At 40.1% G+C, this 278,967-nt stretch overlaps 4 protein-coding genes, 1 non-coding gene and 1 pseudogene across 13 annotated transcripts; 5 read left to right on the top strand and 1 right to left on the bottom strand.

Annotated features, from left to right (window-relative positions):
* Positions 1-1,807: 1,807 nt before the first annotated feature.
* Positions 1,808-25,282, top strand: CENPQ (centromere protein Q). Of its 3 annotated transcripts, XM_036248558.1 has the most exons (11): positions 1,808-1,904; positions 2,887-2,982; positions 3,468-3,632; positions 6,141-6,283; positions 7,254-7,308; positions 8,583-8,709; positions 9,454-9,522; positions 14,004-14,133; positions 19,896-20,015; positions 23,776-23,853; positions 25,136-25,282. In XM_036248558.1, the coding sequence occupies exons 4-11, from the start codon at positions 6,182-6,184 to the stop codon at positions 25,265-25,267; spliced, it is 813 nt and encodes a 270-aa protein (XP_036104451.1). In that variant the 5' UTR covers positions 1,808-1,904; positions 2,887-2,982; positions 3,468-3,632; positions 6,141-6,181; the 3' UTR covers positions 25,268-25,282. The 3 variants fall into 3 exon arrangements, with proteins under 3 accessions (XP_036104451.1, XP_036104452.1, XP_036104450.1); XM_036248559.1 differs by lacking the exon at positions 3,468-3,632 and having other exon boundaries at positions 8,589-8,709; XM_036248557.1 differs by lacking the exon at positions 3,468-3,632.
* Positions 25,283-41,347: 16,065 nt separating this feature from the next.
* GLYATL3 (glycine-N-acyltransferase like 3) lies at positions 41,348-56,340 on the top strand. The gene is made up of 5 exons (XM_036248704.1): positions 41,348-41,425; positions 46,551-46,658; positions 47,379-47,505; positions 52,112-52,238; positions 55,881-56,340. The coding sequence occupies exons 1-5, from the start codon at positions 41,348-41,350 to the stop codon at positions 56,338-56,340; spliced, it is 900 nt and encodes a 299-aa protein (XP_036104597.1).
* A 13,870-nt stretch (positions 56,341-70,210) lies between these two features.
* On the top strand, positions 70,211-70,344 carry LOC118622116. The gene has a single exon (XR_004957938.1). It is a non-coding gene; the product is annotated as a small nucleolar RNA SNORA5 (small nucleolar RNA).
* A 5,859-nt stretch (positions 70,345-76,203) lies between these two features.
* Positions 76,204-76,788, top strand: CUNH6orf141 (chromosome unknown C6orf141 homolog). The gene has a single exon (XM_036247951.1). The coding sequence runs from the start codon at positions 76,204-76,206 to the stop codon at positions 76,786-76,788; it is 585 nt and encodes a 194-aa protein (XP_036103844.1).
* A 7,524-nt stretch (positions 76,789-84,312) lies between these two features.
* Positions 84,313-244,454, bottom strand: LOC118621223 (CD2 associated protein). Of its 7 annotated transcripts, XM_036248574.1 has the most exons (20): positions 229,628-229,751; positions 220,409-220,528; positions 218,603-218,763; positions 193,830-193,983; positions 180,980-181,080; positions 176,984-177,104; positions 169,324-169,511; positions 163,635-163,713; positions 162,904-162,998; positions 161,285-161,389; positions 158,545-158,584; positions 157,232-157,294; positions 140,329-140,494; positions 139,819-139,961; positions 131,752-131,864; positions 130,945-131,046; positions 128,508-128,689; positions 124,854-124,917; positions 120,541-120,661; positions 97,169-97,238 (listed from the first exon to the last, which is right to left on the bottom strand). In XM_036248574.1, the coding sequence occupies exons 3-19, from the start codon at positions 218,624-218,626 to the stop codon at positions 120,620-120,622; spliced, it is 1,782 nt and encodes a 593-aa protein (XP_036104467.1). In that variant the 5' UTR covers positions 218,627-218,763; positions 220,409-220,528; positions 229,628-229,751; the 3' UTR covers positions 97,169-97,238; positions 120,541-120,619. The 7 variants fall into 7 exon arrangements, with proteins under 7 accessions (XP_036104464.1, XP_036104461.1, XP_036104467.1 ...); XM_036248568.1 differs by lacking the exons at positions 220,409-220,528; positions 229,628-229,751 and adding an exon at positions 219,267-219,436 and having other exon boundaries at positions 97,167-97,238; XM_036248573.1 differs by lacking the exon at positions 220,409-220,528 and having other exon boundaries at positions 229,551-229,751.
* On the top strand, positions 233,774-234,270 carry LOC118621226 (annotated as a pseudogene).
* Positions 244,455-278,967: the final 34,513 nt, after the last annotated feature.

The following is a 278,967-nucleotide window of genomic DNA, read 5'->3' as shown; positions in this document are numbered from 1 at the left end:
CAAGTCTGTGCGCAAGCCACCCGTCCAGGGATTTCTGTCCAGGCCTCCCAAGCGCCTTAAAGGTGTCGCAGAACACACCAGTCTCTATCTTTTTGTTGTTGTTAGTCCTCACCCAGGATATTTTTCCATAGACATACCCATCGATCGCCAGTACGACCTCGGGGCCGGGATAAAACCTGCAACCCAGCCCTGGCCGGTTTGGCTCAGCGGTTAGAGCGTCTGCCTGCGGTCCAGAGAGACCCGGGTTCGTTCCCGCTAAGGGCATGTACTTCGGTTGCAGTTTGTCCCTGGCCCTGGTTGGTCGTGCGGGTGGCAGCCACTCGATGTGTCTCTTTCGCATCGATGTTTCTCTCTCTCTCTCTCTCCCTCTCTCTCCCTCCCACTCTATCTTACAAAAAATGGAAAAATGTCCTTGGGTGAGGATTAAAAAAAAAAAACCTGCAACCCAGGCACATGCCCTTGACCGGGAATTGAACCCGCGACCCTTCACCCTTCGGTCCATGAGCTGTCGCTCTAACCACTGAGCCAAGTGGGTCAGGGCCACACCAGTCACTTTCAAGCTGTCCTGCCATCAGGCTTTTGCTGTTTTCTCTCAAATAGGTCATTCACCTTCCTTCTGGCTCAGTATTTGGAATTCAAATATTAATGTTTTCTCTGAATACTGTACCTTCACTCTAACACACCATTTTGAGATAGTCTTTCACTCATTTGTCTCAGAACATTTGTCACGTTGTATGTAATTGTATATAATAATTGTTTTTATATCTGTCTCTACCCACTACCACTAGGCTGTGGTTTCCTGTGGATCTATAATTTCTATTCCTTTTTGTATGAGCTATGCCCCAGATATTGTTCTAGGCACTTTATGTATTCTGTACAAAATTTTTGCTTCACAAATTTGGTACTTTTATTAACCCATTTTACCAATGTGGAAAGTGATTAAATTTATTTGGCCAATAAATTTGGAACCTGGGCAATTTACTATCCTCATCCTTGGCTCGCTTTTGGCTGTGGTTCCCCAACCTGGGGCAATTTCACTGCTGGGGAAATTTGATGTCTGGAGACAATTTTGGTTGTCATAACTGAGGATGCTGCTAAACATCCTACAGTGCATTGGATAACAAAGAATTATTCCATCCCAAATGTTAACAGTGCAGTGGTTGACAAACTTGATGTATTATCGTTTATTGCTTCAAGTAGGTGTCAGTGAAAACAGTGCTTCTCAAATTTTGTGGGTTTTTTACATTTTTAACTGATACTTTTGTAAATTACAATTAAAAGTGAATTACTGCCCTGGCTGGTTTGGCTTAGCAGATGGCCCATGGACCCAAGACTCACAGGTTCAATTCTGGTCAAGGTCTTGTACCTCAGTTATGGGTTCAATACCCACCCCAGTCGAGGTCATATGGGAGGCAACCAATTGATGTGTCTCTCTCACATCGATGTCTCTCTCTCTCTCCCTCTCTCTCCCTCCCTCCCTCCCTCCCTCCCTCTCTATCTAAAAAAGAATCAATGGAAAAGTATCCTCAGGTGAAGATTTTTTAAAAAGACTTTTATTACTACCCCTGGCCAGCTAGCTTAGTTGGTTAGAGTGTCGTCTCTATACACCAAGGTTTCGGGTTCAGTCCCATCAGGGCACATGCAAGAAACAACCAGTGAATGCATAAATGCATAAATGGGTGGAATAGCATAACAATGTTTCTCTCTCTCCCTCCCTCCCTCTCTCTCCCCACCTCTCTCCCCCTCTCTTCCTCCCTCCCCCTCCCTCCCTTTCCCTCTCTCTCTAAAATCAATAAAAATATTTTTTAGATAAAAGTGAATTATCAGTCAAACCCATAGAATGTATAACATGAAAAACAAACTGTAATGTAAACTATAGACTTTGGGTGGTATGCTGTATCAATGTAAGTTCATAGACTGTAGCAAATGTACCACTCTGATGTGGGATGGTGGTGGTGGGAGAAGGTACAGGGGTATATTGGAATTCTCTGTACTTAGTTCTGCTCAATTTTGCTGTAAACTTAAAAATGCTCTAAAAAATAAAGTTTATTTTTTAGAAAAGTGAAATTTAAAAAGAAAAAAAACAAAGCCATTTGTTTTATAATCAGATTCAATATACACAAAATTGTTGGCAAATTTCTATAAATGTTTCTAAATGAATACTCTAAATTTCTATGCTTAAAGGGACTATAACAATTTGTGTCTCAAACTCGGAGTAGTACTGAATAACATTATTGAATAACTATCAAGAAAAAATGATTAACAACTAAACTGTAAATAAATACCACCTGAAAGTCAGAAACCATAAGAGACCACACACTTTTAGAAAACAATGAAGTGGGGTGGTTAGAAAGGCTTTGAGAAGCAGGTGGCTCATGATCAGAGAGGGTGGGCAAAGACACAGGAGAGCATGGCTCCAGTAGAGGGTATAGTGTGTGCATTACTTAAAGTGTGTTCAGGAAAGGATCAAATCTAGCCAGAGAGGGAGGTTCGAAAGTAGTGGGAGAGAAGTGTGGAAAGCTAGGCAGGGCTGCATTATTAAGGACTTTAAATGGCATAGTAAAGAATTTGGATGTTAAGACAGGTTTTGGGGAAAGAATTTTTTTTTTTTTTCATTAAATAAATAAAAAGCCATGCCCTGGCCAGTGTGGCTCGGTTGGTTGGACTATCATCCTGTGTATCGGTAGATGGCAGGTTTGATTCCTGGTCATGGCACAGTAGGGAGGCAACCAATTGATGTTATCACTCTCACATCGATGTTTCTCCTCTTTCTTTCTCTCTCTCTCTCTCTCTCTCTCTCTTTCTTTCTCTCTCTCTCTCTGTCTCTTCCCCCCCACACACACACCCCCTTCCTCCCTCTCTAAAATCTTTTTTTTTTTTTTTTAGTTTACTATTTGGTTCCAGAATTTGAAACTGGAAACGACTTGGTAGGACTGACTCGTGTCTTTTCCATGTAGTGTCAGCTGCAGCATATTGGCTCAGGTACGTACACCAGACTGGCAAGTTGGTGCTGACTATTGGGAGTTCAGCTGGGGCTTTTGCCTGGGACATCAGTGGCTCTCCATGTTGACCTTCCTCATAGCATGGTAGTTAGATTCCAGAGCAAATATTCCAAGCAGGAGAACATTGCAGCTGCCATTCTCTTCATTTTGGGGCCGATAAACTGGTACAGAATTATTTCTACTATTTTCTGCTTAATAGTTGTAGAGTTTGTCAAGATTTAAGACAAGGGGAAATAGACTTCCCATGTCAGTAATAGGAGTGAAGACCTGGCCAGTGTGGCTCAGTGGTTGAGCATCGACCCATGCACCAAGAGGTTGCTGGTTCGATTCCCAGTCAGGACACATGCCCAGGTTATGGGCCAAATCCCCAGTGGGGGGCATGCAGGATGCGACCAATTGATGTTCTCTCTCATCGATGTTTCTCTCTCTCTCTTCTTCCTTCCTCTCTCTGTCAAATCGATAAAGAAAAAGAAATAATAATAACAGGAGTGAAAAGGAATTTGCACCATTTCTAAGCTGCCAAATGGAGTGAGGACTAAAGAGTGGCCCTCATTTCTTCCTCACTTGGATACTCATTTTTAGTGAGCAACCTGGACTGTACATGGCAGCCCTTCTAGGAGAGGTCCACAGGTAAAACGCTCATATGGATTGGTTTTTAAGTAGGGGGAAGTATAAGAGCATGGATGTAAAGTTGAGAGAATTAGGCATTTCAGGAATAAAACATAGTAGACTCGCTGTAGAGTAAGGTACCACATTTTTTAAGAGCAGGGTGAAATGTACTTTAGCTTCCACTGCTTTTAGTAACTGAGTGGGGGAAAGCTTAAACTTCCTTTTAAAATTTGAGCCCAGGTGGTATGGCTCAGTGGTTGAGCATTGACCGATACACCAAGAGGTCGCTGGTTCCATTCCCAGTCAGGGCACATGCCCAGGTTGTGGGCCCCATCCCCAGAGTGGGGTATGCAGGAGGCGGCCAATCTATGTTCTTTCTTATCAATGTTTCTATCTGTCCCTCTCATTTCCCCTCTCTCTCTAAAATCAATAATGGAAAAAAAATTTTTTTTAATTTAAGGGAATAGATTTATCCAGGATACCTCTTTTATTGTCTGTGTCTGAATCTGCATTATATTTAAACTTTATTAATATAATTAACTCTGAATTTTTAGGAAAAGAATGGTGACTGATTTATCTACATATCTAGCTGTATATGCTAAAAAATATACATATAATGTATATACCACACATTATGTGTGTGTGTTTATCTATATATATCCATGCATACTGTACCTAACTTTTGGCTACCTATTCCTTATGGCCTAATGCAAGAATAAATATCCTAAATAGACACTTCTCCAAACAGGACATACAAATGGCTAAGAGACATATGAAGAAATGCTCAACATCACTAAACATCAGAGAGATGCAAATTAAAACAACAATGAGGTATCACCTCACACCTGTCAGAATGGCCACCATCAACAAATCATCAAACAACAAGTGTTGGCGAGGGTGTGGAGAAAAGGGGACTCTAGTACACTGCTGGTGGAAATGCAGACTGGTGCCGCCACTATGGAAAACAATATGGTGTTACCTCAAAAAATTAAAAATTGAACTTCCATTTGACCCAGTGATCCCACTTCTAGGAATATACCCTAAGAAGCCTGAAACACCAATCAGAAAGAATATATGTACCTCCATGTTCATAGCAGCACTATTTACAATAGCTAAGATCTGGAACAGCCCAAGTGTCCATCAGTAGATGAATGGATAAAAAAGCTGTGGTACAGGTACACAATGGAGTACTATGCAGCTGTAAGAAAGAAAGATCTCTTATCCTTTGAGACTACATGGAGGAACCTGGAGAGTATATGCTAAGCGAAACAAGCCAAGCAGAGAAAGACAAATAGCACATGATCTCACTTATTTGTGGAATATAATGAACATAACAGTCTGAGGAACGGGGTAGTCCCAGAGATGTGGAAGTGGGGTACAGACTGACAATCCCAGAAGAGGGAGCGGGGGGGAGATAAACCACAGAACTTATATGCATGTATGCATGAACAGTGGACATGGACAACAAACCTGGGGACGGGGCAGGGAGGGAGGGGGAGGGGTATCAATGGGAGGAAAAGGAGAAATATCTGTAACAAAAATAAATAAATAAAATAAATAATAATATGCAAAAAAAAGGAACAAGCCAACAGGCCAAAAACAGTGTCCTTAATGCTAAGCCCATGGCACCAAACTGAAACGTAATCACTGACATGACATTGCACGTCGGCTCATCTATTGGATCTGTGTCTGTCTCTCCTGACTACATTTAACGTGGTCTCTGAGGGCAGAGTTGTGTTCTGGTCACCTCTGTATCCCTAGTGCCTAGAGCACAGAAACTGACACTAATATTGTTTTAATAAACAGAAGAACATCTTTAAAAAAAGAAAAAGAATAAATATCCTACTCCTCTGTTCCTCTTAGCAGAAATGAGTTTGGTGATAAAGGACTATTAGATAGAGAAAAAGAGTTATTCTAAATTTTGTCATTGACAACCCCACTCCTGTATCTGTTTTTTAATTTGTGGGGGTAGAGAGAAATCAATATACTTCTGTAATCTTGTTAAAATGCACATAACTCAGAGTCATAGAGCTGAAATCTTTATGAGTGAATTTACCACATGAAGCTGCACAACACAGATCCATGGTATAATTCTAAAAATTGTCTCCCTCTATCCTTGGCATAAGTTGAATGATAAATTCCTTAGGCTTAAAACAAGAAGGCCTGAATGGTATCTGTGAAATAATAGTTAGTACAGTTATCTGTGGCCGGAGTAAGACAATTCAACACTTTATAGTTCCATTTTCTTGGACTTAAACATGGAAACAATGTGATTGGGTAAGGAAGTATAAAGTTAGAGATGCAAAAGCATTTTAAAGTGGTTTTTAAAAGCCATACCAATGGAAGAAATTTCTAAGAATGAAATTTGAATTAGATACCCTTACTCTAATAAGAACTAATGTTATTTGTTTTTAAATATGTTTAAATGTTTAAAAGGCCAATTTGGAACATTTATAGGTATTGGTTGTCTTTTAAACAAAATATTATGCAAGTCTTAAGCATTTTTCTGTGTCCTGTTTGTTTTTACAGATTTTTTGAAGCACTTTTAGAATTGTTCTGTTTAGATCAAGATGTCTAGCAAAGCAAATGCTTCCAAGAAAAGGTTTCAGCAGTTAAAAAGAAATCCAAAACGAAAAACTGATGATGAGGAAGTGGAGTTATCAGAGAAAGAGGTAATGAAAATACCTAGTAGAATTTTTTTCATCCATAAATATCATCCATTCTCTTGAAGGAAGTATCTGAAGACTAAAGGTCATCTTTACTGCAAACTGTAGTAATTCATATTGTTATTTAGGAGCTATTACAGCATGCTTTGTAAAAGTTCTCAGATAAAACTTGTTTACTTCAATTCTGAAGATACTGATCAGAGAATTCTTTGGAGAGGAATGGGTCATAAGGTATTGCTAAAGTGTTTAAATGGGTGACTAAGAATAAAGTGTACAAATTTTATGGCATCCATATGTTAAAAGACAAGACAATCTATGACAGTTGGTAGAGGAGATTTTTCTTAAGATAGTAAAAAAGCCCTGGCCGGTTTGGCTCAGTGGTTAGAGCATCGACCTGTGGTCCAGCGAGACCCGGGTTCAGTTCCCGATAAGGGCACGTGCCTTGGTTGCAGTTTGTCCCCAGCCCTGGTTGGGTTGTATGGCTGGCAGCTACTCGATGTGTCCCTTTCACATCGATGTTTCTCTCTCTTCCTCTCTTTCCCTCCTACTTTATCTGAACAAAAAATGGGAAAATGTCCTCAGGTGAGTATTAAAAAAACAGTAAAAAATTAGTTTTATGGGAGAATAAATGACTAAATAATCAACAATTTTTTTCTATATTTTACCCTGTATTGGGCAGTGCCTCTTTATTTTGCAGGTAATGTATGTAACACTATTTCACTATCAAAATGAGTAATAATTTTTTTTAACATTGTTTAATAGCACAGGACATTCTGTATACATTATCACCATTGTCCAGGAATTGCTTTAGTATAGTAGAATACTTTTTGCCTGTAGAAGTGGCAATATACTTTTTCTACCTAGCCAGAAGGTATATGAATACTGTTCAACATATATGACAAGTCTATTACCAGAGCAAAATCTTTTTATCTGATGCTCAATTCTGTCTTTGTATGTGCATGTGTTTTCCCTCTAGGTTAGAAACACAGTGAAGAAGAAGAAAAATCATCCAAAGCATCTGTCTTCTGAAGGTATTTCTTTTCTATATCTTGTTTAACTGGTCTTTCTCAAGCTACCTATATTCGAAAAAATTATCAGCATCTTGTTATGAGTTCTGCAGAAGCAAAAGATAGTAACAAACAACAGCATTCTCATTCTTGCAAGAGTAAGTACTTGTTAGTCAGTTATTTTGGTCAATTGAAATTTTATTTACCATGGCTAGCAAAATATTGTGAAGGGTTCTAAAATTCATAGGAACTAGAGGAAAAGTGTCTCACAGTCTAAATTATTACTAATCCGTGATATATAGAAACACCTAATGCTTTTTTTTCAAGATTCTGCCACCACTGTATAGATTAGTTTGGAACCACTATCTGATTTATTTGGAGTAAATTAGTTTGGAGTATTCATGTTTACTTAAATATCACCTTTTCCTGGAAGAATTCCCTACCTTTCCTTACCCTAGACCAGGTTACATCATCTGGTTTTATACTCCCATAGTGCACAGTACTTCTGCTTTTATGATGCTTTTCATTCATCTCCTTTCTCTCCAAAACAAATCTTCATGTGAGCCAATAGTATATCATCTTTGTTTATCCCTTGTAAGTAGAACAATTAGCAATCTACCATCCACTGTCTATGGTTTGGTTAATCTGTTGTTACAGTTTCCATCCAACATTTAGTAGAAACAGTTTTCTAGTCTTAATGAATGAACTCTTTAATTCAGGTCATTTCTAAGAACCATACTTTTATTCTGAATCCTAATAATTGTAGCATGGTTTTTCATTTAAAATTGTCTTGGGTAACCCTGGCCGGTTTTGCTCAGTGGTTAGAGCATTGGCCTGCAGTCTGGAAAGGCCCGGGTTCGGTTCCCGCTGAGGGCGCGTACCTTGGTTGCAGTTTGTGCCCAGCCCTGGTTGGTCGTGCGGGTGGCAGCCATTCGATGTGTCCCTTCACGTCGATGTTTCTCCCTCTCTCTCTTCCTCTCTCTCCCTCCCACTCTATCTGAACAAAAAATGGAAAAATGTCCTCCAGTGAGGATAAAAAAAATAAATAAAATTGTCTTGGGTATATCTATAGTATGTTAATATTATTTTAATTAACATGAAAATAGATAGCATATTCATATTCGGCACCTGGCATGTTATGGCTGTGTAATAAAGAGGAAATTAAACAGTTTATATAGCTTTATAATATTTTGGTTCCCTTAATTCCATTAGGTTTTTTAGATAAATTTATACTTTACTCACTTTTTAAGTGAAAACATACAAACTTCTAGACTGATCAGAGTCTTTTCTTTCACCAGAGACAGGACAAACAGAGCAAACCAATCTGAAACAGGTAAAGATAACATCCAGCAAGAGAAAAACCTGGCAACCTCTTTCAAAGAATAGCAGAAAGCATTTGCAAACTATGATGGAAACAATAATAATGTGAGTACGAAATTTTTCCATTTAATTCTTTTTTTAAATATGTTTTTATTGAATTTAGAGAGAAAGAAATATCTATAAGAGAGAAACATCGATCACTGCCTCTTGCATACCCCTTCATACCCCTTACTGAGTATCAAACCTGCAACCTTGGCATGTGCCCTGACCTGGAATCAAATCGATGACCTCTCAGTGCATGGGACTGTGCTCAACCAACTGAGCCACATGGGCCAGGGCCCATTTAACCCTTGATTTCTACTTAAGTTTTCTATTGACAGTATTCTTTCAAATGTTATTATGTATTATATTGTGATTGGATGTTTTACTCTTTCAGAAGAAAATATATTTAATATATTTTAATGGCATTAGTCTTAACAAAAAAAGTCTTTGTTAATTTCAGAAACTTAGTATTCCATCAAGGAAATAAAAATAAAGTCTGTAGGACCTGATCTAATTACTTTTAACATGTTCTATTAATATGGACACTTTAAGAAGAAGTTGAATTCAAATTGACACTTTATATGGAAGTTACCACGCTAGAGGGGATACAAAGAAAATAAGGATTCTGCCATCAAGGAGCTAAAATCCATCAGAAGAGTCAGGCATATAAATTAAATACAATAATATTATAAAAATAACTTTGATTGTACCTCTGCTTAAAATGTATACAAAAGTAAAGTGATTGATTCTTCCTGTCTAGGAAAGAAGCAAACTAATATTTACTCAATCTTTCTTTTTCTTTTCTAGAGCAATTTTGAGTAACAAAGGTAGAGAAAATGAACAGATTCAATATCATCTCAACTGCCTGAAGAAAAGGTAATATAGTTATGCATTAGCAAATGTTTAAAACATATTTAGTAAAGGTCTAATCTGTCACCGTGTTGCAGAACAGACATTGTGGAATATAAAAGTTTTTTCACTTGGGGTTTTTATTGTTTGGAAAAGAGGAACAATTTGGGAATATATATTCTGTCCTAAACTGCTGTTATATGCACTTCTGAGTTCTTTAGTAGAATTTGTAAGGAAGAATCTGAATGTGACAAAATGCCTCTTTCTGTAATTCACTTTCTGATTGGGATTTGAAAAATATTTTGTCAGTTTTAATTCCCTTCAACTTCATTTTGAACAATTTGAAGTTAACAGTTCACCACTCTTATTTATCCGTTTCTATATTTTTCATATATCATATTACATTATTTGCACAAGCAACAAGTGCAATTTTCTAGAATATTACTGTTCTTCATCGTGTGGCAAGTCACAAATGGAGGTTCCTTTTCATAGGGTGGCATATTGTTGTAGGTGTCCTGTAGGATTCAGTGGCACAGCCTCCCTGATCACCCCAGCTGGGCCCTCGAGATGCACCCCTTGTGTGTACTGTACACCCTTCTGTTGTAATTGAGTCTTGATTGCTGTTGGCATGTCAATGGGAGAGATTTACTCAGGCTGATCAGCTCTAAAGACTGGCAGTGCCCACTGACCACTGGCCTCTGACTACCTTGGAGGATCAACTATGTAGGGCCCAACACACAGAGCAAGACTTACTTCAGCAGGGCTCTGGTACACACTGAGTCCATTCATTGAGGGTGTCGCTTGTGGAGGCGGTTGGGTGGTGGTGCTTCGACGTGGTCTGAAACTGTCCACTGGGTGTGCTGGCTCTGGGGCCAGGTCAGCCACTACCTGTGTTCTACCCAGGGCCACCAGGCATAAGCTACAAAGTGATCTGCCAATGGCTGCTTCTTGTGCTGGGCTTGGAGGTGCCCAGGAAAAGCCAAGTTGTGAACCAAGGCTGGCTGCTTCTAGTGCCAGGCTTGGGGCCACTTAACAAGAGAGATGGGGCTCACTGAAACCAGATGCTGCTTGTTTGAGAGATATTAGGAAAATCTGAAGCAGGATCCAAGATAGGCCAATCCTATGGTAAAGCCATTGGAAACAGCTTGGGTGATTCCTCAGGGAATCACCAGGGCAGGGCAAACTGTGTAAGCCAGGTTGCTGGAGTCCCAGATATGGTGGCAGTTTGCCTGCCCCATAGGGGAAGAGCTCACCAAAGGAACAACGGCCTCTGACAGCAAGTCTGTCCAGGAGAAAGCCCCCTCTCCAGCTCTCACCCCAATGCCAAACAACTCATTTCTTCCCCATATATCTGGTGCCTTTCAAGCTGGCTGTCCAACACTGGAGCCCAGAAGGAGGGAGTTCGAGTAAGTTCGTGCCCAGTCCCTTTAAGAGGAAGTGCCTAGGGCTCCAGCAGCCTCAGACTCCCTTAGCCTCTGTTCCCACTGGTTTTTACAGCCAAAAGTCATAGGGACTTCTCTTCCTGGCACTGGAACCTTTAGGTGGGGGGCCTGGTGTGGGACGGTGACCCCTCACTCCCCAGGAAGGACTTTCCCAGCAAAGTATTCCTCTTGGTTTTTATCTGCCACTCGTGGGTGTGCGACCAGCCTGTCTACACCTCCACCCCTCCTACCAATCTTGATGTGGCTTCTTTAATTTCGTAGTTGTAGGACTTCCATTCAGCTCGATTTCAGGCGGTTCTGATAGATGGTTGTTCTATAGTTTAGTTGTAATTTTTTTTTCTTTATATTGATTTTAGAGAAAGAGGAAGGGAGAGGGAGAAAGAGATAGAAACATCGATGAGAGAGAACATCAACTAGCCACCTCCTGCATGCCCCCCACTAGGTATCAGGCCCACAACCTGGGCACGTGTCCTGACCGAGAATCGAACTGAGGACCTCTTAGTATACGGGTCGATGCTCCACCACTGAGCCACACCAGCCGGACAGTTTAGTTGTATTTTTGATGTGGTTGTGGGGGAAGGTGAGTACCGTGTTTACCTATGCCGCCATCTTGACCAGAAGTCCCCCTATTTATGGTCTGTTTAATATAGGATAAATAATCATGTTTGGTGTGTTAATGAGACTATCATAGTACATAATAGCTGCTCTTCACTGTGATCACCCTGGGTCATCAGAAAAGATTAAATTCTGTTAACATATAGGCTGTCTCTTCATCATGTAGCAGCCATGGAGACATATTTCAAAGACTGCCTGTTTTCTCTTCATGTTTGCTCTTGCAACTCACTTGCAATTTCAGAAATTTTGGGAATTTTACCATTCCCAAAATAACAATACTCAAGATACTTTCCCTTTTACTAAAACAGCAGTGTACACAGCCTTAGCAAATATATTTTAATTGGATCTCTGTATAAATTTTCCTGTAGCAACATTTCTCAAAGTATATTTGGAACATTTATTCTTAAAGATGCTCATTGAATAAAAGTGATATATAGTGAATAATGTTTGGGTACATTAGCATATTAAAAGTCCTGCAGTAAATAAATCTATTTTATTTTGCTTAACTTAGCATCTCCCAAATTGGTATTTATCACAGGGTATCTTTATTTCATATATTAGTCTCCTCTCTGCTTCTGTCAGCATTTTGGCTTTTTTCTCTTAGACAGTTTGTCCTCACTAGATTAAAATTGTAAACATAGACAGCTCCCTATATATCTTTCAACCTTGTGAAGAAAGAGGAGAAAGAAAACACTTATCCTCTTAGCTTCAGTTGGAAAATTCAGTTAGAAAATGGACTGTGATTGGCCCAGCTTAGGTGATATGCCTGTATTTGGACTGATTTTGTGGCAAGACTGTTAAGATTGATAGAGACGGTGTCATATACATACCCCCATGATCAAACAGGGTTGCTAATCAAATAAAGTGATTAGCCCCTACAGTTTCTAGAGGAACATGCTTTAGGAAAGTTATCTTACAGAAACAATGTTATAAATGGTAATTGGGGTGTATTCATGCTATACTTTTAGTTTAATTAGATTTTAAAAGAATCCTGGAAATCTGACAACTATTTAAGACATTGAAACAGTAGATGACCCTTCCACAGAATTGACTTAATAAACTTTTAGAAAGCCCTGGCCAGTTTGGCTCAGCAGTTGAGCATCAGCCTGCGGACCAGAGAATCCCGGGTTCAGTTCCTGCTAGAGGCACATACCACAAAAAATAAACTAAAACAAAATAAATTGGGGAAAAAAAAAACTTTTAGAAGAAACTAAACAGAAACTTCATTCTAGTTAAGAAATCAAAAATGTTTTCCTCTTGGGAAGATTATACAGACAGTATTTATGCTTAAATGTGATGCGTTAATAATGATTTCCTGGATAACTGAAGTTCATCCTTACAGTTTAATGAAAATTATGATTGGTGGGGGGTTTTACTGCCTACTTTTTACTTTACAAAAATATTTTGATTAAGACCCCAGGAAGATAAGTCTTGGGTTCCACTGTTGTTCAAATTCAATAGTAGAACTTTTTAGCACCCCAAAATGCTCCTATTGGGTGGAAGTAATCAAATTTATATTTCTCTACTATGAAATTCAAGAATCAAATATTGGAAAGCTGTGTTGCTCTCTGCTAGAAGTGAAGGAGTGATAAGTCAGTTTCTATTGGTGCTCTAATCAATCCAATGTGAAGGAGGATTTTTTAACTTTAATATTGATTACTATTCATGTTGATAGTACTTTAGAAAAAAGCACTTTAAGCTTATTGTTTTATTTGCCTTAAAGTCTATGGGACTCAATTTTCTTTAAAATAATTTTATTAGTCACATTCTCTAAAACAACTGAGATTTAGAATCCAGGCTCATTGTTAAGACTTAGAGAGTAGTATTTCACCTCTTAACCAATAATTCACAATAAGTAATAGACTTATGTACTGGAATAGTCTAGGAAACACATTTAGAAGACACAAAGAAATTTTTTATATTAAAATACATGTAAGTAATTATTAAATGTGTAAAGTAGAAAAGTTTCCTTTTATGAAGGACCTTAAGTGCCCCCATGATTTGAAGTAAATATTAATAAAATGTAAGGTTAAATGATTGTCAGGGCTTTTTTGAGGAGACTTACTGCTAAGGTAACCCACTGTTAATAAAAGATTATATCCCTTGGGTCCATCCAGTGTGGCTCAGTGTTGAGCATCAACCTATCACCAAGAGGTTGCTGGTTGGATTCCCAGTAGGGCACATGCCCAGATTGTGGGTCCAGTCCCCAGTGGGGGGCATGCAGGAGGCAGCCAGTCCATGTTCTCTCTCATCGATGTATCTATCGCTCTCTCCCTCTCACTTCCTCTCTTTTTAAATCAATAAAGGAAAAAAAGTTTAAAAAAAAAAAGATTATATCCCTTGGGAATATGAGGGCACAACAAAGATAACAGTATTTCAAAACAAAACAAAAATAATACCAATGGTACTCAAAAAATAAACTAATAATTGTGTCTTTATTCTATCCCTAAGGTTGCTACAACTATGTGAAACCCTAAAAGTCCCTCCCCCAAAGCTGAAAGATTTAACTAATGTGTCAGGTCTACTGAAAAAGGAGAGAATACGTCACAGAGCTAATGAGGAAGGTCTGGCATTATTGCAGGTATGAGATGGACAGGGAGTCCATAATTAGGGGGAGGGGGAGGAGACCATAAATTTTTTAAACTATTATGATATTCTTCTGGTAATAAATACTAGATGTTGAACCAGGCATTTTCATTAAATTTTTTTTTAAAGAAGCAAAACTTTGCCTAAACGTTGGGCCTCTAAAGTTAAAAGTACTTCTGTCCTGACTAGTTTGGCTCAGTGGTTAGGTCGTCACCCCTCCAACTGAAGGTCACTGGTTCGATTCCCAGTCAAGGGCACGTACCTGGGTTGCAGGTTCAGTACCTGGCCCTGGTTGGGTCATGTGGGAGGCAACCAATTGATGTGTCTCATATCAATGTTTCCCTCTCTCTCCCTCCCTCCTTTCCACGCTATGAAAAATCAATGGAAAAATATCCTCAGGTGAGGATTATTAAGGGGAAAAAAGCATTTCTAATATATTAGTGACTAAGTAGCTGTTTTATTTTTCTTACCAGACTTTATAACTGAACTTAGTATTTTTGATTTTCAAATCATAGGAATTCATCACTAAGTGCTGCAGAATTTGAAAACATTCGTTTTCTATCCTGTATATGGTATTTCATTTGTCAGGAACATAATCACTGCCATTATTGTTGTTATGATAGCTAACATGTAATGAGGGCTTTCTTTGCTCTTGACACTGTTCTTAGCACTTACAGTTATATCCTTTCATCCTCACAAGGACTTAAAGAGGTCGTTGCTGTATTATCCTCATTCTACAAATGTGAAAAAGAGACATACTGACATTTCTAGCTGAACTTGAAGCAAACTGCTTAAAGTTGTAGCACAAACCTAGCCAGTCCAACATCAGAGCATGATTCTTAATCATTATCCTAAAGAAGCTAATGGGAAATAACATTAGCTGTCATCATGAACTTCAGCCTTGTAATTAGTGGATACTTGAACAATTAAGAAAAGCACCTTATTGGGAGATCACTTTGTGAAGTATATAAATATCTAACTACTATACTGTACACATGAAATATATAAAATAATATTGCATGTCAGATGTAATTTTTAAAAAATTTAAAGTCAGGCAAACCAAAAAAAGAACGAGAGACAGAGAGAGCAAGAGAGAAGCGATCTTAAGGGGCTTATTAAATAATTATAAAACCAGAACAGATTGGACCACATATCCCTTTGTTATTTCAAAGTTGTATGTGGGTGTGGTGCTTAGTTCTTTCTGTCAGCAATTCAGTGAGTACAAGGCGGCAGTAGTTTATGCAAGGAATGCATCCCCAAGGATCTCTAATATTTCAGAATTTACAAATAACTTATTCCAAATTGTTCATATAATTAAGATAATGTTGGAAGGATTAGTTTCTAAGCAACAAACCCACATATATTATACATTTTTTTTCCTTTAGTGATTTTAGAGAGAGAGGAAATGAGAGGGAGAGAGAGAGAAACATCAGTAAGAGAGATTGATTGGCCGCCTCCTGCACACCCCCAACTGAGGATCAGGCCCATGACCTGGGCATGTGTCTTGACCAGGAATTGAACTGGGGACCTCTTGGTGCATGGGTCGACATTCAACTACTGAGCCACACTGGCTGGACATATATTGTAAAGTAATAGGGTGGTATTTTTTAGTGATTGCATGGCTTCTTCATAGAATGAAATTATGTCTATTTTTCTTCCAATGTTACTACCTTTCAAGGATATGTTTTCAGTACTGGCACTAGTTCTAACAATTGGATGACATTAATATGGGTTATTTTTTAAATTTCAGCTTTATTGAGGAAAAATTGACAAATTTATAAGATATTTAAAGTGTGCATCATGATTTTATATATGTGTGCATTGTGTGTGAAAGGATTCCCATCTAGTTAATTAACACATCCATTTCTTACATATATCTTTTGGGGAGGAGTGTGGATAAGATCATTTAAATACTACTCTTTTAGCAAATTTCAAGTACACAATATGGTGTTATTAGTTAAAGTGTATACCCTTTTAACATCCCTTCCCTGTTTCCCCCCTCCTCTCAGCCACTGGCAATCACTTTCCTACTCTGTTTCTATGACTTTGATTTCTCTAAGGTTATTTTATTTTATTTTTTTAATCCTTATTTGAGGATGTTTTTCTATTTATCTTCAGATAGAGTGGGAGGGAGAGAGAGAGAGAGAAACATCGATGGAGAGAGACACACATCAATCAGTTGCCTCCTGCACTACCCTGACCCGAGCCAGGGCCGGGGACCAAAGCACAACTGAAGTATGTGCCCTTGACCAGAATCAAATCCGAGACTCTTTGGTCCTTGGGCTGACACTCTGACCACTGAGCCAAACTGGCTAGGGCTATTTTAAAAGGTTTTAAAGTATAATGATGGTAAATGTTATTTTAACATTTGATATTTCCATCAATCACTTGAAAGGGATCAGAGATAGTAAATGATAGTGTGATTTTTGTAATACTGGGAGACATTTCTGTTTTACAGCTAAAATTGGGACGTCCATGTGCCAAAAGCGTAAATAAATTAAATGGAAAAATCTTTTTTTCTATACTCAACATTTCTGACACCAAATGTGTGGCTGTTCCATACAAGCAGTTCTCCAGTTCTCTGCAGACTCCAGCTGGGTGTCCTGCATCTTAATTCAATTCTGGCACTATCTGGACTTAGCACAGACCCCACAGGTTAAGGCTGAGTGCTACAAGACTGCCTCCTGTCCAGATCCCAGATCCCAGCTGCGAGTGCAAGCCTCCTGTACCTCTGACCAACCAAGCACAAATCGGGTTCCTGTGACCCACCCCTCCTCAGGCTCGATAATTAGCTGTAATGGCTCATAGAACTTAGGAAAGCGCTAGTTACTTACTATTACCAGTTTATTATAAAGGACTCAACTCGGGAACAGCCAAAAGAGATGTGTAGGACACCGTATGTGGGAAGGGGTGCGGAGCTTCCATGCTTCTTCGAGCACATCCTTCCAGTTCCTTCATGTGATCACCAATCTGGAAGCTCTCTGACCCTCGTTGTTGGGAGTTTTTATAGAAGCTTCATCACATAAGCATGGTGATTAAATCTCCAGCTCTTCTCGCCTGCTCAGAGATCAAGCAGTAGGCCTGGAAGTTCCAATCCTCTAGTCACATGGTTGGTTGCTCTGGCAGCCAACCTCATCCTCTATGAGTCATTCATTATCATAAACTCAGGTAAGGTGGGAAAGGACTTACTATGAATAACAAAAATGCTCTTTACTCCAATCACTTAGAAAATTATAAGGGTTTTGGTAGCTCTGTGCCAAGAACCAGGACAAAAAACAAATATTATGACTAAATATGCTCTTATCCCCCCCGCCATCACTTAGGAAGTTACAAGGGTTTTAGAAGCTCAGTGCCAGGAACCAGGGACAAAGAGCGAATATGTATATTTCTTGTATCACAGCAGTCTGTGGTTTGCTTGATAGTTACTCAGTGGGAGCACTGTTGGCATTTTGGGCGTAAGAGTCTTTGAACTAGGTGTTTGTAGAATTTGTATTCACTAGTTTTCTCCTATGTGCATTACTTAGAACCACTGCTTTCTCCTCCTCAGCCTAGAGTTATTGTTGGTGGTGCCTTTCCAAAACCTGGAGACAATCCACACTGATGTGGGGGTGGTGTGCAGTCTCCACACAATGGTGCCCCAGCAGGGAAGCAATTTTTTTTCTCATCATAGAACAAAATGAGTTTGAATGAAACGACATTGTTAGAGGAACTGCTATACTAAAAAATGAAGTTACAGAATTCAGGAAAGAATTCAGAATCAAAGAAAAAGCCTTTCAGATATGCAGACTAAATTAGAAGAAATGCTAAAGCAAATAAACACAACAGATAATTCTTACAATAAATAGAAGGTAAAATAAGGAAAACATTTTAAGAATCAAAACGATTACTTCTTAAAGGTATTGAGAAAAAGTGACAAATACAAAAGTTTGGCAAAGAAGATATAATGTGGGTATGGTAGGAATACCCAAAGAAAATAACCAAAGCAATAGAATAAAATTAAGTTTTTTAAATTTATAATGAAAAATTTTAGTTCTTATTATAAATTCTTCAGTCATAGCTCTTATTTATTCCTTTCTATATGAGTTGAATGGTGGCCCCCAAAAAGATATATCTAAATCCTAACCCCTGGAATGTGACCGTATTTCTTTATTCATGAGACAGAGGAAGGGAGAGAGAGATAGAAATATCGATAAGAGAGATTGGGCCCACTGGGGATTGGGCCCACAACCTTGGGCATGTGCCCTGGCTGGGAAACAAACCAACGACCTCTGGGTGCACGGGTCTACCTTCAACCACTGAGCCACACTGGCCAGACAAATGTGGGAAAGTGACATTTAGAAAGAGAATCTTCCCAGGATCTCCAGATGAGATCTTCCTGGATTATCTTGGGTGGGTCCTAAATCCAGTGACAAGTGTCCATCAAGAGATCAGAGTGTTTTTATGAGACACAGACGTAAAGGAAAAGATCTTGTGCAGACATGCAGAAAGTGGAGTGATGCAGCTACAAGGGTTGCTGGTGGCTTCAGAAGCTGGAAGAGGCAACAAATGAATCTCCTCTAGAGCCTTCAGAGGGAGCACCGCCCTGAGACACCTTGATTTGGGACATCTGCCCTCCAGAACTCTAGGGGAGTAAACTTCTGTTTTAAGCCACCAAGGTTGTGGTAATTTCTTATAGCAGGCACAGGAAATTAATACATGTAGTTTAACATTATATTTGTATTTGACAGGGGTCTCTAAATCCAGCAACCAATTCATAGGAAATTAGGGCTGAGGAACGGGTTAAAATGGTACATACAGCCACTTTGGAAAACATTTGGTGGTTTCTTAAACTAAACATATTTTTGCCACATGATCCAGGAGAATGCTGCACACTGATCTTTGTCGCAGCATTGCTCACAATTGCCAAAACTTGGAAAAAACACAAGATGTCCTGCAGTAGGTGGATGGATAGGTAAACTGTTGCACATCTAGACAATGGAATGTTATTCAGCATTAAAAAGAAAGGAGCTATCAAGCCCCAGAAAGACATGAAGGGAACCTTAAATGTATATCATTAAGTGAAATAAGCCAATCTGAGAAGGCTATGTACATGTGAATGCAACTGTATGACATTCTGGACAAGGTACAACTGTGGGGACAATAAAAGGATCAGTGATTGCCAGGGTGTGTGGTGGGGATTGAGATGAATAGGCAGAACACAGGATATTTTAAGCCATCAGCCCTTGGGCTGTGCTGGATTTACACAGGTCTTCCAGAATCTCTGATGCTAGCAGCTTTACTAGCTTTTTGGGGAAATGTTCTTGTACTTTGGGTATATCTTTTTGTTTCAGGAAATTAAGTTTCCTTATGATGTATTATTATATTGCTAAATTAGTTTCTGAGAAGTCTGTTTTTCGGAAGAAAACAAAAATATATTTACCAGTTTCTTCTAGCAGTGTTTTAATATATGAAGTGCTTTAAAAATATGTATATGTTTAGTAATATCTTGGGGTGGGGTTATTTAATAAATATTTTATTTAAAACATTAACTTTCTGCCCTGGCTGATGTGGCTCAGTTGGTTGGGCATCATCGCATGCACCAAAAGATCACTGGTTCGATTCCCAGTCAGGGCACAGGCCTGGGTTGCAGGCTCGATCCCCTGTTGGGGGTATGCAGGAGGCAGCTGACTGATCTCTCTCTCTTCCTTCCTCTCTCTAAAAATCAGTAAAAAAAAACATTTAAAAAAATAAAACATTAACTTTCTCTTTCTGACGCAGGAACAATTAGATAAAATAGTAGAGACCACAGAGTCAGTGACTGGGAATATTCAGAGCCTAAAGAACAAAATTCAGATTCTGACAAGTGAGGTGGAAGAAGAGGAGGAGAAGGTAAAACAGGTAATTGTTTAATAATGTATTGCTAGACTCTGGGTGTAATTTATTTTAACTTTATTGTTGAATTTATTACAAATGTCCTTCTGTCTGTCCCCCAGTGATACCTCCCCATTCCCGCCCTCCTCTTGCCTTCCTCACATTATTGTCTGGGTCCATTGGTTAGGCATATATAAGTCCTTTGGTTTATCTCTTCCCAACCTGCCACTTCTCTTTGAGGTTTGTCAAATCTAACAATCAATGTGTACTTCTTTAATCCATTCACCTTTTTCACCCATTCCCAATCCCCCTCCCATCTGGCAACCTACAAAAAGGTCTCTGTATCGGGACCTTGAAAGTATCATCCTAAGTGAAACAAGCCAAACAGAGAAAGACAAGTTTCATATGATCTCACTTATTTGTGGGATATAATGAACATAACAGTCTGAGGAATGGGGTAGTCCCAGAGACGCGGAAGCAGGGTACAGACTGACAATCCCCTAAAGAGGGGGGTGGTGGGGGAGATAATAAACCACAGAACTTATATGCATGTATGCATGAACAGTGGACATGGACAACAATCTGGGGAAAGGGCAGGGAGGGAGGGAAGGGGGGAATCAGTGGGGGAAAAAGGAGAAACATCTGTAACAAAAATTAATTAATAAAAAATAAAAATGAGTCACAATTTGAAAAAAAAAAAGTCTGTATCTATGAGTCTGTTTTTGTGTTTGCTTGTGCATTTTTATAGATTCCATTGCTGATAGATATGTATTTATTGCCATTCATATTTTTGTTCTTCAAGAAGACCCTTCAACATTTTATATAAATATGTGTATTAATATACATATATAAATACCTGGCCAGTTTGGCTCAGCGGTTGGAGCGTCGGCCTGTGGACCAGAGAGTCCTGGGTTCGGTTCCCGCTAGGGGCATGTACCAAAAAAAAAAAAGAAAGAAAGAAACATACATACATATGGTTTGGTGGTGATGAACTCCTTTAGCTTTTTTTGTCTGGGAAACTCTTTATGCATCCATTGATTCTAAATTACAGCTTTGTAGGATAGAGTAATCTTGGAAGTTTCTTTTAAGAAATTGGCTGACAGTCTTATGGTAGCTCTGTTGTAGGTATCTAACAGCTTTTCTCTTGCTGCTTTTAAGATTCTCTTTGTCGCCCTGGCCGGTTTGGCTCAGCGGTTAGAGCATTGGCCTGCGGTCCGGAGAGACCCGGGTTCGGTTCCCGCTAAGGGCATGTACCTTGGTTGCAGTTTGTCCCCGGCCCTGGTTGGTTGTGCAGGTGGCGACCACTCGATGTGTCCCTTTCACATCGATGTTTCTCTCTCTCTCTGTTCCTCTCTGTCCCTCCCACTCTATCTGAACAAAGAATGGAAAAATGTCCTCGGGTGAGGATGATAAAAAAAAAAAAGATTCTCTTTGTCTTTAAACTTTTGCATTTTAATGATGATGTGTCTTGGTGTGGACCTACTTCAGTTCATCTTGTTTGGGATTCTTTGTGCTTCCTGGACTTGTACGTCTGTTTCCTTCATCAAGTTAGGGAATTTTTCTGTCATTATTTTTTCAAATAGGTTTTTAATTTTTTGCTCTCTCTCTTCTCCTTCTGGCATCCCCATGATGCAAATGTTGTTGTGCTTGAAGTTGTCCCAGAGGCTCCTTACACTATCCTCATTTTTTTTAATATTTTTTTATTTTTTGCTGTTTTGATTGGGTGTTTTTTGCTTCCTTATATTCCAAATCAGTGGTTTGCTTCTTGGCTTCACCTACTCTACTATTGATATCCTATAAATTATTCTTTATTTCAGTCAGTGCACCCTTCATTTCTGAGTGGTCCTTTTTTATGCTCCTCAGGTCCTCACTAAGTTCCTTGAGCATCCTTATAACCAGTGTTTTGAACTCTGCATCTGATTGATTGCTTATCTCCATTTCATTTAGTTCTTTTCCGGAGTTTTGTTCTATTCTTTCATATGGAACATGTTTCTTTGTCTCCTCATTTTGGCTGCCTCCCTGTGTTTGTTTCTATGGATTAGGTAGAGTTGCTATGTCTCTTAGGCTTTGTAGGGTGGTCTATTGTAGTAGGTGTCCTGTAAAGTCCATTGGCACAACCTCCCTGGTCACCCCAGTGGAGCCCTCAAGGTGCACCCTTGTGTGAACTGTCCACCCTTCTGTTGTAATTGAGTCTTGATTGCTGTTGGCACATCAATGGGAGGGATTTACTCAGTCTGATCAGCTGCTGCAAGGACTGGCTGTGACCACTGACCTCTGACCACCTTGGAGGATCAGCTGTACAGGGCCCACCACACAGAGCAAGACTTACTTCAGCAGGGCTCTGGTACCCCCTGAGTCTGCTTATTGAGTGTGTCACTTGTGCAGGTGGTTTGGTGGTGGTGCTTCGATGTGGTCTGAAGCTGTCCACTGGGTATGCTGGCTCTGGGGCAAGGTGAGCACTGCCTGTGTTCTACCTGGGACCACCAGGTATAAGCAACAAAGTGATCTGCAGATGGCTGCTTCTTGTGCTGGGCTTGGAGGTGCCCAGAAAAGCCAAGCTCTGAACCAAGGCTGGTTACTTCTAGTGCCAGGCCTGGGGCTACTTAGCAAGAGGTATGGGGCTCACTCAGGCCAGATGCTGTTTGTTAGAATTTAGGAAAATCTGAAGCAGAAGCCAAGACAAGCCAATCCTATGGTAAAGCCTTTGGAAACAGCTGGGGTGGCTCCCAAAGTTGGGTGGGGCAGAGTCTCAGGGTATCACCAAGGGGGTTCAAACAGTGTAAGCCAGATTGCTGGAGTCTTAGATATGGTGGCCCTTTGCCAGGCCTGTGGGGGAAGGGCTCACCAAAGGAACAAAGGCCTCCACCAGCACGTCTTTCTGAGAGAAAGCTGCCCCTCCAGCTCTCCCCAGTGCCATACAACTCAGTTCTTCCCCGTATGCCTCTGGTGCCTTTGGAGCTGCCTCCCCGGTGCTGGAGCCTGGAAGGAGCGGGTCCAAGTAAGTCCGTGTGCAGGGCCTTTAAGAGACACTGCCTGGGACTCCAGCAGCCTCAGCCTCCCTCAGCCTCAATTCCCACTCAATTTTGGAACCACAAGGTATGGGGAGTTCTCTTTCTGGCACTGGAACCCTGAGCTGGGGGGCTTTGTGTGGGACAGGGACACCTCACTGCTCAGGACCTTCACAGCCGAGGTGTCCCTCCTGATTTTTATCCACCACATGTGGGTGTGGGACCAGCCCATCCGTGCCTCCACCCCTCCTACCTGTCTCCATGTGGCTTCTTTAATTTCATAGTTGTAGGACTTCCATTCATCTCGATACAGGCGGTTCTGGATGATGGTGGTTCTGTAGTTTAGTTGCAATTTTGATGTTGTGGGAGGTGAGTACGTTTACCTATGTCACCATGTTGACCAGAAGTCTCTGGGTATAATTTTTTTTTTTTCCCTCACCCGGGGACATTTTTCCATTTTTTATACAGATAGAGTGGGAGGGAGAGAGAGGAAAAGAGAGAGAGAGGGAAACATCGATGTGAAAGGGACACATCGAGTGGCTGCCACCCGCACGACCAACCAGGGCCGGGGACAAACTGCAACCGAGGTACATGCCCTTAGCGGGAACCAAACCCGGGTTTCTCCGGACCGCAGGCGGACACTCTAACCGCTAAGCCAAACCGGCCAGGGCTGGGTATAATTTTTAATGCTTGCATTTTACCAAGACAACGTTTGAGTGTAGTAACTTAAGAGAAATTCGTCTTTTAAAAGAATCTGTATCTTTCTTTTTCTTCCTTAGATAGTTCAAATAGATAGTAGTGGGGTACTCTGTGTTCCAGAACTTTCTCAGAAGAGTCTCAAAGCACCCACACTTCAGGTAAGTACCAATTTATAATATTGACTATCACCATATATAAATTCAATATTTAAAAGCATATATCCTTCTTCTTTAAAAAAAAAAAAAGTGGAATTCATGCTATAAATATACACAAAAGTATTTCTCATTTGACATTATAATTCAATCATCTTTCTTTGTCTTGTTCTTGTCAATAGTTGTATAATATTCCACTGTATGGATGTAGTATAATATAGTTTGTGAGTTACTGATAGAAATGAGTAAGTTTTGTAATTACAGATAATGCTAAGTATACTCTTGTACATATATTTTTACACATTTGTGTGGTCATATAACTATGATTGATTTCTGAAAGTAAATTCATACCGTTGTTTTTGTTTATGCTTCTAACAATAGCATATAACTCTTTATAAAATAGTATTGTATCTTATTTGTAGTAGACTATACACTGATAATTTAGCTTTCATCAAAGGACCCTAGTAGATATTATAATGTAAAAGTTTATAGTGGTAGAAAGTCTTTCTGTCTTCTCAAAAAATAATTTGAAGTTTTCCTATGTATAGTTCACCTACAATACAAGGAATGAAATAGGCAGAGGGAAAATGGAATAATATAGATTTGAAAGGAGAACAGCTATGAGTTGATGGTTATTGAAACTGAGTGATGGGTACATAAGATTTATTATGCCATTCTCTAAATAACATACATTTGATATTTGTCATAAGAAGATTAAAAACTAATTATATTGGTAAAGGTAGTCAAAAGGTACAAACTTCCAGTTGTGAAATAAATCTTAGAGATGTAATATACAGTATGGTAATTAGTAATACTGTATTATATGTTTTTAATGTTTTTATTGATTTTTTTTAGAAAGAGAGGAAAGGAGAGGGAGGGAGGGGGGCAGAGAGAGAGAGAGAGAACGATTGGCTGCCTCCCACATGCCCCCTACTGGGAATTGAGCCCACAACCTGGGCACCTACCCTGACCCAGAGTCTAACCAGTGACCTGTTGGTGCATGAGACAGTGTTCAACCAATTGTTCAACCAATATTCACTCCAGCCCAGTGTAATGTATTGTATTTTTGAAAGTTGCTAAAAGTAAATCTTAAAAGTTCTCATCATAAAAAAAAAATAATTATAACTATGTGTGGTTATGGATGTTAACTAGATTTATTGTGATGATCATTTCATAATATATACAAATATTGAATTATTATGTTATACACCCAGAACTAATATAATGTTATATGTCAATTATATCTCAATAAAAGATTTTTTTAACTAATTATACATTGTATCCACAGAAAGAAATTTTGGAACAAATTCCAAACCAGAATGCTCTTCTGAAGGACTTTGAGGTTCTCCGTAATTCACCTCAGACGAAGAACATGTTAACTTTCATCGAAGAAGCATATAGGAGACTGGATGCCTCTTAAAGAGTGTTGTTCAGATTATTTCACATTAATTTATAACATTTATAAATCTGTAAAACTGTTAACCTATGACGATATTTCAGAGGCTAAGGCTTCTTCAGGATTTATTATTTCCAAATATGGAGCTTAAAGTTAGTCCCTATAGACCTACCATTAGCATCTAATGTAGTCCTGAAAACTGTGTTTAGCAGTTGCCAAGTCTAGGAGCTCACATTTAAGTTGCAGTATCTCCACTTATTTACCTGAAACCATAAAATGAGAACAGTCACAATCTAGTGATTTATAACGGCTGAATAGAGCTCATTTATTGATTAATGCAGAGGAAATTTGATACTGTGACCTATATTAGTAAAATGTTTATAGTACCTAGTTCATAAAAATGTTTGCTTATTATTATTTTTAGCTGATGACTTGCATTTTCTCTGGTCATCTGGAACTTGATAAATCCCCAAACACTTTACTTTTTTATATATCTCTCTAGACTTTATGGTGTAATTAAAATTTGCCAGGTGTTTTCAACTTTGGAGGTAACATTAACATTTTATTTCTTTGGTTGGTTTAATGAATAGAACTTGGATACTTATTTTCCTCTATCATCAAATCATACTTTTATTTCATAAAAGTATTAAAAAGGACCATAAGCACATTTATTCCCTTAAAAAAAATCTTTTTAAACCTTTCCTCATTGTGATGGTAATATGTATATACATGTGAATAAATGACCACTAAAATATATCAAAAATAATTTCTAACCAACTACTATATATTGTCTGGGTTGCTTTTATCTATTTGTAAAATAAACTGTAATTTAGTTATTTTTCTGTCTAACCTAGAATACTTTGTCAGTTAATTTAAAAGGTGCCATAATTCTGTTAATATCCTCCAGGCAGAGATCACCAGGAGCACAGCTTGCATTAAACAAATTTAATTTAATGCTCATTGCAGTGAGGGAGACCACACACCATATGAAACCCTGGGCAGCTCAGTAGAAGAGTCAAAAACAATATCCTCTTGGAAGTTATGGTCAAAAAGGACATTAATGGATTTTAGAGGGCAAGTAAGTCTTCAATAAAAGAAACCTGTAGTGCAGCACTTAAAATGTTTTTGCATATTTTAGGCTGCCTGCTACATACCAGGCAAAGCAACAAAGAGATTTTACAAATATCTTAAATTTTAAAAACCTTTTACTTGGAGACTTACAGCTTCATGGTTTTAGAGTGACAAATCTAGCCCCAACTCACTGATTTTTATTATTCATGACATTTATAATAGCTTTTGGTAGGGGGAGGGTACATTAAAAGTCTGCTATTTAAGAACATCTGTTTAGCAGATGATTGAACAGCTACTAGAATTTTTACTTACCATTGTTGCTGAGTGACAGTTCTTCATGCATCAGCCGGTCATGCTACCCTCTTGTTTTGAAAAGTAAGTGATCCAGATTTAAAAAAATGGTGATGGAGTGAATGGAAGGTACACAATCCGTCTCCCAGGACCAAACTGGAATTACAACTAAAATAAAGACCAATCATTGGGAAAAGCCAACTGAAGAGCAGTTGGACAGAACCATTACAACCAGGAACGCCAAATCAACCTGGTGGGAATTGCAGAGGTGCGCAGGCACCAGCTGGGAGTCCGTGGAACAGCGGAGAGTTGTATTAGTGGTGTGCACTTCCTGTTGAGAAATGGGGGGTTTAAAGACAAATCATCAGGAAAACCCAACTAAAAAGCAGCGGGACAGAATAACTGCAACCAGGGATGTCAAATTCGGCCTGATAGGAATTGCGGTGGCGTGCAGGTATGGGCTGGGAGTCCAGAGGCTGGGAGTCTACAGAACAGCAGAGAGCTGTATTAGCGGTGTGCACTTCCCACTGAGGAAGTGCTTTTTAAAAAAAAAAAAAAACAGCACCAAACTAGCTATAGCCACTTACCTTCAGCTCAGACAGAGGGAGGTCTGGACTGGAACTGAATGAAAAGAAGGCTCCTGACTCCAGAGGGGTGGATGCAGGAATTCTGTGCTGAATTGTTCCCTTGCGGACAGTACCATCTTACTCCAAGAGCCCCTTACTAGAGCTTTAGGGAGAAGCAAGGGCCCTTCCCACAGGAATTCAACACCACCAGGACAGGTGAAAGAAATGCAAATTGAGGTACATTAACATCTCAACTGAATGAGCCAGCAAGAGCCACCTGAGGCTCCTCGAGCAACTGAGACTAATAGCCTCTAGGCAAATAGCTAGAGGATAACTGATCCTTTCCTTAACTTGAAAATCTACCCAAGAAAGTAAGACTTGACAGTGGTGTTTAATGTGAGTCCTCCCTCACTCATCCAAGCCCAGTAGAGGGAGCCACAGCCAACGGAACACCAACACCCACAGGGAAAATGTGTCAGGCTACAAAACCCACTGAGACAGCATAAATGGTAAAACAAAGAAACAAAACCCATATGAAAGAACAAGATAATTCTGCAGGAGAAGAAGTAAATGACATAGAATTAGGCAAGATATCAGAGGGAGAGTTCAGAGCAATCAATAATCATGAGGAAGCTCAACAGTATGAGTAAAGAGCTCAATAGCATGAGTAAAGATATAGTAACATTGAAAACCAACCCATTGGAAATGAAGACTGACATAGCAGAGATAAGGAACACATTGGAAGGAATAACCAGTAGAGTAGATGAAACCGAGGACCAGATCAGTGAATTAGAAGACAAGGTAGAAAAAAATCACTCAGCAAATCAAAAAGAAAAAACAATCAAAAACAGGAAGACAGCTTAAGAGAACTATGGGACAACATGAAGCTTAACAACGTATGCATCATAGGTGTGCCAGAAGAAGAAGAAAATGAGCAAAGGTTAGAGAATGTATTTCAAAAAATAGTGACAGAAAACTTCCCTACCTTGGTGAAGGAAAAAGGCATACAACTCCAAGAAGCACAGAGAGCCCCAAGTAAGAAGAATCCAAAGAGGCCCACACCAAGACACATAATAATTAAAATCCCAAAAATTAAAGACAAAAAGAGAATTCTAAAGGAGTAAGAGATAAGCAACAGGTTACCTACAAAGGAACCCCCATAAGGCTATCAGCTGCCTTCTCAACAGAAATACCACAGGTCAGAAGGGAATGGCATGAAGTAATTGAGGTAATTAAAATCAATGATCTGAACCCAATACTACTCTATCCAGTGAAGTTATTATTCAAAAGAGAATGTATAAAGAGCCTCCCAAACAAACAAAAAGGCTAAGGGGATATATTAGTACCAAACCAGCACTACAAGAAATGTTGAAAGGACTGCTGTAATTAGTAGAAGAATTAGGAAGAAAAGTATAACCATAGTAAACAAAAATGGCAATAAATAAGTTCACATCAATAATAATCTTAAATGTAAACAGATTCAATGCTCTGATTAAAAGACACAGAGTAGCTGAATGGATAAGAAAGCACAACTCATATAAATATCTTGTTTACAAGAGACCCACCTCACAGCAAAAGGCTTATATAAGTTGAAAGTGAAGGGATGCAAAATCTTCCAAGCAAACGGAAAGGAAAAAAAGCTGGGGTAGCAATACTCATATCCAATAAATTAGACTTCAAAATGAAGGCCATAACTAGAGACAAAGAAGGCCACTACATAATATTGAAAGAATCTATCCAACAGGAGTATATAACCTTGGTAAACATATACGCACCCAACATAAGAGCACCAAAGTACATTTTAAAAAAAGAAACTTCTGGAGGACTTTAAAGGAGAAATCGACAGCAATACAATCATTGCAGGGGACTTCAATACCCCTCTGACATCACTGGATGGATCTTCTAGACAAAAAATTAACAAAGAAACAGGTTATCTAAATGAAGCAAATGGATTCAATAGATATCTAGAGAGAATTACACCACAAAACTGCAGAACTCATTCTTCTCAAGTGCACATGGGACATTCTCAAAGATAGACCACATGATAGGACACAACCTAAGTCTCTACAAGTTCAAGAAAATGGAAATCATATCAAGCATCTTCTCAAATCACAATGGCATGAAACTAGAAATTAATTACAGCAAAAGCATTCAAACATACGGAGGCTAAATAGCATGTTATTAAACAATGAATGGGTTATCAAGAGATCAAGGAAGAAATTTTAAAATTTCTAGAAACCAATGAAAATGAACACAAAATATATGAGACACAGCAAAAGCAGTCCTGAGAGGGAAGTTCATAGCACTACAGACCTGCCTCAAGAAACAAGAAAAAATTTTAATTGACTATCTAACCTCACAACTTAAAAGAACTAGAAAATAAACAAAAAGAAAAACCCAGAGCAAGTAGAAGGAAAGAAATAGTTAAGGTCAGAGCAGAAATAAATGACATAGAAAGTAAAACAACAATTCAAAAGATCAATGAAACAAAAAGCTGGTTCTTTGAAAGGATAAGTAAAATTGATGGACCTTTATCTAGATTCACCAAGAAACAAAGACAGAGGACCCAAATAAACAAAATCAGAAACAAAAGAGGAGAAGTAACAACTGACATCACAGACATACAAAGAATCGTTAAAAAATATGAACAATTATATGCCAATATATCGGACAATCTAGGCAAAATGAACAAATTTCTAGAAATATACAGTCTCCCAAAACTGAACTGGGAAGAGATAGAAAACTTGAACAGACCAGTAACACTTAAGGAAATTGAAGATATAGTCAAGAAACTCCCAGCAAACAAAAGCCTAGGCCCGGACGGAAGGCTTCATGGGAGAGTTTTACTGAATATTCAAAGAAGATCTAACAACTCATTCTCCTGAAACTATTCCAAAAAATCCAAGAAGAAGGAAGACTTCCAAACTCGTTTTATGAGGCCACCATAATTCTAATTCCAAAACCAAATAAAGACACTACAAAGAAAGAAAACTACAGGCCAGTATCCCTGATAAACATAGATACGAAAATCCTTAACAAAATATTAGCAAATCGGATCCAGCAATACACCAAAAAAATTATTTACCATGACCAAGTGGGATTTATCCCAGGGATGCAAGGCTGGTACAATATTCACAAATCAATAAATGTTATACCCCACATAAACAAAATGAAAGATAAAAACCATATGATCACATCAATAGATGCTGAAAAAGCATTCAACAAAATCTAGCACCCATTTACGATAAAAACACTCAGCAATGTGGGAATAGAGGGATCATATCTAGACATAATAAAAGCCATATATGAAAAACCTACAGCCAACATCATACTCAATGTGCAAAAACTAAAAGCATTTCCCTTAAGAACAGGAACAAGGCAAGGATGCCCACTTTTGCCACTCCTATTTAACATAGTACTAGAAGTCTTAGCCACAGCAATCAGACAGAAAGAAAAAATAAAAGGGATCTAAATTGGAAAGGAGAAAGTAAAACTGTCATTATTTGCAGATGACATAATATTGTACATAAAAAACCCTAAAGACTCCATCAAAAATCTACTAGACTTAATTAATGAATTTGGCAAAGTAGCAGGATACAAAATTAACGTCAAGAAGTCAACGGCATTCTTATACACCAATGGTGAACTCACAGAAAGAGAAATTCAAACAACAATTCCATTTACCATTGTGGCAACAAAATTAAGATACCTAGGAATAAACTTAACCAAAGAAGTAAAGGACCTCTTCACAGAAAACTACAGGTCATTGAAAAAAGAAATAGAGGAAGATATAAAAAAGTGAAAGTACATACCTTGTTCATGGATTGGAAGAATGACATTTCACAAAACTAGAACAAACACTCCAAAAGTTTATATGCAACCAAAAAAGACCCCAAATAACCATAGCAATCTTAAAAATCAAAAAGAACAAAGTAGGAGAGATCACATTACCAGATATCAGGTTATACTACAAAGCCACTGTAATCAAAACTTCCTAGTACTAGCACAAGAACAGGCAGATCAATGGAACAGAACAGAGAACCCAGAAATTGACCCAAGACAATATGCTCAATTGATATTTGACAAAGGTGGCAAAAGCATACAGTGGAGTAAAGACAGCCTCTTTAATAAATGGTGTTGGGAAAATTGGACAGCTACATGCAAAAAAATGAAACTAGACCATCAACTTACACCATACACAAAAATAAACTCAAAATGGATAAAAGTTAGTTACAGACCCCGCCAAAAAAATTAAAATTCAACTGCACATGGTCCCAGTAATTCAAATGGCCATCTTCCTGTGTAGTATCCACATCCACCTGAGTTCCCACATGCACAGTCCGTGCCAACTTTGTCACACCGGTCCAGTGAGGAGAGAATTACCAATGCCAGAACTTTAAATCCTAAAAACACATACTTTGGAGTGGAGGATATATAGTGTAAAAATGTAGCATATGATCAAGATACCATTTCAAATAAAGTGCAGAAAAATTTTATTCAATAAATGGTCTTGAGGAAACTGCTAACCACACCAGAGATGGGGACAGAGGGGCAGTGGTAAATATTCCTATTTATGCCAAAATTAATTACAAATAGAGTTAAATATAAAATAGAAACTTAAAATATTAGTGACAGATTAAATGCCAGTAGGAAAGTGGTCAATTCTCACCCTGGCTGGTTTGCTCAGTGGTTAGAGCATCGGCCCTCAGTCCGAAAGGTCGAGGATTTGATTCCCGGTCAAAAGCAGGTATTTAGATTTCAGGTTTGATCCACAGCCCCAGTCAGGGTTGTGCAGGAGGCAGCCAATTGGTGTGTATCTCTCACATCAATGTTTCTCTCCCCCTCCTTCCCTTCCACTCTTATCTAAAATATCAATTGAAAAATATCCTATGATGAGGGTTAACAACAAAAAAAAAGTGATCAATTCTCAAAGATACATAAATGCCCAATAAGTATTTGAATGATGTTCACTTAAATGCAAAGTAAAATGTTTTCACCTATCAGATTGAAAAACACTAACAAAAAAACTACTAGAGCTAATAAATGAACTCAGCAAAGTTGCAGGATACAAAACCAACATCCAGAAATCAATGGCATATACCAATAATGAACTATCAGAAAGAGAAACTAAGAAAACAAAATCCATTTACTATTGAAAAAATAAATAAATAAGGTACCTAGGAATAAATTTAACCAAAGAGCTAAAAAATTTGTACTCAGAGAACTATATGACATTGAAGAAAAAAATTACAGGAGATACAAATAAGTGGAACATATGCCATGTTCATAGATTGGAAGAATCAACATCATTAAAATGTCCATACTACCCAAAGCATTCTATAGATTCAATGCAATTCATATTAAAATACCAATGGCATTTTTCACAGAACTAGAAAAAATATTCCAAAAATTTATATGAAACCATAAAAGACCCTGAATAGCCACAGCAATCTTAAGAAAGAAGAACAAAGTTGAAAGTATCAAAATACGGGATATCAAACAACAATCAAAGCAGCATAAGAACAGCTTATAAATCAATGGAACAGAACAGAGAACCCAGAAATTAAGACATTACACTCAATTTTTTTAAATCCTCAGCTGGGGACATTTTTGCTTTTATCTTCAGATGAGAGAGAAAGAGAGAGAGAGAGACATCGACATGAGAGAGACACATTGAGTGGCCGCCACCCACACGACCCCAACCCGGGCCATGGACAAACCGCAACCGAGGTACGTGCCCTTAGCAGGAACCAAACCCCAGACTCTCTGGTCCACAGGCTGACACTCTAACCGCTGAGCCAAACCGGCCAGGGCTCAATTAATATTTGATAAAGGAGGCAAGAGCATACAATGGAGTAAAGAGTTTCTTCGATAAATGGTGTTGAGAAAACTGAACAGGCACATACAAAAAAATAAAACTAGACCACCAACTTAAACCTTACACAAGACTGAACTGAAAATGGATAAAAGACTTAAATGTAAGTCATGAACCATAAAAATCCTAGAAGAAAACACAGGCAAGTAAAATCTCAGACATCTCTTGCAGCAAGATTTTTGCAGATATGTCCCTGAGGGCAAGGAAAACTCAGGAAGAGATAAACCAATGGGACTACATCAGACTAAAGGACTTCTGCACAGCAAAAGAAACTATTAACAAAATGAAAAGAGAACCCACTGTATGGGAGAACATATTTGCCAATGATACATCCATCCAATAAGGAGTTAATCTCCAAAAATATATGAAGAACTTATACAGCTCAACACCAGGAAGACAAACAATTCAATCTGAAAATGGGCAGAAGATCTGAATAGACACCTCTCCAAAGAGGACATACAGATGACCAATAGACATGAAAAAATGCTCAAGGTCACTAATCATCAGAGAGATGCAAGTTAAAACCACAATGAGGTATCACCTCAAACCTGTCAGAATGGCTACCATCAATAAATCAACAAACAAGTGTTATCGAGGATGTGGAGAAAAGGGAACCCTTGTGCACTGTTGGTGGGCATACAGATTGGTGCCTCCACTGTGGAAAACAGTATGGAGTTTCCTCAACAAATTAAAAATGAACTGCCTTCTGACCCACTGATCCCACTTCTGGGAACATATCCTAATAATCTTGAAACATGAACCAGAAAGAATATATGTATCCCTGTTTATAGCAGCATTTATACAATAACCAAGATCTGGAAACAGCCCAAGTGTCCATCAGCAAATGAGTGAATAAAAAAACTGTGGTACATTTACATAATGGAATAGTACGTGGCTGTAAAAAAGAAGGAACTCACCCTTTGTGACAGCATAGATAGACCTGGAGGTTATTATGCTAAGCAAAATAAACCAGTCAGAGAAAGAAAAATACCACATGATCTCACTAATATGTAGACTCTAATGAACAAAATAAACTAATGAACAAAATGGAACCAGAAACATAGATACATAAAACAGACAGGATGGGTGCCGGGGGGGGGGGGGTGCCTGGATAAAGAAGGTGAAGGGATTAGCTAAAGAACATATATGCATACCCCATGGACATGGAAAATAGTTTGGTGAAAGCCAAGGGAAGGGAAGGCAGGGATGGGGGGAGGTGGGCAAAGGTAGGGTGGGGGAAGGGAGACACCTGCAATAATGTCAACATTAAATTTTTTTTTATTAAAAACAATGAGCCCAGCCAGTGTTGCTCAGTGGTTGAACATCAACCCATGTAACAGGAGGTCGCTAGTTCAATTCCCAGTCAGGACACATGCCCAGGATGTGGGCCAGATCCCTGGTGGGGGGCATGCAGGAGGCAGCCAATCGATGTTCTCTCTCACCGATGTTTCTATCTCTCCCTCTCCCTTCCTCTCTCTCTAAAATCAATAAAGAAAAAAATGTTTAATGGAAAATAGTTTTTAAAAAAGAAAAGAAAAACACTAAAAGGGAAAGTTGCTGAACATATAGGAAAATGGGTCCCCATTTATGCTACTGAAGGAAGGAGAATAAATCGGTGTAATTTGTGTGTGCGGAGGGGTTGGCGAGAGGCAGCCAGAGCACATATGTTGCAGGGCCTTAGTGTACTGCCAGTCATTTAAAATTCTTACTGTATAGGAGCCCTTCCATTTGCCCCAAATCTCAGATGGTCATATGTTTAACAAACAGGTTTTGTTTAAATATGACCTGCGCTGGAACCTACAATTAAAGGATTTACTTTCTTCTGTTTGGTTGGATTGAATTCCCTGGCATTCTCTGTTTACCAAAAGTAAATGCAGGTGCACCTGTCAAAATTAGTGTTTGAATCATGCAGGTTGGTTTAGTTTCCAAACATAAGTCTTCTAAATCCTCTCACGTTTCATTTATTGTCAAGAAGTATTCAGCTTTGCGGAAGAGAGAAAGAAAGAAAAGCAGAGAGAAATTCAAATTTCCCATTGGGACTTGATCATGTCAAAAGTGAGCCCTTTTTATGTTATAACTAGCTTTTCTTGTTAAGAATCGCTGCCATTGAGTGTAGTCCTTCGATACTGAACCACCGTAGAAATACTGTCTCTCAGCTTAGGTGTTTGCTCTCAGATTGACCTCTGCTGTTATCAAGGCTATGACATTGCTGCAGCAGGCTCATCTAAAGATCGGTATAGTTATTAAAATTGGACAAAGAGGAAGAGGAAGGAGCGATATTTTCCAAATTCAATAAAACTACCATAGACTACTTTTTTTAAATGAAATTATTCATTTTTTAACTAATAGAAACAAACGTGCCTTTGCCAATTTCACTGTTTCATACCTTCAAGGAGGTCCTTACAATTACTATACGTTTTCAAATGGAACAACAGGACTCCATAACAGTAATAAAAAGGGCTGACATTTATTGAGGTGTGCTATGCACCATCCACTATCCTAAGCCCATTACATGTATACATACCTATGCAATGCTTAACCCTAATAACAACATTATGGGGATCAAACCCCGTAACAGTCATTATTACCCCCATCCTGCAGGTGAAGAATCTGAGGCATGGGGAGGCTAAGCACTGTCTTAAGATCCTCAAATAACAAATAATAGAACTAGGAAGTGAAAAAAATTGTAATTTTGACTTAGGAATTTGCTCATAAGCTACAAATACAAGAGGCTACTGAAGCTGATGAGTAAATCCTGTTTCTAGGTATAATGATAATATGTATTATGGATGTGTTCACTTGGGTTTATAGAAGAAAATCTCTATGTTGTATTAGTAACCTCCTTTGCCCACCCCCTCTTTCCTTGTAATCTGAGTTAGAAGTTCAGTTTAGCCCTAGTTGGTTTGGCTCAGCGGTTATAGCATCAGCTAGAAGCCTGAAGGGTTTGGGGTTTGATTCCCAGGCAAGGGCATGTGCCTGGGTTGCAGGTTCAATCCGCAGCCCCAGTCAGGGTCATGCAGGAGACAATCACTCGATTGTCTCTCTCACGTCGATGTTTCTTTCTTTCTCTCTCCCTCCCTCCCTCCCTCCCTCCCTTCCACTCTATCTAAAAATCAATGGAAAATAACCTTGGATGAGGATTAACAAAACAAAATAGCAAAACCAAAAAGTTTAGTTTAGCTTAATGGACATATTTCAAATATAATTATTTTATTTGAATTAGTTCTGATGTTTTATAGAGAGCAAAAAAGCTTTGGAAAAAAGAATAGAAGTTTCTGTTTTGGATGCATCTAGAAACAGGATGTAGCTAAATCTGGGAAGACATTTATATGCCTCTCTGAGCCCATAAATAACTTGACCCCTAACTTTAAGGTTGTTCTGGTATTGTACTTTATATCTAAAACAGATTCTGTTCTAGAAATAACAGCTTTGCTCACTTTTAAATCAATTTTTCTCAAACAATATTTGGAAAAGACTACATTTATATAGGATCCTTAGGGACATGCATAGGTATATGTCACCCTCAGTAACATCTTCAAAAAAGAAAAGAAAAGTTACCAATATACCAGGATCAAAAACACTCTCATTTTGGTGTGCAGGAATTGTCATCTAACACAATTTTTCCAGTCACTTTCAACTACCAATTACCCACTGTATTACTTAAAACCAGCATCTTCAAGTAAAGAATGCCCTGAACTACCCCTTCATTTGAACCTGAGTTTATGAGACACACAGTGGTAAACAGGATCCTCCCATGTGACCCCATTCAGTCTCCATATGCCTTTGAGACATGGGTACTGTTTATTACTCAAAACTCGGGTATTATGTCGTGCTGAGATTCCCGTGTACATGATTATATGGTGTCTGAAATTGCAGCCGTTTGAGGGAAGTGTGTAAACTCTGAGTGACTTTTCTTCTAAAAGAATACCAGAGCCTGGTGGATAGATAGGTTTTGTGACTAGAAAATGTTCATCTCTAAATCAAGATTAGTGTTCATCGGCTTTTACACTGTACGACTAAATACGATAGAAAGGAAGAGGTGGAGTGGAAATACTCGTGCTGTATTCGTGATAAATGTCACCTGACATCAGAAACTCCTCCCTTTCTGCAGGTGTGGACATTTATTTTCTCTCCCTCCTCTTTCCACCAAGGACTAATTAAGGAAGTCTTGAGGAATAAACTCATCATTCGGGGAGAAAGAGCCACTGCACTGATACACAGTGAAAGAACTCAGTTTCAGGCTAAACCCCCAACAGCTGGTAAGCATTTATTCATTAAAATAACAAATTTCAAATCATTGGTTATAATGCATGAGCAAAGGTGGGGGAATAGAAAGAGGAGAGATGAAATTCAACATTGTATAGGAAGAATAAATTTAATTAGATTCAGAGGAAAAGATGATTTTTGTTTGTTTCTTTTACTCTTAAATTTTGGTATGGGGAAAATAAGCATTACAAAATATAAAAGATTTTGCATTGTGATATGGGCACAACTAGAGAAACAAATATAAGACAAGAATCTTTCCAGGCAGGAAACCTATCATCTGAAAAAATAATTAATAGTACTGGATTTCAGTGCTTTAAAAAGAAACTTCTTTCCTCATTAACAAACGTCCACCATTGTATTGCAAATGGTATATTACACCATAAACAGAGACCTTCTGTTTTATTTATTGGTAAGAATTAAAAGTCTCCCAAGAGAGTAGCATGCTTTCATTGTCTGTTTAATATTAATAAAATATTTTAGGTGTTTGCTGTGTGCTGATGAACACTGCCCCATAGAAACCGCAGTTTCTAAAAGTTATATAGGCATGATGATTTTCCTTCACGAAGACTTCAGTTAGTCTGGTGATAAGAGTTTGGCTCAAGGATTGACAACATGTACCTTCCAAGTCGAGAACACATATTAATTATAGGGAATTTATAATTGAGTGGTGAGGATAAGATAGTCTCCTCTTGTAGCCTTTAGAGTTAATAGTTATCATTACGATTTTCTAATATAATTCAATAATGTGTAAAAAATATTTTCCATACAGAATTTCTATAATCTGTTTGTGGCCTTTAAAAATTATCTTTTCATCCCTGACTGGTGTGGCTCAGCTGGTTGAGCGTTGTCCCATGCACCAAAAGGTCACTGGTTCTATTCCAGTCAGGGCACATACTCAGGTTCTGGGTTCGATCCCTGGTCAGGGTGTGTACTGGAGGCAACTGATTGATGTTTCTCTCTCTCCCTCTCCCTTCCTCTCTCTCTCTCTTAAATAAATAAAAAATCCGTAAGAACCATTTCATTGAATCTGTGTTTTTAAAAATATTATCTTTTCATTTAATAAAAACAATTTATACAATTTATACCTGTTTACTGAAAAGACAGTCTCCAGTGTTGTTATTAATTGTAGTATCTTCTCTGTGTGAGCCCCTAGGAGAAATGTCCCTGATATTAATGTCATCAATATTTGTCACCCTGAGTCATTTGTGATTTGAAATTTGTGAGCTGCTTAGTCTAGAAAGGTATATGAAAGCCAGCTCAAGGAGGGTTTTGAATATTCAGAAGCTAGAGAACTGGGCTTCCTTTAGAGAGGTACAAGGGAAAAGGCAGGCAAGTGCTGTGGTAAAGACCGTAAGGGTAATGCTATGGGAAATAATCATGTAACGAATCGTGTTTATTTCTCTTTGTTAGCTGCTAGAAAGCTCAGAGTAGAAAAGGGCTTTCAACTCCTGCAAGTAGTTGATTTTCATTGTTTACGGTCCTGTGTTCAATGAAGTCACAGGGAACAACGCTGTCTTAGTGAATGTTGAACCATTGCTCCTAGGGAAAGTATAGGCAGGGTTAGGTTCCCGCAAAGCTCTGGTCCCAATATTTCCATTAGCAGATAAACACACAACCCTGCTTTATGAGATGGCTGTTTAAAGACACATGATTTAATATATGTTGTTGACTTATTGTCATTGAACGTAGAGTCAGGAGCATTATAACTCATGCCTGAAGGAAGATTATCTAATGCATGTATTTTCTCCATAAGACACACGATAGCCTTTTTGCTCTTAGGAACACTAATCAATACTTAAGCACTAAGCTTGGGGGCCATTTTAAATAGTGAAATCACCAACAAAGAGCAAAAAAAAAAAAAAACCTTGGCACTAAATAGAAGTTAAGGACTATTTAATTTTTTTTCTTTATTTATTTATTTATTTTTTACCGAGAGAGGAAGGGAGAGAGAGAGAGAACGTCGACTGGCCACCTCCTGCATGCCCCCACAGTGGGTCAAGACCCACAACCTGGGCATGTGTCCTGACCGGGAATCAAACCGGCGACTTCTTGGTACATTGGTCGATACTCAGCCACTGAGCCACACCAGCGGGGCAAAGTTAAGGACTAGTTAAAGGACTTCTTCACAGTTTAAGAGCTGGAACAAAAAGTCACCTTCTTCATCTTTAGCTGAAAAGCGGGTTATTGGGAGACTGAAAATTTTCACAGCTCTGCACATGTCCACAAATGACGGCAAAAGCCCTGTCAGTATTGATTGCGGGGGATACAAATGCATTAGCAATCAGGCAATTTACAGACACGGAATCCACATATAAAGAGGGTCAGTTCTCCGTGTAGGGCTGTTCTCTCTGCCCTTTGCCTGCTGACCTCACTCTGGGCTCCGTGTTACTCTGATACCTCTGTTTTCCCCCTTCCCTGAACTTTAAGGTAAACTTAATTTTTCTTGATATATTTTACTTAAGTTTATAAGTGGTTTTAGATCCTTTCGGGAACAAACCAGGCAAAAAATAAGCAAATCATCAACCAGTACTTAGAATTCCTCCTCTCTGCAGTAGCCACTATGCTTTGTATTAGGATATAGAAAGATTTCTAGACATCAAACCTAATAAGAGAGTCATGATGAACTTTCCTTTGAAATAGTTTTATTTATTTTATCCCAAAAGATACCGAATTAGAATAAATTAATGTGTTTAACATGAGGCTCCAACAAGAAGCTGAAGTTTGACTTAGAGATGGTGTAAGTGAGTGAAAATTTAAGCAGATGTGAGGGTGAAGGGATAATGGCTACGCTTCTCCTTGCTTTGCTCAACCTGAACTCTGGAAATTTGATCTTCTCCAAGTTTCTAACATGGCCCAGACTGTTTTCCGATGCTGCCTTGACCCTTAGCTCTCTTCTGACTCCTGTAGAGGATCCAAACACCTCAGGTGCCCCACTCACTGGACGGGAGCCCCTACGGCTCGGTCATCAGAAACATGCCTCTTAAAAGTTCAGACTCCCCTCAACTACGTGATAGAGTTTTACTGCAGATTGTAAGTAAATCACACTCAGACACGCTGCGTATCTTATGGCCACACAGAGATGCCACCGAGGGAAATGTGTTGTGAAGGCGTCACCCACCACGGTCCCAGAGGCACCAGGTTCCCACGTCGGGTGGAGTTATCTTCGTCATCCTAGCGCCTGGCTGCGAGGATGAGGTGGAAAAGTTCTGCCGCATTGAATATAGAAAAAATATGCATTTTCTTTCAGGTAGTCAAGACCCAATGGAATGTTGGGGGAAAGGTTTTCTTGGGGAAAAAAGAGCAGAGGAGTGGAGCCCTTAAATCTAGAAAACACAATTGCACCATGATGAATGAAGTTGCATATATTATACGTAGGCTTTTGTTGTTGCTTTTTAATCTTATGTGACTCAAATGAGCCTCAGCCTTTGCTCACACGTGATCCTTCATCTGCAATCGAGCTGCTTCTCTCCAAATTGTTCTTCATGACCCGATACCTGAGCCACTCAAGCCTTTGTCCCACCTTGTGAAGATTCTTACCCTGAGCTTCATGCCAGCCATTCAACAACTATTTAGAATGTCCGTTGCTATGTGCCCAGCCTTGTGCTGGGTGCTGGGGAGACAGTGGAGCACAAAACAGACATGGCCCTTCCTTTGTGCATCTCACAGTCTACTTGAGAAAGACTTCAATCAAAGAAAACACTGGTAAGTGTAAATTTACAACTGCTGTTGTCTCCTGAAGGAGGAGTTCAGAGCGCAATGAGTGTGCAAACGAGGGAGACTTAACCCGGTGTAGATACATCTTTCCAGGAACAGGTCATTAACACTTTCCATTGGTCAGTGCTCTCTGACTAACCCACGCAGTGCCTCCCGCCTTCCTTCTCCCCACTGCAGAGGGAGCGTGGCGTGCAGAATGATAGGCGGGGAAAGCAGGACCTCAAGGATATCACCAGGTGGGTTCAAATGTGAACAGACAAAAGTTAAATGTATGCCTTCAAGTTTCTCCTTAGGTGCGGAGTTGCTCGAGCTTTGGAGGAGATGTTGGTGCTGAACTGCTCTACGAAGTTACTGATACTAGAAAAAGTGCTGAAGACTCACTTTCCTGAATCACTCAAGGTACAACAAATTGGAGTTTTCTTTTCTTTCTTTATTGTATTAATCTGTGAAAATAATGTCAGACTGGTGGCTGTTTCCCAGAGTTTTAGGTGATAAGACTCTGGGGCCACTTGTTAAACACACAACTTCCCAGTCCCCACCTGCTGGAGGCTGACTTGGGGGACTGTGGATGTGGCCCAGGTAATTATATTCTTGACAGTCACTCTAGATGACTCCTAGGAAAATTTAGGTGATGATGGACTAGATTATTATCTTTTTTTTATCCTCACCTGAGGACATTTTTGCATTTATCCTCAGATAGAGCAGGAGGGAGATAGGGAAGAAGAGAGAGAGAGAGAAACATCGATGTGAGAGAGACACATCGAGTGGTCCCCACCCACACGACCAATAGGGGCCAGGGATGAACTGCAACCAAGGTACATGCCCTTAGTGGGAACCGAACCCAGGATTCTCCGGTCCGTGGGCCAACGCTCTAACCGCTGAGCCAAACCGGCCAAGGCTGGACTAGATTGTTTTTAAGGTAAATTCAAGTTCTAAATATTTTTACATGGCAGAAGGTATGGACTAGGTGGCAATGCCAGTAAGAACATGACCTGGGTACACAATGGAACTGAAGTTTGGGGTTAGTTATACATGGTTTTTTTTTTCTGTTTGTTTTAAAAATTTTTTTCTGTTTATTTTTGAAGTTGTTTCAGTGGCTTTGTTAGTCATCAAGACTTCACCTATTGAAGTCTTCTCAAAGTGCATGAGGACTTGCTGATAACTCCTGTGGATGACATTAATCAAAGATTAAAACTAAATGTAAGATTAGAAATATTTAAGCACTTGGAGAAAAAACGCAGAGTGCACTAAAATCGTCTTTGAGGGCTGTTTCTCGAGCAGAGCCCGACAACAGCGGTTCTCCAGTGTCAGCTGCTGCTAACCTAGAACAGACATCAAGAATCAGAGTTTCTGAAGAGAGAGACCAGGGACCTGTATGTTTAACAAACACCTTGGATAATCCTTACTGACACTGAATTTTGAACAAAAACCATCCAAAGAAAATCCTAGTGCTCTCTACTAGGTTGATTAAATCTAGTCATCTTGCCTTATTGATTGTGCTTACACTGTATGTGGGAGGGAAGATCAGAGTGGTAATTTGGGACCATGTAACTAAAAAGTACCAAATGGACGATCTAAACTAAATTTTCCCGTTTTGAATGCTGTCATTGAGGTAAATAAATGGGCTGAGGTGACTGGCTACATTTCTTTGACAACGAATTTGACTAACGCTTTTACCAGAGAGACCTAAAAAGTTTTTGGTGACCTTCACAGCGTCTTGAAAGATCCTATAATCATCAAGACAAATGATGGGCTCTTGGATTATAATTATTAATTTGTTTTTAATTCCTCACCTGCAGATACTTTTCTATTTATCATCAGATAAAGAGAGAGGGAGGGACGGATGAAGGGAGAGACAGAAAGAAACATCAACGTGATAGAGCCACATCAACTGGTTGCCTCCTGCATGACCAGACCAGAGCTGGGGACGAACCACAACTGAGGTACGTGCCTTTGACCGGAATCGAACCCTAGACTCATTGGTCCACGGGCTGATGCTCTAACCGGCCAGGGCTGTATAATAATTATTATGTTTGGCCCTGGCCGGTTTGGCTCAGCGGTTAGAGCGTCGGCCTGAGGTCCGGAGAGACCCGGGTTCGGTTCCCGCTAAGGGCATGTACTTCGGTTGCAGTTTGTCCCCGGCCCTGGTTGGTCGTGCGGTGGCAGCCACTCGATGTGTCCCTTTCACATCGATGTTTCTCTCTCTCTATCTCTTCCTCTCTCTCCCTCCCACTCTATCTGTACAAAAAATGGAAAAATGTCCTCGGGTGAGGATAAAAAATTAATAATAATAATTATTATTATTATTATGTTTGCATATAGAGAGTTTCAATTTTTTTATCCTTCTGACAACTTTGTAAGATTTATTAACCCGTTTTATAAATGAATAAACTGAAGCTCAAAGAAGGTAATACAGCAAGTAGTCAAACCTTAGTTCCTCTGATTTCTTATCTACTGCTTTTCCCACAGCAACATAGCTACCAGATGCCTAGGCGAAGATGTTCAATTTTTTCCCCTATTTTTTAATTCCTCCTACTGTGCTTGGTAAGGGCTTTGCCCATAATAATTACTCAATTAACTGTTGTTGATTGGTCACTGAAAACTTTGTACAATAATTATTTATTAATTCCTTGTCTGTTCAAATCTTATTATTATTATTTTTAATCCTCACCCGAGGATATTTTTTCATTTATCTTCAGATTGAATGGGAGGGAGAGAGAGAAAGAGAAACATTGATGTGAGAGAGACACATCAATTGGTTACCTCCTGCACTACGCCGACCAGGGCCAGGGACCAAACCGCAACCAAGATACATGCCCTTGACCGGAATTGAACCCGTGACTCTTTGGTCTATGGGCCAACACTCCAACCACTGAGCCAAACTGGCCATGGCTCAACTCTTATTTTTAAAGACTTCTGAATTCAGATTAGTTGACTTGACCTGAATAGCATGTATAATTTTTTTAAAATCTTTCATATGATCTCATTTGAACTTCATAAAAACTAATTACTACCTCTGCAATAGTAATATCTCTGAATAGGCAGATATTTATAATTCTACAGGTGATGTTACTAAGTCACTATCCCATCTTTAAGTGCTAGAGTTCAGATTTAAATCCAGGTTTTTGGGTTCCAAATTGAGTGCTCTTTGAAGTGTTTGCCTCTCATAACCCCATTTGAAGTAATAAATTAAATTAATGAAACCTGTAGGCAAAAATCAATGCCTTCTTTGTATGATCTTCTCTTTAATAGCTGCTTAGCGTGGTACTCCCAATTTCTCATTGTCCATACACTGAGTCTCTTTATGCCTGGATCTCCTTATCCTTCTTCAGTAATTGCTGTATAATGCCTGGCTTTGGTTTTTTGTTTGTTTGTTTATTTGTTTAATATTTTTTCTTTATCGATTTTAGAGAGGGAGGAAGGGAGAGATAGATAGAAACATTGAATAGTGAGAACATCAATTGGCCGCCTCCTGCATGCCCCCCACTGGGGATTGGGCCCACAACCTGGGCATGTGCCCTGACCGGGAATCGAACCAGTGACCTCCTGGTGCATGGGTCAACGCTCCACCAGTGAGCCACACTGGTCGGGCGTGGCTTTGGTTTTTTAACAATACTTTCAAAATACCCCTTCAGTTACCCTATGTCCTTTAGGGAAAAAGAAAGAAAGAAAAGGTAGTTTTGTTGTTCACCCTTCTTCCATTATTTGGAGTTTATGGCTGTGCATTTTATCATCTCACCTTAGTGTTAAAGTAATTAAATATCTCTCCAAATTTCCTGCACAAACTCTAACTGCTCATTTCTCCAGCATCATTACTGTCCCCGGCCACTTCCCCTCTCCTCTCAACACTATTGGAAGGGTTGGTTTGTTTTCCATCGATGCAAAATCTCGCGGTTGGTTCCGAATCTTTGGCAAACAAGTTGTTTTTTCTTTCAGAATCTGAATATGGGAAAGAGTTTTCCCTTTTACCCTTCTAAACTTTCCAATTATATTTAAGCTCCATTTTGAGAAACTGACTACTCTGTAGTATATGTGAGATCAGCAGCCCAGCATTTAATGGTTAACAGAACAAGTCAGGTTGAACTACGATTAGCAGAACAAGCCATTACCCTTCCAGTTTACTTTAGCTCTTCGATTTTCACTAAGTGTGATCCATGTTACACATTAGTCTCAACCAGACTTCATTGGGAAAAATACCTTCTATGAGAAGAATTGAGTGAGATCCCAGATTGGGTAAAACAAAAGAGAGCTGGAAAATGGTCTAGGCATTGAGGTGAGTGATTCGAACTAAGTGATAAAAGAAGTAAAGTGTAGGTACTAATGCCCTTATAATTTAAATTTTTTCACTGAAATAAAGCATATACTAGAAAGTGCACATAACATGCTTATACAGCTCAGAATTTTCACAAAGTGATTACCTGTATAACCTCCACTCCAAGAAAGCACATTACTACAGAGGCTGCTCCCCGCCCCCCACAAAACTCCTTTCCAATCACTACCTTTCCCTGCTCCCCAAAAGTAACAACGATCCTGACTTCTAAAGCCATAATTTAGTTTTGCGTGTTTTTTAATATAACCTGCATTGGATCACAGAAGTATCTTTTTGTATGTAGCTTCTTCTGCTCAACATTGTGTTGCTGTTTGTAGTCCAGAGTATGAATATGCCATAACTGACTTATTTTTTCCACTTCTGGTGGACATTTAGATTGTTTCCACTTTTTATCTGTTTACAAAAATACAGCTATGTACATTGACCTAGAGCTCAGCCCTCCTCATCACCACCACTCTCTAGAAGCACACAGATAAAATATGAAAGTTGTTTTGTAGGACAGACATCTTTGATTCTTAGTAGAGAAGAAAATGTGAAAAGTCACAGAGAACTTTAAAATTACTACTCAGTATTGTCTAGTCAAAAAGGCTTTGATCGGTTGTCAGGTTCCATGGATGTAACAATGAATGAACATAGGTACAGCTCTCAAGGAATACGTACAGAGCTTGGCCCCACCAATCTGATATGCAGGGGGTTGTTTTTGGCTTATTGGGGGGGGGTCACCATCAAGTGATGTTTAATTGTAGTTCAGAGTCCAAGGAATAGTTGCATTTCACAGGTTATTTTTGGATAGTATAATAGACTTTAAAAGCAGCTGAGCATCAACAGTATCAGTGGAACGTCTAAAAGATGTAAGAGCCCTAATCCATACAAGAGATTCTGATTCATTCAATATTTATTGCTGACCAATGTACCTAGCATGCATCCAGTAAGCCTCCTGATTTAGTACCTCTCATGGCTATACTGTAAAATGCTAAGTGTCAGGCGAGTTTTCTTAGGCTTTCATAGACTTTGTTTTCATGTGCCCTGATGAAACAGCAAGGGGGGAGTTTGTATGTGTGCATGTTGTGTGAATATTTATAATTTCCCCTCTGGCTGCCATCATTCTACGATGGAACAAGAGTCAAAGAGGGTACTACGCAACCGAACAGCTAGGGATGACACTGGCTTGTCTCTCTGGGTTCTCTGGCTCAGGTGTATGGAGCAGTGATGAACATCAATCGTGGGAATCCCTTTCAAAAGGAAGTGGTATTGGATTCATGGCCAGACTTCAAAGCTGTTATCACTCGGCGGCAGAAAGAGGTACAGTTTTGAAAGGCAAAAAAAAAAAAAAGTAAGAGTTGGCATCAACTAGAAAGAAAAGACTAGGTAAAGGGGATATCATAAGCCATCATAGCCATATATGTTAGCTTACAAAGTAATATTTTATCATTAGCTTCTGATTTGACTGTCTTTAGAATATCAGACATATGAAAAACCTTTAGTCTAAATGCATTCAATAAACTGTATCTTTAGTGTGTTGTAATCTCTAGAAGCATAAAGCATACATACTTGTATATACTAGTTTTTCTAATGGGTTGATGATTCCTTAGACCTTGCTCATGAGTGTGAATATGGAAGAACATGAAAAAGACAGCATCTGTCCCATTCTGCCTCTGAGACCAAAGAGAGGCCCAAGGAATCAAAGATGTGCTGCCCTGACCACATTAGGAAAGTTCTGAGAGTCTGATTTATTCTTATCAGGGGGTCGCTTGAGTTATATCATTTATATGTTTACAAATAAATTAAAAATCCTGGAAATATGTAAAATGAATGTCATAAAACCTCCATAATACTAGGAAAAACAATCAAGCAAAGGCTCCAGATGTCTGCGCTTTCCCTTCCTCTCACTTAGCCATTGTTTACAGGTGGCTAATTTTGCTAATGGAGATTATCTAGACATGCACAGTTAACGGTATCTACTCTATGCATGATTTCAGTTACCTCCAGGATTTGTTTTCATGATTGTGTCTTCTGACCCAGGCTGAGACAGATGACCTGGATCATTATACCAATGCCTATGCTGTGTTCTACAAGGATGTCAGAGCTTACCAGCGGCTGCTGGAGGAACATGATGTTATCAACTGGGACCAAGTTTTTCAAATACAAGGTGAGGTCAAGTGCAAGATACTAGGTCATCATTAAATTCTCTTTGTCATATCCATCAGATCGATAGATGAGACATATTTCACATATAGGGTATATACACACACATGCACAAATACATACCCATACACTTTATGTATCACAGTTTTGTAAGAACACTAATTTTTACTCCAAATGAGGCTTGGTTTTGGGGGTAGTTAGAGGCCGTTTAAATGGGGCTGCTTGCCTGACTGGTTTGGCTCAGTGGTAGAGCATCGGCCTGTGAACGAGTGAGTCGCGGGTTTGATTCTGGCCAAGGGCATGTACCTCGGTTGAGGCTTGTTCCCAGCCCTGGTCGAGGTAGTGTGGGAGGTAACTAGTCGATGTGTCCCTCTCACATCGATGTTTCTCTCTCTCCCTTTTTCTCCCTCTCTCCCCCTCCCACTCTATCACTCTATCTGAAGATAAAGAGAAAAGTGTCCTCGGATGAGGATTAAAAAAATAATAATAAATAAGCCCTGGCCAGTTTGGCTCAGCGGTTAGAGCGTTGGCCTGCGGTCCTGAGAGACCCGGGTTCGGTTCCTGCTAAGGGCACGTACTTCGGTTGCAGTTTGTCCCCGGCCCTGGTTGGTCGTGCGGGTGGCAGTCACTCGATGTGTCCCTTCACGTCGATGTTTCTCTCACTCTCTCTCTCTTCCTCTCTCTCCCTCCCACTCTATCTGTACAAAAAATGGAAAAATATCCTCGGGTGAGGATAAAAAATAATAATAATAATAATAATAATAAATAAATAAATAAATGGGGCTGCTTTTTCACTCTGGCTGATTTGGCTCAGCAGTTAGAGCATTGGCCTGCAGATGGAAGGGCCCTGGGTTCGAGCCTCAGCCCCAGGCAGGAGGCAACCAAAGTGACCCTCTCACATTGATGTTTCTCTCTCCCTTCCTCCCTTCCATTCTATCTAAATATCAATGGAAAAATATCCTCAGGTGAGGATTAACAATAAAATAAATAAATAAATAAATAAATAGGGATGCTTTTATGTGATGTTTTTACTGCTATTGTTATATGGATATCAGTATCAGCATATTTTTTCTTTATTACTCAACCATTTGCTAGTACAGTCTTTTAAAATAACTTTGCCCACCAATCCCAGTGCAAGAACATAGGCCACGTTATAAACAGATTAAGATTTCCTGATAGTTCGAATGGACAGTTTCAGCTTCAGAGTATCACTTACTCTTTCAACTTTTCACAATGTTTGGGGGTTAATACAGGCAATGAGGTTACTGTCTATAACTGTCCCAGTGAAATGAGTTCCTTTGACCTTTAACACGAAGGCAGGAATTCCTATGTTAGAAGTATCAAGTTTGGTAAAGTTTTAGCCACAAACAGCTAAAGCCCTCTCACAAGGAATACCTTGTGTCCATCTACAAACAGGGACCGATGCATATAACCTAAGGACTCGGGATGTGGTATAAAATCGATTTGCAAATGCTCAGAAAGACCTTGTCAACTAGCCCTCTCCTTTACAGATTTACCCTAGTTTCTCTGGTTAGAGGGAGACATGATTCTACCACTTGCTTGGCCAATTCAGAAAATGTTTCTCACCAGTATTACTTTAATGTGGAAATGAGTACACCTCTTCCTTGATGTAAAGAATCATGGTAGTGCCCTGGCCGGTTTTGCTCAGTGGTTAGAGTATCGCCTGCGGACCAGAGAGTCCTGGGTTCGGTTTCCACTAAGGGCACCCACATGGGTTGCAGTTCCTCCCAAGCCCCTGTTGGGGTTGTGTAGGTGGCAACCAGTCAATGAGTCTCTCACGCATGATGTTTCTCTCCCTTCCTCCCTATCTGAAGATAAATGCAAAAAAGTGTCCTTGGGTGAGGATAAAAAAAATCATGGCAGTAATTGGGTGGATATTGGTGCTATAGGCCTACTATATTCAGATCACCTGAATCCATCATTATGGAGAGAACATCCTCATAATTGCCAATATTCTTTTTCCAAAAGGCTAAGCTGATAACCCTGAGTCAGTTATAGCCTTTTAGAGGGACTCACTCACCCTTCCTGAAGGCTTGGAGGTGATGAATGTGAGTTAGTAGCACCTAACATAGCCGGAGTGGTGCATGTAGGTCAGGGCAGGCGTCATTTGATGTGGTCTCTGGGCTATAGGCGTCTGTGGTAATAACTGTGACCTGCTTGGAAAATTGAAGAGCTTCTAAGGAGTCATCAGTATCTTTACTCTTCATAACCAGAGCCGCTAAAAAGGTGCTGTTTTCATAACATTCCCAGCTCTCATCCAAAGCCTATGCACTGCCGTAAGTGTTCACTCTTTGAACGACTCCAAAAGTCTACTTACTGCCGTTTGTGTTGCAGCCTTTGCCGCGCGCAGGTGCAGTCCGAGCTCCGAGTCGGGCTGCTGGACAGACCAAGCGTCAGGGTGTGCAGCGTCGTGCTGCGCGTCCGGAGTGACAGCGCGGAAATGCCTTTGTCATTTTTCATCTAAGAGCCAACCATAAACAATATTCAGTCCGGGTTAATCCACTAACCTACTAGGAGGAGCCAAACTCCTTTGATTGCCGTGCAAAGGGCAGGAAATGGAAAAGGATACAGCTACCCAGACGGGCCAGGCTTTTTTGCAGAGAGAGAGAGAGAGAATATCAGCAAAATCCAGACTATAGAAACTCTACCCAGCAAACACCTGGATTCTTGAACAAATAAATTGAAATATTTTTAGAAGGGGAGGTGGGGATTTAAAAAAAAAACAAAACAAAAAAAAAACCCGTGGATCAAAAGATTTATAAGACAAAAAGAATTGGTAAAGTCAAACTATAGTTTTTAAGGATGCACACTTTGATAAATAAAACAATAAAGAAAAAAGTAAGTGAGCCCGGCAGTATGGCTCAGTGGTTGAGCAGTGACCCATGCACCAAGAGGTCACCGGTTCGATTCCCAGTCAGGGCACATGCCCAGGTTGTGGGCCCAGTCCCCAGTCGGGGGCATGCAGGAGGCGGCCAATCTATGTTCTCTCTCATCAATGTTTCTACCTCTCTCTCCCTCTCCCTTCGTCTCTCTAAAATCAATAAAGAAAAAAAAATTTTTTTTAGTAAGTGATTCTCATAAAAACTATGATAGTGGTTATTTTTAGAGGCAAAACAAGGAATTGTGATTGGGAGAGTGGTAAATAGAAGGTGGCTAATACAATTCTATTTTGAGGCTTTAGTGGTATGTAGTTAAGATATATAATTGATTAAGCTACAAATTTGTTTATGCAGTTTTCTGTATCTATTATATCTTATAACTTTAAAAGTTTTTTTTTAAAGAAATGTTAATCTAACTTTTAAATTTTTATGTATTGATTTTAGAGAGAGAAAGAGAAAAACATTGATTTGTTGTTCCACTTATTGATGCATTCATTGGTTGCTTCTTGTATGAGTACTGAGCAGGGATCAAACCCACAACCTTGGCATATCAGGATGACACTCTAACCAACTGAGCTACCCAGCTAGGGCTAATCTGACTTTTAGAAAGAATTGGTTCAATCTAATTTAGGAGAAAGAAATTCTATTTGAACTACCATCCTTACCTTTGGGTGGCACTACCTATTTTCTCTGTAGGTAGTATTTTGAATTAATTAGATCTAATTCCGTGTTATAATATGGGATGCTACTCATGGCATCTTTAATTTTAATAGTATTAACTTGAAGACCTACCTATCTTTTCTTAGACTTAACTCTCTGAGGGAGGAGCCAAGGCTCAGATAGATATCAGACTGAGTTCAACACAACTTCCCAGTCATGTATTATTCAAGAGGGTGACGTACTAGGTGGAGGAAACAATCCATCAGACATGGAAGGAAGTGAGAAAGTCAGTTTCCAGAGGATTCAATCCGTCAGGACCCAGACTGGAAAGGACAGAGCAAATGGGGATTTGGAGAAGCAACGCAAGTCAGTTCTAAGTAAAGAGAAGCTACCCTACCACGCTGTAGGCTCTAGAGATCAGAGAAAACAAAACCTTTCTTATATCCCACTGTGAAGCAGTGCCCACGACAGTGCTTGATATGCACATACTGGATACAGATTTACAGATAATACAGTACAGCTAAGATACACGCGTGGAACCTGGGTGAGCGACACTCAGGATACATCTCACCGACCCTGAGTTTATACTGGCTATTTCTGTACTGAGCATTAGGACAAGAGGCTGGAAGGGAGAATTCCAGGCCAAATAAATCTAAGCTCTTTTACACTCCCTGCTGTATGGAAGATCACAGCCTTTTGGAGCTATAAAACATCTCTTTCCCTAATCAGTCTGAGAAGTCAGAGAAATAAAAATTCCCACAAGAAATCCCAAATTCCTAAGGGATAGCTGTATCAGAAAATTCCATGGAAGAGCATGATCACCATGGACCACAGGATGGGAATTTGAAAATCTTGCACAAAGTTTGAAAATCAAATACAATCAAATTATTAGTTATAATAATTCATGTGTACATGCACAGTGGTGAGGATAATCCACGGTGGCAAACTGGTGGTACTGATGATAATAAATTTAAAAATACTGCAACAGGTTTCCTTTCTGCATTTTCAAGTAAAATGCTTATATTTGTCATTATGTCTTTCCATACGCAGGGCTGCAAAGTGAGTTATGTGACGTTTCCAAAGCTGTTGCCACCTCGAAGCAGTTGGATGTCAAGCTAACTTCCTTCAAGGCGGTTCATTTTTCTCCTGTTTCAACTCAGCTGGACACCAGTTTCCTGTATGTAAATCAAGTTTCTGCATTTGGGGTAGGACTTTCTGCTATAAATGTACCAAGAGTGGTACCTGGAATACTTAGTATCCTTAAGGGATATTTAGGTACCTTGAATTTGGGCTTTTGAATCTAAACTTGAGTCTGTTGTGTGTGTGTGTTTACTCTTCTCCTTTCTGCTGTGCTCGGCAGCTCATAATGTCCTGCAAAAATCAAATCAGAATCTTTGTCCATAGTGATAAATGAACTCAGGGGTCCCGTATGTTCACAGTACGCACAGAAAAATCATTCCTTACTGTCCTCCTTCCCCAAACAATTCTAAGTGACCTCTGTTGTCTAAGCCCAAGGTGGTTGATTATTGTTTTGTTTTTCCAGGGACAGGGGTAAGAAACTGACTCGTGTGCAGCTCTTACAGGCCAGGCACTATATGTTTCAAATACATGACCACTTGAATACATTTCCACAACCCTATCAAGAAGTACTACTATCATTCTCTTTCTGAACAAAGCAACCCACAGGAGTAAACTGTAGAGCCAGAAAATAAATCCCACAAAGTCTGTTCCAGAATCCAGTCCTTCAAAACATTTGTTGGTTCATGTCTGCATTCTTAATTTCTTCTTATTTTGGAGGACCTGTTCTGCTATTTACTAGTTACTTTCCCCTCTGCACAATCTTTCTGAGCCTCGATCAATTTCTTCTTCTGGAAAATTAATCTGTAATAGCTTTCTTACCTGTTTTTCATAAACAAATGAATCATGATACATGAAAAGTACCTACCTCGGTGAATGTTAGTTTTCTTCACTTCCACGGAATATGTTGAAGGAATTATTGAACAAAACAAGACTAAACCCAAGGAAGAATGGACACATTACGTTACATAAAGCCACTGAACTTCATTTTTATTTTTTTCAGTTATAAAGATTTTCAAATGCAAACAAAAGATTGTGAGAGTAGTATAATGAACCTTCCCATCAATCTATGGGTCGTCGTGTTTCATCCATACCTCCCTCCACTCTTTCCATCCCCTGGATTATTCTAAAGAAAATTTACCAAACATTATCCCATTGTTCTTTTTTTTTTTTTTTTTATCCTCCCCAGAGGACATTTTTGCATAGAGTGAGAGGGAGAGAAAAAGGGAGAGAGAGAGAAATATCAATGTGAGAGAGACACTGGTTGCCACCCACACGACCCCAACCGGGGTGGGGACAAACTGCAAGTGAGGTACATGCCCTTAGCGGGAACTGAACCCGGGTCTCTCTGGACCGCAGGCCAATGCTCTAACCACTGAGCCAAACCGGCCAGGGCCCCATTGTTCTTCAACATTCTAATATACATCTCCCAAAGATAAGGATTCTTATACATTACTAATATCACTTCTGTGACAGGTGCAGTGATTGGCTAGGAAGACTCGCAGGACTCAATATATATCGTCATGGCTGTGATTTATTACAACACAAGAATACAAATCAAAATCAGCAAAGGAGCCCTGGCCAGTTTGGCTCAGCAGTTAGAGCGTCGGCCTGCGGTCCGGAGAGACCGGGGTTCGGTTCCCGCTAAGGGCACGTACTTCGGTTGCAGTTTGTCCCCGGCACTGGTTGGTCGTGCGGGTGGCAGCCACTCGATGTGTCCCTTCACGTCGATGTTTCTCTCTCTCTCTCCCTTCCTCTCTCTCCCTCCCACTCTATCTGTACAAAAAATGGAAAAATATCCTCGGGTGAGGATAAAAAAAAAAAAAAAAATCAGCAAAGGAAACAGGTGCATTGGTAATGTCCAGAGGAAACCAGGCACAAGTGTCCCAGAGTCTTCTCCCAGCAGAATCACACTGGACACTCTTAATTTCCCCAGCGATAAGTTGTGACAACATGTTAGGATTTTTATTGGAGGCACCCTCTGCCTAGCATATACCAATTTCCTAGACTCCCAGAAGGAAAGCAGGTGTTCAGCATAAACCACATCGATTGTACAAACAGCCGGGCACAGTGAGCCACTCCTACCAGTTCTGGGAACGGCAGGGCCCCTCTGGAAATTCAAACTGCTGGACACCAGCCAAGGGCCAACCTGGCAAACAGGCCTTTGTAGATCGTGGCCTCAAGCCTGCTGTCTTAACTCTTTTCTGCACAACACCTTACACTGCATTAACAATATCTCCTTAAAGTAAAGTAACCAGTCAGTAGTCACACTTCCCAAATTATCATCATATCCTTGGCAGTTTGTTTTGAATAAGAATCTAAATAAGGTTCATACATTGCAATTGGTTAATGTCTCAAGTTTCTTTTGTCATACAGTTTCCCCTCTCGTCTTTCATATTTCTTACATTACTTTTTGTTAAAGAACAAAGGCTATTTGTCCTTTAGAGTTTTAGAGTTTCCCACAGTCTCTTTACTATCATATCCCTGAGATGTTATTTAAAACTTTCCTCTATCCCCGTTCGGACCTTTTAAAATCGGGTTTTTTACTTAAATTGCGCCCTTCTGCATAGGAAGTTAGACAATTTGTCTTTACAAAGTCATTACCCAAATGTGTATACCCTCTGTTTTGGGTACCATGCCCTTCAGATACAAGGTCATAGTCTCTAGCATAACTACTAAAACACTTGGCATGCCCTAACGATGTTTTGGTTGTTTTTTTTTTTAATTTTTTCATCGGTCAAGGTTCAACCACTGAGCCACACTGGCTGGGCTTAACAATGTTTTTATTAACACTGAAATTTCTGTCTGAGGCTTCTTTGTCTTGTTTAAAGTTCACTTTAAAAAAATTCAATGCAAAACGCTATGAAGCCATAGAATATTTATTCCCTTTTTACCCCTGCTTAGGGGTTAAGCAGTTGTCCCAGAGCCCACGGGATGCCTGGCATGTGAGCTAACGCTGCAGAACCACTAATGAAACAAAAACACAAATGTGTGCTTTATAAAGAAGATCACTTCTAGAATGACATTACCATCTCTTAACAGTCCCTGGGGGTGGTCTCACCGCACTGGTGACTTCAGGAGCTAAAGTACATTCTGAAGCACAACCAGCCCCATAAGGTTTCAACCAAGTAACCCACCTCGGCTCTTAGACATTGCACCAATTCTTATCTTTTTCTTTATCTTAATCCCATGAGACGTTAGACCTTTTCCCAAACCTTTTAGGGGAAGGTCTGGAACAACTAGCATTTTTTGAGCATAGACATATGCCTAAAATGTTAGCAATTTGTATTTATTTTTCTGGGCATGGATGCATAAAGATAGAAGTTCTGTCCTAAAACATCTTTTTTTTTTTTTTTTTTTTTTTTTTGTAAGCCAAAATATTAAGGGCCCAAGAATCTGGTCTTTTCAAGGCTTCAGAGAAAGTGTCAATAAAATCAGGACTTAGAGGGAGCCTGAGAATTGTTTTATCCGCCTTAATCTATACTGAGGACAAAAAGAACCGGGCATAAAATTAGAAGGAGAGACTTAAGTTTGAAATAATGAGTATTTCGTCCTATCAGACATGAAGTCCTGAAAGATGTTTGTAAACGGGGGAGAGATGGAATCGAATTCGTTGAAAATGCCTTTGTATTTGTTAAGCCCTGTCTCTGGGAGGGTCTCTCCCTTTAAATGGGTCTTGAACGGCGAGTGGTTGTTGGCAGGCGCAGGATCCTGAGTGCGCACGTCTTCTGTCGTCTTGCAGGAGGACTTCTCCCCCGCGACTCACCCACCTGAGCGTTGCGGACGCCGAGCTGCTCAACCGCACGTGGTCGCGCGGCGGCAACGAGCAGTGTCTGCGGTACATCGCCCAGCTCATCTCCTGCTTCCCCAGCGTGTGTGTGCGCGACGAGGAGGGCAGTCCCGTCTCCTGGTCCATCACAGACCAGTTCGCCACCATGTGCCACGGCTACACGCTGCCGGAGCACCGCAGGAAAGGCTACAGCCGGCTGGTGGCCCTGACGCTGGCCGGGAAGCTGCGCGGCCGGGGGTTCCCGTGTCAGGGCCACGTGCGCGCCGACAACGCCGCCTCCCTCGGCCTCCTGCGGAGCGTGCGCGCGGACTTCCTGCCTTGTGCCTTCCACCGGCTCATTCTCACCCCGGCCGCCTCCCCGGCCGGCTTCGCCTCCAGCCCAGCGGCTCCGGGGGCTGCTTCCTTGCCCTGAACACACCCGAACTCCTGAAGTGTCAGCGAAGAGATGGAAACGGGGATCGGGAGAACCTCGGCTGTGGGGAGGCCTGAGAAGCCTTGACGCTCGCGTTTCTACAGAGTCGAGAACTGGGGGTGGGGGTCCCCGAGGCCCTGACGGGGAGTGAGCCTCCTTGGGCTCCACCGCAGGGGAAGGGTTCGGAAGCCAGCAGTCCCCGGCAGAGCAGCAGAAAGGGCCGCAGAGGACAACGACGTAGCCGGGAGCAGGTGGCTGCTGCTGACGGGGCTGCCGCTCCGGATTCGCCAGCCGGCCCCCCGCTACCCTAAGTACCGTGACCCTGGGCCCCCGCTCTGTCTCCCCAAACGCAGGGCCTACCACCTCTCACCCAAGTTCTCTGTAGACTATCCTTTGTTTTGTTTTGTGTTTTTCATCTTTAATTACTGGTTCTTCACTTCTGCCTGTGGCTCAAGCCTCGGGTTCTCCCCTGGGAACGCAGTGGTTCTCTCATTTTGGCGCAGTTCCGAGTCACCTGCGGGGCCCATTGCAACACAGGTGGCTGAGCGCCCCCACTGGCCTTCACTCTGGAAGTCCGGGTGAGGCCTGAGAATTTGCATATCTAGCAAATTCCCACCGCTTAGTTGCCTTGGATGAAGGAGTGAAGATATGAGCGTTTTAAATGCTAGAAATAGATGATGTCAGCATAGAACGGGACCTTACGTACGGCCTATTTCAGCCTCCTTGTTTATAATTTGCTTTCTCATAAGAAACTAAGATGCATATATAAGCATACATATACACACATACACATAGCATTTTTCTTTCATATTTTCTACATGTATATAAACTCAGAATTTTTATAAGATGATACACTTTAATTCTCTCTTTACATATAAAGAATTTGAAGACCAAGGAAAACAAATGACTTGAAGTTTGCATAGATAATCGGTGCTGGAGGCTAAGCCAGAATGAGGTTCTTTTGATTTCAATCTATTCTTTTCCCCCACTAAATCATATATCATTTTTGTAAAGGAAATTTAAATGCTTCAATAATTAAATCAATACATTCATTCATCTTTTCTCCTTGTCAGTATTTTTTCTTTTTTAATTTGGGTTCCAATTGCTTGTGTGTATATATATATATCTTTTGAGGAGAGAGATAAACACCACTGGTTGTGTTTTCCATTTGCAGTAAAAGCAGCCACAAGCATATGGTTGAGTTTGTCTAGTCTGGATAATGTTGACTTAGCTGTGCAAAAAATATGGATTTCTTATCTCATACATAGAGGGTCACAAAATTCCACCTACAAAGATAAGGGAAATCCAAAGTTCAGGTGTTTATTCTGAGAAAAGTAAACAAACTGGCTGAAAGAGAGCATCATTTTAATTTGAAAAAAAAATAAGACTCTTGCTTAGGTCATCCCGAGCCACTGGTTACCTGGAAACGCCTCCGTGGTGCCAGAGGGAAGAGCCCCAAGCAACCTGAGTCCAGAAAGCTCCTGGGAGTATATGGTCCCGTTTCTGCCCCAGGGATGTTCATTATCTTTGGCATTAATTAAGCATGGGTTACTCCTACCTTGATATATAGCAATAATATTATAGCCTATTTTCTTCCAAATAATAATATGCCGACCATCTGTTTAATGTTTAACTATGTGTTGATAATTGTGCCAAATAGTAGAGATATAACTTAGTCCCTGTGAAGAAGAAGGTACTCTCTTATTGTGGATGGGATTCTGGCTCAGAGGTATTATGACTCACCAAAATTTATGCAAGTTTAAAAATGGCTGAGTCATTATCAGAACCTGGGTTTGTCAGACTGGGAAGCCTGAAGTTAATCGTTATGCTAATTGGCCTCTTAAGCAGCTTGGAACTCTTTGGGGGCAATTAGTCCTTTATCTCATTGCTTTCTGAAATGTCCACCTCTACCCCAACAATGTACTCCATATTTTGAAAGAGTTTTTTTTTTCCTACAAAATGGTATCTATAACTTTGTTTTTTTACTTTTATCTTCCACATGACTGTGTTAGATATAATTGCTCAAATTTCAACCGCATTTCTAACCCTTTTAAAGAATGTGTGGAGCAATTTCTGAATAAGGAGAAGGGCAAGGAGAAGAGAGAGTCTCAAGGAGTAGGAAGGGGCTAGGTCACCATGGGGTCTGATTTAATGCAAATGTCAGTAACTTCTTCAATATAAATATATAAACCTGTAAAGAGTTTTAAGCAAAGTATTAGTCTATTTGGAAATCAGTTCAGGGAAACTGTTGCAATAGTCTGAGCAAGAGATGATACAGGTTTAGCTTGGATTTGAATCTGGCAGTGGTAAGGATGAGAAAGGAGCCACTCACCAGAGCTGTTCAGGAGGAAAAGCTGTCAGAACCTGATTGCCGTAGGGTATGCTGAGAGAGGTGTCAGGACCAGTCCTGGGTTTCCGAGTTGTGAAACCTGCGGCTGGTGATATTTTTCACTGAGACAGGAAACACCGGAACAGTGAAAGGTCTAGGGCAATCGGGAGCAGAGGAAATTGTTCAGTTTGGGGTTGTTGAGGTTTTGTTTTTGTTTTTTTATCCTCACCCAAGGCATTTTTCCATTTTTGTTCAGATAGAGTGGGAGGGAGAGAGAGAGAAAAAACATTGAGGTAAAGGGACACATGGAGTGGTTGCCTCCAGCACGACCCTAACCAGGGCCAAGGACGAATCACAACTGAGGTATGTGCCCTTGGCTGGAATAGAACCCGTGACTCATTGGCCTTTGGGCCGACACTCTAACCGCTGAGCCAAACCAGCCAGGGCCAGAGCCATACTGGCCAGGGCTTAACTTTTTTTTTTTAATCCTCACCCAAGGATATTTTTCCGTTTTTATTTTTTCAGATAGAGTGGGAGGGGGGGAGAGAGAGAGAGAGAAACACCGATGTGAGAGAGACACATCAATTGGTTGCCTCCTGCACGATCCAACCCCGACCAGGGCCAGAGACCAAACTGCAACCGAGGTACGTGCCCTTGACTGGAATCGAACCTGAGACTCTTAGGTCCTGAGGCCAATTCTCTACCCGCTGAGCCAAAACAACCAGGGCAACACTACCAAATATATTAAAGATGTACCAAAAAGAAGCCAGAGACAAGAATGCACACCGTAGGATGCTGTTTATATAAAGTTCAGACCAGGCAAATACTCTCCAGCTGAGAAGTCTGAAGTAGGCACCCTCAGGACAGGGACTCGAAGGGAGCATGAGATGTGGCTTCTGGTTTCTGGTAATATTCTGATTCTTGGCCTGGGTGGGCTACCCGGTGTGTCCACTTTGTGAAAGCTCAGTAAGCTGTGCAATTGTGATGTATGCACTTTTCAGCAAGCAGGTTACCCTGCAGTATGAAATATCCATGAACCGAAAACAGGCCTGCAATCTGCAGTGGGGGAGACTGGATTCTGACCCAACAATTTCACTTCTTAAAATGTACCCTACTGGTATAAAAGACAGTATGCAGACTGTAAAGACTAGAAAATGAACTAAATATTTTAAGTAACTCCCTGATTAGATACAGTACAACCATCAAACGAAACTCTATGGGGCACTAGAAAACTATGATTGCTGATATGGAAAACATGTATGTGATAATACTAAATGCAAAGCAATTACAGAAAACTTATGAATCATCTATTTAAAATGCAACTGGGAAGTTAAGGAGGAAGTAAGCAGATAGGTAAGTAGAAAGTTATGTATCATCTATTTAAAATTCAACTGTGAAAGTAAGCCTAGTGGCTTTTCCTGGGAAGACAGGAGCCTTTAATTTAGTAAGAGGTAGTAAGTATATTATGGCGTGACCATGGCTGAATATAAAAGGAGTAGGTACAATTAACATTGACCAGGTTTTTCAAGTGTTTGTGTGTGTATATATATTCTCGCTTGAGGACATTTTTCCATTTTTTATTCAGGCAGCAAGAGGGAGAGAGAAAGAGAGAGAGAGAGAAACATCGATGTGAGAGAGACACATCAACTGGTTGCCACCTACACAACCCCAACCAGGGCCAGGGACAAACTGCAACTGAGGTCCGTGTCCTTAGCGGGAACCAAACCCTCTGGTCCGCAGGCCAGTGCTCTAACCACTTAGCAACCAGCCAGGGCCATTGCACCTTTTTAATCACAAATTTGTTTGGCAACTTGAATTTTGAGAAAGAACTTGAAGTCACCAGGAATTAAATTTCTTTAAGTTGTCCATGACAATACCTAAAGTGTTGGTATCTATTGTCCTTCACCTCAATAAAGGCTAGGGAAAAATACAACTGAAATGTAAACAGCAGATGGAATGGCAGAACACTAACTGCAAAAATTATTTCTTCCTTCTAGCCTGGGACGTTTGCATTAAAATTATTTCCATAGGGAAAATAAAAATAACAAAGGTATAAAATACAGAAGGAGGTGTTTTCTATACTAGAATTCACAGCCTAGTTCCCTTTTCTCAGGTTTCTCAATCTCTGGTATAAAATCTTCACACCAACTATAAAACCCATTTGCTGTTGCCCTTTGCTTTTTCTGATCTTGACACTTACTGTCCCTGAAGAATGAGGTAGAAGAGAGAATAGCCCCTCCCAGTGTCCCCTCTCCACCCCCTCCTACCTCTGCAGTGCTCAGAGTGTGCTCCCAGCCCTGTTCCAATTTTGTTTACTTGTTGAGTGAAATTTGTTTTTCTGGGGCGAATTTTTATTCACTTCTCCTTATTCCTGCCCTTGTGACTTTAATAATTACAAATGAGAACAGCTAACATTTTTATGCTAAGGTATGTGCAGCTTTCTCTTCCACTAACGGATCTACATCTTTCCAAGGAAAAATATGCTCTAGGTTTTAAACACTGAAAAAACACTGCTTAGAATAAGACTACTGTATTAGATGTTTAGTTAGTAACATGCAGTTTCTGCCGTGAACACCAGAGGTCAGGTTTTAGTTCTGGATTGTTTCCCAAAGCCAGGGCCCTTGAATTGTTTCTGATCGACTCATCAGCATTATTGCTGCATTTTGCACTATTTCTTCTCAGCAAATTCCTAAAATAAGACAAATTTATTCTAGGGTTTTTATTTAAGTAAATACATAAAGATAGCAATACAAATTCTGAAAAGAACAAAACACAATCAAAGGAGAGATTAACCCTACTGATATTAAAGCATACTGTAAGGATTACATTATGTAAAGTAGAGTAATGTTATATGATTACACAATCCAGAGTAACAAGTACCTAGGAGAGTTTAAAATGAAATCAAAGTAGCATTTCAAATTCCTGGGGTATGGCACCCGGCTGGTGTGGCTCAGTGGTTGAGTGTCAACCCATGCACCAAGAAGTGGCCAGTTGGATTCCCGGTCAGGACACATGCCCAGGTTGTGGGCCTGATCCCCAGTGGGGGGCATACAGGAGGCAGCCAATCAATGTTCTCTCTCATCAATGTTTCTATCTCTCTCTCTCCCTCTCCCTTCCTCTCTCTCTAAAATCAATAAGGAAAAAAAAATTTTTTAAATAAAATAAATGGCAATGACACAGCTGGGTAACAATTTGAAAAAAAAATTTGGATTCATACCTCACACCCTATAAGGGCACGTACCCCGGTTGCTGTTCATCCCCGGCCCCGGTTGGGGTCGTGTGGGTGGCAACCACTCGATATGAGTCTGTCACATCAATGTTTCTCTCTCTCTTCCTCCCTCTCTCCCTCCCGCTCTGTCTGAAGATAGATGCAAAAATGTCCTCGAGTAAGAATTTAAAAAAAAAAAAAAAAACTTACTTTAAAAAAAGAAAAAGAAACTTACTTTAAAAAAAAGAAAAAGAAAAGAACATTATACGAATATTAGGAGAAAACACAGTCCAGTTTCTTTATAACCTGGGCACAGAAATTCAGAAACTCCTGCCCTGGGCAATGCTGCTTAGTGGTTAGAGCATCGGCCTGAGAACTGAAGGGTCATGGGACCCATTCCTGGTCAAGGGCACATACCAGGGTTGTGGGTTCAATCCCTGGCCCTGGTTGGGGGGTGTGGGAGGCAACCAATCGATGTACCTCTCTCACATAGATGTTTCTCTCTCTCTCTCTCTTTCTCCCCCTCCCTCCCTTTCACTCTAAGAAAAATCAATGGAAAAATATCCTCAGGTAAGGATCATCAACAACAACAACAAAAATTCAGAAACTCCTACTTTATAATAAAATAGAAAACTTTAAGTTTGATAAATATATAATATATGTGTGCATGTGTGTGTTATTTTAAGGGAAAACACCATATCTAGAGTCAAAATACAAATAACAAACTAAAAAACTATTTGCTACTTGTATCACAAATAAATGGCTATTTTCTGTAACATATCTAGAGCTCTAAAAACTGAGAGAAAAAATACTCAAACCCAACAGAAAAATGGACAGGAGACATGGTTAGTTCACAGAAAAACAAAATGGCTCTCAAACGTATGAAAAGATGCTTAACTTCACTCAAAAGAAAAATGCCATTAAACTATTGTGTGATACCATTTCTCACCTATCAGACGGTAAACATAAAAAAACATTCAAGATACAAGGCTGAAAGAACTGTAGCAAACAGACATACTCATACACTGACAGTAGATGTACAAAAATGTTACAATTCCAGCGAGGGATAAATCTAGTAAAATACAAGTGTACTTATTCAAGCAATTATACTTTTAGAAATTTATCATGGATATCCTTCCATAAACATAAAACAAATGTTTGCACAGGATTATTCATTCTGATATCAGTTGTAATAGGCAACTCTGGGAAACAACCTAAATTCCCATCCTGAAGACTCCAGCTGAATGAATTGTGATACATCCAAACAATGAAACGCTTATAATAGAAAGGAAGTTCTCTTATATGCATGTATGCATGAACAATGGACATGGACAACAAAGCTGGGGACAGGGCAGGGAGGGAGGGGGAGGGGGAATCAGTGGGGGGGGGGGAACATCTGTAACAAAAATAAATAAATAAATTATTATTAATTAATTAATTACTTTTTTAAAAAAGGAAAGAAAGGAAGTTCTCCATGAGATAATTTGGAATAACTTTCATGATATAAAGTAAAAAAAAAAAGCTAGATGACAAGAGTTTAAGAGTTTATAAGAAAGAATGAGAGTAGTATCTATCAACATAAATTTTTATTTTTGCCAACAGAAACAGCAAAATTAAACCAGAACTCAATTGCTTTTCTTTTTTTTTTAATTTTTCAATTACAGTTGACATACAATATTATATAGTTTCAGGTGTACAGTATAGTGATTTACACATTTATATTGCTTACAAAGTGATCACCCTGGTAAGTCCAGCACCCATCTGAAACCACACATAGTTATTACAATATTATCAACTACATTCTTTATGCTGTACTTTACATCCCTGTGACTGTCTTTATAACTGGCAATTTGTACTTCTTAATCCCTTCACCTTTTTCATCCATAACCCCAAATCCCCTTCATCCAGTGATCATCAGTCTGTTCACCATATCTATGAGTTTGTTTGTACTGTTCATTTATTTTGTTTTTTATTCCACATATAACTGAAATCATATTGTATTTGTCTTTCGCTGACTTACTACACTTAACATAATACTCTTTGGGTCCATCCATGTTGTCACAAATGGTAAGATTTCATTTTTTATGGCTCAGAAATATTCCACTATGTGTGTGTGTGTGTGTGTGTGTATATACATATATATATATATATATGTATATATACACACATATATATACACATATATATATATACCACATTTTTTTTATCCCATTCATCTATCCATGGACACAGGTTGCTTCCATATCTTGGCTGATGGTGGAACTGTAAATTGATGCAACCACTATGGAAAACAGTATGAAAGTTCTTCCAAAAATCAAATATAGAACTACCATTTTACCCAGCAATTTCACTTCTGGGTATTTGTCTGAAGAAATCCAAAACACTAATTTTAAAAGACATATGCAGCTGTATGTTCATTGCAGCATTATTTACAATAGCTAAGATATGGAAGAAACTAATTTTTTTTATCCTCACCCAAGGACATTTTTGCATTTATCTTCAGATAGAGCAGGAGGGAGAGAAGGGGAAGAGAGAGAGAAAAACATCATTGTGAGAGAGACACATTGAGTGGTTGCCACCCACAAGACCCCAACCGGGGCCGGGGACAAACTGCAACCGAGGTATCTGCCCTTAGCAGGAACTGAACCTGGGACTCTCTGGTCCGCGGGCCGACACTCTAACTGCTGAGGCAAACCGGCCAGGGCAAAGAAGAAACTAGTTTTTTTAAGTGAGTTTTAAGTAGTGGAAATAGGGATAGAGCTAAAACTTCTCTGAATATATCTTGTTTATATAGTTTTACTTTTAAACAATGTATGAACCTGTAGTTAAAAAGCAGTATCTTGTCTCCAGCTTTGTTGATTGAGAAGTCCTACAAGTAATAACACCCAATGAGCATTTCTAATACTTGGGTCTCTGTTTCTAAATGCCTTTCAGGGAAAACAGGGCTCTTGGAGAAAGGCTGATTCCAGGTCTGTGGCAGGAAAAGAACATCTTGGGCAAGGAAGTCAGGACGTGTTCAAAGACTAAACGTGGTTCTGTCAAAAGCAAACAGAACTGGTGTAACAGACCTCCTTCTTGCCATATGACAGCATCAAAAATAACAATAATGCCAGTGGGTTTTTAAAAAATCCTTGCGTCCACAATGATATAAAAATAGGGGAACAGGGTAGCAAGTAAAAGTTTTTCTTTTTTAAATTTTTTTCTTTATTGATTTTAGAGAAAGGGGAAGTGAGAGGGAGAGATAGAAACATCGATGAGAGAGAACATTGATTAGCCGCCTCCTGCATGCCTCCCACTGGGGATTAGGCTCACAACGTAGGCATGTGCCCTGACCGGGAATCGACCTCTTGGTGCATGGGTCGACGCTCAATCACTAAGCCACACTGGCCAGACATAAAAGTATTTCTTTATAGAAGAATACCTACTAAGTAATGCTGAAGAAATGATAAAATAAGAAAACTGCTGTTTTGCAATCGCCAATTTAACAATCAATTCAGACAAGGATCATCAATGGATAATGAAGTCAATGAATGAATGGCTGTTGGGAAACCGGATAATAGCATCGTATCAAATTTGCATTCCACAATTTCTGTATTAATTGTAAAGGATGAAATGTGCCTTTATAGTGGAGATGTCTAGTGGTCACCATCTAACCAAGTAATTACACTTCTCATGAACCACAGTGCCTTCTACAGGATGCATGAGAAGTGCATACACCACCTATGTGGAATTCTTGCCTTGCCCAAACTATCTAACCTGAATCTAAACATAAGGAAACAATCAGAAAAATCCAAATTTGGAACATTGTATCAGAAAGTTGGCCTGAACTCTTCAAAAAATTCAATGTCATGAGGGGGGAAAAGGAAAAAAAAAAAAATGAGTGTTTCATTCCAGATTATAAGAGACTTAACCAACTATAAGTCAGGAACATTTACTGAACTCTGGATTGGGGAATAAAATCTAAAATACACATTTTGGAGACCATTTCAATTACTCTATGTAAGTGTGTGTGTGTGTGTGTGTGTGTGTGTAGAGAGAGAGAAAGAGAGAGATACCAAATATGATAAAATATTAATATTAGTGGATCCAGGTGAAGGGTACAGCAGCTATTTATTATATTCTTCTTTCAACAATTTGTTATGCTTGAATCAAAATAAAACTACGGGTAAAAAGTTTCAGATTTACAGACAGCTCAAACTATATACAAATGACAAACACAAGTCACCACAAATTTAGTGTAAAATATTTTATTTAAAATGTTATTTTATTCTCATTGTTCCTGCACTGAGTTCTGCTTTATCTTTAACCTCATGACTAATAATTACTAATAAATATTTAAGTGCTCTGTGTTACTCCACTCAGAAACTTTAAACCCAGCCCTGGCCTGGTGGCTCCATTGGTTGGAGCATCATCCTGTGATGTTTAACACCGAAAGGCTGCAGGTTCGATCCTCGATTCCTGGTCAGGGCACGTGGAGAAGGCAACTGATCAACGTTTCTCTCTTTCATTGATGTTTCTCTCTGTCTGTCTCTCTCTCTCTCCTCCTCCTCCTCCTTCCCCACCCCTATCTCTCTCTAAAAATCAATTTTTAAAAAACCCACATATCCTCAGGGGAGAATTAAAAAACAAAACAAAACCTTAAACCTAGACATAGGAGACAATCTAGGTGAGCAATAGATTATAAAAGCATGAGAGGCGAAGAACGCAGAAGCCGACACACAGAGGTCTAAGGGGGAAAGAGGAAGCAGGGCTCCGAAGGACACTGAAAGGTAAATATGGTAGAAATAGAAAACTGATTAATTCCACAATGGTGTCAGGCACTGTTCTGAGTACTGGGGGTAGAGCAGTGATACTTAACACTGCAGTGGACAAAGTAAACAAAAATCCCTGCCTTGATTTATTCTAGAGGAAATGGCATTTATTACCTAGTAGGCACTGCTCTGGGGACTTTACATATATTAACTCCACCCCAGCAACCTATGGGATTGTGCTATTCTTACCCCCACTTTCAGATGAGTAAACTCAGACAAAGAAAGGGTAAGTACCCTGCCTGCAGCCCTGCAGCTCATATATGCAGAGCAGATATTAAATCCAGGGAGTCTGGCTGCACCCCTCACACTCTTAAATTCTGCACTAGCACATAAGTAAGAAAGGAACTGCAAAAAAGAAAAAGGAGAAGCAAGTTTAGACAAAAGGTGAAAGAGACACAAAGCGTGGTCAGAGGAAAGGAAGTGATCAGGAGTATTAAACTGTGGAAGGGCTAGAGTCCACACACTTCTTGATGCATTTATGGTATTGAAAACAAAAAATAACGTAAGATTGTCCTGAATATGTCCTTAATATAAAAGTTGAGAAAGCAGGGGTAGTTGCGAGAGACAGTGGGATCACTGATGACCAACTCAACCTGCTATCCCATTCTGGCCAAGCCTTACCCTTGAGGGGTGAATTATGAAGTCTGCGTAAGAGATAAAGAGGGATTATTACTAACAGTTTCTTTGAGTTTCCAGATGAACTAGTTTGCAAACTTGCTAAACAAGAGAATATTTTCCACCCACTCTTTCCTTGGTTGCTATAACATAGCACATTAGAACAGCTGGCTATTCTAATATTCTGGGAATGAAGTCTCTCTGGATGAAAAGTATTATTAAGGATTTCCACAGCTGTCATATCCATAACCTGATCATATGTACATTGATTCATATAATAATGGAATGGACAGAAAAATGTCCTTGCCCCTTGAACATTTTAATTATAACCCAATCAAGATTGGGTAGTAAGCTCATGACCTTTATTTTACCACCCAAGTGATTATTTTATTTAATAAACATTAATACACCCATGTTGAGTCACAGATAAAATTATCTCTGGAATAGTCCAGCCAGTGTGGCTCAGTGGTTGAGCATCGACCCATGCAGCAAGAGGTCGCTGGTTCGATTCCCGGTCAGGACACATGCCCAGGTTGTGGGCCAAATCCCCAGTAAGGGGCATGCAGAAGGTGGCCAATCTATGTTCTCTCTCATCAATGTTTCTATCTCTCTCTTCCTCTCTCTCTAAAATCAATAAAGGAAAAAAATAAATAAAAAAGATTGGGGCCCTGGCCGGTTTGGCTCAGAGGTTAGAGGGTCAGCCTGTGGTCCAGAGAGACCCGGGTTCGATTCCCGCTAAGGGCGTGTACCTCGGTTGCAGTTTGTCCCCAGCCCTGGTTGGTTGTGTGGGTAGCAGCCACTCGATGTGTCCCTTTCACGTCGATGTTTCTCTCTCTCTCTCTCCCTCCCACTCTATCTGAACAAAAAATGGAAAAAAATGTCCTCGGGTGAGGATTAAAAAAAAAAGATTGGGTATTAAGCTCATGACCTTTATTTTACTACCCGAGTGATTATTTTATTTAATAAATATTAATACACCCATGTTGAGTCACAGATAAAATTATCTCTGGAATAACATTACATGCTGCTGTTGAACTTTTGTTTTTGCTCAAGATGGGTGTAGGGTAAAGAACATTGGTTCTTCATTATCGCTAAATGCTGACTCAATCACTAATGATGCTATTTCCTGGTTAATAAGTTGCTTACTCATACTCAGTGAGAGGGCTTGGTCTTACATCCTGACGTCTGACGGGAGAGGAGGAGGAGGAATATACCTTAAAACTTTGGATCAGGCAGACAGCTGACACTGAGTTTTAAAACCTCACCTAAGCTACTACTCAGAGTGCCACGTGAGTCATCCTTTGCAGTTGCCAGGGCGGAAAAATGTTCTCCCACGTGTATACGTTCTTCCAGCCAGAATAATAAATTAACATGAGACAGATTAACAGGAGAAAATGTCCAACTTGATTACAAGGTGTGCATATGGCGTACCATCAGAATATGGGACCCCAGGACACATTGGGCTGCTGAAGCTATATGCTATTCTGGGATAAGGAGAGGGAGGGGTCTAGGATTTCAGATGGAAAGTATGCAGTTCACAGGCAGATGAGAAAGAGCAAACGTGATAAACAGATTCTTGCTGGGCCACCCAGAGACAATGGGGCACACAGAGGAGTCCAACAAACAGGCTTTGCCAGATTCTCCCTGGCTGCCACAGTTTAGCTTTGCCAGGTAAGAGCTGAGATGAACAGCTCCCTTCCTTTGAGCAGCTATTCCCTGAGGCAGGAAAGGGCCTTTCTGAGGCTTTTATTTCTTAAAAAAACAACCAGCTTACAATAATCAATATCCCAAAAGATATATTATGGAATGGCAAACTGTGGTCCCTGTCACAGTTAACCGGCAGGTTTAGTGCTCTTTGTCTTTCAACCCATCTTTACAGCTTCCTGCCAGAGTGCCCACCCAAACCAACACACAGAATTCCACTCATTCCACGAAACTTTTCTTTTTTTAAAACAATGTTTATTCTTTATTAATGTTAGAGGAAGAGGGAGAGATATAGAAACATCAATGAGAGAGAACATCAATTGGCTGCCCCCTACATGTCCCCCACTGGGGATCTGGCCCACAACCTCGGCATGTGCCCTGACCAGATATCGAACCAGCGACCTCTTGGTGCATGGGTCGACGCTCAACCCCTGAGCCACACGCTAGGCGCCATGAAACTTTTCTTAACTACCCTCTCTCTTGCCCACTTTCTTCCCTTCACTAGATTTCTTTACTTGAACTTCTTTTTACTAATTGTGGTATCTAATATACATATTATTCTTAATTTTTCTTTCCTAGATAATCTACTTAAAATTAGCCCTGGCCAGTTTTGCTCAGTGGTTAGAGCATTAGCCTGTGGTCCAGAGAGACCCGGGTTCGGTTCCCACTAGGGGCGTGTACCTCAGTTGCAGTTTGTCCCTGGCCCTGGTTGGTCGTGCGGGTGGCAGCCACTTGATGTGTCCCTTTCATGTCGATGTTTTTTTTCTCTCTCTCTCTTCCTCTCTCTCCCTTCCACTCTGTCTGAACAAAAAATGGAAGAATGTCCTCGGGTGAGGATAAAAAGTAAATAAATATTAATCCTAAAAGATAATCTATGTCAGTAGTGCTCTTACTTGGTGGTGTGTTAGAATCATCTGGGAAGGTATTTATAAACTTCCAGTACCCCAGCTGACCCCTAGGCCAACAGAATCAAAATCTTTTCTAGTGGGCCAGATAATACTTTTTTTTAGAGAGAGAGAGAGAAACATCAATCAGTTGCCTCCCTGATGCACCCTGACCAGGAATGGAACCTACCACCTTTGAGGTACAGAACGAAGCCCCAACCAAGGGAGTCACACAGTCCAGGGCACAGATAATACTTCTTCAATGTATTCTCCAGGTGATTCCAATGTGCAATCAAGTTTGAAAATGGGGGACATCTGTCGCAGCCAAGTCAGATTCAACCCCTGTTCCCACTGTAGCGGGCTGGCCCAGATGACTTCCACAGCGAGCGCCGCAGTTCATGGGCCTGGCTCCCCTGCCCTGGGACCCCGGGATAAGTTTGGCTGTGGACGTGGTGGGGAAAAAAAGGAAAAAAAAAATGGGGGACATCTGTAATACTTTCAAAAACAAAAATCAATAAAGTACATAAATACATACATAAATAAATAATTTTTTTTAAAGAAAAGTAACGCGGTAGTCCAATCTCATTCAAACTGGAAAATTTGGCTGTTTCAAGTCTTTCAGTTTTGTCTCCCCAGGATTAATTCCTAGAAACAGAAATTCTTGCATCTACTTAGCAACACAAGAGTTGTTTGTGGTGGATGCATACCTTGCATGCAATTGATAAGCTCCATTATCGAGTGATCCATGACCCCTTCAGACAGGGTTGCTGAAGGAGAAAAATCCTGCCTGCACCTGCCCCACTCCCTGGTCAGATTTATTAGTGTCAGGAGAGGGCTGAGCTTCATGAGCAGCCATCCTTGGGAACCACCGGGATCTATTTCCTGATAAAATTGATGTGTGTGTGAGCACAACCCATCATAATATGACAGGCTTATCATTCTAAAGATGAAAAACATCATCAAAACAAAATGATTTATCGACAGACCCAGGAAGAGTAAGTGAGCCCAAGAGTCTTTGCTGCACAACTGTTGTCCAAATTGTGAATTTCGCTGTCCAAGGCACCAATAGGCTCCGACCCTGCTGGTGTACCAAGAACCCTATAAACAGTGTCACGGGAACTGTCAAACCAGATGTAGAAATTCCAACTATAGCCAATATGCTGAAACAAAAATGTCTTTATCATTCCATTGGCCACAACTCTGCATTTCCTGTTTTAAAAATAAAACCCTATTACTGTATTACTTTATTTGATTAATGTATTGATTCAATCGATGTATTGATTGATTTCCTAATGCCAGAGCCACTTCAAGTGGTTTGTAGCTAAGCAATAAAAAGTCCATTCTGGCCGAAGTATATCCCCTTACTTTTCACCCCACCCTCCCCCTGCGCCAACAGATGTTCCTATTTCATTTCAGGGTGTGGCACTATATGTTCCAAATTAACAATTTTTTTAAGTTGGTATTTTCATTTGCAGTCCGTTCAGAATATTTTTTACTTTATTAACGTTTTTTTTTTCATTTATTAATTTTAAAGAGAGGAAGAAAGAGGGAGAGAGAGAGAGAGAAGAGACATCAATGAGAGAGAGCATCGATTGGCTGCCTCCTGCATGCCCCCCACTGGGGCTCGCGGTCAGAACCTGGGCATGTGCCCTGACTGGGAATCGAACCTGCGACCTCTTGGTGCATGGGTCAATGTTCAACTACTGAGCCACACCAGCTAGGCCAAATTAACAAATTTTAATTCCCAGTAGCCAAAGACCAGCAAGGACATACCTGCACTAAAAAAATAATTTACATGTATTTATTTCGCTTCAGCAAGTCAGAATGTACCCTTGAGAAATTATGGGACATTTATTACATGGAGTTGGGAGGGACTTCTCATAGGATTCAGACTTAAGTTAGATGATTCTAAGGAAGCAGGAGCTAGTGCTTCATTAGATCTCGCCTGGAACTGGGGCGACTCAGAGAAAGGGGGCCTTGGCAATTTTTATCTAGGAAACGAGAGAATTCAAGCAGGAGCAGACGCGGGTGTCGTTGGTAAAGCAGCCAGGGCTACTCATGTTTGCCATAAGGGGGATGTTTAGTAAGGGGAGTTTTGCAGTGGCCTTGTCTGTGGCCGCAGAGTGTCCTTCACGTGGACAGTGTTTATATTACGTGAGTGTTCGTTATGTGCAGTTGGTACCAACACGGCCTGGCTGCCGGCACGGCTGCTTTATTCTTACTTTTTCACAAGTAAAAAACTGTTTACTAGACCAGTTTTTCAAGTCAAGAATTTTAGATTTGATAGGAGAAGAAAGCTATAAAATATTACTATGGCTATAAAAGAAAGCCAGAGGCCTGCACGTGAAGGACAGACCTTCTAAAGGCAAAGGTACTAGAATAACTAAGTATGATGATATAAGAATTTTAAATGACATCTGAATCTAACAGGCAAAATGAGAGGGTCGGGTCCTTGTGAAGCTGGGTTACCAATGGCAGCCTTCTTCTTCTTCTTCTTCTTTTTAATATGTTTTTTATTTTTTTAGAGGGAGAGGAAGGGAGAGACAGAAAACTCGATGTGAAGGAGAAACAGTGATTGGCTGCCTCCTGCACGCCCCCTACTGGGGATCAGGCCTGCAACCTGGGCACGTGCCCTGATCTGGAATCAAACTGGGACCTCTCAGTCCATGGAACACGCTCAATCCACTGGGCCACACCAGTAGGGCATGACAGGGTTCCTTTGACTCTACCAGGGCACAATGTCTGCCATGACTTTTCAGACCTCTGGGATAGAAGTGATTTGACTACCTCACTGGCCCGAAACTGAAATAGACAATTCAGAGAGGAAGCACGTGGGCCACTTACCACCACCTTTCTCAGCCTCTCAGGCACTTGGAGATATTAAAGCACAGGTTTATATTCTTTTCAGGCTTTGTCTCATTGAAGTTTCATTTATTTAGTATGTCCTCTTAACGTTCTTTTATGCATTTACATACAACTTCTTGACATCTAGAAATTCAGGTGCTATATGATGCGCGACTGTCTCATTTCTCAACAAACAGGTTTTTCTCATTCTCCAATACTGACATACTGAATACGAAAATATTGGAAGCAATAAATCTTGTAGTTTACATTAGGCCTCCCTCAGAATACAGACCTCTTCATTGGAATTTCCCGAATATTCCTGTAAGGAAGGAAAATACAGTGTTCTTATCACCAACTGAAGGCAACAAAAAAGGCCTTGATTTTCAGCAGATTTTTGGTGATGTTTCTTACAAAATTGTCCACAGACTACTAGCATCATAATTACTCAGGGTCTTGCTAAAATGCCATATTCTAAGCCTTACCCCAAACCTATAAGAACAGAATCTTATAGCAAGTTAGGGCATTAATTTGCAGGTGATTTTCATGTACATTAAAGTTCATTCATTATCTCCTATTTTTGGACAGATAATTTGATGTATGTTACTACATATAAAGAAGCAAACTTCAAGAAGACAAGCAATTTGGTCTGTTCCCCCTAGATGTCCCCATCCCCTAGAATGGTGGCTGACATTTAGCACACACTCAGTAATTACTGGTTAAATAAATAAACAGGAAAGAACATTACGTTATAGGCTTAAAACAGGAAGGTAATTTCTGGCTCCAATCTTTATCAGTGCTTGACCTTGGACAAATACTTTACCTCCCTGTCCTTTAAAGTTTTCAAGGAGACTATAGTAATGCTTCTCTTATCGGTGGAAGTCGGGTTCTTGGAATACCACTGAGATAAGCATTTCCAGAGGATGAGACGTGGCAGAAAAGCTTTATTTCCATGGAATCACATCCCTTCAGCCAAGCTAGAAGCAGAGTCAGAGTCCAGACTTCTGTTTCCTCGTTGGAGCCGGGTCCAGTCCAGTATCCAGCTAGACACAGTCCATTACCATTGTGTGTGGAGTCCACCCGGCTGAGGGCCATGAGGGCAAGGGCAAGGGAACACAAGCCCGGAGTTGGTCCCAAGAATCCCAAGAGCAGCAAGAGGAAGGAAGAGCATGAACTCCTTTGTTCAGGGGATTAAATATCCGAAATTTCTTGCCTTTGCAATGACCATGCCCATTCTGGCCAATGATCTTAGTTTCCACGTGTGACTGACAGCAAGTACCTTCCCTATATCACCCCAGCTTTACTGGGCATGGGTCTCTCTCCCCTTTATTGGACCCCTGGGGAGTATCAAGTTGTAGCTTCCTAGCGAAGTTTCCCAAATGACATGCCTAAAGTGCCTGGCCTTCCTTTTGCTTGTTTCCTATTATTAGTAACCAGTTTAATTACAACAGTATCACTACTACTTCCTTAGTTTATTGTAGAGTAAATGAGTTTAAATGTACAGAGTGCTTAGAACAATCCTTGTATAAAACACCTAAAAACTTTAGTGAGTTGTGACTTGGCAGAAACCAGCCCAAGGTCAGACATCTAGTCAGCCAGCTCTGACCGACGTTTTCTCACTCTTACCACACTTTTTTTATTCTATGATCTGGCAGACATCAGAGAGTCCCCTCTTTCCAAATATCTCACCATTCTACTTGGTCCTTCATATATGGGCATAATTTTCTCCCATTGCACTCATTTTGCTAAAGCTTACAGGAAAACTGAGCATCTTCTGATAAAACAAGCACCTGCTACCAAGAGTGAACTGGAAATCACAAACTAAGCTCCTATTTTCCTTGTTGAGCTCTCTTCCCGTTAACCTCCGGCAAAGGATCGTGTGGCAGGGGGCCTGGCAACGAGTAGACGCCAAGAGCCTACGCAGAGATCCATGTATTTTTAACCTCTGGAGTTAAAGAGAAGGGGAGGTGAGGGAGTGAAGGATGAAATTTAAAAATGACATGAACACAAAATTTTGAATCCTCAAGAAGTTCATTTAGTGTTTTGCTTCTGTTGATCAAAGGCACTAAATCCGTTCCAGGGATACATGTTGATTATAACCAAAAATGAAGACAGGTGCGACTGTGGTAGGCAGTTAGACACAAGCAGAATAAAAACACGCCAGGTACAGAAGGTCACCAGGGTGGAAAGCCCCGGGGTGCATAGCAAGGGACAATTATAGGGTGGGACCTCATCCCCAGGGTGACCTTTCCTCCCGGAGTGTATCGCTGGTCATGCGGTTTAGACCCCCTGACTTTCCTCCCTAGAGATATCATCTAGCCCTCAGTTGTATTTCAGCTCCAGGCCCAGAAAAACTGCAAAACCAGGAAAAGGACACCAAGGCTGACCTCAGGACCAGCTGCATTGGATAACGACCCCCCTGCCCTGGCACCAGCCAATCAATCAGTGGATACCACAACCCTGAAAAGACACACCTGGGAAGCTACTGAATATTCTACTGAGATCTTCACCGGGGACCCTCCCCCTAAAATCTCCACCCCTGAAACCCTTAGGACCGAGGATTCAGCTTGCTCTCCCTTCTGGGAGCACACCCTCTTCTTTCCCCTCCCCCTCAGGCACATCACTTTTACCTCCCACACTCCAAAGCTCCAATGGCCCTTCTTTTGCCTCTGTTAACTCTCTTCTGAGCCCTTTTTTTTTCTACCATTCATTTTTTCCACCTCTGATTTTCTAAATAAATGTTCCCTTATAGTTTGACTTGGCTCTGCATTCTTTCCTAGCTAGACTTAAATACCACCATTGCTGAAGCCAGGTCCAGTCTGACCCCACCAGTCCTGCTGCAGCCAACATGACCGTTGTCCTACCACCCTGGCATTCCAAAGGAAGGACCACAAACAAAAGCCCTTTACTCAAAGGCTTCAACTTTCGCGGTCTGATCCTTTGATCCACATTCCATGGTCTTGGCAGTAGGGTGGGAGTGCATTCCGAGCGGTCAGGAAACCGTTTTTCAGAATTTGATGAACTCATATAATTTTTTAAAAGCAAACTTCCTTGTTCCTTCAGTTGGAGGAGCGTCCCTGCAAAGACATACTTTGTTGGGCAATTCAAAAGGGTGCAGTACCGGGGTGTTTTGCGCCTCGGCTCTGGAAAGACAGGGAAAGTGGAAAAAGTAGGTAAGAGGAGATAGAACCAGAAATATATCAGGGGCTCTCAGGCCTTTGTCTTTAAAAGACTAAAAGCCCCGGGGATGGAGGGTGAGAGGTGGGTGGAGGGTGCGAGGTGAGTGGAGGGACGGGCTGAGCTCTGCTCCAGGCGGAGGGTGATCGCCTCCTCAGCTCTGGCGGGCGGGGCGCCCAGGGCAAGGGGCGGGGGGGGGGGGGGGTGCAGCGTGACCACACCCCGGGCGTCCTGTCCCGCGCTTTCCAGAAATCAGCAGTAGTTTGCGGTCTGAACCGGTGAAGGAACTAACGAATGAATGACCCTCCTACCAGGATGGGGGCCCCGGGTCTCCGTGGAGCTACGCGTCTCGCGCACTCCCCCCTCAGCCTGGGGCGAGCCCGGTCCTTTCCGCCGGAGGTGGGGCGTGGGCCCCCCCTGGCCTCCGGCGCCCCGAATCCGGCGGCGGCGGTGGCGATCGGAAGCCCGGGCGGCGCCCACGAGGGCTGCGGAGCGGAGGGGAATCTGGACTCCGCGTCCCGGGTCAGAGAGAAAGTGCTCTTTCTTCTCCACCCCGAGAGAGGGCTGGGGACTCGCGCGGACCCGGCATGGGAAGAGGTGGCCGGTGGGGAGGACCTTTCTCCGGCGGGCGCAGACGACCCGGGGCGCCCTTCTCCCCGCTTGCCAGGAGAAGAGCGGCCTTCTGGCCGCCGAGGGGACGCTCCCCGCAGGGCCCCGCCGCGGGGCGGCGCCCGCCCGCCCAGACCCGTGCTCGTGCGGGTGGTGGACTACCAGGCGACCGAGGAGGTCCAGCTGACCGAGTGGACTCGGGGCTGTGTGGCCACGCGGACCGAGGAGCGCTCCATGAGCGTGCTCACGTTCCGCACCCACAAGCAGTGAAGCAGGCTGGGGCGCGGGGACCCCTGGAGAACCCCGCGCTCTCTTGGCACAGAGATTGGCACCCGGAGTCTGCGCTGCGGAGGGACGATCTTTTCACAGCCACAAGGACCGGATTCCCCGAGGAGATAAAACGGGAGGGAGAAGCCCGAGGAATGTTTCTGGGCTGGCGGATAAGCGATTAATCTCAAGAAAAGAAAATGCGCTTCCGGGAGCCCCAACCTGCAATTAACCAAGAGCAAGGACTTTCCGGGCCGGCGCGGCGCTCGGCGGAGGCAGCCGCCCGCACCGAACAGGTGGAAGCAGTGTGAGCAACGCGATACCTCTCGTGGCTTCAGCGCTGTGAGGGGCTGGAGACCCGCGTCGCTCGGAAGAGGGAGAGAACAGGTATTTTGAAATGAACAGAATGTGGTTATTTTGAAGAAAATCTGTTGTTAATTCTCGTGGTGGAATACCTCTCACTGGTCTCTTTTCTGCCACCCGCTTTCTCTGTGAGACTTAAAGGCATGAATGAAGTTTGAGGTCTGATTTCTGCGAAGGGAGTGGGAGTAGATGGGGAGAGAGGCTTGTTTTTTAAAAGCTGAAAAAAATAAATGGGAAAATTTAAACAGAGCAGCAAGTAAACAGTTTCGACTTTCTTCTAATAAGCAGAGTTTTTCTTTTTGACATTTAAGTGCCACTTAAAAGACTTTTACCCCAAATTGTCTACTATAGTTCAGTAAAAGTGCTTTTAATCTGAAATTTTTAATTATTTTAATGTTTAAAATACTGCAGATAAATCTTCTGATCTAAAGGTGGAAATGTAAAAGGCGAATGTATAGTTTGCCTTAAAATGACTATATATCTTATTCTTGTCCATGGTTGTTGGTTTGTTTTTTGGTACATGCCCCTAGCCCCTAGGGCCTAGCAGGAACTGAACCTGGGACTCTCTGGTCCACAGGCCAACGCTCCAACCTCTGAGCCAAACCAGCCAGGGCAGATCCATGGTTACTTTATTAACAAGATATGTAGTCAAGACTGTACTGAAACTACATCTCTCCTGATGCTGTTGAAAAAATATTTCTTTTGGTGCTATGGAAAAAACTCATTTTTATTTTATTTATTCCTTTTTTTTTTTTTTTTTTTAAATTAAAGACCACCTTTATTATCCCTTTAGTAGTGTGGCCTGGTTTGGGAATCTGAGGAGCCCAGCACCTCCCTGGAGATGCATTGCTTGACCAGCAGGGCTGAAGGGGTGTTACCTGGTTACTGCAAGAAGTAACAAGACAAGGGGGACTTGGCTTTTGTTCAGCAGTGTCCCCTACCATACCCACTCGCTCTGTGCCCCTTGTTTCAGGTTAGAGCTTAAAATGCCCTCAAATGTCCACTTCTTGCCTCCTGGCACACAAGATAGGTACAGTATGTCCCTATTTTATAGATAAGCCAACCTAGGCCTAGAGGTCATGTGGCCTGTGTAGGTCACCCAGCTAGTAAAGCATCTGCTTACCAAATAATACAGGTGGCTGTGTGCTAATAAAACTATTTATGGACACTAAAATTAGATTTCATATTATTTCCCAATGTCATAAAATATTATTCTTATTTTTTCCCCATCTATTTAAACATGTAAAAAAAAAACAGCATACAGGCCATACAAAAGCAAGAGTGATGGTCCTGATTTGATCTGTGGGCCACTGTTTGCCAAACCTTTTATGATCAGTCATAAAATTCAAATTGTAAAGGGCTTTCACTCTTAGATGTGTAGCAGAGTCTCTGGCGTGTGGTCAGCGTATTCAGGGCAAAATTCAGACAGGAGACTGGAACTCCATATTGATTTCTACTGAAGCTGTGAAATTGTCAACTAGCAGCGCGGTTCCTGATATCTAGGTGCTCGCCATCCTAAAGGGACAAACAAATACGTGCTTCAATAATTCCAGATAAAACCAACTGCACTAAGTTAGACAAAGACAGGATCACCTCTCTGCTAACGGCTGGGAATGATCTTTAGAGGAACTTATTTCCAGGGAGTCAAAAGATGGCCGAGGGCACCCTGGGGTTTCCAACTCTTATTTATGAGAAGTACTAAAGCCACCTTGATGTCCGAGTCCTACAAGGCCTGTTGGCTGAAGAGGCACCACTAACAGTTCTCAGGCCCGTGAGACCCTCACTTGAGAGAGGAATTCAGGACCTGAGCTCATCTGTGTTCAAAACTGCTTGGTGGGTAGAACAGGTAATAAAGGCCCCATAAAGTAAATTACTTTTTTTTTTTCCCCTTCCCCAACAACCCTGCCTATGAGGTTAAACTTCTTGGCAGACAGATTTCAGACCTGAGTTAATAAATTTGGTCGTGAGTCATCCCAGGCCCCACCTGATAGAGCTTTGACTATATATAGTCAAGAAAAGCCTCTTTAACATTGATCAAAAATGGGAGCATCACTGGTTGCCTTCTCTGTGGAGGCAAACTCTAGAATTCAGCTTCTTGGGTTCAGAACTGCTCCACCTCTGTCTAACTGTGACTCTGGGCAAGTGCTTGGTCTCCGTGTGCCTCTGTGTGCTTGTTTGTTAAATAGGGATAACAAATACTATCAACCTCATGGGGTGTTTGTTCCCTTAGGATGAAGTTAAATGAAAAATACTTAGAACAATTCCTGGCATAAAGTGAATGCTCAAAGTTGGCTATTATTATTATTATTAGTATGCCATTCTTATTTTTCGTTTGCCTTCATCCTATTCAGGCTTTAGTTTTTTTATTTAATAAACAAACAGCTGAAGGCATAGAGCCCAAGAAATCCTACAGAACTAAAACCAGTGGCTATTATTCACTCTTTTCTCCTGTGCTGAAAAAGACATTTTTCTAGCTTTTCCCAACACTTAAAGTATCAGTAAATCCATTCCTTCATTTCCTTAGAAATGACCTTGACATCTTGTAATAAAGACTCACCCCAACGTTCAAAGACTGACTGTGCACCATGCTTGAGTCTTGGAAGGGGTTTCACATACTGCTTATTCCTGTGGCTGGTGGAAGCTTTGAATACTTTAGGACCTGTCAGGTTAGTTTGTTTTCCCTCTGGGATTTTAAATCTGATGCTCTGTTGGAAGAGCAAAGCAGAAAGGGCACAATTGTTTTCATTTTGTCTCCTTTGTTTTTTTTATCCTCACCCGAGCACATTTTTTTGCATGTATCTTCAGATAGAGAGAGAGGGAGAGAGGGAGGAAGAGAGAGAGAGAGAAACATCTCACATTGAGTGGTTGCCACCCACACGACCCCAAGCAGGGACGGGGACAAACTGCAACCAAGGTACATGCCCTTAGTGGGAACCCAACCCGGGACTCTCTGGTCCGCAGGCTGAAGCTCTAACCACTCGGCCAAACCAGCCAGGGCAGTCTCCTTTCTTTTACAATGTATTTATTCAAGTCAGTGCAACTTCATGTGTTAGATAGGACAAGGGCCTCAAGGTCTGGGCAGTTCCTACTAAATGCTATAAATGTAGCACAGTATTTTACAAGAAAGAGTTCTAAATAGGATGACCTTGATAGGAAGCCAACCTGATAAGAGTAGCCACCTGCAAGGAAGAAATCAACATGTAATTAACGAAATACGTAGTGGATATCAGCAATGGCAAAGCCTCCCTTTCAGGAAGACAGAGCTTTGGATGTGAATAAATCACATCTCCTTTACTTGCTGCAAATAAATAAAACTACCTAATGACAACCGTGTCTAATGGATCACCCCAAACAGTGAACCCCACCAAACCTTTCATCCAAATATGGTGAGGTTATTTTTAACTCCTTTAAGTAAAAATTCTTTTTACAGCACTTACAACCTCCCTGTTAAATGCCTGCAATGTACTCATCGGTTTCCTTTAGATAGATGTTTCCCTGATATGAAAAGAAGTAAGTTGAAGTACTGTTGAATTTGCTTCACAGATTTTCCTGATCCGGGCAGAACCCCGTCCTGTGAGGAGCCGGAGGAATCTTTCCCCACTCACAGCGTCCCGGGAGGTGAATCCGAAGCGAACCGTGGAAATCCTCAGTACCGAGATATCTCTGAGAATGGCTGGGTCTTAGCTCTTGGTCTCACCACCACCTCACCAAAACATGTCATCTAAAAGTGTCTTAGGTGGATGAATCACAGCGAGGACCGCCTGGCCACTCAGGAGACCATAGGACAATATCACAATCACATAACCACCAGGGATCAGGCAAGTGTCAACTGCTCTTAAAACCTTTGTCCACAACCTCTGTCACTTTTGAGATTCAATACATATGACTTGCTGCCTAGAAAGAAAGAGAGAAAGAGCTTTCTATTAAAATACAAAGTAGATTCACTACAGAAAAATTTGAGGAACCATTTTGCTAGGGAAAAGAAAAATAGAATAAAAGAAAACAAAAATTCACCAGTGATACCACACCTGTTTTCATATTTGGTATATTTCCAGGCTGGTTTTATTGCTTTCCTTCTATTTTTATGTATGTACACTTATACTTTCCTGAGCATAAACTACATATAAAATCTGAGTATTGTCTTTCCATGAACTAATGCCTGGTGTAGTCAGTGAACCAGCAGCATAGGCATCTTCGAGAAAGTCTAGAAATTCAGACTGCCAGGCCCCCACCCCCAGTCTACCTGATCAGAATGTGCAGCTTGACCAAATCCCGGGGTGATTCACACTGAAGTTTGACAAGCATTGACACGCTGTATGTACTTCTGTGTTTTACTTTGTCACTAATAAAAACTAAAAAGTTTTCATTTTTCCCATAGTCCCCCTTCATTGTTAACCGTGCAGTGGAAATAATACTTTGTTTGAATTATTAAAACATTTAGAGATTACCAAAGAGTGAAGTCAAGTGTATATTGATTTTTGACTAGGCAAAGACAGCCCTAAAAAGCTTCGTAATTTTTTATTATTTATTTATTTATTTTTATCCTCGCTCGAGGATGTTTTTGTATTTACCTTCAGATAGAGTGGGATGGAGAAAGGGAGGGAGAGAGAGAGAAACATGGATGTGAGAGAAACACATTGACTGGTTGCCACCCACACAACCCCAACGGGGACGGGGACAAACTGCAACCAAGGTACGTGCCCTTAGTGGGAACCGAACCCGGGACTCTCTGGTCCACGGGCCAGTGCTCTAACTGCTGAGGCAAACCGGCCAGGGCAAGCTTTGTAATTTTTTAAAAGGCCCTTTTATTCCAAAGTTGATGGATTACTGGAGTTAAAAGTACAGTCTTGTGTGGCTTAAAGACAGAGATACATACATCCTTAAACATGCATGTTCACGTTTTAGGTGTTTTCCTCTTTGGGTGAAGATCCTAGAACGTGCTCACACACACCTCGATGGTGTAGCCTACTACACACCGAGGCTGGGTGTTAGAGCCCACTGCTGCAGGCTACAAACCGGTACAGCATGTCACTACAGAATCCTGTAGGCAGCTGTAACACAGTGCTAAGTATTTGTGTATCTAACATAGAACAGGTACAGTAAAACCATGGAGTAAACGACAAAAAAGACTGTACGCCCGTATAGGACCCTCACCATGCCTGGCGGTTGCAGGACTGGAAGTTGCCCTGGGCGAGTCAGAGTGGGTAGTGAGTGAACGTGAGAGCCCAGGACATGGCTGCGCACTACTTCAGATTTTACAATGCGGTGCATTTACACTACACTGAATAAATAAACACAAAGAGATTATGTCGAGTACAAGAGAAAAGAATGCAGTCAAGAGATGTGCTAAACGTAAGATGTATGATGAGGCTGCTGCTGGGGAAACGACGTCCTGTTTTCCAGCACGCAATGTTTTTTCTTTATTAATTTTAGAGAGAGGAAAGGAGAGGAAGAGAGAGAGAGAGAGAAACATCGATGGGAGAGAACATCGATCAGCTGCCTTCTGCATGCCCCCCACTGGGGATTTGGCCCACAACCTGGGCACATGCCCTGACCGGGAATCGAACCGACGACCTCCTGGTGCATGGGTTGCTGCTCAACCACTGAGCCACACCGGCTGGGCCCAGCACGCTGTTTTATTATAAGTAGAAAGGGTATGCTGTAGAATAATAATACAAAGTATAGCATAGTAGCCCAGCCGGTGTAGCTCAGTGATTGAGCATTGACCCATGCACCAAGAGGTCACCAGTTCGATTCCCGGTCAGGGCACATGCCCAGGTTGTGGGCCAGATCCCCAGTGGGGGGCATGCAGAAGGCAGCCAATCAGTGTTCTCTTAATCGATGTTTCTCTCCTTCCCTCTCCCTTCCAATCTCTAAAATCAAAGAAAAAATTTTTTTTTTAATTATAGTATAGTAAATACATAAACCAGTAACAGTCATTTGTTATCATCAAGTGTTCCCTAGTGTGCATCCTGCATGCACTTACTGGGTGCAGCTGGCACTGCAAGAGGCGTGACCACAAACACGTGAGGAAGGCTTCGCAGTGTGACTTCAGGATGGTTAGGAAGTCACCAGGCCATAGGGGTTTCTCTGCTCCATGAGAATCTTAATGGGACCACCATCTTGTATGTGGTGCCTCCTGACCGAATATCTTTATGTTCTTGTATTATCTTTATCAGAAATGTTCGTTCATTATCTAAGAATGTACAACAATACGGAAACAAAGGGAAGGAGGGCAGGAAGTCATTAAAGAAAGCACAGTTCACCGTGCGGCCGGCCAGTCAGGACTTGCAGCCCCTGTAATCCCTGGCCCGGAGGTGGGGGAAGGTGGAGCCTTCAACTGATTCAGATATGAAAACAAAGGCGGTAACTGGTGATCCGTGGACTTCTTTATAACTCCAGTCTGTACTTTCCTCTTTAGGGCAAAAAGCTTCCCAACCCCTCTAGATCAGAAAAGAAACAGTTCACTGTCCTTTGAAAAGACACGAGGAATTCGATCGAGTTCCAGGCACCAGGCAGCCCACAGGCTACTTGAAAGCAGGGCATTAACCTGACATCCTAACTCAGGTGTCTATAAGACGGAGTGGGTGCTTTTAGGAGACTGCAGCCTTCACCAGTCAGCATCACATGCCTTTGGCAGGGAAGCAAAGGCAGGGCAGTGGCAAAGCTTTGCAGTGACGAATACAACCATGACTTATTCTCAGCTTGACTAAACTTCCTGCAGGTTTAGTCCTGACTACAGGCTCCTGACCTCCCTTCTCCTGAGCATTTACTTGAGAAAACTTGCAAGGGTAAATTCTTTCTCTACCCTTTGAAATGTAAATTTCCTAACCTCTTGGGACATCTACAACCTAGGAATGTCTTTTCTAAGGTCCCGGGGGGGCCATCCCTTTGAAAGGTAATCAAGAAAGACAGTGCTCCCGAGGGTAGGAGCCCAACTTCATGAGCAAACAGCTGGCTTGCTGGCAATGACCAGCCTGCCCTCTTGTCTTTCCAGTACTTGGCCACTAGCTCACCCCCGGGCTTCAAAACCGTCCGCCTTTTGTTTCAGAGGGGTTGAGTTCAGTCTCCTATTGCAATGGTCTTGAATAAAGTCTTACCTGTTTAACCTTGGTGCGATTTTTCTTTGATAATAGTGAAAATAGGAAGGCTTCACGGATGCTCTGATTGGACGCGAGTGGTATGGGAAAGCCGGAGGTCAGCTCTCTACAAGGGCTCCTTGGATCACTGGTTTAGGGCTTTCTCTGGTGGGTCCTGAGCTGGAAGGGTGCAGTCCAACAGGGGAGCTGGCAGTCGTGAACCAGGTCCTGGTCTCTCTTGACTGATTGCAGTAGAGGATACAGTTGGCTTCCCAGGCGAGTTGCTCCAGAGGTTGTCAGTCAGAGTTCTACAATATGGCAAATAGTATCAATCTCATAGGGTTTTTTTCTAGGAGTAAATTAAAAATACAGTGCCTGGCATACAATAAATATTCAAAATTAGTGATTATTATTATTGTTTAGTTCACTTTTCATCCTTAACAGGATTTAGCCTTTTATTTTTTATATTTATTTGAGGTTTTTCAAGAGAGAGGAGGGGAGAGAGAAACATGGATTTGTTGTTCTACCCACATACACTTTCATTGGTTGATTCCTGTATGCGCCCTGACCAGGGATCAAACCCGCAACCCCGGTGCATTAGGACGATTCTCCAACCAACTGAGCTACCTGGCTAGAGCCTAGTCTTTTATTTTAAAAAAGAAAGAAAGAAAGAAAGGGGCAGAACACATACAACACAAAAAAATATATCAAACCCAAACTGGTGGTTTTTACTAAGACTCTTTGTCATTTTTTTACATATTATTATATGTGGACTGGACACTGTCCATCTGTATACTCCATCACCAATTATATCTGAACGACAGAGTTAGAAACTAGAAGACCCAGCCACAGAGTTTGTTGTTTTGTACGTGTGTGTGTGTTTGAGATAATCACGTATTTATTTCTTAGAAACATCTGGAATGCAACATTGCAAGTAGTTTCTTAGGGGGCTCTTACAGTTGGCACCCAAAATGCTATATAAGGGATTAGAGCCACCTTCCTGAGAGGAGAGGAAGAAGGGCATGGGGTCCACCTGAGCTTGGGGTATTACTCCGATCACTGGGGTTACTGAGTGCACAAACCTAATCGGAAGGCTGGGTTATTGGACAACCTGCCCCCAGCACAAACCCCTGAGTGTTAAAGCTAATGTGTGTGCCCATCGTTAGGCACAGGTCCTACTTCCCAAAATCCTTGTGAATATTTATTTTGAAAGCCCACTAGGTCCATGGGAATGTGGCTAAAATCATATCCTGAATACAACTTGGCAGAGGGATAGATAAGGGATAAGTGGCCAGAGATCACTTTTACCAGACCAAGAGAACTTCTCAACAAGGTCAATTTCTGTAAGACTCTCTGACTACTGATGTCCGTGTCGTAGAAGCCCTACACATGCCAATGGACTTCCCAATCCTGCTCAATATTGACCCACATTCCTGAGATTATAAGGTTCAGGCTATGGAAAAGATAAAAATTGATGAAATAGTCCAGCCAGTGTGGCCCAGTGGTTGAGCACTGACCCATGCACGAAGAGGTCACCGTTCGATTCCCGGTCAGGGCACATGCCCAGGTTGTGGGCCTGATCCCCAGTGTGGGGCATGCAGGAGGCGGCCAATCAATGTTCTCTCTCATCGATGTTTCTATCTCTCCCTCTCCCTTCCTCTCTCTAAAATCAATATAGAAAAAATATTTTTAAAAAAGGAAAAAAGAAATGGGGGACTGAAAGGGATTTCTGATCTCTCATCAAAGTTGTTTTTATTACTCCCTATGTAAGAGAGAGCAGGCCACTAATTAATTTTGACTTTGGATTTAGAATTAACATATATATACTACTGGACAATAATTATGTACTAAGTGCAACTCGGAAATTCAACTGTCCCTTGAATATGTTCAAACAATACATTAAAATTAGCAGGTCCTCTTTCTTTGTCATTTATGGTTTCACTTAGCTTAACTGGGAAGTCAGGAACCTGGTACTCCCCATTTCACATTCTAAAAGGGCTCCTGGGAAATGCTGGGTGGGGGATGGGTGACCCAGGCGGTCTTAACAGTTCCCTCAGCTTGACTAGGCTTCTTGCTGACTCTAGGCCCTGACCTTCCTTTTCTTAATGCATTTACCTGAGAAAACGTCCTACTGTAGATACTTTTTCTACCCCTTGAGATGTAATTTTTTTTTAAATCTCTTGCCAAAAATAAATAAATAAATAAATAAAAATCTCTTGCCAGTTTTATAACCCTGGAGTGTCTTTCTCAAGGACCTGAGAGCCATCTGGTTGAAATGTAACCAGCATCCCCGTCCCCCAGTCTCTGAGTGGGGAGGGGGTCTAACTCCAGTGGGTACTAATCAATAAACAGAGGTGGTCTAGTCACAGAGAAAAACATGTGCAAATTAAGGGAGTAACTCTGAGTGCTGGACACATCCCATCATCAACCTCCCACTAAACACCCTCCCGTCCTTCTCCACCTGCTTCCTCTGAACTTAAAACCCCTCCCCTCTTTGTTTCTGTGGCGTGGAGTTCAGTTCAGAGGAAGTTCTGGCCTCTCTCCCCTGTTGCAATAGCCTTAAAGAAAGTCCTCTTTGCCCTGGCCAGTTTGGCTCAGCGGTTAGAGCGTCGGCCTGCGGTACAGAGAGACCCGGGTTCGGTTCCCGCTAAGGGCACGTACCTCGGTTGCAGTTTGTCCCCGGCCCTGGTTGGTCGTGCGGGTGGCAACCACTCGATGTGTCCCTTCACATCGATGTTTCTCTCTCTCTCTCTTCCTCTCTCTCCCTCCCGCTCTGTCTGAACAAAAAAAAAAAAAAAAAAGAAAGTCCTCTTTGATCATTTGCCTTTGTCCTGTGCAATCTTTGGTTTGGTGGGAATCAGATAAGAGCAGAGGAGAAGCATTTCAGCTGACGATGGGGAGACAGATTTGACTTCATAAAGACTAAAGATGCTTTGTCTCTGGGAGACCAACAATGATTTCTTTCTTCTGCCCACAGGGTCCTTTGCATGTGCCTTGACTGGGACTTCAGAGCACTGAACAGAGAAATGTGAGGTCTTCAAGCCCCAGTTATGTCAGGAGCAGGGTCATTTACTTTGTGACCTCCGCACACTGGTCATATCACAAGCAGCTATCTGATAGTAAACACCCTTTTTTACATGATTATTATTCACAGAATGCCTCATGCTTCGTTTTGACGAAGTTCGTGGACATCCTAGGACACAGCTTTATACAGTCCCCCCTGTCCCAAACAAATGATTGGTGATACTCAGAGGTCTCATATGCCTTGGAGGAAAAGGACAGTTTAGTTTAAAAGACAAAACCCCAGAGCACTAAGCGAAGGTTCTTTTTGTCAAATGCTCTGTTCATTTGTCTTGTCTTGGGGAATGTAAGGTGGTTTCTACAATAGCGATTAGCACAGAAACGAAACTGACCTAATACGAGAGCCCTCTGTGATGATTTGGCTGACTGCTTAAGTCATGCTGAAGTGCTTGGCAGAGGAAGGGGCTGGCAAAGTGCAGACAGGGACGTGGCTGATAAGGACCACAGGGTACCACCTAACGGCAGTTCACGCGCAGAGCCTGGCCCGAGCAGAGCACGTATCCTGTGAGGCATGGGTTGGGTGATGAAGCCAGTGTTTGGGGGGAGGTCCCAGTCCAGATGGGAGACCTGAGGGGCGGCTGGAAGGGGAACTTCTGCATGAGGCTTGTGAAGCAAAGGAAAAGCGGCATCTTGGCCAGTGTCTGTCCTACATACATCCAGTGACCTGAACAGATGGACATGGAGGAAGAGCCAGGTGACATATCAGCACCAAAATATGAAAAACAATCTGGACAAAGAACACTCCCCCTGTGATTTGGCCTACTCCAGAATGAGTGAGTCAGTCACTTAACCTCTTTGGAAACTCATGGGTTCTGTCTCCCAGTTTGGGTGCTGGACGTACAAAATTAAGTACATTTGCTTGTTCTATCTTATGAGCTCCCGCAGAGGAGACAAGCAATTAAACAAACATTGCATTTCAGTGTGAAGAATGTCATGACAGGTGAAGTCAAGTGTGTCACGAGAACACATAACAACTATGTGATTTGGAGGGCCATGCTTCGTACGAGAGCTTTGTATGTAAGCTGTCGTACGAAGGGCGAGAAGAGGCGGCCAGGCAAAGGTGGGGAAGCCATGGAGGGGTCCCAATCCGTTTGAGGGCTGGCAGAAATCTGACTCAGACTAGAACAGAGCATGAGGTACGGAACCTCGGACCTGAGGACGAAAGGATGAGTGGAAACTAGATCACGCTGAAGCATTCTAAGAAGAGAGACTTAGTGTTATTTTTGAAACATGAATTATTTGGGGAAATAGCAAGATATCTGAAAAGTAGAGTAAGTTAGCACAGAGGAGAGGTAAGGGGTAAAACAACAGGGGATTTAACAATTATACAGGGGTGGGCAAAAGGAGTTTACTGTTGTGAGTGTGTTTTGCAACAAATGAATCCCAAGTGAATAGAGAAAACGACAGGAGATCAGGAGGACAGCTGGACCTGAAAAAAGGCTTCACTTTGTTTTATGAATAAGAGGAAAAAAATGGAGCATGTTCATGGAAAGAAGGGAAAAGGCCAATAAAGTGATGCATCATATAAAAGTAAAAGTGGGGTTTTGATAACTTACCAAATACCTTCACATATAACACCTCAGCAACTAAGACCAAATAACGTTACGTAACTTCCTCAAGTTCAAACAGTATAACTTAATCCCTATGAGCAACGGTTCTGAAGTCTGGCTTCTTCTGTTACAAATGTCAGCTCCAGCCCTGGCCAGTTTGCTCAGTGGTTAGAGCATCGGCCTTCGGACCAGGGGGACCCAGGTTTGATTCTCAGTCAAGGGCACATAACTGGGTTGTAGGTTCAATCCCCAGCCCTGGTCGGGCTCGCGCAGGAGGCAACCAATTGATGTGTCTGCCTCACGTTGATGTTTCTCTCTCCTCCCCCCCCCCATTCTATCTAGAAATCAATGGAAAAATATCCTCTGGTGAGGACTAGGGAAAAAAACACAGAAAAACTTCAACTTCACTGGTGACTTAATCATTCCACACCCCAGTCTCTTCGCCGTTAACACGGGAACAGTAACCCTGACGAGTGGTTACGTGTCTGATGAGATCCTGCACAGAGTGTGAGGCCTCACTGACACATGGTGTAGGGCTGAGTCATAAAGCCGGACGTTTTTAACAGCAAGTCCCATGTCCTCTCCGTGTCACAGTGCTGACAGAAGTGGGTGCCATGAGGCAGGTAAAAATAGGGAACAGGGTAAAATAAACACAGAAAGGAGACAGCCTCTGGAAATCAGGGCACACCTTCTCTGACATATGCAGACTGCAGTGAAGACCACAGTCAGTGAGGATGGGGAAAGCTCCGGAAGATAAAATGAGCGAACTTGTCGTCAGCAGCACAGCGACGACGATGACATTACAGTTAGAAAGTAAACTCTCCGCCATCCCGTTCCCACCACCGGGACGTCAGCCCCGCCAGCTCTGCCCCAGCTCTGCCGCCAGCAAAAGGGGAGGAAAAGGTGGGCTGAGGAGAGAGGACAGAGCTCAGGAAGGAGCGCTGGGTGCAGGGGTCGAGAGCCAGACACTCTCAGGAGGCAGGGACCACGTGCGTTTGTTCTCCCCCTGCCTCGTGCACTGCCACCGAGTCAGTGCTCACAGAGCTGTGCTCAGTCACCGATGGAATGTGAGGGGGCAACAGAGACCCACTAATCGGCCACCCAGCAGCAGGGAGTGCCCAGGGAAGCAGGACGGCATCGTCGGGAGGGAACCAGTCACCGAGCGGGGCTGGAGGAACGCGCCTGCCTCGTGCTGACGGCAACCCCAGTGCTGGCAGAAATGAATTACCTCCAGGTTACTTCTCATCGCCTTCTCCTCCTCCAGATCCCTTCGCAGTTTTTCCAGTTCTTTCTAAAACCAGTTTATTACTGTTAACTCTTTTAAAAACCATTGTTTAAATTTTTATGGATTGATTTATTTTAAAGAGAGAGAAAGAGGAGGAGGAGGGGAGAGAGAGAGACGTAGATTTGTTGTTCCACTTATTTCTGCATTCATTGGTTGATTCTTACGTGTGTCCTAACTGGGGATCGAACCTCTAACCTTGGTGTATCAGGACGATACTCTAACCAACTGAACTCCCCAGCCAGAACTATTACTGTTCACGCCGTTAATTAAAAGATATATTTGACTAATATTACCAGTCTCTGTGTCGCCTGATGTCCCAGAACATGGGGCTGCTTTGGCTCTCTGGAAATGTTGTAGGAAAAAAGTCAGCCAAGGTGGGGCTGCTGTTAGCTCACAGGGAAGTCAGAGAAAAAGGGGCCTTGGAGACAGGCCTGGGGTGAGCTGCTGCCGCCTGCTGCTCCCCTTGTTGCAAGTCTCATGGGGGAACCTTAGAGTTTAGGAGAAAGAAAGTAGAAAGTTCACACCTGAGAAAAGCCATGGGTGTGCTTCAGAGAGAGAAGTATCGCTGGTATCCTGTTGGGGGCTTTTATCTTTCTTCTGAGAGGGAGAATCCGAGGGGAGGGTTTTAGCAGAATATTCATCAGCTTTCCAGGTGCGTTTTTAATACACTGATACACCAAAATGAGCATCTCGGGGAGTTTGAAATTATTCCTGGGAAACTTCATTGCTTTGCTTTTATCTTGGGTTGTCTGGCTCTCATCGGGTTTCTGATATTTGTTGCCCTGACTTCATCTGTCCTTGGGTTTGGCTGGCACAAATGGCATTAATTGGTCTCTGTCCTCTATCTCCCAGTCACAGTGATTTAAGCTATGCACTATTCTCTGGTTGGAGAGGAGAGGTATAAACCATTTGCTCTTAAGTGTCCTTGGTTAGGGAAGACAAGGTCTTGCGATTCACTAGCTGGATGTAGGTTGTTCAAATTGTTTGTCCTTGTTTAATGATCTTGCCTCAGTTTCTCCATTCCACTTGCCCAGTTATTCTCCTAGATTCTTACTATCCTGCCTCAGTAGTATAGTGTTGACAAATGTCTTCAGCAAATCTAATAATATATTTGAGCATGCTTCATTCCTAGAATGAAAATGTATTAAAACACTTACCTTCAGTTTTACCTTCAGGATCTGTTTTGTTGTCTCCAGGCTGAGTTCTGGATCCTAGTGACTGCATGGTTAAGGGCTACAACAGAGAAGGAAGGAACCAAGTATTTTAAGTTGGAATAAAGAAAATACTGTTAAACAAAGATTCCCTTTACCGTTATCCAACTTCCCTAATGGTATTTGGGGCCAGGTTAGTAATGTGACTGAAAACTCTGCCATGAAAAAGAGAAAGGTCTCAAAAGCTTCTTAAATGATAAGTCAGAACTTCCAACTTTTAAAATGCTCTAACTTAAAGGTAAAAAAATATTCTGATACCCATAATACAATAGTCTCATTTTAGAACCGCTAAAAGAAATAATTACAGCATTTGAAAACTTACTGTGGACCAACCCCTGAGCTAAGCACTTTACATTCATTATAAGTAGTCTGCAGAACACTCTGCAGAAGGTGGGCACTATCATTTACTCCGTTTATAGACCAGGAAACAGTTGCACACCTGCCCAGGATAACAGTAATTTACTGGAACCCAGATAGAAACTTAGAAGGTACAACTCCAGCAAGTGAGCTCTTAAACGGCACCACTAAACTTCCTTACAATGAAGAGAGAAAAGACAGTTTTGACCCTACACTGCTCCTACCTAAATGAAAACATTTAGGCAGTGTTATAACCCTTATTGTAACTATACTCTAGTAGCCAATTTTCCATTGTTAGTTAAAAGTCTGAACCTACCGCTAACCTACCTATCACTGGGTGTTCTGTTTATCTTTTAAGGTGTTTGCTTTAATTTCTCCCAATTCTAGCCACCGTATCTGCCAACCTGGTGTCGCCTACAAACATAACAAAGGTGCTCCCTGCTCCGTCAGTTCCTGGGCCCGGGATCAGAGCAAGCCCCGCAAGCCCGTCCTGCAGGGGCCCGGGCAGCGCTCACAGACAGCTCTGGGGCAGCGGGCGCTCTAAACGGGGCGGGAAGGCGACCGGTGCAGGTGCCGATGCACAGGCCTGGGCTCTGCGCTCAAACGCGCCCACCTGTGCTCTCAAGATGAACGTGTCACTGTGAATTCTCCCTCAAATGTAAAAATACGCTGGCGTAGAAATCACAACACGAGCTGTGCGACAAGAAAGTCGAAGGCAATGTGTACTTTCTGACAGAAAACAGGAGGCCCTGGAGGAGCCCTGTCTTGCAGAAGGGCCCTGCCTCAGGCCCAGGCCTGGCCTCCTCCTTCCCAGGTGCCCCCATGTGGAAGACACGCCCACTCAGGTGTAGCCTAGCAACGGGTCTAGGAGCTTTGACCCTTAGCCCCGCCCACAATGCAATTCCTGGGCAGTTGGTAGTTTGTCTGAGGGCGCTGGACGCTCTGGGCAGAGAGAGCGACCAGGTCAGTCCTGTGACCAGAGGTGACGGCCTCCTGGTTTGGTGGCCTTGGCTCTGGCTAAGGCTGCTCCCTGGGGCCAGTGGGGGGCAGCGTGGCCTCCTTCACAGGACACATCTCTAACTTCACACAGGAGGTGCTGATGAAGGAACCCAAAAAAGAGGAAGAGACACCGGACTCTTAAGAGGAAGGAGGCTGAAGCCACGCAGGCAATTTCAAGAGCAGAGAATGAGAGACTTGAAACTCTAATGATCTAGAACAGGGGTGTGACCATCAGAGCTTCCAGCACACTGCTGCTTCCTGACATCAACTACACCACGAAGACTTGGAAGTAAGTGAAACTTCTGAAGGGAAGACAGACCGTGCTGAAGAGTGAGTGACTGCAGAAGCTGCAGCAGCCACTGGGTCAGGCAATCCTGGAGCTGGCCTAGTACAAAGTGCATCTGTGGAGGAAGCACTGACAGTCCAATGAGCACTGTCTGATGCTGAAACTAGAACGATGAGCTGGAGCAGCTTAAACCAGGAAAACAGTCTCACTGACAACGATCAAAACGCGGAGAAGCAGCGGCAGGAATTCAGCTCAGCACAGGGCAGTTCTGCAAAGCCAGCCAGGCTCTCCCAGGTCCGGTGGAGGTGACTTCACCACAGCCCCCCACCGGGTCAGCGACCACAGAGCGCAGTCTCTCTGAAGGCAGTGAAACCTGCTGAACTCAGTGATCTTCTCAGTTCCTCCCAGAGGGGCTTCAAGGGCTGAGAAAATCAATGTAGGGAAAGAAGCAACAGTTAGAACCCTGGAGAAAGGTCAGCAGAGTGTCTGGTCCCAGGGCTGCCACCTCCGAACCAGACAGAAAACAACGTGAGCAAACTGATTCAGAAATGAAGCCACTGACGGAGAAAACAGATGTTTTACAAAACCTACTTAAGGAAAAAGAGCTCTTACAGCAAAAAGAATTCCTTTCTTTAAGTAAAAATTTCACTAATAAAATGACTGAAAACGAACGTTCGAGACAAGCAGTAACCAATCTGACGGAGACTACTGAATTTTGAATGTGGAAACTCAAAGAGGAAAATGAAAAATTAGTAGAAACTTCATGGGAAAAGGAAACAGAAAGTCAAGCACTACAGGAGACCAATATGAGACTTTTTGTGGGTGGGGAAAAAAGGCTTGGAAAATATTGCAATGACAAGGCTGTCACTTTAGAGCAACCACTGAGAAGAAAATGAAAAGAACGGGGTGAGACGCGGAATGGCATCTGCTTTCAGAGGCAGGCGCATCATCCAGCAATAGACAGTTATGTTCCAACAGGAGGGAATGAAGCCACGTTGGCACTGGGACAGAAACAAATGGAAAACTGTGCCTTAGAGAAGGACAGTCACTATTACATGACAAAGAAATGCCCTTTAGCCAGGAACTGGAGCGATCCCTTCACCGAGCTTTAGGATCACAACATTCTCCTTTGCCACAAGCTTGGGCTGCAGAAGACGAAGCAGCTAATCTTAGAAGGAAAGTCAGGCTCATCTTCTAATGTAATGGAAAAGGCAAGCCACCGAGCCCGTCTGTAGGTAGAGTCTCTGCAGGAACAACTGAAGGTTGTCACAAGGAGGGAGACGGAAGTGCATGACAGCGTCCTGTCTCTCGGGAGCAAGGGAGCCGTGTGCGCACCCACCAGCTAACCTGGAGTTGGTACCAGCTGCATGGATGCCGAAGGCAGAGCCTAGACGGAAAGCGGGGTGTCACAAGAGTGTCTGGATACAGTGAATGTTGGCTTGGATCAGAAGGAAAGTAGCCCAGAAGGAAAAGTTGACAGTCAAATGAGAAACCTCTTTAGAGGATATTTTCCAACACTGACACATGAACGTCATGAACTGTTACAATTAATGGGAAGCACGCTGAGTGTCAGAAGCGAGGAAATGGAGTTGTTCACTTTAGAGCGAGGCGGTGTTACCAGGTGGACGGGCAGGTGGCTTGGATCAGAAAGTGTCCCCCCCCCCCCTCCCCCAGCTCTGAGACCAATGCAGCAGTCCATGCACAGGGTTCTTTTTTAGAACTTTTTGTTAAATATCGAGAAACAGAATCTCATTCAGCTTTTCGAGCAGTGAACACTCTGCTTGTGAATCAGCACGAAAGACAAAACGAGCTAAAAATGTGCCGCCGAGTCTTCAGCCTTCCTGAGGATCCACACCCAAAACACAGCTGTGTCTCCTATTCACCCACCACGACCTGCAACTGTGGGTCTGGGCATCTCCTTCTAAATGCCACTGCTAATGTTTTGCCCACATATTCACCTTTGCTACTGTCACCTGACCAGACAGCCAAGTTGTCCTGAAAGACCTTCCGAAGCCAAACAGATGCTTCTACAGTCACAGATAAGATGGCACGTTAAAGCAGTGGCCTTTCAAAAAAAGGTACACATTTGTTTTTGCAGTTTTACTTTGTTTAATAAAGACACTCTTACTACTTAAAAAAGAAAAATTGTTAGTGTCGTCATTAGTCAAATGAAGTGTTTCATTATAATTATACGCTTTAGAGTGTGAAAAGGAGCCCCAGATCATCCAATCTAATGTCCCTCCCAATACAGACATTGCCTCTCCAATAATTCAAAAACCACAAGAACTCCTATCATGATCTTTAAAACCGACTAGGCCCATAATCTTAAGGCTAGATGTCTCAGAGATAGGAGTAGATAAGGTACAAAGTACAAGTTTCCTTTCCTGAACCCAAATCATAATTACATGAAAAAACATGTAGCAAGCTAGGAAAGCAAAAAAATGTTGAAACTAAGTATATTAGGAGAAAACTTCAGAATACATTTCACCAACCAGTCCTAAAGTGAAACACAGCTAAACTAGGCAAGTAAATACTGAAATACCTTAAACTCTTTTTTTTTTAATTTAATTTTATTTATTTTTATTTATTTTTTTTTATCCTCACCCGAGGACATTTTTCCATTTTTTTGTTCAGGTAGAGTGGGAGGGAGAGAGAGGAACAGAGAGAGAAAGAGAAACATCGACGAGAAAGGGACCCATTGAGTGGTTGCCACCCACACAACTGACCAGGGCCGGGGACAAACTGCAACCGAGGTACGCGCCCTTAGCGGGAACCGAACCCGGGTCTCTCAGGACCGCAGGCTGATGCTCTAACCGCTGAGCCAAACCGGCCAGGGCTTAAACTCTTTTTTATTTGTTATCTTCAGGGAGAGAGGGAGGGAGAGAGAGAGAGAAACATTGATGTGAAAGGGACACATCGAGTGGCTGCCTGCCACACGACCCGACCAGCGCCGGGTATGAACTGCCACCGAGGTATGTGCCGTTGGCTGGAATCGAACCTGGGACTCATTGATCCGAGGGAACATGCTCTACCGCTGAGCCAAACCGGCCAGGGACAAACTCTTAAGCATTAAATAAAGACATACTAATGGGAACTACAAGAGAAACGATGCCCTAAAGGTCAAGGGAAGGCCTCCTACCTGAAACAAGGATCCAACTGAAGCTCCCAGATGTTAACACCAGGAACTACCTGCTTTGAAATAAATGCCCTTTCGATAGTATCTATTTTCCCGACAAAGCTATTTTAGACGCTTTCATTTAAAATATTATTAGAGCTTACAATGCATAGAACATTCACTTTGATTTATTCACAACGCCAGTGAAATGCTAAAGAAAAATAAAGTTCCGCCTGCAGGTGGAGTGGGAGGTGAGCAGGTCTGCCCACTGCTGACGGACCAGAGAAAAGCTAAGCAGAGACTAATGAACTTCACGTCTCAGCGCAAAGCCACCTTAACATGGCCCGTTTGAGGCCTACTTCAAATTAAAAGAAAAATCATTTTAGCTTGAAAAGGCAAAAAAGCCTTGGCTTCTCTATTTTTACACCATGACAACTAAAACTGGCTTCCACTAAAAACAGTTTCTGTTAAATTTATCACAAAACATGCTAATTTTATCAAAATCACACAAAAACATTAATCACTGTAAACGTGAAAACAGTTTTTCATAGTCTTCTTAACCAATGACCAGTGATCTCAAAATGGGACATTTAAAAGTTGCAAAGAGGCCCTGGCCGGTTTGGCTCAGTGGTTAGAGCGTGGGCCCGCGGACCAGGGAGACCGGGTTTAGTTCCCGCTAAGGGCACGTATGTCAGTTGCGGTTTGTCCCCGGCCCTGGCCTGGTCGTGTGGGAGGCAACCAGTCAATGTGGCTCTATCACATTGATGCTTCTCTCTGTCTCTCTTTCTCCTTCCTTCCCACTCTATATGATGATAAATAGAAAAGTATCCTCAGGTGAGGAATAAAAAAAAAAGTTGCAATGTGACTTTTACATTTTAAAAGGTGCTAAAGGAGACAAAGAGTAGAGTTATAATCTAAGGAACGCTTATTGGTTATTACCTTTTCTGATTTTTTCTCTTCTGTGTCACTACTGGATGTTCTTGTCCTGAGTCTCACAGAGCCTTCTTTAAAAATATCTCCAAATCCGACTCCTCGGATCTTCTTCGGCTGTGTCGCTGAGCCGGGGGCAGTCTCATTCCCGTTCCCCAGCGAGGGGAAAGGCGAGGTGGGCCCCGTCCAAACCGTTTCTGAAAGAATCATGTGTGAAGAAGGACACCTCACAGGAGGAAAGTCTTCACACTCCCCTTCCACAGTGTTTACATTGTGTACTTTTTTTTTTTTCATTTATCTTGAGATAGAGCGGGAGAAAGAGAGGGAAGAAGAGCGAGAGAGAAACGTCGATGTGAGAGAGACACATGAAGTGGTCGCCACCCACACAACCCCAACCGGGGCCGGGAACAAACTGCAACAGAGGTACGTGCCCTTAGTGGGAACCGAACCTGGGACTTTCTGGTCCGTGGGCCGATGCTCCAACCACTGAGCCAAACCAGCCAGGGCTACATTCTGTACTTCTTAACAGGAAATGTCAAATAAAAGTAATAAATGACAGTACTGACATATCCAAAAGAGTAAGGTGCACTTTATACTGATGTTTCTGGATGCTGTGTGAAACAACATCTTAGGTCTTTTTAATTAGTAAAATACCAATTAAGAAATCTAGAAAATCATATTATACAGGATCCTTACAACAGCAGCTTTGGACAAAGATGATATGAAATGTGAGACTGAAGCTTTAAAGAGATAAAGTTAATCAATTTAAAAGTATGATTCAATCTGATCAAAGTTAGGGTGAGTTTCCAAATATGAAAACTGGTAATATTGGCAAATTTTTATTTTAAAAAGCCATCAGTTCAAGAGCCGTCATCTTAACTCATGGATGAAATGACGTAAGTCTAAATCTAAAGCAGTCCGTGACATTTACATTATAATGGTATAAATTATCTTTAGAAATTGAACATTGCAGGGGTAAGAGAGGTTTCTCATCCCTGCACAGTAGAAAGGTTCTTACTCAGAGACCTCGATGAGTCTACAAAGAGCCCCATGGAAAATCGTGTGGGTATTTTTTCAGTTCACTTTTTTTTGGGGGGGGGATAAAATAAGCACAGCTCATAACAGATTCTCAAAGGGCCTTATAATCTAATAAATCAAGTTCTAGAGTAAATAAAAAAAAAATTCCAGGAACATTTCAGAGTGGGGGTGAGGAATGGGGAAAAATACATAATATCAATTCATTGAACTAAGAGTCTGTTGAAGTTTAACAGTAAGAATAACAACAGGTAATAATAAAAGCAGTGCTTGAAATGATGTCAGAGGAATGGCTGCATGAGCCATCCCCTTGGTCTTTTCTCTTGAAGCTTCAACAATTTGAATAGCTACTCAACAAAAGATCCCCTGCTCAGCCCAGCACCACGCCTGAGAGATCCGTGCACTGAAACATCTGAAGGTGGGCATGTGGGAACCAACGGGAGGCGAGAAGGGAGAGGGCTGAGGTGACACACGGATGCAGCCCTACAGCCCAGAGTCTCTGGGGGCTCAGCCCAGAGAGGGCAGGAGTCCGACTGTGGCTGGTGCTCCCTTCAGCTGGGGTGAGCAGACAGATTCGGGGAGCACTCCTGCAGCAGTGAGCAGCACTGCCCAGACACCTGAGCAAGGACACAGCATGGGGGTGCGGCCACTGTTGTGGCGCCGTGGGCATTCCAGGCAGAGAAGCAAAGCCACAAAGCCTGCTGCCCCACAGAGCTCCCCTCCCTTTGCCCTTGGTGTCGGGTTGCAGAGCACATTATCTGCAAACCTGAAATCTGATACCACAGAATCTCATTTTTCCCTGAGCAAAGGGTGCATGCACTCTGTGACCAGCCCTAGGGTCTGGGGCCCCGGGGGCAACCCGGGGAGGTCCAAGGTCGCCATTACCAGGAGAGCAAAACAACAAAGAAGCTGGCTGGTTCCTCCAGCCTACTCCACCCCCACGCATCTTGGTTACACAGATGGCAGTGTCTGGCAAAGAGAGCACACAATTCACAGAGCTAAAAAACTTGTGATTCAACACCACCTACTGGAAAAGAATAAAAAGACCTCTTTGTATTAATGTGCTAGACAGAGAAGGAATCCATCAAATACCAAGAATAATCAAGGTAGCAAGGCAGGTCAGAAAGAAAATAAATCTCCAGAAAACACATTTAAAGACATGGAAATATGAGATATAAAGGACAGAATTCAAGGTCACAATTCTGAAAATACTGAATGAGGTGCGAGAACATACAGACAAGCAATTTAATGTGTTCAGAAAACAAATTAATGAACAAAACAAGTACTTTACCAAAGAGACTAAAACTTTAAAAAATAACCAAACAGAAATAGTGGAGATGAATAACTCAATAAAAGAGATCAAGAATGAACTAGTGAGCATGGGAAATAGAACAAAGAAGATGGAGGAAAGAATTAGTGATATCAAAGATAGAAATCTAAAAATGATGCAGAGGGAAGAAGAGAGAGAACCGAGCATTTACAAAAAAAGAAAGAGCCCTGGCTGGTTTTTCTCAGTGGTTAGAGCATCAGCCTGCAGACCAAAGAATCATGGGTTCAATTCCAGTCAAAGGCATGTACCTTGGTTGTAGTTTGTCCCAAGCCCTGGTCGGAGTTGTGCAGAAGGCAATCAGTTGATGTGTCCCTCTTAGGTAGATGTTTCTCTCTCTCTCCCTCCCTCCCACTCTATCTGAAGATAAATGGAAAAATATCCTTGCATGAGGATTTAAAAAAAGAAAGAAAGAAAGAGCTCTATAAGAACTATCTGTTTCCATCAGAAAGAGCAATATAAGAATAATAGGCATACCAGAAGAAGAAAAGAGAGAAAAAGGAACAGAATGCCTACTCACACAAACAGTGGATGAGAATTTCTCAAACCTATGGAAAGAACTAGATCCTTGAATCTAATAAGTAAACAGAACACATAGTTACCTCAATCCAAAGAGGTCCTCTCCAAAGTACATTGTAATAAAACTATAAAAAATTAATGACAAAGAAAGAATTCTCAAGGCAGCAAGAGAAAAGAAGGAAGTGACCTACAAAGGAAAACCCATCAGGTTATCTATCACTGGACTTATCAGCAGAAATTCTACAAGCCAGAAGAGAGTGGAACCAAATATTCAAAGGTCTGAAAGAGAGAAATTTACCAGCCACGAATAATATACCCAGCAAAATTATCCTTTAAATGCAAAAGAGAAATAAAGACTTTTCCAGACATACAGAAGCTGAGGGAATTTATCACCAGAAAACCTCCATTGCAGGAAATGGTCAAGGGGGTTATTCTACCTGAAACAAAGAACAAAAAGTCACACTATGGATGAGATCACCCACAGACTTACAGCATAAACAGGGATAATTTGTAACAACAAAAACATAAAAGGGGTGGGGGTAGAGGTCTGAATTTACAAAGGAAGATGGAAGCCAGATGCATTCAAAAGAAAAAGGACTTACATGAAACTTTCTTTTTCATAAATCTAATGGTAACCACACAACAATCCCAAAACTGAGACACTTAGCATAGAAAAGAGAAAATAGAGGAGAGAAGTATGAAATACCATCAAATAAAAACAACAGACAGAAACACAAAGGAAAAGAACCAATGGAGGCACAGAGCTATCAGAAAACAAAAGATAAAATGGCTACAGAAAATCCTCATACATCAATAATTATCCTAAATGTAAATGAACTGAATTCATTAATAAAGGGGCACAGAGTAGCAGATTGGATTTTTTAAAAAGTCAACCATATGCTTTCTTCAGGAGACACATCTAAGCTGCAAAAAACAAAGGTAGATTCAAAGTGAAAGGGTGGAAAATGATTCTCCAGGCAGACAACATCCACAGAAAAGCAGGTAGAGCCATACTTATATCTGAAAAAACAGATTTAAAGATAACAAATGTAACAAGAGACAAAGATGGACATTTTATAATAATAAATCAAGGAGCACTGAAATATGTAAAAGCAACTACTAACACAATTAAAGGGAGAAACAGACCAAAACACAGTTATAGTTGGGGACCTTAATAATCCATCAACAGCTCTTGACAGATCATCTAAACATAAAATCAACAAAGAAATATTGGCCTAGCCCTGGTCAGTTTGGCTCAGTGATTGAGCATCAGCCTACACAGCAGAGTCCCAGGTTTGGTTTCCGCTAGAGGCACGTACATCGGTAGCAGTTTGTCCCCGGTCCCAGTTGGGGTCATGTGGGTGGCAACCAGTCGATGTGTCTTTCTCATGTTGATGTTTCTCTCTCTCTTTTTCTCTCTCTCCCTCCTGCTTTATCTGAAGATAAACACACACTCAAAAAAAGAAATATTGGCCTTAAATGACACATTAGACCAAATAAAAATAATTGACATCTACAGAGTCTTTCATCCCAGAACATCAGATTATACACTCTTCTCCAGGGCACATGAAACTTTCTCAATAATACACCATATGTTGGGTCAGAAAATTGGTCTCAACAAATTCAAGAAGACTGAAATCATACCAAGCATATTCTCTGACAACTACCATAATGCTTTGAAATTAGAAATCAACTACAAAGGGGAAGTAAAGAAACTCATAAATATGTGGAGATTAAATAACATACTACTAAAAACTGAATGGATCAAAGAAGAAATAAAAGGTGAGACTAAATGATATAGAGAGACAAATGAGAATGACCATACGACATATCAAAACTTCTGGGACATAGCTATAGCAGTAATAAGAGGAAAGTTGATGGCATTGCAGGCCTGTCTCAAGAAACAAGAGACTAATCATCAGAGAGATGCGATTTAAAACAACTATGAGATATCACCTCACACTTGCCAGAATGGCTGCCACCAACAAATTATCAAACAACAAGTGCTGGCGAGGGTGTGGAGAAAAGGGGACGCTAGTACACTGCTGATGGGAATGCAGACTGGTGCAGCCACTATGAAAAACAATATGGTGCTACCTCAAAAAATTAAAAATTGAACTGCCAGACTTTCAGTCATGATGGTGGAGTAGGTAAACACGGTATTGCCTCCTCTAACAACCACATCAAAATTACAACTACAGAACAATCACTATTCAGAACCACCTGACATGGAGCTGAATGGAAGTCCTACAACTACGAAATTAAAGAAGCAGCCACATTGAGACTGGTAGGAGGGGCCGAGGTGCAGAGGGGCTGGTCCACACCCATGTGTGGTGATAAAAATCAGGAGGGATACTTTGGTTGGGAAGGTCCTCCCTGAGGACTGAGGGGTCCCACTCCCACACCAGGCACCCAGCTCAGGGTTCCAGTGCTAGGAAGAGAAGTCCCCATCACTTCTGACTGTAAAAACCAGCAGGAACTGAGGTTGAGGGAGGCTGAGGCTTCTGGAGCACCAGGCAGCTCCTCTTAAAGACTGGCTCCTTCTGGGCTCCAGTGTTGGAGAGCCAGCTTGGAAGGCATCAAAGACATATGGGGAAGAACTGAGTTGTTTGGCATTGAGGCGAGAGTTGGAGGGGCAGCTTTCTCCTGGACAGACTTGCTGTCAGTGGCCGTTGCTCCTTTGGTGAGCCCTTCCCTGGGGTGTCAGACAGCTGCCACATCTGGGACTCCAGCAACCTGGCTCACACTGTTGGCCCTGCCCTGGTGACTTCTGAGGCCCAGCCCACTCAAACTTCAGGCCCACCCAAGCTTTTTCCAGTGGTTTAACCTGTCTTGGATCCTGCTTCAGATTTTCCTAAAATCTCTCAAACAAGTAGCATTTGGTTTCAGCAAGCCCCATATGTCTCATTAAGCGGCCCCAGAAGCAGCCAGCCTTGGTTCACAACTTGGCTTTTCCTGGGCACCTCCAAGCCCAGCATAAGAAGCAGCCACTGGCCCTGGCCAGTTTGGCTCAGCGGTTAGAGCGTTGGCCTGCGGTCCGGAGAGACCCAGGTTCGGTTCCCGCTAAGGGCATGTACCTCGGTTGCAGTTTGTCTCCGGCCCTGGTTGGTCGTGTGGGTGGCAGCCACTCGATGTGTCCCTTTCACATCGATGTTTCTCTCTCTCTCTCTTCCTCTCTCTCCCTCCCACTCTATCTGTACAAAAAATGGAAAAATGTCCTCGGTTGAGGATAAAAAAATAAATGAAAAAAAAAGAAGCAGCCACTGGCAGATCACTTTGTAGCTTATGCTAGGTGGCCACGGGTAGAACACAGGCAGTCACTGACCTTGCCCCAGAGCCAGCACACCCAGTGGACAGCTTCAGACCACATCAAAATACCACCACCCAACCACCTCCACAAGTGACACACTCAATGAGTGGACTCACTGGGTACCAGAGCCCTGCTGAAGCAAGTCTTGCTCTGTGCAGTGGGCCCTGCACAGCTGATCCTCCAAGGTAGTCAGAGGCCAGTGGTCAGTGGGACAGCCAGTCCTTGCAGCTGCTCAGCCTGAGTAAATCCCTTCCACTGATGTGCCAACAGCAATCAAGACTCAGTTACAACAGAAGTGTGTAAAGTCCACACAAGGGGTGCACCTCAAGGTCCCAGCTGGGGTGATCAGGGAGGTGTGCCACTGGATCCTACAGGACACCTACAACAATAGCCACCCTTTGAAGCCTAGGAGACATAGCAACTCTCCCTAATATATAGAGACAAACACAGGGAGGCAACCAAAATGAGGAGACAAAGAAACATGTTCCAAATGAAACAAAAGAACAAAACTCCAGGAAAAGAACTGAACAAAATGGAGATAAGCAATCAATCAGATACAAAGTTCAAAACACTGGTTATAAGGATGCTCAAGGAACTTAGTGAGAACATCAACAACATAAAAAAGGACCAGTCAGAAATAAAGGATGCGCTAACTGATATGAGGAATAATTTACAGAAAAGCAATAGTAGAGTAGGGGAAGCCCAGAGCAAACCATCGAATTAGAATATAATGAAGCAAAAAACACCCAATCAGAACAAAAAAAAAAGAATCCAAAAAAAGGAGGATAGTGTAAGGAGTCTCTGGGACAACTTCAAGCATAACAACATTTACATCATGGGGGTGCCAGAAGGAGAAGAGAGAGAGCAAGAAACTGAAAACCTGTTTGAAAAAATTATGACAGAAAACTTCCCTAACTTGGTGAAAGAAACAGACATACAAGTCCAGGAAGAACAGAGAGTCCCAAACAAGATGAACCCCAAGAGACCCACACTAAGACACATCATCATCAAAATGCCAAAGGTTAAAGACAAAGAGAGAATCTTAAAAGCAACAAGAGAAAAGCAGTTTGTTACCTACAAAGGAGCTCCCATAAGACGGTCAGCTGATTTCTCAAAAGAAACTTTGCAGGCCATAAAGGAGTGTCAAGAGATATTCAAAGTGATGAAAAGCAACGATCTACAACCAAGATTACTCTATCCTGCAAAGCTATCATTTAGAATCGATGGTCATATAAAGAGTTTCCCAGACAAGAAAAAGCTAAAGGAGTTCATCACCACAAACCAGTATTATATGAAACGTTGAAGGGTCTTCTTGAAACAGAAGAACAAAAATATGAACAATAAAATGGCAATAAGTACATATCTATCAACAATTGAATCTACAAACAAAATGAGCAAGCAGAACAGAAAACAGACTCATAGATACAGAGAACTTTTTGTTGCTTGCCAGATGGGAGGGGCTGGGGGGATGGGTAAAAAAGATGAAGAAATTAATAAGTACAAATTGGTTGTGAGACTGATGAACCTCAAAGGGAAGGGGGCAGGGAGGGCGGGAAGAGATAAACTACAGAACTTCTATGCATATATGAATAACCAATGGACACAGACAATTGTGTGGGGAAGGTAGGAGGGGGGCAGGATTGGGTAGGGGGTCAATGGGGAAAAAGAGGGGGGACATCTATAATATATTCAACAATAAAGATAAGTTAAAAAAAACACACACAACTGAACTGCCATTTGACCCAGTGATCCCACTTTTAGGACTATATCCTAAGAAGCCTGAAACACCAATCAGAAAGAATATATGTACCCCTATGTTCATAGTAGTACTATTTACAATTGCTAAGATCTGGAAACAGCCCAAGTGTACATCAGTAGATGAGTGGATAAAAAAGCCATGGTACATATACACAATGGAATACTATGCAGCTGTAAGAAAGCAAGATCTCTTATCATTTGAGACGACACAGAGGGACCTGGAGAGTATTATTCTAAGAGAAATAAGCCAATCAGAGAAAGATAAATATCACATGATCTCACTTATTTGTGGAATATAATGAGCAAAATAAGATGATGAACAAAATTGATCCAGAGACATAGAAGTAGGGATCAGACTGACAAACCTCAGAGGAAGGGGGCGGAGGGGAGGGAAGAGATAAACCAAAGAACTTATATGTATATATGCGTAACCATGGTCATAGACAACAATACTGTGTGTGTGTTTGGGGGGGGGGGGTATCAGGAGAAGGATGTCAATGAGGGAAAAACGTGAAACATCTGTAACAAAAATAAGTTAATTATAAAAAGAAAGAAACAAGAGAAATCACAAGTAAACAACCTAACATTACATCTTAAAGAACTATATAAAGCACAAAAGCAACCAAAGTTAGCAGAAGAAAGGAAATAATAAAAACTAGAGTGGAACTGAATGAAATAGAGAACAAAAAGATTACACAGAAAATTAATACAACTAAGAGCTGTTTCTTTGAAAAGATTAATACAATTGACAAATTCCTGGCTAGACTCACTAAAGAAAAAGGAGAAAAAACTCATAAACAAAATCAGAAATGAGCCCTGACTGATTTGGCTCAGCAGTTACAGTGTCAGCCCACAGACCAAAGAGTTGTGGGTTTACTTTGGTCAAGGGCACGTACCTCGACTGCAGTTTGGTCCCCAGCCCTGGTCAGGGTCACGCAAGAGGCAACCAACATCTCTCGCATCGATGTTTCTCTCTCTCCCTCTCTCTTCCTCCCCCTCCCACTCTATCTGAAGATAAAAGGGAAAAATATCCTGGGTGAGGATTAAAAAAAAGAAAGAGAAGTTCCCACAGACATCACAGATACACAAAGGATCATCCTAGAATACTATGAAAGACTATCTTCCACCAACTTCAATAACCTAGAAGAAATGAACAAGTTTCTAGAAATATAAATCCTTCCTAGATTCAACCATGAAGAAATTAAAAATCTAAATCGACCAATAAAAAGTAAAGAAATTGAAACAACCATCAAAGACCTCCCCCCAAAATAAACATCCAGGATGGCTTCACCAGTGAATTCTACCCAATATTCGAAGAAGACATAACGCCTGTCCTCAAACTCTTCCAAAAAACTGAAGAAGAGGCAGTACTGCCTAACTCATTTTAGGAGGCCAACATAACCCTGATACCAAAACCTGGCAAGGATAATACCAGAAAAGAAAACTATAGACCAATATATCTGATGAACATGGATGTAAAAATTCTATACAAGATACTAACAAATCAAATACAACAATTCATTAAAAAAAAAAAAATCATGATCATTTCTGAGGCACAGGATGGTTCAGCATACACAAATCTAGCAATGTAATACACCACACTAACAAAACCAAGGATAAAAATCGTATGATCTATCAATAGATGTAGAAAAAGCATCTGATAAGATACAACATCCATTTATGACCAAAACACTCAATAAAATGGGTATAGAAAGTTCCCCATAGATGACAAACCCTCAGCCAATAGCATACTCAATGGTGAAAAATGAAAAGCTTTTCTCTAAAATCAGGAACAAGACAAGGACGCCCACTCTCACCACTTTATTCAAAAAAAAAAAAAAGCTCTGGAAGTCCTACCCAGAGCAATCAGGCACGAGAAAGGAATGAAGGCATCCAAATTGGGAAGGAAGAAGTAAAAGCATCACTTTTACAATCACAGATGACATGATCCTGTATATGAAAAATCCTAAACACTCCACCAAAAAACCTATTAGAAACAATAAACAAACAAATGCAGTATAGTTGTAGGATACAAAATCAATGTACAAAAACCCACTGCTTTCCTATATACTAACAGTGAAACTTCAGGAAAAAAATTCCTTTTACAATTGGAACTCAAAAAATAAAATACCTACAAATAAACTTAACAAAAGATGTGAAGGACCTATATACTGAAAACTAGAAAGCATTATTAAAAGAGATTGAAAAAGATACAATGAAATGGAAAGATATTCAATGTGTTCATGGATTGGAAGAATTAACATAGTCAAATGACCATATTACCCAAAGCAATATACAGATTTAATGCAATCCCCATCAAGATTCCAATGTCATTATTTTATTTTTTTATTTACTGATTTGAGAGAGAGAGAGAGTGAGAGAGAGAGAGAAACATCGATTTGTTCAACTTATTTATGCATTCATTGGTTGATTCTTGTACATACCCTGGCTGAGGATCAAACCTGCAACCTTGGTGAATGGGGGCAAAGCTCTAACTAAATGAGCTACCATGCCAGGGCCCCATGTCATTTTTAAAGAAACAGAACAACAACAACAAAAATCATCAGATTTGTATGAAACCAAAAAGACCTCAAATAGCCAAAGTAATCCTGAGAAAAAAGAACAAAACCAAAGGTATCACACCACCTGACTTCAAATTATACTACAGAGCTATGATAACCAAAACAGCATGATATTGGTAGAAAAAAAGACACACAGACTAATGGAACAGAATTGAGAGCACAGAAATAAAACTACATGTACATAGGCAAATAATTTTTGACCAAGGAACCAAAAACACACAATGGAGAAAAGAAAGCCTCTTCAATAAATAGTGCTGGGAAAACTGGAAAGCCACATGCAAAAGAATGAAACTAGATTACAGTTTGTCCCCATGTACAAATACTAATTTAAAGGGCATCAAAGACCTAAATATAAGATCTGAAATAATAAATGACAAAGAAGAAAACATAGGTACTAGACTTATGGACCTTGGTCATAGAGAACATTTTATGAATTTATCCCCAAAGGAAGGAGTTAAAAGGCAAAATAAATAAGTGGGACTATATCAAACTAAAAAGCTTCTGCACAACAAAGGAATTGACAACAAAACAAAAGGCAGCCAACTGAATGGGAGATGATATTCACAAACAACAGCTCCAACAAGGGGTTAATATCCAAACTATATGAAGAACTCACACAACTCAACACCAAACAAAAAATCCAATTAAAAAATGGACAGAGGACCTGAACAGACAGCTCTCCCCAGAGCACAAACAAAGGGCCAACAGGTATATGAACAGATGTTCAACTTCACTAGCTATTAGGGAAATGCAAATCAAAACTACAATCAGATACCACTTCACACCTGTTAAAATGGCCATTATCAACAAGACAGGTAATAACAAGTGCTGGAGAGGCTGTGGAGAAAGAGGAACCCTCATTCACTGCTGGTGGGAATGTAAACTGGTACAGCCACTATGGAAAACAACATGGCAGTTCCTCCAAAAATTAATAATAGAGTTACCATAAGGCCCAGCAACCCCTCTTCTGAGTGTCTACCCGGAAAACTCAAAAACATTTATTCACAAAGATACATGCACCCCTATGTTCATTGCAACACTATTCATGGTGGCCAAAACATGGAGACAACCAAAGTCTTTCAGTAGAGGATTAGATAAAGAAGATGTGGTACATATATACTATGGAATACTACTCAGCCATAAGAAAAGATAAAATACTGCCATTTGTGACAACATATGGACCTTGACAATATAATGCTAAGTGAAATGAGCCAGTCAGAAAAAGCTAAGAAGTGTATGATTTCACTCATATGTGGGACATAAAACTGAAACTCATAGATACAGACAACAGTATGGTGGTTACCAGAGGGAAGGAGATGGGGGGGGGGGGTAAAGGGTAAAGGGGGCCAAATTTATGGTGACAGAAGATGATTTGACTTTGGGTGGTGGGCACACAATGCAATGTACAGTCTGGCCGGTGTGGCTCAGTGGTTGAGCATCGACCCATGCACCAAGAGGTCGTGGGTTCAATTCCCGGTCAGGACACATGACCAGGTTGAGGGCCAGATCCCCAGGGGGAGGGCATGCAGGAGGTGGCCAATTGATGTTCTCTCTCATTGATGTTTCTATCTCTCTCTCTGTCTCTCACTTCCTCTCTCTCTAAAATCAATAAAGGAAAAAAAAATGAATTAAAAAAACCCAAAAAACAAAATGCAATGTACAGATCATGTGTCATAGAAATGTACACTTGAAACCCATATGACCCTACTGACCAGTGTCACCCCAATACCCTCACCTGAGCATACGTTTATTGATTTGAGAGAGAGAGAGAGACATCGATGTGAGGGAAACATCTGTTGGTTGCCTCCCATATGCACCTGACCAGGAACCCAACCCACAACCTAGGTATGTACCCTGACTGGGAATCGAACCTGCTACCTTTTGGAGCACAAGAGGATGCTCCAACCAACCCAGTGACCTGGCCAGGGCCCAATAAATGTAATAAAAAATAAATAAATAAAATTTAAAAAACAAAAATAACGTTCATTTAGAAACAAACAAAAAACAGTACTTACCGGGGCTGAAACGGCAGTGTCAGGCTCCCAGGTGACGACTGCTCCAGCCGGTGCCCCCAGTCTGGTGCGGCGTGTTTAGGGGTCCGCTGTGCGGGGACTGGGGCTGTGGTGCCCGGGGGCTGCTGCTGGAGTGGTCATTTGAGATGGATGACAACACCCACTTCTGGGGGGGGACTCGCTACTCTGGAAAGAGCAGGACAGCACCTTGTTCGTGTCACAGCAGCAGTTCAATGACCAGGAGCTGGGTCAACTTTGGGATGTGGCCGTTCCGAATGGCCTCTACTGTGTCCAAGTCCACGGAGGCCGGGGCCCCTGATGGCCCAGAGCTGGGGGCTAAGTCTCCTCCTGGTCCCCACGCACTGTGATGACCGCCTTCATCGAGTGCCTGGGATAGGACAGGTGCAGAAGGCCAAGGACACCAGGAGCAGAAGTCCCTTTTCCCAAATAGTGGATGAAGCATTCCTGTCCTCCTGTTGCTCATGATGGGGGAGCTCCGGATACGGGGTCAGGGGGGCGGCATCCTGTGAGGGCTTGGTCCAGTCAGTGCCCGTCCTCTTTTGCCCAGGGGACTCCCTTCCTGCCCAGAGTGCCAGTGTCCTGGGTCTTCCCAGGAGGATTCGCTGGCTTCTTCCCTGGAGTCCCTTGTGCTCCTCTGTGCTACTGTCCACGGAGGGGCAGCTGGGTTCTTGGCCCTACTGCACCCTGCCTACCCTCATGGCCCAGATGCAGCCCCAAAGGCTTCCTTTTGCCCACAGGACAGAGCCCAAGCTCCTGGGCCCCTCCAACCTTCTGTCCTGTCAGCCACCAACCCCACCATCCCCCCACCCCATATACACACACAAGCCCTGCAGACTGTTACCATGCCAGCCAGCCAAGCCAGCTCTCTCCAGCCTCTGGGCCTTTGTTCTCAGTTCTGCCCTACGTTCCCCAACTGGGTAGACAGCCCCCAACCTTCTAGATGGCCCCCTAGCTCAGACACACCCCTGTCTCCCTGTCCTCGAGGTCACAGAGCAGGCCTGGCCTGGGACCCTGCTCTGCCTTTTTTCTGTCCAGATGCCAAACCCTGCATAAGCTTCTGGACTTAAGGAAATGGTTATAATCAAAACACAACAAACTAAAAACATTTATTGGAGCGCAGAGCCCAGAGATGCAAATGGAATCCCACCCCCCTGGACAGTCTTCCCCAGGGCTGGGCACTAGGTGTGGACAGCTGGGTCTTTGCTATTTATTCTGCCCCTTCTGTTTAAAAACATCGACAAGAACATATTGAAATATAAAAGTTTTGAGAAGTCACAACTTGCAACAGCCAAATGCACCTGTTGACTCGGCTCAAGGGGGTCCTGATGCATATATGTATACAGGCATTATTGCAAGGCTGATGCTCACATTATGAATTATTCAGAAACCCAAATGCACGGCCCTCATTTTTGCCGTGGCTGTATGACACTCCCCTGTGTCACGTGGCAGTTTATTAAACTGTTCCTCAAATGTTCATTTGGGGGTAATTACCTTTTGTTCAGGGCTTAATCTGTACCAGGCATTTGCTAAGCACTGTACACGGATTATACCTAATTTATACAACCACCCACAGGCTGAACAGTAAGCACTAACACTCCCCATTCTGTAAATCAGTCAACTGGGCAGAGGGGTGGCCTTTCCCAAGGCCACAGAGGGCAGAAGTAACAAAGCCAGCGTTGGACCTGAATTCTAGATGACCCCAAGCCACCAGCTCATCATGTTTTATTTTCTATTAGAGTTGATTGATAGTCAATATCATTTTATATTAGTTTAAGGATTTCATATGATTGTACTTGTATGTAGAGTCCAAATAACAAAGTAAAAACCCAAGCAAACAAAACAGAAACAGACTCATAGATGCAGAGGACAGACTGCTAGTAGCCAGAGGAAAGGGGTCGGGGGGATGGATGAAAAAGATGAAGGGACTGAGAAGTACACACTGGAAGTCACAAAACAGTCACAGGGGTGTAAAGCACAGTATAGAAAATACAGTCCATAATATTTGAATAACTACATGTGGTGCCAGGTGGGTGCTTGAATTATCTGGGGATCACAGTGTCAATTACATAACTGTCTAATCACTATTCTGTAAATTGGAAACTAATATAAAATAGAACTGAATGTCAACTGTGATTGAAAAACTATATTTTTTTAAAGAAAATACTGCCTTGGCCAGTGGGGCTCAGTGCTTAGACCATTGGCCCATTGCACTGAAGGGTCGTGGGTTTGAATCTCCGTCAGGGGCACACACCTGGGTTGCAGGTTCAATCCCTGGCCACGGTCAGGGCACGTGAGGAAGGCATCCAATCGATGTGTCTCTCTCACATCAATGTTTTTTTCTCTCTCTCTCCCTCTCCTCCTCCCTCTCTCCTTTTCACTCTTCTTTCTAAAAATCAATGGAAAAAATATCCTTGGGTGAGTATTAGCCAAAAAAAAAAAACACCAGAGAAGATCTTCCCTAAACTAAATAAAGCAGAGCTCATGCGCATGGCTCCACCTGGCCACCAGTCGCTCCCTGACTCACATCACGCAGGGGTATTGCCCTCCTGATGGTTCCCTCACGTCTTCCCAGTCTCCAGGCCTCTGCACACGCTGTGCCCTGTGCCTAGGACAACCTTCCCGCCTCGCTGGCTGGCAAACTCCTTGTCCTCACTCATGATTCAACCCAACTGTCTGTCGTGAAAGTCTCCTCCAAAGCCTGGGGTGAAACTGAATATCCTTCCATCTGCATACGTTCCCCCAGCCACTCAGTTCGTAATGTTGAGTCTGAATCTTCCCCTGACGTCATCTTCACCAGGGCTGAGATCTGCCCTGTCTTGTTCCTCTTGCTTTAGCCTAATATGAGATTGGCTCCCACCGCTTTTCTTTTCCACCGGCCTCTCTTGCAGCCTGAAGGCCTCACCCATCTCTACCCAGAGCTTCACCTGCTGACTTGTCCTTGTCCCCAAGTCTCCTCCTCGGTCTCCCCTTCCATGAGCAACCACCCTGGCCCCTGCCACCATGGTACATGGTCACAAGACTGACACCACCTCATCATTCTGGTTATCCCCATCCCCCAGCCCCACCCCTTTGGCAACCATCAGCTCATCATTTAGATTTGAGTTCAGATGTCGCCTCCTCAGAGAAGCATTCCCGATTTGGCAGCCACCACTGACCCATCAAAAGTCATTGTCTTCTTCACTGCCAGACACCTAGTTTAGACCACTCATAACTACTTTGAACCAACTATGGCAATATACGTCTTCTTTTCTGGTCACTGAATTAGATGTTGACAGGTTACTGTCTCCCTTGTGGTTTGCAAACCTGTAAGCGGATGTAATGTCTGCAGCTACAGCAACAATCTTGCAACCATGAAACACAAGCCTGAGGAAAATGCCAAAGTGTGAGGGTGGGAGAACAGAAGGATGGAAAAGCCTTGGTCCATAATGACACCGCCAATTACTAAACCCGCCCTGGGGTCAATAACCTCTGGGCTTTTAAAATAAAAAATTAATGTTCCTAAGACTTGTGCCATGTGAGGCCTTCTATTACTTGTGGCCAAAGCAGCTTCATCGATATTCCTAATACCCTGTCTAAAGTGGCACCCCCATCATTTTCTCTCATATTCCACTTGTTTGTGTCTATATAACTCATCAAAAAGGTCATGCTTGGCAATGCTATTGGTTAACTTTATTCCCCAAGGATTATGGGGGCAGGAATCTAGTCAATTGTATCACTGCTGTATCTCCAGGACCAAGAACAGTGCCTGAGACTTTGCAGGAGCTCGATACACATGTGCCACACAAGGCTCGGAGGAATGAATCCTTCTGGTGACAACTGCTTCCTGTCTGTGTCATAACTGACTGTGAGCTCCGATAGGTCAGAGACCCAAAGTTCATTTTGATTTCCCCCAAACCTAACAGACTGCTTCGCATATAGTAGGTAAATAATAAATAAATAAATAAATAAATACACACACAAATATATATATTATTAATCCTCACCCGAGTACACTTTTGCATTTATCTTCAGATAGAGCGGGAAGGAGAGAGGAAGGAAGAGAGAGACAGAAACATCAGTGTGAGAGAGACACATCAAGTGGCTGCCACCCACAAGACCCCAACCGGGGCCAGGAACAAACTGCAACCAAGGTACATGCCCTTAGTGGGAACTGAACCCGGGACTATCTGGTCTGCAGGCCAATGCTCTAACCGCTGAGCCAAACCGACCAGGGCAATAATAAATATTTGATGAATGGATACACATGCTCTCTCTGGATCCTTTCCTCAGTTTAACCACCTTACTACTTAAGATACAACTTCTGAGCATCCAACACTGAACAGCTTGACAAAGGAATTCTGAACTGTTATTTCACGAGACTTGAGCTTAGAAGAGAATTCTATGATAGAGTCTTTTTTTTTTTTATCATCCTCACCCGAGGACATTTTTCCATTTTTTGTTCAGGTAGAATGGGAGGGAGAGAGAGGAACAGAGAGAGAGAGAAACATCCATGTGAAAGGAACACATCGAGTGGCTGCCACCCGCACAACCGACCAGGGCCGGGGACAAACTGCAACCGAGGTACGCACCCTTAGCGGGAACCGACCCCGGGTCTCTCAGGACCGCAGGCCGACGCTCTAACCGCTGAGCCAAACCGGCCAGGGCTATGATAGAGTCTTAAACTGGCAAAAGATCTTAAGAGATTGACCTTGTGGACCAAACTTCCAGACGAAACACTTCCAGTAATGCAGCTCAGGAGACGGTGCTTACAATGACGTTGGAATTACATTATAAGTGAGCGGGCTCAAATAGATTTTTGTCAAGCTGCTATCTCTTCATCTTGTTTTTGAAACCTGATCTCAAAAGAAATGCCTTCTCCATGACTTCACTCAGGAAGCTAAACCTGGCAAAGATAAAATTACCGTATTTCACTGATTCGAAAATGCCACAGATGATAAGATGCCCATTGTTTTATGGACCACTGAGAAAAAACAATGCTGACAAACTCTAAAGCAAGGCTGGAAAACTTTGGAACAATACTAGAATGTATCTCAGTTTCAGAGGTGAGTCTTAGATTTGAGCAACACAAAACGTGGTCCTTTCTCTTTAAAACAATGAATGCGGAATTGCACAGCCCCCACGCAGTGGGCGGGCGACCCTGCTGTGATTCACTGGCGGCTGGTTTCTCCACCGTCCTGGGTGACTAATGACACACTTTCGCTCTCTTTCAGAGCACTGATCAAACTTCTCCCCACCCCTCACCTTATCAACGTCTTTTGACATTTTGCAAAGAAAATAGAAACCATCAGATATAAACTGTATCCACTTCTGACCTCCAAACCCACAAAACCTACATGTATTCCCTTCTCTTCCTTCCCCCCTGTCAAACCCTTCCCTTCCCTTCCCAGGATCTGTCTCCTTCTCCTCAGACTTCCTCAAGGACAGCACTCCCCAAGATTTCCCATTCCCTTCTTTGTCAATCTCTCCTTCTACAAGGCACCATTCCAATAACATTAAATATGTTCAAATAGCTTCCCTCCTCAAACAAAACCACCAGGAGTCTCCCTTAGTTCCTACTGACTCTGCCCCAAGTCTTTTTCCTTGCTAAGCTTTCCAGTTCCAACCACATCTTTCAACCTGGTGTCGCCTACAAACATAACAAAGGTGCTCCCTGCTCCGTCAGTTCCTGGGCCCGGGATCAGAGCAAGCCCCCAAGCCCGTCCTGCAGGGGGCCCGGGCAGCGCTCACAGACAGCTCTGGGGCAGCGGGCGCTCTAAACGGGGCGGGAAGGCGACCGGTGCAGGTGCCGATGCACAGGCCTGGGCTCTGCGCTCAAACGCGCCCACCTGTGCTCTCAAGATGAACGTGTCACTGTGAATTCTCCCTCAAATGTAAAAATACACTGGCGTGGAAATCACAACACGAGCTGTGCGACAAGAAAGTCGAAGGCAATGTGTACTTTCTGACAGAAAACAGGAGGCCCTGGAGGGGCCGTCATTGCAGAAAGGCTCCTCCTCCTTCCCCGGTGCCCCCACGTGGAAGACACGCCCACTCAGGTGTTGCCTAGCAACGGGTCTTGGAGCTTTGACCCTTAGCCCCGCCCACAATGCAATTCCTGGGCAGTTGGTAGTTTGTCCGAGGGCGCTGGACGCTCTTGGCAGAACCACCAGGTCAGTCCTGTGACCAGAGGTGACGGCCTCCTGGTTCGGTGGCCTGGGCTCTGGCTAAGGCCACTCTCTGGGGCCAGTGGGGGGCAGTGTGGCCTCCTTCACAGGACACATCTCTAACTTCACACAGGAGGTGCTGATGAAAAATTTGAAAAAGAGGAAGAGACACCGGACTCCACGAGGACGGAGGCGGAAGCCACGCAGGCGATTTCAAGAGCAGAGAATGAGAGACTTGAAACTCCAATGATCTAGAACAGGGGTGTGACCATCAGAGCTTCCAGCACACTGCTGCTTCCTGACATCAGCTACACCACGAAGACCTGGAAGAAGTCAGACTGCGGAAAGGAAGACAGACGGAGCTGAAGAGTGACTGCAGAAGCTGCAGCAGCCACCGGGTCAGGAAACCCTGGCGCTGGCCTGGCACCTGCAGCTCCTTCACGGGGCGATGACATCAGCCCTCACGCTTCTGCTGCTTCCAACCCAGACGCTCACAACCCAAAGACGTGGAAATCAAACTTCTGAAAGGCAGGCCGACAGTGCTGAGGAATAAGCTGCAGAAGCTGCGGTCGGCCACTCAGTCTGGAAATTAGGGTGATGGGGGAGGGGACAACAATGTTGCCGCCCAGCTGAACCTTTACCAGAGAAGGCACAGCACGGCCACCCCCGGGGCCGCAGTCCTCGTCAACAGGCTGCAGCGGCCCCGCTGCCGACTCAGATCCCGCCCCCTGCCTGAGCGTCCGCAGCGGTCGTGCGGCGGCTGGGTGGGGCCGGCGGGTCGCACCAGGCGCACAGCAGCGGCGGGAGCCCCGCACACAGCGCCAGAATGTGGCAGACTCAGGGGGAGCGTGGGGGTGCTCAGGATCACCTTTTGTCTACTGTCGCCGCCTGCGCTCAGCAGGTCCCTAAGCAGGCACAGCACTGACAACCCCTGCGATTCCTTCCCTAAGGGGTCACCCCTTCCAGGTGTTGGACCAATGGGTCTTATTTTTCCCCACACTGTGGTGAACTGTTACACCAAGCTTCACAGTGCTTACTCCTTTTCTGTGACTTGGGTCTTGCACTGGATTTCTAGAAGCCTGGAGTCATGTCAACAGGGGCACATAGGCCTTGATTGATGTCTTCCCGACCCTCGCTGGTTTCTCGTATTTACCGGCACCTCCAGTTGTAAGTTCAGAAACCGGGTCTTCTGAGCATGTTTATTTATGCTTAAGGAACCAAGCGGTGCATGGACAGCTGGGGGCTCAGGAGTGATTTGTAATCAGTTTTAAAGTCATGTGGATTGTTTCCATCTCTTTACTCTTTATCAAGTTGGTTCTTTCAAATCAGCCTTTTCCAGGTAACAGAAGAGTATGACTGGGGAGAGCTCCCACGCTGAGACTAGCTCGTTGTGTTTCAAAAATGTTAAATCTCAGTCTCTAAGTCAATAGCACAATTTGGTCACAGTACGCTCCCTTCTGCTGATCACTGGGTGGCCAGGGAGGGGGCATCTGTGAGCCGCAGCAGCTCCGCTGTGAACATGATACACAGGAAAAGGGTACGGCCCCCATGAAAGGAAGGACTGGGCCTTCTTTCTCTTAATCATAGCCAGCATCGTGAAATGCTTTTAAGAAGAGGAAAAGACCAGCTTCCATAAAAATAAACAAAAAAACAAAAACAAACAAACAAAATACTGCACACTAACCACTCTATATGGTACTTTATATAAATCATTTCAGATTCCCCCAATATTCCTATGTCGTAGAAAATATCTCAGTTCTAGATGAAAAGAGACTCACAACTGTTTAGTAAACATCACAAGGGTCTAGAACTTTCAATGCTTTCATTTTACTCATTGTTTCTTTTATTAAGAAAACAAAGAAATATCAAATACTTTTCACTGTACTCTCTAATAAGCATATACTAAAGTTAATGAAAAATAACTACAATAGAGACTGACATGGCTGGCAACAGTTTTATTAATTTTTCTTTTTGAAGGAGAACCATGCTTTTTACAGCACCTGTAAACAAGTCAATGAGTTTTGAGTTTCTGAGTTTTTATATATATAATATATATTTTTTCCAACCACCTCAGAATGTTAGCATACCACACCACCAAACTGCATTACATAATAGTTACTGAAGGCAAATCAGGTGAACCCAAGGGTAAAATTTTATGGCTAAAAATATTCATAGCAGCAACATCTAAAAGATGATTTTATTAAATCAAGTCATTGCACTTGGTCGTTTTATTGCTATAGCAAAACAAGGCTATTACGTTTGTAACACTTCTCATTTCTGATTTTAGCTGATTGTCTCATTCTGTTCATACATTTCAAGTTTAAATGCAAGCATAAAATGTCTGCCAACAATTCTAATGAGCACTGGGTTTTTTATGGTTGTTGTAGTTTTTTCTGTGATCACAGTAAGGAGCATATAAAAAAGAATCATGTGTTACTCCAGGCCCACTTCCTCTTCCTATCTTCAGACTTAAATTTTCTAAAGAAGTTTCAGAATTTTGTAAAGAAGCTTTGTGGTTGCACACACGCACACAAACACTATTCCAAATATTGAAATACAATTAGGAAAATTAGTATCATTGTGTGTTTCAAAGAATAGCAAACCTGAACAATACATTCACAAATAATTTGGCACGGACAGATTCCATGCTATTCACCTCCTGCCTGTCATTATGCTCACTTGTAGCTAATAACAATGATTTACCCTCAAGTAAAGGTTATTATTATTATTATATACCATTTTGTTATAAACTTTATGAACAGGTATTAATAAAATCTCCACATCAAGGACAAATACTGGCAAATTGCTAGATTAAAGTAATCAGTTTTCCCTTTGAATGTTTGTTTGGTTTTCTTTACTTTTTGGTCAAAGGTAAAAAAAAAAAAAATAAGAGACAGTACGTATAAGCAAATATTTTAAAACATATTTCCAGACTCTGGTTAGAAAATGACCAACAGAAACCTTAAGACTAGCCAAAATCTGTGGAAACTCCCCTCCCTCCACCCACCCCATTATTAGGGGGAGGAGGGGTCACATTGATTTTTCCTGACAGAAAGCTGGAGGGCGATTTTCAGGATATATTGTTTTTATTTCTACTTGAGGACTTTCATTAGAAGATGGTCTAACTTATTTAACAAGAAGGTAATCATTCAGTTGACAAGTCATTTAAAAACATTAGAATAGAAGTAAACAATTTTTTTCAGTAGTGACCTCAGCAGAAGAGCCCAAAGACTGTAAAGACTTAAAATATACATACTAAATACAATCAGGTTTGCCCCAAAACACTCATGTAAGTTGTGAATCTAATACAAAGTAATTATATATCAGGATTTCTATTATTTTTGGCTTCAGTTATTTTATTTGAAACAATATGACAAAAATTTCATTAACAGCAGATTTCAGTATTATAAGATCAAAACTTTAAGGAAAAATAATGGTTTGGTGCTTCAAAGTAACATAAAATGGAAGCATGATAGAGAGTACTAAAAATCTGAAAGTCCTTTGCAATAAAAAATCTTAAAATCTAAATATTTTTGCAAATGAAAAATGTCAAATTTCTACTCTTAATATAAAAACTGACATTTTCAGACTATACATATAACACTTTAAAATGTTCAACTGTTCATAAGTGACTGAAGGAATGCTAAATCATCCATTTTGTGAAAATGCATTTTGAATATGGTCAACTGTATTTGGTTTTAAATATGCTACAATTTTATGATATACACTCTTTATAAAGTTGGTTCCTAGATCACAGCCCAAAATATCTCCATCACTTAGTTTGGTCTATTAGGTCAATTAAACATTGTAAAACCTGAGTATCTACATAATAACTTGTCAAAGTTTGAAACCTCACAATGAACTTCTGAAAGTCTTGAGTTTTGTTTACAATAATGAAAAATCAGAGGAAGGGGCATAAAGGATTAAATCACAAGACTGTGAAATGAATAATATATAAGACTGTATAATAAGCAGTAAAGTACAGCAATAAGGCTGGTGTTTGCATATTATGTATGTGCTGTAGTTTCTAGGCACAGGTTAAGGGTTAAATTGACATTTTTAGTTCTTTAGATCCAATGAATTTAAAATACAGCTCATATTTTCCCAAATATATTTGATTCAATACATCTTAACTAAATTCCTTTTATAAATCCTATAGTGCAAACAATATAAAATATTCTAAAAGCAGAAGTTATTTTGATTATTTTTTTAGATATTTACTATATACACGGTGAGTAATCTCGTACATAGCTAGGAAACTCCTATTTTACCACCCAAAATATAAAAAGCACTGCAAACAAACAGGCACAACAGTGTGATCCTGGGTAAGAAGCTAAAAGTAAAAGGAAGGAAAAAAAAAATATAGATATATATATATAGATATATGTATACACACACACACACACACACACACACAAAGTATATATCCCTTATGTATAATGTACGGGGAAAGGAGTGACTATAGTTACTATAAAGCTAATCTGTCCCTCTCAAATAGTATATTTTACAGATTATTTGTAAAGATAACACCATATTTATAGTATAGATCTCTTTAAAAATAATACAAGTTTCAATAAAAAAAACTATTGTGAACTTTCCTTTTTATACAGATTCAGTAGTATTTTCAAGCAAACTAAAAAAGAAGTTTGCAATCCCAGCACATAAGAAATAAGGCCCCTTTTTTCCTCATATTGGCAAAATAAAATATATTAAAAAAATGACCCTTCCCTGCTTTTCTATAGATATTATATTTCATATACTCATATTTTGTTACCAGAACATCAGCATTTACCATTTTTAAATAACAAGTCAATTGAAATAGTGTTGCTTCTGAGTTCCCATATCATTAGAAATACTGGGTCCGTGCCTCTTCAAGAAGACAGGATAGCTTTTTTCAGCTTCTCTATTTCTACCTAAAATACAAAACATAAATTAAGCTGCAGATACAATATCTTTACACCAGTAAAGTTCTTTATTTTATCCTATGTCATTAAGATCTGGTCATACTTTCAAGCCTCTAGATGCTGATTTCTATTCTAAAATTTTCAATTTCCAAAAGTGTGTGCAGACCAAGTTCAGAGAAGGAAACGTCACAATGCAAGTCCCTAAATGGCAGGCGGCAACAACACAAAGCACCTACAGCTGTTTTAGCCAGTGTTTGGAAAAACTAAGAAAATCAGCCCTACAATGAATAAGAACCTTTGAAGCCAAATTAAGAATTATTCACATACCTGTAACTAAACAAAGGGGGCAGTACAGCAAAAATAATAAATACATAAAAGACCAGGTTAGCTCTGCATTTTTCACTTACAACCGACATGATGTTGGTAAATCACTTAACTTCACCTGGTCTTAGTTTTCGTATCTGTACAATTTAAGTTATCCTTAAATCCCAGAAATGCAGTTAAGATTCAATGTATTAGAAATATTTTGACCTGTAGGCACACTGCATCCTACATTTAACAGAAATTTTAAAATTCATTGTTATCCTAATAACTATGGAGTTATGTAATTTTGATATATTATAAATAACTAAGTTGAGGCTCACAAAGAGATTAAATACCATGCCAATGGCTCCACGCTAGCAAGTGCACAGAACTTGTATTGGTGAGGTCTAAGGCTCCACAGTGCAGTTTTTATACTCTCTTCACACTGATAGAATATTTTGATCACCTTTGACCTTCCCTGGCATGTAGAAATATTTAGGCCTTACCACCTACTGATAGCATCATCCCTTCTATCCAACAGTCCATACAAATAATACATGCTCTGGCTAACCTCTGACAAATAAATAGTTCATTAAACAATGAGCATTTTGTCAGTCAAAAACTGTAATTCAGTATGTTCATAATTCCTTAAGGGATTCATTCTAACCATTCAAGAGTGGTTTGCTAATTACAGAATCTTTCCTGATATTATTTTCAGTTAATATAATTATTAAACATTTTAGCAGTACTGGACTGCGACAATTCTTAGTTTTCAGGCTGGATGGAGACAAAATTGCTCAATCATCAGCCTAATGTACTATTATTGTCTTCATTCCAAAGATATATTAACCGATTTTAATGGGAAAGGACACATAGGAATCAGAAAGAAAAAAACACTGGTGGAAGACAGTGTAGGGGATAGATAAAATAATCCTTACACACTGCTATTTATCTCAAGTTCAGATATCAGACAAATACTTATATTGGTAGAGTTTCTCATCTAGTTTTTTTATGCTCATTGTTCATATCTAGTGTTTATCATCATTCTTAAATATAATTTAATATTATATAATGCTAACTTCATAGTAGTTCAAAGTATTACTTTTAATTTTGGGTGAAATATAATTTCTCCTTAAACATAAGACCCTGAAACTGAAATGCCTGAAGAAGAGTGCTTTTACAGACACAAGAGTCAAAACTTTCTTCATTAGAGAAAAAAACGATAGTACAAGTCACTGAGAAACTAACAGCTGATTTGGCTAGAAAAAAACAGAATCAAAGGACTTTCTTCAAAAACAAACAATTCAGGCTCTGGCTGGGTAGCTCAGTTGGTTAGAGCATCACCCCTGTACACCACGTTTGTGGGTTTGATCCCTGGTCGGGCACATACAAGAAGCAACCAATGAATGCATAGATAAGTAGAACAACAAATCAACGTTTCTCTCCCTCTCTTTCTAAAATCAATTTAAAAAAAAATAGTTCCTTTGATTCTTGTCATAATTTTTTCGACAAATCATATAGTGAAACAAAACAGTTAGTTTTTCTTACCTATTATCTTATTTTTATATATGAAAGTAAATGTGTATGCATAAAATGTATGAAATAAAAGCCAAGAAACATTTTTAAAATTTCTCAGTTTCTATCAAGTCACTGGGAATTTAAGACCTTTTTACATGCATCCTCTAACATTTATCAATTTGACAAAAGTTTACTATCTATCTAATATGTACATAGCACTGTGCTAGAAGCCATGGGCAAAGACAAAACAGACACAGATCTTGCCTCCAACGGCCTTACAGCTAGAAGGTTAGGCACAAGAAGTATATAATGTAACAATAATAAGATAAAGATCTTACTTATTAAGCTCTACAAAACCAAAGTACATGAATTTGGAAAAACATAATTTTAATCAGAAGACTGGTACTAACTTAAGGTGATTGAGCTGGGCCTTGAGAATCTGTAGAAATTGGAGCATGAGAAGATGAGACAAAAGAAAAATACAAAAGGTAAAAGTTCAGATGATTAACTGTGAGGCACAATAGAGGATCAGCAAGTGAGGAAAGAAAGAATATCAGGACACAGACACTTGCCAAGTCGAGAAGTCTGAACTTTATTCAGCAATGAATACAGAGTTCTTTAAAGAACTGAGTAAGGAAACACTAATTTGAGATAAGAATGAGAGAAACTTTAGCAGGCTAAACAGAAGATAAAGAGCATGAAAAATAGTGGAAATAAGGAGATAAAAAATGGGACGTAAGGCTAATAGGCCTGAAAAGGAACGAAATCAGAAGAGAACAGAAGTACCATGTCCACTTGCCTGAAAAGGCAAAAAAATCATCAACAGAAACGAATAAGCAGAAGAGCAGGAAAGGAAGATGATACATTTCACAGGGGATAGGCTAAGTCTATCCTCACAGGGGAACACCCAAGGCAAGTAAGAGCTAGAAACCCACAATGGAAACTGGGACAAGGATTAGAATTAGATGAAGATGCACTAGAGCTCAGCATGACAGTCATGAGCTCAGAGAAGCAAGAAAGAATGCAGAGAAAGGAGGACCAAGGACAGTACCAAGGAATACCTCATTTACCTTTTAAGAAAGGAAGAAGTGATGGAGAAGTTAAAGACAGAAAAATGCAGGATCATAAAACCAAGCAAATCCTTGAGAGAGTGGCAATTTCCTTAAAGAAGGGAAAGAGCCAGTAAGAGGATATGTCATATAAGAGTAAGAATATAAGTCTTCTTATATTATTGACTTTTTAGAGAGAGGGAAAAGGGGAGAGAGATGAAAATATCAATGTGAGAGAGAAACATTGATCGGCTGCCTCCTGCACGCCCCCTACTGGGGATTGAGCCAGATACCCGGGCATGTGCCCTGACAAGGAATCGAACCTCCCAAACCCATGGGATGATGCTCAATCCACTGAGCCACACCAGCCAGGCGTGGAATAGAGTTTAGATAATTTACTAAAAACCTTCACATATAACACCACCACAACAAAAACTAAACAAGGTTAAGTGATTTCCTCAAGCTCAAACTATAACTTAATTCCTATGAGCAAAGGTTCTCAAGTCTGGCTGCTTCTGTTAACAATTTCAGCCCTACTGTTGACTTAATCGTTCTAAACCCGCCTCTTCGCCGTTAACACGGGAACAGTAACCCTGACGAGTGGTTACGTGTCTGATGAGATCCTGCACAGAGTGTGAGGCCTCACTGACACATGGTGTAGGGCTGAGTCATAAAGCCGGACGTTTTTAACAGCAAGTCCCATGTCCTCTCCGTGTCACAGTGCTGACAGAAGTGGGTGCCATGAGGCAGGTAAAAATAGGGAACAGGATAAAATAAACACAGAATGGAGACAGCCTCTGGAAATCAGGGCACACCTTCTCTGACATATGCAGACTGCAGTGAAGACCACAGTCAGTGAGGATGGCGAAAGCTCCGGAAGATAAAATGAGCGAACTTGTCGTCAGCAGCACAGCGACGACGATGACATTACAGTTAGAAAGTAAACTCTCCGCCATCCCGTTCCCACCGCCTCGGACCTCAGCACCGCCAGCAAAAGGGGAGGAAAAGGTGGGCTGAGGAGAGAGGACAGAGCTCAGGAAGGAGCGCTGGGTGCAGGGGTCGAGAGCCAGACACTCTCAGGAGGCAGGGACCACGTGCGTTTGTTCTCCCCCTGCCTCGTGCACTGCCACCGAGTCAGTGCTCACAGAGCTGTGCTCAGTCACCGATGGAATGTGAGGGGGCAACAGAGACCCACTAATCGGCCACCCAGCAGCAGGGAGTGCCCAGGGAAGCAGGACGGCATCGTCGGGAGGGAACCAGTCACCGAGCGGGGCTGGAGGAACGCGCCTGCCTCGTGTGAGGGCAACCCCAGTGCTGGAGAAATGAATTACCTCCAGGTTACTTCTCATCGCCTTCTCCTCCTCCAGATCCCTTCGCAGTTTTTCCAGTTCTTTCCTAAAAATAAAGTTTGTATTATTGTTGAGGCTTTTTTTTTTTTTTTCCCTCACCCGAGGACATTTTTCCATTTTTTTGTTCAGGTAGAGTGGGAGGGAGAGAGAGAGAGAGAGAAACATCGATGTGAAAGGAACACATCGAGTGGCTGCCACCCGCACAACCGACCAGGGCTGGGGACAAATTGCAACCGAGGTACGTGCCCTTAGCGGGAACCGAACCCGGGTCTCTCAGGACCGCAGGCCGACGCTCTAACCGCTGAGCCAAACCGGCCAGGGCTTGAGGCTTTTAATTAAATGATACATTTGACTGATGTTACCAGTCTCTCTGTTGCCTGACATCTCAGAACATGGGGAAAACGTTTTAAAGGAAAGAGTCATGTTGACTTAGAAAAATTTCAAAGTCTCTAGATGGAATAACAGTTAATACTCAGCCAGACATGGCACAACTACCTGAAATTTAAAATAAAAATTGTAAGTGACTACAGAACAGCTCATGATAAAATAAAGAAAAGATAACCAGCTTTTAGGAGCAATTTCCCCTGTGCAGTTATCATGCATTTCCCAGGCTAGACACTCTGAGAGCCTAAACAATTTGGCGAAACAAATGTCTAAATATGTTCCAGTATAAGACAAATTATAGTTTATTTAATAAGATAACCTGGACATTACATTTCTCTCTATTAAAAAAAAATCAAACTTTATATTAAGACCCAAACCAAACCAATAAAGTAACTTAAGCCAACAATCCCTCTTCTTTAACGCATGTGTTCATTTTCCTGTGTTCCCGTCTTATCTCTTTATAGTCATTTTCTCTCCATAGCTCTACATATATATTCTATATGTGTCTTTTCACAAAGTATTTTAAAACATTCCCATGCTGCTAAAATTTTCACAATTCTGATGACTACTGTTTGGTATTCAAATACTCAGATTTTTAGTTTGGTTAGTTGGTTTTGGGTGGGGAACAAAGGAAATGGGAGGAATAGTAAATGTACTTAACATCATGAACACATCAGTAGATCAAATTTCTAAATCAAAAAGTGTGGACATTTTCAGCTTTTTGATATACTAGGAAAATTATCAAGAGAATTGTAGAAATAGCTTGAGAAACTGACTGAAAACACTCATGAAGAATACATGAGAAAGGAACTTTTAAATTATATAATATCAAAACAAATTTCTTTCCAAGATTATAAAACCATATTGTAAGTTTTCTGACTATAATTTTTAAAATATTTAATTCAAACTCATCGAAGTTTATTTTGGTATGTGATATAAAATGTACTTCTAGCCCTGGCCGGTTTGGCTCAGTAGTTAGAGTGTCGGCCCACTGACCAAAGAGTCATGGGTTCAATTCCCGGTCAAAGGCACAAACCTTGGTTGCAGTTTGTCCCCGGCCCTGGTTGGGATCTAGTGGGAGGCAACCAGTCCATGTGCCTCTCTCTCCCTCCCTCCCACTCTATCTGAGGCTAAATAGAAAAGAATCCTCGGGTGAGAATTTAAAAAAATAGTAACAACAACTAACCTCCTAGGTTCCACAAAGTTTTCACTAAATAAAATAATGCTTCCTTTTTCCAATTATGCTATTATTCTCAGTTTATTATACATTTAACTTATATCTAAATTAGGATCCACTCCTAGAATATGTACTCTGTTCTTTTTATCTATACATATAACACTGTCGCATTCTTCTAGACATTTGCTTTTTGTTCTGATGATTTAGTACCGCTTCCACATTTTTATTGCTTTTTAAAAACTCACTTACAAATATAAAATTTTTATATAACATTGTTTTCTCTTTACAAGAAGAAGCTCAAACGACACACCTTGCCCTGCAACCTTTCTACTGAAGAATTAGATTAGCAATACACACCTCTGACAATCTTTCACATCACAGTCCCTCAATTTTTAAATGACTTATTCTATGCATTTTAGGTTTTAATACTGAATGCATACAGACTACTTATGTATTTATAAGCTATAAGCATATAATAACAAAGCAAAAACCGAAGAACTGCAAATTAGCTTAGGAAATAAAGTATTATTAGCAGTACCTCTGACACCCAGAAGTGACCCTCCCTCCATAATCCCACTTTCCCCCTCTCCTTCAGAGAACAGTATTCACTGTTCCTTTTCCTCTTTCTAATCCTGCCACATATACATATATATCATGAAACAAAATACTATTTACTGTTGTATGCCTTTCAACTTTATGTAAATAAAATAATACTGTATATGTTTCTTTCTTTTCCTGACCCCATTTTTTATATTAATTCACAGACACATGTAATCACAATTCATTTATTTTTATTGCTGTACACTGTACAGTATTTCTCTGTATCAATATATCTATGGATACAGATATGTATGTGCGTGTATATATACACACACATATCCATTCTCCTGTGATGCTCTTCTTTAAATTACTGCCATCCAATTTTATTTTTCCAGAGAAATTAAAGACTTCTAAAATATCTCATGTTTTAAAATATATATAAATCATATTTTATTTATCCTACAGCAATTTGTATATGTAGTTATTAATTCATTAAACACACTTGGTATCAAAAATGTAAAATTTCAAAAATCAACAAATCAGGAGGGTTCTCGAATACATAGGTGGTGCTCAGTAAATGTTTCCTGGATGAAAGAACTTATAGTGTATAACATGTGTATTGCAGAATCTGTGAAAAATTTGCTAGACTCAGAAGAGACAAACTAAAGGATTCAAGAAAGAGCCATCATGTATCAAATTACAAACGCTCTATATATATGATATAAATGCATACATCATACATGTATTTTTAAGTAGTTGCTCAAGATAAATTTTTATTTGTATCCAAAGGATGTTTATAAAAGTGCTCTGCAAACTACAAATGCATCCTATTATTCATCTCAATATTGTTTTTAATACAGAATCCAATGCCAACTGAGTACTGGGGGAGAAATGGTACATTCAAGCTCAGAGGTAACATGGTCTCTGGTAGTGGCTTTCACACCACGTTCCGTATTCCATGACCTACAGTGAGAAAGGGAAAGAGCACCTAAGCCTCACCCTCAGTTCAGTTAGATTAGCTGATCTTTGATATGTTTTAACTACTGGGCTTTTGTAGAAAACGTCCTTAATTTTCACTCTGAGTGTGTATTACCATATACAACTATCAAAACTGTCAGTGGTAACAGATGGATCTCAGAGATCACCTATCCCAACCCACTGTTTTAGAAATATGCAGCTTGATCCTAGCAGAAACAGCCATCAAAATCCTGAGAAATATACAAAAAGATACATTCCATATTCAACAAACAGTATGGTTTTCCTAATTTTTTTTGGCCTAATTAACCTGTGTTCTGGGCCAGAAAATTTTTAGCCTAAGTATGTCTGTACCTTTTCTATAACTGGGCTATTAGAACAAGTTTTCTAATTCAAGTGATTTGTCACGAGGGGGCAAGTACTATTAATGGAAATTTCTTTGAAAACATACTGGTTTGTACCAGTAACCTGGAAGACTACGTCTTTACTTCATGTAATTTGGAAGAACTCTTCACACAACTGTCAGGTAGTAATCAGAGAAGCAAACAAGGGCTACTTACCCATGATCCTTCTTCAGGGCTTCTATAATGCAGAGCAATTCAAGCATCTCAGTTTTAAGTTCATCCAGGGACAATTTTCCCCCATCATCTGCTTCTAATTTAGCTTTCATTTCTGACAGAGTTAAAAAAGCAGCCACATTTGGTTTTGAAGAACTTGAGGGTGTTGAAAGGTACAGAGATGGCTGAAAATACAATAGAATTTTTGTGATTTTATTTGTATTCAGACTTATAATTAAAGTTCAAAATGTTTTTATAGCAAGATGAATCAAATAATACATCAAGATGAATGGTACATTTTGAAAGACTAAAAGCAGTCTGATGTTCTGATGGAAAAAACCACCACACCAAAGACTGAACTTGTAGTCACTTTTGTGAGAAATAGGAAGGGTTTTGTTTTCTTTTTTTTTAAAAAAAGAAGCCCTGGACAGTATGCTCAGTGGTTAGAGCATTGGCTTATGTACCAAATGGTCACGGGTTTGATTCCCAATCAAAGGCATGTACCTAGGCTGTAGTTTCAATCCCCAGATCTGGTTGGGCCAGTACAGGAGGCAACTGATCAATGTGTCTCTCTCACATTGAGCTTTCTCTTTCTCCTCCTCCCCTCCCCTCCCTTCCCATTCTCTCTAAAAATCAATGGAAAAAAGACTCTCACATGAGTATCTACCAAAAAAAGGGAAAAGAAAATCCATTAGATTTACATTATGTGGTTTGCCTAGTAGAGTATCTAGAAGCAATATAGTCTCTCCCTTATCCACAGTTTCACTTTCTGCAATTTCAGTTAACTACAGTCAACCTGGACGGAAAATATTAAATAAACAATTCTATAGATAACAATTCAAGTTTTTGTTGTTGTTAATCCTCACCAGAGAATATTTTTTCCACTGATTTATCTAGAGAGAATGGAAGGGAGGGACGGAGAGGGTACTTGCCCTTGACCAGGAATCAAACCCAAGACCCTTCTGTCTGCAGGCCAAAGCTCCAACCACTGAACCGAACCAGCCAAGCAACAATTCATGTTTTAAATTGCATGCCATTCTGAATAGTGTGAACAGGCAAACCATTCGAGTTGTCCTGCCCTGTCCTGTCCAGAATGTGAATCATCCCTTTGTCCTGTGTATGCTACTTGTCTGTTAGTCACTAAGTAGCCATCTTGGTTATCAGATCAACTGTCCTAATATCACAGTGCTTGTGTCCAAGTAACCCTTATTTTACTTAATAATGGGCCCATAACATAAGAGTTGTGATGCTGGCAACTTGCATACACTAAAGAGAAGCCATAAAGTGCTTCCCATTAGTAAAAAGGCATATATGTATTAAACAAAAATATTTTATCTATCTATCTATCTATCTATCTATCTATCTATCTATCTATCTATTCTGGTACTAACCACTAGGGGTCTGGGAACAGATCCTCCACAGATAAGGTGAGAATACTGTATCACTATTACGGTACTGTTTTGATCCTCCATATTGAAGTTATTATTTAGAATATCCAAAGAGTTTCACTAATAAGTAATTATGGAGCTTCACTTACAAGTAAGTATAAAGTGGACAAAAAGATATTCAATGAATAGATGGTCTGACACCCTTTTACTAGTTCACTAAAATAACAGCAAATAAAATTTCAATAGACTGCCTGCCAACAGCTGAAAGAATAAGATTAAGTGTATCTGAAATAGCAGCCAAATGTCCTAGAATGAATTTGAGGAAGATGACTTCTTAAACATAAGATGTGTTGCAGTGGTGGGAACACTTCTTTAAATAAAAATGGCAAAGAGTTTATAAAAGGGTCTTAACCCATACAACATATGGAAGAATCCATTTATTCTGTCACTCATTCCAGTATACATACGATACTTATGGTACCAAGCACCAAGCTAGGTAAGAAGTAAACAATGGAATGCTTCTTACCCATGAGTGTATGTTTAATGAAAATAAAGGACGTATAGATCTACGCCTTAAGAACTAGAAATCAGCTTGGCCGGTGTGGCTCAGTGGGTTGAGCATCATGCCATGGACTAAAGGGTCCTGTTTCAATTACCAGTCAGGGCACATGCCTGGGTTATGGGTTTGATCCCCAGCAGGGGACATGCAGGAGGCAGCTGACTGATGTTTCTCTCTCATATCGATGTTTCTATCTCTCTCTCTTCCTCTCTCTCTAAAAATAAAAAGCAATGAAAACATATTTAAAAAAAATAATTTTTAAAAAAATAGAAAACGTAACATTTTTATGTTACTCATTTAAATTAATGTGAGATTTTCTTTAAAGATCTGCAGAGAGCAGTATGACTTAGCTTTAACAATTTTTTTTAGCAGGTATTATTTTATTTCTTGGCAGAATGGACAATTCTTAAAGGACACGTCCAATTACACAGCTTTGATGTTTAAAAAGAATCTTATAAAGTATACATATCTTAGACCACAATGCACAGCTCACCTTTGGAGAGTTGCAAGAATCCTTTTTAAAATCAGATGGCTTTACGTTGGCACTATCTTCTTCTTTGGGTGATTTCAAGATTTTTTCTGGGCTCTGAGTTGGCTAAATGATTTTTTTTTTAAATCAAGAAATTACAATACCAAAGAAGAAAAGTTAGTATTTGGAAAATAAAATAATTTTTATCTCTGTTCTCAGCACCTACTGTCCCAGCTTTCTATTATTATTAACAGGATGTTACATAATTTCAAACTGAATAAGACATTTGTACATCTTGAGGGAAAAACAGGTTCCCTCTTAGCAGTGGAAATTTTCTCTATTTAGGTAATTTAAAAGCAACACAGTGCTTAAGAGCTAATATATTAGCACTAAAGTATTACTATCCCAGGCAATGTATAAAAAGCATAAAAAGATGTTCCACATTTAAATACCAGGATTAGTACTACAGAAATCACTTACTACTTCAAGGAGAAAGATGTTTTCTATCTTTCCTAAAATTAGTATGTACCACTCAACTCTAATTATTGTTTTTGGACGGGCAGATTATACAATACCCTGTGCCCTCTTTTGAGTGCTCTATGGTTATGGTCTCAGGACAACTCTAGTTCTGATTCTGGGACCTTCCATTCCCAGCTCTGTTAAATGAGCAAGATTCCTCACATCCCCTTAAATACAACCATGGGCCACTTGAGTGCAATAGCCACCTTCCTGATTTTCAAACTTTGGTAAAGCTATAAATCCTCCCTCAATCTTATCTTCAGAAGAACTCTGGTTCTGCCACATTCCTTGTTTTTCAACAGTGTAACTCACAGAAAGTCCACCATTGAAGCGGCCAGGCAACCTTCTTCCAGGCATCTTCGGTCTATTTGCAGTGAGATGTAGCAAGTTTTCTGAGGAAGCTATATCATCAAAACTCACAATATCTGGAGAATAAAATTCAATGTATCTACTAAGAGACAACTGTGCATTTTAAAAGGTAAAAAAGTATTTCTGGATTTTAAACAAACTATAAATTAAAGGACCCACAAGTTGACCGGTGCTTTTCATATGCATTTAGAAAACAACACCCTTAAAAACAAACATCCTCTTCACCTGATACATTTTATAGCCTAAGACTTTAGTAACAATATAAAGTTCATGCTTTTAATAGCCTTAGACCACAGCAAAACCGTTCTTCTTGAAAGATATAAATCTATACTTGTCACAAGCTTTTGTCATAAAAAAGCTGTCATCTTAAGTTCTTGATTATAAAAAAAAAAAAGAATTTATTTCAACTCAAATTACAATAGAGAGCAGAAAATTAAAACAAAAAGTTTGCTTTAAACTTCAGGTAGTATCCTGATATTCAAATTTTGAGGATTCAGCTATATCTGGAAGCCTGCAGCTTTCCAGTTGCTTTTTCAATGTAAAGTGGAAGTATAATTTAAGGTCTCTTGGTATATGTATGTATGTCTGTACACAATATAGTGTACCTGGGATGCACACTTTCTAGTTCACTGTACTTCTACTGAGACATTACCATGTTTAGAAATCATAAGATAGTTATAAATCTAAGGCAGACAGGAGGCCAAAGAAAAAGGCTACATCGATCTCCACTTGTTTCCCAAATTATCTAGATTTGTCTTATACCATTATCGAATCAAAGGCTGGTTAACCTTCGATTCGATAATGGTATAAGACAAATCTAGATAATTCATTTCTCTGAAACAATGGTATATAATACCTTCTTCACTTCATTCACATGATCCAGAAAACCTTGCTAATGGAGCTAAACTTTAATTTTGAAGCCCAGGTGTCTATAAATGTACAAGAATAATGTATTCTTAAAGTATAATATGAATAATGTATTCATAAAGTATAATGATACTTCCCCTGTCATTATAAGCACAGATGGCAAACTAGGGATATTCATCACAGTCAAGATACCTGAAATGGCAGATGTCTTTGGCCTAGTCGTCTAGCGAGAATCATCACATTACCATTGCCTGGACGTTCATATGCTTTCTGAAATGCTAAAAATTTCTGTCAAATATTTAGATGTCCTACCTCATTGTTTTGTTATTTTGTAAAAGATTCTAATCATTACTGTCCTCAGCTTATTCATCAATTGTCAAATTCAAATTAATTAGAAAGAAGGACAAAAAGGATAAGGAAGAGGAAGTGGTATCTCTGTTTCGCAATATACATTTTGTGACAACTTTAAATGTTTGCTGACTACTTAATTCTTCTCTACCTTCACATTCCAGATTACTTTCTGTGTTCTATTTATAACTGGTCACTAGGTTAATACAACACAACAGGTAATCTAATGTGCTCAATTTAATTATTATCTTGAGTCATTCAATAGCTGTCTATAAGTAATTATAAAATATAACAAACTATAATAAGAAACACAATGGTTTTAATGGAAAAGGAGATCATGAATTTATATATTTAAATATTTCATTTTATCTGTAAACGTCACCAACAAAGTAAATAATCAGTATTTTTTAAAATGTTAAAAACACACTGTAGTTTAAAGATGAAAAATTGCTTTTTACACTAATGTTTATTGACAATATAAAAAAAACCTTGGAAAGTATAATCTAATCATTTTGGCACATGGAAATTATTTTCAAATGCATATTTAAGCAATTTGCAGAAAGAAAAAGAAATAAACAGAAAAACATCGGAAGGGATGAAGACAAATGAAATTGAAAGGGTAAATAAAAGGTAGATTTACAAAACTGTACATCATGCTCATGTAAAAAGGCCTTTCTTTCTGTATTTTTTTTTTTTTTTGGTATGTGTCCCTAGCGGGAACCGAACCCAGGACTCTCTGGTCCACAGGCCGATGCTTCAACCCCTGAGCCAAACTGGCCAGGGCAAAAAAGGCCTTTCATATGTCCAGTTTTGGGCTACGACATCAACACAAATAATTTTACTATTCTAAAACTCTCTCAGGTCCTCCATTTAAGACATTAGGTAAGTGAAGTGAAACAGTGCACATTTTGGACTCATGATATACTTGAACACTTTTAAGTGACAACAACAGGTTTAGACTGCACACATGGCAGGAGGCATGGCGACCACTGCACTTTGCAATTATACTGTCACTCTGCCAGCCTTTCACGAATCTCAATATTGCCTAAGAAGACATGGAGTTTTTAAAAAATCACAATGAAATATCAAATTTGAGGAGGAAAAAAAAAATGACTTTTATGGTTTTCAATTCAATAAAAAAATGTTTCAGTATCTTTAATCAGGAAAATTTTTCCAACATGAATTTCATTTTATTTTAAAATGGAAAACCAAAGGGTTAGAATAGACAGACAAACACATACACTTTTAGTAAAATTACCAAAAAAAAGTCAATGTGCACCACCTATTTATACCGAATATACTATTTTGATTTCTTTTATAAATTGTTATCTTACCAAAATGGAGAAAGGTAGAATAATTTCCTGACACGTAAGAAGGGAAACATGGCAAACAGGCTAGGAAACAAAATCTGGAAAGAAAAGTCAAGGATAGAAATGTCTAGAAAAAAGACTAAACAAAAAAAATTATTTTACAAAGCAGGAAAAAGGAACATTTGTAGAACGAATAGAACCACTCCATATACCTATTACAAATCACCTAACTTACAGAAGATGCATATTGTATTTCAGATTTTTTTCTTTTGGCTTTCAAAGGGAAAACTACAGTGAGTGTAAATTTCAATAGGCATTTAACTAGATAGAAGCATTTTTTGCTACTCACTGAACACTAAGACAGTTTCCAAAGGATGTTTTAGTATTAACTCATTAATATAGTTGTAACTAAAATTAAACTACCTTCCAGTTATGTTTTAGTCTTCAGCAGGATAGTAAATGAGAAAATTTTAATTCTATGATCTAATAAAGAAAATCTATACTAATTATTTTTAAATATCTCACTATAAAAATGCAACTCAGTACAACACTTAAAATCTCATACATATATAAATGAAAATTCAATAATGTCTTATGATACTCTCTAGAATGACAGAATGACATCAAGGAAATTATTAGAAAACACAAATTTTAATCTCTGTTCTTATCCCTGGTAAACTCTACATTTTGGAGTGTGGTGATTTATACTGTTTTTGTATCCTAGTTCTAATAAGGCTCATATTTTAGTGTCTACCACTCAAAAGGTAGGTGTCTTATTACAAAAATTGTACCATAAATCTTTCTGGAAGAAATAAATGAATACATATTGGGAAAGTAATTCAAACGAAAAAAGATCAACTATCAAAAAGAACTGAAGAGCCCTGGACGGTTTGGCTCAACGGTTAGAGCGTCGGCCTGTGGTCCGGAGAGACCCGGGTTCGGTTCCCGCTAACGGCACGTACTTCGGTTGCAGTTTGTCCCCGGCCCTGGTTGGTCGTGCGGGTGGCAGCCACTTGATGTGTCCCTTCACATCGATGTTTCTCTCTCTCTCTCCCTTCCTCTCTCTCCCTCCCATTCTATCTGTACAAAAAATGGAAAAATATCCTCGGGTGAGGATAAAAACAACAACAAAAAAAAAAAACTGAAGAGAAAAAATGATTCCCTATTTAAAAATAAAGACTTGTGATAAAATCATGTATGTTATTTCTAAAATTTCCTTTTAACCCAAGAAGAATTTACCACAGAAAAACAGTTCAAAACGATAACTACAATCTAAGAATACTGCATCAGCTGTGCTTTCTCAATAACACAGTTACGTTACCGCCAAATTTTCTATATTTTAAAACTAATTGTAAATCAATTTTACTTCTTGGAAAATTAACTATTTTAAAAATAGTTAGACTACGTAAACTTTATAAATAACCAGTAGTGGCAGTGAGAATATCTAACCAATAACTGATGAAGTGTTTGAAAAACCAATTAAAACATGGTTGTAACAGCTCTACAATTTGTAGTATTATTTTATATCAAATGAGAGATTATATACAAACGTTTCAAAAGAAAGAAAAATAAAACCAAACTGACTGTTCTAGGAATGTTTTTCTTATATGTGCAAAAGTCAGAGCCTGTATTTATATATATAAAGTGTTTTATATGTCTTTATAAACAGGAAAACCCTATCTAAAAGTAGAATCAAGAATTTACATTCTTTACAGATAAGAGCAGAAACAGAATGGGATGGGATTAACAATGGAGGAGTGGTGCAGAAGGGAAATAACTTTTTATACCAACTTCCATGTCCGGCATTCTAACAAGTATCATAGAAATTTGGGCTATTCAATTGTTAGTTGAGGAAGAAAATAGACTAATAGAAGAAACATGCCAGAAATGATCATCAGCTAATAACTGACTACCCATTTTTTACAGCAAGGTCAGTGTACTTTCTACTATATCGTTTCACTTGAAATTATTTATTACTTTACATAATGATAAAACTCTAAGGAGATTTTTCTATTTTTTAAACTTTCTGAAACTTATGTTAAAGGGCTAGACTGATAATGACGTTTAAAAATTTTTAAACCTCAGTCCTGGCCGGTTTGGCTCAGCGGTTAGAGCGTCGGCCTGCAGTCCGGAGAGACTTGGGTTCGGTTCCCGCTAAGGGCATGTACTTCGGTTGCAGTTTGTCCCCGGCCCTGGTTGGTCGTGCAGGTAGCAGCCACTCGATGTGTCCCTTTCACGTCGATGTTTCTCTCCCTCTCTCTCCCTCCCACTCTGTCTGTACAAAAATTGGAAAAATGTCCTCGGGTGAGGATAAAAAAAAAAAAAAAATTTTAAACCTCAAACTGAGCCAAAAATACAATTTAAAATATTCTTCAGCCTCATGCCAAATTTGAGGCTGTATCTGATGCAGAACAGTTTCTGAAGAAGAGGTAAAACACTCTTCTGCTCCGTGTACTACGAACACCTGCTATTCTGATGCAAAGGAAACGAGGAGCAGCCGGAGCCGAGTCTGAGACCAGCACGTGCTGTGGGCAGTACGCCGTCTCTGCGGACACAGTGCTTGTGCCTGAAACAGTACTAAACACTTCTTAGTAAATATCTGCCACTTAAGATGAAGTCAAGTTCCAAAATTTATATTTTTTGAACTTTACAGGGATTAAGTGTGGTATACCAAGGGCAGCTGACAGCAGAAGGAATAAAGGATAGCAGCTTGAAAGTCAGCTGTTCATTTCTTGACCATATATAAATCTCAGCATCTTTAAATTGCTCACTTATTCATTTGACTAAAAAAAAAAAAAAGAAATTAGAAAATTTCAAAACCCTGTTCCACAAAGCCTCTTTGGGTTTTTTGTTTTTTTTTTATCCTCACCCGAGGATATTTCTCCATTTATCTTCAGATAGAGTGTTAGGCGGAGAAAGAGAGAGAGAGACACATCAGTGTGAGAGAGACACACTGACTGGTTGCCTCCTGCATGACCCCAGCCAGGGCCAGGGACCAAACCGCAATCGAGGTACGCGCCCTTGACCAGAATCGAACCTAAGACTCTCTGGACCATGGGCCGATGCTCTAACCGCTGAGCCAAACTGGCCAGGGCAGCCTCTTTGGTTTTTAATGAAGACTGGAAATACAGTAGAAATTGGGACCAAAAACAAAGTAAAAAGTAGAACTTTTCAACCACTAATACTTCTACACTGTTTACATGTCATTTATACTAGAAATGTAGCAAAGTAAACAAAATTTACTGGTGATTGTATATAGAAAAAGTTTTGAAAGACTAAAAATGGTTTTTATTAACTTCAAATTTTTTTGCAATTTCTATGACCTTGAGACAACCAAATAAAGAAAAATGTGCAAGAATGACACAAAGTAACAGAAAATATATAGGTTCTAAATATTACTCCTTCGGCTCCCAAAATTTAAGACTTCTGATAAAGATCACAGATAGTTGTGGAAATTAGAAGGTAATACCCATGAATTTTTTATTTCCAGACTTAAAACCCAGCACATCTATAATTCTCCAACCCTTACTTTTGAAGACACATTTCTAGTTATATTTTATACCAAACAGAAAATAATAAGAACTGACAGAATTATATTTTTACCAGTAACCTCAACAAAAAACAATATTTTTTAAAAACACAAAGAGGATTTGATTTCCTTTAACAATAAATGCAAATAATTTTCATCAGATCAACATATTAAATATATTTGAATGAATGCCTCTAAAAATACAACCAACATCCCAGATTTCAGAAATTATTAATGAATATGGCTTCATCCACAGTAGGCAGGATACAAAATACACGATGAAAGAATCTATAAAACATTCAAATTTTAAAAACTACGGGAGCCCATGTCTAGGTCAGAGCTTTGGTATTGGCAAACATAAAAGAGGAAAGGCAAATAAAATCACCTGAAAAATTTTGAAAGGTACCAAGTACATTTTCCAATATAGTGACAAAAATAAATAAAAGAAAAAATCTAAGTGTAACTGACCTTGAGTTAACATTAACACTGAAATTAAAAAATGTATCTAAAACATTACAATTTTAAAAAGTATTTCATAGAGTATTTCACATAAAGGGGATTTAAAGAGGTTTCTTCTGGTTTATGTGATCTTGAACATTTTCTGCATCTACAGCTTACTTTGTTTACATGCAAATTAGGAAAATTAGTATCTGCCTCTTAGAGTTACTGTAAAGATAAAATAAGAACATATACGAGCCCTGGCCAGTTTGGCTCAGCGGTTAGAGATCGGCCCGCAAACCAATGACGCGTGGGTTCGATTCCGTTCAAGGGCACATCCCTTGGTTGCGGTTCATCCCCAGCCCTTGTAGGGGTCATGCAGGAGGCAACCAGTTCATGTGTCCCTCTCTCGCTGCTGTTTCTCTCTCTCTCTCTCTCTCTCTCTCTCTCTCTCTCTCTCTCCCTCCCTCCCTCCCTCCCTCCCTCCCTCCTTCCGATTCTATTGGAAGATGAATAGAAAAATATCCTCAGGTAAGGATGGGGAATAAAAAGAAAGAAAAAAGAACATATATGAGCCTGGCCAGTATGGCTCAGTGGTTGAGCGTTGACCCATGCACCAAGAGGTCGCCAGTTATTCCTGGTCAGGGCACATGCCCAGATTGTGGGCCAAATCCCCAGTGGGGGGCATGTAGAGGCGGCCAATCGATGTTCTCTCTCATCAATGTTTCTCTCTCTCCCTCTCCTGTTCTCTCTCTCTAAAATCAATAAAAGAAAAAAGAAAGAAAAAAAAAGAACATATATGAGAAAGTGCTTTGAAAATGTAAAAAAAAACTAACAGCTAACTCGAGGTACGATGCCATGACCATTACTACAAAGTAACGAGTGTGCAATGCTGTAATAACCTTTATTAAGACTTCCTTCATTTCAAGTGTTACTTTTTGGAACTAAAAGTATAAAAGACTGGAGACTAACAAAGATGATTAATGGGCTGAAAAAAATCATTCCAAAAAGTTAATGAACATTTAACTAAAGAGGTAAAGTCAGCTGATATGTAGAAAGAGACTAAGTCACAAAAAGCCTATTTGCCAGAATTGGAAACAAAAGCACATTGAGATTAAGCAGAAAATAAAGTTTTAAATGTAATCTAGTGCTGGCACTAAAAGTCTACATCACCTGTTTATTTTTAAACTTTTAAAACTAAAACACTTTCATATGTGCCTGACTTAGGTGGTATGATCATTCTATTTTGAAGGAATAGGACAATAAATGGATGAACTCTTAATATCCATCTCAGTCCTATGACCAGTAAGAAATCTTAAGTGAATCATAACTATCCTACCCATTTATCTTCTTTTATATTTTTCTGTTTTGGTTTTATAGATTTTAAACTAATTTTAATTAAATTCCACTGTATCTGTCCACACACAAACTGCATATACAAATTTCTTATTTTAAATAATTTCTGAAAACTGTATCGGCAACTTTTAAAATGTACCACCTTTCTACACATTAACTTACCTGTTTCTTTAAAGCTCCTAATTGTAAATGAATCTAGGTCTACTGATTTTGGTCTAAGTGGTAACTGTTCAGAATCTAGCTTTGGTTTTGATACTGGCTCAGTTTCAGATTTTGATGAAATGGCAGACACTTCCCCATTAACCCTGAAATGAGAAAATCAAAAGGAGACAAATCATTGTATGTGAAACATTACCATTTCTAAAATTTTAATTTAATGACATTAAATATGTTACAGCATAATACTGATTTTTCTTTCTGTTCTATAAAATGATTTTCATAAATACTGACCTCTACCCTAGAACTAATCCCAATAAAATCAGAAATGTAAAAACAGCTTAATATGAGTATATTCACCAATGTGAATATAAGATTAACATTTAACAGATAATTATTAAAGTCTATAGAAAAAAACATGGAAACCAAATACTTCAAACATTTGAGATTCAGAAAGGCAGTAGAGCCATTGATGTCAAAGGCAAATAAATTAACTTAAAACTAAGTAAAACTTACCTGGCTACAGGTGGTGGTGGAGGAACTGGTTTCTCAGGTCGCTTTGGGTACACGGTTCCAGAAGATCTCAATAAATTATTGGCTTTGGTGGGTGGATTAGGCTTCTTGGGTGGGACTTGTGGAGCAGCTGGTTTAGAAGGTTTCTGTTCCAGCATGGATTTTTCATCTGATTATTTAAAAATATGTAATAAGTTATTAACAATGGGAACTGTTCTTCTATGGCTTAAAGCTAATGTCAGGTTGGAAAAGCATGAAACAGAGAAGAGAGACATTATTTGTGTATGTGCACTGTTTTATGTTTTAAAGTTATCATTTAACAAGCCTAAATATTTTTAAAAGTTTACTTTGCACTTAGGGGTGGTATTCTACTCAAATATAACCACTCATGATTTTAATCTAAACAGAGAAAAAGATTATCTAGACCTAAATCCAGACCACTTTCTGAAAATGAAGTAGAGGGAACTGTAAACAAGTAGGACTTCTGGTGTCATCTAACACAATTATTTTGAAATAATCATGATGACAAAGAAAGAAATCAGATGTTAAGAGAAACTGAGGCTAAACTGATTAGCCAAAGATGAGAAAATTATAGGCTAATATTCATAATTCTCACCTTGGTATTAGGAATTTTATTAACATTTCAATTAATAATTCTATGAAATAAAAAGAAAAGTATACTGGACAAAACAACGTTCAGGGCAATTTTAAACCATGGTAAGAAAAACAATTTTACCAACAAAAGTGCATGGTACCATACACAAAGACATACTTGGCTCCTGATCTCTCAGGAACTAAGAATAAGTATTAAATCCAACACACACACACACATATTATATATTTATTACACAGCAGTCAGCAAAAAATATGTTATAAGGCATATATGCAAAAATAAGAAACTCCTAAGTACAATACTGAGTACTTTTCAAAATTTACTTGGTTTTTGAAAACAGTCTACTTCAGGACCACAAATTATTTCATGAGCTTTCACATCAATCAGAAACTTGGTGATAATGAATCTAGAACAAACAATGGGCAAACCACTCATTCAAAATCACTGAACAACAATGAAAATATAAAATATCATTGTTTCAGTTTTATCATATATACATAGCTTCCTTGGATCATTAAACCTTGGTCATCCAAATTTAAATTTCTATAAAATACTTAAAAATATGTTTTATAGGCCTGGCCTGTTTGGCTCAGCAGTTAGAGCGTCACCCCTAGACCAAGGAGTCGTGGGTTCGATTCCGGTCAAGGGCACGAACCTCAATTGTGGTTTGTCCCCGGCCCTGGTTGGGGTTGTGCAGGAGACAACCAATCAATGTGTCTCTCTCACACATCAATGTTTCTCTATCTCTTCCTCCCACTCAGTCTAAAAATAAATGGAAAAACATATCCTGGGTGAGGATTAAAGGATAACAAATAGAAGTCCACTAACTGACTATACTATTTAAAAGATATATAAATAACAGCTTGAAATCAATCCAGTTTCATAGTTTATTGAAAAAGACATTTAAGCCTAGCCAGTGTGGTTCAGTGGATTGAGGGTCATCCCATGGACTGAGAGGTCCCAGTTCAATTGCCGATCAAAGCACATGCCTGGTTGTGGGCTCAATCCCCAGTAGGAGGGCAAGCAGGAGGCAGCCGATCAATGTTTCTCTCTCACATTGATGTTTCTAACTCTCTTCCTTCCTCTCTGGCTAAAAAAAAAAAAATCAATGAGAACATATTTTAAGCTCTGGCCAGTTTGGCTTAGTGGTTGGAGCGTCGGCCTGCGGACCAGAGAGTCCCGAGTTTGGTTTCCGCCAGGTGGATGTACCAAAAAAAAAAAAGTTCTTAAAAACACATTTTAAGAAAAAAGACATTTAATATTCATGGAAATCAAATGTAACAAAAATAAGATTAATCACCCATGGTATATCTATGATTAAATCAACTATAGTATATTGATTTATTATATAACTAATATATGATGGCAATGTATTCGTGGCTATTCAATACCATTAACTGTATTTCTGGGCTTTCCTTTTCTTAATTTGTAGGAGAAAAAATATACATATATATGAATAATAATTTGTCACTTATCTGTTGTAAATATCATTTTATATCATTTCCTACTCAGTGACATTTTTCATCCTCCTAACGATGTCTTTATAACAGATATTTCCTAATTTTAATGTAGTACAATCAATCTTTTTCCTTATACTAGGTTAGCCTATTGTGTCTTGTTAAAGAAATCCTTCCGACTTCCGGTCAAGATGGCGGCGTAGGTAAACTCAGTATCGCGTCCTCCCACAACCACATCAAAACTAAACTAAACTACAACTAAACCAAAGAACAACCATCATTCAAAACCGCGTGAAATCAAGCTGCATGGAAGTCCTACAACTACAGAATTAAAGCAGCAGCCACATCGAGACTGGTAGGAGGGGCGGAGGGGACGGGCTGGTCCCACACCCACGTGTGGCGGGTAAAAATCAGGAGAATACCTCGGCTGGGAAGGTCCTCCCTGAGGACTGGGGGGTCGCCATCCCACACCAGACACCCTGCTCAGGGTTCCAGTGCCAGGAAGAGAAGTCCCCATCACTTCTGGCTGGAAAAACCAGCGGGAACTGAGGCTCAGGGAGGCTGACTCAGCTGGAGCCCCAGGCAGCTCCTCTTGAAGGGCCCGCGCACGGACTTGGCAGACTCGGCAGACTCACTCCTTCTAAGCTCGAAGGGGAGGCAGCTCGAAGGGCGCAGAGACATACAGGGAAGAACTGAGCTGTTTGGCATTAAAGTGCGGGCTTTCTCTGGGACAAACGTGCTGTCAGAGGCCTTTGTTCCTTTGGTCAGCCCTTCCCTGGGGTGGCAGACAGAAGCCATATCTGGGACTCCAGCAACCTGGCTCACACTGGTAGCCCCGCCCTGCTGACTCCCTGAGGCCCCGCCCCGCCCAACTTTCAGGCCCACCCAAGCTGTTGCCAGTTGCTTCACCAAAGGATTGGCCTGTCTTGGATCCTGCTTCAGGTTTTCCTAAATTACTTCAAACAAGCAGCATCTGGTCTTAGATAACCCCATACCTCTCGTTAAGTAATACACAGAAACAAACATAGGGAGGCAGCCAAAATGAGGAGACAAAGAAACAGGTCCCAAATGAGAGAACAGAATAAAACCCCAAGAAAAGAACTAAGCGAAATGGAGATAAGCAACCTCACAGATGCTGAGTTCCAAATACTGTTTATAAAGATGCTCAATGAACTTAGTGAGAACCTCAGTGAACTTAGTGAGGGCCTCAAGAGCATAAAAAAGGACCAGTCAGAAATGATGGATGCACAGTCAGAAATGAAGGAGGCATTAACTGAAATAAAGAATAATTTACACAGATTCAGCCCTGGCCAGTTTGGCTCAGCGGTTAGAGTGTCGGCCTGCGGTCCGGAGAGACCCGGGTTCGGTTCCCGCTAAGGGCGCGTACTTCGGTTGCAGTTTGTCCCCGGCCCTGGTCGGTCGTGCGGGTGGCAGCCACTCGATGTGTCCCTTCACATCGATGTTTCTCTCTCTCTCTCCCTTCCTCTCTCTCCCTCCCACTCTATCTGTACAAAAAATGGAAAAATATCCTTGGGTGAGGATAAAAAAAAAAAAAATTTACACAGATTCAATAGTAGAGTAGGTAAATCCAAGAAGCAAACCATCCATTTGGAATATAAGGAAGCAAAAAACGCCCAATCAGAACAGCAAAAAGAAAAAAGAATCCAAAAAAATGAGGATAGTGTAAGGAGCCTCTGGGACAACTTCAAGCGTGCCAACATTCGCATCTTGGGGGTGCCGGAAGGAGAAGAGAGAGAACAAGAAACTGGAAACCTGTGTGAAACAATAATGGCAGAAAACTTTCCTAACTTGGTGAAGGAAACAGACATACAAGTCCAGGAAGCACAGAGAGTCCCAAACAAGATGAACCCCAAGAGGCCCACACCAAGACACATCATCATCAAAATGCAAAAGGTTCAAGACCAAGAGAGAATCTTAAAAGCAGCAAGAGAAAAGCAGTTAGTTACCTACAAGGGAGTTCCCATAAGGCTGTTGGTTGATTTCTCAAAAGAAACTTTGCAGGCCAGAAAGGAGTGGCAAGAAATATTCAAACCTGTCATTTAGAATCGATGGCCATATAAAGAATTTCCCAGACAAGAAAAAGCTAAAGGAGTTCATCACCACCAAACCGTTATTATATGAAATGATGAAGGGTCTTTTTGAAGAAAAAGATAAAATATATGAACAAACAAAATGGCAATGAATACATATCTATTGACAATGGAATCTACAAACAAAATGAACAGGCACAACAGAAACATTCTCCTAGATACAGAGAACATTTTGTTGGTTGCCAGATGGGAGGGGGTTTGGGGAATGGGTGAAAAAGGTGAAGGGATTAAGAAGAACAAATTGGTTGCTAGACTGACTAACCTCAAAAAGAAGGGTTTGGCGGGGTGGGAAGAAATAAACCAAAGAACTTATATGCATAACCAATGGACACACAACAGTGTGGGAAAAGGTGGGAGGGGGGGTGGCAGTGGGGAAGAGGGGGTCAATGGGGGAAAAAATGAGGAGCATCTGTAATACATTCAACAATAACGATTTAAATAAAGGACATTCTAAATTAAGAAAGAAAAAAAAAGAAATCCTTCCTACTCCAAGGACATAGAAATACTTGCTTATATTATCTTGTAGAAAATTCAGACCCACAATCAACACGGAATTGATTTTTTTTTAATTTTTTTATCCTCACCTGAGGAGAGAGAGAAAAACATCGACGTGAAAGGGACACATAGAGTGGCTGCCACCCACACGACCAACCAGGGCCGGGGACAAACTGCAACCGAGGTACGTGCCCTTAGCGGGAACCGAACCCGGGTCTCTCTGAACCGCAGGCCGACGCTCTAACTGCTGAGCCAAACTGGCCAGGGCTTTTTTTGTTGTTTTTAATCCTCACTAGAGGATATTTTTCCATTGATTTTTAGATAGGGTGGAAGGCAGGGAGGGAGGGAGGGAGAGAGAGGCATGTATGTGAGAGTGACACATCGATTGGTTGCTCCTGCCTGACCCTGACCAGAGCCAGTGATGAACCTGCAAACCAGGTACATGGCTTTGACCAGGAATCGAATCTGAGACCCTTTGGTCTGTGGGCCAACAGTCTAAGGACTGAGCAAAACCAGCCATGACTGAAAATGACTTATAAGTATTTTCTAAGGTAGAGTTCAAGTTTCATTCAGTGTCATTTGAGATGTTTTTTCCCCTTATTTTACAGTACAACTTTTGCCAGCACCTATCAAACTATTTTTGGATTCAAATCTGTGTACAATGTGAGGCAGAGGTTAGGATTTATTTACTGCTTATATAAATATCAATCAACATTAGTACTTTATCTTTTCTATAGTCTCTTAAATAACGTTTCTTGCTTCACCATAGTCAACTTTGTAAGATATAGTTAGACCAGCTTTCTTTTGGTTTACATTTGCCTGGAGTATCCTTGTCCACTTTTTTTTTTTCCTTAATTGATTTTAAGGAGAGGGGAAAGGAGAAGGAGCGAGAAATAGAAACATCAATGAGAGAGAACATCAACTGGCCACCTCCTGCATGCCCCCCACTGGGGACTTGGCCCACAACCTGGGCATGTGCCCTGACCAGGAATCGAACCGGCGACCTCTTGGTGCATGGGTTGACGCTCAACCACTGAGCCATACCAGCGGGGCTATTTGTTCATTTCTTTAAACTTAATCCTTCCTGAATCCTCATCATTTAGGCTATGTCTCTTAACACTGGTTTCTTTTTCTTTTTTAGTCTTAATATTTTTCTTTTAATGGGAATATTTAGTCCTCTTATGTTTTCCGGAATTACTTAATATTTGTTCTTTTTCTTGCTTGGTCTTATTTTCTCTTTCTAGCCTGTTTTGTAGTTTTTTATTATTCCACAGTCTCCTTACTAGTATCTTACTATATATACTTTATTCTATTTTTGTATTTGCCTACAGATTAAAACACATAACCTTGACTTATTAAAGCACATACAGATTCCCTACTGGCTAAAACTTTGACTCCATTTACACCCACGTCTTGTTGTGCTCTAAATTCTATGAGAGCCCAGAATACATTGATAACATTTCATGTAGTCAATATTTAAACTCACCTACCTCTTCAAGCCTTTCTGTTGCTCTTCATTTCTGCACCTCCCACCTTACATTTAGAATCGTCTCCCTTCTGCCTGAATAACAGCCTTTAATACTGTCAACAGTAGTAGTCTACTAGTGATAATACATTCTTTCCAATTTAATTGATCTAAAAAGTCTTTATTTTATCTTTTTTTCTGAAGATATTTTCACTGGCAATATAAATGTATGTTAGCAGTTATTTCCTTTAATATGTTCCATTGTCTTCTGGCTTCCATTTTGTCCTACTCAGAAGCAACTGTCAATCTGATTTTTGCTCCTCTAAAGTGATATGTCTTATTCTCTGGCTGCTGCCAGGATCACTGCCTTTTGTTTCTAACAGCACGACTGCAATGAGTGTATAGGATAGTATCCTTCTTTGCATTTCACAACGATGGGATCCATGGTATCTCTTGATTCTGTATAAATGTTTAACATACACTTTTAGAAAATATTTACATTATTTCTGATATTCATATTAAATTCCACATCAAAACTTGAACTCCTGCATATTTTCCCCCAGAAACTGCTTCATACCCATCTCATTTCCTCATCCTCAAAACTCTTGAGATCCAACCATTCAACACAATGTGCTAATGTAAAATGAAACAACCCTCCTCATTATAGAACCTAACACATCTCAGTATCTTTAGCAGATAATCATTTTATTAACTCAAATATACCCTGCCTTCATATGATTATACCAATCTAGTAAGTGCACAGCATTCTTTTTACAAGACTAATCAGTCTGGAAGTGCACCTGTGCCCAAAGTTTGTCCAAAAAACTGAAAAGGACTTATAGTATAATGTGGAGAGGTTTTCCTCTTTCCTGTCAAATGTTCAAGAAATCGCCATGGCCGGTTTTGCTCAGTGGTTAGAGCATCAGCCTGCGGTCCTGAGAGACCCGGGTTCGGTTCCCGCTAAGGGCATGTACCTTGGTTGCAGTTTGTCCCCGGCCCTGGTAGGTCATGCGGGTGGCAGCCACTCGACGTGTCCCTTTCACATCGATGTTTCTCTCTCTCTCTCTCTCTCTCTCTCTCTCTCTCTCTCTCTTCCTCTCTCTCCCTCCCACTCTACCTGAATAAAAAATGTCCTCGGGTGAGGATAAAAAAACAAAACAAGAAATCATGTTGCCATGATTGTCATTGTCAAAATTGCTGTAACCGCAAGAGGAACCAATTCAGAAGATAAAGTAGACATGAAGGAGGGCAGAATGGAGAGGGAGATATGATCCAGATCCATGAAAAAATTACAGAGTTCGGGGTGGGGAGGCTGGATGATTCATACTTCTAGATTTCCAAATATCTAAGACTGTTTCCCAATTGTCTAAGTAAGTTTGAATAAGGACTTTTATGTTCTAGCTCTTAAAAACATCCCAACTTCCTTTTATTCATACCATCACTACCTCTACTTAAACAGCATGAGAACAAAATTTCAGAAAACATATCTGAACAGGTCACATCAGTGTTTAAATTACACAGTAAATACTGTACTGCACATCGCTATGCGTTATATACATACTGTGCAAGGAACTACAGGACCAATGTCAGATTAAGATTCAGACACACACAAACATACATTCCATATGCCTCTGCTCTTACGAAGTTTAGTCACGTGTGAGAAGATAAAAAAATCTATATACGTGACATATGACAATGAGTTATATCTACTTTTAGATAGAGTAATTTAAAAAGACTAATTCAAGGAAGTGACATTAAGCTGAATATTATATCTGAAACCTGAAAGTAAAAAGGAATTATCCATAAAATGTTTCTGAAAGGAGTAGGAGAGGGATTCCAGGGGAAGGGCACTATACCATGTAACTATGGAGAAAAAGCACTGGTATTCTATGGACATGGTATAGTGGGGGACTGTACTACATACAGTGAGCAAGACAAGAGAATCATAAGAAATACTAGAAAAGTCAACAGAAGCCAGATCACTCAAAACCTGCATGGCTAAGTAGGCTAAGACTTAATCAAGAAAGTCTGCTTCTGAGAAGAAAATACTGTAAGCTGGATATTTTTCCCAAATGCAGAGGAAGCATTCAAACACACTAAGCTGATGTGTTGTGTATGACATACAATATTCGAGGGAAACACATACACACACACTTTATTTCCATAGTATAAATTCTGAAACCCTCATCACTACTTTAAATCTTTTTTTGGAGCAGGTCAAGACATAAACAAATAGTTAAATACACACTCCTTCTCATACCATTGAGGACTTTTATGAACTACACAAGTGGTTCTCAATTTTGTTTTCCAATTAGTCATGTTATAAATACCAAAACCTGAGTCCTACCCTATAAAAATTCTGTCAAGTGTAGGCATGAGCATACTTTGTAGACACCCAGGACATTCTCATATGCCACCAGGACTGAGAACAACTGTACAAACAACCTTTCTAGCTTGGTCCTCAAAACTCCTCAGTGCCTGTAGCCATTTCCCGAGCATGCTAGGTGTTCTCTGATCCTTTTCATATTCTCTTTCTGTGGAATCACCTTCACTTTTCTAGTCAACACAATCTGCTCATTTTCTAAGTCTCTATATATCTAATCACAATAGTTAATGTCTATTTACTATTCAACTGGCAATGATCAGAATATCATTTTTAAAAATGAAAAAGAAAATTAATCTTCCTAATAACTATCAGAAGCAAGTTGCCTCATACATATCTGATTGAATTTATGTTACTGAATATTTAACATTTGTTAAATCTGTTTCAGGTGTGGTTATAAATATAGTTTGCCACTTCTTAAAAGGTTGACATTATTTTTAAGTTCAATCTGGAGTGATATATTAGAAATATCAAAATGTTCTTTGTAGAACATGAGAGATAAGTATTGTTTCCTTTTTGAGGAGCACACTAAATATAAAATACAACAGAGTCCTGCCTCCGCTCTCATCTCAACGCCCATGTACTACTGATGGTCACAGATGAAAAGGCCTTTGAGTTTAGTACCTCCAATAATAAATGACCTCAAGTGAGTCTTAAACACACAGATCTTGATTTTAATCACACACTAAAGTGAACCATATTACACCAAGGTTTTAGAGTACATAGTAACTTAAAAGCATACTGTAACCACTGATCTCTAGCACCCTGAAATATGAAGAATACTGATTTAAGAATCCATAGCCAGCCTATAGAAAATTCACACCTTTATTATCACAATTCAGTTTTCACAAAGTTTTAATTCTCTATAAATTAAGCATTCCATTCACTGGCTCAACGAGAGAAGAGAACACTCCTAATTAAAGTTGTAAAGTAGCTACTTCAAGACTTCCTTTTATGGCAGTTAAGTAATATACCAGCAAGTACTATTCTGCCAATTTAAAATTCAACCTAAGACAAAAATATCTTTCAAGGACTTAAAAAAACAAAAACAAAAAAAAACTTAAAACAAACAAAACACATTCCACCATTAGGTCCTCCATAAAGGAAATTACATATATATTTTAGGCAGAAAGTAAAAAATGAAAACAAATGGAAGGACAAAAAAAGCAATGAATGCAACCACACACTGGGAATCCGCAGCACACACAAGGTAGCTGACGCTTCTATGTAAATGACCAAGCAAACCAAGAATAAGGCAGCACAAGGTTCAGCTCTGACAGTCCTTCCTTATTAGTTTTTAGTTCAGTCAATTACTGAATGAATTAATCATGCTCCCATCCTTTTGGAAGGGAACCAGCAGTAGCCACATGACCTTCTAAAAGAGACAAAGTCTCATGTAGTCAGTAGAACCCTAAACCCTTTTCAAGGAGACAGGGTAAGTTTTACTGGGCTTGCAAGTCCCAGAAATCAGCCAACTGGACAGTCAATGTGTAGTCTCGTGTTCAGCAGTGAAATTCTAGCATGACTACAGCTTCTCAGCAATCCTAACTTGCTGTCCTTCAATGTCAGGCTCAAATCTGTGCCAGACGCAGAAATTAAAACAACAAGAATAACCCAAGAAGGAATATACAAGAGCCTGTCTCTCCCTTCCCACTGCTAATTAGGAAACCAGATGCCATTATTAACATGTTGGTGCTTAGTTCCTGCTTGGAGGGGTCTATTATCTGGTTATGTTCTGCTTAGGAATCAACTGAAAAATAAGAAGGCTGATCCCAACTTTTCAAATAGAAACTCTAAAAGAAGCTCCTCAAGGAAAAGCAAGCACAGTTCACTGCCTCTACTGATAAAATGTGGAAACAGGTGAGGCTTCAGCAGCCTGCTACGCTCTTCTGTGGATATGCCTGTGGCCTCAGGGGGAGGACATGATAAAGGTTACCACTTATTTAATTTTATAAGCCTGATAGAGCTTTTGTTGCATTCTGTCCTACACATGTATATGCATCCCTGCCTGGCACCCCAAAATACACATCAGCGCATCCCTTCCTGCCATACATATTTCACACGGAGGATGAGAAAGGGCACCAAGAATGAAGTAGAATACTGAAAGGTATGTCCAAGAAAGCTCCCCCAAAAGCAAGAGAATAACTTGTACTCCAAAGTGTTGACAGTATTACTCTTTTGAGGCACAGCATGGCTGGCATTCAAGGTACCTCTGAGAAAATCAGGGGCAAAAAAACTGCTAACCAGGTCTGAAAAGATAACATGGCAGCTTGGCACAGGGAGCAGACAGTGACGATTTAAACTCCGTTCTCAGGATTTGAAAAAGTATCCCATTTTAAAGTATCCTCACTTAAGAGTCAAAGGTAGGAAGATGAGTGGCATGTTTTCTAGTAGCTCCTTTTCCCCCCTCCCCAACACAGCAGAGCTCTTCAAAGGTTATCTTCCATGCAATTAAGATCACAAGAGATAAACGTCATGGACACGTGTACTGGTAAAATACACTGCTTCCGGCTGGAAGAGACAAAGGTTCCTTAACATGGTACTTGACAGGGTTTGAAAAAGCTTACTCTGTTGACTGTGGAACAAGGGTAGAACTTTGACTTATGCTTATTTTTATTTAAAAAGATTTAATTGGCACCAATATTTAATATCAGATGGATACTGGCTCTCTCTCCCAATCTAGTTTCCCTACTCCTTGCACCAGATCTATCAAAACTGTGTGAGGTTAATGAGAACATTTTTAAAAATACTAAGAATTTTGTCCCTCATTATATATTTGTCTTGTTTCACTTATAAAGCAATTCTACTTGCACTTACACTTTGAAACCAACACACTAAAATAAGTTTTAAAATCTTTTCAGTGAAAAGTTTTGGTATTAAGATTTAAAACTAAGAAAACAAATGTATTTTCTATTTATTCACATATTTGTCATTTCTGGCATTCCTCATTACTTTCCTTCTCCAAAAAAGAACTTCTAACATTTTCTATGTAGCATATAAAGTCTGGTGGCCATGAGCTCTCAGATTTTGTCTGAAAGTTTTCATTTTGCCTCCATTCCCTGGGAGGTATTTTTGCTGGGTAGACCACTCACGGCTGACAGTCATTTTCTTTCTAACTTTATGCTTTTCTCTGTCAGTGCTTTTTACCAAATGTATTATGATGAGCATTAAGGTATTTTCTTTAACGTTTCTCTTGCTTGGAGTTCATTTAGCTTCTTGGATCAATAGGATTATAGTTTTCACCAGGTCTAATATTTTTTCAACCATTACTTCTTCAAATATTTTTTCTGTAGCCACTCTTTCTCCATTGCTTCAGGGACTCCAATTACAAGTGTAAAACCAACTGATACTCTCTCTCAGGTCACTGATGCTCTGCTCATTTTTTCCTACTTTTTTACTTAAATACATTTTTTAAAATTAATTTTAGAGAGGGAAACATTGATGAGAAAGAGAAACATCAAACGGTTGCATCCTGCATGCCCCCTACTGGGGATGGAGCCTGCAACCCGAGCATGTGCCCTGCCCAACCAGGAATCGAACTAGCGGCCTCTTAGTACATGGGACAACACTCAGCCAACTGGGCCACAGTGGCCAGGGCTCCTAGTCTTTTTTTCTATACATTTTAGATAGTTTCTATTGCCTTATCTTCCAGTTCATCAACATTTTCTTCTTTACTCTCCAATCTCCTGGTAATTCTATCCAGTGTTTTTCATTTTAGATATTATATTACTCACCCACAAAAGTTCTATTTGGGTTTTTAAAAACAGTTTCCATTTCTCTCACCATCATGTTCCAATTTCTTCCACTTTCTTGAATACATGGGATACATTTTTATAATAGCTGTTTCAATATCCTTGCTTTTATTTCCATCATATCTTATCATTAAAAGGTCTCCTTAAATTGATGGATTTTTCTTTGAGTTACGGGTTTCTATTTTCTCCTGTTTTTGCCCCCATACCTGATAATTTTTATCAGATAATGGACATTGAATTTTCGAATCTTTGGTGTCATTTCTGGCATTCCTCATTACTCAAATGTATACATTTTGGTATACAGGCACACCTGGGAGACATGGTGGGTTCAGTTCCAAACCACCACAATAAAGCAAGTTGTATTCTTAGCTGGTGGAGGATCTTGCCTTCAATTTGTAAAAGGATGCAACAACAGTGAAGCACAATAAAGTAAGGTATGCCATCCAGGCCGGTGTGTGAGCATTGTTCCGTGCAACAAAAGTTTGCCGCTTTGATTCCTGGTTGGGATGCATACGGAATGCAACCAACAGATGTTTCTCTCTTGTATCAATGTTTTTCTCTGTCTCTCCCTTCCTCTCTAAAATGAATAAATATATATTTAAAAAACAAAAACAGCCGGGCTATTGTGGCTCAGTGGATTGTGTGTCATCCCATGGCCTGAGAGGTCCTTGTTTGATTCCCAGTCAGGGCACATGCCTGGGTCGTAGGCTCAATCCTCAGTAGAGGGCGTGCAGAAGGCAGCCGATCGATGTTTCTCACATTGATGTTGCAATCTCTCTCCCTTCTTCTCTCTCTAAAAAAACTCAATAAAAAAATATTTAAAAGTAAATAAATAAATAAAAACAAAAATAATAAGGTGTGCCCGCGTTCTTTTACATTCTGTTGAATTTTGTTCTAAAATTAGTTTCATCTGTTTCCAAGTTAGGTACAGAGAAGCCTTTAGTCTAAGGTAAGATCCCCTTTTAGGAATTCTATCCAATGTCTCTGAGTTCTTTCCTCTGTGGCTCGAAGGAACAAAATTTCTGTGAGTTCCAGAAATTGCTTCACCAAATGCTTTCCAGTACTTATTTCTTCAACTATGACTTTTCTTACACGTGTGTGTAAGTCAGTATTCAGCCAACAAAAGCCTCATGGCAAGTTGTCCAGGACCTCTGAGTGCTCTCTGCAGTTCCGGGAATCCTGGCGCCCTGGCCTGCACACTCCAGCTGCCTTGGCCTCCCTAAACCCCACTCTCCTCAGTGCTGCAGAAAAACTAAGCTTGGTCTGGCCTCTTTTCTGTGGCCTGTAAAATGCTTCTAGACAATAAGCTGGGGAAAATTTCAGGGCTTGCCTCACTGGTTTCAGTGGAAACCTCTCTCCATGATAACATCTATGCTACCTGTTGTTCGATATCTGAAACTGTGTCAAATATTTTGTCCAGTTTCCTAGTTGTTTAACTCAGGAAGAAAAATTCAGCCTTTGCTACTTGATCATGTCCAGGATTTTGAGGAGATAAATGTAAGAAGAAGAAAAAAAGCCTTATCTTTCATTTTGTTTGTAAGATCAACTCATTGATCTCAGAAAATATGAGAAGTCAGTATAACTTGATGGAGAGGACTATAAAAGGAATATCATAACACAGATGAAGCCGGCAACATCGTCTACATATCTGTACATGAATTTCATGTAGGACAGATATTATAACCAAGTACTATAATGAACTGATCCAAGAATCAGACCTAACAATAGCAATACAACAAAGGACTAAGCTAAGATTAAGGAATGCTTTTATTAAGTAAATTATTTTTTACATGATAAATAAAAAATTCTTAAAGGTTAAAAAAAAAAAAAACAAGAAATATAAAAAACTTAAACACTGTATGGTAAATGGAAACATGGGCCCCTTCCCATGCCCCAACTTCCCCTGCCTCCCTGGGGGAAATAATACGGTGAAGGCCATCAGCAAGCGGACGGTGAGACCTTGGGAGCCTAGCCAGCTCCTCAGTCAAGAAAACAGCTCGTGTTTTTTTATCTCACACAGCACCCTTCCCCCTCTCCCTGTACGCCCTGTTTTTGTCTGTTTTCTGCACTCTATAATACCTTGTGTTGGAAAAGTCTGGGTGGCAGCGAAACAACAGCAATGGTGGGGGGCTGCCCTCAGTGTGGCCCGTCTGCAGGCCAGCTGGGACCTACTGGTTCAACGTCACAGGTGGCAGCTGGTGCAGCAGAAAAAACTTCACCAGCTGGCCACCCCTGGTGCGCACGTAAGTCCTAATAAACCCAAACCTCAGCTCTTTGCCTGACACATGCACAGTTCAAATAAAGAATAAGAGATAAAGCCACAAAGGAGCATAACATATTCAGGAACAAGACTGTGGTTGCTGCATTTAGTGAGTGAAACGGTAGAAATGGTAGCAGTAATACAATTTGGAATCAATTCCCAATAACACCAAATACTGGCCAGGATGTTGAGCAACAAGAGCTTTCAATCATCGCTGGTGGAAATGCAAAATGGTACACATACTTTGGAAGACAATTTGGTGGTTCCTTACAAAACTAAACATACTCTTATCATAGGATCTAACAATCCCACTCCTTTCTTGGTATTTAAGCTGAACTGAAAACTTATGTACACCCAAAAAACCTGCATGGAGATGTTAAAAGGAGCTTTATTCTTAAATGCCAAAGCTTCGAACAACCCTTCAATAGATTAATGGCCCCATACAATAGAATATTGATCAGCACTAAAAAGAAATGAGCCATTAAACTCTAAAAATACTTGAAGAAAAGTACAAAGTAAAAGAAGCAAATGTGAAAAGCTACATATTGGAAGATTACAACTATATGACACCCTGAAAAAGGCAAAACTATGTAGAAAATGAAAAGGTCAGCAATTGCCAGGCATTGGGAACAGGGAGAAATGAAAAGGCAGAGCAGGAAGGATTTTTAGGGTAGTGAGACTATTCTCTATGATATTACAAGTATACATCTGTCAAATTACACATTTGTCCAAACTCATAATATATGACACCAGGAGTGAAACCTAATGAAAACTATAATCTTTGGGTGGTAACGATGTATCAATGGAGGTACACTGGTTGTAACAAATGTACACCCTGGTGCAGGATGCTGAAGTGGGGAAGTTTGAATGTGTGCAGGTAGGGAGTATATGGGAACTTGGTACCTTCCGTTCAATTCTGCTTGACTCTAAATCTGTTCTAGTCCTGGCTGGGCAGTTCAGTTGGTTAGAGTGCTGTCCCAATACACCAAGATTTTGGGTTCAATCCCCAGTCAGGGCACATACAATAATCAACCAATGAATCATAAATAAGTGGAACAACAAATTGATGTTTCTCTCTCAAAGAATTTAAAAAATAAAATAAAACGGTTCTAAAAAAACTGTCTATTAAAAAAATGAATTAAGCAAAGATGTGAAATATAAGGCAGACAAGGAACTAGAGGAGAAATCAGTTAGGAGAGGTCAGTCCCACTTTAGGTAAGACACAAAGACAGGCAGTAGAAACAAAACCATTCTGAAACAGTATTCAAGTTTTTACATGTAATCTCATCTACTAGATATTACCATTCCAGAGCTTTCTGCACAAAGAAGGTATATTCTCCAAATTAATAGTAACTACACAAAATAAGCAATGAAATAATGTTTTTAAATAAAATATATATGGTATCTTGAATAACTTTTCAAGTTTACATGACAAGTAAAGAATAAATTGAGCCCTGGCCGGTTTGGCTCAGCGGTTAGAGCGTCGGCCTGCGGTCCTGAGAGACCCGGGTTCGGTTCCCGCTAAGGGCGCGTACCTCAGTTGCAGTTTGTCCCCGGCCCTGGTCGGTTGTGCGGGTGGCAGCCACTCGATGTGTCCCTTCACATCGATGTTTCTCTCTCTCTCTCTGTTCCTCTCTCTCCCTCCTACTCTACCTGAACAACAACAACAAAAAAAAAATGGAAAAATGTCCTCTGGTGAGGATAAAAAAAAAAAAAAGAATAAATTGAATAATACATAATAAATCACTTCCATGTTTTAAATAAGAACACACTTTTCCCCAAGAAAGTTTTTAAAAATTATTCTAGCCCTGGCCGGTATTGCTCAGTGGTTAGAACGTCGGCCTGCGGACCAATGAGTTGTGGGTTTGATTCCTGTCAAGGGCACATACCTTGGTTGTGGTTTGTCCCCAGCCCTGGTCAGGATCATGCGGGAGGCAACCAGTTGATGTGCCCCTTCACATCAATGTTTCTCTCTCTCTCTCCTCCTCATCCTCCTCCCTCTCCCTTCTGCTTACTCTATCTGAGGATAAATAGAAAAATGTCCCTGGGTAAGAAGATTGAGGGAAAAAAAAATTATTCCAACTAGGACCGGACACTATAAAAATAATAAAAGTATAAATGTTAAAAGTTTAGTTTTCTTATATACTTTTTGAAATAACTACGAATAAATACTACATCCTTTACTAAAAAAATAGTTTAACATTTTAATGAATGTAAACTGGTATCAGTATGAGCAAAATCTTAACTTCCTATGGATCTCGACAGACTATTTTCTATTAGTGTAAATGACTTAGTATGGAGAGAGAGTTTTCTTTGGAATGACAACAAAAGAAAGAGTTATTTTGCTAAAAATGAAAAAGTTAGCCATACCTCTTTCTTCGGGCTTTGCAGGAAAATACTTTTTCTCTGCAGATATCAGGTCAGGCTTTGGGGCTAAGGAAAAAAACAAGGCTCATACTTTTTAAAAAATTTGTTTTAGAGCACAGAAACAATTATACTACTAAAAAGAAAAGGTTAATTTAAAAATAACATCAGATCAAAACATGGTTTAACAGAAAGAACAATGTAACAGAATCATTAGGCTCAATTTGATGTTAAACCTGCCACTGTTAGCTGAAGTAAATTAACTCTGTAATCTCAGATCCCTTTTTAAAGTCAAATGAAGGTATTCACGTCCTCTGCACCACCACTGTGCAGTAGAACTAACTATAATGATGGAAACATTCTATTGTTGTGATGTTGAAGACTGGCTGTTGAGACTTGAAATGCTGCTACTACAACTGTGGAATTAAGTGTTTTATTTTACATAATTTTAACTAACTTAGTAAGACCAATTTAACTAGTGTCTAAAAGGCCTTCAACACTATCTTACATAAAAATTATTTTTAACTTGTGCTTTCAATGCTCTGGGATTAGGTCAGCAAATACAATGGTAAAACTATTCAGCAGGAAAGGACTTTCATTATTCTAAAAAGAGCAAATCTTTCAAGAAAAAAAAATTATACTGTATTTATAAACATCAGAAATTGGAGGCTTTGGAATTCACAGAAAGAGACAAAGAACCAGATTATAAAACTTTAACTCTGGAAAACTCTTCCAGTTTGTTTAATCCCTAGCACTTTCTTAAGGAAGAGTACATTAATAATCAGTATTTATTTGCGATGAAGATTTCTCAGTAGATTTTAACTTAGTCAATTCTCTTAACACAAAATGACATAAAACTAAAGCAAACAAATTATTTGCAACATTCCTATTTTATACACCTTCTACTTTGAAAAAAACTAACAGATATGTTCATGTGAACACTCAATTTTTTATATTTCTAAGAATTGGTATACAACACATACTTTTTTTTTTTTTTTTACTAATAAAAATAAATGGTGTATGTAAGACCAATTTCACCATTTTAAAACTTAAAGATATGAAAACAGCAGCCCAGCCAGTGTGGCTCAGTGGATTGAGCATCGTCCCATGGACTGAGAGGTCCCAGTTCGATTGCCGATCAGGGACATGCCCAGGGTTGCGGGCTCCATCCCCAGTAGGGGACGTGCAGGAGGCAGCCAACTGATGTTATCTCTCGCATATCGATGTTTCTATCTCTCTCTCCCCTAAAAAATCAATAAGAACATAAAAAAAAAAAAAGATATGAAAACAGCAAAGTGAATAATGGTTTTCTTACATACCTGGACCCTTAGCAGGAGGTGGTGGTGGTTTCTTTGGTTTCTATTAAAATAATAATGGTGAAAACAGTTCAACACTTACATATTAAACATAGTTCAAACAAATTCTAATCATTAAAAATCAAAATTATATGAACATCCATCCTCAACCTCTACCTGCTAAAAATTATAAAATATAATCCAAAAACTCCACAAAAGGTGACTGATAAAAACTTACTCTATTTCAGTAACTCCTTGATCAAAGTTCAAATATTTCAAAATTTTGTATGAGCAAAAACATTTTGTCCCGCCTCACATAGTTTAAGATTCCTATGCACCAATTCCCTCTTGGGTGAGGAGGGGTAGAAGAGAAAGAAGGAAACTTTATTTATTTATTTTAAAAAATATGTATTTTTTTTTCTTTATTGATATTAGAGAAAGAGAAAAAGTGAGAGGGAGAGAGAGACAGAAACATCGATGAGAGAGAACATCAACTAGCCACCTCCTACATGCCCCCCACTGCGGATTAGGCCTACATCCTGGGCATGTGTCCTGACCAGGAATCGAACAGGTGACCTCTTGGTGCCTGGGTTGACGCTCAACCACTGAGCCACACCGGCTGGGTAAAACGTTGATTGTTCAAAAAAGCTAAGAGGAGCAGCTAGTAAGTATATGCCGTTTTTATTCTTGACTCTTCAGAACGCTCAAACACATAAAGGCAAAGGTGTTTCCTCAATTTATTCCAATTCTCTCAGACTTATAAGGACTCATTTTTTAAGACTTGACATAATGAGTTAAAAAACCTGAGACATATACATAAGTATGTGAATTTGGTTTTTCCAAATAAAAATAACTAATAATCAACTGTGTATAAGTATCTAATAAAAGACCAAAAAATGTGTTCATTAAGAACAATATAGGCACCCGGACAGTGTGGCTCCGTGGTTGAACAATGACCCACGCACCAAGAGGTTTCCAGTTTGATTCCCGGTCAGGGCACATGCCTAGGATGTGGGCCTGATCCCCAGTGGGGTGCGTGTAGCAGGTGGCCAATCAATGTTCTCTCTCATCGATGTTTCTATCTCTCTTTCCCTCTCCCTTCCTCTCTCGCTCTAATACCAATAAAATAAATAAATAAAAATTAAATTAAAAGAAAAATAGAGGCCTTGGCTGGGTTGCTCAGTTGCTTAGAGCATTGTCCCCATACACCAAGGTTTCAAATTCAATCCCGTGTCAGGACACACACACAAATCAACCAATATGCATAAATTAGTGGAACAACAAATCAATGTTTACTCTCTCCCTCTCTAAAATCAATAAAGAGAAAACAAAAAGTATAAAAATAAAGCCCTCTTAAGGCTGAATCAATAGTGAATCAAGTACAGCAAAGAAAGGGCCTCAGACAGTGGGAGTCTCCACGGAGTATCCTCTGGTAATTTACTAAAAGAAAGACCGTAAAGATTACAGATTTCAGCATTGGTCTAAATCGGATATGGTAGACTGTCTTGCTGTGTGTCTGTTCTCTAATTCCCTTTACCCCACAGATTTTTTTTTCTTCATTGATTTTAGAGAGAGAGGAAGGAAGAGGGAGCGAGAGATAGAAACACTGAGGAGAGAAAACATCGACTGGCTGCCTCCTGCATGCCCCACACTGGGGACTGGGCCCACAGCCTGGGCATGTGTCCTGACTGGGAATCGAACTGGCAACCTCTTGGTGCATGGGTCGACGCTCAACCACTGAGTCACACTGGCCGGACTACCCCACATATTTTTAAAACTCAATTAGATCAGTTGTTTCATAGAGGGGGGAAAGGCATCAGATTGCACAAAAGCAAAAGACTAATGACAAACCTCAGACTCACTTTATTCACCATGAGATGTAAGATATATTAAATCCTTTAATGAGGCAAAGACTACCTCTTATCCTCCCAAAAATGCACTGACAGAGTAACAGTAAGATTTACAATGCTTTGTTCTCAACAAAATTAAATAAAAATATGATTTCTTCCAAGCAAGTACTAATTTTTCCAACTAGTATGGCCAGCTTTTCCCTCCAATGCACACAGTATTTTATTTTTTATAATTTATTAACGGTATCTGTTCCCATATTATAAGATATGCATCCGTGCGTGCGTGCGTGCGTGTGTGTATGTGTGTGTTTCTTTTCTGATTTCTAAAAAAATTTTCTTGAAAATACTAATGCTGCGCTGGCCGGTTTGGCCCAGCAGTTAGAGCGTCGGCCTGCGGTCCAGAGAGACCCAGGTTCGGTTCCCACTAAGGGCACGTAACTCAGTTGCAGTTTGTCCTCAGCCCTGGTTGGGTTGTGCGGGTGGCAACCACTCGATGTGTCCCTTTCACGTCAATGTTTCTCTCTCTCTCTCCCCCACTCTATCTGAACAAAAAGTGAAAAAATGTCCCCAAATGAGGATTAAAAAAAAGTTAATGCTGACATTATTGCAGGTGTCCCCCTTTCGCATCTTTGCCCATGTGCACCCATCTCTGCCTCCCCTACTTTTTAAATTATAATAAAATAATGAGTCAAAGAGTACTCTCCAAAATTATTAGTGGGAAAAGAAAATCAGGAATAAAGCAGTGAACTAAAATATTGTATTATTTTTACTATAATTCAAGTAAGTTACTTGAAGATTTTAATCTAAAATACCCTCATAAAATTCTTCAGTGACAAGGTAAAAATCCTGTTTTAAAAAACATATTGGCAAAAGGTTCTTTAAACTATTATCATCATTGAAAAATAAAAGCTCACTGGAAAGTCCTTATCCAGTTCATTTATCTGAACAGCAAAATTGTCTGGAAATACTCCTTCTTTTCCATTAAGTTCACCCTTCCACCAGCCAGCTTCTCCAGTCTCCTGAAATGCAATATGAAGAATAATTAAAATAGGGGTTATCTTTAAACAGGGAAAAATATTAGAGAATAGAAAACTATTGAACCCCATTATTTTTACAAGAAAAAAAAAGACCTAAACAGATCATGAGGTCCTCTTAATAGAAAATACCCCTTTCCCTGGCCAGACTGGCTCAGCAGTTAGAGCGTTGGCCCTCCGACTGATGAGTACCGGGTTCGGTTCCTGCTGAGGGCACGTGCCTTGGTTGCGGTTTGTCCCCAGCCCCGGTTGGGGTCGTGTGGGTGGCGGCCACTCGATGGTGTATCTCTCACATCAATGTTTCTCTCTCTCTCTTCCTCCCTCTCTCCCTCCTGCTCTGTCTAAAGATAAATGCAAAAAAATGTCCTTGGGTGAGGATTAAAAAAAAGAAGAAGAAAATATTCCTCACATATTTCTAGCAGTAGTTATAAAATTGGGTTGAATTTTTTTTAAATGAGTAATTTCACATTTAATTTACAAAGATAAAAAGTTATCAGAGAGGAGAAAAGAAAAAGAAAATAAAGGGGGAAAGGAGGGTGAAGAAGAACAAGAATTTCCAAACTCAATTAGATCAGTTGTTTCATAGGGGGGAAAAAGGCATCATATTGCACAAAAGCAAAAGACTAATGACAAACCTCAGACTCACTTTATTCACCATGAGATGTATCTTACTAAACATTCTGTATCTTACTAAACATTCTTCTCAACAGTTTACATACTCAATATTGATCATATTATTCGCTTGCTTTAGAAATTAACAAGCTATTCTTCAATGCCTTCCAAATGCTATCCTTCCATGAGAAATTTGTCCAAACTATATGGATATTCAAAATGTCATACAGTGAATCACCTGATCATTCATTTAAAACAATGGAAATTTTAAAAACTATTCCATAGGATTATACCACAAATAAAATATTTACAATTTTGCTGTATTACAAATACTACTTACAGAATTTTGCCCACATCCCAATAATACTGTTTTATTTTTCCTTTTGTCTCAGTTTAATCCAAGCTATAAAACTACCTCATTCCTTTAAGTAGCTACACTATTTTCCACAATATAAACTTTCATAACCATTTATATGTTGAGGGGTATTTAAATCATTTCCTCACTATTCCTTGTTGTTGTTTTTAATATATTAAAAACAATACACAACAAACATCAGATAAAAAAAATGAAATGAGGTCAAAGAGAAAGTAAGAACAGAAACCTAGAGATGGGTTATGGTTAAAGAAAAAACACAACATGATGGTAAAAATAATTTCCAATATATCTGTTATAACAAAGACAGACAAAAGAAGTTTCCTTTAAAAACAAACAAACAAACAAACAAAAACTCTCACTGTGTGCCAGGTTCTCAGGACACAGAAACAAACAAGACCAAGTCCCAGCTTCTCTAGAGTTCACATGATAGGGGGAACGTGAGAATACTGAGAAATGTTTCTATGAATAAATTACATAATATGATTCAGTGAGAAACAGAGAAAGATCTTACCTTGCTTATCAAATGGATTATCTCTCCCTCTTTAAAAGTAAGTTCATCTTCATTAGTACCTTCATAGGCAAATAATGTTCTACAATATTCCTTAGCTAAAATAAAGAATGTAAATAATGTAGCTTATATTGATTCTTTCAACAAATACTTATTAAATATCTATGTAGTACCAAAAAAAAAGTACACTAGAAGCTAATAGAATAAATTTAATCATTTCAGCCAATACTATATGTTGAATTAAGTAATTTCATCAGTTATTCACTTAATTACTTACTACATTCCTGCCATGCTCTAGGCACAGTTCTAACTGTGGGGGTGGAACATCAATGAACAAAAAATATTAAAAACCTTGATCTTGCCCTGGCGGGTTTGGCTCAGCAGTTAGAGCATGGGACTGTGGACCAAAGGGTGGCAGGTTCGATTCACAGTCAAGGGCATGCGTAACTGGGTTGCAGGTTCCATCTCCCGCCCTGGCTGGGGTCCTATGGGTGGCAGCCAGTCAATATGCATCTCTCTCATCGATGTTTTTCTCTCTCTTCCCTCCCATCCACACTATCTAAAAATCAATGAACAACAAAAATAAAAAACAAAACCTTGATCTCATGGTGCCTACATCTAATAGGATTTAATCATCTGATCAAGTAGTACAGTGTTGACAAATATCTTCAACAAATAATAATATATTTGAACATGTTTCATTCCTAGTATGACAATGTTATTGAAACACTTACCTTTAGTTTTACCTTCAGGGTCTGTTTTTGTCGTCTCCACACTCTGAGTTCTGGATCCCAGTGACTGCACGATTGAGGGCTACAACAGAGAAGGAAGGGATCAACTATTTTAGGTTAGAATAAAGAAAATACTGTTGCCCTGGCCAGGTTGGCTCAGCGGTTAGAGCGTCGGCCTGCGGTCCAGAGAGACCCGGGTTTGGTTCCCGCTAAGGGCATGTACCTTGGTTGCAGTTTGTCCCTGGCCCTGCATGGGTCATGCGGGTGGCAGCCACTCGATGTGTCCCTTTCACGACGATGTTTCTCTCTCTCTCTCTCTCTCTTCCTTTCTCTCCCTCCTGCTACATCTGAACAAAAAATAGAAAAATGTCCTCAGGTGAGGATTAAAAAGAAAAAAAAAAGATTACTAGTGTAAGCAGTAATACACAGGCATGGATATCTGTTCACTATTATGCCCATTTGTGCTCTTAAGATGAATGTGTGTCACTGTGTGAATTCAACCTCAAATGTAAAAAAGGGGTGGCATGGAAATCACAAGATGCACAACAACATAAACTGTGTGACAAGAAGGTCAAAGGCAATGTGTGTTTTCTGTTGACCTGCGTGCAGGGAACAGTGTTTGAGGCTCAACTTCAGAGTGGCCACGGTGGCAGCAGAGGTTTGTGACTTGGAAACAGTCATCAAGACAGAGGGGACAGAGGAGCCCTTCTTGCCAGGCCCAAGCCAGATCTATCAGCTCCTAGGTGCCCCCACACGGAAGGACCCTTCCACTACTCAGGCATTGCCTAGAAATGGATCACAGCAATTTGACCCTTAGCCCCACCCAAGATGCAATTCCTAAGAGTTGGCAGGGTTGTCCAACCACTCTGGACGCTTTTGGCAGAACGGACCAGGTCGGTCCTCTGACCCCCAGTGACGGCCTCCTGGTTCGGTGGCCTGGGCTCTGGCTAAGGCCGCTCCCTGGGGCCAGTTGGGGGCAGTGTGGCCTCCTTCACAGGACACACCTCTAACTTCACACAGGAGGTGCTGATGAAGAAACCAAAAAAGAGGAAGAGACACCGGACTCTAAGAGGAAGGAGGCAGAAGCCACACAGGCAATTTCAAGAGCAGAGAATGAGAGACTTGAAACTCCAATGATCTAGAACAGAGGTGTGACCATCAGAGCTTCCAGCACACTGCTGCTTCCTGACATCAGCTACACCACGAAGACCTGGAAGGAAGTCAGACTGCGGAAGGAAGACAGACGGAGCTGAAGAGTGACTGCAGAAGCTGCAGCAGCCACTGGGTCAGGAAACCCTGGCGCTGGCCTGGTACCTGCAGCTCCTTCACTGGGCGATGACATCAGCCCTCACGCTTCAGCTTGCAATGGAGGTGACGTGGAAATAGAAAATAAACTGTTAAATAAAGTTATAACACTTGAGGCCAAAGTTAGCCTTTCGAGACTTTCTGTTAAGACTTCCACAGCAAACAGCTATGATTACCATGAATTCTACAAACATCAATATACCACCAAGAAACTTAAACAGAAGCAAAACAAGTACACTGATGACAATCAACTTAAAATAGCAATATTGCAGAATGTACACAAACAAGTAGAAGAAATAAGGCATAGGTATCAAGATAAAATAAATATGAAGAAAAAAATTGAACTTGAACATCTTTAAAACAGGGTGGCTCGGGAATCAGAGAAACTAATGCCTCTAAAATTCATGATATGCAAAAATCTATTCAAATTCTAAAAACAGAAGAAAAAAAAAAACTGTCCACCAAGAAGACCAATGGACTTCAAGTCAGAATAAAATCCTCAAAAAGAAAATTAGATTCTGTACAAAATAAGAAATGTTTTAAGAAGGGAACAAGACCAGAAAAATGAGGAAAAGAAAAAAAATAAATAAGTGAGGAATATGGAATGAAGCCTGATGTTACAAAGCAAAACAGTAAGGTAAAATAGAAAAAGTTCTTCCCCAGAGGACATCGTGGAGAAGCACTGGCAGTCCAATGAGCACTGTCTGATGCTGAAACTAGAACAATGGGCTGGAGCAGCTTAAACCAGGAAAACAGTCTCACTGACAACGGAGAAGTCTCAAAACACGGAGAAGCAGCGGCAGGAATTCAGCTCAGCACAGGGCAGTTCTGCAAAGCCAGCCAGGCTCTCTCAGGTCCGGTGGAGGTGACTTCACCACAGCCCCCCACCGGGTCAGCGACCACAGAGCGCAGTCTCTCTGAAGGCAGTGAAACCTGCTGAACTCAGTGATCTTCTCAGTTCCTCCCAGAGGGGCTTCAAGGGCTGAGAAAATCAATGTAGGGAAAGAAGCAACAGTTAGAACCCTGGAGAAAGGTCACCAGAGTGTCTGGTCCCAGGGCTGCCACCTCCGAACCAGACAGAAAACAACGTGAGCAAACTGATTCAGAAATGAAGCCACTGATGGAGAAAACAGATGTTTTACAAAACCTACTTAAGGAAAAAGAGCTCTCATCAAAGCAAAAAAGGATGAATTCCTGTCTTGGAGTGAAAATTTCACCAATAAAGTGACTGAAAATGAACTTCTGAGGCAGGCAGTAACCAACCTGACCGAGACTACTGAATTTTGAAGTTGGCATGTGGAAACTCAAAGAGGAAAATGAAAAATTAGTAGAAATTTCATGGGAAAAGGAAACAGAAAGTCAGGCACTACAGGAGACCAATATGAGACTTTCTTTGATGAAAGAAAAAAAGAACCGAAAAATATTGCAATGACAAGGCTGTCACTTTAGAGCAACTACTGAGAAGAAAATGAAAAGAACGGGGCGAGACGCGGAATGGCATCTGCTTTCAGAGGCAGGCGCATCATCCAGCAAGAGACAGTTATGTTCCAACAGGAGGGAATGAAGCCACGTTGGCACTGGAACAGAAACAAATGGAAAACTGTGCCTTAGAGAAGGACAGTCACTATTACGTGACAAAGAAATACCCTTTAGCCAGGAACTGGAGTGATCCCTTCACCGAGCTTTAGGATCACAAGATTCCCCTTTGCCACAAGCTTGGGCTGCAGAAGACGAAGCAGCTAATCTTAGAAGGAAAGTCAGGCTCATCTTCTAATGTAATGGAAAAGGCAAGCCACCGAGTCCGTCTGTAGGTAGAGTCTCTGCAGGAACAAGGAGGGAGGTTGTCACAAGGAGGGAGATGGAAGTGCATGACAGCGTCCTGTCTCTCGGGAGCAAGGGAGCCGTGTGCGCACCCACCAGCTAACCTGGAGTTGGTACCAGCTGCATGGATGCAGAAGGCAGAGCCTAGACAGAATGCGGGGTGTCACAGGAGTGTCTGGATACAGTGAATGCTGGCTTGGATCAGAAAGAAGAACAAATTCAAAATGTAAATAACAAAATGAGGTCCAATAGGAAATGCTGGATATCATACAAAAGAAAAAAATGAACTTACTAAGTAGCCCAGAAGGAAAAGTTGACAGTCAAATGAGAAACCTCTTTAGAGGATGTTTTCCAACACTGACTCACGAAAGTCATCAAGTGTTACAATTAATGGGAAGCACGCTGCGTGTCAGAAGCGAGGAAAGGGGGCAGGTGTTCACTTTAGAGCAAGGAGGTGTTGCCAGGTGGGATCAAAAAGTGTCCCCATGCCCCTGATGGTATGGCTCTGAGGTCAGAGCATTAACTTGAGGACTGAAGGGTCCGGTCAAGGGCATGTACCTGGGTTGCAGGTTCCATCCCCTGCTCAGGTCAGGGTTGTGCAGGAGGCAACCAATGGATGTCTCTCTCTCTCTCACACTGATGTTTCTCTCTCTCTCTCTCGCCCTCCTCTCCCTTCCACTCTCTATAAAAATCAATGAAAAAATATCCTTGGGCAAGGATTAACAACAACAACAAAAATTGTCCCCCAAACAGCTCTGAGACCAATGCAGCAATATGCGCATAAGGGTTCTTTTCAGGTTTTGTTAAAGAGCTAGAAGTAGAATCTCATTCAGTTTTTCTAGCAGCTAAACACTCTACCTGTCACATGAAGCCTCAAGATTATCCAGGAAAGACAAAATGAGCTAAAAATATGCCACCAAGTCTTCACCCTTCCGGAGGATCCACACCCAAAACACAGATGTGAATCCCTGCTCCACAGCTGTTTCTCCTATTCACCCACCACGACCTGCAACTGGTAGGTCTGGGCATCTCCTTCTAAATGCCACTGCTAATGTTTTGCCCACATATTCACCTTTGCTACTGTCACCTGACCAGAGAACCAAGTTGTCCTGAAAGACCTTCCAAAGCAAGATAGAAGACTCCTGAGCCAGAGATAAGATGGCACTTTAAAACAGTAGCTTTAATGGGAAAAGCACATATTTGTTTTTGCAGTTTTACTTTGTTTAATAATCTTTTTTTGTTGTTGTTAAGACTCACTTGAGGATATTATTTCCATTGCTATTTTGTGTTGTTTTCTTTTGAGAGAGAGAGGAAGGGAGAGGTGAAGAGGAGAAAGGGAGAAGGGAGGGAGGGAGGGGGGGGGAGAGAGAGACAGAGAAGAGAAAGAGAGAATATCTGTGTAAGAGGGACACATCAATTGGTTGCCTGCTGCATGCATCCTGACCAGGGCCAGGCATCACAACTACAACCCAGGTACATGCCCTTGACGTGGAATCAAACCCACAAGCCTTCAGTGCTCAGACCAATGCTTTAAACACTGAGCCAAACTGGCCAGGAACAAGCTTTATCTTTAAACCCAAGAATCAAATAGTCCCCATAATCTTAAGGCTAGACGTCTCAGAGCTAGGAGTAGATAGGGTACAAAGTACAAGTTTCCTTTCCTGAACCCAAATCATAATTACATGAGAAAATATGTAGCAAGCTAGAAAGAAAAAAAATATTGAAACTAAGACTATGTTAGGAGAAAATGTCAGAATACATTTCACCAACCAGTCCTAAAGTGAAACACAGCTAAACTAGGCAAGTAAATACTGAAATACCTTAAACTCGTAAGCATTAAACAAACACATACTAACGGGAACTGCAAGAGAAACGATGCCCTAAAGGTCAAGGGAAGGCCTCCTACCTGAAACAAGGATCCATCTGAAGCTGCCAGATGTTAACACCAGGAACAACCTGCTTTGAAATAAATGCCCTTCCGACTGTAGCTATTTTCCCCCCAAAGCTATTTTAAACACTTTCGTTTAAAATATTATTAGAGCTTACAACGCATAGAACATTCACTTTGATTTATTCACAAGGCCAGTGAAATGCTAAAGAAAAATAAAGTTCCGCCTGCAGGTGGAGCGGGAGGTGAGCAGGTCTGCCCACTGCTGACGGGCCAGGGAAAAGCTAAGCAGAGCCTAATGAACTTCACGTCTCAGCGCAAAGCCACCTTAACACGGCCCGTGTGAGGCCTACTTCAAATTAAAAGAAAAATATATCATTTTAGCTTGAAAAGGCAAAAAAGCCTTGGCTTCTCTATTTTTACACCATGACAACTAAAACTAGCTTCCACTAAGGACAGTTTCTATTAAATTTACCACAAAACATGCTAATTTTATCAAAATCATACAAAAACATTAATCACTGTAAACGTGAAAACAGTTTCTCACAGTCTTCTTTACCAATGACCAGTGATCTCAAAATGGGACATTTAAAATTTGCAGTGACTTTTACATTCTAAAAAGTGCTAAAGGAGACAAAGAGTAGAGTTATAATCTAAGGAACGCTTATTGGTTATTACCTTTTCTGATTTTTTCTCTTCTGTGTCACTACTGGATGTTCTTGTCCTGAGTCTCACAGAGCCTTCTTTAAAAATATCTCCAAATCCGACTCCTCGGATCTTCTTCGGCTGTGTCGCTGAGCCGGGGGCAGTGTCGTTCCCGTTCCCCAGCGAGGGGAAAGGCGAGGTGGGCCCCGTCCAAACCGTTTCTGAAAGAATCATGTGTGAAGAAGGACACCTCACAGGAGGAAAGTCTTGATATTCCCCCCTTCCACAGTGTCTATATTCTGTACTGCTTAATAGAAAGTGTAAATAAAAATAACAAATTAGCCCTGACCGGTTTGGCTCAGCAGTTAAAGCGTCGGCCTGAGGTCCTGAGAGACCCGGGTTCGGTTCCCGCTAAGGGCATGTACCTCGGCTGCAGTTTGTCCCCGGCCCTGCTTGGGTCGTACGGGTGGCAGCCACTCGATGTGTCCCTTTCACGTCGATGTTTCTCTCTCTCCCTCCCACTCAATCTGAACAAAAAAATGAAAAAATGTCCTCAGGTGAGGATAAACAAAAAAAAGTAGTGTGTGAGATTAAAAAGAAGAGTAAAAAAGAGATGAATCCAAGTCTTTGGTGTAAGTAAAAGGACTATGGAGTTGCCACTAACTCAGATAAAGAAGGCGGCATACAGCAGATTTGGGGGCTGGGAAAGGGCAGAAGATCAGTTTTGACCCCTAAGTTTGAGATTCTTATTAGCATCTCGGTAGAGATTCTGACAGGCTTATGGTGGGGAGAAGACTATACTAGGGAGGACAATTCCAGCAGATAGTGACTGACTTTATAGAATAAGGGGAAAAATTAAAAGCAAGTTTTATTTAGCAAATAAGTGGAACCTGAAAAGTGGCAAAAGGACACTCTACACAAAAAAAAGGTTATATTTGACAAAAAGGAGTCATTTTGTTATAAAAATGGAAATGTAACACTACCTTTGAGAAGTAAATCTTTTCATGAAATTAAATACTAAAAGAATATCTTGAGATTTTAGATAGAAACCCATCAGAACAGAATTATGAATTTACCACATTCCTATAAAAAATATAATAGTAGCTCTCGTAACTTTTATTTTATGGTCCTACAAGTCCTTCAGTGAAAACTGAGGGCATACACATAAGTTACCCATGAAGGCTTGGGTAATATTCCCACCTTTGTCTAGACTCAAAATTATCTTCTTTGCAGTAATAGCTAAAACCAAGAATATCATCCCCACATATTTCAGTTTATTGATTAAATGAAGATAACAGAAGAGCACCACTAAATATAAAAAAGTATAAGGAGAAACTATGTAAAATAAACTGTGATGGACATGGAATTAAAGTACTATCAGCAAAAAAACAAAACCAAACCATTTTATAACGTACAGTCGACTATAATTCCTGTAACAGCTACTACAAATACCATTTTATTAACTAAAAAGACAATCAAAATACCAGTTACAGAGGATATTACACTTTGTTAGGACACAGGAAGAGTGAATATCAATTCTTTTTTTTTTTTTTTAGTCCTCACCCGAGGACAGTTTTTGATATTTTGTTCAGATAGAGTGGGAGGGAGAGAGAGAGAGAGAAACATCAACGTGAAAGGGACACAGCGAGTAGTTGCCACCCACACAACCCAACCAGGGCCGGGGACAAACTGCAACCGAGGTACATGCCCTTATAGCGGGAACCGAACCCAGGTCTCTCCGGACTGCAGGCCAATGCTCTAACCGCTGAGCCAAACTGGCCAGGGCTGAATATCAATTCTTTAAGTCATAATGCATAAGATCAAACTCTAAGCACTAGATACTTTTATTACTATAGTTCCAAAGTCCTTACAAAGCACTCACTTTCTGGCATTCAAATCAATATTCAAAAACTTTCTGCCTAAAAATTAGAGCTTAAAAAAGAAAGGAATTACAGTGTACTTAAACCGCTGACTTACCACGCCATAATCACCAAGTCCCACATTTAGAATGCTTGTTATTGTAAAGAGGTTAAGCAAGCAAGGAAGTGCATTTTTAACAGATATAACTCCGCAAGGTCACTAAAATTCAAATAAAGCTAAACAGTGCAAGAAAGTGCCCAAAGTATTTATAATTATAAAAATAACAATATACATCCAAGAATAAACTTGTTTATTTTGTGAGTGGTCCCATGTGGATTTTAAATTTTGTACATATTTTAAGGCATTATAAAAATTACTTCGACCTCACTTATTTGTGGAATATAATGAAAACAGTCTGAGGAACAGGGTAGTCCCAGAGACATGGAAGTGGGGTACAGACTGACAATCCACAGAAGAGGGGGTGAGGGGAGAGAGATAAACCACAGAACTTATATGCATGTATGTATGAACAATGGACATGAACAACAAAGGTAGGGACAAGGTGGGGAGGGAAAGTGGGGGGAATCAGTGGGGGGAAAAAGGAGAAATATCTGTAACAAAAATAAATTAATTAATTTACAAAAAATCATTTCACCATAAGCTTTAATACCAATTTTTTTTTTTATCCTCACCTGAGGACATTTTTTTTTTTTTTAATATTTTGTTCAGATAGAGTGGGAAGGGGAGAGAAAGAGAGAAACATCGAAGTGAAAAGGACACATCGAGTGGTTGCCACCCACACAACCCAACCAGGGCCGAGGACAAACTGCAACCAAGGTATGTGCTCTTAGCAGGAACCGAACCCAGGTCTCTCCAGACCACAGGCCGACGCTCTAATTGCTGAGCCAAACCGACCAGGGCTAATTAATGCCAAATTTTAATGTTAAAAATAAATATCAGAGGATCCAATACCCATAAAACATAAGAAATACCAATACAGATCAGTAATAATTCAGGGGACAATTTGCTAAGGAATAAGTGTACCATTAAATTTAAGCCAGATGTTTGTTTAAAATATAAGTTTTGACTTCAGAATTGGTGCCAAGTATTCTCAAATAAGAGTAACAAAGTAATAAATCTATCTGTTATGACTCTACTATTCATTTCTATCTCAATGATTTAAAAAAAAAAAAAAAACATCTCTATTGTTGAATGCATTACAGATATCCCCTTTTTCCCCCACTGACTCCCTCCTCCCCAACCCCACCCCCTCCTACCTTCCCCACACTAATAATGTCTGTGTCCATTGGTTATGCATATATGCATAGAAGTTCTTTGGTTTATCTCTTCCTACCCTCTCTCCACCCTTCCCTTTGAGATCATTAGTCTAACAATTTGTACTTCTTAATTCCTTCATCTTTTTCACTCATCCCCCAGCCCCCTCCCATCTATGTGTCTCTTTCTGTTCTGCTTGCTCATTAGTTGGTAGATTCAATTGTTGATAGAAATGTACTTGCCATTTTATTGTTTTATTGTGTGTGTGTTTCATTCTTTACCCAAGGATACCTGTCTACTTATTATCTGACAGAGTAGGAGGGAGAGAGAAAGAGACAGAGAGAAACATCGATGTGATAGAGCCACATCAACTGGTTGCCTCCCCCACGACCCAACCAGGGCCAGGGACGAATCGCAACCTAGGAACATGCCCTTCATCGGAATTAGACCCACGACTCATTCATTGGTCTGTGACCCAGTGCTCTAACCGCTAAGCCAAACTGGCCAGGGCACTGCCATTTTATTGTTCACATTTTTGTTCTTCTTCAAGAAGACACTTCAACATTTCATATAATACTGGTTTGGGGGTGAACCCCTTTAGCTTTTTCTTGTCTGAAAAACTCTTTATATAACCATTAATTTTAAATGACAGCTTTGCAAGACAGAGTAATCTTGGTTGTAGGTCGTTGCTTTTCATCACTTTGAATATCTCTTGCCACTCCTTTCTGGACTGCAGAGTTCCTTTTGAGAAATCAGCTGACAGTCTATGGGAGCTCCTCTGAGGGTAACCAACTGCTTTTCTCTTGTTGCTTTTAAGATTCTCTCTTTGACCCATAGGTGTGGCCCACTGGTTGAGCAATAGCCCATGCACCAAGAAGCTGCTGGTTCAATTCCTGGTCAGGGAACATGCCCAGAATGTAGGCCTGATCCCCAGAGGGGAGCATGCAGGAGGCAGCCAATCGATGTTCTTTCTCATCGATGTTTCTCTCTTTCTCCCTCTCCTTTCCTTTCTCTCTCAAATCAATAAAGAAAAAAAAAATTTTTTTTTAAAGATTCTATCTTTGTCTTTAACCTTTGGTATTTTGATGATGATGATGAGTCTTGGTGTGGATCTCTTTGGGTTCATCTTATTTGGAACTCTCTGTGCTTCCTGGACTTGTAAGTCTGTTTCCTTCACCAAGTGAAGGAAGTTTTCTGTCATTATTTTTTCAAATAGGTTTTCAATTTCTTGTTCTCTCTCTTCTCCTTCTGGCACCCCCATGATGGGAATGTCGGTACACTTGAAGTTGTCCCAGAGGCTCTTTACACTATCCTCATCTTTTTTATTTCTTTTATCTTTTTCCTTTTGTCTGTTCTGACTGGGTGTTTTTTGCTTCCTTATATTCCAAATCGATGGTTTGCTTCTTGGCTTCACCTACTCTACTATTGATTCCCTGTAAATTATCCTTTATTCCAGTTAGTGCATCCTTCATTTGACCGGTCCTTTTCCATGTTGTTGATGTTCTCACTAAGTTCCTTGGAGTTCTGCTTAAGTTCCTTGAAGTTCTCATTAAGTCCCTGAGCACCCTTATAACCAGTGTTTTGAACTTTGCATCTGATTGACTGTTTATCTCCATTTTGTTTGGTTCTTTTCCTGGAATTTTGTTCTGTTCTTTCACTTAGGGCATGTTTGCTTCCTCATTTTGGTGGCCTCCCTGTTTGTCTCTATGTATTAGGTAGAGTTGCTATGTCTCGTAGGCTTCATAGTGTGGTCTATTGTAGTAGGTTTCCTGCAGGGTCCAGTGGCACAGCCTCCTTGGTCACTCCAGCTGGGCCCTCGAGGTGCACCCCTGGTGTGGACTGTATACCCTTCTGTTGTAACTGAGTCTTGATTGCTGTTGGCACATCAATGGAAGGGATTTATTCAGGCTGATCGGCTGCAAGGATTGGCTATGCTCACTGACCACTGGCCTCTGACTACCTTGGATGGTCAGCTGTGTAGGGGCCCACCACACAGAGCAAGACTTACTTCAGCAGGGCTCTGGTACCCACTGAGTCTTGTCACTTGTGGAGGTAGCTGGGTGGTGGTGCTGTGATGTGGTCTAAAGCTGTCCACGGGGTGCGCTGGCTCTGGAGCAAGGTCAGCAATTGCCTATGTTCTACCCAGGGCCACCCAGCATAAGCCACAAAGTGATCTACTGATGGCTGCTTCTTGTGCTGGGCTTGAAGGTGCCCAGGAAAAGCCAAGTTGTGAACCTAGCCTCGCTGCTTCTAGTGCCTGGCCTGGGGTCACTTAATAAGAGGTATGGGGCTCACTGACACCAGATGCTGCTTGTTTGAGAAATTTTAGAAAAATCTGAAGCAGGATCCAAGACAGGCCAATCCTATGGTAAAGCCATTAGAAACAGCTTGATGCCCTGGCCGGTTTGGCTCAGCAGTTAGATCGTCGGCCTGCGGACCAGAGAGTCCGGGGTTTGGTTCCCACTAAGGACATGTATCTTGGTTGCAGTTTGTCCCTGGCCCCAGTTGGGGTCATGTGGGTGGAAATCACTCAATGTGTCTCTCTTACATCAGTGATTCTCTCTCTCTCTCTCTTTCTCCCTCTCTCCCTCCTGCTCTACCTGAAGATAAATGCAAAAATGTCCTCGGGTGAGAATAAAAAAAAAAGAAACAGCTTGGGTGGGGCCGAAGGTTGGATGGGGCAGGGCCTCAAGGAATCACCAGAGTGGGGCAAACTGTGCAAGTCCCAGATATGGTGGCCATCTGCCACTCTGGGGAAGGGCTCACCACAGGAACAACATCCTCCCACAGCACGTCTGTCCAGGAGAAAGCTGCTTCTCCAGCCCTCGCCCCAGTGCAAACAACTCAGTTCTTCCCCGTATGTCTCTAGTGCCATTCAAGCTGCCTCCCCCACACTGGAGCCCAGAAGGAGTGAGTTGCAGTAAGATGGTGCGGGCCCTTGAAGAGGAGCTTCCTGGGGCTCCAGCAGCCTCAGCCTCCCTCAGCCTCAGTTCCCGCTGGTTTTTCCAGCCAGAAGTTATGAGGATTCTCTTTCTGGCACTGGAACCCTGAGCTGGGCACCTCGTGTGGGATGGGGACCCCTCAGTCCTCAGTGAGCACCTTCCCAGCCAAGGTGTCTCTCCTGATTTTTATCCTCCACACTTGGGAGTGGGGCCAGCCTGTCCACTACTCCACCACTCCTACCAGTCTCGATATGGCTGCTTCTTTAATTGCATAGTTGTAAGACTTCCACTCAGCGCGATTTCACACAGTTCTGAATGATGGTTGTTCTGTAGTTTAGTTGTAACTCTGATGTGGTTGTGGGAGGAGGCAGGTAGCGCGTTTACCTACCTGCCATCTTGACCAGAAGTCTCTCTTGGTTTTTTGGTTATTTTCCATCCTCACACAAGGACAATTTTTCATTTTTTGTTAAGATAGAGTGGAAAGGAGAAAGAGAGAGAAAAGAGAAACATCGATGTGAAAGGTACACATCGAGTGGCTGCCACCCGCACGACCCAACCAGGGCCGGGGACAAACTGCAACCGAGGTACATGCCCTTAGTAGGAACTGAACCCAGGTCTCTCTGGACCACAGGCCAACGTTCTAACTGCTGAACCAAACCGGCCAGGGCTCTCTTGTTTTTATCTCAATGATTTTCTATCTTTCAATGGAATCAGCATCTTCACTAAAGACTAACTTTAGCATCTTTGACTTCAGGAGTTTCTAAAATTCATGAAGTGGATAGGACATTTGCAAACTCAAATCAAAACTGTGAGTTGCCCTGCCAGTGTGGCGCAGTGGTTGAGCATCAACCCATGCACCAAGAGGTCACCAGTTCAATTCCTGGTCAGGGCACACACCCAGGTTGTGGGCCAAATCCCCAGTGGGGGGCATGTAGGAGGCGGCCAATTGATGTTCTCTCTTATCAATGTTTCTATCTCTCTCTCTCTCCCTTCTTCTCTTTCTAAAATCAATAAAGAAAAAATAAAAAATAAAACTATATGTGAGCATATCGTTAAGTGGGAAGAAATAAGATAACATAAGTATTATCATTTCACAATGAGGGTACTAAAAGTTTACCTCAAGCTAAAGCACACATCAGAGAAAACAACATTAAATTATTTTCCCTAGACATTTAAGCCCATTTTAAGACATTGTCATAAACTGTTTTGTTTATTTGCTTTTTTTTTTTTTTTTTTTTATCCTCATTCGAGGACATTTTTCCATTTTTTGTACAGACAGAGTGGGAGGGAGAGAGAGGAAGGGAGAGAGAGAGAGAAACATCGATGTGAAAGGGACACAACGAGTGGCTGCCACCCGCACAACCAACCAGGGCCGGGGACAAACTGCAACCGAGGTACGTGCCCCTAGTGGGAACCGAACCCGGGTCTCTCCGGACCGCAGGTGGACGCTCTAACCGCTGAGCCAAACCGGCCAGGGCTGTTTATTTGCTTTTTAAGTCGATAAATCAAACCTCACAGTTCAAAAGTTAAGAAAATAGTTTAAAAAGATACAAAATAAACACTAGATAATACATAAAGTTTACTTAAACCTATTCAAATTTTTAAAAATAGTCTACCTGAATCCTCCTGGGCTTCATGAGCTTCACCATCATCTGTTACCTCTAATTCTTTCACAAAATTTGAAGGAAACAGTCCCACTTTGTTGTTCAGGGTTCCACTCCACCAGCCTTCCTCTACCTGAAAGAGTTCAAAAGTCAAAAATAATAAAAATTTTTCTTAAATGAGTATCTTCTCCCTATGGGAAAATTAAACTACATAAATGAATGAGCACAAAGTTAGAAATGCAAAATAATCCCTTTAGGAAACACAATAGGAAAATCTATTTTAAATAAATTAAATCTAAGTGGATTGGATTAACCACATATGGGATAAGTCATGTACCAACAACACTCTGCAACATTTACAATGAGAACTTGTAATCAATTGCAACCTGTAAAGAAACAATTTTCATAAAAGTATTAGATAAACAAGAATAGTGTATTAATACCAAAAGCAGATAAGTTTTCTTCTGGAGTGTTACTCTTTTATACACTACTGAGCCTCGGTTTGTCATTATGACATATTCCATTAAACCCTCGATTCTGCAGACCTTGATTTAACAGACAAAATTCCTGGTCCATATATTATATGTGAGAATTAACAACCTGTTAATTTAAAAATGCTTTTAACCAGGATTTGCTCACAATTAAATGAACAGGTTATTTTTGTTGTTGTTGTTAATTGTTATTTTAACAAATTTTAACGAATAGGCCGTATGTTGGAAAAAACATAAATAAAGATTACATATCTACAACTATAGCCTGAATATTTAAATCCAAGAATCATCACTCGTAAACAATGTTCAGTGAATGATGAGCCCGTGATCACACCACGAGTGTGCGGTAATTTGTTTTATTGTCCCGTGGCATGACTTTCTGCAGCAGTTTTTTTTGTTTGTTTTTTGTTACTCCTCACCCAAGGATATTTTTCCATTGATTTTTTTAGATAGAGTGGAAGGGAGGCAGGGAGAGAGAGGGAGAGAGAGAAACATCAATGTGAGACAGACACACTGATTAGTTGCCTCCCACATGATCCCAACCAGAGCCAGGGATCAAACCTGAAACCCAGATATGTGCCCTTGACCAGATTCAAACCCAAGACCCTTTGGTCTATGGGTCTACTGCTGAGCCAAACCTGCCAGGGTTCTGCAGCAGTTTTAAGGAAAGCTGCCAGGGTTCACCCCAGCAGTGTGCATTTGTTTACTCATTGTGAATGCACACATTTACTACACCTAGTGAATATAAATTTAAAATTATAGTAATACATACAGAGAACTTTTCTGTGAAATTAAACTTTTATACATACTTAATTTTAATTACACAAATATGTCTACATAATTAAAACCAGGGAAACTAACTAATTTGTCAATTTTTTAATATATGAATTTGGAAAACCTACTTTATTATATAATGGATTTTTGAATTTAAGGGACACCCCCTCACCAGAATTAGTCCATTATATCAAGGTTTTACTATATTATTTAAGTATCTGTAAATTTTTATTTGGAAATGTTTGATGAATAAAAGAATATAACCTCCTAATCACCACATGAAATTACTTAGCCCTTTACTTGAACAGTGAGCCATAACTCAAGTATGAAAAAAGAATCACTTATTTTTAAAAATCCAGATAGCAAGCTCTACTAAACACTCCCCCAACCAAAAATACCCTCAAAAATCAAACTCTTTAGAACAATTTATATTCCATACCAATGTTACTAAATTTTCATGAAGTTACTTAATACTTTTTGGGATGGGGGTAGTTTTTAATGTCATGTATAGGAACACATTAAAGAGAATACCACCAGTAAAAAGTCAATCCCTTATTAGGTCTTGAAACAAGCTGTTTGGTTAAAGTGACCCTTTTATTTACTGTAACTAGGAGATTAAAAAAAAAAGATGAGGAAAAAAAAAAACCAACAATAAAGGCACTTGATTCTGTTGATGAGTAATTCTGAGCAGCCGACGCTGCACCTGGTTGCAGGGGTGCACGCTCAGAGATGCCTCTGAGACCCTGCTTGAAGGTATCCACACACCCTGATGGAGGGGCGGCTGGCGTGGTGTATTCTGACTACAAGCCACTAAGCGCCACATGAAGAGGAGAAAAGGCTCAGAAGTAAACCTGGGCATTTTCAGGGGAACTCAACTGTGAAAGTAGACCACACTGACTAGGAACAACAAAGAAACACATCAGAAAACCATTATCTATACCTGGGATCCCAAATTAGCAGCAATTGGGTAGTTAGGGTAAATAATTTATAATAATTCCTATTAAGGAATTCTTAAGAGGCAGGGTAGTATGGTGGTGAAAAACACTGACTCAGAAACAGACCTTTGTGGATTCAGATTCCAGCTCCTCTGCATGCAGGCATATGACCTTGGGCAATGTTGTCTGAAGCAAGATCTCCTAACCCCTATACTGATCTACAAAGTAAACTTGATATTCCTCCCACCAAGAAGTGGTGGCCTTTGTCTCCACCCTCTTCAGTCTTGCTTGTCATTAGCAGAATGTGGTGAAAGTGACACTATCACTTCCAAGGTTAGATTGTAAAAAGCATCTCTATGTTCACTGGAATGCTTACACTTTAGAGCCCTGAATTACTTACCATGTAATAAGTCCAACTATCCTGAAACCTCCACCCACTACAGTAAAATAGTCAAGCCACATGGAGAAGCTACACAATGGTTTTCCATAGGCAATCCTAATCTTCAAGTCTTCGAAGCGCCAGACATGTCAGTGAAGAAGCCTTCCCAGGATTCCAGCCCCCAAATTGGATCTTTCTAGTTGAGCCCCCCAGACATCAAAGAACAGACATAAGTCATCCCAGCTGTGCCCTATCTGAATCTGTGATCACACACCCATGAACCTAATAAAATAGCTGTCTTTGCCACAAAGTTTGGGATGGCATGCCATGTAGCAAAAGTAACGGACACAGCCAATCACTTATCTTGTATGATTCAATCTCTTCATATGCAAAACTGGAATACAAATTCTGTTCTCCAAGTTGTTTAAAAATTAAAGGAATAAATGTGAAACATTTTTTTAGATATAAGTTAAACAAACATTATTATTATTGCCACATAGTAGAAATAAAACAGAACTGCCTTTCGTATAAACACACTGGAACTTAAACCTAAGTGATACACTGAATTGTACGATGTTAGGACACAATATCAATCCCTGTGACAATATATGGTATCAAAACATATACTCTGAAAATGAAAACTTCAGCTGCCAAATAAAACTTTAATATTTCATTAATGGTAAAAGCAGAGATATGAAAAGGTATTTTTAAAATATTCTAAGATATTAAAATGAGAGAAAAGAGTTTTGGGGTAATATTTCAGTGTGCTCATTCAAACAGTACAAAGCATTTTAAAGATTTTGCTTTTGTTTTCCTTTGCTATGTAAAAAGTAAAATTCTGTCTATTTTACTGCTTTGTGTCTAAAGTGAATTCAGAATCAAAGGAAAGGTTTATTTATATTCTTAGCCACTTAGATTAATTTTTAGTTTAATAAGGTTTGCTTTTCTTCCTAAAATCAACAATTATGGTACACAAGTATTAGGTATAGCAAGGATGAGTGAAGTTTTAGTTCTACATATAAAACAACAATATATTAAGTCATTAAAGATCCATTTGAAGTCTCTATTTTAAAATTATTATTAAAAAAACAACAACAATGAGCTCGGCCGGTGTAGCGCAGTGGTTGAGCATCGATGTACCAGGAGGTTGTTGGTTTGATTCCTGGTCAGGGCACATGATCAGGTTGTAGGCTCGATCCCCAATGGGGGGCATGCAGCAGGTGGCCAATCAATGTTCTCTCTCGATGTTTCTACCTCTCTCTCCCTCTCCCTTCCTCTCTCTCTGAGAGCAATAAAGAAAAAAAATTAAAAAAACAAAATGAAATTTGCAAAAAAGTAACAAAAAACTCATATCCTTAACAAAGCATTTTTATGATATGCAGAGCATCAATCCTAATTGCTCCTTACCTCTAACACATGTTTTCCTTACCTCTTCATTAATATCAATAATATCTCCCACTTTCAGCTCCAGTTCATCATCATTTTGTGGAATGTACTCAAAGAGAACTTTACACTGCCGCTTCTTGGTCTCTAAATTAAGTAACAACAAACATTAGATTAAGAAAGATCATTAAAACAAACAACAGCACCTTTATTTACATACTATGTTTATTGTCATAGAATTTATATAGTACACAAACAGAAACTGAACACAATTAAAAAAACAAAACAAAACAGAACATGGTAAGCAAGAATTCTAAGCAACTAACCACAATCAGTTCTGGTTGGCTTTCCACTTTGCCCCCACATTACAATCTGTTCAGCCTGAAAGAAATTCAAATCAACTACAAATAGGGTATAAGGATCACGACAATGAAATCATTTATACATCTGATCTTACCAATTACACAAAAGTAAAATATCCACTGCCAATTTTGAGACTAGAAATACAGACACTGTTGGCACACAAATTCATCACATGAAGTCCTCCAAGCCAGCAATTTCCAGACTACTTTCTGATCAAAGTCATGAATATTGAAAATACACTAATTTAAAAGTATCTACATTAAAGAGAGAGAGACAAAATGCACAAATCTAGTATGTACTTATCTTCTTTAATAGCTCTGTTTTCTGACAGATAAAAATCAACCTCACATAGGTAAGGATAAAAATAATGTTACTTTAGCTTTTCAAGCAGGCTTCATTCATTCAGACAAGCATTGATCATTTACAACCATGCAGGTTTGTGGTTCTCAACTTCTTTCAAACTCTTAATACTCTTAATAATTGAGAACTCAGACTCAACCCCATCTTTAAAAGTGAATCATTAAAACTGCTATGGGTAGATGACCTGGAGTGGTTGATTCAAGGATTGCTTCTTACTACTCAAAGAAATCAAGAGAAGGCTGAGATTTGGAAGAACAGCAATGCAAGAGTTAGGAAGATCATCCAAAACAAAGATGTGTATTAGAGACCAAGGCTAAGATCACCCACACTCTCATATTCCCAATTACTACCTACAAATGCGAAAGTTGGACAGTGAAAAAGGAGGACAGGAAAAAAAAAACTAATTCATCTGAAATATGATGTTGGAGGACCAGAAAGCTCAACAAGTGGGTCCTAGAGCAAATTAAGCCTGAAACATTGCTGGGGGCAAAAATGACAAAACTGGAGCTGTCCTGCTTTGGGCTATCATGAGAAGAAGGCAGTTACTTCAGTTCTGACCTTTTATGGATCTATGAAATTATCAACGCAAAAAATAAATTCAACTGAACCCCCAAAACAAAAGAACACTGCAACCAACATTATGAAGGGGTGCAAAACAAACGTGATCAAGTAGCTAGAAGAATCTCCAGTCTCCAAATAAGAAACAGTTACACCTCAGTAACGGTTTTCCCCTCCCTAGAGGATTTTATGATTTCTTAAAATGTTTTACAATGAAAGGAACCAAAGAAAGATAACACTAACCATATTTGAATAATTAGCCTAGAGTTTCCAGTAAACATTTTCAAATGTTAATTTTCATTAGGTCTCAGAATAATTTTAAATAATTTAATAGTGACTTTATGTGTACTGCAGGAAAATTTTCGTCTGTTAGACTAGAGTTAAATATACTCCCTAAATACCTTTGCAGTTGTTGAAGTGACCTTGAGAAAATGTGTTAATAAATGTGTTCTTTACAGTTAGCACCTCATAAATGAGGAGAAAACTATTTTTACTGTTGAAAAGAAAAATCTATTTGTTCAGGGTACACTTCAAAGAAAATCTTTTGTATCTTTCTGATAATCTTAGGTCTTTAAAGAAATAGCTTGTTTTTTAATTAGTATAAATATATTTTTAAAAGATTTAAAGTAAAAGAGCATTATTCAGTCCCCCATAGATAAGCATATCAATCAACTTTAAAAAGCCTAGTTATTATTTTAACCAAAAGCCTTGGTCTTTCTTCCTCACACCAAGCAAAATTTTTCACTGAGTGGTTTTATTCCCAACATAGTTGGAAAATTATTTGCAAAGTAATTTTTTTATTTTCAAAGGAAGAGCCACATTGGATAAAAACTTCTAAATAGCCCCTATTATTACCACAAAATGTGATTTCTTTATACTAAAAATATTTTTTTCACAATTCAATTTTTAAATATGGCTCACTCCCAAGTTTAGGTAATGGCCTCTATTGAACTTGTCTATTAATTGGCAGCAAAATTAAAGGAAGTTTGAGATTTTTCACATTTTCAAATGGCATGCACAATGTCTACTCATACATATTGATCAATGAACATTTACTTAAGTATCAGAACCTCTGCTAAGCACTAAAAAAATTAAAATACATATGTAATAATAGAGTTGTCAATAAAAATGCATGAAATGTTGATTTTAAAAAACAGCAGCTAGAATTTTTTTTTTTTATGTTTTTAATTTATTGATTTTAGGGAGGGAAGGTGCGGGGGGAGGGGGAAGATTTGTTGTTCCACTTATTTACGCATTCATTGGTTGATTAGCCCTGACTGGGGATAAAACCCACAACTTTGGCATTATCAGGACAAAGCTCTAAATCAACTGTGTAACCCAGCCAGAGCTTTTTTTTTTTTATTTGTTTTTTAATAGAATTTATTGGGGTGACATTGGTTACTAAAATTATATAGGTTTCAGGTATACAATTCTACAATAAATCATCTGTATATTATATTGTGTGTTTACCACCCCAAGTCAAGTCTCCTTCCATCACCATTTATCCCTTTGCCATTTCCCCTCCCCCACGTCCCTTCGGCAATCACCATACTGCTGTCTGTGTCCATGAGTCGTTTTTCTTTGCTTAATCCCTTCACCCTTCCCACCCATCCCCTAACCTTCTACCCTCTCACAGCTGTCAATTTGTTCCATGAATCTGTCTCCACTTCGTCAGTTTAATTTATTCATTAGGTTCCACATATGAGTGAAATCATAAGGTACTTTCCTTTCTCTGACCAGCTTATTTCATTTAGCATACTACTATCCAAACGTAGCAACTAGTATTTTCTTATCACTTGTAATCTCTACAAAGCTTTTCAGATCTACAAACAATGTCAAGAAAAAAATTTTTAAATCATTCTGTAAGTAAAGTAAGTATTAACAAAAAGCCCTGGCCAGTGTGGCTCAGTTGGTTGAGCATCATCCCGTGCACCAAAAGGTTGCAGGTTTGATTCCTGGTCAGAGCACACGTCTGGGTTGCAGGCTCAATGCCCAGTATGGGGCATGTAGGAGTCAGCTGATAGGTGTTTGTCTTTCACATTGATGTTTCTCTCTCTCCCCCTTAGTCTCTCTCTAAAAATCAATAGGAACGTTCTTTTTAAAAGAATTACCAAAAAAATTTTATAAGTAAAGCTATGAACAAGGAAGAGGATAAAGGAGATATACATCAAAGGCAGGGACATATATTTCATATCTCTTTTTAAAAATTTTTTTCTTTATTTATTTTAGAGAGAGGAAGGGAGAGAGATAGAAATACCCATGAGAGAGAACATCTATTGGCTGCCTCCTGCATGTCCCCCATTGGGGATTGGTCCACTGGGCTTGTGCCCTGACCGGGAATTGAACTAGTGACCTCTTGGTGCATGGGCCGATACTCAACCACTGAGCCACACCAGCTGGGCTCATATCTCTATGTACCAGTACCAGTCTCTTTCACAAACATCTCCCACACAACAGACCATTAAAACATATATATTATCATCATTTTACCAATGAGAAACGAATTCAGAAATTAATCTGTCCAAGACCGCAGAGCTAAAGAGAGGCAAAACTAGAATTATACCCACTTCTGACTCTTAAGCCTTTTATCTTTCCACTATATCATCACATTGCCTCTACTGACTGCAGTTCTATAATATAGTTCATGCCATCTAGTCATGTCAGATCTTTATTCCCTGAAAATACCATACACTTGCTTATCTCTGTGGTCTTCAAAGGTATAATCTAAGACTTCCGGTCAAGACGGCGGCATAGGTAAATGTGGTTATTGCGTCCTCCCACAACCACATCAAAGTTACAACTAAACTACAGAACAACCATCATTCAAAACCGCCTGAAATCCAGCTGAATGGAAGTCCTACAACTACAAAATTAAAGCAGCAGCCACATCAAGACTGGTAGGAGGGGCGGAGGTGCAATGGGCTGGTCCCACATCCACGTGTGGCGGATAAAAATCAGGAGGACACCTCAGCTGGAAAGGTCCTTCATGAGGACTGAGGGGTCCCCATCTCACACCAGGTACCCAGCTCAGGGTTCCAGTGCCAGGAAGAGAAGTCCCCATAACTTCTGGCTGGAAAAACCAGCGCGAACTGAGGCTCAGGAAAGCTGACTCGGCTGGAGCCCCAGGCAGCTCCTTAGAGGCCCGCTCATGGACTTATCGGCCTTGCTCCCTCTAAGCTTGGAGGGGAGGCAGCTCAAGGGGCACCAGAGACATACAGGGAAGAACTGAGCTGTTTGGCATTAGAGCGAGGGCTGGAGAGGGGGCTTTCTCTGGGACAAACATGCTGTCAGAGGCCTTTGTTCCTTTGGTGAGCCCTTCCCTGGGGCGGCAGACAGCAGACATATCTGGGACTCCAGCAACCTGGCTCACACTGGTAGCCCCAACCTGGTGACTCCCTGAGGCCCTGCCCCACCCAACTTTCAGGCCCACCCAAGCTGTTGCCAGTTGCTTCACCAAAGGATTGGCCTGTCTTGGATCCTGCTTCAGGTTTTCCTAAATTACTTCAAACAAGCAGCATCTGGTCTCAGATAACCCCATACCTCTCGTTAAGTAATACACAGAAACAAACATAGGGAGGCAGCCAAAATGAGGAGACAAAGAAACAGGTCCCAAATGAGAGAACAGAACAAAACCCCAAGAAAAGAACTAAGCGAAATGGAGATAAGCAACCTCACAGACGCTGAGTTCCAAATACTGTTTATAAAGATGCTCAATGAACCTAGTGAGAACCTCAGTGAACTTAGGGAAGGCCTCAAGAGCATAAAAAAGGACCAGTCAGAAATGATGGATGCACAGTCAGAAATGAAGGAGGCATTAACTGAAATAAAGAATAATTTACACAGATTCAGTAGTAGAGTAGGTAAAGCCAAGAAGCAAACCATCGATTTGGAATATAAGGAAGCAAAAAACGCCCAATCAGAACAGCAAAAAGAAAAAAGAATCCAAAAAAATGAGGATAGTGTAAGGAACCTCTGGGACAACTTCAAGCGTGCCAACATTCGCATCTTGGGGGTGCCGGAAGGAGAAGAGAGAGAACAAGAAACTGGAAACCTGTGTGAAACAATAATGGCTGAAAACTTTCCTAACTTGGTGAAGGAAACAGACATACAAGTCCAGGAAGCACAGAGAGTCCCAAACAAGATGAACCCCAAGAGGCCCACATCAAGACACATCATCATCAAAATGCAAAAGGTTCAAGACCAAGAGAGAATCTTAAAAGCAGCAAGAGAAAGGCAGCTAGTTACCTACAAGGGAGTTCCCATAAGGCTGTCAGCTGATTTCTCAAAAGAAACTTTGCAGGCCAGACGGGAGTGGCAAGAAATATTCAGAGTGATGAAAAGCAAGAACTTACAACCAAGATTACTCTATCCTGCAAAGCTGTCATTTAGAATCGATGGCCATATAAAAAATTTCCCAGACAAGAAAAAGTTAAAGGAGTTCATCACCACCAAACTGTTATTATATGAAATGTTGAAGGGTCTTCTTGAAGAAAAAGATAAAATATATGAACAAACAAAATGGCAATGAATACATATCTATCAACAATGGAATCTACAAACAAAATGAACAGGCACAACAGAAACATTCTCATAGATACAGAGAACATTTTGTTGGTTGCCAGATGGGAGGGGGGGTTGGGGAATGGGTGAAAAAGGTGAAGGGATTAAGAAGAACAAATTCACTGCTAGACTGACAAACCTCAAAGGGAAAGGGGTTGGGGGGTGGGAAGAAATAAACCAAAGAACTTATATGCATAACCAGTGGACACAGACAATAGTGTGGGAAAAGGTGGGAGGGGGGCAGGAGTGAGGAGGAGGGGGTCAATAGGGGAAAAATGAGGAACATCTGTAATACATTCAACAATAAAGATATATATATAAAGAACAGAATCTTGGGAACCTATGGGACCCTAACAAAATATCTAATATTCATATCACTAAAGTACTAGAAGGAGAAGAAAGAGGAGAGAGTGGGACTAAACAAATATTCAGAGATAATAATTGCTGAAATATTCCCAAACTTGGCAAAGCACCAAAAAATTCAGGAAGTTGACTGAACCTCAAAAAAGATAAACTCAAAGAAATTTACACCAAAACAAGTATCACTGCTCAACTTCTGAAAACTAAGAAGGATAAAAAATTTGAAAGAAGCAAAGAGAAACAACATGGTCCCCATAGGATAACACCAATTCAAATGATAGCAAATTTCTCACCAAAATAATGGAGATAAGAAGAACTGAAACCAGAACTGTCAACTATGGGTTCTATTTTCAGCAAAACTATCCTTCAGGAATAAAGAAGAAATGCAGACATTTTCAGATGAAGAAAAACTGAAAGAATGTGTCACTGGCATACTTACTCTTAAAGAGCAACTGAAGGAAACTGTTTAAGCAGAAAAAAAAATGCTAAAATAAACAAAGCACCACTGGAGCATCAGGAAGGAAGAACAAAAAACAGCAAAAATATGGGTACATAAAATAAACTACCATTCTCATGAGTTTTATAGTTCACATCTAATGATTAAAACAAAACTGGAACAATTCAATTCAATGTTTGAATACCTTCTACATTATTCCCAAATAATTGTTCATCCTCTGCTTTAATATCTCTAAGTAAAAATGAAGCAACTACTTCCAGGGAAAAAAAAAAAAAGGTATAATTCTACTTGGAACTCCACAATTCCCAAAGAAAACCATCAAAAGAAACACAATGACTGAATCATTTGTTACATATATGGTTGAATCTTCTGTAAATATTCTTTCTTACCCTCAGCAATAAAAAAAAAAATTATAATACTTAGGCTATTAAATGAAAGATTCAGGCTGTTCAAGATTCTTTAGCTATACTGCTAAGACACCACTTGATTAAGACAATCAAAATATTAAAAAATATTATCACCATGATGAAGAAAAAACTCATGATTTGGGATGCAGTATCATGTCTAAAATGTACTTTCAACTGATTCAGTTTAAAATATGTATTTTTGTGTGTGTATATAGACCTAGAGATAAAGCCAATATGACAAAAAGTAAAGAGCAAACTTAGGTGAAAAGCATACTATGTTCACTGCACAATTATTCTTTCAACCTTTCTGTAAAATATTTAAAATTTCAAAATAACATAGAAAGTTGGAACACCCTACCACATTCATCTGAGAAGCTGTAGCTGGGGAGGAGTCATTTGAATGGGTCTTTTTCCCCTTATGAGTCAGAATATTTTAATGTCAAAGAGCAGAGCCTGAACTAATAGGCTCATTTTTTTTTTTTTTTTTTTTTTTGAAATGTAAGTGGCAAAGATGTATTGTCAGTGACCATATTTTGACAGTACTCAAAATTTTCATTACTTTCTTCAGTGCTGACTCAAAATCAGGAGGCATTCTATTTGCTACCGACTGTTTACTAGGAATGAAACACTGTGTAGACTGACATTTTAGTCAACAAATTTTTTCATGTAGCAACATCATTTCTTTCCATACAACACTAGTGAGCTATAAGTATAACCCTCAATGTATCTTTTTACATTCAAAATAATTAACTAGATGAAAAATCATGAGTTTCCACTAACTCGTAGAAAGTTCCAGCACCGATGCCTTCCCTCATACGTGCCAAGAGTAGATTCACATCTGATATCCATTTCTTCCACATATAAAGTAAAATAAATATCTACTAATATTCCACAATGAATATTATTCAGAGTTGTGATGCTGAAAGACGTCAATTCTTTACTCTCTAAGTAAAATACTCTACACCATCCATTACCTTTTTGCCTGATTTTACAAGGATCTCAGCAGTAATGTGAGACTTACACCTCTGTTGCTTTTTTCTAACTTTAACAACTTGTAACAGTCAGCTTTGTATTGGAAAACATTATTTTGTGTGTGCTAGCTCTAGAAAATATCTTTTTGTTTATTATGAATTTATCATTTTCAACTTACATGCAAAACAAAGTTTCAATGGCTTCATAACAAGAATTCACAAAAAAAGCCAACACTTCCTTGGGTTTGGACACTACAAAAAAATAGCTAACTATGAGGCCAGCATCATTCTAATTCCAAAATCAGAAAAAGACATTACAAAGAAAAAAAACTATAGGCCAATATCCCTGATGAACATAGATGCCAAAATCCTGAACAAAATACTAGCAAATCAGATCCAGCAACACATCAAAAAAATTATTCACCATGACCAAGTGGGATTCATCCCAGGGATGCAAGGCCAGTACAATATTCGCAAATCAATAAATGTGATATACCACATAAATAAAATAAAGACTAAAAACTACATGATCATATCAATAGATGCTGAAAAAACCTTCGACAATATCCAGCATCCATTTCTGATAAAAATGCTCAGCAGTTTGGGAATAGAGGGATCATATCTCGACATAATAAAGTCCATATATGAAAGATCTACAGCCAACATCATATTCAATGGGCAGAAACTAAAAGCATTTCCCTTAAGAACAGGAACAAGACAGGGATGCCCACTTTCGCGACTCTTATTTAACATAATACTGGAAGTCTTAGCCACAGCAATCAGACAGGAAAAAAAAATAAAACGGATCCAAACTGGAAAAGAGGAAGTTAAACTGTTATTATTCGCAGATGACATGACACTATACGTAGAAAACTCCAAAGACTCCATGAAAAATTTACTAGACTTAATAAGTGAATTTGGCAAAGTAGCAGGATACAAAATTAACGTCAAGAAATCGATGGCATTCTTATACACCAATGATGAACTCACAGAAAGAGAAACTAAGAAAACAATCCCATTTACCACTGCGGCAAAAAAATTAAGATACCTAGGAATAAACTTAACCAAAGAAATAAAGAACCTATTCGCAGAAAACTACAGGTCATTGAAAAAAGAAATAGAGGAAGATATAAAAAAGTGGAAGCACATATCTTGTTCATGGATTGGAAGAATTAACATCATTTAAATGTCCATACTATCCAAAGCAATCTATAGATTCAATGCAATCGCCATCAAAATAACAACGACATACTTCACAGAACTAGAACAAATGCTTCAAAAGTTCATATGGAACCAAAAAAGATCCCAAATAGCCACAGCAATCTTGAAAAGGAAGAACAATGTAGGAGGAATCATAATTACCAGATTTCAGGTTATACTACAAAGTGAATGTAATTAAAACAGCCTGGTACTGGCACAAGAACAGACATATAGACCAGTGAAACAGAACAGAGAACCCAGAAATGGACCCAAGGCAATATGCTCAATTAATAGTTGACAAAGGTGGCAAGAGCATACAGTGAAGTAAAGACAGCCTCTTTAATAAATGGTGTTGGGAAAATTGGACAGCTATATGCAAAAAAATGAAACTACACCATCAACTTACACCATATACAAGAATAAACTCAAAATGGATAAAAGACTTAAATGTGACTCATGAATCCATAAAAATCCTAGAAGAGACTGTAGGCAACAAAATTTCAGACAGAATACGCAGCAGAATTTTCACTGACACATCACCTAAGGCAATAGAAACAAAGGAGAAAATGAACACATGGGACTACATCAAACTCAAAAGCTTCTGCACAGCAGAAGATACAATCATGAAAATGGAAAGGCAACCCACTGTATGGGAGAGCATTATTGCCAATGATATATCAGAGAAGGAGTTAATATCCAATATATATAGAGTGCTCATACAACTCCACAAAAGGAAGACAAAGAAACCAATTAAAAAATGGGCAGAGGAACTAAATAGACACCTCTCCTAACAGGACATACAAATGGCCAAGAGACATATGAAGAAATCCTCAACATCACTAATCATCAGAGAGATGCAAATTAAAACAACTATGAGGTATCACCTCACACCTGTCAGAATGGCCGCCATCAACAAATCATCAAACAACAAGTGTTGGCGAGGGTGTGGAGAAAAGGGGACTCTAGTACACTGCTGGTGGGAATGCAGACTGGTGCAGCCACTATGAAAAACAATATGGTGTTACCACAAAAAATTAAAAATTGAACTTCCATTTGACCCAGTGATCCCACTTCTAGGAATATACCCTAAGAAGCCTGAAACACCAATCACAAAGAATATGTGTATCCCCATGTTTGTAGCAGCACTATTTACAATAGCTAAGATGTAGAAACAGCCCAAATGTCCATCAGTAGACAAATGGATAAAAAAGCAGTGGTACATATACACAATGGAATACTATGCAGCTGTCAGAAAGAAAGATCTCTTATCCTTTGAGATGACATGGAGGGACCTGGAAAGTATTATCCTAAGTGAAACAAGCCAGAGAAAGACAAGTGTCATATGATCTCACTTATTTGTGGAATATAATGAACATAACAGTCTGAGGAATGGGGTAGCCCCAGAGACGTGGAAATGGGGTACACAGTATCCACAGAAGAGGGGGTCGGGGGGAGATAAACCACAGAACTTATATGCATGTATGCATGAACAACAACGGACATGGACAACAAAGCGGGGGAGAGGGCAGGGAGGGAGGGGGAGGGAGGAATCAGTGGGGGGAAAAGGAGAAACATCTGTAACAAAAATAAATTAATTTAAAAAAAAAATAGCTAATAAGTACAGTTTCCAGATATTTAATTTATATGAACTTGTCCTTGTTAGTTGTTTACACAAAATTCAACACATACAGATACACTTGTCTTGGCACACAGATTTTAATTGAATATTTACTCTGCAGTGTTTATCACAACCAACCTTTACAATGATTTTACGATTTTTTTTAAAATACATTTTACTGGTTAGTAGTATCCACTACTATTTAACAATTTGAAAACTAGTCTATTTTGTGAGTTAAGGATATAATGCAAACTAACAGTAAATACAAAACAAAACCAAAAAAAAAAAAAAAATCAGATGAAAAAAAAACATAAGTTTGCTTTTCCTGGAAAAGCAATCTGAAAGCAAAAACAACCTGCATCCTGTTTTAAATGTTAGCTACACCAAATGACCAATTCAGTCCTTGCAGTACGGGCAGTTAAAATTAAAAACAAGTTATAAAGGTTCCTTCGGAAAAAACCTAAGCTTCCTGGCACCAACTATGTGTTTTTCTTTCTTACAACCAAAAAAAAAGAAAAAGAAAAAGAAAAATTATGACCCATGTTCTTGAGGAAGATAAAATTTAGTGTCTTTTCCTATTGGAGACAAAATAAAATATTCATAACCTTGAAGCCCTTTGTCTAGCCTTCACTTAAGAAGAAACTTGTCTCTTTATAGCTCAGTAAAATTAAAGAACGTGGTAAATGGATTTTACTGTAAGCAGAAGTCATTAGTAGCCATTCTGTGGGTCTAAAAATTCTCCCTGTGCACAGAAATTCTACATAGAACTTCACCTATAGGATATGGACATACTCTGTTAATTGTCCTCCAATCTCCACACAAACAATTTCAGAGTCTAGGACCATTATAACTACTGGAACTGTCCACTTTCATCCAGAGGACTGAAAACAGGGTAATATTTAAATATTTTGCACATTGCATTTACTGGGAAACAAAGAACGTGTAGAACTCTTTAATTGGTCTCTCAGTGTCATGAAATCTGTTTCATTTTTATGAAAATCTGATTTTATTTTATGAAAATAAAGGATGATATAATCCAGAAAGTACAGATTTCCCCAAACTTCAGACACACAGACAGTAGCATAAAAAGTAACCGATTGATATAAAAAGAGACTATAAAATTCATACATTATTCTGACATTTGCAAAATGTATTTAAACAAAATTTCTTTACTGTAGGGTATTTGGTATTGTAAGGGATTTGAAGACTACAATATTAATGACACAAATCTAAGATAAATGTGGCTGAACAATCATTTACTACTTATTAAATTAAATTGAATACAGTAATCAGTAATCAATCTCTCCAGGGGCTTCAGGTTTTACTATGTTAAAATGCTATCTCCTATCATAAATTGCACTTCTTTGTATACATTTAATATTTAATACTTTATGTTTAATACTTTTTGTAACAGTCTTTCACAACGTCAAGCGCTTGGAGAACAGCAATATCACCCATCTTTTTTAAAACACTTTCTCACCAACAGCAAAATAAAACTCATGAGTTTAAATGATTTAAGGTAATAAGACAGACTCCAATTCAAGTCTGATTTCAAATGTGATGCTGTCCTTCTATGTGAAACTGTTTTCTAACGTATTTACAGAGTATCAAATACTTAAAAGGCACTCTCTGTTAGGACAATCACCTTGGAAAACTTAATGTTTATGTTCAGATGTCTAACCACTAAAGAAACATACTATCAAAATTCTTGCATCTATCTACACTGCTTAAGGATAAGCAGACATTTGAGCACCTCAGTAAATAAATGGTATTAAAATAAATTTAAGGCAAAGTGTTAACAATTCAACAGAGCCTGTAACAATAAGGAAAAAAAAGCCTCGTATTCTAATTTATAATTCCCACACATAATTGTCAGCTATCATATAAAGAACTGACTGCATGGACCAGTAACTGGTAACTTCAGTGGGAAGTTTCTGTACTCAGCTTCAAAAGGTTGTGTAATTTTTCTTAACAATTTATGAACAGTACAAAATATCCTTCTGTTTTGACTCAATTTAACAGTAAAGGAGTTATTTACATACTCTTCTTAATGTTTTTAGTTTGTGGATGTGGCTGAATTCCTCCAGCTGGAAGTCCATAGGTGCTTATTCGTTGTACAAGACTTGCTACATTCCCATGCCTTTCACGTCTGATGGGCAAACTGCCATCCTTGGATTCTGTCTCTCTTTTAATTTCCTATAAAGGAGGAAATCAGTAAATAGGCAAATTAAGTTATATTTATTAAATTAAATTCTCTTATGTAAAATACCAAAACACAGGTACAGTGATTATTATATAAAACGTGATTATCAACAGTTTTCAAACTTTTTCTCTGCCCACACAAATTCTTAGATAGCATTCTCAGCTCACAGACATTACAAAATCTGGCGGCATTAAGATTTGGCCAGTGGGCCATACATAGTTTCATGAACCCTGTTCTAAGTCAGAGGCTAACAGAAGATATGCAAACCTTCATGAAAAGAAGTATAAAATTTTATTGGAAGACACAAAATAAGACAAAAGGGAAGTTATGGCATGTTCAGTGATGTTAAAATCTCAGTATCACCAAGATATCAAATCTCCTTAAAACTGATGTAATGATGCAATGAAATTCCAAATATATCTCACAGATTTAGGAAATCAATTTAATAAACAGGTTCTAAATTTGTATAGAAGAAAAAATGGCCAAGAAGAGCCAAAATACTTCAGGGAAGAGAAAGTGAGGGGACTTCTCCTTTTTAACTAAGACATAAAGAAGAACTGTATGACACTATAAATTAGTACAGTACTGGCATAAAAACAGACATACTGATAAAACAAAATAAAAAGTCCATAAACAAACAAACTTGATTTATAACAGACAGAAAGTTGGAAAAAACTGAATCTTAAAATACATGGTGCTTGTAAAACTAATGTTCCCTATGTAGGGTGTAGAGAATGAAACTGGATTCCTACACCTCACACATCTGATATTTAAATTAACCATTAAAAAAAGTGAATCACTAACCAGAAGATATTTTTCACCTATAAAGTTAACAAAGAATTTCTATCTCCAGGTGTTTGTGCTAACCAGTTGTTACTCTCTAACTAGTAGAATTTCAGATGATTTTGATTCCTTTATACTAAACAAAAGTGTTTGATGCTTGCTTTCTTTAAAAAAAAAAAAAAAGCTTATCATTTTGCAATCAAATATTTTTCATTTTGGGAAAACTGTTAAGTTGGTAGAGAATTGTGAAAAATTATTAAAGTACAAATCACACAAGACAAAATATAATATAGACAGCCTGCTTCATTTCTATGGGTAATGCACTTAAGGAAAAATACTTCAATTTGATGTTAATAATACATGACATATCAATATTTGAAAACCTCACAATTTTCAGACTGCACTAAGTATTTTCAGACTAATACAAACATAAAATCTATGTAAATGAAGACTGGTAGTTACAAACTCAACATGCTAAACAGTATTCATTTTGGATTCTCGTGTCTCAAGAGCTACCTATGTTTTAAACAACAAAAAAGGTCATATCTCTGAGAGCTACTGTTGCTTTCTATTACAAAATACCAACAATTTAGGTTGACATTCAAATCTTGTTCTTCTAGGAAAGTAATGTTAATTTAACCTAATGTGATTACAAGTACAGGTTCAAGAGACAGATGACCTGTGTACAAATTTTGGAACTATCCTGTTTACTAGTTACATAGCTTTAGATATTTATATTATCTTTCAATAAAAATTAATTACGTGAATAATTATATTTAAATAGACAATTTTTCTCGTTTCAAAAAAAATTAATTTACAACATACTGCTCAGTATCTAGAAACATTTTAAGGACCTTCAAGTTTCTTTGAAATATAATCACATCCATGAATATTAAATATAAAAAATCTGAGAACAAAATATACAAAATGAAAGGGAGAAGCAAACTGAAATATATATACAATCTACCCTAGATAGAGAAAACTCAGGTTCAAAATACATAGTGCCAACTAAGAGGTTACCGCAGTAACCTCTAGGCTATAAGCAAACTACAAATGAAGTTTGCGCTGGATTCCTCCTCCACCTCTTCCTGATACTGTCTACCTACCACCAGGCATGCACCTACTCTGCTCTCTCGCTCTCTCTCCCCCTCCCTCCCTCTCTCATTCCCTCCCTCTTCTCCCTCTTTTCCTTCCCTCCTCCCCCTCTTCCCCTCCCCCTTCTCACCAACCTACTCTCTTTTCTAGTTCCTGGACACATAGTGCCTCCAAATTACTCTTTGCCTATCATCTTCAACAGCAATTTTATTGAGTACCCACGAAGCATTAGTAAGGTTTCCAGTGTTTCTTCTTTCTTCTGCCCTTTACTGCCTTCTACTCAATCAGCCAGTAAATAAAATACATATTAATCTCATAGCATCCATTTTCTCCCAGCTTCACTTCCTTTTCTGACTTTGAAAATTGCTCCAGGAGATCCCGTTTAAAAAAAAAAAAAAAGGGGTCCTCACTTACAGAGTATCAGGTCTTGACAAAGCAAACTCAGAAAAGCTCTGAATCTCACTCCACATATGGAGGAAAGCCTCCAACATAGTAAGTAATCCAATTTTCACTCCAAAATTGGCCAAGAAAAAAATACAATGGGGATACTTTCCAAATAGATAAAAATGTACTACATTGATTAATTTTATTTTATAGATAAGGGGTAAAAAGTAGCAAATTAAAGGAATATAAGCAAATGAAGGAGCTAACAAGATTGGAGAAAATATAGTTATTCTTTGCCTATTAAGGTAATCAAAGATAATTAACTCTGACTGCACTAACCAAAAACAGATAACTTAAAAGATGATCAAGAAAATTCACACACCTTTCCTTCATGTTGTAATATATCTATACAATAATTCCATTATCTGATCATGGCCAGTGAATGATCATGATTTGAAAATAGAAATCAATTAACTTCTATATTAATTAAAGGTCACAAAGAATAAAAACCAGATAAGAGGGCAAGAGCTTCTTTTTTCTTAAAAGAAAGAGGGCTATCTAATCTCCAAATTCCTAAACAGAGTTACAGATGTGTTTATGATCATTAAAATTAAGAATAATATACTTAATTATTTTTAATTCTACATTCAGTATTTCCAAAGAGTGTTATATAGAACTACAACCTCCAATACAGAAACATAAATCAGAAGATATGAAAAAGTGGCATTATTAAGAATAAGGCAAATTTGGTACCCATATGCTGTTCCAGCTTTGACAGCATCAACATTAGACCCACATTTAAAAAATAAGGTTTCCAACCTAAGAAAATGGTTCACCCCATTCTTAAAGTTTTTGCTTTGTAGTACATAAGTGATAGTATATAAGGAATGATACAGAAGGAACCACCTAAAGGTCATCGGATTTTTCTTTTTATTATCATTAAACTAGATATTCATTCACACACACACACACACACACACACAACCTTAAGTACAAAGTAAAATGGCCAACAGAGGAAAACCTCCTAATATGAAATCAATGTGTACTTTCTGAGTGCTAACATATCAGAACCATCAAGGAAAACAGCAAAGATATAATACAGAAAGACTGTTTTACAAGGACTATTTTCTCCTCCCCCAAATAAGCTATTCTCCATTTAACTGCTGTCTCCCTACAGCAGTGTTCCCTCCCCATTTGTAAAGGGGAGTAGGAAAGGAGGGGTAGCTATGCACATTCATTGGCATCCTACTCCTTTCCTTTTCTTACCACCAGAATGTTACTGACAGCCAAGTGAAGTAGAGTGGAAAAAACACTAAAGAAAGAACTCTTCTCCTCCCCATATTCTTTCAGACATGCCACACTGACCGAAATGAACTGAAAATACCCCAGTAATTTATAATGGTCATATTTTTTTCACACTAGTTTTATTAATTTTTTTAAAATGCTATTTGTGCTTTCAGCCTTAGGATGAAGGGGTTTTAGGGTAAGAAGAGCAGGGAATGAGGGCTGGTGTATCTATGACTCAAATACACCAGGCCTGCATGGAGACCCTTGCCTCAAGCTGCTGGACTCCTCAGGCCCAGGTGACACTGACAAGCAGGCAATGAGCACTAATCACATAAACAGCAAAACCAGGAGATGTCCCAGGAGCCCAGGTTCTGGTAATCAAGCTTTCCTGGTTTAAATCATTACAACTTGAAATACTTTAGCAGAAACAAAATGTATTTTAACTCCCTAAGGCAAAAAATTAGATTTTAATTTTCCAGGTAAACACTAACATGATTTATATCATAATGTCTTGACTTTAAATTTATGGTGTGAAAAACTGGATATAAAGAGGGATGACAGGCCCTGGCCGGTTTGGCTCAGCGGTTAGAGTGTTGGCCTGCGGTCCTGAGAGACCCGGGTTCGGTTCCCGCTAAGGGCGCGTACCTCGGTTGTAGTTTGTCCCGGGCCCTGGTCGGTTGTGCGGGTGGCAGCCACTCAATGCGTCCCTTTCACATCGATGTTTCTCTCTCTCTCTGTTCCTCTCCCCCCACCCCTCTACCTGAACAAAAGGTGAGGATAAAAATAAATAAATAAGTAAATAAATAAATAAATAAATAAATAAATAAAAATAAAAAAAGAGGGATGACAGTACAAATAATTCAGTTTAAAAGAGTTTTTACAGTCTGGCTGGTGTGGCTCAGTGGCTGAGTGTCGACCCACATACCAAGAGGTTGCCAGTTCGATTCCCCATCAGGGCACATGCCCAGGTTGTGGGCCAAACCCCCAGTGGGGGGCATGCAGGAGGCGGCCAATCAATGTTCTCTCTTATGGATGTTTCTCTCTCTCTCTCCCTTTACCTTCCTCTCTCTCTAAAATCAATAAAGAAAAAAAATTAAAAGAGTTTCTATAGAAAAGTCTGTAAGATATCTACCAAATTCGTAAAAGTGGAAGGAAGTTTTTGAAGGAGGGTTGTAAGAAAAGAAATTTATTTTTCTCAACAGCTACTTCTACACTGCTTCATTTTTGTTTCCACTTGTATTACTTCACAGATTTTTTTTTTTTTTTCCTGTATATGCCCCCTAGCGGGAACCGAACCCGGGACTCCCTGGTCCGTGGGCCAATGCTCCAACCGCTGAGCCAAACCAGCCAGGGCACTTCACTGATTTTTAATATAAAATTCGGTGCACCTACAAATAATAGCCCTATAAGTCAAATTGTTCTAGGGCATTTAGAAAGATCTTAGTTGTGTGAGCACACATTACAAAAATCCAAATCTTTACACTTCTTTTCTAGCATTACATGTATTAAACCATTTCTCAACTCAGTGAATATAGTCTATATGGGGTTCATAATATTATCAAAAGTAACCCAAATTGCTTTTAATCAGTGTGTATAGTTAATGTTTACAATATGTAACAGAAAATGTATATGAATAACTGTATGCAACTGTTGCATTGTATCTGCTATTTTTGTGGTAATTACCAAAAGCAAATAAAAGTTGTCTTCCACTTAGTATCCTGATACCTACAGAGTTGTTTTCTTCTCTACTGTATTTCCAATTAATGAAAGTAAATCAAACACCAAATGTTCTTCTCCTGACTTAAAGCTACTCTTCTATTAAAGTCACCAATACATCTCCTAATATTTTATAACATCATTAAGGTTTATCTAAGCAAATTAATAGTTTTCATAAAGTAAAGGATCCAAAAAATAAAGGTCACATATAATCAAATTGTCGTTGCCTTCATTCAAATAATAAGTCTTCTTATGGAAACAGTAGAATGCCAATAGATTTAAAAACAAAACAGCATTCTTCCACAGAAAAAAAGAGTTATATTTTTAAAAACTTTTAAATCACTAAAACCCTTTCCAAAGTAGCCATGTACATCAGATCATCTTATTCCCCATACTGCTACTTAATATTTTTTTAAAAGATTTTAAATACATTTATGATCTTCAGCCACATAACCTATGGAATTTAGAAATGGCATTTTTAAATGATAGATAAGTTATCAAACTGCCTATTTTTTCAATTTAAAAAAGCAGATCCAATAATTTTAACCTTTTTTTAAATGCAAAAAAAATAACAAATGCTAGAAATTTAGGTCAAAACAAAGGAAAAAAGTCATCCAACTGATTTTTATTCACTTGTCAGCTTCCTGTAGTACGTGTGAATAACTTTTGTTTCCTTGTTTCTTATTATATCAAAAAGTCTAAAATACTTTATCAAGTTCCAATGACTCTTCAAAGGGATCAAAATTTCATTTAAAACATTTAAATATAACAATTCACTTACCAACACCTGAGACATCTTCTGTGACCATATCCAGTTGTTTTTTAAAGCACTAAAGTAAAATCACCATTACAGTAACAGATCTTTTAAAAAACTTGTAGCACCTCCAACATCAGTACAAAGCCCACAAGAAAGCTGCGTTGAAGCCGCAACCCCTATCCAAACTACTATCCTAACTCTCTAATACAACTAATATTTTTGTTAATTTCTTTTGATACCTTATTTCACTCTAATTTCTCTGCTTTCCCCATAACCGCCCGTCCTTCAATACTTTGTAAAACTATCAAATGTGTTTCCTACACTGGTGCCCCTCCCATTCCTCTCCCAAGTTCATGACTCACTAGGTGATCAGACTATGTACTCTACCATACAGGGAACTCAGTGAGCAAAGTTCACTAACATTTACTAAATGCCTGTAACTAGTCAACTGCACTGTTACCTACTTTCATGTGTTATCTTAATCTTCAGAAGCAAGTCATAAAAGAAAATAAAGGTATCAACTATGCTTATTAGCTTTTTACTGAATGCTGCTCTATTGTTATGTTAATTATAACTAATATTTACACTTTTCTGAGCATTTTATAACAGTGGCTTAAGAAAAAACAACTATTCCTACACCACTTCACAAAGGAGAGCTCTTATGAGTTTTTAGACTGTTAAGGATATGCATAATAATCACCATCTAGATTTCTCCTCACAGAAAGATAGGTCTATTTTTCCCTATTCCTCCCACTAAATACAGTTAAAAACTCTGGAAATTACATATTTTAAAAAAACAGATAAAAGTATTGTGGAAAGAGTAGGAAAGAAGGTAGCACAAGCCAAAGAGACCAGGTTCCTCGGAACCTGCTGAGTGAGTTCACTGGGTTTTCTTTTTGCGTCATACACTCTAGACCGAGTAAGTACTGGAGAAGCCAGCAACCTGAAATGCCAATGGGCAGAGAGGAAAAAAAGCTCTAATAAAAGCCTGTTCTCATTAGCCAAAGGACCAAGAAAAGGGTAGCCTGGCAAGACAGGAAGTTCTTATACAATAATCACTCTACTGCTAATAGCACAGAATAAAACATTAGCCCCATGCCCACCCATACCAGCAAAGTACAGGGGGGAGCCTAGATTTCCACCCTCACCGGACTGTAACGAGGTACCCCAACTATCACCACTACTCCATATCCCCAGCCAGGGTGGTGTCAGAGAAGGCCAAATGGAGAGCCAGGACTCTACTCTCCCCCTACTGTGAGCATGGGACACAAAGCAACACTGAGGCACACCGGCCCCTCCAGCAAGAAGGGTATCAGTGGAAGCCTATGGGAGCCTGAACCCCTATTGCACCCTCCGTGTGTCAATGGGGACCAAGTAGAGAATTGAACTTGGGGGTAACTTTTTTTCCCAGCACAGGTTCCCTCTTTAGTTAAATAAAGTTAGATTTGATCCCAGGTCCTCAATCAATATTCTGATTTTTAAAAATATATTTTTACCACCAGATGTCTGCTTTCTCATCTTTTCTTAGTAACTGAAACAACCTTCCAAAGGCATTTTATTTTAGGCCCCTCATCTTCAAAGAACTACCTTTTCCATTCCAAAGGATTCAATAACAACAAAAAAGATCATTTCCACCAGATCATTTTTCTGTAAATATAAGACTAGTTACACAGAAAAGGCCTATCACAATTAGTGTTACCCTAAGGAACTAGAGCTTACACAATCCTAACATGCTAAAGCGTTCTTATCGTCTAGTTTCTCATCCAGCCAGGCCACTTTTAAATACACTTTATCTGTTCTACCGCTACTACTACCAAGACAAGACGATTTCCCTAAGTAGAGAGGCTTATCAGGCTAACTGCTTGTCCCATGTTTTCTCATTTTAATTACTTTCTTCTTTATTTTTGTCCTTAAAAACTACTAACTTTTTAAAAGGACAATCAGAAAAATTCTATCTTATTTATCTATTTTTATGATTAACATTTAATAGTACCTTGCATATTATAGGCACTAAAAAAAACCATACATGTTTGTTGACTAAATTCAGTTTAGATAATTTTCTTCTCCCATTTCCCCTTTCCAAAATGAATGGCCAGTTTCTGAGCAAGAAAATAACAGGACGAAATAATAAACTCCATTGTATATCTACATGCAAGATATACCACACATAATCAAATTCCTACCAACAAACTGGTGGGATTTCCCACTTTTACATGGGAGAAATGAATGCTCTGGAGTGAAGTGTCTTTAGGAAGAACACTGTAGGTATGCATGTGGGTGTGAGGGAGATGGAGTAAGAGTCGAACAGAGAGCTATGCATCCTGACTCCAAAGGCCATGCTCCCTCCACAGAGCCATGCTATCTTCTTGAAGGACCTCAGCAGTTGGCAACCACGACCATCACATTAAGCCTACCTTCCTCTAATGTCAGGGATCCTTCTCAACGGAAATAAATTCCTTATCTCCTTTGCCACTCTTCTGCGATTTACTGGCCAATAATCTCAGAGATGGTATCCTATAAACACCCAACTTAAACTATCAACATCATTTTCCGCCCTACCACTGCTCACCTATTTCTTTCAAAGCACTCATGACTATAAAAAATTATCTGTTTCATTTATTGTTTTCAGTTGTCTGTTTTCCCAACACCATTCAAAAGCTCATGAAGAGGGAACTTACCTGTTATTCACCATTGTATCCCTAGCCTCTATAAAAAGTCCTAGCACATAGAACCTCTATATATATTTGAACAAATGAATGAATGGCAAACTAAAAAGAATAAAACAATTGAGAAGCACGGTAAGAGGAGGATATGCCGCCACATTGCTACTGATCTCCATTATTATATTTTATAGCCTCAACTCTGTCCTCTTCAAAACTTTACCTTTTCAGTCAGATTTCCTTTAAGTAATATTCCAAATACACTGTACTACTGGCTTTAATCCACACTTTTGGCCTTAAATCCCATTACCCCCCACCTCACACAATATGAAGATTTTCATTCAGTCAAAGTAGTCCATTCAATAATTTTTACCACAAAACAACTTTTGCTGTTGCCAGACATATTACAATGAGTATTCATCTAACGTCCTATCGTTAAAGACCAACTCGTGTTACTTTCAACATATTTTCTGAGTAATATTTTTCCAAGATCCTTTAACGCCCACCATCTTTCTCACACCTCTGACCTTCAGTCATACGAGGCATTACCATTTATCCGCCTGTTTCCATGCTGTCACCTCCCCATATGAAAAAAGATTTGGGGAATATTCTTTACACCACACTTCATAGTCAATGACTAAGCATTTATTTATTGGAGTGTTTATTTTGTTTCATATCTCAATTACAAAGCAGAAAGCCCTATGTCAGAGTGCCAAATAGCAACAAAAACACTGAGACTGAATCTCAAAGTTTACACGAAGAAATAAATCAGACACTTGACTCTCTACTATAGTCCAAAACACTGACGTAGAAAAATCTGATAAACTAGCATGTTTCTTCTCAATTCTAACCTAATTCTGAAACATTAAAAATCAATGGGGAAAGGGTAGATTGTTTGATAACTTTTCATGTGGAAAAAATATATGTATGTACAAAAAAGCAAGCAAGATTGATGAAAGACTCATACTGAAAATCAAAACTTTAATAAATACAAAGAACAGTATCTTTAAGATTTCTCTGCTCCCAAGTTATACTTAGGTCACAAAAAGTGCTCATGATAGATAAAAGACACATGGCAGAAAGAAGACAAAGGACTGGTATTTACAATACAGTAAGAACTACAGCAGGTCAGTGAGAAAATGAGCAAAAACTCAAAAATGGACAGAAATAGTTGAACAAACTATACAAAGGGAAAAAAATTTAAATGACCAATAAATGTGAAAAGATTTCTAACTTCATTAGTAATCATGAAAATGAAATGCTGAAAAATGGTGGATATGCCTGGCCGGTGTGGATCAGTGGCTGAGCGTCGACCCATGCACCAAGAGGTCACAGGTTCAATTCCTGATCAGGGCACATGCCCAGGTTGTGAGCCAGATCCCCAGTGGGGGGCATGCAGGAGGCAGCCAATTGATGTTCTCTCTCATTAATGTTTCTACCTCTCTCTCCCTCTCCCTTCTCTCTCTATCTAAAAATCAATAAAGGAAAAAAAAAGAAAAGAAAAATGGTGGATACCACTATAGATCTATAAAATTAAGTCCTCCCCCCAAAAAAATTAAAAAATAAAATTAAATTCCCTGTTCCCCAACCCCACACCAAAAAATCTGATGGAATCAAATGTTAGTGAGAATGTGAGAAAGGTACTTTTATATTACTGGTAGGAGTTTAAATTGGTATAATTATATAATGAGAAATCTGAAAATATTTAGTACATGTGAATGTGTGCATACCCTAGGATGCAGCAAATTCTCTGCTATACATAACACCCTACACAAAAGGATGTTCACTGCAATATTGTTTTTAATAGCTAAAAATATTCATAAAATGTGGTAGAGACATACAATGTAATATAACATGACTGTTAAAAAAAAATTATCTAGTCCAGCCGGTGTGGCTCACTGAATTGAGCATCCTTCCATGGACTGGACAGGGCACAAGCCCAGGTTGTGGGCTCGATCCACAGAGGGAGCATGCAGGAGGCAGCCGATTGATGTTTCTCTCTCACATCAATGTTCCTGTTAATCTCTCCCTTCCTCTCTCTATAATAAAAACAAAAACAAAAAACAATAAAAACATACTTTAGCCACAGCAATTTTGAGAAAGAAAAACAGAGCTGGAGGCATCACACTTCTTGATTTCAAACTATATTACAAAGCTATAATGATCAAAATAATATGCCAATGGCATAAAAACAGACACATAGGCCAGCGGAACAGAATCAAGAGGTCAGAAAAAAACCTATGCATATATAGCCAACTAAAATTTAAGTAGGTTGCTAAGAACAATCAATGGGGGAAAGGATGATCTATTCAACAAATGGCATTGTGACTGCTGGATAGCCACATGCAGAACAGTAAAATTGGACCTCTATATTACACCAATCACAAAAATGAACTCAAAATGGATTAAAGAATTAAAAATGTAGGACCTGATACCATAACACTTTTAAGAGAAAACATACAGAAAAGTTCCCTGACATTGGGTTCGGCAGTAATTTTTTTGGATAGGACACCAAAAGCAGAAGACACAAAAGCAAAAATCAACAAGTGGAATGACATCAAACTAGAAAACTTCTGCATAGCAAAAGAAATAATAATAAAATGAAAAGTCACCCTATGCTATGAGAGAAAGTATTTGCAAACCATATGTCAGATAAAATGTTAATGCTATATATGTATATATGGAACTCATATCATTCAAGAGAAAAAAACAAATAATCCAATTAAAATGGGCTAAGGGCTTGAATAGACATTTTTTCCATAGGAGATATACATATGGCCAATAGGTATATGAAAAAGTGCTCAGAACCACTAATCATAGGAGATGCAAATCAAAACAACAATGTGGTATGTCTCTTAGGGTGACTATTATCAAAATGACAAGAGATAATAAGTGTTGGCAAGGTGGAGAAAAGGGACCCCGGTCCACTCTTTTTTTTTTATCCTCACCCGAGGATATTTTTCTATTTTTTATTCAGACAGAGCAGGAGGGAGAGAGAGGAAGAGAGAGAGAGAGAAACATCAACGTGAAAGGGACACATCAAGTGGCTGCTACCTGCACGACTCAACCAGGGCCAGAGACAAACAACCAAAGTACATGCCCTTAGCGGGAACCGAACCCAGGTCTCTCTGGACCGCAGGCTGACGCTCTAACCGCTGAACCAAACTGGCCAGGGCTAAACAGAACTTTTTCTTTTTGGTACATGCCCCTAGCGGGAACCGAACCCGGGACTCTCTAGTCCGCAGGCCAACACTCCAACCGCTGAGCCAAACCAGTCAGGGCAACCCTGTCCACTCTTGATGGGCTATAAATTGGTGCAGCCACTATGGAAGCTACTCAAAAAGCTAGAAATAGAACTACCTATGATCCAGCATTCCCACTTCTGGGTATATTTGAAGAAAATAAAATTACTATCTCTAAAAGATACCTGAATACTGATGATCATTGCATCATTATTCACAATAGCAAAGATATGGAAAGAACCTCAATGTTTGTGAACAGATGAATGGATCAAGAAAACATGGATATTACAAAGAGTATTTGCACATTTAAAAACATTCCTTTTTAGTTTTGCATTCATTTTCACTCTTTTCCCTAGCCCTTTCTTCTTATTCTCTCAGCCCTTCTATGGGCCAACAAAGTTTATTCCTCTCCCATGTTTATAATCCATTTTATATGTTCCATATCATGTCATAAATGCTTATGTGTGTATTTTTGCAACTCGACTCCTGCTCTTTGAGAGTGATTTTTATTTTATTTTATTTTTTTTTTATTTATTTATTTTTTTTATCCTCACCCGAGGATATTTTTCCATTTTCTGTACAGATAGAGTGGGAGGGAGAGAGAGGAAGGGAGAGAGAGAGAGAGAAACATCGACGTGAAGGGACACATCGAGCGGCCGCCACCCGCACGACCAACCAGGGCCGGGGACAAACCGCAACCGAGGTACATGCCCTTGGCGGGAACCGAACCCAGGTCTCTCTGTACCGCAGGCCGACGCTCTAACCGCTGAGCCAAACCGGCCAGGGCTTTTGAGAGTGATTTTTAATCAAATAAAAGTTTCAATATAAAAATATATACAATGAAATATTATCCTCACAAAAGAAGGAAATGCTGTTGATGATGACATAAACTGAGAACATTTCGCTAAGAGAAATAAACCAATCACAGAATCTTGATCTCACTTATATGTGGAATCTAAGATAGTAAAACTCATAGCAACAGAAAGTAGAATAATGATTGTCAGAGGATGAGGAGAGGGGAAAGTGGGAAAATGTTGGTCCCAAATTGTTCAAAGTTTCAGTTAGTGAAATGAATATGTTCTGGAGATCTATGTACAGCAATGTGATACAATTAACAGTACTCCTTTGTATATTTAAAATTTGGTAAGATGGTAAATCTTAAGAATTCTAACCAGAAAAAAGGTATTGTGAAGTAATAGATATGTTAATTAGCTTGATTATACTGATTATTTCAGAAAGAAAAAAAAAATATATATACACACACACACACACACACACACACACATCAGGTTGTACACCTTAAATACATACAAATTTTGTCAGATATACCTTAATAAAGCTGAAAAATTAAAATGAAAAAAATAAACATAAAAATAAAAACATACTTTAGAGAATCAAGAATTTATTTTTTTTGTTTTTTTGGTATGTGCTCCTAGCGGGAACCGAACCCGGGACTCTCTGGTCCGCAGGCTGAGGCTCCAATCGCTGAGCCAAACTGGCCAGGGCATACTTTTAAAAAATTAACTAGTTGTAAAGAAACTTCCACCATAACAATAGATGTGCATTCCTAAACACCTGATGTTCTGAACAAACACACACAAACACACACACACACTGATTATGTGAACTTTTCTAGATCAAATACTTAAAATACTAGTAATTACATAAAAATCTGGGTTTGAGAAGACAGCTCTAAACCTATGCAACTTCAGAACCTGAGCACTAAAAATGAAAATAAATAAATAACAGAAATTGGGACCTGAGAAAATGGAAAATAACTTGGGACTATCCAGACAATTATGACAATAAATTTCTCCAGAGCTACTAAAAATGCATAAAAATAATAAGGAAATGTGACTATGAATGATGAGACAATGCACAAGGAAGGGGAGGTGGGCACCAGAGGTTAAAAGCCCTACAATGCTAAGACTGTAACATGAAGGAAAATACATAAGTACTAAGTACAAATAATAATCACTTAAAAAAAAAAAGAACTCCAAGCAGACAAGCTGAGTCTATCTCTTTCCTGCTAAAAATTATAATTCTACACTGTTCATCAGTTATCCTTCCCTAGAAAATAAAGTAACACACCTTTCCCACTGACAAGACATCACTCCTGTAATTTACCAAACACTTATGAGTGAACTAGTTTCAGAGTATAGGTGGTTGGGGGAAGACATAGGGGGCTAACAAATAAGTAAATTTTATCTGGAATACCCTCTCTATTATAAAGTAACACTGACGCACACAATGACAAAATAATAATATTCTATATATTAAATTCAAGCATCCTTGTTCTATATTCTTTTTTTTTCCTTTTGGTACGTGCCCCTAGCGGTAACCGAACCCAGGACTCTCTGGTCCACAGGCCAATGCTCCAACCTCTGAACCAAACTAGGGCTTGTTCTATACTCTGTTGTTGTTGTTGTTGTTGTAACATTTCTTTTTTTTTTTTAATTAATTTTTGTTACAGATGTTTATCCTTTCTCCCCCACTGATGCCCCCCTCCCCCTCCCTTCCTGCCTTTTCGCAGGTTGTTGTCCATATCCACTGTTCATGCATACACGCATATAAGTTCTCTGGTTTATCTCTCCCCCACCACCCCCTATTTAGGGGATTGTCAGTCTGTACCCCACTTCCACATCTCTGGGACTACCCCATTGCTCAGACTGTTATGTTCATTATATACCACAAATAAGTGAGATCATATGAAACTTGTCTTTCTCTGTTTGGCTTGTTTCACTTAGGATGATACTTTCCAGGTCCCTCCATGTAGTCTCAAAGGATAAGAGATCTTTCTTTCTCACAGCGGCGTAGTACTCCATTGTGTATATGTACCACTGCTTTTTTATCCATTCGTCTACTGATGGACACTAGGGCTGTTTCCAGATCTTAGCTATTGTAAATAGTGCTACTACAAACATGGGGGTACATATATTCTTTCTGATTGGTGTTTCAGGCTTCTTAGGGTATATTCCTAGAAGTGGGGTCTCTGGGTCAAATGGAAGTTCAATTTTTTGAGGTAACACCATATTGTTTTCCATAGTGGCTGCAACAGTCTGCATTACCAGCAGCAGTGCACTAGAGTCCCCTTTTCTCCACACCCTCGCCAACACTGTTGTTTGATGATTTTTTGATGGCGGCCATTCTGACAGGTGTGAGGTGATACTTCATTGTTGTTTTAATTTGCATCTCTCTGATGATTAGTGATGATGAGCATTTCTTCATATGTTTCTTAGCCATTTGTATGTCCAGTTTGGAGAGGTGTCTATTTAGTTCCTCTGCCTATTTTTTAATTGGATTGTCTTCCTTTTGTGGAGTGGTATGAGCACTCTATATGTATTGGAAATTAACCCCTTATCTGATGTATCATTGGCAATGATGCTCTCCCATACAGTGGGTAGCCTTTCCATTTTCATGATTGTATCTTTCGCTGTGCAGAAGCTTTTGAGTTTTATGTAGTCCCAGGTGTTCATTTTCTCCTTTGTTTCTATTGCCGTAGGTGATGTGTCAGTAAAAATTCTGCTGTGTATTCTGTCTGAAATTTTGTTGCCTACAGTCTCTTCTAGGATTTTTATGGATTCATGAGTCACATTTAAGTCTTTTATCCATTTTGAGTTTATTCTTGTGTAGGGTGTAAAAGTTGATGATCTAGTTTCATTTTTCTGCAAGTAGCTGTCCAATTTTCCCAGCACGATTTATTAAAGAGGCTGTCCTTACTCCACTGTACGCTCTTACCACCTTTGTCTAACATTAATTGAGCATATTGCCTTGGGTCCATTTCTGAGTTCTCTATTCTGTTGCACTGGTCTATATGCCTGTTCTTGTGCCAGTACCAGTCTGTTTTGATTATAGTGGCTTTGAAGTATAACCTGAAATCTGGTATTGTGATTCCTCCAACTTTGTTCTTCCTTTTCAAGACTGCTGTGGCTATTCAAGGCCTTTTTTGGTTCCATATGAACTTTTGAAATAAATGTTCTAATTCTGTGAAGTATGCTGTTGGTATTTTGATGGGGATTGTGTTGAATCTATAGATTGCTTTGGGTAATATGGACATTTTAATGATGTTAATTCTCCCAATCCATGAACAGGGTATGTGCTTCCACTTTTTTTATATCTTCCTCTATTTCTTTTTTCAATGACCTGTAGTTTTCTGCAAATAGGTCCTTAATTTCTATGGTTAAGCTTATACCTAGGTATCTTAATTTTTTTGCCACAATGGTAAATGGAACTGTTTTCTTAGTTTCTCTTTCTGTGAGTTCATCATTGGTGTACAAGAATGCCATCGATTTCTTGACGTTAATTTTGTATCCTGCTACTTTGCCAAATTCATTTATTAAGTCTAGTAAACTTCTGATGGAGTCTTTGGGGTTTTCTATGTATAGTATCATGTCATCTGCAAATAATGACAATTTCACTTCCTCCTTTCCAATTTGGATCCCTTTTATTTTTTCTTCCTGTCTAATTGCTGTGCCTAAGACTTCCAGTACTATGCTAAACAGGAGTGGCAAAAGTGGGCATCCTTGCCTTGTTCCTGTTCTTAAGGGCAATGCTTTTAGTTTTTGCCCATTGAGTATGATGATGGCTGTAGGTCTTTCATATATGGGCTTTATTATGTCAAGATATGATCCCTCTATTCCCACACTGCTGAGCATTTTTATCAGAAATAGATACTGGATTTTGTCGAAGGCTTTTTCAGCATCTACTGATATGATCATGTGATTTGTATTCTTCATTTTATTTATGTGGTGTATCACATTTATTGATTTGTGAATATTTTACCAGCCTTGCATTCCTGGGATGAATCCCACTTGGTCATGGTGGATAATTTTTTTGGTGTATTGCTGGATCCGATTTGCTAGTATTTTGTTCAGGATTTTGGCATCTATGTTCATCAGGAATATTGGCCTGTAGTTTTCTTTCTTTGTTGTGTCTTTTTCTGGTTTTGGAATTAGAATTATGCTGGCTTCATAAATCGAGATTGGGGGGTCTTCCTACTTCTTGAATTTTTTGAAATAGTTTGAGGAGAATGGGTATTAGTTCTTCTTTGAATGTTCGGTAAAACTCCCCTGTGAAGCCATCCGGGCCTGGGCTTTTGTTTGCTGGGAGAGTCTTGATTACGTCTTCAATTTCTTCTGCTGTTATTGGTCTGTTCAAGTTTTCTATCTCTTCCTGGTCCAGTTTTGGGAGACTACGTGTTTCTAGAAATTGGTCCATTTCACTTAGATTGTCGAATTTGTTGCCATACAATTGTTCATAGTAGTTGTTAAGGATCTTTTGTATTTCTGCGGTGTCAGTTGTTACCTCTCCTCTTTGATTTCTGATTTTGCGTATTTGAGTTCTCTCTCTTTGTTTCTTGGTGAGTCTAGCTAAGGGTCCATCAATCTTGTTTATCTTTTCGAAAAACCAGCTCTTTGTTTTATTGATCCTTTGAATGGATTTTTTGGTCTCTATGTCATTTATTTCTGCTCTGATCTTTACTATTTCCTTCCTTCTACTTGCTCTGGGGTTTTCTTTTTTTTTTTTTATCCTCACCCGTGGATATTTTTCCATTTTTTGTACAGATAGAGTGGTAGGGAGAGAGAGGAAGGAGAGAGAGAGAGAAACATCGACGTGAAGGGACACATCGAGTAGCTGCCACCCGCACAACCAACCAGGGCCGGGGACAAACTGCAACCGAAGTACGTGCCCTTAGCGGGAACCGAACCCGGGTCTCTCCGGACCGCAGGCCGATGCTCTAACCGCTGAGCCAAACTGGCCAGGGCTGGGGTTTTCTTTTTGTTTGCTCTCTAGTTCTTTAAGTTGTGAGGTTAGATAATCTATTAGAGATTTTTCTTCTTTTTTGAGATAGGCCTGTAGTGCTATGAACTTCCCTTTCAGAACTGCTTTCGCTGCATCCCATAGATTTTGTGTTGTTGTGTCTTCATTTTCATTGGTTTCCAGGAAGTTTTTTATTTCTTCCTTGATCTCCTCGGTGACCCATTCATTGTTTAATAACATGCTATTTAGCTTCCATGTGTTCAAATGTCTTTGTATGTTCTTCTTGCAATTGATTTCTAGTTTCATGCCATTGTGATCTGAGAAGATGCTTGATATGATTTCAATCTTCTTGAACTTGTAGAGACTTAGTTTGTGCCCTAACATGTGATCTATCTTTGAGAATGTCCCATGTGCACTTGAGAAGAATGTGAATTCTATAGTTTTGGGGTGTAATTATCTGTAGATATCTATTAAATCCATTTGGTCTAGTGCTTCATTTAGAGTCTCTGTTTCCTTGCTAATTTTTTGTCTAGAGGATCTATCCAGTGATGTCAGCGGGGTGTTGAAGTTCCCTGCTATGATTGTATTGCTATCGATTTCTCCTTTGAAGGCCTCCAGAAGTTTTTAAATATATTTTGATGCTCCTATATTGGGTGCATATATGTTTATCAAGGTTATATCTTCCTGTTGGATAGATCCTTTCAATATTATGTAGTGTCCGTCTTTGTCTCTAGTTATGGCCTTCATTCTGAAATCTATTTTATCAGGTATGTGTATTGCTACCCCAGCTTTTTTTTCTTTTCCGTTTGCTTGGAAGATTTTTTTCCATCCCTTCACTTTCAATCTATATGAGTCTTTTGTTGTGAGGTGAGTCTCTTGTAAACAACATAAAGATGAGTCATGCTTTCTTATCCAATCAGCTACTCTGTGTCTTTTTATGGGAGCATTCAATCCATTTACATTTAAGGTGATTATTAATATGTACTTATTTATTGTCATTTTTGTTTAGTGTGGTTCTATTTTTCTTCCCATTTCTCCTGCTAATTACAGCAGTCCTTTTAACATTTCTTGCAGTGCTGGTTTGGTGCTAATGTATTCCCTTAGCCTTTTTTGGTCTGGGAAGCTCTTTATTTGACCTTCTATTTTGAATGATAGCCTTGCTGGGTGGACTAGTCTTGAATTCAGATCCTTGTTTTTCATGACCTTGATTACTTCATACCATTCCCTTCTGGCCTGTAGTGTTTATTGTGAGGAGTCAGCTGAGAGCCTTATGGGGTTTCCTTTGTAGGTAACCTGTTGCTTATCTCTTGCTGCTTTTAGGATTCTCTCTTTGTCTTTAATTTTTGGCAGTTTGATTACTATGTGTCTTGGTGTGGGCCTGTTTGGGTTCTTCTTGGGGCTCTCTGTGCTTCTTGAACTTGAATGCCTTCTTCCTTCACCAAATTAGGGAAGTTTTCTGTCACTATTTCTTTGAATATATTCTCTAACCCTCACTCATTTTTTTTTTCTTTGGGGACTCCTATGATGTGAATATTATTTCGTTTCCGTTGTCCAAGAGTTCTCTTAAAAGCTGTCTTCCTGTTTTTTAATCGTTTTATCCTTTTGGTTTTCTGATTGGTTGATTTTTTCTAGCCTGTCTTCTAATTCACTGATCCAGTCCTCAGCTTCCCCTACTCTGCTTTTTAGACCTTCCAATGTGTTTTTCATTTCTGATATGTCATTCTTCAATTCTTCTTGTTGGTTTTTAATTTCCAACTGGTTGATTTTCAACATTTCTATGTCTTTACTCATGGTGCTCAAATCCTTACACATGCTGTTCAGCTTCCTCAACATCATGGCTCTAAATTCTAGTTCTGTTAACTTGCTTAACTGCACCTCATTTATCTCATCTTCCTGTAGAGGTCTCTTGTTCTTTCATTTCGCTTTTGTTTCTGTTTTTCACCATTTTGGCTATCACAGTGGGCTTTGGAGTCTGCCAAATTTTCCCTGTGGGTGTTGGTGTTCTGCTGTTTGTGGCTCCCTCTCCTGGGTTTGGATGAACAAGGGAGGAACCACTTTAAACACCACCGTCAAGTCTTAGCTTTTCTGGTTAGTGTTGCTAGCCCAGGGAATGGTAGTTATCCTCTAGCTTTTTTTGCCTGGAGGCTATTAGTAGAGGTCACCTGAAAACCCTTGGTTTCTGAGTTGCCTGAAAAACTCTCTCAGGTGCTCAGTGTAAGAGGATTTCCCGAGGGCGGGGCAGCTGCTGGTTGTTAATGGGCCTCAATTGGCATTTCAATGGCCACCAGGTGGGGTTGAATCTCTAAGGGAGGGGCCTCAGCCTCTCCCCAGGGCCCTGGGAAGGAGTAAAATGACCACAGTCCTGCCTGGCTGCACTCAGCAAAAGCTCTTAGCACCCTCCAAAACTCGAGTGTCCCCACACAGTTCCAGTCCAGTCTGTCTTCCCTCTGCCGGAGCCCAAGGTGAGTGGCTGCTTCCAATTTAGCCTCTGTCTAGACTGCGTCGTGGAGCCGCCTGGGACTTTTAACCTGAGGGCGCTGCTTCCAGCCAAGGGCGGCCACGGCTGTGGCACCAGCCGAGGGCGTTGCACTCAGCAAAAGTCCCAGGACTAAGCCGCGGTAGCAGGACACTACGGAGGTGGCAGCAGCTTCCAGCAGAGTCCCCTGGACCCAGCGAGTCCCTGCGGCACCAGCCAAGGGCTTAGCACGCAGAGTTCGCAGGACTCAGCCAGGTTCGCAGCCGGGGCGGCAACAGCCTCCCGCCGAGTCCCCTGGTTGCAGCCCGTCCGTGCCAGTCCGTGCGGCACCAGCCGAGGGCTTAGCAGGCAGCAGAGTTCGCAGGACTCAGGTGGGGTCGCAGCCGAGGCGGTAGCAGCAACTTCCCGCCAAGTCCCCTGGTCCCTGCCCAGGCCGCTGCGGACCGTGGGCCCCCGGCCCCCTCTCGCATCCTCGCAAGCCTACCAGGATTGAGTCGGTGTCCCTGGCTATGTGGTCCTCCAAGGTGTTTTTCGGTTGCCCCTTCCTGACGATTTGCCTTTATTTTCGTTGTAAATCCAGTTTGGTCCTGCGAGATGGTCTGTGTAGCTCCATTCACTCCACCGCCATTTTTCAGATTCTCATATTCTTTATAAATTATTTTTTAAATCATGAAAGATGAACTAACATTGCAAAGGACACTGAAATAAACATGTCTGTCACAAAACAAACTTAATAGTGTTCTATAGCCTGGCCCGTGTGGCTCACTGGTTGAGCTTCGACCTATGCACCAAGAGGTCACCAGTTCAATTCCCGGTCAGGGTACATGCCCAAGTTGTTGTCCCGGTCCCGAGTGGGGGGTCATGCAGGAGGCGGCCAAATGATGTTCTCTCTCATGGATGTTTCTATTTCTCTCCCCTTCTCCCTTCCTCTCTCTCTAAAATCAATAAAGAAAAAAAAAGTGTTCTATAATAGGCTGCAAAAATGATTTGACCTTTCTATCCACCTTCCAGCCCAATTTGAATATCATTCATTACCCTTCAGTATAGGTATCTGAAACATTAACAGGGATGTGAGTTTTCCACAGGAAGCCTAGTTCTACCACTCGCTCCACAGTCTCACATTTACAAAATAACAAGTGTACCTTAATGTCCTGCTGAAAGGCTTATTTTCAAGTGGACAGTGAATTATTATAAACTATAACCTTCCCTTGATTCTTCACATATACATCTGAGATGCTAAAGCCAATTATTACTATTAAGTGAACTACTGACTTGATACAGATTTCATTCTTTTTTCTACGAATACCATCCTTTTTCTGTTCCAGAATCCAATCTGGGGCACCACAAGGCATTTGATCATCATGTTTCCTTTGTCTTCTCTGGCCAATCAACATCAGTTTCTTAGTCTTTCCTTAGATTTCATGACCTTGAAATTTTTTGAAGAGTACTGGGCCAGGTTTTTCATAGAATGTTCAATTTAGGTTTGCCTGATGCTTTCTTCTCAAACTTTAAATGGGATTATAAATTTAGAGCAAGAATAAATACCACAGAGGTAAAGGAAACACATATTAACAACATAATTTATAACTCATGATGTTATCATTTATCACTTGTTTATGGTAGTATTTGCCAGATTTCTCCATTGTGAAATTTTCTTCCATCTATTATTTTCTTCCATCTATTCTCTAGTCTTGAGGGATGCTTCTGAAGGGGGCAGGAGGTTGAGAAGGGAGGGTGTAAGAAGAAGTATCTACAAATTTTTAGAATAATTCTGTAAGATTCATCCCTTCTCTATTTATTTACTCAACCACTTATTTATATATCAACATGGAATCATGTATATTGATGCTTTACTTTGGGCAATCATCAAATACTAAGTTATTTTGTTGCTCATATTGTTGCTGCTCTGGACACTGGGAACTCTTTCAGCTTGGCTTCTATGTTGTCTTGACATGGGCCCATCATTTTGGTTTTTCAAGAAACTTCCTTCCTTTCTTTCTGGCACTACTAGATGCTCTACTGTCATCTTGTAGTATCGTTACTCCAGCCCTAAAATCAGCCATTTCTCCAAGGAGTCCTGCTTCCTTTTATTGCAGAACATTTAGAAATCAAGATCTGGACCCTGACTGATTTGACTCAGCGGTTGGAACTTCAGCCTGAGGACTGAAGGGTCTCGAGTTCAATTCCCAAGGGCAGGTACCTGGGTTGCAGGTTCAATCCCCAGCCCTGGTTGGGGCCGTGCAAGAGGCAACCCAGTTCATATGTCTCTCTCACATCAATGCTTCTCTCTCTCCCTCCCTTCCTTCCTCCTTCCCTTCCACTCTACCTAAAACTCAATGGAAAAACATCCTTAGGTGAGGATTACCAAAAACAAAAAAAAGATCTGGGCATTGGCTGTCTACTAAGGTGTCACTGCTTCTAGAGCCTCTTAGCAGAAAGAGCTGAGAAATGCATGTATGTGTACTAACTCAAGTATAAGCACACACATAATTATTTCTGTATGTATTAGCACATATTTTAAACTAAACACAAGTTCATACTAATGTCTCTGACGCTAATTCTGTGGTTCATTTTTAATCTACTAATGTCTCTGACGCTAATTCTGTGGTTCATTTTTCATCTACTAATGTCTCTGACGCTAATTCTGTGGTTCATTTTTCATCTGAGACTGAGCTTCCCTCTAATACCTACCATCCTCCAACTGCATCCTCTATTAGCAGGCAGTTCATTAAACTCACGTTCTAGTATTAGTTTTACTGAAACAGGAAAGTAAAATACAACCATAAAAGGTCATCTCAGTGCTGGAACTACACATCAGCACACAATTAAAACTGTATAAAAATTTATTGATTTTTTTAGCCAGTGTTCTATTACTTTAATATTCACTGACCCTTGAACAACATACATTTGAACTGTGCAGGCCCACTTAGACACAATATTTTCAATAAATACTGTAAACATACTTTCTCTTTCTTATGATTTTCATAATATTTTCTTTTCTCTAGTTTACTTTGTTATAAGAATAAAATATATAATACATATAACATACAAAGTATGTATTAATTGACTGTTCATGTTATCAGTAAGGCTTCCAGTGAACAGTTGGTTCTTAGTGGTTACATTTTTGGGAAATCACCTTAGACATGAATTTTCAACTGTGTGAGGGGAAGAGGGGATCAGCACCCCTACCCTTTGCTTTGTTTAATAGTCAACTGTACTTTCTCTTGAAAAGCCACTTTCCATTGGGAGGGGAGGGAAAGGGAGAGGGAGGGAAAGGGAGAGAGGAGAGACCAGTGTCATGGCTTACTATGTATACAACATACAACATCAATTTCGATTTTAAAGAGATGAAAACGGAAATTATGTGATTTGCCCTATACCACACCCTACATTACACTTCATTTTAGGTTATAAAAAGAAGTCATTTTATGAAACAAAAATAAGAACAAAAGTGACCTTCCTCAATAAATTCAATTCCCTTCCTCCAAAAGTTCAAAACAACTTTTCTTAGTTGTTTCAAGAGACAAAATGTAGTTAGTTCACCTTCTTTAAAATCAATTAACACAATCAAGTATGCATTCATACTTAGAGGTAAAACCACAACTAAAATAAACACAAATGGATTCAGGGAACAAATATTTACTTAAAACTACTGAACAAGTTAAACAAATAAATGAGACACACACACACTAGCCTTCCCAGAAGAACTCACAATCTGATTAGGCTAGGGATACGGTTGAGCATAAGAAAACTAATGTAGAAAAGAAGACAATTGTAAATCAAGTGTAAATATACATATATTCTTTATTTTCCTTCTCTTAAATTACTACTAATTTTATTAGATTGTAATAGAGTTTAGTGTTTTCTGGCAGAGGTTTCTAGAATATTTACTGGAAAGGAATGTTTGGTTATAGTTGAAGCGAAACTGTTACTTTGATAGATTAACTGCTGCAATGCTGGAAAGCAACAAGATACAATACGACTTAGAGGCAATAATCCTGGATTCCAGTTCAGATTCTATGTCTTACTAGCTATCCGACATTGGGTAAACCAGTTAACCTCTCAGCCTGTACATCACCATATTTAGAACAGAGCTATCATCTGCCCTACTTACTTCACAAGACTTCTGAAGGCTCAAGTAAGAATTTCACAGCAAAACTTCTCTGTAAATTATGAAGTGCTACCCAAATGTAAACTACTACTTATTTATTTACAATGATAAATAGGTAGATACATACATACAGATATACACAAACACATAACTTGTTGTTATTTACCAGGACACCAAGAAACAATGACATCTATTAGAGGTACGTGGACCTCTAGTGTTTTAATTCTGCAGAATAAAAATTTATCTAAAACATTTTAGTTATATTTATATATAACATTAAGGTATAATGTTAAAAATTAACTCCTATGAAGCAACAGCTAGAAATTAACTAAAATACTTACCTTAACAAAATTATCAGGAAACATTCCTCTTCTCCCATTTAGTTCTCCTTCTAGCCATCCTTCCTCCTGTAGTTTTTTCACATTCCGGATGACTTCCCCAACTCGAATAGTTAATTCATCATCATGTACAGCATCATAGTCAAACTCCACAATATAGTCAACTAAAAAACAAAACAAAACAAATAAATAAATTAATGTCTAAAACTTAACTCATAAAATACTATTAAACCTATTACTAAACTAAGGAACCTGTTTAGCAACAATAAACATATCATCAAGGCTTATCTCGATGGTTTTAAATATTTGGCTATATCAGCAAATTTCTTGATCACCTTAGTATAAAGCACAGTACGAGTTTTAAGTAGAAGGCTCAATACAATGTATAACTCAGGCCATCGGTTCTTATAGTCAGATATATACCCTTTGTATTAGGAACAGACTAACTCTAAGTTGGTCCCCAAGATCCCATCTCTTGATAGTCTCTCTCCTTGAATGCGAACATGACCAGTAACTGATTTCTAACCAACATAATATGACAAACATGATGGCTCGTATGTGACATAAGATTGCAATGTCCATCTTCCTAGGACACTCATTTGCTGGCTTTGAAGATGCAAGCCACCATGTTGTGAGCTGGCCTAAGGAGAGGATGACATGCAATCACCTGAGGGAGGTCTACAGTTGACAGCCAGCAAAACACTGAGGCCCAAAGTCCAACAGCCCACAGGGAACTGAATGATGCCAACAACCATGTCAGCTTGGATCCTTCTCCGGTTGAAAACCCTTGGCCAACACCTTGACTGCAGTCTTGCAGAGGACCAGTTAGCCATGCCCAGACTGCTGAATCACAAAAATTAGTGAGATATAAATGCACATCGTTTTAAACTGCTAAGTCTGTGGCAATATTGTCACAGAACAATATGAATACACTCTAAAATTAAGGTTCATAAGAATCCATATTTCTCCTCCTTTAAGTGTCAGATTTTAGATGATAGGACATGATTTATGCATACCATATATATATTTTATAGGGCTCAATAAGAAAAGCAGTAACAGATTTCCTACTCAGATGGCAGACTAGCCATACCTCCACCATTCCTTTCTTCCTCTCATAAGAATGATAAAAAAACAAACAAACAAAAAAAACACATACATATGCAAAACTTACAACCAAAAAAAAAAAGAAAAAGGAATGTGAGCAGACACTGTTGGTTGTCAAACCAATACAGCCATTCCCATACTGACTGCCCCTCCTTCCTTTCTCATGAACCTTTATGTTCAGGTATTTTGAGACCCTGTACTTTTACAAGTGAGGCTTCACTCAGTCCCAGGGGTTTAATTCTTGACTAGTCAAGACCAATACTTCTCAAATACTAATGCACAATCAAGTCATCTTATTTACTTGCAGAAGTCATTTTGTTGACCTGGGTAATTTTGTTTAAATGCAGACTCTGATTAAGCAGGTCCCAGGATACCCAATGCTGCTGGTCAGAGGTAAAGGTCTAAAGACAGCTGATTTATAGTAATTTCATACACACACACTCTGATGGGTTTTGAAATACATGTGATGGATGGATTCTGACCAGTAAGATGTGAGCCAGAGTTCTGGAAAGGTTTTATTTGATCTTAAATACAAAATACAGAGAAGGAATGTCCTCCTACACTTTGGTTGTTCTTTGGTGAGAATGCAATGGCCCAAACTGTCACTATTTGAGACAAGATAAAGAGCAGGTCTGATTAGGATAAAAGAGAAGATGAAAGTAACCTGGATCTTTATTATATTAACCAAACCCAGAATTACAATACCTTTAGATTTCTTGTTATAGAAGTAGTTTTAACTTAACTTTTAAGTGTATTTTAGTCAGTATTTCTATCTGCAGCTGAAAACATCCCAACTTCAAAAGGGAGCCAATTTTCTTTTAATTTCTGAAAAAAGATAAAGCCAGGAATATAGGAAGCCCAGAGAACTTAAGAAACTATAAATGAGATACCAAACTGCTCTGCAGAACTCCAGAAAGGCTAGAAATTCAGCAAAAGGGAAATGTAAAGCTGAAAATAGGGAAATTCATCTCCATATGAAGAGCTGGTACCCATTATCAACCATAACAGCTCAAAGACAATAATGTTAAATTGGCCGGTACTTTTCTCCTAAAGCAAAAACTAATGTGTTAATCTCAATATCTCTCTCTCTCTCTCTCTCTCTCTCTCTCTCACACACACACACACACACACACACACACACACACACACACAGTCTGGGGGAACCAGTATAGCTACTAAGGATGAATGTTTGTTTCTTAGAGAAATGACTACTGATTTCCAGAATTTAAAGGTTTCCAGAGCCATGAGCAGCTCCCCACCTGCTAATTCTGAAACAAAATTCTAAGTCCTATCAACATAATTTCCTATCTGCTTTTTACTAAAAGGAACTAGAAATCCTGGGAAGACAGGCAATTCCAGGGCTAAGGCAGGAAAAGTACAAAATAAGCCTGGAACATGGTGTTGGGCCAGAAAGCAAAGATGTTCTCAAAGATGAGGTGATGCCAAAGGACACAGAGAAGTGATACTATAAAGGCTCCTACTAGCCATATCAGGAAAACTTGAGCATCAAAATAAATGACAGTAAGAGAATATATACCCCATTGACTAAAGTAAGAAACCATGAGTCCATACATGTATGAATGTTAGTTAATCTCTTAAATGTTATGGTTGGCCCAGCTGGTGTGGTTCAGTGGATTGAGCTCGTCCCATGGAATGAGTGAGGGGGCCTGGTTCGATTTCTGGTCAGGGCACATATGCCCAGGTTTCAGGCTTATCTTCAGTAGGGGGCATGAAGGAGGCAGCCGATAGATGTTTCTCTCTCATTGATGTTTCTAACTCTTTCACCCTTCCCCTCTCTCTCTAAAAAATCAATAAAAACATATTAAAAATTTTCATGGTTGGATTATGGATTGCAGGCTCATCCCCCAGCCCAGTTGGGGTGTGGATGGGAGGCAACTAGTGGATGTTTCTCTCTCACATCAATGTTTCTCTCTCCCTTCTTCTTTCTCTAAATATCAGTGAAAAATAATCCTCTGGCAAGAATAAAAAAAAAAATCTTTACTGCTAAAAAAATCTAAATATTACCTGAGCCTTTGGTGAGTTATCTTTTTGCTGGTGGAGTGTCCGGCCTCCACGCTGACAGCTGCTGACTGACTGGGTGGTGGCTGCTACAGACTGTGATGGCTGTGGCAATTTCTTATAAGACAACAATGAAGTCTGCCATATCAAATGACTCCTCCTTTCAGAAACAATTTTTCCGTAGGCTGCAATGCTGTTTGATAGCATTTTTTCCCACAGAACTTCTTTCAAAATTGGAGTCAAGCCTCTCAAACCCTGCCCACTTTATCAACTAGTTTATGTAATATTCTAAGTTCTTTGTTATTTCAATAATCTTCATAGCATCTCACCAGAGGTACATTCCATCTCAAAATACTTTCCTCCCTGGCCCGTGTGGCCCAGTTGGTTGGAGCATCATCCCATACACCAAAAGGTGGCAGGTTCAATTCCCAGTCAGGGCATGTACCCAGGTTGAGGGTTTGATACATGGTCAGGGCACATAAGGGAAGCAACCAACTGATGTTTCTCTCTCACATTGATTTTTTTTTCTCTTTCTCGCTGAAATCCATTAAAAAATATATTTAAAAAAGAAAAAGAAAACACTGCTCATGCACAGGAAACAACTCATCTGTTCAAGTTTTATCATGAAATTGCAGCAATTAAGTCACATTTTCAGGGTCCACTTCTAGTTGTAGTTCTCTTACTACTTCCATCATGTCTAGTTACGTCCTCCACTGAAGTCCCGAACTCGTCAAAGTCACCCACATTGGTTGTAATCGACTTCTTTCAAACTCCTGGTAATGTTGATATTTTGATCTCTTTCCCTGAATTCAAAATGTTCTTAATGACATCTAAAATGGTGAATTCTTTCCAGGTTTTCAATTTACTTTGCCCAGTTCTATCAGAGAAATCACTATCCAGACAGCTATAGACATATAGACTTATAAAATGTATTTCTTAAATAATAAGACTTGGAGGTCAAAATTACTCCTTGACCCACGGGCTATAGGATGAACGTTGTATTGGCAGGCACGAAAACATGAATCTCTTTGTACATCTCCATCAGAAGTCTTGGGTGAGGAGGTGCATTATCAATAAGCAGTAATAGCTTAAAAAAAATCTTTTTTTTTTCTGAGCAGTAAGTCTCAACAATGGGCTGAAAATATTCAGTACAGCATGTTTGTAAACAGATATGCTGTCATCCCAGCTTTATCGTTCCTTTTATAGAGCACAGGCAGAGGAGATTTAGCATCATTATTCAGGGCCCTAGAATTCTCATAGCGGCAAATGAGCACTGGCTTCAACTTAAAATCACCAGTTGCTGTTAGTTCCAAACAAGACAGTCCTTTGAAGCCAGGCTGACTTCTCCTCTCTAGCTATTAAAATCCTAGATGGCATCTTCTTCCAATACAAGGCTGCTTCATGTACACTGAAGATCTGTTGTTTATATAACCAACCTTCATTATTTTAGCTAAATCTCTGAATAATGTGCTGAAACTCCTACATCGGCACTTGCTGCTTCACCTTGCACTTATATGTTATGGAGACAGCTTCTTTCTTGAACCTCGTGAACCTCTGCTAGCATCAAACTTTTCTTCTGCGGCTTCCGCACCTCTCAGCCTTCAAAGAATTGAAGAGCAGGGCCTTGTTCTGAATTAGGCTTTGGATTAAAGGAACGTTATGGCTGGTTTGATCTCTTATCCAGACCACTAAAACTTTGTCCATATCAGCAATAAGGCTTTTTTCACTTTCTTACCATTCAGGTATTCACTGGAGTAGCGATTTTAATTTCCTTCAAGACCTTTTCCTTTGCATTCAAAACTTGGCTAAGCACAAGAAGCCTAGCTTTGGGCCTATCTTGGCTTCTGACTAACATGCCTTCCTTACTAAACTTTTCTAGCCTTTGATTTAAAATAAAAGACATGTTACTCCTACTTTCACTTGAACACTTAGATGCCATTGCAGGATTATTAAACTGGCCTAATTTCAATATTGGTGTGTCTCAGGAAAAAGGAAGGCCCAGGAAAAGAAGACCAGGAACAGCTGGTCGGGGGAGCAGTCAGAACACACACATTTATCAATTAAGTTTGAAATCTTATATGGGTGTGATTCAAAGCACCTCAAAACAATTACAATAGTAATATCAAAGATCACTGACCACAGATCACCGTAAAATGTATAACTAAAAAGTTTGAAATATTAAGAGAATGACCAAAATGTGAAAGACATGAAGTGAACAAATGTTTAAAAAATGGTGCTGATTAAAGAACCTAAATAGACACTTCTTCAAAGAGGACATACAGGTGGCCAATAGACATATGAAAAAATGCTCAACATCACTAATCATCAGAGAGATGCAAATTAAAACTACAATGAGGCATCACCTCACACTTGCCAGAATGGCTATCATCAACAAATTAACAAACAACAAGTGTTGACAAAGATGTGGAGAAAAGGGAACCCTAGTACACTGCTGGTAGGAATACAGGCTAGTGCAGCCACTGTGGAAAATAGTATGAAGTTTCCTCAAAAAAGTAAAAATGGAAGTGGTGTTTGACCCAATGATCTTACTTCTGGGAATATATCAAAAGAATCCCGCCCTGGCCGGTTTGGCTCAGCGGTTTGAGCGTCGGCCTGTGTCCATGGAACCGGTTTGGTTCCCGCTAAGGGCACGTACCTCAGTTGCAGTTTGTCCCCGGCCCTGGTTGGGTTGTGCGGGTAGCAGCCACTCGATGTGTCCCTTTCACGTCGATGTTTCTCTCTCTCTCTCTCTTTCCCTCCCACTCTATCTGAACAAAATATAAAAAAAAAATGTCCTCAGTGAGGATTAAAAAAAAAGAATCCCAAAACACTAATCAGAAAGAATATATACTCCCCTATGTTCATAACAGTATGAACATAGCTATTTATAATAGCTAAGATCTGAAAACAGCCCAAGTGCCCATCAGTAGATGAGTGGACAAAAAAGCTGTGGGACGTTTACACAATGGAATACTATGCAGCTATAAAAAAGAAGGCTCTCTTACCCTTTGAGACAGCATGGATAGACCTGGAGACCATTATGCTGAGTGAAATAATCCAGTCAGAGAAAGACAAATATCACATGATCTTACTTATATGTGGAAGCTAATGAACAAAATAAACTGATGAAATCGGTCCAGAGGCATGGATACATGGAACAGACTGACAGATCTCAGAAGGGAAGGGGGTGGGAAGTACGGGAAGAGATAAACCAAAGAACTTATATGCATATATGCATAGCTCATGGACACAGACAACTGTGTGGTAAAGACCTGGGGTGGGGTGGGGGCTGGGTAAAGGGGGCAAGTGGGGGGAAAATAGGGGCATCTGAAATAATGTCAACAATAAAAAATAAATGATAAAAAAAGGCGCCAATAGATTTGCTTAACACAGGGTTGCCACAAACCTTCAATTTGTGGGAAAAAGTATCTGTGAAGCACAAACAAAGCACAATAAAATGATGTATGCCTGTAATCAAGTTCATGAAATTTAAATAGAATGCCATGGAAAAAAACAAAGTATTTAGAAATTTGTGTCTTCTAATACGTCATATTAATTTGGGGGGGAGGTAGAAAAAGAAAAGAAAATTTTCCAAAAAAGGTCAAGCAGAGACATAAATAAAATATGAAAGTAAAGATAAGACACAGATGATCAATCCAGACAATCCAATATCTAAAGAAAATTATAAAGAACTACATTCCAAAATGTTAATAGACATCTGAAGGGATCTGAGATGCTGTTTATTAACTCCTTTTATTTCATCTTCAGTAAAGAATTAGTCTTACCCAAAAGAGAGGTCTGGACCTTGCCTCATCTCTGGGATGGGATCTCTAGGAAGAGTGTTTTTGTATATGTGGGGACCTTGGTGTTCCTTTGATACCTTTATTTACCTGGAAACTTCACCAAACGCTCTAACAATGTAATTATGCCAGGGGCTTTGGGTCATGCAATATCAATTCTACCACTGGAGTGGCTAGAGACTAAGTCAGTCACATGGGCAGTCAACTATATATTCTCAGTAAAACTGGACCCCAAGGCTCTGGTGAGCTTCCCTGGTCGGCAGTACTCTGCATATTATCACACATCATTGCCAGGCGGAGTTAATACTGCCCATGATTCTGGGGAGAAGTCCACAGGAAGCTCCACGCCTGGAACCCTCCCGGACTCCGCCCCATGCTTTGCTTCCCTTGGCCAATTTTAATCTGTATCCTATTACTGTAATAAACCAGAGCATGGAGCATGACAGCTTTCAATAAGTTCTGTGAGTCCTTCTAGCATGTTATAGAACATGAGGGCAGTCTTGTAAATGGTTAACTCATACCTTAGCACTTTTCTACAATAAAAATATATGAATTGGGTAAAAATAAGTGACTAAAAAAACTATACTAACCAGACATTATGTAACTTAAAAGTTAAAACTAATTAAATAAAATTGTATTTGATTCAAGAGTTTGCTACCCAACTACGTGCAGGCCATCACTCCCGGAATTAACACCCTCTACGTTTTAAAAAACTCACTCCTTCACTGAAAACCGGTATACTGGAAAGTAAATAAACAACACTCCACCATTTAAAACAATTGTGCTTGACTAAATTAAGAAAGGGGTTTGCTTAAAGTGAAGAAATAAATGTTGACTACATAAAAATTGGAGCTATACATACTGATAAACACTGCAGTATTATCTATCATTAATGGCTCTTCCACCTGACCCACTCTGTTACCAAACTAACTGTTTAAGATTAAAGTCTCTAGATGTGGATTACTTACTCATCTTTCATTTCAAATGTGTTTACAACTGAAAAAGAGATATTTAGATTAATTACTTTAGGTACTTATTAGTTTATTTATTTTTTTAATCCTCACCCGAGGATATTTTTCTATTTATCTTCAGGTAGAAAGAGAGGGAGAGACGGGGAGAAACATCGACGTGAGAGGGACACATCAACTGATTGCCTCCTGCACAACCCCGACGAGGGCTGGAGACCAAATGCAACCGAGGTACGTGTCCCCTTGACTGGAATTGAACCTACAACTCATTGGTCCCCAGGCCGACACTCTAACTGCTGAGCCAAACTGGCCAGGGCTATTTTTAAAGTGTGAAGAAAGCAATCTAAATTGTGCACTGTTGGTGGGAATGTAAATTGGTACATCCACTATAGAAAACAATATAGTGTTCCTCAAAAATTAAACACAGAACTACCATATGATCAAACAAATCCACTTGTGAGTATTTATCCAAAAAAGATAAAAAATTAACTTGAAAAGTTATATGTACCCCCATGATAAAAAGCAGCATTATTTATAAAAAGCTAAGACATGAAAACAACCTAAGCTTCCACCACTGAATGAATGGATTAAAAAAAATAGTGATATGTATACATATACAACGGAATACTATTCAGCCATAAAAAACAAAGGAAAAAGCCTTGGCAAAAATGGCTCAGCAGTTAAAGCATCAGCCGGCAAACGGAAGGGTCTCAGGTTCAATTTCTGGTCAAGGGCATGTACCTGTGTTGTAGGTTCAATCTCTAGCCCTGGTTGGGGTCATGCAGAAGGCAACCAATCAATGTGTCTCTCTCACACTGATGTTCCTCTCTCTCTCCCTCCCTCCCCCCCTTCCCTCAATACAATCTAAAAATCAGTGGAAAACCCTACGGTGAGGATTAACAAAAAAGAAGGAAATCTTGCCACCTGCATCAACATGGATGGAACTGAGGACATTATGCTAAGTGAAATAAGTCAGACACAGAAAAACAAATATCCAAATATCATAAGATCTCATTTATATGTGAAATCTTAGCTCTGCGTGGTGGCAGTACTGTAGCCAATGAGGTTTATCCCAGGCACAACTATTGCCAAAAAAAACCCCAGAAATCTTAAAAATTAATTTAATAAACACACACACAGCCCAGCTGGTGTGGCTCAGTGGTTGAGTGTCAACTTGTGCACCAAGAGGTCGCCTGTCTGATTCCCCGTCAGGGCACATACCCAGGTCATGGGCCAAATCCCCAGTTGGGGGGCATGCAGGAGGTGGCCAATCAATGTTCTCTCTCATGTTTCTATCTCTCTCTTTCTAAAAGCAATAAAGAAAGAAAATATATTTTTTTAATTTTTATTTTTTCCTTTATTGATTTGAGAGAGAGAGGAAGTGAGAGGGAGAGAGAGACAGAAACATTGATGAGAGAGAACATCGACTGGCTGCCTCCTGCATGTCCCCCGCTGGGAATCAGGCCCACAACCTGGGCATGTGTCCCACCGGAAATTGAACCAGGGACCTCTTGGTGCATGGGGCGACGCTCAACCACTGAGCCACACCGGCTGGACGAAAAAAAATTTTTTTCACACACACAAAAAATGAGCTCACAGATGGGAGAACAGACTGGTGGTTGCTGGGAAAGGGGGGAATGAGTGAAAGTAGTCAAAAGGTACAAACTTCCAATTATAAGATAATTAAATAATATACAGCATGGTGACTATAGTTAATAATACTGTACTGTATATTTGAAAGTTGCTAAGAGTAAATTTTAAAAACTCTCTTTACAAGAAAAAATTTTTAACTATGTATATTAGTAATAAATGTTGGCTAGACTTACTGTGGTGATTATTTGGCAATATATATAAATATCAAATCGTATTACACAACTGAAACTAAGGGAGGGGGGATTGGGGAGGAGGAAGGGGAAGATAAGGAAGAGGATTATTAAAATAACAGCAGCAGTATAAAAGTCAGGAGTAAAAAGTATTCTAAGGTCACCCTGACCAGTGTGGCTCAGTTGGTTGGAGCAATGTCCCATGCACCAAAAGGTTGTGGATTCCATTCCCAATCAGGGCACATACCTAGGTTTCAGGTCAGATTTCTGACTGGGGCAATACAGAAGGCAACCAATCGATGTTTCTCTTTTTTTCTTCCTCTCTCTCTAAAATTAATGAACATGTCCTCGTGTGAAGATTAAAACAACCTTATACTACGATCTTTGCATGGTGTATAGAAGGAGAATAAAGGTATCAACTAGCATTAGATTCTTTAAAGTTAAGAATGCATGTAGTAATCACTAAAATAATAGAGTATAAAAATACCAAATAAACAAAAAAAATATTGAGACCTTAGCTGAGAAGCACAATTTGTTGGAGTGTCGTCCAGAAACACCAAGGTTGTGGGTTCAGTCCCAGGTCAGAGCACATACAACAGTCAACCAATAAACACATAAATAATAAGTGGAACAACAAATCACTGTTTCTATATATTTTTTCTCTTTCTCCCTTCCTCTCTCTCCAAAGTCAATCAATAAAAAATTTTTTTAAACTTTAGACTTAGTTTCGGCTCCAACATGTACAAAATTCAGACGCTGTCACGCTCACAATTACAAGAAAAAAGCCAAACAAACTGAAAATCAATAACTTTCCTTCAACCCATCAAATAATTGAGGACACAGGGCAAACCACCACTTCAAGATATGGAGAGACAGGAATATTCAGAGTCACAGCCAGCATCTACTAGATCACCTCCAGTAGCAACCACTAGAGCCATAAACTGGGAGGAACACTGAACTGCTCCACAGCCCTGACCAGTTTGGCTCAGCGCTTAGAATGTCAGCCCATGGACTGAAGGGTCATGGATTCAATTCCTGTTCAAGGGCACAAACCTGGGTAGCAGGTTCAATCCTGGCCTGGTCGGGGTTGTGCGGGAGGCAACAAATCAATACGTCTCTCACATTGATGCTTCTCTCCTTCCCTCCCTCCCTTTTACTCTATCTAAAAATCAACCGAAAAATATCCTCGGGTGAGGATTAACAAAACAATAATTTTTTTAAAAAAATTGCTCCACACCTCTATCTTGGCTTCTGGGAGCTACCAGCAATCTCTTGATAATTCTTTGGCTTGCATAATTCCAACCTCTGCCTCACCTCTGCCTTCATTTGCACATGGCCTTCTCCTTATAATATCTCTGCCTCCTCAGATCATCTTCTCCTTACTTTCAACAAGGACACCAATCTCTGGATTTATGGCCAATCCTAAATCTAGGATGACATTATGTTCAGATCCTTAGTAACATCTTCAAAGATTCTATTTCCAAATAATGTCACACTTATACTTACCAAGAATTAGAACCTGAACATTATCGTTTTGGGAACAAAAAGTCAATCCACCACCACAAACACTTAAATGATAATTTTAATGAATTCCTGGAGGCTGAGTGTGGAATATCATGAAAGTGGGAAACTTCTAGGGACTGTAGTCTTAGGACCCCACACTTTTGTGGGTTTTACTTCCAGGAACCCCATCAGGTTCTCATAATCAGGAGCCTTAAAGATGTCTTTGTAGCTCTGATAAGGGGGAAGGAAAAAGTAATCATTGTGAAATAACCAAGAACCAGAGCATTTTTCCATAACATAACAGAGACATACTCTCCAAGGAAAGGCTTATCCCATCTCAGATGCCAGACCCTTCTTACCATTCTGTTGGTGAGGGGGGGATGACTAAGAAAGACTTTTAATGATTGGTCACAGTCCCAGGACACTAAAAGCTTGAAATTTAATTCTAAGAGTATAGGATGCTTTCTCTCCCTACACCTCACCACCACACCAATGGAGCTCCAGTATGATAAGAGTTAATGACTGCTGAGAGAGTTGCACAATGCAGATACTATGAAGAAAGAGTTCTTAGGGAAACCCAAATATAACAAGAGACAAAAACAAGGATACTAAAGGAATTTGAAGCCTCTGGCATCTACAGCTAGAGTAAATATTAAACAAAGTACAACTCCTAACCAGATTAATATAAGACCTCACACTAAAGACCTATTTACCTTAGCTCCTATTTAGCTCCTATTATCTAATACATCAAGTCCAACTTTCAGTAAACAGATTACATATCATGCTTTTAAAAGGCAAAACACAAAGACAAAGCAAGCATCAGAGCTGGATTCAAATATAACATATATTTTGAAAGCAGACAGGGAATTTAAAATAATTATGACTAATATGTTATGAGTGATAAACATGCAAGAACAGTGGGTAAAGTAAACAGATGAAAACTCTAAGGAATAATCAAAAAGAAATACTAAAAATCAAAAATACTGTAACAGAAATAAAGGAGGCCATTGGTAGGTTTAACAGCAGACTAGACACTGCAAAGGACAGAATCAGTAAGCTTGAAGATAGGTCAACAGAAGTTTCCCAAACTAAAATGCAAAGAGGAAAAAAATAATTAAAAAAGGAAAAAACAGAATGTATACAAACTGTTAAATAATTTCAAAAGATATAACATATCTGTAATTGGAATTCCAGGAAAGGAAAAAAGAGGAAACAGAGCAGAAGAAACATCTGAAGTAATAATGCTGGAGAATTTTCTACAATTAATAACATACACCAAAACTACACATCCAGGAAGTCCAGATAACACAAAGCAGGATAAAGTTGGAGAAATCTACACTTAAGAATACCATATTCAAAGAACAGAAAACCAAAGACAAAGGAAATCTTGAAAAAAGCCTCAAGAGAGAAACACCTTATCTAGAGATGAACAAGAATAAGAATTCCAAAAGGCTTCTTTCTCTTCAGATACACTCTCTAAAAATCAATGAAAAAAGCCCTGGCCAGTGTGACCCAGTGGTAAGAGCTTCTGCCCGCACATGGAAGAGTTGATTCCCAGTCCAGGGCACAGTAAGGTTAGGGAGTGTGGGAGGCAACCAATCAACGTGTCACTCCCACATCAATGTCTGTCTGCCTGCCTGCCTGTCTCTCTCTCTCTCTCTCTCTCTCTTTCTCCCTCCCTTCCACTCTCTCTAAAAATCAATGGAAAAAATATCCTCAGGTGAAGATTAACAACAACAAAAAAAACCAATAAAGGATATTAGACCCTTTAGCCAAAACAATTTCATCACAAAGGTTTATTCAAAATTTTATGTTTAAAACTGACAGGCTTCTGAAATGTTTTCCCCATGTCATTTCTGAGGACTTATCATATCCCCAGTAATTATTTGTGTTTTCCTTTTGAACTTTTGACCAACAGCATTCATTTATTTATGAAATACCACTCTTAATCTTACTTATCTCTAAAGGTAAGCACTATAAACTGAAAGAACAGCTCTTATTACTAAGGCCAAATTATACTTTCAAGTAACAATCCAAATGCCATTCAAAGGCTTCAAATTCTCTAATACACTAGTAGGCCAAGTACCAAAAGCCACATTTTATTTAGAAAATAGAATAAAATAAACTCCAGGCCTATTACATGCAATCCACTAAAGTGAACATATTTTTCCATTAGAAAATATACTTGTTATTTAATTGCAATAAATCATCACTAAATATCTAATATAGAATTAATCAAATAAGGACAAAAATGATTTATTTATCATTAACAAACCCTAAAATAATACAATTTCTTATAATAATTTATAACTACATAACACTTTTCAAATATTTTCACATTTACTCCTTAGATTCACAACAAATCTGAAAGGCTTACATTCTAAAACTGCACTGTCCAGCTGGCTAACCACCAGCCACAGGTGTTTACTGTGCACCTGAACTGTACATTGTTCAAACTGAGATGTTATATAAATACAAAATACACACCAGATTTCAAAAACAAGAAAAAAAATGCAAACTATCTCATTAATAACTTTTTATATTGTATATATGTTGAAATAATATATTTTCTTTAACCTAACATATCCAACATATTAAAATGAATTTCACCTGTTCCTTTTTATTTTTTTATTTTATTTTTTTATTCTCACCTGAGGACATGTTTCCATTTTTTGTTCAGATAGAGTGGGAGGGAGAGAGAAGAAGAAAAAGAGAGAGAAACATCAACATGAAAGGGACACATCGAATGGCTGCCACCCGCACAACCCAACCAGGGCCAGGGAAAAACTGCAGCTGAGGTTATGGGCCCTTAGCAGGAACCGAATCTGGGTCTCTCTGGCCTGCAGGCTGACACTCTAACCACTGAGCCAAACTGGCCAGGGCTGTTCCTTTTTATTTTTTAACATAGCTACTAGTAAGTTTATTGATATGTAATTTATCAATTCAGTATGCTTCAAAGACCATATGTATACTTGCTTCACAGCACCCACTGAAGATGGTATAATTTTACAGTTCAACCAACATTGGCCAAGATATTGAAGAAAAACTTTTAAGCAAATTAATTTTTTTTTTTTAATCCTCACCCGAGGACACTTTTCCATTTTTTGTTCAGATAGAGTGGGGGAGAGAGAGAGAGAGAAACATCGACATGAAAGGGACACATCGAGTGACTGCCTCCCACACGACTCAACCAGGGCCAGGGACAAACTGCAACCAAGGTACGTGCCCTTAGTGGGAATCGAACCTGGGTCTCTCTGGACTGCAGGCCGACGCTCTAACCACTGAGCCAAACCGGCCAGGGCTAAGCAAATTAATTCTTAATGCTTAAATTTGTTTAACATGATAAACAAGAGACATACAGAAATGTCTCTCATCAGCAAACAGGTCATTTTCACTTTATTTACTAGAAACATATAATATACATGGAGTAGCCAATCAGCAATAAGATGCTCATATGCCAGATCACTGATTATCTACTAAAGGGTCTTAAGAACCACAATGAGTCAGACAGGAAGGATTAGAGTTTCCTTCTAAAATGAAGTTAGACTTCATCCACCAACTTGATTCAGGAGCTCCACTTAGGCAACATTCTGTTCATCTGGTTTAGGTGGATATATTTCAATAGATTTAAATTTTGTATTATTCATTAAACTGGCCCCTCTCCCCAACTACTCCGATTTAACGTATTATTAAATCACAGACTTAGTGAACACATAGTAGGCTCCCAATTTTCTGTTACTTATTAAGGGTGTTAACAAATTTTTTAGAGTAAAGTAAGTTATGTGGTTTCTGGCATCAATGAGTTCAGGGCAAGTAAGGTCATTCATTACATATGAAATAAAGAGAACAACAAAGAGTTTTTATTTTGGCTTTAAGTTATGAACTTCTAAATTATAAATTCAGTTGGGTTTTAGCCCCTTCATTTCCAGCTCTGGCCCCGACACTACAGCCACTGCGATGTTGACACCCAAGAAGAACTGGATTGCCACTTATGAACTCCTTTTTAAGAAGGGAGAGATGGTGCCCAAGAAGGATGTTCACATGCCTAAATACTCACAGCTTACAGACAAGAATGTGCCAAATCTTCACATCATGAAGGTCATGCACTCTCTCAAATCACAGACCCTCGTGAAGGAAGTTTGCCTGGAGACATTTCTACTGCTACTTTACCAATGAGGGCATCCAGTATCTCCAGGATTATATCCACCTATCCTCTCAGATCTTGCTTGCTACTCTGCATGTGGCTGGCCTGAGAGTGGCAGGCCAAGGCCCAAAAACACTGGAGGGCATGCAACCGGCAAGACTCACAAGAGGGGAAGCCAACAGAGACACTTACAGACTACAGAAGGAGCACTATGCCCGATGGAGCTGACAAGAAAGCTGGGGCTGAGTCAGCAACCAAATTCCAGTTTAGAGGCGGATTTGTTTGTGAACATGGTCAACCTCCTCAGTAAAGCTGGAGGGATAGCTTGTGTTGAATAGTTTTAAATTTAAAAAAAAAAATTTAATCAAAAAAGAAATAAATAAGTTCAGCCCTGGCCAATCTGGTTCAGTGGTTAGAGCGTAGGTCCAAGGACCAAAGAGTCGAGGGGTTCAATTCCAGTCAAGGCCACGTACCTCGATTTCAGTTTGATTCCCGGCCCTAGTGGGGTCATGCGGGAGGCAACCAATTGATGTTTCTCTCACATCGATGTTTCTCTCTCTGTCTTTCTCCTTCCCTCCCACTGTCTGAAAAGCAATGGAAAAATATCCTTGGGTGAGGTTTAAGAAAATTAAAAATAAAAATAAATAAGTTCAATTGAGTTTTATAGAATATAAGAAATATAGGACATTTTCACATTAAAGCTTTTACATTTCCATTTCACATTCATTCTGAAAATTCTGAATTCTCAACAGATATATTTATATTATTTAAGGTAATTTTCTTAAACTGCTTCATAATGTGTGTTTGATAAGAATGGTCTAATTAGTGGTTAAGTAAAAATAGAATCTTCATTTTAAATAGTGTGTACACATGCATACACACTCCAAAATAGCAAGGCAAAGTACTCCTCAGAGTACAACCACTGCAGCAGAGCAGGAATTTTTTTTTTTTTTTGGTACATGCCCCTAGCAGGAACTGAACCTGGGACTCTCTGGTCCGCAGGCCGATGCTCCAATTGCTGAGCCGAACCGGCCAGGGCTTAAAGGAAGTCTAATACAAAAACTTTGGTATCAGCAAAATACATTTCTCAATAAATTAAGTTACAAAACACAGAAAGATTATACATTTGAAAGACCAACTTTAAATGTTTATAACCATTATACTCTACTTTAGCCAAGACTATATGGTCTTAATTTTACAAATATATGGTTTCTAAACTTATAATACAAACAATTTGGCACTTGATTCTTACAAGTCATGATAAATAACACTGTTACAGTTCATAAAGTCAGTCTAGATGTTAGATAACTTTTTGGCCTCCTCAGTTCTGGGGCACTGACAGTAAGAAAGTTAAGACAGTTTGAATATTTCAAGTAAAAGGATCTTAAGACATTAGTTCAACGGAAGGTGTGCTTCACTCTAAAGACTCAGCAACAAGCCCTGGCTGGTTTGGCTCAGCGGTCAGCGCATCGGCCTGCAGACCAATGAGTCATGGGTTCGATTTCGGTCAAGGGCACATACCTTGGTTGCAGTTCATCCCCGGCCCTGGTTGGGTCATGTGGGAGGCAACCACTCCATGTGGCTCTATCACATCGATGTTCTTTCTCTTTCTCTCCCTCCCTCTCACTCTGTCTGATGATAAATGGAAAAATATCCTCAGGTGAGGAATAAAAATAAATAAATAAAGACTCAGTGACAGGAGTAGAAAAAATATCTTGGCTACTGCCAAGTACTCACTATGTGACTGGTCAAACTGAAGAGAGATGAACAAATCTTATTTGCCTTCCAAAGTAGGAATCTATATCCTGATCTTCCTTCTATTTCTCTTAATACATTTTAACATATCTGACTTGGAACATATTCTTTGAAAGTACTACATGTGTCCTCTCTTGTTTGGATGTCCAGTGATTCACCTGTTAAGTTTTATTCCTATCACAACACTGCAAACCATCCCAGCACACTCATGACACTCATCAACCACTGGAGGGAAGGAGAGGCATTTATACCACAGTTTCCAGGGGTTGTGGAAAAACTTTTATTAAATGATGACTCTAATATGCCCAATGCTCAATACTTCTATAAACTACTTGAGGCACCAAAATTTGTATTTGTCCTAATTCCCCTAATGTCTTGCATGGCATTAATCACATTGCTCACAATAACGCAAATTCTTCTTGATTAATCTCTCATCTAATGCTCATTTCCTTAATGATGTGATAGAACCTTTCTCTTAATGTTGGTGGTAACTATTCGTTACTGTTATTATACTTAAATTATTTTTCTACTATAAACTCCCAGTGCCCTGGCTGATATGGCTCAATGGTTAGAGCGTCGGCCTGTGGTCCAGAGAGACCCAGGTTTGGTTCCCGCTAAGGGCACGTACTTCGGTTGCAGTTTGTCCCCGGCCCTGGTTGGTCATGCAGGTGGCAGCCACTCGATGTGTCCCTTTCACGTCGATGGTTCTCTCTTTCTCTCTCTCTTCCTCTATCTCCCTCCCACTCTACCTGAACAAAAAAATGTCCTCGGGTAAGGATAAAAAAAAAAAAAAGAAAGAAAGAAAGAAAAGAAAAGAAACTCCTAGTGATTAGATGCCACACAGTCACTGTCTTGCAATTACCTGAATACTGAACCATCAAAAAGAACCTGAGCCGAGTGGCACTAAAATAGACACTGGAATTTGGTATCCCATGTTAGTCATCTCTGTCTTACTAATTAGTTGAGAAACAGAATCATGATGGGAAGTTTGACCAAGTGTACAAAGTTTGAAAGATTATGAAATGCAAGTCTACTGGAGACACTGGAAAGGACCGATATAGCATAAGTATGTTTTAGGAAAAAATGAGTCCAAAACACTGCCACATCTGACACTAGATCAACATCTTAGGCTAGATATCAATTTAGAATAATGAATATTTTAAAGACAGAGTTTCTTCTTAGACCAAAACATCCTTTAAGTGCAAACAACTAGTAAGTATGTTTTCAGCTGAATGAAAACAGTAAGAGAAAACACTCAGCCACCTGAGACCTTCAGAAACTAACAAACAATATCCAAAACAAAACAGAGGCAATGTCAAATTTAGTCCAAAGAGGAAAATGCCTACCTCAGGCTAAAAGCCAAAGTTATGACTGAAAAATGGAAGTATTACATATAGCAAGATCTCAGGTCAGAAAAGCCTAAAAGATTATGAAGGGGATTCTTTCTGGTTAATAGTGGTAATAAATGACTCTGATCTAGTTTGAACAGAAACCTAAAGAAAGCTGGAGGGAATGAGGCGGGGAATTGTGAGGGAGGACTAAAAAGGGTAAATACACTCTACCAAAAAAAAAGAAAGAAAAAAAGAAAAAGAAAGGTCTTTCTAATACCCACCTAACACTACTTCAGTGAAATCAAGGGACCAACAAATAGTAGTACTTTCAAGTTTCTTATGCCTTACTTCCCTGTTTATTATTAGGCTGGCAGTTATGAATACTTAACGCTGTTAAGACTGTGTGTTTGTTTCTGAAACTGAAGGATATGCTGAAACTTTGTAATCTGCTTAGCACTGGGTCTGGGTCTGAAAGGAGATAACTCCAGTGAAAAAGATAACAGCAAAAACATTCAATCCCTGGGACCAAATAAACAAAGATAGTGCTAAACTGTGACCAGGGAATATCCTCAAACATTTACATAGAGGATTTCATTTCACCCCGCTTATCCAGGACCATTAATGTAACATTTATAGATCCAACTACACTGTAGACAAAATGTGTTCACAAGACAAAAAATATGTAAGATCTACGTATAGTTTAGGAGTCCAACATCTTGTCAGTTTTATTGCTTGGCTCATCTTAAATAATTCCAATGATGAAGCTCATTCTAGAAACAAATATCTACATTGTATCTCTCATAAGAAACCTGCACCCTGTCTCCTTTTGCTTCCCTGTGGTTAGGTCTTCAAGGCCTATAACCAAACCCCACTTCCTCTCCTTCCCCCTAAGATGCCAATCTGAACTGCTACCTAATGCCGGCTACCAATCACCATCCCACTCGTACACCAAGCTGGCCTGCTTCACCTATCTGTCTACACACTGCCTTTTGCTACACATATCCCTCATGCTGACAGGCTACTTGCTGTAGGTATACAAGGATAAACCTGCATCCAGATTTCCCATTCCAGTTTTATCACCTCTCCCCCATCTAAAAAGATGTAAGTCCTACTTGTTAAGGTCAATCAGCCTAGTAGTTGGGTATTAAATTCTACAACTAAGTGAGTCATAGCTCAATCATAATGATTACCCAATTTACCTAAATTTCAACCATATTAGGTTTTATTCACTCTTTTCTGTACATGAACTAAAACTTTCAGATCTCTCACAACTATTTTTTTTAGATCTCTCAAAACTTGTTTCACTAGTGTTTACCTAGGAAGCAGACCTGCAGTTCTGACCTATTTTCATCCAAATCCAGAATCATTACAGCTCTTTCCTTGCCTATCTTCAGGCTCTGGACAAGCCACCATTTCTTCATGTACATTAAAAATTAAGCATGTATCACACTTAAAATACATTTAACTGGGGAGGACATTCCATGACTAAGGAGGGGAGGAAATTCAACAAATTTGGATTATGTATCAATAAAGACTTAGAAGCAGTTTTTAAAAAACACACGCTGCATTTTCTTTGTATTTTGAGAACACTGGCATTGTTCTTTTTTTTTTTTTAGAAAAAAGAGGAAGGGAGGGAGGGAGAGGGAGAGAGAGGAGAGAGAGACAGACAGACAGACAGACAACAAACCTAAGGATAGAGCCCCAAACCCTGGCATGTGCCCCGAGTGGGAATCAAACTGATGACCTCTCTGTGCATGGGATGATGCTCAACGAACTGGGCAACACCAGCCACGACTTGGAGATATTTTTGATTGGCTGGCAATATGGAATGAACCAAAAGCAATTCCTGTTTCGTAAGTCTTTGTATTGAATGCTTTAAAATTCAGACCTTAAATTAAAATTAATTCAGATCTTAAATTAAATGATAAAATCATCATTTTATTTTGCAAATTCCTCATCTGGAAAGCTACATGACAAACTTTTGGCTAGTTTCTATAGAAAAATATATTATAAACGTGAATTTTTACCCTTAATGTGACTTTTTTTTTTTAATCCTCATGTGAGGATATTTTTCCATTGAGTTTTAGAATGAGAGGGATGAAGGGAGAAGGAGAGGGGTGAGAGAGAGAGACTGACAGACAGACAAAAACACTGATGCAAGAGAGACACACTGATCGGTTGCCTCCTGCAGGACCCCAACTGAGGCCAGAAATTGAACCTGCAACCGAGGTATGTGTCCCTTGGCTGGGAATCGAACTCTGCTGAGCCAAACCATCCAGAGTACCCTTAATGTAATTTTAGGGACTTAAAACTATTCAACGTTTGAAATATTCAAAAAAAACTGATCCTGACAGCATACTAATTAAGGAATACAAATGATAATTACATTTGCTACAAATCCAATTTTAAAACAAAAATTTCCTAATATTCCTTTTTCATGCTCTAGATTAGTAACTGAAGTAAATCCTTTGAAAGGTGAGACAGTAGCAAGAAATTTCCACTTGCCACTATTTATCTGTTATGAATAAAGATTTTCTCCAAATTGTACAAAAAAGTAAAATAAAGCAATAAATTATGTATTATATAAGTGCATATATCATTTCTAAACCAACGGTATACTTTTGTCCATTAAAACTACCCAATAATTTAAACATGTTCACTTGTTATATATGTGAGCTTATAAACATAATTTAAACTAAAAAGTTTATACCCTTATCTAAAATTAAGAGATTCGGTCCTTAAAATCCACTTAGCCCTGCCAGCGCAAATTGGTTGGGCAATGACCTCTGCAGTGAAAGGTCGCCCATTGGATTCCCTGTCAGGGCACATGCCTGGTTGCAGGCTTGATCCCCAGTAGGGGGATGCAGGGGGGCAGCCAAAAGATGTTTCGTTCTCACATAAATGGTTCTCTCTCTCTCCCTCTCCCTTCCTCTCTCTCTAAAAATCTTTTTAAGCCCTGGCCAGTTGGGCTCAGTGGTTAGAGTGTCGGCCTGCGGTCCTGAGAGACCCGGGTTCGATTCCCGCTAAGGGCACATGCCTCGGTTGCAGTGTGTCCCCGGCTCTGGTTGGTCGTGCAGGTGGCAGCCACTCGATGGGTCCCTTTCACATCAATGTTTCTCTCTCTCTCTCTCTTCCTCTCTCTCCCTCCCACTCTATCTGAACAAAAAATGGGAAAATGTCCTCAGGTGAGGATAAAAAAAAATAAAATAAATTCTTTTTAAAAATTAAATCCACTTCTTTGTCCAACAATAAAAGTTCACATGTAGCACTTTGTGCTATTGCTTTCTGTCTTATTCCATTCCAAAATTCAGATCTGTACTTTTGAGATAAGAAATAAGTACTGTCTTTCTATCGCTTTAAAATTCTCCCCAAATCTTTTCACACATAATGCCTCAAGTTTATGATAAATTTATGATGCAGAAATTTAAAACAGGGATTTAGTTTAACAAAAAATACACATAAGTCTGGCCATGGCCAGTTTGGCTCAGTGGTTAGAGCTTTAGACTGTACACTGATCGGTCTTGGGTTCGATTCCAGGTCAAGGGCATGCACCTGGGTTGCAGGTTCAATACTCGCCACAGTCAGGTCATGCGGGAGGCAACCAATCAATGTGTCTCTCTCGCACCAAAGTCGTTCTCTCTCTCCCCCACTCCTCCCTCCCTCCCTCCCTTCCACTCTCTAGGACAAGAAAAAAAGGAGGGGAAAAAAAAAAAGAAAAATCAATGGAAAAATATCCGCCAGTACTAGTACTCATCCTACTTAATTTTTCCTAAACTGCTAAACCTACTACCAATAATGGACTTTCTCACATTATTCCCAAAGTTGAAAGTATCTTCCTACATTATTTTTACAAGGATACAATATATAAAATTCAATTTCTGCATTAGTACAAAACCATCTCATCCCACTGGTCCTTTACATACAATATGCTACTTCTAATCAAGATCTAAAATTGAGAATAATTTTTTCAAGTTGGTGCAAGAATTAAGGAACATTTTAAAATGAAAATAACAGCAGCAAGCACTGGCCCTTTTCTAAGCACTATACAACTATTAGCCCAATTCAATCATCCTAACAACCTACGAGGCTGCTATTTATTTATTTATTTTTTTATTATCCTCACCCGAGGACATTTTTCCATTTTTTGTTCAGGTAGAGTGGGAGGGAGAGAGAGGAACAGAGAGAGAGAGAGAGAAACATCGATGTGAAAGGAACACATCGAGTGGCTGCCACCCGCACAACCGACCAGGGCCGGGGACAAACTGCAACAGAGGTATGCGCCCTTAGCGGGAACCGAACCCGGGTCTCTCAGGACCGCAGGCTGATGCTCTAACCGCTGAACCAAACCGGCCAGGGCCGAGGCTGCTATTTAAATCCCATTTATGGATTAAGAAATTGAAGAACAGAGAGGTTAAGTAACTTAGTTACAACGGATAGTAGCTGGAAAAGCTGGGATTTGATCTTAAGCTGTCCCAGTGCAGAGCTCATGCTCTTCTCTCTAGCTATACCACCTATATGTAGGATACATCACTTAATAGGTACCCTAATTATTTTAAAATAAAGACATTACTATTATTATATTTTCTTTTTCTTTTTAGAGAGGAAGGGGGAGATAGAAACATCAATGTGGGAGAGAGACATTGATTGGCTGCCTGCTGCATGCCCCCTACTGGGGATCAAGCCCACAACTAGGGCATGTGCCCTGAGTGGGAATCGAACTGGGACCTCTCAGTCCATGGGATAATGCTCAATCCACCGAGCCACACTGACAGGGCTAAAAACAAAGAAGTTAAAGATTTCTTTCATTGTGTGACGAACCAGATTAAATACCATGTAAATATGCAAGCTATCATCCTAAAGCATATGAAATACTGCTGGGGAAGGGGCAGGGTGGGAGGGGGAGGGGGAATCAGTGGGGGGAAAAAGGAGAAACATCTGTAACAAAAATTAATCAATAAAAAATAAAAAATAAATATAAAAAAAAGAAATACTGCTGACAACAAAACCAAGCAAATATGATTTCTATTATATGAGGAAACTCTTTAAATAACTTTGATCATTTCAATATAAATTATCTCATGACCAATAAATTTACTGTATACACTCATGTGGAAATGTGTGACAAACACCTTTCAAAAATTAACTACAAATGCCCCCAAGTAATAAACCTTCGAAACACATTCTGGGTAGTCAAGGTGAGAATATGCAACCATCACAATCTTACCAAGATAATCTGGCAACTAATACGTCACTAAGAAAAGGCCTCTGGCCCTGGCCGGTTTGGCTCAGCGGTTAGAGCGTCCACCTGCGGTCCGGAGAGACCCGGGTTCGGTTCCCGCTAAGGGCATGTAACTCGGTTGCAGTTTGTCCCCGGCCCTGGTTGGTCGTGCGGGTGGCAGCCACTCGATGTGTCCCTTTCACGTCGATGTTTCTCTCTCTCTCTCTCTTCCTCTCTCTCCCTCCCACTCTGTCTGTACAAAAAATGGAAAAATGTCCTCGAATGAGGATTAAAAAAAAAAAAAAAAGAAAAGGCCTCTGGACAATCAAAACAGATACTCCAATATCCAAGTATTGATACTTTTTTATTTTTCTTGAAAGGATCTCACACACTACATAAGGGTCTACTATTTGTCCCTTAAACAGAACTACAAATATGAGTATGGCTGCCACACTTGTAGAAACCTAGAAACAAAGTTGGTGAAGGGGGACACTGATCTTAGTGACAAGCACACCCAACAGCAAAGAAGAGAAGTTCTTAAATGACTTCAAAGGAATCTGCTCAACATTCCTATTTACAATCAACAGATACTCAAGGCATCACAGTACTTGACAGATCCAAAATTATGACCCCAAGTCATCAAGAAGTTTAATTATATTCTGCATCCTAGTGAAGACAGAAAAGAATGACATACTTAATTTTAGCATGATTTTCATTCAAAGCGATGAAAGTGGTTTTATAATTTGATGCTTAAAGAAATAAACCCTCAATTACCCAGGAAGCTCAACCAATCAATTAGAAAGGAATTCACTTCAAAGTTCCAAATACCAAAGGTTTTACTGTTTTTTCTAAGCTTAAGAGCACTTTGTGTACAAAAGTTACCTGAAAGCTAGAGGGAGGTGGGGGAACATAGAAGTAGAAAGCCTAAAACAACACAGAAGAACGGGCAGTCTATAAACATTGCTTAAAGCGTTTCCCACAGAACAATGTGTGGGCAGAAGGCGCCACATCAGCAGTATTTTGTATCTATCCTGCTTCTAAATCATTTGTTAGTTTCATAAATTATTCATTTGGGTTAATAGTTGGTCGGTATAAAGCCTTACCAACTCTCAATATCAAAAGGTGATAAATCCCTCATACTTTACTCTACAAAACCAAAATTAAGATTACTCTGACAGAACATACTTATGCCTTATGGTAACACAAATGTATGCGTTAAGGTGACACACTTTGATTTTTTTTAGAAAAGCAGCTCTTTTAAATTGTTTTTAATTTTCAAGGGATTAGGGGAGACAGTGCCCAGCCCAACACGGCACTTTGTTATCAATACAATTGTTACACTGCTCAACTCCCTTTCAAACCAGGCTGCACCACATACTGCTTTGCCTAGACTCAAACAAAACTTGAAAGCACATAGTAAGTAACATACAAGGCCTTGTACATTTCCTTCCTTTCCCGAAAGTCTAACTCCAAACATAAAACTGCTTCTCAAAGGGTTCAACACAGAAATCCTATCAAACCCCAACCCAGTCCTCGGGGATTTAATATTTAAATGCCAACACTAGGTAGAAACGGAGTAGATAAAGACTCAAGCTTCTCTGTCCCTGAGGCACCCCTTGCAAGTTTTAACGGGGGGTGGAGGGGTGACTGCCTTTTCCAACCCCCCTCCCAAAATCTTTAAAAGCCAATCTCTAAAAAACCTCGCAGAAGATAAAGAAGTTGAAAGTGCTACTTTGTCAAGTTTTCTGATCACCCTCCCCCAAGGGGGGAAGAGGAGGGGGCTGGGAAGAGAGGGAAGGCCGGGAGGGGCGGGGAGAGGGGGGGCCGGGCCCCCATCCCCCACTCCCTCACCTTTCCCGTGAGCAGCAGAGGCCGGGAGGGGCGCGGGGAGGAGAAGCCGCGGGGAGAGCCAGGGGGACGGCTGGACCAGGAGGGGCGGAGGGGAGGGCTCGATGTGGCCGCGCAGGGGCTGACCCCCGCCCCGTCCCTTCCTCGCCGAGACCGAGAAGGGGAACCGCCTTCCCGGATCCGGAGGGTCGGCCGGGCGGTGGGAAGCGCCCCCCGAGTCTCTTACCCATGCTGGGGGCCCCCGCGGGGAGAAGCCGGCGCGCCGCTCCTCCTCCGACTGCTAGCGCCGCCGCTCTGGCGGCAGCAGGCGGGTCCCGCTCCCCGCTCTTGCCCCTCGGAGCTCAGACGGGCCGGGGAGGTGCCTCCATCTGCTCGCAGCGCTCCTCCGACAGTCCGGTCTGCGCGGCCCGCGAGGAAGAGGTGGCGGTTACCGGCGCCGGGCCTCCGCCCCCGCCTGCCCAGGCAGGGCTTTCCCACCCTGGCTCGCTCCCGCCGGGGAGGGGACCTGCCGGTTCCTCTGCGCCCGCCGCTGGGTGCAACCCGGAGCGCCCGCCGAGCCTGGAGCCCGGCCCTCGTCCCCTTCAAGCTGCTGCTCCAGAGCGCGACGCCTGAGACTGAGTGGAGGGGACCCGGAGCGAGGCCGGGAAGGTGTCGGGAGCGGGGCCGGGAGGTGGAGGCAAATCTCGCGAGAACCCCTCGCCCCGCCCCGCTGCTCGCCGTCTCCCACCCGGCCCCGGGCTTGTGCCAGGTGCGGTGACGTCACGGCCGGAGGCAGCGCACCGGCTGCGTCCAGGTGCGGCGAGCAGAAGAAGGAGGAACCGGTTAGACCTCCGCGCTCAAGTTTGGAACATCTGGGAGGGAGGTTTTGCACGGTTTGTCGCCTCTGACGAATACAAAGAGCTTTTGCTGAGAGGGAAAGTGAGCCTGGGTTGCCCCACTTTCCGAGGCGGCCGAGACGCGGTGCAGAGCAGCAGGCTCTAGTCTAGGGACCTGCAAGAAAAGCGGCGTTGACAGAGAACGACCCGCGTGCTTTCCACCTTCGGGGGCCCAGCTGCTGCCCTGACTCCGCCGTGTGCCTTGCAAAGTTTCTTACAAATGAGCATATCTTCGTCGAAAAAAAACCCAAGCACAAAATAAATTCTCTATTACAGGAATAAATTATTGGCTTCCTTGAAGACAATCTTAAAATCCCTTTTCACTTTTACAAGTATAGTTTATTACAATGATGCGGGAAGGAGGGTATGCATGATTTGAAATATTGCCAGGCATTTTTTTTTTTTCTATCAGCATGAGGAAGGGTATAGAAGTATTGTAATCAAACAGCCTTTCTTAGGGTTAGAAACAAGTATAATGAATTCAGCCAGCTTTTTTCCCTCTTGTGTAAAGTATACACAGTAGCCAGATAGATGGGTATGACAGCAACATTTGTTGAATGCCAATTACTGTGCCTAGTGCTTTTTAAAGAAAATGTCATTTAATTCTAACAATCATCCATTGCTAAAACTGCCTCGCCCTTTGAAACCAGGCTGACTTAGGTTTCTGAAACTCAGCACAGCCATTTACTATTTGTGAAACCCCGAGTAAATTAACTCCCTGGACTTCAATTTCTTAAGTCTTTTTTTTGGTACGTACTTCTAGGGGGAACCCAACCGGGGACTCTGGTCCGCAGGCCAGCGCTCCTACCTCTTTGGGAAAAAAATCTTTACAGTGCAAAGCACGTGTCTGGCACATTGTAGCATTCATTCCCCCAATCTCCTATAGGCCTGCTTTTGCCATCTTTTAATTCCTTTATGACTTCTAAAATGTTACATATGGTACATTTATAACAAGAATTGCCAGTCACAGTCTGAAGCCAAAAAGGAGAAAAGAAAATAACTTAATATGTACACCTAAACAAGATGTACATGTTGTATTGAAACCATAGAATATATTGTGCCTTTTTCAATCAACAAATATTTGAATATTATGTTCATCATCCCCTACCAAGCAAACAATCAAAAGAAAACAAACAAAAACTGAAGTACAGCCCTTATCCTAAAAGATTTTTACATTCTAAATAGGAAGTGACACATTAACACAGTTTATTAACAGTATGAGAGAGAAAGGGTCAAATGCCTGAGAATTTAAAGGAACATAAATGACTATGGGTAAGGCAAGCTTCAGGAAGAAGGTATACATTGAACTAAAGTTGGAGGAAGGCAATAATTTCAGCCTGGAGGAGTTCTAGAAGTCAAGACTGGAGGTGGATATGCAAAAGGAACATTCCTGAGCCTTAAAGAAATATGTGTGGCTCCAACCGCCCCTAAGAAAGTTTATAAACCATTTCAGATTTAGAAGAATGAAGCTGGTGGGAGGCAAAAGAAAATTCATGAAAGGAGACAAAGAATAATATAGGTTATTGGAAGAGAACTAAATTCTTAGGTCTCTAGAATCCTAGACATTTCAAGAAGAAAGGCCAATGAATAGAACTGAATAGAGGTTAAGGAAAACTAACAAGGAAAAATGACCACTGGATTTGATAATAATGTTACCTTTGAAAGTATGATTTTATAATATATATTTAACTATATATTCAGAATATATAACAGAAAAGTCAAAAGTCAGTTAAAAGTTGACTGAGTGATAAGGAGTGGAGGCCACAGGGAGATAAGGTGACCACATTTTCTTAACCAGATGTCAGGTCATAAGATCTGACAACGAGATAAAAAAACATTTAGCCCCGGCTGGATGTCTCGGTTGGAGCATCATCCCATACACCGAAGGGTTTCGGGTTGGATTCCCAGTCAGGGCACTTATCTAGGTTTCTGGTCAGATCCCCGTCAGGGCACAAAGGGGAGGCAGCTGATCAATATTTCTCCCTCACATTGATGTTTCTCTCTCTCACTCTTCCTCCCTCTCAAACATATTATCAGGTGAGGATTTAAAAAAAAAAAAAAGATAAAACGTTTATGATCAGTTCTGGCCTAAATATGTCAGGATCTGTATTATTTCCATAATAAATCATGTACTTTAGAAGTCAGAAAATTAAAATAAGCAAAATCACTGCAAATTCAGAGGACAATATCCCATTGAGGTAATGTTGAAATACTGGATTATAAAAATATTGGAAGGATGAGGGAATAGGATCCTTAAGAAATGTTGAGAAAATTGAAGTAGCCCTGGCCAGTTTGGCTCAGCGGTTGAGCATCAGACTGAAAACCAGAGAGTCCCGGGTTCGGTTCCCGCTAGGGGCACGTACCACAAAAAAAAAAAAATACTGAAGTAACGCTAAGAAGCAACCACAATCCTAGAGTTAATTCTGTCTTCCACAGGTAAAGCCAAAGGAAACCCCCAAAGAAGAAAGAAATCTAGGTAGTTTTTGAACTTATGAAATGGTACATAACACTACTTCCCAAACTTCCAAGTACTAAGTAAATATTATTTACAAACTACTCCATGAGTTCTTTTCTTTTTGTCTTACCTCCCCAGTGAGATCTTCAAAGTATGCATTGTATTTTAAACATTTTTATATAGCTAGCACTTTATTCCATTCAAAACATTGCTTTCCTGAGCAATAACTATTATTTGGAGGATAGAAAAAATGGTGAAAAGATAACTTCATATTTATCACATACTTTAGATTTAACCTTAAATTCCTTTTAGCTAAAAACAGATTCATTTTATTTCTTTTTGCCTTTATTTTCTTTATTGTTACCTTATAATGAGTTATATTTTTCCTATTCACCTGGCCTCAATCTTCTCTGTATTCCCAGACAAATGGATGGCTACCACTCTGACCACTCACTATTTTTTTTTTTCCTGCTAAATACTGAACGTGTCAATCTGTTATCAAAGAGAAGATAACAGTCTCTGTGAAAATGATATAATTTTAGATGAACCTAATCATGAAAAACCATCATTTCTTCCTAATATTTCTTTAGAAATTTATCAGAAGATATCTATATTGAAAAAATTGTTTACCTTCTTTCCTTCTGGTAAAACTATTCTAGCCAGGAAGGCCATTTTGAAGAAAATTCAATTAAATGTCAACTTGATTATGTTATTTTTTTCTTTATTGATTTTAGAGAGAGAGGAAGGGAGAGAGAGATAGAAACATCAATGAGAGAGAACATCAATTGGCTGCCTCCTGCATGTTCCCCAATGGGGATCTGGTCATAAGCTGGGCAAATGCCCTCACTGGAAATCAAACCAGCAACCTCTTGATGGTCTACGCTCAACAACGGAGCCACACTGGCTGGACCAATTGTGTTACTTTTATTTTTATTTATTTATTTTAATGTATCTTTATTGTTGAATGTATTACAGATGTTCCTCATTTTTCCTCTATTGACCCCCTCCTCTCCACTCCCGCCCCCCTCCTGCCTTTCCCCACACTGTTGTCTGTGTCCATTGGTTATGCATACATACTTATAAGTTCTTTGGTTTATCTCTTTCCACCCACCATCCTCCCTTCCCTTTGAGGTTTGTCAGTCTAACAACCTATTTGTACTTCTTAATTCCTTCACCTTTTTTACCCATACCCCCAACACCCCACCCCCAATCTGGCAGCCAACAAAATGTTCTCTGCATCTATGAGAATGCTTCTGTTCTGACTGTTCATTTTGTTTGTAGATTCCAATGTCGATAGATATGTATTCATTGCCATTTTGTTTGTTCATATTTTTTATCTTTTTCTTCAAGAAGACCCTTCAGCATTTCATATAATAATGGTTTGGTGATGATGAAACCCTTTAGCTTTTTCTTGTCTGGGAAACTCTTTATATGGCCATCAATTCTAAATGACAGCTTTGCAGGATAGAGTAATCTTGGTTGTAGGTTCTTGCTTTTCATCACTCTGAATATTTCTTGCCATTCCCTTCTGGCCTGCAAAGTTTCTTTTGAGAAATCAGCTGACAGTCTTAGGGGAACTCCCTTGTAGGTAACTAGCTGCCTTTCTCTTGCTGCTTTTAAGATTCTCTCTTTGTCCTGAACCTTTTGCATTTTGATGATAATGTGTCTTGGTGTGGGCTTCTTGGGGTTCATCTTGTTTGGGACTCTCTGTGCTTCCTGGACTTGTACGTCTGTTTTCTTCAACAAGTTAGGGAAGTTTTCTGTCACTGTTTTGAATAGGTTTTTTATTTCTTGTTCTATCGCTTCTTTTTCTGGCACCCCCAAGATGCGAATGTTAGTTCCCTTGAAGTTGTCCCAGAGGCTCCTAACACTAGCCTCATTTTTTTGGATTCTTTTTTTTTTTTTTTTTTTTTTGCTGTTCTGATTGGGTGTTTTTTGCTTCCTTATATTCCAAATCGATGGTTTGCTTCTTGGCTTTACCTACTCTACTATTGAAACTGTGTAAATTATTCTTTATTTCAGTTAATGCCTCCTTCATTTCTGACTGTGCATCCATCATTTCTGACTGGTCCTTTTTTATGCTCTTGAGGCCCTCACTAAGATCACTGAGGTTCTCACTAAGTTCATTGAGCATCCTTATAAGTAGTGTTTTGAACTCAGCATCTGTTAGGTTGCTTATCTCCATTTCGCTTAGTTCTTTTCCTGGAGTTTTGTTCTATTCTTTCATTTGGAACCTGTTTCTTTGTCTCCTCATTTTGGCTGCCTCCCTGTGTTTGTTTCTGTGTATTACTTAACAAGAGGTATGGAGCTAGCTGAGACCAGATGCTGCTTGTTTGAAAGAATTTAGGAAAACCTGGAGCAGGATCCAAGACAGGCCAATCCTTTGGTAAAGCAAGTGGCAACAGCTTGAGTGGGCCTGAAAGTTGGGTGGAGCGGGGCCCTCAAGGAATCACCAGGGCCGGGCTACCAGTGTGAGCCAGGTTGTTGGGGTCCCAGATATGGCGGCTGTCTGCTGCCTCAGGGAAGGGCTCACCAAAGGAACAAAGGCCTCTGATAGCACGTCTGTCCAGAAGAAAGCCCCCTCTCCAGCCCTCGCTCCAATGCTAAACAGCTCAGTTCTCCCCTCTGTGTCTCTGGTGCCTCCCCATCTGGAGCCTGGAGGGTGCGAGTCCCAGTAAGTCCATGCTCGGGCCCTTTAAGCAGAGCTACCTGGGGCTCCAGCCACCTCAGCCTCCCTGAGCCTCAGTTCCTGCTGGTTTTTCCAGCCAGAAGTGATGGGGACTTCTCTTCCTGGCACTGGAATCCTGAGCTGGGCGCCTGGTGTGGGACGGGGACCCCTCAGTCCTCAGGGAGGACCTTCCCAGATGAGGTGTCCCTCCTGTTTTATTCACCCCATGTGGGTGTGGGACCAGCCCCTCTGCCCCCCCTACCAGTCTCAATGTGGCTGCTGCTTTAATTCCGTAGTTGTGGGACTTCCATTCAGCTTGATTTCAGGCAGTTCTGAATGATGGTTGTTTTGTAGTTCAGTTGTAACTTTGATGTGGTTGTGGGAGGACACGATACTGCATTTACCTACGCCGCCATCTTGACTGAAGTTTCAACTGTGTTATTTTTAAAATACTCATTTAGCTCAAATCTTATAGGTAACTAATTCATTTTTGCTTCTTTATTCTTAGTTCCACAGTACGATATTTCCTGGCCATTTTCCATATTATCTTCTTTTGGCTTGGCTAATTTACAATATACTTGAGCACAAATTACATCAATGCATAACCTGAATTTTAAAAATCATTCTTGAGAAAACTATGGCAGGAAATAATAATCTTAGACACAATGCCTATACTGTGGGGTCATAAAACTGGAAAATCACCCAGCTCTGACTGACCCAGCAGCTTGTAACAAAATGCTGCTACTCTGCTAGCAAATTTGGGGATGTGCTCAAACTTATAACCACTTTCAGCACTTCTCATTATTGCACATTAAGAAAAAGTTTAATTAAATCATGAGGCCAGCCAAATGTCTCGCCACTTTGCCAACTGAAAGGACCTTTTTTGTTTATTAATCCTCACCCAAGGATATTTTTTCATTGATTTTTAGATAGAGTGGAAGGGAGGAAGGGAGAGAGAGAGAGAGAAACATCGGTGTGAGAGAAACACATCGATCAGTCGCCTCCTGCATGAACTCAGACAGGGCCCGGGATGGAACCTGCAACCCAGGCATGTACATACTGGGGGAACCAAACCCTTGACCCTTCTGTCCGAGGCCAATGTTCTAACCACTGAGCTAAACCTGCCAGGGCTGAAAAAACCTTTTCAATAAAGTTATTGGCATTTATTACCATGGTAGTGTCATTATAGAGCTGATATATGATAGGTAAGTCATAGAACCTTATAGCCCTTAAAGAGAGTCTCTTGAAAGAAGCATTGATTTTTTAACATGTAAAAGCTAGTCTCTGTTGATTGTCAGATATTTTAAGTAATCTCAATTGACAAATACATTTGCATTTTTCAAATATCAGGCAATTCAATGATACACACAATATTATGTAAAGAATTTCCAGTCATGCGTACACGTTCATTCAACTCAACAAATGCTTACTGATTACCCATTACAGATTGGCACCTGCTCTATGATAAATATAGAGATAGAAAACACAGTCCCTGCCCTCAAAAAAGGAAGTATTGGGGAGACTTTGAGGGTATATTGGAGTTTTGCAATAAGGACAGGAAACGTATTCAGACAGCCAGAACAACAGGCAGGAAGGTGTACAATGGAAACCCTAGAATGCCTTTTGGGGGGCCAGGCTCCAGTAACCAGAATCTAACATAGAGGGGAATGGTTTGTGATGTGATTCTAGAATTTATAGGTAGTTAATGAAACATTTTAAGTAGGTAATAGATTTGCTCCTTCAACCACATTACAGTCACAGAAAAAAAATGCATAGCTCTCAGAAAATTAGATATGCAACATTTGGTTCAATAAGCATTGACTAAGCAACCCATACCCTTGATCAATTAGTATATATGTTTTTACTAGTATAAAAATATAATATACAAGGTACTATGTATTCTGAGATGCAACGCAGCAAACACAAACTCTGCCTTTAAGGAGTGTGGTTTCCAGCTAAGAAATTTAAGTCATGCTTAACTGCCCTGGCTGGTTGCTCAGTGGTTAGAGCGTTGGCCCGAGGACCAGAAGGGTCTCCAGCTCAGCCAGTGTGGCTTAGTGGATTGAGCTTTGTCCCATGGACTGAGAGGTCCCAGTTCAATTCCTGGTCAGGGCACATGCCCAGGTTGTAGGCTTAGTCCCTACTAGGGACATCCAAGAGGCAGCTGATTGATGTTTCTCTCTCACATCAATGTTTCTATCTCTCTCTCTTTTCCTCTCTCTAAATAATTAATAAAAACATTTTGTAAAACGAAAAGGGTCCGTGGTTCGATTCCTGGTCAAGGGCACATATAGTACTTGGGTTGAGAGTTTAATCCCTGACCCTAATCCAGGTTGTGTGGGAGGCAACCAGTCAATGTGTCTTTCTCACATTGATGTTTCTCCCCCCCACCCCCACCTCACTCCATCTAGAATATCAATGGAAAAATATCCCGGGTGAGGATTAATAACAACAACAAAAAAGACATGCCTAACTGTTTTGAAGGTATGTTTATTTAAATAAAATTCACCTCATTGTAGAGAGTCTGCATTTAGAGTCATCAGGACAGAGACCACCCAACTGGGCACATTCCCATTTTAGTAATGAATTTGCAGTATTCTTCTTTAGATTAGTTTGCAAATTTTAAGCAGTAAGTACAAATGACCTATTGTCCAGTATTCAGAAGATATCTGTACGTATCACAAGTTACTCAACCACACAATAGCTTTTTTGAAAACAAAAATATTAGTATTAATCCATGTTTTCTTTACTTGTGAATCTGTAGAAATAACCAAAAAAGGGGAGAAAAAAAAAGTAACCCAAGGGAATGCTCAACAGAGGATTCCATCCATAATGTGACACTAAAGACACTCATCAAATTGTTATATTTCCGTGCCTCTGAAACAAGAAGTGGAAACATTATTACAAATCCCTGTAACTTCCTTAACTGCTCAGATGACAATGTGGGTTATGTCCCATCCGACAGTGGAGCCTTTAAACTGCCAGCTCTGACGTTATTTTGATGCCTAGAATGAAATGCCTGCCAAAGCAAAAGAAGCTCATAAACCCAGACGTTCCTCTCTGCATATTCCTGAGACTTCACATTCCGTTCTGCTGGTTCCGGGCCACATCTCACCACTCCCACAACTGTAGCACATTGTATATGTGGCTCATAAACAGCTTTCCTCCGTCTCCCTGTCAGCCCACACCTCCTTATCTAGCTTTGCCTTTTCTCTCGTCTACTTACATATCTGAGGGAGAATTCAAGTCAAACATAGCACAGCATAACCTCCTTATACCTGAGGTTTATGCTAATACCTCCAATTTACAACCAGGTAAACCGAACCATTCTGAATAATCTGTGCACCTTTGTCTACACAACTGATTCATCATCAGCATGGACAATGGCCCTTTTTTTTTTCCTCTCAACAGTCATATCTCCTATTTAGACCCTCAGAACTTCAGAACTTTATACTTGGGCTACCTTTTCTTCACCCTTAATTTCTTAGACTGTATCCTCCTCCTTTTTTCATTCTTCCTTCCCACTCCTTTTCTCTATCTCACAGCATATCTCTACGAACTCCTTCACACTGGCCTTTGATCGTCAATCCAGTTTGCCCAGTCCAGCAAATCTGACTCATCCCTCTTGATCTCCCAACTCTCCTTCACACCACAAAGCTTTTCACAGAACAATAACCTTGGAACTTACTGAGTCTATTATGAGGTAACAAAGGATTTTACACATTAATCTCAAAGTATTCCTTAAAATAAATGTATAAAGTAGGTAATCTCATTTCTTGTTTCACGTTAGCAACAAGACAACGTGATTAACAGCTAACACTATCTGACCGTTTTAAGTCTTGGGCACCGACTTAACACGCTTCATAGACCTTATCCAATGTGATCCTCATTACAATTCTATGAGTCCTATTTTTTTTTTAACGACTTTTGAAAGAGCAGGAAACTGAAACCAGTTATTACCTTGCCCAAGATCACAGAACTATTAAGTGGCAGAGTCCGTGCTTGAACACAGGACTAATTCTATAGCTAATGTTCCAGCTGATCTCAAATCAGTTTGCTCCTTGAGCCATGACTTTTTTCCTTTTGTTTAAAGAGGAGGTGGGGTAGGAGTGGGGGAGAAATGGATAGGAGGAGCACCTAAAGGAACCCTTCAGAGGCTTGTTATAAAGATCAGCCAGGAGAAGGCTGAGCACAGGGTAGATACTTGATACTAATTTCTTTCCCACCTTTAAGCATTCACTGAGGACCTACTCTCTGCCAGGTACAGTAGAAGGTGTTGGGTGTAGGTGGGTGTAGAGATGAGATAAAGGAGACACGGTCCCTACCCTCATGGAGTTCCCAGTCTAAAGGAGGAAGTTGTAGTTCCTAAGTACACCATATAAATCATCTTTATTACTTCTCACATGCCACCCCCTTCATGGCTCCTTTCTTAAATGTATCTTCTTCCTCATAAACACTGTTATACCTCTCCTAGGACATTTGGTGTCCTTTCGTTTGCAATATAGTGATTATCATACAACTTTCATTTCCCGTCATCATGATAATGGCCTTGAAAACTGGGACTATGTCCTTCCTATCTTTGCCAGCTATTAACACATAGGAAGCTCTCAATAATTATGTATTACATTTAACAATAGAAAGACACTGTAAAATTATTTCTCAGTGTCCTCAAGATTTCAAATCAAAGAATTATTATTTCAGTGGCTAGAACAGATTCTTCTTATGAATGCTGTCATATACATGAATTATTTGTCATCCTGTAGTAAATTCTTCTTGGAGATGACTAGCCAAGATGTGATTACCTAAAACATATGCTTGACTAAGTGGCCCCTTATCTTTTGTAATGAAGACAGACCTTCCTAAACAATTAAGTAATAATTTTAAGTTAATTTTCGCCTACCTGAATTTTCTCAGAAATGTCATCTCAAAAAAGCTAAAGAAGTACATTTAGAATAAATGCATTCATTTATTACAAGGTCATCATTTTTTCTAAGCATTAAGGGGTGGGAGGTGGAAGGGAGTAGTGAAATAAACACTGATAGTGACAAAGAAATGCTGGAACCGTCTTATCTACCTTGCAGTCCACTTAGAGCAGCCTCTCCTCACAGGTGAAGCCTGGGTGTCATCAGCCCTCCTTCTCAGGGGACACACGCTAGTGTTTCTACGCATGCGCACGTTCTCTTTCCACCGTGGAACCATCACTGTATTCTTCAAACCTTACCTCTCACCCCTAAAATGTATACAGAGAACGAAGAAATCCAGGCTATCACAACATGACAAATGTTTGTGCTCAAAACATATTAGAGTTAGGACTTGTTGGTTAGGAAATTAGTCACTTACCTGTGTGCATGGTTTTACCTCAAATCAGGTAAGAAACAGAACCCAGGATTCGAAGATGAGCTAAGTGTTTCAGCATCTGATTAAACAATTAAATGAAACATTTACAAAAGAGAAAGACGCTGTGATCACCACATAGCAGTTTTGTTTTTTGTTTTTTCCGCGACCCCCCCACCCCCCAGCAGTTTTGTTAAAAGATCACGAGGTTTCCAAGGCCCAGGGAAATAGCCTTAGAGGAATTCCCATTTCTAATATAAGTTCACCTACAGATCTCTTTCCCTAATTAAAGCGTTAATTAATGGGTCTATTTGAATATTGCTTACACCAAGCGAATGAAAGGGAAAGGAACTTCACGCAGACGCTTTGTAGAGACAGGAATTGAAAGCACATAGGGACAGTTTCATCTGTGAGGGGAGAACCCTGAGAAAGAGGAACCTCCTAAACAAATTTATTGAGAGAAATGTCAGCCTACATACAATAGGCCTGAGAGAAAATCTCTCTTTACCCATTCATGAATTCATTCATTCATTTTGGGAGGAGAATTTTTAACCATGACTCAGAGTAAATTTTCTTAATGAAGTGTTAATTGAAATCAAATTTATCCAGTATAAATAAAAAGTTGACTTTTTATTTTATTATTATTATTATTATTATTATTATTATTATTATTTTTATCCTCACCCGAGGATATTTTTCCATTTTTTGTACAGATAGAGTGGGAGGGAGAGAGAGGAAGGAAGAGAGAGAGAGAAACATCGATGTGAAGGGACACATTGAGTGGCTGCCACCCGCACCACCAACCAGGGCCGGGGACAAACTGCAACCGAAGTACGTGCCCTTAGCAGGAACCGAACCCGGGTCTCTCCGGACCGCAGGCCGACGCTCTAACCGCTGAGCCAAACTGGCCAGGGCAAAAGTTGACTTTTTAAATAACTTTTTTCTTTATTGATTTTAGAGAGAGAGAGAGGAAGGGAGAGAAAGAGAAAGAGAGAGAAACATCGATGAGAGAGAACATTGATTGGCTGCCTCCTGCATGCCCCCCACTGAGGATTAAGCCCACAACCTGGGCATGTGCCTTGACCAGGAATCAAAAAGATGACCTTTTAGTGAATGGGTTAACGCTCAACCACTGAGCCACACAAGCTGGGTGGTTCGTTCTTAAACCCATACAATGTATTAATCACGTCCACATTTTTATGCTTTTCTTCTAATTATGTAAAAAATGACTGTTGTGCCCTGACCGGTTTGATTCATCGGTTAGAGGGTCAGCCTGTGGACCAAAGGGTTGCAGATTCAATTCCCAGTCAAGAGTACGTGCCTGAGTTGCAGGTTTGATCCCCAGCCCAAACCAAGTTGTGCGAAAGGCAACCAATCAATGTGTCTATCTCACATTGAAGTCTCTCTCTCTCTCTCTCTCTCTCTTGCTCACCCTCCCTCCCTCCCTTCCACTTTATCTAAAAATCAATCAGTGGAAAAATATCCTCAGGTGAGGATTAACAACAATAACAAAAGACTGTTGTACTAAATTCAACAGTACAGAAATGTGTAAAGTAAAATATGAAAGTCTCAAAGAATCCCGCGTCTCAAAACAACCACTGTTAACAGTTTGGTTCATATTAATCAGAACTTTTCGTTGTATTCTTATATGTAAATGACTTATAATTATACTATACATATTGCTCTGCTCTTTTCCATCTGTCAATAGACATACTTCCATGCAATGCATTTATTTCCATATCAAGTCGGTGCATCCCATTGTTTTACTGAACTATGACCAGTCAATCCTATAATGGACATTTGAATTATTTCCAAGTTGTTTCATTTTTTATATCATAAACACTCCCTTAGTGAACATCTTTATATGTATATTTTTGCATACCTGTGTGCAATTTTTCATAGAGGTGGAATTGCTAGATCAAAAGCCATCCAAAGATGTTGTACCAATTACAGGCATATTTCAGAGATATTGTGGGTTTGGTTCCAAACCACAGCAATGAGGCAAGTATCTCAATAAAATGAGTCATAATTTTTTTGCTGGCAGAATGTCTTGCCTTCTATTTGTAAACAAAAAAAAAAAGCATCATCTGTGAAGCACAATAAAGTGAAGGGCTATAAAATGGGGTACACTGTTACCAAAACTGAATATTAACAATCTTTTGAATTTGGTATGATAGGAGATGTATTATAGCTCATTATTCCAATTTATATTAAGCAGGCTGAGAACCTTTGTAGATTGAATATTTTTATTTGTCTAAAAATTGCCAGCCTGCAAGCCCATATCCTTGGCTCAGTTTTTTTTTTTTTTTCCTTAATCCTCACCCATGGATATTTTCTATTGCTTTTTTCCAGATATGTAGAGTGGGAGGGAGAGAGAGAGAGAGGGAGAGAAACATCAGTGTTTCTCTGAGAGAGACACATCGATTGCTTGTCTCCCACATGACCGCAATCAGGGCCAGGTTTCGAACTGCAATTGAGGTACATGCCCTTGACGGGAATCGAACCTGCGACTCTTTGGTCTTTGGGTCGACGCTCTTAACCACTGAGCCAAACCGGCCAGGGCTCATTTTTCTATCTTTGTTTATTATAATTTTCTCATTAATTTCTAAGAACACTTTACTCTAGGGACATCAGTCATTTTTCTGGATATCCATTTGCAACTAAATCCATTTCTCCTTTTCCCCTGGATGTGTGTGGGGTTTGGGCTAGGCTCCAGTCAGCTGGCTTCCAGCTGCGTTGGGACAATGAGAGGCACTGGTGGACGACAGCAATGTGTGGAAGGCAAAATAATAGCCTCTCAGAGATGCCTAGGTGCTCATCCCTGGAACCTGTGAAGAGATATGACATGGCAAAAGGGAATTGGGTTGCAGTTGGAATTATGTTTGCAAATCAGCTGACCTTAAAATAAGACCATGCTGGATTACCCACGCGGGTCCATTGTAATCACAGAGATCCTTAAAAGTGGAAGAGGAGCATGAGCAGGAGAACAGAGATGGTAGTATGAGAAGGATTCTACCAGTCATTGCTGGCTGTGAGGATGAAGGAAAGGACCACAACCCAAGGCAGGCAGCCCCTGGAAGCTAGAAAAGCCAAGGAAACAGATTCCCCTCTAGACCCTCCAGAAATAAATGCAGTGTTATTGGCATCTTGGTTTCAGCCCACTGAGGCCTGTTTCAGACTTCTGAACACCAGAGCTGTAAAATAATAAATGTGTATTGTTTTAAGTCACTTTATTTGCGGTGGTTTCTTACAGCAGCAACAGGAAACTAATACAGGGGGCCAGAGGAAGGGATAATCCACCTCCACCCAACCTCCTACTTCAAACAGCGTATCTAGCATCCACTGTGCATTTCCTTTGGTTTCTGCTTCTACCAGACAGGCCTGCCTGGGTTGTGCTTCAGCTAGGTGACCCTTGCCCCTGGGCTCTGGGAACACCACATTCTTCTCTTTACCCCTCCAGTTTAGGGGCAATGAGGCTATCAGTTATTGATAACTTCTGACATGCTCTTTTTGTCTTCTCATCTTTTCAGTCTCCCGTGAGAACAATTCCTGTGTTGGATTCTCTCTGTTTCAGATATTTAGAGAAATCTTTTCCTGGTGGAGTCTGTCCAAATTGTCACAAATATGTTTTCCCAGATGATTGTTTGTTTGTTTTTTATTGTACTTTTATGCCATTCAGAAAGTTTAAATTTGCATGTAGTTCATCTTTTAAATTAGTTTCAAAGTTTTTATTGATAAATAATTTATACACAAAAGGATGTATCATAGGTATACAGCTTACTGAATTTTTACAAACCATAAATTTCTAGTCATATTATATTATCACTTTTTATATTTAAAGTGATATACCTGGCCTTGACTGGCTTGGCTTAGCGGTTAGAGCATCCGCCCTTGGACCAAAGAGTCTCAAGGTCGATTCCAGTTAAGGGCACATACCTCAGTTTCGGTTTGGTTCCAGGACCTGGTTGGGTCATGCGGGAGGTAACCAATCGATGTGTCTCTCTCACACTGATGTTTCTCTCTCTCTCTCTCCCCCTCCCACTTTTTCTGAAGATGTATGGGAAAATATCCTCAGGTGAGGACTTAAAAAAAATAAAGTGATATATCTGAACTTTATTTAAGGTGGATAGAGTAATATTGAAATTCAGGTTCAGTTTTCCCTCAATGACTAGCCATTCATAATATTTGAGAACAGTAATCTATATTTCTCCTATGGATTTGCAATGTCACCTTTATCAGATCTTAATTCAGCATATACTTGGTCAATTTCTGAACGCTGATCTATTTTACCCATGTTAGCATTACCTATTTCTTAATGTTTTAATGTAACATTGTGCTAAACAACCCCCTTCATCCTAATTACACAGCCTCAGAATATGAACTGTTTTAAGTGTTTACAAAAGGGCCTTCCCCCTGCAAGGAAGAATGAGTCAGTATCAAAAACAAGCTCTCGGCCAGGTAACATAGTTAATAAATTGTCTTGTGTAACTCTGTGCAGATATTTATCTTTCTACTGCCAGTCTAGCTAGGACTTGGAACATAAATATTAAGTGAATAAGTGGTTCCCAAGCCTGGCTGAGCATGACAGTTACACCAACCACACATTTTAACCAAATTCCAACGGACTGAGTATTAAAATCAATCTTTGTCAGAACTCGTGATCAGAGCTGGATATCACTACCACAGATTGCTCGGGCGGTCATTGTTGCCCATATTTTATGATACGAAATATATGCTCATTTTAACAGTAGTCAGTGGGTAGACAAGTTACTTTTAGCCAGCTACTCAGTTTTCAAGTTATTCTCCTTCTCCAGTGGTAATTGACTAGGGCAGTGTCTCCATATATTTAAAGTAGAAGGAATTACCTTCTCAGAGCATTTTTAAAATCTGGTTGTATTGTTGTTTCTCTCTCTCTTTTTTTTTTTTTTTTCTTTTTCTTTCTTTCAAAGTCTTTACTATGTCTGAATGATTTAATATGAATATCATTGTATGTGATTTCCTCACCATGGAACATTGAAATGGTGGGATTGGCATTCTTCCTTTCATTTCTTATCACACAGTGGAAAGGATTCTCAAAGAAGAATTTTTCGTGAAAGATCAATTGTTTAATTGTAAATAACCAATTAAAAAATAATAGGCTTCATAAACATTATTTTCCTTGATGCTATGAATGCCAATATTTCCAACACTTTTACAAACATTGAAATTTAAAAAGACAATATCTTTTTTCTTCCTCCTATTGTTATTTAAAACTTTATGAACAATTACGGCACAAAAAGGACACATGGTTCTTCCCAAAGACTTTCCCAATATTTATTTTTATTTTTAATATAGTTCATTCCTTGACTAGTGGCTCCTTTCTCTTTCTTCAAACCCAGCAACTTTGCATCTCTGATCATTCTTCAGTAGTCATATCTCCTTCTGACTCTTCTGTCTCTCTCTTTCACTTTTAAGGACGCTTGTAAATACATGGGCCCACTGAATAATTTAAAATACTCTCCCTACTTTAACATGAGTTGATTAGCAGCATTAATTCCATCTAATTCCTTTTGGCCAGGTAATGTAGCCTACTCACAGGTGCCAAGGATTAGGATATGGACATGTTGGAGAGGTCATTATTCTACCTACTGTAGCGTATATATTTACCTACATTTTATAAATCAAGATTCAGTTGCAAAGAGCATAATCCACTGTAGCTAGGGAAAACAAAAAAGAATATATTTCAGTGGCATTAGAACTGTTGGTTGAGCCCTGGCCAGTTTGGCTCAGCAGTTAGAGCATCAGCCAGTGGAGCGGAGAGCCCCAGGTTAGGTTCCCGCTTAGGGGCATGTACCTCGATTGCAGTTTGTCCCCAGCCCCGGGTGGGGTCGAGTGGGCAGCCACTCAGTGTGTCTCTCTGACATCGATGTTTCTCTCTCTCTCTCCCACCCTTTCTCCCTCCTGCTCTATCTGAAGATAAATGCAAAAATGTCCTCAGGTGAGGATCAAAACAAAACAAAACAAAACAAAACAAAACAAAACCTGTTGGTTGAATAACTAACCAGATTTCAGCTAAACTTCCAGGAATCATTTCCAAAGAACACAGTGCAGAATGAGGCCACCAGAGAGCTGACATGTAATCAGGTGGCATGTGTCTATGGAATCTGGAAGCTGTGGGTGGGCTGATTGTCTGTAAAAGCTATCAGCTCCTCCAATCAGAAAGCTGCTAAACTGGGAATGCAGGACTGCACTGCTGAATCTTACAGCCTCTGCAATAATCCTCCCAGCAAAACGGTTGTCTCTTGCCCTCAGTTGTCTCACTTAACTCAGTTTCAAAATCGAGTGTTATACAAGTGTATCTGTTTAGAGGAACCTAAATCACTCAGGAACTCTGCTTACAGTGGAGTCCCGGAGATGCTATTTTTAGCTTCCTAGCCAGTGCAACACAGGAAGACATACCAGCAAGAGGCTGAGAATGGATGGGAAACAAATTAACCAAGACATCTGCCTGAAACACACAGGTATGTTTCTAGAGGGAAATACAAGAAGCTGGTACAGTGGGTGCAGCGGGGGAGGGGACCGGTACAGTGGGTGCAGCGGGGGGGTTGGGGGGTGGCCGGAGTGGCTGCAAGGTGGGGTGGGAGGGACGCTTTATGTTTGTTGTGTATCCTTTGCAACCATTGAAAGTGGTACTTTGCACATGTTGGTTATTCACAACTAAATAATTTTTTAAATGGTATAAGGCAAAATGAAGCCAAGTAAACAAAAAAATAAATAAAAAGATGTCCAATCATGCTTATACAGCTGGTCCACAGACCAGTGTAACCACACCAGCACTTGGTGAAATAAATGTTTTCTATTTAGTCTACTTGAGGAAAAACATAGGTGAAGCAGTAATTGATAACTATTGGAATTTAGTTTTATATTATTTTTTGACAAGATTGATAGGTAAAAAGTAATCTTTACTCTTAACTATTTTCTTTACCTTGCATTTTGCTCTCATTTGTTACTTACCCATTTCTTAGTGTGACTAGTTAACTAATAGATACACAAAAGACTTATTTCCAATTACCCATCACTTGAATAAGGCTAACCATTTGGGCTGAACTCCAAGAACCACAATTCCATTCTTCATACCTGCAAGCATTACGGGCATGATGCAAAAAACAGAACAGTTCTAGTTCTGTAGGTCAGTCTTACAAAAATAAAACCTGTTAAACTTTTATAAAAATATTTTGTGTAGTAAATTAAATATAATGCTGAGCTTGAGAGAGTATAAAAAGGATTTCTTTAAAGAAGTGGGGACAGAAATGGGGAATCCACAGGAAGTGGTACTTTTTGTCTGGGGAAGAAAAAGGAGTTAATTTATGCAGTATTGGGGTTGGTAGCTGGAGATGGTCCCTCAAGTCGCAGAGTCTGAGAAGTCCGTTGAAATGAGGAACTGAAATTTAAGAGAGGGCAAGTCTACCGGACATATGTATTCAATAACCATCCAAACCATTATGAAGATCTTGATGAAATCTGCTAAAAACGGGTTTCCAATGCACAGAGTGATGTGCGCTCATTCTTAGTCAGAGTCAGTGAACACAGTCAATGGGCAGTGAGTAGAAATGGTAACCCAAGGCTTCCTCTCTGAGAAATATGGCACATGAGCATAACTGCAACCAGATTGCTGGTCCCTCTGGGCACATCCCACTGTACTGGCCTGTGGACTCCCAGAGGCTCCATTGGTAGGTTTAGTCAGCCCTCGGTCACCACAGGGCAGCATCAGGGGGCCAGTATGCTGATTTCCCTTTTGTGGCAATTGAGAAATTTCTGAGAGAAGAGGACTTTATTCTTTTTCTCCCTAGCTTTATTGAGGTATAATTGGCATGCAAAAACAAAAACAAAAAACTGGACATTGCCCTGGCTGGTTTGGCTCAGCGATTAGGGCGTTGGCCTGCAGATCGGAGAGCCACAGATTCAATTTCCAGTCAAGGGCATGTACCTGGGTTGCAAGTTTGGTCCCTGGCCCTGGTTGAGGTCATGCGGGAGGCAACCGATCAATGTGCTTTTCTCACATCAATGTTTCTCTCTCTCTCTCCCTCCCTCCCTTCCACTCTATCTAAAAATCAATGGAAAAACATCCTCAGGTGAGGATTAACAACAAAACTGCACATAATAAATGTATACAATTTGGTGAGTTTGGACACGGGTGTATACACGGGTGTTGACATCACCACAACCCAGGTGATAAACATAACCATTGCCTGCAAAAGTTTCCTTATGTGCCCCCCCCCGCCCTTTTTCTCTTGTGGTAACAGATCTATCTTCTCAACACGTTTTTAAGTACATAATGCCTTATTGTGAATGACATAGGCACTATGTTGAACAGAAGATCCCTGGAATGTACTCATATTACTACTGACTCAGTGATAGGAGTCACAGCCCTTTGAAACCGGGCCATTGATTGATAAGGAAAGGGGAGTGTAACTTGGTGTGAAAACACTTAAAATAGGTCCTCTATGCCCTGCACACACACAGCACACACTCACACACACTCAGGCTAGCTGTAGAAGAGTTGCCTTCAAAAGTTAATCACTGACTAGAACCAGGAAGATAATTCTCCGCGGCTCTCATTATTACCAACACAGGAAGGGGGGCCTGCAGAAATCTGCATGTACCCCCCATGACTCCCTGGAGAGCGCACTGGCTGTGGAGGAAGAAACTACTTCAAGCGGTGATCTACCCGTGACCAGAAATCTGATTCCACCCAAGGACAAAACTGCAGACACTGTCAGATGCAATCTCAAACGTTTAGCAAGAAGAACTGTGGGAAACAGGAGAAGGGCCACTCACCTGGGACCGAGGCGTCCAGGCCCCCAGATGACTCAGACCTTCTCTCAGGGGGACTGGAGAAATGGTCCTGTGAGACTATGCGTGGACGGGTCCGGTGACCTTCCTGTTTCCTGTAATACCCAGTATAAAAGTAAAAACTACAAGTGGGGAGATTACTGAAAGGCAGATTCTGACTCAGCAGTTGGGGGAGGGGCAGCTGAGAGTCTGGATTTCTACCAAGTGTCCAGGTGATGCTGATGCTGCTGGGCCCCCCACAGAGGAGTCCAAGACCCTCCCCAGAGCTGGCAGGAGAAGGCTTAATAACAGTATTAAACCTGTTCAAGGAGGTAAAGTATATGGGGAAACTAGAAAGCCCCAGACACAGGCCACATATTATATTAGTATAACCTATCTGTCCCCTTGTTTCATTTCAGTCCCTGGATTGTGTGTCTACCTGGCAGGCATGAAATGCTACCATCAACAACACAAAACAAAGACTCATTCATCCCCCAAATCCATCTGTCCCCTATCTAAAAACACACCACCTAGGGAAACATTGCTTGGGTTTTGTAAAGCTGTAAAAGCTGGGGTTTTATGTAAACAAACACCAATGAAGAAAGGTGAGTATACAAATGGCAGGTGATGAGGAAAAGCTCACAGCACTGAGTCAGAGGGCATTTGCTAACTGGAAAAAAATCTTATACAATAACTCCTAGTTGTCCTTTGGGTTCTGACCCGGATACTCTGTTCAGGAAGTGTTTGTATGTTTTCTACATCTATAAATAAAAGAGCTATATGTTTGCATGAAAAAATGATATGAATCAATGAATTCATAAACTACCTTTGATTGTTAGGGTGGGAATGAGGGTTAAGGTGGATAATGGCTAGAAACTTATTGCACACCTATTACATGAAGCTGACTTACACGTGCCTGGTCAGTGTGGCTCAGTAGTTGATCATCGACCCATGCACCAAGAGGTCACCAGTTCAATTCCTGGTCAGGGCACATATCCAGCTTGTGGGCCAAATCTCCAGTGGGGGGCATGCAGGAGGTGGCCAATCAATATTATCTCTCATTGATGTTTCTATCTCTCTCTCCTTTCCTGTCTCTCTAAAAATCAATAAAGAAAAAGAAATTTTTAAAAAACTGACTTACATGCATCATATCATTTAATATGCACTCAGCCTTGAGAACTAAGTACAGATTAAAGTATCCTGTACACAGTGGATCACTCTGAGGCTCAGAGAGGTCATGGAACTTGCCTAAATTTATACATTGGTAGAGCCAGACTTTCAAATCCATTTTTTATTGTAAGAATTTAGAATACTTGTCCAATACATTGGCTACAGATAGGTGTTTATTTTGGTATTGGTAAGTATTTGGAATTAGAACCACAATGAGTAAAAATGCTTTTCAAATTAAGGGTTTTCTTTGTTTTGTTTTTGTTTGTTTTGGGTTTTTTTTTTTTTTGTTGTTGTTGTTAATCCTCACCTGAGGATATTTTTCCACTGATTTTTAAATAGAAGGGAAAGGAGGGACAGAGAGTGAGAGAAACATAGATGTGAGAGAGACACATCGATTGATTGGTTGCCTCCCGCACAACCCCAACCTGGGTGGAAGATTGAACCTACAACCCAGGTATGTGCCCTTGACCAGGAATTGAAGCCGTGACCCTTTGGTCCGTGGGCCAATGCTCAAACCACTAAGCAGACCAGCCAGAGCTAAGTACTAAAATAAAAAATTATATTCAAACAAGGAAACACTCAAACAGAACATAAAAGTTACAAAACAAGAAGTAAAATCTCTTCTGCCTCTTTTCTAGAGGTGGGATTGTCGGGTCAATGATTCAGAAACTCTAGGGATAGAGCTCAACACGTTTGTTGTAGGATCATTGCATTTTGGGGTACAAAGACAGTCAGGAATGTGAACTAGATCACCCCTGGAAGAAAACCCTTCACACGGAGGCTGCTGTCACACAACTTAGTTGATTTGAAGGTTTGTTCTCTTTACCTTTTCAAAGTTACTTTAAATCTGCAAGCATTTGTTGAAAAAAATGCAAATGGAATCATTTTCCAGACCAGTGGGTGATATAGTTGAAATCTCTGAGCACAGTTGGTGAACTGGTGAAATCCGTATCCACCTGTCTGTGCTCCCAAGCAGAAGCATCATGTGTCTGTGAGTCACAAGACCTGGCCGGCAGCTGCTGGCGTGTTCACTCAATCTGAAATCTGCAGCCACTTAGTAAGGAGGCCACAAATGAAAAGCTGTTTGTTTTCAATGCTCCTGGATGGAAATTTTTTTCAAGTGCTATTTTCTACACTCTATAGGAAAATAAATATGCATTTTCAAGGATTTCTAATGGCTTCATGTTGGGTGCCAAAATGTCTGACACTCTTATAGTCTTATTTAAATGTCTTTGAGTTCAAGTGATCAGAAATGACAATGATGGTTTGGCAGAAAACCATTGCCCTGGGAAAACAGATGGAAATATGTAATAATTGCCCGGCCGGTTTGGCTCAGTGGTTGAGCGTCGACCCATGCACCAAGAGGTCGCAGGTTCAATTCCTGGTCAGGGCACATGCCTGGGTTGCGGGCCTGATCCCCAGTGGGGGGCATGCAGGAGGCGGCTAATCGATGTTTTCTCTTATTAATGTTTCTATCTCTCTCTCCCCCTCCCTTACTCTCTCTCTAAAATTAATTTAAAACATGAAAAAATTTTAAAAGGAAATACTTAATAATTTGTCTCCTTGATAGCCTAAAACTGAAGATACATTGTTTACTATGTAATTTAGTAGGGAAATGATTCAGTGACTATAGTTCTTAAAACAAGGCAAAGGTCAGAAAGAGCTTCCCCTGCTCCCAGTTGGCTAGGAGATTAAATTCACCTTGTTAAGTGAACAGTGAGCATGAAGGGAAAAAAGAGTTATAGCTGATCGGCTGCCAAGTGGCACACTTTTTATTTATTTATTTATTTATTTATTTATTTATTTATTATTTGTTTTATACTCACCCGAGGACATATTTGCATTTATCTTCAGATAGAGTGCGGGGAGGTGGTGGGGGGGAGAAACATTGATGTGAGAGACACACCGAATGGTTGTCACCCACACGACCCCCACCAGGGCCGGGGACAAACTGCAACCGAGGTACATGCCCTTAGCAGGAACCGAACCCGGGACTCTCCAGTCCGCAGGCTGACACTCTAACCACTGAGCCAAACTGGCCAAGGCACTGGTACACTTTTCAATCCTTGCCAGTTTCACTTAAAAAGCAGGACACGTTCTTTGTAAACCTTGTCTTCAAATGTCTGAGCAGCAGTGGCCCTGGATACACAGTTAGAGCAAGAAGGCGAGCTAGGGGCAATGAAGCATGGGCGCTGTTGAATGAGACTTAGCTGCATTTTTCTTTTCAGTCGTTGATCAAGTAAACATTTGTTTCAAGAATAATTTTGTTTCTGGCATGAAGAAAGGAGACGTAAAGCACACATTAAAATCCAAAATCAATGTGGGCATCAGTGACTACTCGTGGCTTATTAATTCAAAGGTTTACAAATGAAGAAATTCTGGACCATAGTTTCTAGAATATTCATACCCAATTTTTAAACGACAGTTTCTATGAATGTATAGTTGGTCAAGTAGATTGACACTAATGAAATGATAATTTTTCCATTTCAAGTTTCTGATCATGAGGATATAGCCGTGCATTTTGCCGTACTGCCAACTGTGCTTTAAGGTAATAAGCAACTTAAACCCCAAACAATTCAAAGTTTGAAATCATTAAAACAAGAACAACAACAAAAAAGAATTAACCATGAGAAAAACATAAGCTGATAAAACAAAAACAGCAGGATTCTGACTATGCCTAATTTATTAAACAAACAAAAAAAATGTCATGTTTTTCTAGTACAGAATTTAGGTCTTTCAGCATCTGCTTTCCTTAAATACTCCATAGTGAGACCCCACAGAAGACTTGGAAACATTCAGAAGACAAAGGCAGGGTACTCTATCCATGCCAACCACAAAAACCTAGATTGGTGTTATTGATTTGAGACACAGCATATAGATGGGTGGCAAGAAAGTGATGTACCCACCTGTGAAAGTGAACAATGTAGCACTTCAGATCAAGTGTAACCGAATTGCTTTGCACTCTCCCAGGGAGGAAGACATTGCCTATGGGTCCTCATGTAATCAGAGTTTTCTTTCTTTCTTTTTTAATCCTCACCCGAGGACATTTTTCTCATTTTTTGTTCAGATAGAGCGGGAGGGAGAGAGAGGAAGAGAGAGAGAGAGAGAGAAACATCGATGTGAAAGGGACACATCGAGTGGCTGCCACCCACACGACCCAACCAGGGCCGGGGACAAACTGCAGCCGAGGTACATGCCCTTAGCGGGAACCGAACCCGGGTCTCTCTGGACTGCAGTCTGACGCTTTACCGCTGAGCCAAACTGGCCAGGGCAAGCCAAGGTTTTCTATGATACCTGTCCAACTGTTGTTACTAATCGGCAGGTTCAAATAACAATATCACATGTATAACCCTCCAACTTAATAGCAAGCTTATCATTTCCTAGCATTTATATAGATTTGAAATGTTAAAGATTTGATATTGCCCTGGCTGCTTTGGCTCAGCAGTTAGAGCATCAGCCTGCAGATCAATGAGTCTTGGGTTCGATTTCCGGTCCAGGGCACCAAAACAAACAAACAAAAAAGATTTGATATTAAACTGACCTGAGAGGTAATTTTTTAAAATAAAATTATTTAACAACTTGAAATGCACAAATATATCACAAAGTTGTGTCAAAAATCATTCATTTAGGCCAAGGGGGTACAAACAAAAACAAACAAAAATTAAAACCTCCTAAAAGGAACAAAAAAGAAATTATTTATTCAGATATTTATTCAATGAATATTTATTTATTATGTACTATATGCCAGGCACAGTTCTAAGTTCTGAAGAGATTTTCCTGCTCTCATTTATAATTATAGCATGTTTGTGAAAAATAAATTTTAAATTTGATTGATAAGTCCTATTCATAATTTAGTTTGTAAAGACCTAAAATAAAAAATGTGATCACAAAAGCATGACCTAGAATGTATAAATTGAGAGTATCTCAGTGTGACATTATCGACTTTTTGGAACAAAAATGTTATTGACAGTGAAATGGAGTTGTTTGAGACTACCAAGAAGTTTAAAGTGGCCAGATGTGGCCCTGGCTTGCTGGGCCGGTGTGGCTTAGTGACTGAGCATGGTCCCATGGCCCGAGAGGTCCTGGTTCAATTTCTGGTCAGGGCACATGCCCAGGTTGGGGGCTCGATCCCCAATTGGAGGCGAGCAGGGGGCAGCCAATTGATGTTTCTCTCACATCAATGTTTCTATCTCTTTGTCCCTTCCTCTCTAAGAAATAAATTTAAAAACACACATATTTATAAATAAAGATCTATCTATCTATCTATCTATCTATCTATCTAGTCCTGGCTGGATAGCTCAATTGGTTGGGTCATTGTCCCAAATTACCAAGGTTGTGGGTTCAATCCCCTGTTAGGGAACATGCAAGAAGTGACCAATCAATGCGTGAATAAATGGAACAACAAACCAATGTTCCTCTCTCTAAAATCAATAAAAATATTTTTAAAGTGGCCAAATATGGTAAAATTCCTACTTATCCAAATGCTTGATATGTTTTCTTTTTATATATAGGAGCTCAACACAGTCCACATTTTCACTAAACATGTGTCTTAACCCCTTAAAAAATATGGAAGCTACTTTGAAAATGTAACTATGATTTACAGACCATGTGAGTTCAGGTATTCAATACTGGGCAGAGGTGCAGGTGGGCTACCCCGCAGGTGGAAAAATGTTTGGAACAGCACAGAAATCTTGCGATTCATTACCAGGAGGGCAATGAAATAAACAGAGGGGATAAATGTTGGGTAGGGCAGAGTCCCTACTAAAGAGACTAAAAATGAAGCTGAAGGGAAGGACACATGAGTCGACTGACTTCCTGACACAAAAAGCTAGTTTTCAGATCCTTTTTCTCCTTTCCAACACTTCCAGTTCTCTTTCGCCTTCTTGGATTGATCAGATAAGAGTGAATATTTTCTTCATCCTGACCATGAAATTCTGTACTTGTACTCGTCTTAATATTTCTATCAATTATGTGTGTACACTCAATATTTAATCTGGTTTTGGTAAGGAAAGAAAATTGTTTTGAGTTATTTCATCCATGTTCTGATTCATCAGACGAGTCATTTAAATTCAAAGAGGACTCAGTCTCTGTAAAATAAAGGGGTGGATCAGTAACAGAAAACTCAGCCTTAGCTGGCTGAAATAGCTCAGATTTATTGGCTCACATAACTGGAAGTCCAGAGATTGAGCCGGCTCTGAGTCTGGTTTAATTAAGTAACCCCAGCTCCTGTTTTCACAATCCTCCTGGCTATGCTCATCTCTGAGTACTGGCTCATGCGCAAGGTAGCATCCCCCTCGACGACTGAATGGCTTCAGAATGTACGAGCTTCACATTACAGTGTGGAGAAGAAAAAAGAAATCTCTTCTGCTGCTGACTTCGGGTTATAATTTTAAAAAAAATTATTTTGAGGTATATATTCAATGTCCCAGAGAGTCCTTAATGTTAAAAAAAATGTTGGCCCTCAACTACATGAATCCCACAAGCTTCTTATAATGCGCTTGTTGGGTTAGACTTTAGTCTCATTTTCTTGTGAAATGTGGGCAAAAGATTTAAAAGTGAATTTTATCAGAATTTTTCTTCTTCAGTCTACTAAAGTTATTTTACTTTTATAGAAATTATGAGGAAGAAGTTTCTCTTTATTTTTAATATCCTTCCCTCTAAAATTACATTTGATGTATGTAGGATTTGCATTGACAGGGAAACTGGAAGGCTCCCAAGAACATTTTCTATACATTTCAAATAATGAAAACATCACCTATGACTCCTATATGGAGAAGTCATTCGGAAGAATCTCAATAAAAGGTTTGAAATTTAGATTGCTTTGTTTGTTTTACATGTTCTCAAAGAAAAATATAACATTATCTGTACAAAATCTTAAAAAATTAAATTTCTTAAATTTGTGCAATAGAGCAAGAATATTGTTGCTAATCAAGTTTTTGGGCAGTACTGTTGGTGGAACAATACAGTGTTTAACTAAAACACAGGAGAATATTTTCTGTTTAGCAATTAAAGGAATGTCATCGTTTTCATTTTTCTTAAGTTGATCTCTAAAACATATATTTATATTATTCAGTTACTAAGTTGGTTGAAGTTTAATTGCTTATGTAGCCATGCTCAGCAGAGGCAAAGTGTAAAAGTTATCCTTTTTCGTCCTCATACTCACATATGCTGGTCTGTATCACAGATCACTGTGGGAGATGTTTATTTTGCAATTAAACGGGACTCAGGAGAACCTTCTGAAGTTATTGCTTAGGGCCCCTCCCATCATCCTCTGACCCCCGCCTCCATGCCATTTAAAAAATTATTAAAACCGCCCAGCTAGTGTGGCTCAGTGGGTTGAGCATGGTCCCATGGACTGAGAGGTCCTAGTTCAATTCCTGGTCAGGGTACATCCCCAGGCTTTGGGCTCGATCCTCAGTGGGGGGGTGCAGGAGGCAGCCGAGAGAAGTTTCTCTCTCACATCGATGTTTCTATCTCTCTCTCCTTTCCTTTCTCCCTCTAAAAAAAAAAGTCAATAAAAACATATTTAAAAATAAATAAATAAATAAATAAATAAAACAAATTAGTAAAATCAAAACTGAAAGTGATTTTGTAAAATTCTGCTCTTAAATCAATTAGTTGAAACATAACAGAGTTATGTGTAAGCATTTGCATGTAGTTTCAAATATGAAATGGAATTGTGACCTGGAGGTAGGTTGTTCTTAAAAACAAATCTGAAGATTTTAATTAATCACAAGCTTAAAATTCGTCAAAGTATGATATGGCTATCTTGCACTGTAGAAATAGAAGTATAGGTTCCAGATCATGCCAAGTGATAGTCTCACTTTCTATGAACTGGTCAGGTCACACCTGAGGTGTCCTACTGTATAGGTAACCAGATAGACACCAGCAGAGTAGAAAGGATAGGCCAGGGTGGAGAGCCGCGGGTGCCTAGCAACAGGCAAACTACCAGCCCTTGCGTGACCACTCCCTTAAGCATTAACCCCTGGAGATGACATCTAGGCCTCAGTTGTGTTTCAGCTCCCGGTCCAGAGAAGCAGCAAAATCAGACGAAGCGATGCCATGCCTGACATCAGGACCAGCTGCACTGACTACTGACCCCCTGCCCTGGCACCAACCAATCAGTGGAGACCACAACCTTGAGGACACAAACCTAGAAAGCTGATGAATATTCTATTGAAATTCTCCCCTGAGACCTCCAGATAAAAGCCCTTAAGATAGGCACCCCTTTTGCGCACGCGCACGTGCGCTCTCTCTCTCTCTCTCTCTATCTCTATCTCTCTCGGTCTCTCCTAAACTCCAAAAGCCCTTCTATTGCCTCTGTAACTCTTTTCCTGAGCCCATTTCTTCTATGGCTCACTTCTTGTACCTCTGTGACTTGCTAAATAAACTTTCTTCTATAGTTTGAGTCTTGACTCTGAATTCTTTCTTAGCCAGAACTCAAGTACCAAGGTTGCAGAACAGAGGTCTAAGTCTAATATCTGGTGCTATTTTGCTACCAACACTACTGGTCAAAATTTTAAGAGCAATATAGATAAAAAGTGGATGAGCAGACCAGAAAACTGTGAGGATCAATGTATAGAATTAGGAATTCCAAGACTGAAGAAAAAGACCAAGGGTGAGGAAATCACCAACGTTCAGTTAGCATCTCTTTTGTGCCAGGAATTGTATTAGGTGCCTTCTAAACCTTACTTAATTTTCAAAATCATCCTGTGCTGTAGGAATTATTATCCTCGTATTTCCTCATATCTATGTGGCAAGATTCTTCATTAGTCAGCGACAGAGTTGTGCTTCTTGATTCTGCTTGTCTGACATCAAAGCGTATATTTTCCTACCAAAACTTAGGCTACCATCACCTGCTTTAGGTTCTACAGAAATTATGTTGAAAGACTTGCTTCATTCAACCCTTTGTTCAATACTCCATTGCGGACCTGTAATAGATGAGGGACAGTACCAAGAATCCTGCCCAAGGGAAGCTTATTGATTCTTAGAGAAAATAAAAATATGAGCCTAATTGGCTATAACGCAGAAGTACAAATAATGTGCTACAGGGGAGGACATATTGCTGCTGAAGGAAATGATGTGACATTGGAACTGGGCTTTGAAGGACAGAGGGATGTGGATGTGCTAGGAGAGCATCCCAGACAGAAAGAACAGCAGGCGTGTGGGAAAATGACATCCATGTCTAGGAAACACTGAACAGCTCAGTGTGGCTCTAGTGGACAGTGAGAGAAGATTCGTGGACATAAGGAGGAGGATGGACTGACCTGGGTGAGAGAGGGTCAGAAATTGTTTGTTTGTTTTTCACGAGGGCAGTGACAATGACCCTAAACGGTTATTTGTGTAAAGAACTTACTACAGGGAGGAAAACAAAGCGGGAAGAGGTTAGCAGGCTCTGTGTGTCCAAGTGGGAGATAAAGAGCCTGAGTTTTAACAGTTTCCAGTCTTCTATTAAGCTTGAAGGCCACCAACCCGCATAGACATGACCCCCTGCTGGCCCAGCCAATGGGGTCTTCTTAGCTGGCTCCTCACTCTCCTTTGCCTCACCTCTTCTAATTTCTTTAAGATTCCTGGCTCCCTGACTTCAACACCGGCCCGTGTTTTGATCTTCACCCTACTTTTCTGGTATTTGGACCCGAGTTTTCCCATGTGCGCTCCGCTCTGGCTCATGTGCCCATCCCTGGGTTATTCCCTCACCGCAGATGCCCCGCCCCAGCCCCGCCTTGGCCCTGTGGCGCCTGCAGACTAGATACTCCCAGGGGCATCAGGGCGCAATGGTGGCAAACAGAAGTGACTCAAGCAAATTGTGGCAGGAAAATAACATTTTAATTTAATCAGGGATGTTTGCTATCTCCTGGAATCTCCAGGAGGGCTGGAGGGTCAGGACCAGAGGCTCTCAGTCAGGACTCAGGCCCCTGGAGGGAGACAGTGGCGGGCACCCCCTCCCCTGCCCGGGACTCCAGGCCTCGCCCCTGGAAATGTCACCAAGGAGGTTCTGGAAGCTGGAAGGCCCTGTTGCCATTCTCGTGACATGGAAGATTGTAAGGCTCCTGCCTCCCACAGCTGGAGGTGCCATAGAGCCAGTGAGGGTGGAGCGTCAGGACCCTCAATCGCCCCCCACCCCCCAGCCGTGCAAGAGTCCTAGAAATGTCATAGGTTTTGGAAAATGTGTAAAAGAAAAATACTACAAATCTGCCTTCCCCGGTCACGTTTGTTAAGTATTAAAGAAGTTTTCTAAAGTACCAAAACCATAATAAAAAAAACCGACCAACTTTGCTAAAGAAAAGATATAGTTTTATTTTTTTAATTAAAAATATTATAAAATTATTGTTTGTGAAGACACAAAGAGTACACAGCTAAAACAAGAATAATATCAAAGAGGTACGTTAGGCTATTAATTTCAACATTATATATATATTTTTAGGTGTGTGGTGATTGTAATACTGGTCAGCTTTGAAAAATTTATAATTTATTTTATTTTATTTTTTCAGTCTAAGGAAGTACTTAATTTGTTACCTAATTTTTAATTTTGTTGTGCTCTTTTCTTAAAGAAGACTCTTCAGTTACGTTAACTACAAGCCTCACAAAACTAGGTTTTGCCCCTGGCCAAATCCACGAACCCTAACTACACAGGCCAAGGGAGCTGTGGGAAATTCCCCAAATACCAGAAGGGGGTTTAAACATGCTGGGTGCCCCGAGCATGGGGAACGGCCCTTCCATTGTGCTTGAGCATGTGTCTGGCAGGTGGGAACCACCTCTCTCCTGAGGAAATGCAATTGGACAGGTGTTGGGAAAGAAATGGACAGGTGTTGGGTAAGGAACGGAGAGGCGGGGACACAGACAGAAACACTGCCTGGACGCGGTGGGAAGCTGGACTGTGCAGGAGAAGACATGATCTTGAGGACCCGTGAGACAATGGTCAGATTTTCATAACCAAGGCGGAGATCTCAGAGCTGAGAGAGCTTCAGGGAGGAACTGAGAAGACGTCCACTTGTCAACTTTCTAGGACTCCAGCTGAGTCAGTCTCTGTACAGATGGAAGTTAGGGGATCTGCTATTAATTCGCCATCTCATTGTGCTGGATGAGGGTAGTAAAAATTACAGTTATAAAATGTAATTTAACAGCCAGAGGAGGAAAATAAAGTAATACATTGATCGAGAAGAATATCAACAAATATAACTGAAAGGCAAGTGTATCTGAGAGGAGTATTCGGCAAATGTCTAAATACCAGACTAAACACCAGAGATCTTGCTTTGATTTTAATCAAATTTTAAGTTTTTACTCTCAAAAATAGCAAATGTAGGAATGATTGCAAAAACAAAAATATGGTCGGCTTACAGAAATAGTTATAACAAGAGGAACTATTTATAGAGGGCTCACTATGCTCTAAGTGTTATACCAAATAGTTTATATGTATTACTTTTCATTATTCCTTCTAACAATCCAATCTGCTGGTGTCATTATTCTCATTTTATATATAGATAAAATGAGTCTTTTTAAAAATTAAATTAAGGCCTGGCTAATTTGGCTCAGTGGATAGAGTGTCAGCCCTCAGACCAGAGTCATGGGTTTGATTCCAGCCAAGAGGAGGTACCTTGATTGGGTTCAGACCCAGGCCCTGTCCGGGGTCGTGCGGAAGGTGCTAGTCGATGTGTCTTTCTCACATTGATGTTTCTCTCTCCCTTTCTGCCTCACGCTCTATCTGGAGATAAGTAGAAAAATATCATTGAGTGAGGATTTAACAAAAACTTTTAATTTAATAACATTATGTACTTTTCAAGTGTTAAATTTCATTGTCCATCAGCTGTGTACTGCATTGTGTGCTCACCGTAGTCTTATCTCCTTCCATCACCATGTATGTGACCCCTTTACTCTCTTCATCTTCCCCTCACCCCTCTTTCCCACTGGTAACCACCATACTGTTATCTGTGTCTGAGTTTGTTTGCTTCATTTGTTGTTTGTTACTTTCTGTTCTCTATCCTACATATGAGTGAAATCACATGGTTCTTCTTCTTCTTCTTTTTTTTTTTTATCCTCACCCGAGAACATTTTTCCATTTTTTGGTTCAGATAGAGCGGGAGGGAGAGAGAGGAAGAGACAGAGAGAGAAACATCGACGTGAAGGGACACATCGAGTGGCTGCCACCCGCACGACCAACCAGGGCCGGGGACAGACTGCAACCGAGGTACGTGCCCTTAGCGGGAACCGAACCCGGGTCTCTCTGGACCGCAGGCCGACTCTCCAACCACTGAGCCAAACCGGCCAGAGCGGTTCTTGTTCTTTTCTGTCTAACTTCTTTGCTTAGCAGGATACTCTCAAGATGCTTCCATCGTGTTGCAAATGGCAGTATTTTGTCTTTTCTTATGGCTGAGTTGTATTCCATTGTATAGTGGACCACAGCTTTTTTAATCCAAGCATCAATTGAACGACACTTAGGTTGTGTCCAGGTCTTGGCTCCCGTGAAGAATGCTGCAATGAACATAGGGTAAACTCAGTCTTAGAGCATTAAAATTGCATGCCAATTTGCAGTGGTCTGGACTCTAAAACTTGTTCCAGAACATGCAACCAGAGCAATTCTACTGCGTTTCAGCATTTAGCTATCCTGCCTTCATTATTTTGCTGAGACACACCTATTTGCAAGAGCATTGGGCAAAGACCTATGCTTTGTTCCACTACAACCACCGCAAGTTAAATTTATCTTTGATAGTCTCACACCCACACTAAGGAACAGTAGCCCATTCAAAGTGGCACAGAAATAAGTGACCAAGCAGACTGGATTCCTTGCAGGGCTGGTTTAAGGGAGGCAATGCGACTTCTCCGGAATTTGTTTGAAAACTGGAAGAGAGGAATTATTTTTACATCATGAATTACGTGTAGTCTTTCTTTTCCTTTCAGGTCAGAAGGGGGACGTCAGCAGCTGGGCTCCAGGGAAGATGAGCCCCTGCTTGCCTACCGGCGTGTGGTTACATGGGGGCAATGACACAGTCCTGTGTTCCCAGCTCAGCTGAGACAGAGGAGAAACAGGGATAAGAAGAGGCTGGAGATGAACTGTTTCCTTTTTCTCTTTCAATGATGCAAGCAACGGGGTAATAACCAACCCCAATTTTTAGTCCTTTAATTTGCTTCATTTTGTTTATCACAATTTCTTTTCGTATTTATTCGCTGATTATCTGCTTTCTTCTAGAGTGTGCATTTTTCACAGGGATAATATCACCCTCAAGAAGATAAAACTTGGCTCTGGGTAAAGAGGTTAAAAAGTCTTGACTTTTTTTTCCCCCAGACTTATTGTATTTCATTTTATTTCATCCTCACCCAAGGACATTTTTGCATAGAGCAGGAGGGAGGGAGAGAGAGGAGAAGAGAGAGAGAGAGAAACATCACTGTGAGAGAGACACATTGACTGGTTGCACTCACCGACCCCAACCAAGTCCTGGGACAAACGACAACCAAGGTAGGAGGTACGTGCCCTTAGTGGGAACCAAAGCCTGGTCTCTCTGTACCACGTGCCAAACCGGCCAGGGCTTGACTTTTCTTGTTTTTAATATGTAATCATTGACACAGCACATAAACAGATACACGGCATATCCATGGGCTTAACATTTCATGGTGGTGTTAGGAAAAGGCCGTTTAAAAGGTTCCTGCAGGGGGACAGGGATCATGGAAAAGGTAGAAAAGGACTATTACAGGAGGAGAGTCAGAAGGACGGGATCTGTAGGATTCTTGTAGACTGGAGCCCTAGTGTCTAGCAATGTCTTGCACAGAGAAAGGGCAAAATAGGTATTTTGCCTTTTTAGTGACAGCTCACGGTCCACATAGTATTGCCATTCCTTTAGAGAAGAGGGGCCCTGGCTGGTTTGGCTCAGCAGTTAGAGCCTCTGCCAGTGGACAAGAGACCCGGGTTCGGTTCCCACTAAGGGCACATACCTAGGTTGCAGTTTGTCCCCGGCCCTGTTTGGGTCATGTGGGTGGCAACCAGTCACATCAATGTTTCTCTCTCTCTCTCTCTCTCTCTCTCCCTCCCTCCTGCTCTATCTGTAGATAAATGCAAAAATGTTCTCAGGTGAGGGTAGGAAGAAAAAAAAAAAAAGAAGAGAAAAGGAGAGTAGGAGAAGGGAATTATGTAGAGGGATTTTTTTTCCCCTGAAGGAAGCCAGGCAGGTGGAGTAAAGCACAGATATAAATTATCAAGGTTTCCACCCAGAAGCAAAGTTACCTTCTCTATTTCTCGGAAAGCTACTCCGTCACGGTTCTTAGTGTTGACTTTTAGCTATCTCTGTGCAATATCCCTAATTTATAAACTGGCACACAGCATATAAATAAGAATTTTCTTGCTATTCCCATGTTATTTACTGATGTATTTCGGAGGTATCGTTGTATCTTCCACGTGAGCTAACACTTGAATCTGAGCTCAAGGTCCTGACTGCCGACGAGTGCTTGTGAGTGGGTGTAAGGTGGGGGGTGGGGGGGGGCAGGTTGGGTAGCTTTCATTCATTTCATAGGATCCATTCCTGGCCAGACAGGCTCCATGCCCGACCTCCTAAC

This window comes from Molossus molossus, unplaced genomic scaffold (assembly GCF_014108415.1).
Source record: "Molossus molossus isolate mMolMol1 unplaced genomic scaffold, mMolMol1.p scaffold_m16_p_8, whole genome shotgun sequence".
Classification (NCBI taxonomy): Eukaryota; Metazoa; Chordata; class Mammalia; order Chiroptera; family Molossidae; genus Molossus; species Molossus molossus.
The sequence above is the reverse complement of the archived record's forward strand: the minus strand, read 5'-3'. Positions and strand labels throughout refer to the sequence as shown.

What these genes read in the sequence shown, in the direction of transcription:
- CENPQ (XM_036248557.1), top strand. Translation starts at nt 6,182, where the DNA reads ATGTCTAGCAAAGCAAATGCTTCCAAGAAAAGGTTTCAGCAGTTAAAA. An exon ending in AAGGTCTGGCATTATTGCAG is followed by an intron (nt 14,134 to 19,895) that starts GTATGAGATGGA and finishes TTTCTGACGCAG; the next exon opens with GAACAATTAGATAAAATAGT. An exon ending in AGGAGGAGAAGGTAAAACAG is followed by an intron (nt 20,016 to 23,775) that starts GTAATTGTTTAA and finishes TTTCTTCCTTAG; the next exon opens with ATAGTTCAAATAGATAGTAG.
- GLYATL3 (XM_036248704.1), top strand. Translation starts at nt 41,348, where the DNA reads ATGTTGGTGCTGAACTGCTCTACGAAGTTACTGATACTAGAAAAAGTG. An exon ending in ACTTTCCTGAATCACTCAAG is followed by an intron (nt 41,426 to 46,550) that starts GTACAACAAATT and finishes TCTCTGGCTCAG; the next exon opens with GTGTATGGAGCAGTGATGAA. An exon ending in CCAAGTTTTTCAAATACAAG is followed by an intron (nt 47,506 to 52,111) that starts GTGAGGTCAAGT and finishes TTCCATACGCAG; the next exon opens with GGCTGCAAAGTGAGTTATGT.
- CUNH6orf141 (XM_036247951.1), top strand. Translation starts at nt 76,204, where the DNA reads ATGAATGACCCTCCTACCAGGATGGGGGCCCCGGGTCTCCGTGGAGCT.
- LOC118621223 (XM_036248568.1), bottom strand. Translation starts at nt 219,432, where the DNA reads ATGGCTAACTGGTCCTCTGCAAGACTGCAGTCAAGGTGTTGGCCAAGG. An exon ending in TAATCCATTTGATAAGCAAG is followed by an intron (nt 161,390 to 162,903) that starts GTAAGATCTTTC and finishes ATTGCATTTCAG; the next exon opens with GAGACTGGAGAAGCTGGCTG. An exon ending in GCTTCAATGGTGGACTTTCT is followed by an intron (nt 131,047 to 131,751) that starts GTGAGTTACACT and finishes AAAATCATTTAG; the next exon opens with CCAACTCAGAGCCCAGAAAA.